This window comes from Aulonocara sp. 'chitande type north' Nkhata Bay, linkage group LG4 (genome assembly GCF_057382095.1).
Source record: "Aulonocara sp. 'chitande type north' Nkhata Bay isolate Kocher_YH1m ecotype deep benthic linkage group LG4, A_spYH_male_GT1.1, whole genome shotgun sequence".
Lineage (NCBI taxonomy): Eukaryota > Metazoa > Chordata > Actinopteri > Cichliformes > Cichlidae > Aulonocara > Aulonocara sp. 'chitande type north' Nkhata Bay.
This window is the reverse complement of record NC_141347.1, coordinates 11,344,058-11,591,896: the sequence shown is the minus strand read 5'-3', so window position 1 is coordinate 11,591,896 and position 247,839 is coordinate 11,344,058. Positions and strand designations below refer to the sequence as shown.

At 42.0% G+C, this 247,839-nt stretch overlaps 12 protein-coding genes, 1 long non-coding RNA gene, 1 other non-coding gene and 1 pseudogene across 19 annotated transcripts; 6 read left to right on the top strand and 9 right to left on the bottom strand.

Moving 5' to 3' along the window:
* The first annotated feature begins 14,742 nt into the window (after nucleotides 1-14,742).
* On the top strand, nucleotides 14,743-26,759 carry rtbdn (retbindin). The gene is made up of 6 exons (XM_086288403.1): nucleotides 14,743-14,997; nucleotides 15,897-16,058; nucleotides 16,178-16,277; nucleotides 17,076-17,204; nucleotides 18,042-18,138; nucleotides 25,356-26,759. Exons 2-6 carry the CDS (start codon nucleotides 15,899-15,901, stop codon nucleotides 25,701-25,703), a joined length of 834 nt encoding a protein of 277 aa, XP_086144529.1. The 5' UTR covers nucleotides 14,743-14,997; nucleotides 15,897-15,898; the 3' UTR covers nucleotides 25,704-26,759.
* Nucleotides 26,760-40,256: 13,497 nt separating this feature from the next.
* On the bottom strand, nucleotides 40,257-42,122 carry junbb (JunB proto-oncogene, AP-1 transcription factor subunit b). Its single transcript, XM_086288402.1, has one exon. It carries the CDS (start codon nucleotides 41,767-41,769, stop codon nucleotides 40,780-40,782), a length of 990 nt encoding a protein of 329 aa, XP_086144528.1. The 5' UTR covers nucleotides 41,770-42,122; the 3' UTR covers nucleotides 40,257-40,779.
* Nucleotides 42,123-89,184: 47,062 nt separating this feature from the next.
* Nucleotides 89,185-92,314, top strand: LOC147332016 (dynein axonemal heavy chain 6-like; annotated as a pseudogene).
* A 13,285-nt stretch (nucleotides 92,315-105,599) lies between these two features.
* On the top strand, nucleotides 105,600-122,851 carry hook2 (hook microtubule-tethering protein 2). Its single transcript, XM_086288400.1, has 22 exons — nucleotides 105,600-105,831; nucleotides 107,886-107,968; nucleotides 108,444-108,516; nucleotides 108,652-108,702; nucleotides 108,789-108,921; nucleotides 111,316-111,383; nucleotides 111,705-111,770; nucleotides 111,902-111,982; nucleotides 114,452-114,618; nucleotides 114,858-114,998; nucleotides 115,886-116,087; nucleotides 116,257-116,367; nucleotides 116,836-116,923; nucleotides 118,191-118,257; nucleotides 118,612-118,749; nucleotides 119,473-119,560; nucleotides 120,227-120,261; nucleotides 120,360-120,442; nucleotides 120,524-120,627; nucleotides 120,748-120,849; nucleotides 120,939-121,010; nucleotides 121,118-122,851. Exons 1-22 carry the CDS (start codon nucleotides 105,787-105,789, stop codon nucleotides 121,244-121,246), a joined length of 2,127 nt encoding a protein of 708 aa, XP_086144526.1. The 5' UTR covers nucleotides 105,600-105,786; the 3' UTR covers nucleotides 121,247-122,851.
* A 1,054-nt stretch (nucleotides 122,852-123,905) lies between these two features.
* Nucleotides 123,906-126,488, top strand: trir (telomerase RNA component interacting RNase). Its single transcript, XM_086288399.1, has 3 exons — nucleotides 123,906-124,890; nucleotides 125,260-125,331; nucleotides 125,406-126,488. The coding sequence occupies exons 1-3, from the start codon at nucleotides 124,591-124,593 to the stop codon at nucleotides 125,511-125,513; spliced, it is 480 nt and encodes a 159-aa protein (XP_086144525.1). The 5' UTR covers nucleotides 123,906-124,590; the 3' UTR covers nucleotides 125,514-126,488.
* Nucleotides 126,300-140,736, bottom strand: LOC147332013 (ubinuclein-2-like). 2 transcript variants are annotated; one of them, XM_086288396.1, is made up of 17 exons: nucleotides 140,065-140,736; nucleotides 139,388-139,516; nucleotides 137,391-137,492; nucleotides 136,805-136,936; nucleotides 136,581-136,687; nucleotides 135,583-136,072; nucleotides 135,382-135,452; nucleotides 135,162-135,291; nucleotides 134,056-134,162; nucleotides 133,864-133,974; nucleotides 133,000-133,143; nucleotides 132,783-132,833; nucleotides 132,659-132,701; nucleotides 129,979-131,262; nucleotides 128,473-128,680; nucleotides 127,906-127,974; nucleotides 126,300-127,651 (listed from the first exon to the last, which is right to left on the bottom strand). In XM_086288396.1, the coding sequence occupies exons 1-17, from the start codon at nucleotides 140,374-140,376 to the stop codon at nucleotides 127,605-127,607; spliced, it is 3,537 nt and encodes a 1,178-aa protein (XP_086144522.1). In that variant the 5' UTR covers nucleotides 140,377-140,736; the 3' UTR covers nucleotides 126,300-127,604. The 2 variants fall into 2 exon arrangements, with proteins under 2 accessions (XP_086144522.1, XP_086144523.1); XM_086288397.1 differs by lacking the exon at nucleotides 127,906-127,974.
* LOC147332012 (uncharacterized) lies at nucleotides 140,033-144,380 on the top strand. 2 transcript variants are annotated; one of them, XR_015128755.1, is made up of 3 exons: nucleotides 140,033-140,475; nucleotides 141,933-141,977; nucleotides 142,474-144,380. It is a non-coding gene; the product is annotated as an uncharacterized LOC147332012 (long non-coding RNA). The 2 variants fall into 2 exon arrangements; XR_015128754.1 differs by having other exon boundaries at nucleotides 140,033-140,837.
* A 1,212-nt stretch (nucleotides 144,381-145,592) lies between these two features.
* On the bottom strand, nucleotides 145,593-148,453 carry rpsa (ribosomal protein SA). The gene is made up of 8 exons (XM_086288398.1): nucleotides 148,288-148,453; nucleotides 147,352-147,522; nucleotides 147,123-147,241; nucleotides 146,634-146,879; nucleotides 146,239-146,367; nucleotides 145,967-146,129; nucleotides 145,826-145,861; nucleotides 145,593-145,733 (listed from the first exon to the last, which is right to left on the bottom strand). The coding sequence occupies exons 1-8, from the start codon at nucleotides 148,436-148,438 to the stop codon at nucleotides 145,636-145,638; spliced, it is 1,113 nt and encodes a 370-aa protein (XP_086144524.1). The 5' UTR covers nucleotides 148,439-148,453; the 3' UTR covers nucleotides 145,593-145,635.
* Nucleotides 146,950-147,088, bottom strand: LOC147332011 (small nucleolar RNA SNORA62/SNORA6 family). Its single transcript, XR_015128958.1, has one exon. It is a non-coding gene; the product is annotated as a small nucleolar RNA SNORA62/SNORA6 family (small nucleolar RNA).
* Nucleotides 148,454-151,046: 2,593 nt separating the features above from the next.
* Nucleotides 151,047-156,443, bottom strand: slc25a38a (solute carrier family 25 member 38a). Of its 2 annotated transcripts, none has more exons than XM_086288394.1 (8): nucleotides 156,186-156,443; nucleotides 154,684-154,878; nucleotides 154,088-154,212; nucleotides 153,805-153,889; nucleotides 153,514-153,693; nucleotides 152,525-152,693; nucleotides 152,253-152,413; nucleotides 151,047-152,134 (listed from the first exon to the last, which is right to left on the bottom strand). In XM_086288394.1, the coding sequence occupies exons 2-8, from the start codon at nucleotides 154,696-154,698 to the stop codon at nucleotides 152,012-152,014; spliced, it is 858 nt and encodes a 285-aa protein (XP_086144520.1). In that variant the 5' UTR covers nucleotides 154,699-154,878; nucleotides 156,186-156,443; the 3' UTR covers nucleotides 151,047-152,011. The 2 variants fall into 2 exon arrangements, with proteins under 2 accessions (XP_086144520.1, XP_086144521.1); XM_086288395.1 differs by having other exon boundaries at nucleotides 154,684-154,792.
* Nucleotides 156,444-157,169: 726 nt separating this feature from the next.
* On the bottom strand, nucleotides 157,170-189,752 carry LOC147332008 (myosin-9-like). Of its 2 annotated transcripts, XM_086288392.1 has the most exons (41): nucleotides 189,538-189,752; nucleotides 176,577-176,908; nucleotides 174,635-174,791; nucleotides 173,589-173,616; nucleotides 173,386-173,479; nucleotides 172,768-172,788; nucleotides 171,471-171,563; nucleotides 171,323-171,386; nucleotides 171,104-171,202; nucleotides 170,842-170,985; nucleotides 170,644-170,739; nucleotides 170,287-170,558; nucleotides 169,912-170,085; nucleotides 169,656-169,829; nucleotides 169,441-169,555; nucleotides 168,170-168,357; nucleotides 167,677-167,798; nucleotides 167,491-167,560; nucleotides 167,246-167,406; nucleotides 167,021-167,129; nucleotides 166,756-166,887; nucleotides 166,202-166,408; nucleotides 165,971-166,108; nucleotides 165,730-165,853; nucleotides 165,436-165,607; nucleotides 165,110-165,322; nucleotides 164,864-165,008; nucleotides 164,578-164,784; nucleotides 164,312-164,416; nucleotides 163,680-163,832; nucleotides 163,289-163,537; nucleotides 162,981-163,193; nucleotides 162,673-162,885; nucleotides 162,125-162,286; nucleotides 161,906-162,034; nucleotides 161,723-161,811; nucleotides 161,500-161,623; nucleotides 161,179-161,387; nucleotides 160,884-160,992; nucleotides 160,427-160,599; nucleotides 157,170-158,786 (listed from the first exon to the last, which is right to left on the bottom strand). In XM_086288392.1, the coding sequence occupies exons 2-41, from the start codon at nucleotides 176,901-176,903 to the stop codon at nucleotides 158,669-158,671; spliced, it is 5,892 nt and encodes a 1,963-aa protein (XP_086144518.1). In that variant the 5' UTR covers nucleotides 176,904-176,908; nucleotides 189,538-189,752; the 3' UTR covers nucleotides 157,170-158,668. The 2 variants fall into 2 exon arrangements, with proteins under 2 accessions (XP_086144518.1, XP_086144519.1); XM_086288393.1 differs by lacking the exon at nucleotides 172,768-172,788.
* An 8,139-nt stretch (nucleotides 189,753-197,891) lies between these two features.
* Nucleotides 197,892-204,159, bottom strand: txn2 (thioredoxin 2). Its single transcript, XM_086288391.1, has 4 exons — nucleotides 204,048-204,159; nucleotides 200,934-201,211; nucleotides 198,911-199,034; nucleotides 197,892-198,746 (listed from the first exon to the last, which is right to left on the bottom strand). The coding sequence occupies exons 2-4, from the start codon at nucleotides 201,209-201,211 to the stop codon at nucleotides 198,630-198,632; spliced, it is 519 nt and encodes a 172-aa protein (XP_086144517.1). The 5' UTR covers nucleotides 204,048-204,159; the 3' UTR covers nucleotides 197,892-198,629.
* An 8,526-nt stretch (nucleotides 204,160-212,685) lies between these two features.
* On the top strand, nucleotides 212,686-221,353 carry LOC147332006 (CCN family member 1). The gene is made up of 5 exons (XM_086288390.1): nucleotides 212,686-212,948; nucleotides 214,152-214,365; nucleotides 215,050-215,493; nucleotides 215,966-216,144; nucleotides 218,944-221,353. Exons 1-5 carry the CDS (start codon nucleotides 212,898-212,900, stop codon nucleotides 219,247-219,249), a joined length of 1,194 nt encoding a protein of 397 aa, XP_086144516.1. The 5' UTR covers nucleotides 212,686-212,897; the 3' UTR covers nucleotides 219,250-221,353.
* Nucleotides 221,354-221,805: 452 nt separating this feature from the next.
* Nucleotides 221,806-227,780, bottom strand: ddx39ab (DEAD (Asp-Glu-Ala-Asp) box polypeptide 39Ab). Its single transcript, XM_086288389.1, has 10 exons — nucleotides 227,626-227,780; nucleotides 226,550-226,766; nucleotides 226,083-226,210; nucleotides 224,139-224,415; nucleotides 223,901-224,019; nucleotides 223,635-223,766; nucleotides 223,386-223,495; nucleotides 223,069-223,213; nucleotides 222,778-222,925; nucleotides 221,806-222,440 (listed from the first exon to the last, which is right to left on the bottom strand). Exons 2-10 carry the CDS (start codon nucleotides 226,755-226,757, stop codon nucleotides 222,424-222,426), a joined length of 1,284 nt encoding a protein of 427 aa, XP_086144515.1. The 5' UTR covers nucleotides 226,758-226,766; nucleotides 227,626-227,780; the 3' UTR covers nucleotides 221,806-222,423.
* Nucleotides 227,781-228,316: 536 nt separating this feature from the next.
* LOC147332004 (volume-regulated anion channel subunit LRRC8D) lies at nucleotides 228,317-233,187 on the bottom strand. 2 transcript variants are annotated; one of them, XM_086290545.1, is made up of 6 exons: nucleotides 233,099-233,187; nucleotides 232,408-232,767; nucleotides 231,187-231,768; nucleotides 230,827-231,077; nucleotides 230,111-230,488; nucleotides 228,317-230,005 (listed from the first exon to the last, which is right to left on the bottom strand). In XM_086290545.1, exons 2-6 carry the CDS (start codon nucleotides 232,750-232,752, stop codon nucleotides 228,883-228,885), a joined length of 2,679 nt encoding a protein of 892 aa, XP_086146671.1. In that variant the 5' UTR covers nucleotides 232,753-232,767; nucleotides 233,099-233,187; the 3' UTR covers nucleotides 228,317-228,882. The 2 variants fall into 2 exon arrangements, with proteins under 2 accessions (XP_086146671.1, XP_086146670.1); XM_086290544.1 differs by having other exon boundaries at nucleotides 232,408-232,779; nucleotides 233,099-233,152.
* Nucleotides 233,188-247,839: the final 14,652 nt, after the last annotated feature.

Below are 247,839 nucleotides of genomic sequence, written 5' to 3'. Positions count from 1 at the left end.
GTTTCTATAAATGTGTTCTACAGTAGTAATAATAACACCTGTGGGCAGATTTCCCAACATGACACAATCAAAACAAGCCACGAACAACTCTACATGCATGTTGTTCGCAAAGACACACACAACCAATAATTTGCATACTCTTGGGCTTTTATTGAAATGTGCAAAAAACTATTTTAAAATACAAATGATGTCATCTGTCTTCTGATAGTTGATCTAAAGCAATGAATATAAACTCTTAGGCATTTCCGGTTGCACCACTCTGACCTTTCATCCACGCTGTGACGCAGAAAACAGGATTATTGTGCATGGAGAATAAATGTACCGGCATCAGATATCAATAACTGTCAGAATGTATATCAAAATCTGAAAAAGGCATCATTTCTGGTTAATGCTGGTGTTATGGGAAAAAAGATTTCCTTCCATTACCATCCTTCAGAGACAGACAGACTGGTGCCCCTTTTGGCAAAGTCATTGCGTAATGCTTTGCTGGAGATTAGGACTTTCACACAGTTTTTATGTAACATATGGTCCAAACTGCCCACACAAGCATGGTCTCATCCGTGCCAGACACAGCAGGATATCTGCTGCAAAGCATTGAAGCATCCAAACTCTGCCCACACTGGTCCATCCAAAAGGAAATGGCCAGGAAGGCTGCGGGGATGCTGTTGACAAGAACAGTCCATCTGCAGAGAATTCATATGCGAGATTCTCAGATAAACAAACAGGTCATCTGACTTCAATATTGGCTGATTTTTTTCTATTCTCAACAGGTAAACCAATATTTTACATTAAAAACAGCATACCTGTATTTATGGATATCCATCACTGTGGCCCAGCCCTGAATACTGTAAATGGATTCATGGTTTCCAGAAGAAGAGCCTTCTTGTAGCACCAACCCCCCCCCCCCCCCAAAAAAAACAAACAAACAAACAAACAAAACAGATTGCTGCAAATGCTTGAAATACATCCATGCCGCCCTCACTGGCAGAACTTTGGTGATCCCTTAGTTTTTCCTTTATAACCATAATCAGCTCAAATGCGTGTCCAAATCTAGAACACAGGGTACTAGCACTGTTGTACTGTCACATCTGTAGCTGTTACACACACACACACACACACACACACACACACACACACACACACACACACACACACACACACACATATATATATATGATAGCCAGCATGACCGAGCCACATGTAGCTGTTACTTGACCACATTAAGTCATCGTGAGTCTTAAAGTCCAGCATTTATGCGAAAGATAGGATGTAAATTGTGATATGGGCCAGCTAATGATTTCTGAGCCACGTCTGGCCTAAAGGACACTTGCCAGTGCTTGTAATTGAGCTAGAAGTGCAGAAAGTTGCCCAAATCAGGTCCAAATGTGTCTGCTATCAGTCACACATAAACAGGCATAATCATGCATTGCACATTTGTTTTAGTTAGTCCTATTGACTTTGTAAAAACAGTAAAATCTTTAGCTGTCTGAAGCATTTCTGATTATTCTCTGTGGTACAGAAGTAGCACAATGCACGCGAGCACTCTTAAATGTCCTTATGTGTGTAGATCTTAGTGTAGATGTCACAAATGTCTAAGCTGTAAAATCAAACAATACATCTCTCTGCAGTATCACAATGTTTGCGAAACCTTTTCAGAGAAAAAAAAGGCTCCTGTAAGCGGGCTGTTAGATTAAATGGAGCTGTCAGGGTCGTCTGGCTGGGAGTCACAGAGCCAGATCATCTCAGTGCTGATGGCAGTGGTTTGTTCTGTAGCCGATGTGCTGCCTGAACCCTGATAAACAGGCAAAACTGTCCCAGCACTGTCAACATCTCATGCACACAAAGCCTTATTGTCCTCCCACTCCCATTCAGCTCTGTTACAGCTTTGAATGTCCCTTATGCTGCAATAAAGCCAGAGGACACATAGCAGGTAACAGAGGCCATTAGCCTGTCCTGCCGCAAAGGCCGGATTGAGCCTACAGTTAAAAATCTTAAGAGTATGTGGAAGTCTGGCTGGAAGACATGCTTCTGTGAGTTTCATGATTCTGTCATTATGGTTGCTTTAGGACAAACTGCTGGTGCTTTGCATCCACTGAACGCAGAAAGGATGTGGCTCTCATAGCTTCTTACATAATGGTTTTATAATCCCTTTGAGCTCTGAGACAAACAGCTGCTCAGTTTTGTTTGGAACACGAGCTGATGTTGCTGTTTTGTTCATCTCCAAAGGACATCAAGACTCTACCACCAGCCTGTGTTGCACTCACACTTGCCTTTAAAGCAGGATTGCGTTAATGTGAAATTACAGATCGCAAACAATCTTCGTCTCCTGCTCATTACTGGCAAAAATTGTCTCTCCTAAATTTCCATCTTATGTGCGAATTCCTGTTTCTCCCCCGCTGTTGTAAAAAAACAAATATTTTTGAGCTGTTTGGGTAGAACATGGCCTTTAGACTGGTAAAGCATTTTTTAAGACACATTAAATTAGAAATAACAAACAAGAAAATAATTAATTCCATCCATCCAGGGAGCCCAGACCTCGCTCTCCCCAGCCATCTCCTCCAGCTTGTCCGGGGGAACACCGAGGCTTTCACAGGCCAGCTGAGACATAATCTCTCCAGTGTGTCCTGGGTTTGCCAACAGAACGACATCATCTGCGAAAAGCAGAGATGAGATTCTGAGATCCCCCAAATGGAAGCCATCCTCCATAAAAGTTATGAACAGAATCATGCAGGTAGAGCACCACTATGCCCTTCTGAGTCGCCTGACAGCTTGCCACACACCCGATATTATATTAAGCCACTACACGAGCCACCTTCCAGTTCTCTTCACCTCTGGTGTCCATCATCTGGTTCGGGGGTTACCACCATGACAGGCCGCAGCTCGGTGCAGCAGCTTCAGCAATGGAGATGCTGAACACAGTCCATTCAGACTCAGTGTCCCCATTTCCCTCAGAATGCTGTTGAAGCTCTGCCGGAGGTGAGAGCTAAGATTTCGCGTACAGGGGAATCTGCCAGGCGTTCCCAGCGCACCCTCATTCCACCCCAGGTATGTCCAGCATTATATTCATAAACATATTCACCCTTATGTTTGAACATGGTGTTTGTTATGGACAAACTGTGGTTTGCACAGAAGTCCAGTAACAGAATACCGATGGGGTTCAGATCTGGTAAACCGTTCCTCCCAGTCACGCCCCTCCAGGTCTCATATTCGTTACCCAATGAAGTCTCCCAGTAAGACAACAGACTCCCTAGTTGGAGCACCCTCAAGCACCGCACCCAGGGACTCCAAGAAGGCCGGGTACTCTAAACTGTCATTCGGCCCATAAGTGCAGATGACAGTCAGGACCCGTTCCCCGACCAGAAGGTGCAGGGAACAAACCCTCCAATCTACTGGGAAAAAAACATACCTCCATCTCCAACAGGCTGCAAAATGAAACTATATATATATAAAAATAAATAAATAATAAAAATAAATAAAAATACGGAGATAAAATAAATTAAAGTAAGATAAAATAAGACTCACGACATTTTTTAAAACCCTTCCCATCACAGACCAAACCAAATGCCCTCACTTTCCCTGAAGGTGACACCAACGGAGACGCACAGCTCAGAACTCAGAAAGCATCGCAGTGATTCAGTGATGTGACTTATGAGTGATGTTTCTTTCCCTGCCCCAAGGAAGTAAAAGCACACATGGTGACTGTATATCACACACACACACACACACACACACACACACACACACACACACACACACACACACACACACACGCACAAATAGACATTACAAAAACACAAAAAGGATGTGGACAGATGGGAACAGCGAGCCTTTCCATAACCTCCTCCCTCATCCAGCAGCAGCAGCGTTATTCAAAAAATGAAAAACATACAGCTGCAGTTTGTCACTGCACCAGGCTCATTTTTGTCACATATTTTAGATTTGATAGATGTTTTTGGTTTTTATGTTGTACTGCACTCGGTTACGCTTCAAGTAACCCATAGTGAGGTCTTTTATGACCCCAGTCATATTACTACATATTACACAACAATCTTTCATAATCTTAGACAGGAGTTGGCCCATTGCTGGGGCAAGGATAATGGAAAGTTGTTTGGAGATGTAAGCACTCCATTGCATTCCTCTCTCTCTCTCTCTCTTTTTTTAATGTAACAGTCTTAGAGTTGCAAGACTTACTGCTCCAGAAGCCTGAAGGCAGATACTTTATTTCCAGACTGACAATGAAAACAGCTCAACTGACAGAGATCAGTGTCAGCAATAATCCGCATAACAGTCAGCTTAATCCTTTATGGATAGAAAAAGATAGAAAACCACAATTAATTATATTATTTAAGATATAAATGTGCCAACATTTTAGAATATCTCCCATAGATAAATGGATCAGTTTAGGTATGAGAAATACAAACAGAAAAAGAAACATCAGCTACAGGATTGTTTAAAAAAATGTGTGTGGATGCTTAAGCAGCTATCAGCCTGACTGACTGTTGTTATTTGTTAACTGGCCCACCCCCAGCAATTCTACAACATTAGTACACAGCAGTAATGTGAAACTCCATTATTTCATTGAGGTAATGCCCCCCTCTCACTCCGCTGTAAATCACCATCATGACTCCTTGTGGTCAAACGAGGCAGTGCAGCCGAGCCATCTTCAACTCTGCTCAGTGTTTCATGGTGCTCTGTGTGCTTGCAAAGGTTCCCTTTGGTTTATTTCATGCCAAGACATTGCAAGTAATCGTACAACATGCCAAAGAAGAAAAAGAGCAAGGATTTCTACTGAATTACAAAAAAAAGTGGGGGAAGATTGGTCACACACTTATCTGTATGCTTTATTATAGGGTCTACCTTACAATATAAAGCGCCTTGAGGCGACTGTTGTTGTGATTTGGCACTGTATAAATAAAACTGAATGCACTGAATTGAATTGTTTAAAGCAATTTCCTGATTGCCTTTTTTAATCGATTATTTCACTTTTAGTTGTTTATTTATTTAGTCGACTTATCCTTTGGGGAAACAATTCTTATCTAGGTCAACAGGAAGTCAGAGCAAAGGTTTGGGTCTATTTTCACACTCATTGAAAAGAACACGTCACTCTGTGCATCAAATAAATTAGACTGAGCACCAGAGGCACAACTTAATCTGTAAGACGATCACAGGGTCACATTAAGGGCGCGCGCGCACACACACACACACACACACACACACACACACACACACACACACACACACACACACACACACACACACACACACACACACCTAAGATCAAATTAAAGCAAATTTGTCCATGTTGGTGTAGATAGTTTTAAGTCATTGATTGTCTCGTGTTCCTGTTTGGAAAAGTGGAAATTCTTTGTGCCATATGTGGAACAGCTGTCACGGAGGATAAAAGTATTTATCCCATTCTGTTTTCCTCTTTTTATCTTTCCATCTTTACTTCCTCTCTCTTTATGCTCCGTGCTTTAATTACACACCCACGGACAGACGTCACCAATTAGAGGCTAGACGGTGGCAGCAGGCATTGTGGGTAATCCTGATGGTCTCAGTGTCTTATTCTGAATCAGAAGGCGCTTCTCCAGCTGGCAGTCTAAAGGCTTTGCACAGCAGGACATCCCTAAACCCACATCAGTACCACATCACACGCTTGTGCTTTGGACAAACGCACTCAGTGAGAGGACAGGCCCATTCATAATCACAGCACGCAAAGAAGCAAGTTAACAAACACCTTTACTTAATTCCTAAGTAGTGCACAGACATAAATATAGGTATCCAGAAATGTAATACCTGGATGTGTACAATGTATTTATATAGATCAATTACACCAGTAGGCAGCTTTAAAAAACTTCATGACCTACCCAAACTCTTAATGATAAACTTCTATTATTAAGAGTATTCATATTTTACATATAAACATCTCCTTTAATGGCATCACTGATTTCAGTCAATCTGTTCAGTGCACTAAATGTTTATTCTTCTTTCTTTAATAGCAAAATTATATATAAAAGTCAATAATCCCTCCATAAGACAAAACTGATATTCAGAAATTACTAAATATTCTGGACTAGGAAGCATATACAAAATGAATGAAGGAGGACCCAGAATTGAACTATGGGGAACTCCATATCGAATTGTTATTGTTTGGTCTTGAACTTATTAAAAAACACTAGTTAGTGATTAAGATGCAAACTAGACCACTGTGTAGATGTTGTTTGATTTGAATAGACTGTGCAGGGTTCTGTTCCAGTTTAATTTGGATTATTAAAGTACTTCTTTGAAGGGCATTGCAACAGAATGATGCTGAGAAAGAGCTGGTTGTCTCTTTTGTACAGCATCAGTTGAGCAGGGAGATAAACCGAGAGGAGAAGAGAGGAGAAACTGGAGTATTTTTGTTGTGTTATCAGGTGTTATCATGAGGACTTAGCTGAAGCATCAAAAAGACAGAACTGTTAACAAAGTGACAGAGAACAGAAGAAAAGAAGATGTTATCAGAGTAATGTGGGGTTGTTTTGCGAGATGATGACTTGATCAAAGTTATGGCATTGTGTGTGTGAGTGCATGCGCGCATGCATGTGTTCATGCGTGCGTGTGTGTTTGATACAATATGAAGGGTAATTGGGCTTCAAAGCAGTACTGGCACAGATCCAGCTAGTGATTTTAGTCCCTCAGACAGTTGATGAACAGACCTACTTACACACGAAAACACACGCGCGCGCGCGCGCGCACGCGCACACACACACACACACACACACACACACACACACAGCTAAGCCTATTACAGTGACCAAAAGAGTCGTGCAAGAATATATAGTAACATCCAAAACACAGTGCACAGATGCGACTTTGTGCTTAGACTAACACCTGATGTTTGAACCTGGGACCTTTACATGTTCTCCACCTGTTTGCAGTTCATTTTTTAAGAAATCAGGGTTAATGACATACACTAAAATTCCCAGAAAGTTGAGATCTTTAAAAACAATCACATGAGCAGTGGATTGTATCACTCATGTAGAGGAGCGATTAGATGGTGCAAAGAGGCGTGAGGCCAGAACTGCGGCAAAAAAAAAAAAATTAAAGGGGAATGCTTTATCTTGTCTATTGATCTGCTTGCACTGAGGTGTCATTTCAGAAGTAGAATAATGGGATAAACAGTGCTGTTTGTCAGGAGATTCTATAGCCATCCATCTACAGCTGTAGAGCCTGCGCTTGTAATACAGACATGAATCTGACCTGATGTCTGTGATAGATTTTCCCAAAGCTGTGCACATGGAGGCATTCAAACCCTTTAGTTTGGGTCAAAAGTTTGACCCTTCAAATATGCTGCTTCATCAACATATCTGCTCATAACTCTAGATAGAGGAAGAATCTATGTCGGGGATGTCAAACATAAGGCATGGGGACCAGAATCGGTCCTGGAAAGACTGATTTGTCCACCTGGACGGCTTTGGAACACACGAAGGATGGAATTCATTTTTGTTTTACAACCTTTCCTATGGATGAAGACTTCCCTCACAGCCATTCATACTACATCAAAGTATTAACGTATCTACTATTGAACTTATTAAAGGATTAGATGTGTAAGTAATTAAATGTGTAAGTAAACTTCTTCACAGAAAGTGAAATTTCACTGATTCGGCCCTTTGAAGATCAAATTGATCCAGGATGTAAAAGGATGAGTTTAACACCCCTGCCCTCTATGTATGACCTCACTTTTCTGGTGATTTCATTATTAGGAGAGTGAATAGGATTAGATCAACAGCAGTGTCCCATCAGAAAGCAATAGGCTGGTTATGGTGAGGGTGATGATGAAGACAACAATGTGAAGAATCAGCTGGCATAAAGTTTGCATCAGTAAGTGAAAACGCTGTTAATATAGTGCAAGACTGTCTACAGCAAAGTGTTGTTTTCAAGCCTCGCTTTTAAAAAAATGTATATTATATCTGTGAAATATGACATTTTAATATTATAAAATAAATCCCAAGAGTGATTTTTTAAATATTTTCTAAAAGAGCCGTGTGAGTAAATTTAGCATGAGCTTCAGTCCCTCTAATAATATCTGATGTAGCGTTTATCCTCATAATCACTTATCAGTTATTACACTGTATTTACTGACTATTTAGTCTTTACCTATAAGTATCTCCAAGTAATGGACAGAGTTCATAACTGCTGTGCTTAGATGTGTGGTACTAGAATCACTATTACCATATTATCCTCATTAGTGATGACATTTACATACAAAAAATAGATTTTTGGATTATTCAAATTAAATGTTTTCTGAACCCTAACCCTAATAGAAAAGAAAAACAAGGAATGAAAAACACTGCCTCTTACTTTAACACATGAATGGGCTGGACAGAGAATTCAGTGACACCTACAAAACAAGAACCTCCATGTATTGAGCGATGAGCTTCAGAGTGTCAGAGGGGAGGTAAAAGTTCAAAGTCTTAACTGTAGTTCGGCACAGGAGTAATCAATCCAACCGAGCATGCAGAACAAACAAAGGAGCAGGCAGAGCAAAAACCAGGGGACTGAACTGGGTCAAAAACACGCACAGACTGTCACAAGAAGAATGCTGAGCCACTGTGAATGTGATAGATGTGGCGCAGAACCGAGGTAAAACGCAGTTTAAATACACAGGGGAGACAATTAGACACAGGTGAAACACATTAGGATGGGGAAGGTAATCACACAGGAGAGCAGCGAGGAGGTGGACCTGAGATAAAAGACAAGGGTAAGTGACAAAGTGAGACACATGAAAACTGATGAAAAATGTGCAACGAGAGGAAAAACAACAGAACATAACTTATAGAACCAGCTGGGATCTCACACTCAGCCATTTCAGTGTGTAACAAACTATTCATGTCATCTTGGTGACAGGTTCAGGTTTCAATGGGGAAAAAAGTTTATGCTGGATATTTTCACAGACTGGGTAAAGTGTTAGGAATGAAAGGATGCCATGCTGCTTGATGGAAATGAAAATGATTAACCTACAGAGGGCTGAATTCAAGATGCCCTCCATGGTGGGTCAGGCCATCACTGACCTACCGCCAAACCTGTCACGCTGAACGACGTCACAGGCAGTTCACAAACACAGGGTTGCAATGGTGGATCTGCCAATTTTGGTATTCTATGATGAACGCCAAATAGAGGATGTCGGGCCACCATTATTAAGCCTGTTTCTGATTATTTAGAGACATTTACACTAGTGTCCTGCTGGAGGTCGTTTTGTAGCTCCGGCAGTGCATCCGTTCGTCCCTACACAAACAGCAGAGTCTCATTATTGCCCCTCTAGTGCACCTGTTGTTTTTTCCACTAACACCAAATCTGCTAAACCTGATTAAGAAACTCCTCTGCTACTTAAACTGACCAGTTAATATCAACATCACAGACGTTTAACTGACTTGATGCTGTGCTCTGATTAAAAAGTGTCCCTTTCATTTTTTTTCAGTAGTGTTTTCCAGAATACATGAAACACTTAAAATTTGAATGCAATCAATACTTTCTGAGTGTGGATTATGGATTATGGAGACTATAATGTGTTTGATGGGCTGGAACTGATGGTACAGATTACACCATGTACAGTAGATGAGAGTTTAAATTTGTATTTAAAAAATGTTGCCATTATACTCGTGATGTATCAGCGTGGAGAAAATGTAACAACTTGTTACGTAATGTGCAAAAAAGAAGTCCTTTATACTGCATCATCACCAGCGTATTCCATTATCAGGTTTATGGGATTTATCATTATATTATGCAAAGTAATTAGATTACGATACTGAAAGAAGAAAACCACAAATCATTCAGGGTTCTGGGTGTAAGTGGAGTGCAAGAGAACAACAAATTATGACCATTAAAGTGTTAAAAGACCACAATTGACTTTTTGTGGATTAATTTGGTGCAGAGTAGATGGTTGTTTACTGATGGCTTCTTAATGAACACACCACATTTGGACAAATCTGGATCTTGCTCATAAAAGCTTGTATTCCCTGCTCTGTGTTGTCCTTGGTCCAGAAATACAGAGAAGGTCATACTGATTGACTTCAGTGTTCTGTTATTGAGCCCTGTCTGGACAGCTTGCTCTGCAGGCATCAGACCTTGTTAATTCTGTCTCAACAGGTGCTGTTGACGTACCCTGGCACCGAGCTCGCTCTGAGGATTTGACGTGTGCAAACAAGGTAGAGTACATAAAGAAGCATGTTCGAGAGAAGGTAAGCAGGTGTGCTGAGCTGCCGCAAGAAAGACAGTCCACCAATCCGAGAAACAGAAGCACCAAGATTTGAATTCTTCTGTTTCCCGGGAGTTAAAGGAGCTTTTCGTTGTGTCTGAACAGCAGCTGCAGTATGGAGCCCATCTCTCAGACCATGGAGGCAGCAGATGCTCATCTGCAGAGGCGTGGGTGGAGGTTTGTGACCAAACGGGGAGCCTCATCGCAGTTCGTGGGGAGCACCATGATGATCATGGCCACTTATGCCGTCACCACCCTGACTATGAACCTGGGGAAAAAAATACAGGAACGAAGATCGAGACCGAACGGCAACTAAAGATGGCCTCATCAGAGACCCGGACTCACTGCTTTCACCCTGTGATGATGTCGGCAGCAACGCCCGGAAGAGATCAGAAATGGTTGGGCTCAGCTTTGGTGCTTCATTCAACTCATCTCAACTTTCCTCTCTGAAGCTGGGAGGTGGCCTTTCACCTTAACCTGAGGTCATTATCATAAATGAGTGATGACAAATGGACGTGAATACATCACATGCACTGCTGCCATGTGACCACAGGGTGGAGAACTGGGACTACTTCATGACAACGAGCCACCAGCCCACTAGAGGCTGAATGTGTCTGACAGTTCAGACATTAAAAAACAAAGACAGTGGCATTTTCTCAACCCATTAAATGCATTTAAAGAACGATGATTAGAGCTATGTCGATGTTCTGTGACTAACAAGTAGAACTCTGATAATTTGTTCTTGTATTATGAGTTTCTTTCTTGTTTTTTTAAATCATCATAAAGTTGCCTTTTAAGTTTAAAACAAGCCTGTGTGACAGCAGACTGTAAAAACTGTAAAATGTCAGGTCGCTCGAGTGTTTCTTGTGAGACAGAAAATTATTGTAATGATGTGCTGAATCACTGACTTTAAATAAATGATCAAATATATTCCAGTTTTAAGATTTCTCTTTTGATTTCTGTTCAATCCAGCAAGCATTTCACGTATATAAATGAAAAAGATTTGGAGGACACAAGGTGACAGGTGCTTTGACTCCTGATGTAATGAACAAATGAATCATATTGTGATTCTGTCTTCATCCATCTGCCAAACACTGGACTCCTGGTGACATTTGAAATGTGTCCTGTTAGCAAAAAATGGCAACTTAATTTTTTTTTTCTAAAAAAAAAATCAACAAAAAACAAGAATTTGGTATTTGACCAGTGACATTTCTGTCAACTAAAAGGTCACTGAATTTGACCTTTTGTTAGAAAAAGCACCGAGCAGCAGTTCATTGTACCATTTAAACGGTTCAAATTATTATAAACGACGCCTCACTGAGAATATAACCCGAGATCATTTTTTCCTAAATAATGAAGGAGCTTTGAATGATTTCCCCATGTTTACAACATAATGATATCCTGATGTTGTCTTCATATAAACCACGGGGCTTCTATTTTTCCACATGGAGAGTAGGCTGAGGTTGGTTGTCACGTGGCTCGTTACCGCCACATTAGAGGACAGTGGTGAATTCTGTCGACATCACATTTTGACTGACACTTGTGAAAAATACAAAAAAACATGTTTAAACTCATGGGATAAATAGGCAGTGAAAATGTATTGATTAAAGTCTATTTACATTTATCAAATGCCATTTTTTTACTAAAACCCCACTGATAACTATAGGAAGAACCAACTCCACATCATGACAACCAAACCCTGCTATGGGGTAAGTAGTCACAAAGTGACAGATGGCTAACTACTGGCACACAAGTTGCACTTCCATTATATGAATACAACATCATTGTATACATAAGGTCCAGAAACCTCTTGATTCTCTGGGTCTGAGCTCATTTAAAGTTAGACTGAAGTCTAAGCACCCAAAAACCTGAAATTTGTTTTGAAAATCGTTTATTGCACAGTTCAAAAGCCAGCATCTGTGACAGTTATGGGAGCACATGGCACAGGTCGTTTGAGCATCTGTGAAGGCACCATTAATCCTACTCAGATGCTGTCCTCCAGATGACATCTTTTCTCTTGCCTGCTTCATAAGACGGTGCCAAATGACATTCCAACAGCGAAAAAAAGAGTCCAAATATGCCCAGACCTGCCACTCACTGAGCACATTTGGCACATTATGAAACGAAAAAAGCAACAAAGGAGGTGGGAAACTGTTGAGCTGCTGAAATTGTATATCAAGTAATAATGAGAAAAAAACTCTTCGAGTGTTGTTAAAAGAAGGGATGACGCAGCACAGTGGGAGGAAAAAGCCCTTATAGTAACATTTCATTTAAGTGACCGGGTTTAGATTGATTGAAATTAATTCTGTGGACACTGTGTTAACAGTTAGGACAATTAGATACTATTAAGCACAGAGGAGTGGATATCTGTATGGTATACCTCCCACACAGCCAGCATTTCAGTGCTTTGGTTTATTTGCCTTGGGTAAATTTGCACAAGTGCTACAGTGTTGTGCAAAAGCTTTATTGGTTCTGATGACACAGTATCACCTGGGATCAGTCTGATTATCAGGGAGAGCAATGATCAGTCTGCAGCAGCAGCACCATGGAGTCACACAAAGAGACAGCCCTAATCCACAGGTGTGTGCGAGTGTACTGAGGAGATCTGGTGATGTTGGTGGTCACAGCCAATATTAATTGCAATTATTGTTTGCTCTTTGCACATGCCATCAAGCTGCTAATAAAAACTGTTTGTGAGTGCATCCTCAATTATAGCTCAACTCTGCTCATTTGCTGACTGGCTTTCATGCACTCGGGCTGATGGGCAACACTGATTGTTGTCGATTTCTGCACTCACGTTTTCCTGTTTACTTCACGTCTTTGTCCAGTTATTTGGGTATGTTTTCATGAACTCACAAATGCAATTTTCAGTCCGGCTACTTGAGCTATTAGCGCAGCCTTTCTGGTGCCCCCTTGGCCACTGTAGCACCCTCTGTTAAAAACGGCTTTTGTGCACAACATAGACCAAGAGTTTTTAGAAAGCTTCTCAACCCCCTCACCCTTTCTCTTTCCAAAATTTCATGCAGCTGCAGGACTGCTTAGAGCGTCTGCCACCCCGGGAGTAATCGGTCAGTGTATCAAATCAAAGAAGCCCTAAATGGTGGAAATGAATGTTTGGCACTCAGTGAGTCAACAACGGTGGGTGATGCTGCTTTGCCAGCTGAGGGCCAGCCTAAAGGCTCAAGCGCAGGCAGAGACCCAACCCTGTTAAATGAGAACGACAACAAGGGTACACGGAGAGCAGCCTCTGTCCTCCCTCTCTCTCCCTTCCCTGAATAGCTCCTCACAAAGGATATTGTTATTCCCTCTCTAATTACCAGCTGAAGAGCTGTTTGTCCACGTCTCACTCACTGCGCTCTCACCCCCAGAAATAAAGTGTTCTGTGGTGATGACCCTCAGCAGTTATGAAACAGTCTGGTGGACAAAAGGGCCCCGGCTAACCCTCATTGCCTCCTTCAGCAATGAGGGTCCGGTACAGTTCGCATCTCAGCTGAGTCTCCACCGAGACCATTTCATCTGCGCTCAATCTGTATGATTATTTGGCAGCCAGTCTGTCTGGTCCCTTCCTGTCCCTGCACGGTTTTGTTGCCAAAACCAATCATGTCTAAGACATGTCACCGGTTTCACAGTCTTGGTTTTAGGCTGATGTATCTAGGCCACAAGACACTCTCCATCTGCTCTTATTTGGTGGAAAGCCTTGGGAGGGCACTCAGAGAGAGAGAGAGATGCATCCAGCCAGGGATTAGGTTGGTACAGCAGGTCCAAGGGGAGGTGAGATTAAAAGCCAGGAGCAATAAAACACACGGTGGAGAAATAAGTCATGTCTGTCTACCCAAACTACGAGGCAGTCCTTGAGCAAATCTAAAATTGATAACATGCTTTTGGAGAATTCAACCTCTGCTAGTACTTCCAGTAAGGTCACTGACTCCTATTTTTTTATTTTCTTTCACACAAATGACCCACATGCATCCTCTAAAACACAAGAGAAAAATAAGGTGCACTAAACTCTGCCTTTGAGTTTGCAGTGCGCAGCAGCTTCGCGGTGAGTTCACGGTGTTTTGTTCCCGCAGAGATTTGTGTTCACTGTCCTCAGCATATCATGCGGTATTAAATCTCAGCTGTACCCTCCTCTGACCCTGTTATCTGAAAAAAAAAAAGAAGTCCTGACCTCACTGTGTGTATGTGAATATGGAGGACAGGTGTGACTCAGCACCACCTGCGATTGAGCCTGTAAAAATGAAGGGCAGTTAAGTTGAACGCTCGCGTGTTTTCATGACATTTCATTTCTCCCGTTTTTCCAACCAAAGGCATTACTCGGAAGGGTAGAAGGAAAGCTGATAACAAGGAGGATTTGGTAAACATCCTATTGGGAGATTAACAAAGAGGGAGTCCGGTCTTTTCTGTGTGTGTGTGCGTGCGCGCATGCAACGGAGGGAGGGATGGAGAGAGAGAGAGAGAGAGAGAGAGAGAGAGAGAGAGAGAGAGAGAGAGGGCTTCCCAGAATGGGGCAGAGCAGGGAGGGGGTGAGTTGCCTGCTGGACGGGACTGAAACGTCCTTCATATAAACCGGTGACAAAGTGGCGAGCAGTGGGCCCCCGGGCGGCAGAGATCAGAGCCAGTACACAGACGCAGAGACCGAGAAGAGGAGACCGAAGCACCGAGCAGCGCGCACGGCGGTGACTGGAGCCACAGCAACACAACGAGGAGACCCGCGAACACAACCAAACTAATCCGGACGGAGCCGCATTTATTCCCGCCTACAGGTAAAACCCACATGGATGTGCGGAGAGACTAAGCTCCACCGGGTTTTTGTAATCTTGAGGTACAATTTAGAAGAAGAATATCCACACAGAGCACAGAGGGTCACACCTCTTAGCCTACCTGTTCGCGCGATGTTGGATGGATATTTTGTAGCAGATGGGGTTTGTCTTCTCCTGTCTATAAACTCACTAATGAGCCCGCGACCCCACCCCCCTTTCCCCATAACTGCGCTTTAAAATCTTTGACTCGCAGCTTTTTGGAGCATTAAAATGATCTGCGTAGACTTTTAGTTGTAGTTTTGAAGCCTTCACGTGTGCTTTGTTTCCTTCTTAATAACCGACAGAAAAAAAATTCTGAAAAGCTGTAAAGGAGAGAAAAAGGTTATTTCTACATTATATTTTCAGCGGCTCTCTCATGCGTAAAGTCGGGGCCACCTGCTCGGGGCCATGTCCCCGCGTTCAGCAGATTTGTTTGATCGCGTCATGTAGGCAACACATCGACCGCAAGCCTGTCAGATTAAACGACTACGCATGTCAGCCATGTCAGCACAGTGCCTTAGTTCCAACTAATTAGGCTCACCCTGTCTATACTAGGTCACCACACAGAGAGCTCAACATGGAGCTAAACAGCCGGCGCTGGTATCTCACTTATACTCTGTAACTCAGCGTATGCCATAAGACTGACTCTGTGGGTGGATGGAACAGATTTAATTGCAGCCTTTTGCATCCATTATGTTTGATTCCCACCCCTCTAGCAAACCTTTCAGTTATTATTGTTATTATTATTTGACGTAGTGCAAACCATTTAGTTCTGTTTTTGTAATGATTCGGGACTGTGTGTGTGTGTGTGTGTTGTTTTTTTTCTATGCTGAACACTCTTGTTCATGTGTTTGTATCTACAGAGATGGACCTCACCTCATCCTCTTCGCTATTAATTTGCGTGGTTTTGGCGGCCGCCCTGATTGGCGGGACCCGCTCGGAGGGGGTGTGTCTTCAAGATGGTAAACACAAGGCCACGCCCAGCCCGGAGCCACACCTGACGGAGTGCTCTCTGTATGCAGACAGTGAGTGATCTCATTTTCATAGTCTGTAAATCTTGGAGATGTTGGAGAACAAATTAAATCTCAAATTAAATCTAAGAACAGGCCCACGTTGATGTGTTTCTCTCTTGTTGCTGCTACAGATAGCTGCTGCACACAAGAACAAATCCAGGACATCTCTCATGTTCCTTCTGCCAATAATCAGAATGAACCCTGGGACAAGTGTGGGTCCCTCAGCCCTGAGTAAGCCTTAACCACCCTTCTAGTGTCCTCAATATTTTATGCATCTGCTGTTTTAGCCCGTTGTTGCCTCTTAATGGTGATATTTTACTGCTTCAGTTATCCATTTGTATTTTTATCAGTATTTTCAGTCTCATCAGACTGCTGTTGTCAGGAAAAAGCTAAAAACCACCAATTAATGACTGGTGGAGACCAAAAATTGACCTAAAAGAGAGTCACTACTGAATTTAAAGTCATCAGGTGTCCAGAAATACAACTAGAAATGACAAGTTTGAACATGAGCTGTTTAAGCCGAGAGATAATATGTAAAATAAGTCAATATTATAGTTGTTTTTATTGCTACATATTAGCTTAAAATCACTAGTGCTTGCTTTTATTAGCTTATTTCACATTTAATGGCTTTGTGTTTGATCTAGTTCTTCATTGGCTCTGTATAATCTATCGTTAACAGTAAGGGCCTGTGCATGTAGTCAGTACAGAATTTTAGTGTGTTAGTGGAGCCAATAAGGATGGATTTTCTGAAATAACAAACGGCACCTTAGACAAAGAGGCTGCCAGTTTACAGACAGCAACAGCAAACACATGATCAAGTAGGTCAAATTGAAAGAGGCATTTAAGTAGCATTAACCAAAGCTGGGCAAACATACTTAAGGGATCAACAGCAGCAATGATACTAATCAACTGCTCGTACTCCCCATCTTATTTAACGTTGTTTTCTTGACCTGTCTTGTGACCGGCTGTTCCAAGTTTAATACAGACTTCGCTGGTCAGTAACAAACATGACCTCTTGTGTCTTCCCAGGTGTGAAGGCTTCCTGAAGCGCGTGCTGTGTTTTTACCGCTGCTCCCCTGACGCTGCTCGCTGGCCTCATCCTCAGCGCAGCTCATACATCCAGGCTGTTCCTCTCTGCCATAGCTTCTGCCGTGATTGGTGAGGCTGCCAAGCACGTTACCAAACAAACTAAAGTCTAAATCCCCTGTCAGCGAAGGGATCCCTATCTTGGACAACAGCATACTGTGCTAAGATAGAGTGTCCAATAAAACTGTATGTTTTATTTTTTTTATTTTTTAAGAAGGTGGCAAACACACAAAGCCTAACACAAACAGCTTCATTTCATGGGTCCTATGTAAGAAAAAAAAAAAAAGAAAGAAAGAAAAAATGAGACAACACTGGAAAGATAAGTGTAAGAGTGTTGTAAAAAATTAAAGGGCTGCTCTCTGCAAAAATACTTAAAAATTACTTAACATTTTGGAAAATATTCTTTTTGCCTTTTCTGTTAAGAGTTGGCTTAGGATGAATGATGCTACTAGAAGCTTGTTAGCTTAGCACAGACACTAGAAAATGTGGCTTTATTCAAGTACATTTGAAAAATATATATAAGTTCAGAAAGATACTCCAGAAACTTATAGATCCTAGAGTCTAACAGCTCATTAAAACACCGCTTGTCGCTTTCACACTGGATTTTTGTGAACATTAGACAAACAACATAAGGATTAACAAGCTTACGATGCGCTATTTCCAGTCTTAATACTCAGCTTATGTAAGAAGCTGCTGGTAACTTTATATTTAGCATGAAAGTGAAATCTTTTCATTTTAAGCTCGGAAAGAAAGTCGCTAAGATGTTATTTTTTTTTTTATTGGTTTTTGTTAAATTTATCTAGCTCAGGTAAAAAATAAAAAATAAATCTCAAGAGAAATCATTTAAATAAAAGAGTAATTGTTTGTTTTGTCATTTACATTTTTCAACATTCACATTTGTTCTTTCAGGTTTGATGCCTGCAGGATGGATTTGACTTGTGCCCGTAACTGGGCCAGAGACCCCAGGGGACAGAACTGCACTGGAAACTGTGTTCAGTATCAGCAGGTAGGCTTTAAGCAAGATTAACAAGTTAACCGGATATATTGAACCTAAAGCTATTTTTGTGTTTAGACTGGGTTTTTTTGGTTACATGGCAACTAATAGAAAATGGATAATAAAACTGATTAGTCTACTAGATTTTCTTGCAGAGAATAATCAATAAATAAAATAAATTTCATTTTGGCTGAAGTGTGAAAAGGCTGGGCCCTGCTTCAGTGGGCAGAGGCCAGCTGGGTGATTGAAAAAGAGTGACAAACGGGTGCTGGTGTGCGCAGCTGAGACCAGCAGCAAAATGACTCACGCTTCACAGGCAATGACACTCTATCTATAGACCATGTCCAATGGTGCAGTGGTGCCTGAAGAAGTAAATATACACATAAAGGGACCTGTTTTTTTTTCTCTCACATTTTTATTTTTATTTTTGGACTCTCACCTATTTCATAATTCAGAAAAATATCTGTTCCATCTTCAACCTTGGTGCAATCTCTTAGTCCATCTACTGCAAGAAACAAGTCGTTTTAACTCCTCTCACATCTTTCAGGCAAGCTTTCTTCTGATTGGCTCCTCCTCATAATAAAAATGTTTAAATAGTAGGTGGGTGGATCTTATGGGCTCACATTCCCCTTCTCTACAATGTCAAACTTCTCCTCCTTTGATACACATGAAAATCAGACATCTGTTCTCTCACTTTGCACATCTATTCAATTTCAATGAAATTATACATATAACACCAAACACAATAATAGTCACATCAGTAATGCAGAGAAAACTCCAGGCGACCCCCTATGAGCAAGCACTTTGAGACAGTGGGAAGGAAAAACTCCCTTTTAACAGGAAGAAATCTCTGGCCGAACCAGGCTCGAGGAGGTGGGGTCATCTGCAGTGACTTGTTGAAGGTTGGGAGTATACAATAAAGTACTGTAGTTTTTAGCATAAGCCAGAGTTTGTCGCTGTTAGCTCATCTTGTTTTAAAGTGAAACTTGACTGTTCTCCATTGATTTTTTTTTTTTCTCTGACTATCTGAAGAGAAGCAAATACTTCCTGGGTCCTCTGATTGGCTTCCCAACATCAGACAGGGATATCATGCCTTTGCTATACTTAGAAGGGGAAAAAATAGCACTTCTACCTGTTTCTGCACTCTCCAATGTCAGGATGTCTGTTGTGCATCAGAGGGGATTTAGATGTGAATATATGCAAAGCCTGCTAGAAAATAAGTAGGTATACACCACACACCACTCATATATCTTAATATATCCGAGAGTGTGCTTTCTCTTGATTTCACTCGCATTTATCTCAAACAAGCACAGGGAGAGAGAGCGAGAGGACCACAGTGACAGATGAGCACACAGCCGCCAGGCCTATTAAGGCTGTCTGGGGGATATTAGATGATTATTGGAAATTACACATTTGTGAGAAGAGAGTAAAAGCAAAAAGAGACGTTTGGGGAGTGTTTGAGTGTGTCTCTGTCACGGTGTGTTTTCTGTGCTTTTATTGGCCCATTTTAATGTAGGGCAACACTAATGGTGCAAAAAATACTTCCAATAAATTTAAGCAGCTCTCAAAACAGAGTGTTTCAGACAGCTCGTCGGTACGCATTCAGTGCATTCAAGCAAACTAGCCCTCTTTACAGGGGCCACAAACAAGTGGCTGCCTCCCGTTTTTGGAGGTCAAAACGGTAACACTTTGTGTTTTCCTCCTCAGCCAGCAGAGATGGGAGATTTCACCTCAGACCTGCTGCACACAAGCAGCCGCTCAGACATCACACTAAAACACTCTCAGCTCCACTCCACCCAATGTTGGTGCACGTGGGTGTCTGCTGGATAAACACACACCCATACAGTTATTATTTGTAAAAGCTGAAAGCAGTAGATGTCGATTTGCATAGAGACAAGCGGATACTTTTAAAAGCATGCATAAGCACCCACAGACACATCCTTTGCATGCAAAAATCCCTCTGGCACGCTCACTGTCTCACTCTCTTTTTGTACTCATTGGTTACATTATTTGCCAGCCAAGGTCTGATTTATCTCAGCATTAGACACTTTTTTTTTCCCTGCTCCTGATGCAGTGGGAATGAGGTTATGTCTACAAAGAACAGCACAGAACGTCTGTGCTTGAACAACAACAACAGCATCTGTCGATAAGATATAGTGAACTAATGGTTTGTAGGGATTGGGGGGAAATGCTATAGATTTCAAAGATACCAGTAGAAGCTTAGCTTGGATAAAAGGGAAGAAATGGTAGCAAATTTAGCTGGACCTGTGTCCTATTAAATTACCTGTATAATTAAATAGTAGTAATACTTTATTTTGCAATATTCATACAAGGTTCTTATGTGAACATGGCCAAAAAAGCTGAATAATAGCCATTTAGTAATAGCAGAAATATTGCATCTTCCATTCACTGCATTGCTTTGTAAGTTTGTGGCCCTGAAAAATTGGAAAACGAGAAACCACAAACCTACACAGCAGTTAGGATTTTTTTTTTCTTCTGGTCTAGTGTTCTGTCATTGAAAAATAAGAATCAACCCTGGCTCAGATTTTTCATCTAAAAACAAAGGGAAAATGACGTGTTGTTTGAGGAATTTAGTTGTTGTTCATCATAGTTGCTTTTCTATAAAAGTGGTGGTGTTTCCATCATCATTTTATCTGCCTGTCTCATGGCTCCATCTAACCTGTGTTCCCATTCTTAAGTCTACCTAAAGTAATTAAGTACAATACAGTAATGCTAAGTCAGCCTTAAAAACAAATGTAATTCTTTGTCGCTTCTTCTTCCAATCATCCACATTTGTCATGATGTCATTAATTCAAATTATCGTATTGTCATTTAGCAGCTTAGATCTAAAGCAGGAGTGTCAAAAATAAGGCCCGAGAGCCAAAATCTGGTAAAGACACCAGTTTGCCCCACTGGACGGTTTTGGAAAATGTTTGGAAACAGTATTTTCATAGTTTTTCGAATGATGAAGACCTCATACTGCACCAAAGTATTAACCAATAGATAAACAGTTACTTGCAAGAAAAGGGGGCGGGTATTTTCTTAAATTACAGAAAATTCTGTCCAATGAGCTACAAGACCCTTTTGTGTAATTTTACCCCGTATTTCTTACAATTTCAGCCCAAAAAGTCATGCTAACAGATTTCTTAAATTGCTACAGCAGCATTTCTTTATGACACACAAAAACGTGAGATGTAGTGTTGAAACTGCTCTTCTTTGTGCACTTTTCTTCTCATGTTAGATATGTCCAGTGAAACTTATTTACACAGACAGAAAGGCGAGTTTCTCACTGGTCCGGCCCTCTTAAGATCAAAGTGGCTCACATTGTAAAATGAGTTTGACATCCCTGATTTAAAAGCACCATCCTTTCAAATAATGGACATTACAACTGTCATTGTACTATGTTATGAATAATTTGATCACAGATTCTAATAGTATTATTCCAAATTTCATTTCTTCAGTCATTCATATACTGAGATTAGTTTTTATTGGTTTAGTCAAAAAACTCATTCTGATCATGACTGAAAGCTAAAATAATTTCTTCTGTTGCTTTTTTTTTTTTTTTTTTCTTTTTTTGCACATCAGGTGTAATGTGTTCGGTTTCGGATGGTGAAGGGCAGAATTAAATAAGGGCGAAGAGGACAGCGCAGAGCCCCAGGAAATTTCTGTATCTCACTTATTTGATCACACCATGTCATCTAAAGCCACTCGTGCTCATACTGAATTAGCTTTGGCAGCAAACCACGTCCGCCTGAGGAATAGTGGAAGTGTGTGTGTGTGTGTGTGTGTGTGTGTGTGTGTGTGTATGTGTGTGTGTGTGTGTGTGTGTGTGTGTGTGTGTGTGTGTATACCTTTGTATGTGTTATAGGGTTGCTGCGATAAGACCTAAGTGTCAGACAGAGAGCTTGTAGTGGCGAGAAATAGCCATCATCCTGTTTGTCCTTCCAACACGGTAAACATATTACTTTTTTTTTTCTTCTTCTCTGAGCACTCTGCGTGACTCAGTCTTAATCCCCCAACAGACAGGAGGATGAAAGGAAGCAGACGTTTGGGTGGGGGTGTGCTACAGAGAAACAGGGGAGAGATGTACAAACAGTGAGTGCAGCAAAAAGCAAGGGGCGGTGGAGGTGGGAGGGGTACAAGAGTAGGTGATGGTTACTTGGCAGCACATCTTAATGACTGGTTATGAGGCTGTCACTGGGGAGAGAGATCGAGAGCTTAAACACAGAAAAGCGAGTGTGTGTGTGTGTGTGTGTGTGTGTGTGTGTGCGCGCAACTGAAACTTTGCTAATTTGCTTTCCTAACTATTTCTAAGCTTGTAGGCATAAACCATTTACAGCTAAACGGCTTAAATGTTGAATTGTGATTTGGTGTTACTTGTGCAGTATCCCCCCTTTAATCCGTATTTGTGTCTTATTAGAAGAGGAGCGCCTTTTTCCTTTTTTTCCCCCCCTCTTTTCACGCCCCAGAAACTCTGGTGCTAATGTCAGCAGTAACTAGACTTTCCCCTCAGAGTATAACTTTATAAAGACAGAGAGTGCTGTAATGAATTTTCTGTCAGACGGAGACACAAAAGGTGCTGCCAGCAAACTTTTCAGATTCTGCTCTGCGCGGCTTGTCGGGGACTGCAAAGGTGGCACCGAGATGAATTCTTTCAGATACAAGTGCGAGCTTTTCAAGGTCGTGTCTTTCAAGGCTGGTGTAGGTGAAGGGAGGCAGGAGAGGCAGACAAAAGCAGCCTGTGAGAGCAGCTGCCCGGCGCCTGCAGCTCCCCTCTTACACCTGGAACAGGTGCTTTGTTCAAGGCCAGTGCTGCTCTGAGATGGAAAAGTCAATAAATGCTAATGTTACACAGCAGCAGCGTGTAACAATAATGCTTCAGTTAATGGATTTTACACTTTCACATAAATAGTGTAACATATGCCCTTTATCATACATCTTTTGCAAGATTAAATCCCAGAATCTGAAATTTTGCTTGCTCGTTAATAATAATAATGGATTGCATTTATATAGCGCTTTTCGGGACCCTCAAAGCGCTTTACAATCCCATTATTCATTCACTCTCACATTCATACACTGGTGGAGGCAAGCTACAGTTGTAGCCACAGCTGCTCTGGGGCAGACTGACAGAAGCGAGGCTGCCATATCGCGCCATCGGCCCCTCTGGCCAACACCAGTAGGCGGTAGGTGAAGTGTCTTACCTAAGGACACAACGACCGAGACTGTCCAAGCCGGGGCTCGAACCGGCAACCTTCCAATTACATGACGAACACCCAACTATTGAGCCACGATCGCTGCTGTGCTGCTGGGCTACATATGAAATGCTGTGTTTGCAATATATTCTGTTTTATTTGAACAACAGTTAACCTTTGTTATTCTTTTCTGAACCGAGCATCTTTTATCACATTTCAGGCCTGCTTTCAGGAAAAAATGGGTGTGTATCAGACGTTAGCGATTTCTGCTTTTAAAGCTCACCTTTGGTCGTCAATTCATGTTTCTTGGCATATATTGAGGTGTCAAATGTCATCATTAAGGGCACATGGGGAGGTCGTTTTTTTTAGGGGGGAAAGAGTTAAGAGTAACATAATTCTGCAGGTCTGACATATAATTACAAAATTAGGAGGAAAAGCAAAAAGCTGTGTAAGAGAATACACAGCTTTCCTTTCCAAGCATACCTGGGCAAGATGAAGGATTCATAGCTTCACTTTTAAATACTGAGCATGACTGTAACAGTTACTATGGTAATACTTGTACACTACTGTTCAGTGGTAAGTTGTAGGTTTTACTTCGATACATGTATTTAATAGCAGCTGAAACTGTTAGTTGCATTAAGGCAAAAAACATTTTGCTTTTAAATGTGCTGGTGCATTTTTGTATACGAGACACGTGAGATTGTTTTTAAGAAAATGTGTCCAAAAATGCACATTTGGATGTTTGTTTAACCCTGTAAAGTCTGAACCCTGAAATAATTGCCAGAATCGTTTTTTTTTTTTTTTTTTAAAGTGGGAGTGTTTATTGAACCTTCTGACAAATTAAAAAAAGAACAACCAAAAAACATAAATTTGCATTATTTAATTTTAATTGTATCATGTTTGTTATACCTGGAATTTTGTGCAATTTAAAAGTCACACTGATGATGTAGAGGCTTCAAATATAATACATGTTAAAGAGTTAAATGTTACATTTTCCCCTAGGATTTTATTCAAGCTAGTCTTTAAATGCTTTAATCAAATTAAATAAAACATTACATATAATACAAGAAATACATAATTTAATTTATTCAAAAGGAGGTTGTCTGTCATTTCGTATTTTTGCCTTCTAATAATAGTTTCCTTTTTTTTTAAAAAAGTAAAATATATATTTTTGTAGATCTTTTTTTAAAGCACTGTTTGTATGCTGAAGGGTTTAATTTATTCTATAAATCAGACTCTTTTAATCTTAAAACCATGCAGAACAAATGATTTTTCGCCTTGTTCCTCTGATTTACATCAAAAAAAAATGTACAAAATCCCATCAGTGGGGAAAAAAAAGAAAAAGAAAAACTTTGTGTAATGTGCCAGCAAAATGAAGAACCGCTAACTCTGAAGCCAGCTCTACCCAGTGTTCAGATTTCTGTTATGGAAATTTATGCAAATCTGGGCATTAGTAGATTGTGCTGAATCTGAATATTTAAACATTACAGAAAACTGTGAATAGAAAAAAATAATCGCCTTATGCTTTGCGGTGGTATCTAGTTAACATTTTCCCCTTTTCATTATTTTATTTTATTTTTTTAATTAAAAGGTCTGCACGTCCACATGGGTGTTTTCAGTCTTGTAACTGTAAGGTACCGACTTTTTGTGCCTACCATTTATGTAGTGCTACATCACAGCAGTTGCCTCAAGGAGCTTTCTATTGTAAGGTAAAGAACCTACAGATGTAAAGGGAAAAACCCCAACAATCAAATGAGCAAACAATTAGCAAAAGTGGGAAGTAAAAACTCCCTTTTAACAGGATGAAACCTCAGTTCTGTTGGAGGTGAGTGCAGAGAGGCAGTATAAAGCTTCTCTGTGGTTTGTGTGAGGGTACCAGCAGAAATGATAAAGATGTAATAAAACACTTGCTTTTTGTTTTCTAATATTTGGTATTAAAGCTGAATTCTGAATGCTGGCACTAAAAGTCAAGGTTGTATCTCTGTGGATGGCAGAGAAAAATAATCTGCATAAATTTTGTGTTCTGCACACCTACAGATGTACCAGCACGGCAGAGATCTCTGCGAAAGCCTGTGGGGTGATGCCTTCATGACGGTCGAGGATGAGCCGGAGGAGGTTGGAGAGGCCGGAGAAATCGGAGTGGATGTCGAAGGCGTTCGTCCCTGCGGCTGCCTGACTCTCAGCCCCTCGGACAAGGACGTGATCGCCGCTCTCAGAGCCCAGCAAGACGACCCGGAGGAGCTGGATACCACCAAGACCGGCTTGCCTCAGTACCGGGCCCCTTGCCAGGCCAAGCTGCCCGTGCAGCCCAGAATGGGAAACTCCGTGCTGCGTAAGCGCTCGGTGGAAGTGGAAGACGTGGAGGGGAGTGGCAGCGGTTTGTAGATGGTGATACATGTATTCTTAGTGATAATCCTCTAGATCGTCATATACAAAAATCAATCCCTTGAAAGGGAGTTATATCCTTTCTCCTCTAACTAAACTAAACCATACAAATTTAAGCTCTCATTACTATCTTCAAATCGCAGGCATAACTTCTTTGATTTACAAAAATGATCTGATAATCTGATTTAAGTGACAAGCTTATGAACACCCGATCGATTCTTTGAACAGCCAGGATTAAACGAAACACCAAGAAAATTTTTTCAAATGAATTTAAGAAGACTACTCAAAGCTGAGTAGTCTCAATATTTTGAAAGGGCTCAATAACAAATACACTTAAGACATCCAATGATGGCTGCAAAATGTTTTTATTGCCAGCTATCAAGAGCATCTTTAGTGGGAATTTGCTTTTATGGCTCAGTGTAACATGTGGTCACATGGTAAAAGTCCTGCAGTATTAGCACTTCTGCATGAGTCAAACATGTCAAACCCAAAGTACTACATTTCATGACAATGTTGAAAACAATATATCACCATCCCGCTACTTACCGTATCTCAACTGTCTACTAGCTGGCTTTGATTTGTGCTTTAGTCACTTGTTAAATGCATTAATTAGTCCTGTGATTCCATAATGTGCAGTCTGCTTGTCATGGAGTTTATGATAGTGGAGAACGTCAAAAGTTTTAATCATAATTTTGAATGTATCTGAGATTTTTCCAACACAGTTAACTGACCTGAAAGCAAGTGTTCTGGTATGAGAACAACAGCGCCTAATACCTGAGGGGAAGGTTTAGTATTCAGAAACAACATCGGAGTAAATCAGCAGGGGCCGCATCCGTGCCAGATAAGGTTGCTCCGGTAGTTCGGTCATGTATCACTGATGTACTGTGGGTGTTTTATAAGTAGGCCATGTGTTTCTACAGTTGGGAACTGTTAGATGTAAATGTTTTATAAGAAAACAAAAAGGGAGAACTAATTTGTTTGATTTACCATAAGCTTGCTGAAATGGGTGTTTCTGTGCTTTTCTTTTCATTCTCAATAAAAACATTTCTAAACATTCCCGATGTTTCACGTGCCTTTTTTGTGGTTTCTCTCCCTTTTTTCTTTTAGTTTACTTTATATAGTAGGTGAGATTTCATACATGCTTTCTGGTAACAGCAGGTACAGTGGGGCAAAAAAAGTATTTAGTCAGCCACCGATTGTGCAAGTTCCCCCACTTAAAATGATGACAGAGGTCAGTAATTTTATCTTCTATTTTTATCATTGTGTATATTTCCAGTTTTTATCTGTTGTACAGTGTCCTTGGGTGCTTTGAAAGGCGCTATTTAAATAAAATGTATTATTATTATTATTATTATTATTAGTAATTTGCACCAGAGGTACACTTCAACTGTGAGAGACAGAATGTGAAAAAAAAAATGACAATGATCCAAAACACACCGCCCGGGCAACAAAGGAGTGGCTCCGTAAGAAGCATTTGAAAGTCCTGGAGTGGCCTAGCCAGTCTCCAGACCTCAACCCCATAGAAAATCTGTGGCGGGAGTTGAAAGTCCGTGTTGCTCGGCGACAGCCCCAAAGCATCACTGCTCTCGAGAAGATCTGCATGGAGGAATGGGCCAAAATACCAGCTACTGTGTGTGCAAACCTGGTAAAGACCTATAGTAAACGTTTGACCTCTGTTATTGCCAACAAAGGTTATGTTACAAAGTATTGAGTTGTATTTTTGTTATTGACCAAATACTTATTTTCCACCCTGATTTACGATTAAATTCTTTACAAATCCTACCATGTGGATTCATGGATTTTTTTTTTTTTTCACATTCTGTCTCTCACAGCTGAATTGTACCTCTGGTGTACATTACTGACCTCTGTCATCATTTTAAGTGGGGGAACTTGCACAATCGGTGGCTGACTAAATACTTTTTTGCCCCACTGTATCTGCATCCACAGCGCCTTTTAGAAAAGTGTTGGCTTTATTCATGCAAATGTGCAAACAATTCACAGGTCAGAATTAGATGAGCAGTTAAGAAAAGAGTTGGGGATTATTGGAGTGATATATCATCAACAATTTCGAGATTTCCAGGTTATTGAAAAGTCCTCCTTTAACAGTTTTTAGCTATAGTGACTCTTTTATATTTAACAGGGATCAAATAAATCCAATATACTCATTATCAACCGTCAGAGAAAGAGTCCCTAATGTGGAAAAACAGGGAACTGTATAAACTAACCATTAATATTTACGACTGTAGGCTTGTGTTAACCCTGTGATGGTCTGGGGTCCTGTCCAGGGCTGTCTCGCTCACTATGGGTGAAGGAGATTACCTTGGGACTTGGAAACAGGTCTTTTCATATCTTCATTTTTTTTAGTTTTAAGCTTTTAAGGTTTTGACTCTTTCAGGTCTCTCCATAAACTTTGCCGCTCCTTTCCCTATTTTGAAATCCTCCTTACCTGTTACTCCTATTACACCACCTGCTTGAGTGGTCACCGCGGGCTTCGAAACTTTAGGTCGAGTGGCCTCTCGTCTTTGGAATTCTCTCCTTGCACCACATTCACTTTCTGCTCGACCATATACCATTTCCCATTTTATGGTACTTGATGTATCAAATACTTTTCAAGATATTGTTTTTTTTTGTTTGTTTTTTTACAAAGTTCCAACCAGCTGTTTTCAGGCACCCCTTTTTCATGCTCATTAAAATCTGATGTAATGTTTGAACATAAATATCTTAAAAGCTATTTAAGTTTTTTTTTTAATTATTTTTTAATGACATTTCAACTGGTTTCTTCTACAACGCAAAAATTAAACTAAAGTATTGGCTAGTTAAGTTATGAAAACCATATTTTAGCTGTTCTATAAAGTCCCATCTTTGATCACGCACTACTAAATAAACTTCACATTGCAAAAGGCAGCTAGAGACAGGGTTCGAATGGCACAGAGCCCTGCAGAAGTCTGTGCAGCCCTACATCGATATGCTTTCCCAGACCATCACTGATCCACCACAAAATTGTTCATGCTGAATGGTGTTACAGGCAGCATGACTTCTCCAGACCCTTTCATGTCTATCACATGAGCTCAGGGTTAACCTGCTCTCATCGTTGAAAAGCACAGAGCACTCTAGAACTCCGCAAACACGCCCACTGAGGGTACAACCCTAACCCTAACACTAAACCTAGGCAATCGGGGTAATAAGAAAGTCAGTTAGTAAATGTTATTTCTTTAGCACATTTAAAATCAAACTGCTTTACACTAAAATAAAACATAATAAATAGATTTCTAGCAGCTGAGATAGACTCTTTCCAAAGGTTAGTCAGAAATAGTTTGTCTTCAGTTTTTATTTAAAAGCAGTCATAGCTGATGTCTGAGGTCACTCAGAGGTCATTCCAGAGTTTTGGTGCAACAACAGCAAAAGCATGAGCCCCTTTTAAACTAAGCTTCAGCCACGACATGATCAGGAGTGATGAAGAAGATACCCTTGATCATCTGGATGGAGCGTATGGGCACAGCCTGTGTACCACATACACAGGTACAGGACCATTAAAAGCTTTAAACACAAGCAATGCCACTTTATACAATTGTGTAATGAGCTGGTGCGAGGCTGCTAACACTGAAGTAACACGATCGCTCTTTTTATGTCCCAATCAGCAATCTCGCTGCACCGTTTTGGACTAATAATAAACAGACAAGAGATGATTGACTGACTCTGGTGAACAGCGTGTTACAGCGGTCCATTTTAAAGGCATGCATATCCCTTTATGTCATTATTAGATGATGTCTTTTTTGTTTTTGATTAAATTGTTCTTCTGAGTCATGGCAATCAGGGAACACACTTCAAAAACTTTTTTTTTTCCACAAAAGTCTTGCACACTTTTCTCCAATATAGAGATTTAGGGTAGGGTAGGGTGTGATGACTTAGCCCACAGAGGATTACTGGGCAGGGAAGGCTGAAGCTGAAAAGCAGGCGTCACTTGCTGGTAGCTTTACTCCCGTTCCTCCAGTCTTACTTCTTTCCTTAGTGGCTGTATATGCAATACTCTCTTCCACCTGACAGACTCACATCTCCCATCACCACACACATTAACGATGGTGTCACATGTGTGAAAACAATACAAAAAATGATAGAGAAATCACAGTTACTGAATTAGTTCAACTTGATCATAAATAAGCCCTTAAATTAACTCAAAAACAAAGAAATCATCAGAGAAATGAAAAAAAAAAGTTTTTAGTTTCAGGCATTTTAATGCTTTTTAATTACTTTGTGCTTAAGGGTTTGTAGTGTTATGCATTTTTACTATATTAAGTTTTGCATGCATATCAACACCATTGTCCTGGAGTCCTTTTCTAGATTATGCCCACTCGCTGGGTTTCTGATTAAAGGGTTAAAGGACTAAAATAACACAAAGATTTCTGGGGAAGTAGATTTTCCACAAGCTTTCAAAAAAATATCAATAGCTCAACATCAGTCTATGAAGGGAAAGTAAAGCTTTATTTACTTTAATTACAGCTTATTAACATTTTATAAAGGATGACTTGTGATAAAGTGATTGTGGTTTGATGGAGGAAAGTTTAAAAATGTGTCACAGAACATTTCTTGCCTTTATCAGAGGAGGTTAAATTTGCATCTAGTATCCCTGTGAATAAATACTGCAGTGCAATCCTTCCTTCAAATACCAGGACCCCCACTGAGCAGAGCTACGCACAGATCTCTGCGTCGTGTATCGGAAACCTCAAAGCTCTGGAAACAGACAGCCTGCGGCGGCTGACTTCCTCCTTCTGTGTTCTTGCTGCTCGCTGATGTTTGAGCTGAAGCGTTACCTTCTCGCGCATCACCAATTATATTCCCATGTGTTAATTTTTCATGAGTAAGGAAAAGTTGTTTTGGCTAAATAAAGATTCATTTTCACATCATTCTGTCCCTGAACTCATTAAGTCAACCCAGGAGAAGCATTCATCACCGCAGGCCTGGAGCATCAGCATCTCAAAGCGTGGCCTCCACCTCTTCCTCCACCGCTCTGTCTGTGAGATGTCTTCTCACCACTGTGAGCCGCTAATTTGCTGATGCTTCGTGTCAAGTGTGGTTACCCTCCCACCCAGACAGCTGTCACTCTCTCACCCGTCTCCAGCCCATCACTTTGAGGGAATCCAAATGTTCTTATAATGAATACATGTAGCAGAGTGCTTCTCAACAAACAAGTGGTATAATTATTTACTTAGTAAACAATTTTTAGTCATGTGCTTGATGTCAGTGTCCTTTATGTCCTTATTTCATGTGCAATTGTACTATCGTGTTTTAGAAGTGCGAGGACATCTTAACACTTGCCAGAGAGACAAGATATCTGGGGTTGCTGAAACTTAAGGGATAAACATCTAACGCATCTAAACGATATTCTCACCAGTGCTGATTCCAGGACATTTCCAAGAGTATCAGTATAATGAGATCTTGTTTCTTGGAGCAAGCTGTCCTGATCCTGCAGATCAGACAGTTTCTTTGAAGAAATATGAGCAGTCCATATACTGAAAACTTCTTTTCTACATTTTGCATCAATGTTTCTAGCACTAGAAACATTTAAATAGAAAACATTCAGGCCTGAACTGGTCATGGTCAAGGTACAGTCTGTCGATTCTAAGGTTTTACACATTAGGACAAAATAAAAACTGTGCAGTTCTTGACAGGTTTTAATATGACTAATTATACCATAGAATTATTTAATCAAAACTAAGCTAAAACCTATGAAAACCTAAGTACATAATTATTTGGACTGAACATGGACTGAACCACCACTCACAACCACTAGCACTTTATATAGCCTCTGTAGGAATTATATCTCACTCATCTTAACTGCACTACTGTATAGCTCTGTGTAAATAATCATTCTGTACATTCGATAATTTTTAACCCTACAACTGTTTACAACTTGCATAGTTCCCATTTCTGTATAGCTGTATATCTCAGATTTCTGTAAAGTTATTTATTTCATATTCTGTATAGTTTTTCATATTTATATCCTGTTCATATCCTGTACATACAGTGGGGCAAAAAAGTATTTAGTCAGCCACCGATTGTGCAAGTTCCCCCACTTAAAATGATGACAGAGGTCAGTAATTTGCACCAGAGGTACACTTCAACTGTGAGAGACAGAATGTGAAAGAAAAATCCATGAATCCACATGGTAGGATTTGTAAAGAATTTATTCGTAAATTAGGGTGGAAAATAAGTATTTGGTCACCTCAAACAAGGAAAATCTCTGGCTCTCACAGACCTGTAACGTCTTCTGTAAGAAGCTTTTCTGTCCCCCACTCGTTACCTATATGAATGGCACCTGTTTGAACTCATCATCTGTATAAAAGACACCTGTCCACAGCCTCAAACAGTCAGACTCCAAACGCCGCCATAGCCAAGACCAAAGAGCTTTCGAAGGACACCAGGAAAAGTATTGTAGACCTGCACCAGACTGGGAAGAGTGAATCTACAATAGGCAAGCAGCTTGGTGTGAAAAAATCAACTGTGGGAGCAATCATCAGAAAATGGAAGACATACAAGACCACTGATAATCTCCCTCAATCTGGGGCTCCACGCAAGATCTCATCCCGTGGGGTCAAAATGATCATGAGAACGGTGAGCAAAGATCCCAGAACCACACGGGGGGACCTGGTGAATGACCTGCAGAGAGCTGGGACCAAAGTAACAAAGGTCACCATCAGTAACACACTACAACGGCAGGGAATCAAATCCCGCAGTGCCAGACGTGTTCCGCTGCTGAAGCCAGTGCATGTCCAGGCCCGTCTGAAGTCTGCCAGAGAGCACATGGATGATACAGCAGAGGATTGGGAGAATGTCATGTGGTCAGATGAAACCAAAGTAGAACTTTTTGGTATAAACTCAACTCGTCGTGTTTGGAGGACGAAGAATACTGAGTTGCATCCCAAGAACACCATACCTACTGTGAAGCATGGGGGTGGAAACATCATGCTATGGGGCTGTTTTTCTGCCAAGGGGACAGGACGACTGATCCGTGTTAAGGACAGAATGAATGGGGCCATGTATCGTGAGATTTTGAGCCAAAACCTCCTTCCATCAGTGAGAACTTTGAAGATGAAACGAGGCTGGGTCTTCCAACATGACAATGATCCAAAACACACCACCCGGGCAACAAAGGAGTGGCTCCGTAAGAAGCATTTGAAAGTCCTGGAGTGGCCTAGCCAGTCTCCAGACCTCAACCCCATAGAAAATCTGTGGCGGGAGTTGAAAGTCCGTGTTGCTCGGCGACAGCCCCAAAACATCACTGCTCTCGAGAAGATCTGCATGGAGGAATGGGCCAAAATACCAGCTACTGTGTGTGCAAACCTGGTAAAGACCTATAGTAAACGTTTGACCTCTGTTATTGCCAACAAAGGTTATGTTACAAAGTATTGAGTTGTATTTTTGTTATTGACCAAATACTTATTTTCCACCCTAATTTACGAATAAATTCTTCACAAATCCTACCATGTGGATTCATGGATTTTTTTTTTTCACATTCTGTCTCTCACAGTTGAATTGTACCTCTGGTGCAAATTACTGACCTCTGTCATCATTTTAGGTGGGGGAACTTGCACAATCGGTAGCTGACTAAATACTTTTTTGCCCCACTGTAGCTTGTACTCACTACAGCCTGTACATACTTATAGTTATAGAATATTCACAACATACTTCATACCGTGTACATTATAACATGCCATAATAGACCCATTTCTGTAATATACTCACATATCTATATTATTGCTAATATATATTGTAATATATCTATATCACTAAAGCACTTCTGGATGGATGCAAACTGCATTTCGTTGCCCTGTACCTGTGCATGTGCAATGACAATAAAGTTGAATTCTATTCTATTCTTTTCTCTAGGAATTAGTGCAACAAATGAAATGCACTTGATTAACTGATGATCAGCATGTGTGAGCACCCATATAAGGCAGGAGTTCTGTCACTTTGCTGGTTTGCAGCCACAATTTTTACAGGAGTGGAGCAAATTCAGCCCAAGGTCACACCACGACCACGCAATCCTCAGAGAAACTGAAAAGAAACAAAAACATAGCCACATCTCAGACTCTTTTAAGGTTCATAACAGTCCAATTAGAAAAAGGCTGCATCAATACAGCATCTTTGTGTCTAGAAGGTACATGGCAGCACAGACTGGGTTTACAAAGTTGCATCTGAACAAATTAGACCACCAAAACAGATCAGACCAAATGAAAAGCACCACATTTGGCAAAAACCAAACCGCCTATCAGCACAAACACCTCCTACCAACCGTCAAACACAAAGGTGATGAGGGCTTGTTTTGTTGCTACAGAGCCCGGGCACATTGAGACAACCGTGGGGCGATTTGTCCAGCAGATAAAGTTTAGCTTAAAGTGGATCGTGCACCAAAACGATGATCCCCAGCACAACAGCACACTCACAACAGGACAACTGACAAGGGACAAAACCAAGGTGCTGCACTGGTCGAGTCAACGTGCACGCCTCAATCTGGCTGAAACTCACTGCTGTAGTGGGACCTTAACAGAGCTTTGCATGAATGAACCTGAAAAACTCTGAACTGAATGTTGTAAAGAAGACTGAGCCAAAGTTGCTCCACTGCAAAGTAAGAAACTAAAAAAGTCCAGCAGAAAACAAGAACTCCACATTGTTGCTACTAAAGGTGGTTCTACAAGTTTTTGACACACTGTTTCTCCAGTTTGGCTTTTTTCTAATGCATAAATAATGACACGGTGTAATATGTCATATTTTTTAGTTCATCTGAGCTTCTATTTACCTTATTTTGAGACCTGCTAAAGACAAAATCCTGATGTGTAAAACCTCACAACTGGAAGATGTTGTACTTTCTTTTTTACCATGACTATGCACATCAATCAGAACCAGGTGATTATGGTGACACTGTGGCGTATCTCTCTATAACACTGTCTAATTTAAAATGACTAATTTGTGGATTTCACACATAAATCATCTTTTGTCAAACAGTGGGTTCCCTCTGCAGGTGAAAATGGAGAGAACACAATCTGTGCGTCATGTCGATAATGCCACACAGCACTTGACATTTGTCTGTTGAAACTCCAGACAATGAGGCACAATGTGAGTGACTGTGTGTGTGGCTGTTCACTTCTTCACTGCAGCTATTTCTGCGGTGAACTGGTGCCTCTTGATGATGTTAGCTAATAACATGTCCTCTGTGAAAGTCATCATCATCACAGTAAATGACAGAGCAGAACAGAGAGGCTCACAAATGACTCCGCGTGGAATTGAGCTGATGACTGCAAGTGTGCCAGCACTTCAGTGATAAGATAAACTTTGACATAATTGCGGCGGTGTTTATCTTTTCAGCTCGGGTCATTACTGACTATTGACAAGGCTCGTGTCTGAAACAAACTGTAACATAAATGAGATTATCTTTTTTGTTTTGTTTCGCAAAATCAAAATCTGACCTTCAAAGGCCAGAACACAAGTTATCTGTTCCTCTGCCTATCACTTAAGTTCATCTTCTCTCAGAAATACATGCACGGTGCAGCTGAATGGCAGTTCTGTGCATCCCTGTTCCATTCACACCCTCTAACAGTGGATTACCTTGACATCAAAGGGAAACTTTCTGTGGTGAGCTGCGTTTGATATAACGCTGCATACAATACAAAATGGAAAACATGCTGAACAGTAAAAGCAAAGACTTTTCTTATTCGTGATTGTGAACAGTTTTTACATTGTTACATTGTTTCTGACTGAAAATAAATAGCTGCTGTAATCCTGACACTTTGCACACAGGCGGGTTTGCTGGTGTTATATTACAAGCAAGTGTCCCAGGTCTGGGAGGGTCAGTGAATAACTCTGTAATCAGAACTTAAAAGTTGCATGATGTCTACATTATAAATTGATATTCTGTATAAATATATATTTAATAGAAGAAGAGGCATTTTCAAATATATCATCTTTATAGGAAATAACACCATTTTGGACACATTAAGCAAAATGTGCTCATTCAAAAACCTGATTAGAATAAAATCAGGTGCTTAATAAATATCCTGACAGACCGGTGTTCAGACCTGAGATGGTAATGAACAGACATCCTTCTACAGAACCCAGTGGGTTGACCATATGAGCAAAAACACCTTCAGCAGCAGTCCATGAATTGGGTGGGACCTTTACTGCACATCCAGGGGTGTGTCAAGAAAGAAGGCATGGAGCACCAAAATATCTATTTAAATTTGTAATTATAGTAATCTACAGCTGCTTTGTGACTGCACCACCTGGTGGTGCAATGATTAGCGCTGTCGCCTCACAGCAAAATGCTCCTGGGTTCAAATTCCCCAACTGTGTGTGGAGTTTGCACGCTCTCTCCGTGCCTGTGTGGGTTCTCTCTGTGAACTCTTCAGCTATACTGGCAATACTAAATTGGCTGTAGCTGTGATTGTCTGTTTTTCTGCGGTAGCCCTCTTGCACACAATCAATTTTCACACTATTTGTGTAAGAGCACTGGCATGCACAAAGCTGTTTTATACACCAGTTTTCTAAACTGCATTCGTTCCTGATCAAACAGTCCGGCACCAGGTACAAACATGTGTTATTTGTAAAACATTCCACTTTGATTTCTGCAAAATGCACATACAAAAATTTTTTTCTATTTAGGAAATTTTCTTTGGCTAGCATAAATGAGAAGATGCTGAATTCTATACAGGGATGTTTTTTATTTGATAATCGAAATAAGGACGTGTTAGTGACAAAATACACATATATAGTCACAGACAAAACCACACTTTTTAAAAGGTTGGTGCAATGAAAATGGTTTGCTCCTTTTCTAATTTTTCTCAGTTTTTTGCACTTTTGTGAAACCTGAAGGTTTCAGATCATCAAACAAATTTCAGTATCAGTGTTAGACTATTCTGTACCTTGCTAAATCATAAATTACCCACTCTTTTGGAAAGGAAGGCATGCCTTCAGTTTTACTAGCCATAACCAGGCCTGATTACTACCAGATACAACCAGTCTGGGCTAAAAGATCTCCAAAAGCAATGCATCATGCCACGATCCAATGAAACTCAAGAACAGTCGAGAAACAAAGTCACTGACATCTTTCAGTCTGGAAAGCTTTACAAAGCCATTTTTAAGGCTTTGGGACTCCAGTGAACCACGGTGAGAACCGTTACCCACAAATAGAGAAAACTTTGAACAGTGGTGAACCAAAATTACTCCAACAAGCCACAAAAGAACCCAGAACAGCATTAAAAAACAAAACAAAAACAACAACAAAAAAAAACTGCAGGCCTCACTTTCCTCAGTTAAGGTCAAAGTTCATGATTCAACAATAAGAAAGACACTGGCATCCATGTGAGAGCTCAAGGAGAAAACCAATGGAGACCCAAAACAACACAAAGGCTCATCTCACAGTTGCTGGAAAACATCCTGAAGATCTCCATGACTTTTGGGAGAAAATATTCCGTGGACTGACGAGACAAAAGCTGACCATCATTTAAAAACAGCAATTTGCATTTACTCAGATTGTATTTGTAATATTAAAATTACTTTGATGATCTGACGTATGTAAATGTGACAAAAGTCAATTTTTAAATAAAAAAAAAGCTCGAGAACTCATTAACAAATGAGATGGATAATACTCTTTGCATTGATATAAAATGTGTAGATTACTGCATTGTGTACCTCAGATTGTGTGTTTTTCTTTTTGCTACATTGTGGGCACCTTGCTCTTTACACAGTTACATTTTAGGGAACCAGTATCATTTTTAATACAATAAACCTCTTTTCATTTGATTCTGAAACCATGCTTTATGCTTTATAAAGGTTTAAGGTAAGGGTAAAATAATGGCCACACCTCTGTTAAGTAAGAATTTCATTGGCCAGGGAAAGACACGAAGGACGGTGTTGCTTTCAAATGCTCTTCCGTTGTAATTCCAGTAGATGGAGATGTGCGTCTACAAACCCCTCAGAAGCGTCACGACAGTGACTCAGTGCATGTGTGAATCTCGAGCTGCTTTCCAGGCCACCTTTCTGCTGTAGCGTTAACGCGCCATCATACAGTATATCAGAACATGAGCACAATCCAGCCAAAGCTGTTTAAACGTTCCCCGTATATGTGTGCTACAACCTTCACAGCTCTGTCTTATGTAACACAGAGGGCCTCCTCTGTGAGGCCCTGTTACCGTCCTGTTAATGGCAGCACACATGACACAGATAATTAATTAATCACGGTTTTTCTTGTTGTTGTTATTTTAAGAGATGAATGTATAGACTATATCATAGACCATGCCAGTTCTGTGTCATTTCCAGGTGTACGCACACACGTTACAAAGCTAAAATAAACAAAAAAATAAACGCTATGTGGACAATCCGAGTGCTTTTTTATGACAGCCACAAACTTTTCCTAATTCTCATTACCCATCCAAAACAAGCCACGCAACTTCTGAGGGATCCTCAGATGGCCACCGAAAGGTGGGAGGAATATTCATGGTTCTCGAGAAGATAACAGAAGATCGGAGAGAGGGAGAGAATGAGTGAGAGCGAGAGAGAGAAAGCCAGGCCTGCGAGTGTCTGTGGGAGGGGAAGGGGGCTCGTGGAGAGGAAAATCAAACCCACCCAGGGCTCTTCATACGTCACCGTTCACATCACAGATGTTCCCACAGACACTCAGTGTGGGTTGTGGGCCGAGGCGTGTGGAGAGCCAGTATGGCTTGAAATTGGATTTTTTTTTTTTTGTCTTTCTTCTTTTTTTGGACTGTGTGTGCCTGCATTGTAATATGTAGGCCTGCCTACTGCGTAAATACAGACTTAAGCGCTGGAGTGATATTTAAAAGTACTCATTCTGAGAGTTGGAGCTGTATATAAGTCATGAAAATAGCGGTGTGATGTTACATGGTCTGTTTCACTGCTCACACTTTATATATAACTGTACATATGTAACTGTACACAAAACTGCTGAAATATAGGAAACATGTACTGATCTCAGTGTACATCCCCTTGAATATAGGTTTCTTGATAATAATAATTACAACAACAAAAAGTCACAGAAAAAGGAGAACTTGTGTGGGCGAGCCCGGTTCTGTTTCCACGTCCAAACGGCAAAAAACAAGTGGAGTTGTTATTGATGGAAATTAAGTATTCAAATACGTGTCAAGTTAAAAGAGAATACGGGCTACCTCTCCAAAACAGCTTGAGGTGAGAGTGCGCGCACAAAACCGCAACCTTACCTCCTAGACTCTTTTGAAGTGGCTTTCGTGAGTACTGAGAGAGAGAAATCGTGTATTTACGCCCAACTGTCTTGATTATTTGTACGTCACCGAGTGTGTTCACAGGACAGAAATCCCCCTTCGGTTTTCCTGAGACCACGTCGTACACAGCTGCTCTCTCGGCCAGTAGTCTCATGGTCAGGAAAGTTTTTCAAGACCTGGTTTCCGTGGAAGCTGAAGATATATATATATATATATATATATATATATATATATATATATATATATATATATATATATATATATATATATATATATATATATATATATATATATATATGTGCTGCCATTAACAGGATATATATATATATATGTGTGTGTGTGTGTGTGTGTGTGTGTGTGTGTGTGTGTTTAATGATTCATTCACATCCTCTTAACACGGGACTTTTCCCCCCTCTCGCTCTCTCTCCATCTTCTGAGATCCTGCTGCCGCGCATATTTGGCCGCTGATGCGTCCCACCAGAATGTTGTCCTTGGCAGCGCGCACAGCCCCATCCATCCACACAGATGCTCCTGCGCGCTCCGGACGCCCACTCTCGCCTACTGCTCTGCCAACCGGCGTGGCATCTTGAGACGCCCCCGGCATTCCTGAAGGTACTAAGTCACTGTCACTTTCCGTCGTGTGCGATCTTTCAATTACACTGACACCTAAAAGATGCTGCAACAACTTTGAGGCTCGAGCGCCGCCGATAGTTGGCTAGCGTATGAGTTTAAGAATCTTCATTTAATATATTAAAAAATAACAATATTAAAAAGCACCACGATCACAGCCGTTTTATTACTGCTTCCTGTTATCACGCCAAGCTCTTGTTTAGCTTGTCTAGCTGATAAGAGATAAGAGGATCGTACTTTGCTCTCTTCCCGTTTAAACACTTTATTTTACAATTGCACAATAACCAAAAGGAAATTCCGCCACCCTCATGAAGTTCGCAAATCTTATCGATACGGTATATAGAGGGAGTGAGAAGGAACCTGTTTGCGTTACCTGGGCGGGGGTTCCCAGAAATCCTCCCCTGTGACGAAGTAGTCACCAGTATGCCCATATATGGACAGCCCCTGCGTAATTAGGAAAGGCCTACATACGCAAGCTACGCTCTGTGCGTAAAAACACCGCAACCAGAATGTGCTTGTGTAAGAGTTCCTCACTGGGAGCTATAGTAACTGTTATGGTTACAGTATGGTAGGAAAGAAAACCTCGTTTGCTCTTCCCACTCTTTCCCGCTGCTGCTGTTGTTGTTATTCTAAATTGTGTGTAAATGTGTGAAAACAAAAACGCTCAACTCCACCATTTCATTTTTCATTTTTGAGACACTTTACTTAAATATACAACACAAATTATTTTTTTTTTAAAAAGAGACACTGTAAACATTGGACATCAGTTTGTCTGGATCAACCGGACACATGAAATAATTTACACAATGAATAAATGCAGCCAACAAACAAAAAACTAAACAAAATGAAAAAGGAAGATGGTACAAAGTAAAACAAATAATCATTCCCATTTTCTACCATTAGTAAACCCGACTTATGGGCATGTGTGCCCACTGTGTTGCTCAGTGTCTGCTCAGTTTGGATGCTGCCCTGGATTCTAGGGTTGAATGGTCCTGTGAGGAGTGTCCAGCATCCGGAAGTACCATTACAATCAGTCTTTTCACCCAAAAACAGCCTTTAGTATCGTCCACACCTGGCCCTTGGCCCTGTGATGCTGACTACACACGAGCCGGTAATTCCAGTGCTGCGCATGCAGAACATGACTCCAGTGTTATCACTTTTCAGTCATTTTTTCTTCTTCTTAGTAGTCTCTGGTGTGTTTAGAACGCCTCCAGCTTGCTCGTGAGCATCAGCTGGCAGCCGCTGCTCACGTGTGTCAGGACCTTCTGTTTGAGCTGAGCCACCTGATCCCGGAGCACCGACGCCGTGTTGGAGAGCCCCGCGTTGTCGTTCTTCAAAACTTTCACCTTCTCCTCCAGCCGCGCGATGCGCTCGAGCTTGCGCCTCCGGCATTTGGTAGCGGCTAGTCGGTTCCTCAGCCTCTTGCGCTCCGCCTTGATCCTCTCCTGGGTCTCCAGGTCAATCGGGGACATCGGAGGCGAGCCGTCGCTGCTGAGGAGGTCGGGCACGGTCTGAGGCTCCTCTTTCAGAGAGACCAGCCGCTGCGGATGGAGTCCGGAGACGGGGAGGGTATGCTGGAAAGCATGCGCGCCGTGCATCGAGCTCTGCTGGTGGTGGCTCTGCTGGTGCGGCGGCAGGTAGCTGATGGTGGCTGTGGGGTAGCTGGATGATGAAGATAAGTTTGTGTTCGGGCAGTAGGCGTTCAGTGTTGTGTAGATGGGGGGCTCGGGCTGCAAGGCGGAGCCGAAGACGCTAGAGGCCGCCGGCGAACACGTCGTAACTCCACCGGCTCCGATGGACACGTTAGGGGGGGGCATCTGGTTTATCTTGTGGAGCTCGTCCAATGCTTTCACAAAACCCTCAGCGAAGCCCTCCTGCTCATCGGTGATGCCCCGGTTGTAGAAGTACTGGCCCGGGGTGGGAGTGGTGATCACACCGTTACTGTTTTGGATGATGAGCTTCTCGAGCTCTGGGGATGCGAGCTTCAGGGACCCCACGTCTTGCTGGCCCCCGTGGTACAGGTCTGTCTCGGCTCTCAGCTGGGATTTCAGGTTGCGATAGGGCTCTGTCAAGTTCAAATTCATATTCTGCTTTATCAGTTTGCAGTCGTGCATTGGCGCGTCTGAGTGGCCGTAAGCCGACAGAAAAGAGTCGTCATGATAAAAAGGCTGTTCCATCTTTGTAGACATAAAGTCGTAGGAAAAAAGTGAGCTTACCGGCCGCTTACAGAAACACAGTCTCTGGGTAATCAACAAAAGTCAGTGTCAGCAGAGAGCATGCATCAAATCGGGCACTTGTAGTCTCTCTTAAACAGTGTTTCCAAATTAAAAAAAAAAAGGAAAATCACTCGAGGATGGAGAGCAAAGGAAACAAACTAGTGAAAGTCCAGCAAGAGTTCAGTATCAGCGGATTTCAAAAGTCTTTCCAGGAGCCTGTTTGCTGTGGTTTTTTCCTTCAAATCCTGTGAAACAAAACTTCTTTCTCGCAATTCCTATTTGCCGCTGTGTTTGTCTTGGTGCTTGTTGAGGTGTGTTCAGGCGGGTTCATGTGCGCCGTTTTATATACGGTGCTTCGTTGTCATTGGACAGAGTCTGTGTCTCCGCGCCCATCGAGTGCGTCGTCAAGTGACGCTAATGCCGGGAAGAGGCGACTGTAAACAAGCCTGTAGGCAAGAGAGCGCTCCGAGGAGGGCTCGCAGCGGAGACCGATGTCAGAAATAGAAAAGTCCGATGCATTTATGCACGACTTTGCGCGTTTATGGGCTGAATCAGTGGTTGTTGGGTAAGCGAGGAGGTGAGATTATTCCGTTAGAGCAAGTCGCTGCTTTTCTAATTCATTTGTAGGTTCTTTAATGTGTCTTAAAACTGCGTTAAATGCGCCAGTTTGGGTTCATTTTATGTCATTATAGCTTCATGGGATGCCCATTAGTTCACGCGCAATCTGTTGTTGGATCCATTGGGTATGAAATATACAACAAACATCAGCTGTTTACTGCAATCGGTCCCATGGAGGAAGTCGAGACTCCTTATATGGGCACACTGACGTATAAGTTCCTCTTCTGGACAACCGGGAAGCCAGGCCCACTCCAGGCCTCATTCCAGCAGCATTCCTGCTCCAGTCTAAATCCATGTGGCTAGGCAAGTTAGGGACTTTCTGCCTCAGACGATAAGTTCAGTTCTTCTAGAAAAATAACATTAATTATTTAATATGAACCATCTTTAAAAAATAAAAATAAACATCCTAACTTGTGTTAATATTCATATATTTTTGGGGGGTGCTCACAGGTATTGATATGATATATTCAAATGATTTGACTGCTCCACTTCTAAGTGACGCCTGAAAGCACACAGCAGTGACACACATCAGCAGAGCAGAAAACTGTGATCAGCCACAGAGCAAACACTTCCTCCTGTAGTAATCTGATAGGATGCTGATGTTGGCCATGTCGCCTGAAGTAAACAGCTTTGATCATGAAATAGAGGAAACTGAGGAAATTCTGTCCAACACAGCCAAAGAGGGGGGATTACACCGGGCAAGATTCACAAATAGTGTTTTACCCTTTTGATGTCAGAAGGCCATTAAAAAAACCACCTTTTTTTCTTTCTTTTTTTTGTTTAGATTTACAAGCAGAGTTGCTGTGATTTGCTCGGTAGGATCTGGCGTTGAGAGAAAAGAAATATGATTCCTCAATAGAGCACCTGTCTCAGTAGCAGAGAAGGAAACCTTTGTCTCCTGTTTGTACTTCTTCCAACGCCCACACAATCAAGCACCACTGCCTTCACTACTGTATCCCACATCCCTCTACACACAAATCAAGTCAGGTAGGATGCTTTGCAAAATCCTCTGGCTGCTCCTGAGGGATGAATCTCTGATCTTGTGTACTGAAGACAAGGCCGTGGCAGAATGTATATTACAATAACAGAAGCATATAACAAAAACTGGCTCTCGAATCTTCATCAACATGTGCAGATGATCAGTGTGACAAACCGCCTATAACCCTATCAAATATTCACACCACCCACCATGCTCCAGATGTGTTCCCATTAAAAGGATTATAAAATAGATATTACTTAACAATTAATAAAGGCAGGTATTGTCTGCTGAAGTGCTTCGAGGAAGTATTTTCAAACTTGGCACAAACATCCGTTTGGACTCAAGGTTCACCTGATTTGAATTTGGCGATCTCGCAAAAACACATTCTTGGCCAAAACTCAAGAATTCTAAGGTGAAATATTAAATGGCACACAAATGTCTGATGGGATGCTATTCTGACATTTAATTTCTAAAAGGTCAGAGGTCAGCCTCAGTGTGAGATCATAACCTCTAATCTTTCAGTTTCGTGATTCAGGAACAGAAAGGGAGACTGTAACTGCATTTCAGATTTGGTCAGATATTCAGACGTGGACGTGAAGTTTGGTGCCAAAAGTGTCAAATTCCTTTGAATATGTTACTATTTATATGTGCTTGGACAGACCTGAATTTAAACTGAAACTTGACTTGTTGAAAGAGACATACAACCACAACACACTTATGTATATATATAATTTTTTTTTTTTCCATTTTTACATCTACCAGGCAGCAACCTCCAGGGCTCAGAAAGAATGACAGTGCAGAAATGCAGTTCCTTTAATGGCCACTTGAGGCGCTTTCTAAAAGTGACCCAATCTCCATAAACCTCCATGTTAAAATACCCAGCTTACAACATTAAAAACCATCCTGGTATAACGAAGGGCACTGGTCTTTATGGAGACTTTCCACATAAATAACATCTGTACTGTTAAGTTTTTTCATAACGCATCCGTTTGCATTATGAAAGTTATGACAGCTCATATTAATGAGTGTACTAGCATTGGCAGCTTTAGCTAACAGCTTTCTTGTGTTCGCTGTTCATGTCATTTTAAAGAAGTTTTAATGGAACTGCCTGATAAATAATATTGCCTTCTGTAAGGTAAGGACCGTGCAAGTTTTTGGTAAGAAAAATAATAGCATTTTAATTGTTCATATCTGCAGTTTGGTAACCAAGTGAGCTAGCTTTAGCAGCTCATGTTGAATTTGAGAAATGTTTATCTTGGGACGCGCCCACTGTGCGTCACAAGGGTTTTTTTCAACCGTTTTTTTCACTTGAAGTGACCGAATGTCATTGACTTTCTGTGGTCTCAGGTTTCCAGTTAGCTGCTAGTCACTTCCTGTGTGGACACACTCAGCTTTAAGCTGAGACTTTAACAGGCGGTCTAAAATCAGTGATCTGTGACTACTTCTTAAATCTGGAAAAGGTGGATGTTTCACCCATTTATCCATCGTAGTAAGATAGCTGTTTCTATTTATTGTTATTTAATAAATGTATAGATTTGTTTCTATATAGAACAGTTTATGCGTCACATTAACACAAACCTTTATTATTGCAATTATCAACCATTTGCTTACTCTTACTCTTATCACTTTTCCCTCCATTCATTTGCTTCTGCTTATCCGCTTCAGTGTCACAGGGAGGCTGGAGCCTACTCCAGCTGTTAAAGGGAGAGAGGTAGGTCACACCTGGAGAGGTCGCAAATCTGTCACAGGGCCAAAACAAAGACATAGACAACCATTCGCACTCACTTTCACAGCTACGGCCTATTTTGAATCACCAGTTAACCTAACCCCATGCTCTTTTTTTTAGACTGTGAGTGGAAGTACCTGGAGACAACCCAGAACATCCAAACTCCCAGGGCCCGAGCCAGATGGTGGATTCAAACCCAGGACCTTAGCTTGCTGTGAGGGGACAGCAAGCTAACCCCTGCTCTCAGTTTTCCATCTGTTAGTTAAAACAGAGTTGATTAGCCGAACTTTCCCACGAGCATGCCTAGAAAAGTATAAGTTTACACCTTGGTGGTTTAGGCTGTGCTGTGTAACAAAAACAAAACCCAGCACAAGAATTACACAAGAGTACAGTCATATTTGTATATTTCAAAACAAGCACAGCCACACCTTTGATTATTTAATCTGTGACTTTCTCATCCACAGAATACCTCTCAGTGTATTTCCGACCTGTGCCAGAGCAGGGGGAAGGGGCTGGATCAAGCTTTCAACAGGTTTTCCCTTTGGGTATGAAAGTGACAGCCACCACCCTGTAATACTATGTACTTGCCTTTTAAAAACTCATCATCCGTGTTGTTTAGGCCTAAAGCGGAGAGAGTTTTTAAACCTGTCACAGAAAGGAGAATGTTTATCATTGACAGCCGTTTGCTATATTCTTGACATGACTGGGAAAGTTAACTGAAATCACTACTTTTAGGTTCTCCATGCCTGATTGTAATTACCTCATCTCAGGTAATTTGCTGGTATTCAGAACAACTATTTTAACTCTATGCCTTTTTGTGAGTATCCATGGGAATATGGCTAAACAGAGGAAAACAACAATTCCTGGCAGTGTCTTGCCTCCACTTTGCCACCTCCCTTATAAATTCTGTCCTCTGTGCAGCTGCCTGTTTCTGATGCTCTGCTGTTGCTTAGGTTTAGGTTTTATTCAGCACTGAGGTTTGAGGTTGACCACACTTCCAGTGACATTTTGGCACAGAACAACAGCACAGGGTCCAGAGCAGTGAGTGTTTACGGGAACACTCGTGAGGTGGCACCGTGCCATCCTGCCAAATGTTAGTCAAAAGCACTAATGTTTGCTAAGCAGTGGGAGAGACAAACGTGTGAACGTTGCGACAGATGTCTAATATGGGATTTTGTTTCTGCTCAGAACAATCTCTATTAATCACCGCCCTCAATTCTAAACAGAAGAGCTGTGAAATTTGGGTCGATTTAGCTCTAAGCGATGACGTGGTGATTAGTTGAAGGGATCAGGTTGCATCTTTTGCAAAAACAATAAAAATCTTTTTAAAAAAACGTGTCCGACATCTTAGTCACATCTTGATTAGTCACATCTCTGTTTAGTCTGTTTAGATTGTGAGTTCTTCTGTGTACTCTAGTATAGAAATTCCTTCAAGTTCTGCTTTTTTTTTTTGTACAGGAGTTCTACTAATACCCCCAAACCAGCTCTACGATTTAGTGTTCATATTTTTTTATGCATATTTTTGGGCAAACTTTCAAAGAGTTCCAGGGCAGGACGAGCTGCTTGGCAACAAACTCGGTTTAAACAGTCAGGATCACATGGATGACTGCCAAAACCAACTGAGTGTTACCTGCTCGGGCTCCTGGGTGAGTTTGGGAAAGGCAAAGCCTGAGGGTGGGAGGAAGCTGTTTACGGTAAGAATAAGAAAAGTGTATGTGTCTTAAGTATGTGTGTGTGTGTGTGTGTGTGTGTGTGTGTGTGTGTGTGTGTGTGTGTGTGTGTGTGTGTGTGAACAAGCACGTATATCACTCAGGGTGGAGTATGAGTGTGTGGTGTTTTTTTAACCACAATGTGAACATCTGCAAGAAGGGAGGCTATAACAAAGACTAAGGTGTTCACAGTGAAAATCTTCAGATTTGTGATTTTGACTGAAAGTCATTTTTGTGCATTTGAAATATTTGATTCAGTAGATGTGTATCTATGCAGATTTCTAGATATATTTTTGCATTATTAGTGCACAAATCTTACCTTGGATAATCCCCATAATTTCTTCACCCTATAAACTCTGTCCTTCAACAGAGCAGGCTTTCACAATAAGCCTACTTATTGTGAGGACTGAGCTCTCCTCACCTCCTCCTCTCAAACTGTCCCATTGTCCCTCGCCACCTCTGCACAACTCTTCTTTTGTCAGAGCCGGGCTGCCAGCCTACTTGTCGTCTGCTTCTCCGCAACGTGTCGTCCTTTTGGTTGGGCGAGATGGCTCCGTCTATGTGACTCACAGAAGACAGGGCAGCAGGGGAAGGGGGGGGGGGGGGGGGGGGTGGCAATCAGAGGTCAAAGCCCCAAGCTCGCTCCACGCTTTAGAGTCTTTCTCTGACCTTCAAAACTTCGCAAAAACACCCACTCAGCAGAAAAAGAGTCGGGGTTAGAGCTGAGAGAGCGGGAGGGTGAGGGGAAAGAGAAAGACGGGCTCAGTCAAATGAGGTTTGTTTGTGAGGTGCCCTCTTGACAAAGCAGCTGACTCCTTCCTCTGGACATAATGGGGCCTCTCATCCAAGGCGATGCTCTAATCTGTTGTGACTATGGTCACTTCACTGCCAGGTCTATTAATAGAGTGATCCATCATCATCATCATTTGCATCATCATCAGCATCACATGATGGTCTGATGATGTTTTCCTCCTCTTCACTCTGTCAAACCCAAATGGCCTGTTTTGATCTATTATTGGTTCATCTTCAACCTTTTCATGAGCCACTAATTTGAAGGCTAGAGTTCATGAACTTTTTATCGGAGGACGCATCACTGCGTCCAACGCTGCCTGGCAGCTTCAATAAAAGATCGAGGTTTTGCAACATCCCATTATTTTTAGAGAACTTACGTAAAATATACAGCATTTTTCTTTAGATTATTTAGTTTAATTTCACATAACAGACCAATATGAAGCCCCGTGATAGACAGACAACCCAGTGTACCTCCATGTTTCACCCTATGACAGCAGGAATAGGCTCCAGTCCAGATGGATGGATATTAAACCAACAGTGAGAAACTAAATACAAAGCTCGTTCAGTCGTTAAATAAATTACTGTAGTACTATTCCTGTACTATTCACCAAATATATTTCCAGCTTTGTTTGCACTTCAGAAACTCTGTGCCTATTTCACGGCACAATTTCACCACGTTTAAAATGCATTTCACAAAGACTAACTAAATTATTGATGGAATATTTTATTTCCCAGGGCCGAACTCTTTAGTATTTTATTTCTACTTTATAAATAGGATTTATAACTCGCTTCTAACACAAGTTGCTCTGGAATCATCAATTACACCAGGTTTAACACCAGATATATGTAAGACTTGGTGATAGACACATAAAAAACTTAAACTACTGCCAAAAGCAGAATTAAAAAAAAAAAAAAGAACTTGCTGATCTTACATGAGGAAATAGTTGGAGAGAAGAAGCCTCGCGCCTACACCCATGCCCGAGGCAGTGTACCAAGGGAGTGCATGACAAGTCCAAATGAGCCAGAGTGGAAAAATCTGTATATCTATCACTTGAAGACAAGTTGTACATTATATGTCACTAATATTAAAAGACTGTCCGTCTTTCCTCACAACGAATGTATGCCAGGAAATCCATGCTGGCACCGAACCACTGCACGTTTTACGGTTTCCCAGGAAAAGCTAGTTTTTCTTCTTTTCTTTTCTTTTTTACCCCAAATACAAGACTGCAAGACTTTTTAACATCAGTGTGGGTCATCCCAAACTGGGAACAGCCTCCTTGTTCTTATTTATGATAAAAGGAGGGAGGCAAAAAGCCTGTTGGCATACAGCCACACGGTCTTGTGCGCAGGGCCGTCCTTGGCCATGCAAATCGAAAGGACTCTGAGACCTCCTCGGCAAGGTCGCATGGCCGTCATGCTCAGTGAACCTGAAACCGCCTGTTGGAGCTGTGAGTCAGGTAGCCGACCGGAGCTACGGGGTGCAGAGTTGCTGGCAGGTAGTGGGCCACGTAATGCAGAGACAAGAAGTGATAGAAAAAGCTGTTGGTCAAAAGTGTGGGTCACCGATGTTAGCGCCTTTCTCCCCTGGCTCCACTCATCCCTCTTTTGCTCTGTTTACACTGCCCTGCCCTCCTTCTCTGTTGATTAGGCTACAGTGCAGGAACGCGCAACCCCGGTAATGAATGTTGAGTGCGCTCTTAATAATCTCTCCCTATTCAGAGTCATAAGTTAAAAGCCAGGACATTTAATGTAACACAGGGGAATGCGGGGGTGAATGTGTTGTGGCATGAGAGAACAATTGGCTCCAGATCTTTCCTCACTGCTTCTTGTGTGTGTGCGAGTGCATCTGTTCATCTTGTGTGTGTGTGTGTGTGTGTGTGTGTGTGTGTGTGTGTGTGTGTGTTGGGTGGGGAAGGGGGGGTAGCTGACATTTCATCCTCACAGTCTTGAAGTGGCAAATAAAATATACTGCATGAATTCCTCTTCTCTGCCGAAGTCTACACACATTTGATCTCAGTGTGTTTGCCGTCTGCCAAACAACTTTGAGATTTTCTCTGAGTGGGTCCTCTCAGTTATGGTTTGGCTCAGTAAGCCAGCCGCAGCGGCTCGGCTGAGTGTGTGTTTTCCTTTGGTTCTTTATCTGCCACATGGTCAAAACATGGCTTTGGCTTTTAATAAAACAAAACTCGTCTTGTGCGTTGCCATGTCGGCCTCCCTGGAGCTCATAATCATCATTTGGAATTGGAAAGCCGCTACTCCATCATTTTCCGCTCTCACTTTGATAACGAATAAATTCTCCTTCAGAAATCTTTGTGTGTGTGTGTGTGAATAATCACATATGCTTCCCAAAACTCCCCCTTTCCACTTTGCTGCCTGTCAGCAGTTGTTTCTTGTCTGTGCCGAGGCTCATCTTCACTGTCTGATCTACTTCCCGGTTTCCTTCCCAGTCCTAACAAAAACAACTCTGCAGTTCTAGACAGCGGGACGTCATAACGTGGCTAAAGCCAGACTGGGGAATCCCTCAGGGAAGGGTGGAGGGGTTATAAATGAAGGTCACAACCTTGATGGGAATGACATCACTGAGAACAGAGAGGTACAGCTTCCAGATATTGTGAGTAAGTTTGTAGTCACACAAACACTTTCATATGTCACACCTGAACAACAGCACAGCCACTCTTTAACATGCAACTATTAGTGCTGTTAGTTTGTGTGCAGGTGTTTGTTTGATAGAAATCCACCGAGATCTTCTCAGGATAGCAGCAGCTCAGAGAAAAGCTGCAGTGACAGCACTTTCTTGGGGCAAACACTCACACGCAGTTTTTACTGTCAACATAAAAGACCGCAGATTTTCTGACTTTGTCTGCGTCTGCAACTCCTGTTAAGCCTCAGGGAGCCTTTGCGTGATCCTGTAACTGAGCACCATTCCCGATGCCCAGGACCCAGCATGTCTTCAACAAGCCTGGACATGGATGCCCTGGAGTGAATCAGTGCCTGCAAAAATCATCCAACTCCCCCACAAACACCCACATATTTCATCCACTCATACGTGCACACACACACAAACACACGCGGCACACCGCTCTCACTCACAGTCACACTCTTACTCACATATGTAAATGCACTTTTGCTGGTGCACCACCTTGTACACAGCTTGAACTGAGCACACATGCTCACACAGCAACAATGTATTCATACGGCACATTTCAAAAACAACGTTACGAGGATCTGCTCAAAGCAGAAATTAAAATACACCTGGTTTTTTTCTTTTTAAAAAACAAGATATATAAAGCATATCTGGACCAATTGCAGCGCCCTGTGCCTCAGCTCAGCCTGCTATCAGGCATGTTTTTGTATCTCGCCCTCAGCTGACAATTATTGTTTGCCGCACTTGGACAAAGATCCCGTTGCTAAATAGAAGCGGAGGGTTGGTATTAAGAGCCGTCTGCAGGTTGTGATGAAGGCAGGCAGAGGCAGCCACAGGCAGCACAATTAGCACTTTGTGGTCTGTTAGTGGCACACTAATTTTCTCACATTTAATGTAGTTTACCTTAAGTAGTGCATTTAGGAGGCCCTGAACCAAATATAGACTCTCACTGGGTTATTTGGAAGTCTACTTCAGTCACAAATTACTGTCTAATTGTTTGCAAGGCACGCTTGTTTACTAGTTTTCAGACAGAGAGTGGTGTCTGGCTTCCTTTGACACTGAAAGATTTAAAGGATGCTCCAGTTGCACATTTTTTTGAAATGAACTGATTAACTTTTAGATTAGATCGATTAGATGAGAAGACTTGTAGATAGAGAAGATTGAGTCCTCAGCTATCATCAGCTAACATCACAGTGTGACATTTATCAAGCAAAGCATAAGTTCAGGTGAGCTGCAAAGTCAGTCTGGTTTCATAGCCAGCCCACACCCTCTGGTTGGCTCAGGTAAATACCATCATGCACATCCACTGGGCTAATCTCCTATATGGCTCTAGTTAAGCTGCTTTAGCCTGTGCATAGGTGTTGCTGCCCCTGCAAGCTGCTTTGCAACCCACCTCCAGCTCAGCTCCTTGCTTTGTCCTGTCTGACTTAATTGCAGTCATATCTGTTGTTACTGATGCCCGCTCTGGGGTCTTACTGCTGTTCTCCCTGCTGTATGCTTTCTACTTATGACTGCGCAGCAGTGGGAAGGTCCCAGAACAGAGGGATACCGCCCATTATATTTTACTACATATGGAAATAACAGTTTTATCTATACTTTATTCAGGTTTAACGAACAAGACTTGTTAATTACTGACATTTTCAGTTGTAGAGGTCTGGGTGTAATTTCTTTGCTTTGCACCACCACCACCACCACCACCACCAGCCCTCCAGTTCCAGTTAAACAAACCAGACCAGCTGTTAGCTGTGGTTTCATATTTAGAGTATACACAAGCAGGCTTGATCTTCTCGTCTGGCTTTTTAGCAAATGTGAAACTACTCCTTTAATGTGGGAGGTACATGTAATACATTTCTTTAACCTTTCAACTCGCATAGACCTTTCAAGTCATTTAAAAAAATGTCAGGGACTTTAAGAAAACCAGCTGCACACGACCACCAGAACAACAGACAGAAATCGAAGCCCTGAGATAGTTTTCCCTGAAGTCAAGAACAAACAACATCTTCCCCCTTCATATCTCACTCTGAAAGTTTGGACTTAGTCATCTTCACAGTGCCTGTCAAACAGTTTGCTGCTTTGTCATTCCTCATCGCCGTGTCAGCCTGGGCAAAGAGGTCTCCGTATTTCTAACCACATCTACCTCCGTGACTGAGAAATGTTTGTCGCTGTGAAATTTTGAAGAATTATCTTATTCAGATCGGTCTTGTGTTTTTCACGAGAAAAGAAAAAAGGGAGAGCTTCGTGTTCGGGGGCCACGATGCTTCCTGCACATGTTTTGAAGTGCAGGTTTTTTAATGGAGCTTTTGCTCGATGTTTGGCTGTAAAGCGCAAGGACAGAAATAGCTAAACAATGCCTGGCGGCTACAGGCTCGCATCTATAATGACCCCCGCCTTGTGATTGAAGAGGCCCCTCTAAAAGGCATAGCAGGTGGAAGTGTAGGTGGTCTCCCCCTAGCACTCTCCTCATACTGCATATGCACACACACACAGCTGCCCCGCAATCTGCACAACACACACACAAGCACGCTGGCGGTGTATGCGCTGCTACTGCTGCTGCTGTTTTCGCTTCACTTCTTGACACTCATAGTTAAACACACAACATGATCCTAAACATGTACTAAGCAGCTAAAATAACTGAGAAAGTCTGTTCTTACTTTATGATTATCTTTACTCTCTATGGCTTCTTGGGTTTTTCACAGTAATAGTAGTAGAGGAGACTGATTCTGATCATCAACTCACAAACTTACTACACTACAAGCCAAGCTGCTCTCTATTTATTCATCTTTTTACAAGCACGTAGGCTTGCATCTCACTCGGCGACAGATCCATGCATCTTGCAAGAATACGTGTAAGAATATATTATATTCTTGCATCTCGGCTCGTCACAGTAAAACAGAGCGTCTGCGAGGAGCCGTCAACTTTCTCTTCTGCGGTGAGTAATAACGAAAGTTCTCTCATCCCATTGACGTTCTGAGACGAGGATGCGGTGTAAAGTGACTGTTTGAGAGTATCTTCATTCATCTATTTGAAAAGCTGCAACACCCCATAACAGTAAAGAGGGAAACGAGTTTCCGTGGCACATATATACTGGAAGCTTTGAGCGCAAACGTGGCCGAGCATCTTCACAGTCAGTTAGATTTGTCTTCGTCCCACTTCAAGCGTGTGGCTAACTGACTCTGACTTTTTGCACTTAATCACCCAGGGCACTGCTCCAGCTGCATGTGTATACTGGATACTTTACTGCATGTATACTGTACACTTTCATCTGTTTTGTGCAGCTCTGACTTCTTGCCAAGATAACACGCGTTCATATTATGTAACTCAGAAATCTGATATCTGATCCTGACTATATGGGCACACGTTTGGTAAGGGATGAATTTGGGGGATTTAAATGTGGTGCTGTATAAGCAGATTGAGTTCTTTATGATGCTGACAAAAAATGGATGCTGTGCGTGAATTATTGTATGCAAGGGGATACAAACACAGATGTTTCTCTCTCTGTTGAGAGTGTTGAGCGCATGCGCGCACACACACATACGGCGGCTATCTTCCCCCATCCGCTTCTTTCACCCACACATTTGCATACCCTCACATTACTACATATAAAGATTCCCTTTGAAGAAGCAGTATCACAGTGCAGCACAGGCTGACAGATTAGTATTTGAATACTAAATCTGATGAGCTGGAAGATGACTATTAAAGAGTTAATGATACTGTAGGTCTGTGTGGTGTAAAGACGGTATTTTTGTCAAGGGGGAAAAATCCCTCAGTGCAGAGGAAGTGATGCTTGCTGATAAATTCATGCTACTGTCTCTAATATGAGCACGTAAAGAAAGTATATGAAGAAAGCTGGCAAGTCAATCCTCACAGACTCCCACATTAATACATCATGTGAAATTAACATTGTTTTTAACAATATCAAAATCATTTTAAGAGGTTGTTACTTGTAACATTACTGTCCCACTGGAAGGTGAAACGTAGCCTTTTAATGTTAGCTGAGACTTAAAGTTAGCTTTTCCAGTGGTCAGTAGATTCAGTGACTGTAGCCAGTAGCTGACTGCTCGTCCTCACCTTTCATTAGTCAAATCTCATCTGTGTTTGTGGTGCCAAAGACGTTTGGGCTGCACACTAGCATTAAATCTGACATGCACCATGCTAACTAAGTTAGCTAAGTTACTACCTTCATTCTGAATCCAAGAAATCATCATGGTAGCACCAAAATTGCTAACATTATTGCATCAAAACAAACCACTGACATTTCGGTGGATGTGTGCATCATTTATATACAGTCTATAGTGCTGTGCACAGATTTTTACAAAGGTCAGACGGGACTTTGCATAATGTGGAATGTGTCCCTCTCCACCCCTTTTCATCTTTAACTATCCTTGTTTACAACATGCACCTGCACTCCAACTCTCTCAGACCAAACAACCGGCTTACTATCTCTGCTCTGCCCCCTGGATAATACAAACCATCTTGCCAATAGCCTTGATCAGAGGAACCATGTGCTTGCAACCGCATTTGCTCGCAGCAGGGGCAGCACTTCAGACTGATGCGTGCGTGAGTGCAGCCACTTAAACTGGGTCATTCAAAGCCATGTGTACTCAGCAGGTGCTTCTTCACCCGTCTCCACCGCGTGTATCATTCCTCCTTTCTTTCCTCTCCTTCTTCTTCATCTTCCTCCTCCTTGCCTCGCTAACTAGCCAGAGCCACCCACATCTGTGCAACAATTATGAAGGATCAGAGAGTAAAACAATGTCCCGAGGCAAATCATCTGCAGCATCAAGCCTAATCACATTAGTAAAGACTCTTTCACGCAGGTTACTACACTCGGCTGGCTCAGTGTCTCATTCGGTAATGAATAGATGCTTTCTAGACAGACACTTTTCATCTCCGGGCCTGTTTTGTTGCGAGCAGGAAGTTGTATTGAACTTAAACTGTATTTATATTGATCAGAACGTATGCATCAGCTTTTTCATTCAGCTCAGCCCGCTAGTTTCTCTCATGTCCCGACTAACCCCAATGTCCTTTCTTCACAGACGTGACTTCCTGTGCTGCTGCGGTAGTAAGGTTTTCATACAGGATGTTGAGGGGGCAGAGAGGATGTGCGAACCCTCATCGCATCCTGTGGTTGAAAATGTTTGCGTGTATTTGTGGCTGTGTTGTTTTTCATTCAGTGGAAGACGCAAACGATAAATGGCAAACGTAAAGTCGAACGTGTGAAGTGATTGTGCCTGTGATAAGCTTCCAGCGTTTCGCTGCTGACTTCAAAGACAGATGTTTCACTTTATGAAGCCACTGAATTTCAGTTAAGACAGGTCAGTCTTTCCGACTCCTACTTGTTAATTACAACCAAGGATTTTGTACTTGTTAACGTCATCCGTCATCTTAACCAATTATACACTTCAGGGTCATGTCAGGGGCAGCTGGAGGCTATCTCAGCTGTCATGGGTCAAGAGGTGGAGCTCATGTTGGAGTGGTCAACTCAATTAAATCTTACTTATATAGCACCAACAACAGTTACTTCAAGGCATTTTATATTGTAAGGTAAAGTCCCTACAATAACAGATAAATAATCCCAACAATCAATCAACCACCTGTGAGCGAGCACTTGGCGACAGTGGAAAGGAAAAACTCATTTTAACAAGAAGAAACCTTCAACATAACCAGGCTAATGGAGGAGCATCCATCTGTCACATCCGGTTGGGGGTGATGAGTTACTATCTTTTCTTCAAAATAAGCACAGGAGCACCAGAAACAGCTTTGAAACTGTAGTCACGTGATCATCATGTTTGTCGGGGCTGGGAGACTGGGACAGAAATATTGATATTAACAATGTAATGGAGTTCATTTTCAGGTCAACTACTTCTTGGCCCATGATAGGCTGCAACCACTATCTGCAGAAGCTGTCAAAAAAATGATCATCTGCGATCAGATAACTGCAACTCAAAGACATTCTCATTAGTTAGAGCTGCATTTTGCTAACAAATTCAATTAGCACGATTACCCCAGTGAACATTTAAAATTTCATTGCCTAGTATGTGCATCGATGCCCACATGTATGTCAATGTGACTTACACATGCATCAGAACAAACTATCTTTACTCCTATCTAATGCAATTCTTGTGGCTTTAAAAAGATTTTTTGGCATGCCACAATTCAGATGCTGAAAAAAAGACCTTCATGGCTCACACCCGGTAATTTTTAAGAACTATTAAAAAGGGTTTGAAGTTGAATTTTGCACGAATAAATACCAGTGCAATAGTATCAGAAAAAGTCCTGTTGGTTCAGTTTCCTTAAAAACAAAAGAAAAAAAGAATAAGAATGAGATTGCTCAAGTCAGTTTCACTTCATATTTTTGCAAATCTTGTCCCGCCTTTACCAGTGAGGCCTACTCCACAGTTTGAGAACCACTGCCCAAACCTGTGACACACCAAGTCGAGGCAACAGCCAGATGGGTTGCATTCCAAAGCTCTCACACATAGACTCTTGGCCTCATATTTAAACACACTTGGTACCTGTGAACGGGGTCAGCAGCAGATCATATACACTTGAAGGGCAACCGCCTATGGCATGGGGGAATTTGGTTCAAGTTATTCTTCTCTTTGGTATATTTACAACCATAAAGACATACTCATAGAGAAATGTAAGCACAGTTATAAAAGTGTAAAAAAATATTTCTTAGATTACAGTGCAGCGACAATTTCTCCGATGCAGAAGTGGGTCAGTAAACTCACCACACACTAGGGCAGCTGATTGTGAGCACATGGTAACTTCAACACATTTCCATTTGTTTTGCAATTTTTGAGTAGGGTCACATTTTAAGACTAGCTTCACAAGCTACTGAATGAGTTGTTTTTTAGTCTTAAAGAGGCATGAGGGGTACTTCCCAAAGTCTGACGTGCACTGGCCCATCTGCTCAGTGTCCTCCTCGGCCATGCTGGTTACCATGACTGCTGCAGAAGCACGAAATTACTGTTGTTGAAAAATTATGGGTGTTCAGTTTTTTTCTTTAAGCAAACTATATGAATCAGTTTAACTTATAGTTCATGTGTATCACTAGACTTCAGCAGAGGGGGCACAGTGACTTGACTAGGCCCAACGCTGCTTGAATGACTCTGTTTTGTGTAGATCAGGGGTTTCAAACTCAAGGGCCGGTGTCCTGCAGGTTTTAGATCTCACCCTGGGCCAACACACCTGAATCAAATGATTAGTTCATTACCAGACCTCTGGAGAACTTCAAGACATGTTGTGGAGGTCATTTAGCCTTTTGAATCATCTGTGTTGGATCAAGGACACATCTAAAGCCTGCAGGACACCGGCACTCGAGGCCTGGAGTTGCCCACCCCTGGTTTAAGCTAGAGACGTTTATATTTTCAACGCTACATTTTTTATATTATCAAAGTGCTGAGTTCAGTAGTATTTAAAGGTGAGGCCTCAGAAACACTTTACATGTAATTATTCATACAAGCCCAAGAGTCAGTCAACTAACAACACATGGGGTTGTTCTTTTTGGGATAAACTGTGTGATTCTGTGTGATGTGGATCGCTAGTGAACTGTTAGGCCTTGTGCCAAGCAGTGATGGGAATAATGGCGTTACAAGTAACGGCGTTACTAACAGCGTTACTTTTTTCAGTAACGAGTAATCTAACTAATTACTATTCCTATCGTTACAGTTACTAACAAGGAAATGCGGTCCATTACTATTTTTCCACAAATAGACGGTTGAAGTTGTGTTCAGCTTACCGCATTTTATATCAGTTGCATGGAAGTAGCTGACTACGTAAATAATCTGGACGCTACAGCTTTAAGCAGCTGTGCGCGCTCCCGCGGACGGTAATCACGATCACTGTCTAGCACAGGGGTGGGTAACTCCAGGCCTCCAGACCTTGGGTCAACACACCTGAATCACATGATTAGTTTGTTACCAGGCCTCTGGAGAACTGCAGGACATGTTGAGGAGCTAATTTAGTCATTTAAATCAGGTCTGTTGGTTCAAGGACAAATCTAAAACCTGCAGGGACACCGGCCCTCGAGGCCTGGAGTTGCCCACCCCTGGTCTAGCACAACACCTGGAGCTAAGGGGGGGCAAAGCAATCGCATGAGCGCTGCTGTTTGACTGAGGAAGAATAAAGTAGTTGTGGTAAGCAAATCACATGACCACTTAAAGACAAAGCAACAAGGTGACATATACCAGTTTTTAAATTGTGTTGATAAGCCACGTAAAACCAGAGTCATGATAAACAATATATATGCGGCGTTTTTCCTCAATAGTTTTGTCACGTTTACTGTCTAAGGACAGCGCAGCGAGCACTCTCTGCTTATGAGCCAAAAAAAACCCCAAAAAACAGGGGAAGTTTTAGAGAGAGAGAGTGTTTTGAGATGTGAGAGATTTGTGACGTTTAGCGTGTTTGGAGTGTGTAGTTAATGTATTGTCTTGTGTAGTTAGTGTTTAGTGTTGTGGATAGTTTTGTGTTGTGTGTCAGAACAATGAGGCGACTGCTGTCTCCAGGTAGAAACAGGAGTGATACACCTGCTGCTGTCAGACCTGCAGGTATCAGGCTGTGATTTTCTCCTTTATAGTGGACAGAAATTATTGTTTTGGAGTGGCACAAATAATTTGTGTGGCATCTTATTGAATGCAGAACAGCTGATTGTTCTGTAAATAGTTTGAAATGGTTATTTAAAAAATCAAGGTAAAAGGTAAATGGATGCAAATAACTTTGTTGTTTGCAAAACTTGTGCATATGATTTTAAAATTGACAATTTATATTTGCATTTAAAGTTGTGAAATATGATTCATTAAACATGTTTGTGGTTGTTACAGTAAAAAATATAACGTTTTCTACTCTGATTTTATGTTTTTTGTCTGATTTTAGATCAATTGTGTCAAAAGTACGTCACAATGAAAACATAACTGTAAATTCAGACACTTGAGGTTGCAGAGGTGTGGACTCGAGTCACATGACTTGGACTCGAGTCAGACTCGAGTCATTAATTTTATGACTTTAGACTTGACTTGAAAAAATGTTCTAAGACTTGTGACTTGACTTGGACTTTTACACCAATGACTTGGGACTTGAATTGGACTTGAACCGGTTTACTTGAAAAGACTTGATATTTTACCCCAAATATAAAATTTAACATGCATATTATATAGAGATTGAAAATGTGACGTCATTCACGGGTAGAACCGCAAAGGATTCTGGGAACTCGTGGCAAGCGGTACTAGCGCACGCAGGCTTTCAATTAAAATCAGTTATACAGCGATAAAAAGAAACACAAAAATGTCAAGAAGCTGTTGTATTATTAACTGCAATAGCCGGTCGCATGACAGCCACGGGAAGCCGACGGGTAAAGAGATCGGTTGTTATCGGATTAGTCGTTGAAGAGAAATTGTTCGAGCCATGTTTCCGAAGTAACAAAGAGGCGACTGGATTGCAGCCATTCAAAGACCAAATATAACGTCCCAGAACACTCCAGCTCACAGGTTAGTCTGCTCCAAGCATTTACACAAAGGTCAGTCTGCTGTTGTAGTTAATGCGTCATTTTTCTTAACATAATTGGTGATATAGGTTACAAGCAAGTCTGGCGCTGAACAGAAATTGTCGCGCTATGCTCCTTTATTTATTGTGTTTATTGTGCATAAATAGTGCGTTTCGCTTCTGTTATTATGGTACATTGACAAAAACATATACTTTTATTCACAGGATAAAACAGTTGTTTTGTATCACTAATTGTCCAGTGCGATTACAGCATACAATATTGTTGTCACTGCTACATTTCTGTGATGCTACCAGAAATTATTTCCACTGCTAATTAATTACCGTTGAGCTCAAAGGTCCTATTAATAAACGGTTAACGAATGTGTATTTATGACGACGATTTGTGAGACTGGTAAACTTATGATACGTATGATGGTCTTTCGTTCTACACGGTGCATTTCAAGGTCCTGTACCCATCCGTCGGTAAACTGTACCTGGGCTTGTTGCAGTGACCAGAAGTTACTAAACTTCATGAGTGTATGCACTCACTCCAAGAACCGTATGATTATAAATATGCATATAAATATGCTACGATGAGATAGCTGACTTCATCTAACTAGCAAATGTTTTCCAGGCTACGTTGGTGATGCAGTTTTTTTTAAATGATATTTTAAAAAAAAAAATCATTTATTTATGTATGATATTTTTGTCATGCGATTTTTAAAGCTGGTCCTACAACCGCATCCAAGAATAACATGCAGCTTATCTCAGAACTGTCGGTGAAAATTATTCTTGGAGCTAGGTTTAATTGAGCTGCATTTTAAAGAGGTGCAATTTCACAATTTGTGTATATTTTCTAAGTTCACTATTTTGTCATGTGTTGAGAAAAACACAGATTTAAAAATTACATGGTCTAATATTTACATTTAGCATAACTGCAACATGCTTTTTTTCGGGGGTTTTTTAAAGACTCGAAAGGACTTGAAATTCAAAATTTCAGACTTGTGACTTTACTCGGACTTTTACACCAGTGACTTGAGACTCGACTCTGACTTGCCTGACATTACTTGAGACTTGACTTGAGACTTGAGGATAAAGACTTGAGACTTACTTGAGACTTGCAAAACAATGACTTGGTCCCACCTCTGTGAGGTTGTGCTGAAAAGAATGATACCAAACAAGGTAAAATGTGGAGGGAAAATCAAAAGTAGTTAAAAATGGCCCATTATACCCTGGACCCCAGAGGTTTTTTTTTTTAAAATAACGCAATAGTTACTTTTCAAGTAATTAATTACTTTAAGAATATTGTAACTCAGTTATTAACTCAGTTACTTTTTTGAAGAAGTAACTAGTAACTATAATTAATTACTTTTTCAAAGTAACTTGCCCAACACTGGTGCCATGTGCGATATAAATCAGGGAAACTTGTTGTTGAGCTGCTAGAATGGATGTAAACTAGAAGTCTTACAAAAAAAAAATCTAAATACATTTTTAAGCTTATCTAAAAACATCAGCTTGATCCCACAGCTGTGTAATCAGTTAGATGGGATAGGGGTGGGTGGAGATATCATTGCCAGATTAGAAGGAAACGAACACAAAAGCAAGACAGACAGACGGGCAGACATGGAGTCAGACGGACCGATGGGCAGAGACAGCACCAGGGAGGCAGAGCCTAGATGAGAACAAGGCAGACAGGAAGGAGGCAAGTCCACAATGAATTTTCTGCAAGAGTGCCAAAATAAGGAAGAAATAGGAAGAACACCATTAAAAGAAAGGAAAAGACAGGAGCCACCGGGTCAGACATTACACAAACACCAGACTGGAATATTTTACACTGTTTCCAATTAAAGCAGCTTGTCTTTTCCCACTACTGTAACTACTGGTTACAGAACTGCATGGCAGCTTTAGCTAAAACAGGAGAAAGGTCATGTTTTTCTCTGACAAAGGCTCATTGAGTCAGAGGTGATGGTGTGGTGTTGCCTGCAGATGATACCACAGGGTTTTCACAGGAATGTCAAGAATGCCTGTTTTAATGTGTCCCTATGTGTGTGCGTGTGTGTGTATGTGTGTGCATTTGTGCTAATGTTGCTTGTGGATGCACACCATCGGGGAAAACATGTGTGGGTGTGCTCGAAGCCCTAGGAATAGCATTTGCGTCGTAAACGCTCTGTTTAAAACAATCAATACCCACTCTGGTTTATACACAATAAAACAGCATGAATTGTGTGGCTTCATGTGTGTGTGCGACTCTGCGCTTACATGATGGGAGCCCTGATGCGGCAGGGTGAGTATGCGTGAGCGTGTGTGTGGGCTGAGGGGCCACCCTCTGATCATCTCCTTGGCAGCCGCTGTGCTGAAGTGCTCTCTGGGTGCTGAAGAGGCCTCCCAGAACGAGAAGAAACGCACACACACTCCAAACTCTTTATCAGAGCTGACAGCCTCTTTTTCTTCTCTACACTTGGGTTGGACCAGCATAGCCTCGATGCATCTCTGCAACTTTGTTGTGATGCATACACACACACGCACACACACATCTTCTTGCATGTGTACATGAACCCAACACAGCTCTCTCCCTCCCCCATTCGCCTCTCCCTGTGTTTGATGTGGTCTTCGGAGAACTACGTTTAAAGAAACTCTTCTCCAGCTTTGAAGTCGCTCTGTGTTTCAAACTCTCCTTCTGCTGTGTTTCCTCTTTTATCTTCTGACAGTGTGCGAGCTGGGAGGGAATCGGGCCAGTGTGGAACAAGATACTTGGCCCACATGCTCTATTTACCATGTGTTGTACCTGTGAACTTGAATTGTTTCTCAAATAGAAGCTATTGTTTCTTGTAAGATACGGGTATACCCCCAGCTCTTGCCAAACCAAAAAAAAATGGCAGTGGTTTTCAAGTACTTGAAACAAATGCCTCGGGAACAGAGTGTTGATATCGTTCTGGGCGAATTTCCGAACAACTTGTATAGATGAAGCAGCATTCAGTCATCTCTGGTATGCTTAGACAAGATGCCATCTTGGCTTTTTGCTGTACAAAGACACGCTCATTTCATCTGTCGGCAAGACTTTCAGCTCCGCTCACACACATAAAAGCGATTCACAAACAGGTTATGAGAAATGCTTTCATTTTTTTTCAAACATGCAAGAACAAACAATCCACTAATGCTGACGTATCCTTTTTCAGATATTAAAATTTCGACACAGGTCAGGTTGACGAGAAATCAAATGTGCTCTGTGACGTAGGTTTTGCAACATTACGATGACTGTTCCACTGAATTAGGTTGTTGTGCAAATTCCCAGCTGGCTACCGATAACAATGCAGCAGTAACTAAATAAACTCTGAGGCCAACATCGTGTTGGGAACTGCAAGGATTTAGGCATTGTCAACAGAGCATACAAATTTACATGGAAGTTATCCAAACTGTGACTGACAAATAATATACAGTGTTTGTACATGAGTCTTCATCAAGCAGGTCATCTACATCATTTGATCCTTTACTTTGGATAGATACTTTGCATGGTAAGCCAATAATAGCAGAAATGACCTGCTCTCTTAAAAGAACTGTGAGGTCTAATTTGGTCCAGCTGACTTTGCGCTGACCTTCCTCACTCCAATAAGCTACTTCATCTGGTTTGTCAGCAGTGTGCTGCATTTATGTATCCAGAGCACAGATGCTACTAATGATTATTTATGCTGATGATCTGTGTGGGCTATGTAGAAGAGGACAATATTTGTGCATCACTGGAGTATTACGCAGCTCATATCACAGGCTGGTTTATCTCAAATAAATTGCAAAGTTTTGTTGACAAATCACAAAACACATCCTGTAATTAGTCATCCATAACAGAATGGGGGTTTTAAACTTTGCGGTCATGTGGTGTTTTCTGATTTCTAATCTGATGGAAAAAAAAACCTCACAAACAAGGATACAAAATACTAAAAAGCATGAAGCATGTTGTCTTTTTCCTTCACTGGTTCTCTCTAAAAACATAAGCGCTAAAGAACAACCAGTGGGTTTGTTTGCTTTAACCCAAGCTGAAAATTTTAGCATGCTTGGCTAACTAGCTTCCAACTGACCATAAACGCAAATTGAGCGTTGTTAGTTGACACAAACGTGTTTAGGCATGGAACATCTACTGCACAAGAGCTTAGGCTTTGATCACAAGTAACCACATCTGGACAATGCCAAGTTATGAGCTAATGCTAATAACCTGCAGATAGCTCCTAAGTAATACCAACAAGCACCATTAAAATGCTTGAATTTCACTCACCAAAAGGTCATCGACTGGCTTTTGTTAAATTAACCGTGCACCAGGTTTCAATTAAAATGACCAACAGTATTGAGGTTTCTTATCTCGTGCTCACATTGCTCAAGATTTGTCTGCCGTAATGAAAGTAAATGGAAAATTTGTATTCCTTTACTGCTTAGCTGTGGTTCTTGGAGACAGACACCAATTGCTCAAAGCAACCTCTATCCTAATCAGTGTTGGTCAAGTTACTTGAAAAAAGTAATCAGTAACTAATTACTGATTACTTCCCCCAAAAAGTAATCCTGTTACATTACTGATTACTTATTTTCAAAAGTAATTAATTACTTAGTTACTTAGTTACTTTTTAAAAACACGATTTACAACCTGAATAGGTGATAAAGCGATAGATCTTTCAGCCCAATTCTACTTTTTCTGCATAATCCATCATACAAAATGTAATCAAATGGAAAAGTCTCCTTTTAAAACTTGTTTTATTAGTTTTAATCTTTTAACTTTATGCATCAAGCAAAACTTTAATTATATGCAACATTCTCTGACTGGAAGAAATTTGTTTAACATTTAAACCTATTTTCTGCACATTCCAGCACATAAAATAAAATATTTTTTTGTGTTTACACTCACTCTTTCAAATAGATGCAAGTAAAACACAGCGGAAAATAAATAAAATCACAGACTAGCGGTCCTGTTGTTCTATCTTCACCTGTAAAGCAGGAGTGTGGTAGGCGGATGTTTGCCCTGGTGCAGGTGTGCCGCAGCGGTCAGTGGAAGAATCCACGAGTTTCTCTGTGAATTTCCCATTTCCCATCGCTGTAAAAAGAAGTTTTCTTCCCACGCACAATGGACACCAATGTTTTTGTCACTTTTTATGGAATCAAACTCAAAGTAAGGTCAGTACTTCCACGCTTTAAACGCTGCACGCTCATACTCTCTCCCGCACTCGATATATTATCCATTGTTGATCTGCACACAGCTGTTGTCACGAACGTCACACTCGCTTACGTCATTGTCATGAGACATTCTTGCAAAAAAATCACGGTTTTAGTGACACAGTAACGCAGCGTGCTTACAGGAAAGTAACGGTAATCTAATTACCGTTTTTGCAATAGTAATCCCTTACTCCAAAGTAAGTAAGTAATCCCTTACTCCACAGAAAGTAAGTAATCCCTTCCTCCACAGTAACGCGGTACTGCCCATCTCTGATCCTAATACTAATTAATTAAAACAGTTGTTAAAAATGTTTCTAAATTAACTTAAAATTGAGCTATGTGTATTGTTTATTTTTCCTGTAAACATGGATGTTTTAACATTAGAGTTTATGGGAATTCAACTGCTTTTAGTGCCAGCCTTGAGTGGAGTTGGTGTTTCTTAATATTAGAGTTTTGTTGGTATGAGAAAAACAACACATCTGTTACTCCAAGAAATACACTGCTGCATTTGTAAAATACATAGTGTAGTCATGTACACATTTGCCCAGCATTTAAAGCTCGCTTTTGGAAGGAGATCCAAATTCCTTTAGGGTTGTGTCAGTAAGGGCATAAAAATGAAATATGTGGAGCTACCCACTCTGGTAATCTCTTCTGAATAAGAGAGCTGCTGAAAGTAGCTTTTATTAATTGATCCTCCTATTAAACAAGTTATACTTGTTTAATCCTGTTCCTTTATTTCCATTTTTTATTTCTACTACATGGATCTTTGTCTGGTAAAGATTCCTCAGTCTGTTGGCATTATTATTAACCTTTTTCGATATGAATTAGCTGAAAGCTGAAAGATTTTTTTCATATGTGGAGATTTATTGTTTAGTCAAGAATTGCGAGTGAATTATAAATGTGACACGTGTACTGTGCAAAATCAGAAAACTTTGACAGACATAGCAACAGTATCCAAGTGGGGAAGGGAGTACTGGGCAGTCATTTTGGGTCAGGAGAATTAATCGGCCCTGAGAAACCCTGATATAAACTGAAGGCAGAGCTGTAAAGCAGGGTGAATGGGATCTTCACAAACAAAGGGGGGAAGAAAATGAAGGTTAGTGTATTACTGCTCCCTCCTGAATGATTTAATTACTCCTTAGAATAGACGAACAAGGCCCTGGTGCCACTTCCGTGTGATGCAAGTATTCTAACAAATGTTTATCAAGTGAACCCTAAGTCCACTTCAGTGCCACTTTATTGTCATTACTGAGCCGCCTGCTGCCACCAACATCGCCCTACCCCTTCCTCCATGGCAACACAGACAGACAGACAAACAGGAAGCAGCTGTTGCCAGGGAAACAGCCAGAAGGTCTGCAGTGCTACAGTGTGGCAGAGAGTGTTAGTGAGGTAAGAAAAGAAGAAAAAACTGTGGAGAGAGGAAAAGCATTGCTGTGGTGGTGGAATCTAATTAGTCTATGACAGAGGACAAAAAACAGAATATTTCCCTCTTCCAGCTTGTGTTGATGGAGTGAGAAAGAGTGTTTTTTGTGTGCTTCTTGTGTGTGTGTAAATATACTCACATTTGCGCAAATACTGTGGGCTACCTGCGTCTGAGTCTGGGAATAGGCTGACTGACGCACGGAATGACAGACAAGCTTCAGAGTCCTGGCAACCCTGCTATTTCTCCCACACCTCCCCTCCACATCACCCCCCATCACCCACCCCCACACCTCCTTCTTCATCTCCCATCCCTCTGCCTCCTCTCCACCATCTCTCCTCCACGTCTGTCTTCTCCCTTGGCATAAAGTGATTGCATATGGATCGTCACATAATCCGATTCTGTCACTGAGAATAGCTTTGCCTCCGCAGCCCTCCCATTTCATCCACAACGGGAATTCAGAGCACTTATCCACAGAAGTTAATGTGGACGAACCTTAGCATTCACCGTGTTACTGCAAGGGCTTGCTGTGGTAATTAGTTTCGTGGAGGCTGACACGGCTTTCACCTGTGAAATGGTGCTACAGAGCGGAAAGGCTGGTTTTTGGATCGACATTAAAGGGCTCACTCTCCTCTCTCACCGGTGACATACAATACAAACCCCTCAGAGCTAATATTAAGGCTACCTGACCTTGATCTCGTGCCGAGAAAACAAACAGGAGTCTATCAAAAGCACTTTAAAGCTTTGGGTTTATACACACACACACACACACACGAACATAAGAACATGAGATGTGAGAATCAGGTAGCATGGAAAGGAATCTCAAACAACATCATTTCTCATGTGATCTCCGTATCACCATGTCATGTATTACTGTATATAGTATCACTGATTCACAAAGGACTTCAATCAAAAGCATTTTTTTCTTGCCCTTGGGAGCCGAGCGCTGCTTCAAACCACACAGGAACAGAGCTCAAGGATTTTTCCCCTTCTACTGGCAAATACCCTTTTTTTCCCTGTCTTTGTATTTTTCCGTCTTTCTCTCAAACAGCAGCCGAACCATACTTTCATTTTTCCTCGCCCGGTCAGACTCCCCAAAGCTTTCACAATGGATTTACGAGAAAGGCCCCGAAAGCAGCAGCTCCCGTGGCAGGATGCCGAGCTCAATTCACTCCCGCTGCCACTTCAGCAAAGGCGACTGCAGCATGCTCCAAGGCGAAAACATTTTGGTGTGAACAGAGTTAACAGAGTTGTGTAGATGGCAGGACAAAACAGAAATAATTCACCTGACAGTAACACAACCTAACGCACCATCGGCACAGACTCTGTCAGCGGTGTGGCTGATGGTCAAGCAGATTTTATCAGTGGGGTGTTGAAGGCTCTGTTTAAATATATGTTCATCTTTTATTTTGAAATTAAATTATGTCTATCTGGGATGGGGTTTCAAGCTTTTTAACAGTTTGCTGAAAATGATAGCATGTCGAAGAAAAGCCACAAGATTTAGCAGAGAGATATCAAATTTATTTCACATTGTGGTTCACATACTTTCACTTTGTCTTTAAAAGGGGCCTGATCAGTAAAACCCACGTTTCTGTCAGTGTAAATAAGCTTAACTACACATTTAAACCCTGCGATAGCTTCATATAAGAAAAGAGAGCTGCAGTTTCAGCACGACATCTTAGTTTTTCTACAAAATAGAGAAGTGCTGTTGTGATAAATTGAGGAAATCTTTTTTGAAATAGATGAATTAAAATCACAGAAAAAAATTCTGGCTGTCAGATTTTTGTCAAATCACAAAAAAATCTGCTTTTGTTTCATTTAATTATTTTTATTTATTCATTTATTTTATTGTTTTACTGTGGATATACTAGAATTTTCCATTGCAGACGGTGAAAAACAGGAACTACAGTTAAACGTTTCTCTGTTACTTAGCTACTGCAGCATAGTATGAATCACCATAATGGTCGTCTCAATCAGTAAGAAAAGCTGTACAACTCAAAAATATAGTTGGACGTCCAACATCTTTGCCCCTTTCAGTGGGCCAGATTGGAGTCTTTGGCGGGCCAAATCTGCCCCCTGAGCCTCATGTTTGTCACTTGTAATTTAACATGACAGCATGCTAACATCTCCTTATTAGTGATAAAACCATAGCATCAAATGATATGAAGCATATTTGTAAAGCATTCTTCAAATTCCAAAAGGAATTTCTGGGGAGGTGGAGCAAAAACATAGTTAGGGTGCACTGTAGAAAACGGGGATATCAGAAACAAAAACCAACCACCCACGTGGAAATTGGTTTAATATTCAGGAAGATGTAATGATTATGTTTTGACGTGACCTCAGAAAGTCCGTTCCGGCTCAATAACCCTCCAATGTGGCCGAATTAAAACATTTCTGCAGAGAAGAGTGAGCCAATTTCCTCCACAGCCATGTCAAAGACTCACTGCCAGTTCCTGCTGCCAAGGGTGGAACAACCAGTTATTAGCTTTAGGAAGCAATTACTTTTTCACATAGGGCCAGGTAGTTTAGATAGCTCCCCCCCCCCCGATAAATTAAATAGTCATTTAAAAACTGGATTTTGTATTTACTCTGTTTATCTTTGACTAATATTAGAATTTGCTTGGTGATCTGAAACATGTAAGTGTGACGAATACGGTACGGCAGCATTTTTCCCCAGAAGAACCATATCTAGACCATCTTTTCTAATGCTTGTCATTTCTACCCATAGTTGCACTGATGTGACAATGATGATGTCACTGCCACTGTTATGATCATAGTTAATGATTTTTTTAGCTTCTTTTCCTCCACTACCAAGAATTTCACTATCTCCTCCTGATTAAATCCTTTGTGATGCGCTGCTGGACTTGACACAGGCACACCAGAATTTTTCAGTAGTCGAGTCATCACAGTTAAAGATATCTGCGTCAATGAACATTGTTGCTCAATCATTGCAGAAACCACAACCGATGGAAGTCGTGACCTCACCCTCGTTCAGGTTCGGGCAAACTAGTAGAGGAAGAGAGCTTTAAGAGTCACGGTACAAAGTTAAGTGTAGCGTAAATGTTTCCGTTTAGAAAGGAGAGCAAGGTTTAGCCTCCCGTTATAATCATCAGGCTGCTGAGACGTATTTTTCCAAGAGAAAAGAGTGGCACTAGGCACGTAGTCATAGACTGCAAATGATGGGAACTTTCTTAATCACATATTTACAGTTTTGTATTTTGCCTAAAAATGTGTGCACACAGCCTGGCGTTGTGTAAATCATGCGGCCACTGTACTTCAGAAGAAAATGACTCCAGATTACTTAATTACTGATACAGTAGGTGTGGCATGATCTCTTGGGGGTTTTTTTGTTTGTTTTTTTGTTGTTGTTTCTTTTTGGGGGGGGGGGGGGGTGACAAAAATACAACACAGCAATGACTTAATAAAAAGATTATAAACCATTCGATCATCTTAGCGCACCAACCGCTATTCAGCACGCGAAGATCATGGGTGCATCTGACCATAACAAAGTTATTTTTGGTGTATTCCATGACCGAGTCTGCTAATAATAAACACAAAGGGAAGTGATATCTTTCCTATTCTCAGCACCAACGTCAATACAAAGAGAAGGTCACCCATGTCATATGTCTTCCACCCTTTCTTTAAAGAGTCAAATAGTAAATGAATTATGAGGAGCCACCTCTTAGTTTTAATCTGAATCTACAACTCTTCTAAAGAGTTATGGGGTGACCGTGGCTCAAGGGGGTTGGGAAGCGTATCTGTAACCGGAAGGTCGCCGGTTCGATCCCTGGGCTCTCTGTCCTGGTCGTTGTGTCCTTGGGCAAGACACTTTACCCTATCGCCTACTGGTGTTGGCCAGAGGGGCCAATAGCGCGATATGGCAGCCTCGCTTCTGTCAGTCTGCCCCAGGGCAGCTGTGGCTACAACTGTAGCTTGCCTCCACCAGTGTGTGAATGTGAGAGTGAATGAATAGTGGCATTGTAAAGCGCTTTGGGTGCCTTGAAAAGCGCTATATAAATCCAATCCATTATTATTATTAAAGTAAACCTGCTGACAAGTGTTAAAGGGGTCCTATTATTGCTGATTTCCAGCTGTGTATCTTTAATCTGAGAACCATACTAATACAGCTTGGCATGATTGACAATTCACAAAGATCCATACTTGGAAATTAACCGTAATCAAAGACTTACACCAAGTCAGAGACAATATTGCAGGTGAACTAGTTTGCTGTGTACTGTATGACTTGGGTTTATGGGGTAAATATTTGTTTATAAGGAAAATAATAATCATAATAAATATGGTAACATGGTCAAAAAGGAGTAGGAAGAAGGATTAGCTCATTTAATCCCACCCCTTTTTGATATTTGGTAACTAATAATCATCTTCCTGTTAATGCTTTATCCAATCATAAATCCTCCCTTATAATTCTTTACATATAGTTGGTTTTATAACCCCAGTAACACACCCAGAGACGCATATTTACAGATATATATATACATACACATACATACACTTGTATGCTTACATAGTGTTTACCTTGCAAAAAAAAAACAACATATCTTTGAACAACATTTTTAACTGAGTCATGCTGATGTCAGTCTGTTCCACAGCTTCACTTTACACATACAGAGATACTTAAAGTGCTTAAAGGGCCTCAGTCATTACAGAAATGCTAATGTTATGTATGCAAGTTATCTTGCAGCTGTAGATACAAGATAACTTGTGGACTCGTGTAGCTACTGTACCGCCATTACCACTGTGGCTTTTATTTTAGCTTTCGCTATGAGAGGCATAAATATTCATCTTCCTAGATAACAAACTTGGGCAACACAGGTGAAACCCCCTGTCTCTTTCTGTACGTGTGCTCTGTGAGCCAGTTAATGTCTGTCTTTTTCCTTCGCTGACCTGGAGGACCACCAGATGTCAGACCACCAGATGTTGACAGTATCTTGTTTTCTGAATAGCTGCCACTAGCAAACAGAAGGTTGGGGATGATGTGCTCACAGCCACACCTGTGTTCCTGAGATGACTCCTCATTGACATTACAGAAAGCCAACATTAGAAAAAGAAGAAAAGAGTAAATCCTGAAACGTAACCATTGTACCACTGGAAGGGTGTATGACAAAGGGAGAAACATATTAGAGGTGCTTCAATGACTCCTGCCTACTTTCTTAATCAATACAGCCTCTGAACAGATGGCAACACCTTCTAAATGTCAGCAGGTATGATTGCTTCTTTGCCTACTGACCCATCACCAATCAGACCGGCTGCTTTTCAGTTCAGCCCTCAGCGTTTTTTCTTCTTCTTTCTTTTCTTTAACGATACAAACATTAACAAGAAAAGAAAAACATATGAAAAATTAAGCAATGCATGGTTTCCAGTCGCTTTCAAAACACTCAACATTCAACAGCAGATGTGCTCCAAGTGTGTAAAGCAGTGAGAGCTGCAAAGTTAGTCTCCAGGTTATATTCTCAGTACACATCTTCTGAGTTATAAACCTTAATAAAAAAAAATGCTGTTTTTAAACTCCCATAAGCATTTGTTACCAGTTTCACACATATCACACAAATCTAGAAAGATTTGATATAACATACTAAGTGTACTTTCAAGACACTCCTTTTGTCAGTAGCTTTGTCATCTTATCGTAGTCGAAATCAGTAGCGGCTGAGTGTTTATATTTCTCAATAGTTTGCTCTTTTTCCCAATTTTCTCAAGAAATGCTGCAATGAGTGACTGATTAAAAAAAAAAAAAAGTCCTTAACATTATGACCGACATGTCTTGCTGCCTTGTGGTGCAGTTTGTGGTTATACACTTGTGTCTTATCTCGTTTTGCTGTCTTTTTCTTTGTAATCTTTCTATCTATGCAAGATCTTACCATGCTTTGGGTGTTGCACAAATAAAGTTATTGACTTACTGATTGATGCTTCATATTTGAATGTTCTTCCATGATCTGGATGGTTGCCTGCAAATGGTGTTTGCAGAAAGCTGCTGGTTTCAGTTCATGCCAGAACAGTATATGCAAATCTACTGGCATAGATTTGAAACTTGTAGCAACCAGTCTGTCACATCTATTCATGCACCTAAACCTATATATTCACTGTGAGGAAATAGAACTGGAAGCGCAGACATGGAGTTGAACCCGAGCAGCTTTGAATCTTCTTCTGCTGAATTCCTCAAGACTGATTAAAGCAAACAAGATGCAAATGACCACAATTAGGAGTGTGAAAGCAAAGGGGGCTTTGAACAAAAAAATGCCAGTTCTATTCATTTGAAAATAAGTTTACACATCTATGAGATGTGCGTGAAACCAAAGGAATCTGAATACTTTTTGAAGTGGCTGGTATTAAGTTTTACATATAACTAACATGTTTTGTTTTGGCATGTTTTGTTCCTAATGTCCTTTTAAAATGATTCAGACTAGCTTACATCATCCAAAGCATTCAAACACTGTAATAAAAGCATTTTTCAGGGTCATCATTGTGAAACTTTTCTTGCTTTCTTTTTAGAAAAAATTAGCAACATAAGGAAAAACCTGTCTTTTTCAGCGTCTGCGCTGTCTGTTCCCACGCCAGCTCGGCCTGTTGTTTTAGAAGGTTTTTCACCTGTTTCACTACCAGAGCTGGGAAAAATAGTTAGTGCAACAAAATTATCCTCTTGCTCTCTTGATTTTTTACCTGCATCATTATTTAAAAATGTCTTTTACTCTACTGGTCCCTGTATTCTTACTATAATTAATACCTCCTTGGCCTCGGGCATAGTCCCTGCCTATTTTAAAACTGCTGTTATACATCCCTTGTTAAAAAAGCCTATGCTGGACCCATCTCTCCCTAGCAATTATAGACCGATCTCAAAAATTCCGTTAATTGCTAAGATTCTAGAGAAGATCGTGGCTAAGCAGCTTACAGCAGTTTTAGATAAATATAGTATTTTCGACAAATTTCAATCTGGCTTTCGTAAAGTTCATTCCACTGAAACAGCCCTTCTTAGAGTTTCTAATGACATTTTGTTACAAAGCGATGCAGGTAAATGTTCTGTTCTCTTAATGTTGGATCTTACGTCGGCCTTTGATACTGTTGACCACTATATTTTACTTAACAGGCTGAAACACTGGGTTGGTGTCTCTGGGACTGCATTGAAATGGTTCTCCTCGTATCTCTCTGAACGATATTCTTCTGTGGCAGTTTCTAAGTATAGATCATCTTCTGCGTCCCTGTCTTTTGGTGTGCCACAAGGCTCTGTGCTAGGGCCATTACTGTTTTTAGTTTATTTACTCCCTCTCCAGCACATTCTGAGCCCTTTTGAGGATATTTGTTACCATTGTTATGCGGACGATATCCAACTCTATATATCTTTTAAACCGGAAGAGGCTTCTAAGCTGCGGCTTTTAAATGTGTGCTTGGAAACCATTAAAGGCTGGATGGCTGAAAACTTCCTCCAACTAAATGAAAGTAAAACCGAAGTCCTCTTATGTGCCCCAGATAGACATATACCCAGTATAATAAATGCTCTTGGTCCTCTTTCAACGTTTGTAAAACCATCTGTCAGGAACTTAGGGATTATCCTTGATCCTGCTCTTACGTTAGATAGTCATGTTAAATCTCTTGTTCGGTCTTGCTTTTATCATTTAAGAAATATTTCTAAATTGAGCTCTATTATATCCTATACCGAACTGGAGATTGTTATTCATGCTTTTATCTCTTCACGACTGGACTATTGCAATTCCCTGTTTACTTGTTTAAATAAAGGTTCTTTGGAGCGTCTGCAGATCGTTCAGAATGCTGCAGCAAGACTTTTGACGAAAGCTTCTAAATTTTCACATATAACACCGTTGCTCATGCAGTTACATTGGCTTCCTGTTGAATTTAGAGTCCAGTTTAAGATTTTGGTTTTAACTTTCAAGGCTCTTCAACAACAAGCACCACCATATATCATTGAACTTTTACAGCCCTATGCCCCTAGTAGGTCTCTGAGGTCGAGTAGTCAGGGCCTACTTGTCATTCAGTATACGAGACTGAAAACTAGGGGTGATAGAGCTTTTGCTACTGTGGCCGCCAGACTGTGGAATTCTCTTCCTCAGGACTTACGATCCGCTGATTCATTGATTACTTTTAAAAAACAGCTAAAAACACATCTTTTTAAAACTGCCTTTTGCTAACTTTGTTTGTATTTTGTCTTTTTAATCTGTTATATCTTGTAAAGCACTTTGTGATCTCTATCTAGAAATGTGCTATATATAAAATAAATTTACTTAAAAATCAGTGCACCTCTTGTCTGGGCGCACAAATATGCTGTTTATCTTCTTAGAACAGCACAGAGATATTCTAGGTCAAAAATAATGGGGATATTGTATATTTCAAGAGATTGTGTTTTGTTCTGTTTGTTGTTCATGGTCCTCTTTTTCCTCTTCTTTTGCCAACCGGCTGTCCCTCGCTGAGCCCAGTTCTGCCCAAGGTCTCTCACTGTTCAAGTGGAGTTCTTCCTTCCCACTGCTTAAAGGTGTTTGTTCATGGGGGATCATGTTATTTTATTGACGTAAACGGAACTGTACTGAAAATAAAAGGATGCAGTGATATAGCTGCAGTATTGGGGGATTCTGTTTTCCTTAAGCTCGAATGTGTCATTGTTGGGAAAAAAAAACTAAAATGCTCAGTAACACCTGCAAAACTCCAGGCTTAAAGCATTAAGGACGCTTGGAAGCGTTTATAATGCAGTTTATCATCGGTTATCGTGGCAATTTTCCTCTTGTAATCAAGAGAGTAAATACCAGCCATAAAAAGGTGAGTCAGCCATGTTGTTAAACCTGTTCTGAAAATCTGTGCAGCTCCACCAAATTTCATGCAACAGAAATGAATCACTGCAAGTCTTACATCCATCTTATAGTGGTAGCAGTGGTAGGTAGTCTCTTGAGTGAAAGTCCTATGCTTGACAACCTTCCAAAATTATCCCAAATGCCAAATCTTCTTGTTTACCAGATGCAGCTCCATGGATGAACTTGTTTGTGCAGCACATCCCACAGATGCTCGATTGGATTGCGATCTGGGGAATTTGGAGGTCAACTCAACACCTCAAACTTGTTGTTGTGCTCCTCAAACCATTCCTGAACTATCTTTGCTTTGTTGCAGGGTCCATTATCATGCTGAAAGAGGCCACAGCCATCAGGAAATACAGATTCCATGAAAGAGTGTACATGATCTGCAGCAGTGCTTAGCTAGGTGGTACGTGTTAAGGTACATGTCAAAGTAACATTCACATGGATGGCAGGACCGAAGGTTTCCCAGCAGAAGATTGTCAAACGCATCACAATTTCTCATAATGCATCCAGGTGTTCTCCAGGTAAATTATGCACACATAGCCCGTCATCCACATGATGTAAGAGAAAATGTGATTCATCAGACCAGGTCACCTTCTTCCATTGCTCCATGGTCCTTTTCTGATGATCACATACCCATCTTTGGTGCTTTTGATGGTGGATGGGGTCAGCATGAGCACACAGACTGGTCTGCGGCTATACAGCCGCATACACAACAAACTGTGATGTTCTGTCTATTTTGACACCTTTCTGTCAGAACCAGCATTAAATCTTTCAGCAGTTTAAGCTACATTAGCTCGTCTGTTGGATTGGACCTTCACTCGACCCATTACCCTGTCACTGGTTCATCACCGTTCCTTCCTTGACCACTTTGGATAAATACTGACCACTGGAGACCAGGAACACCCCACCACAAGAACAAAAATATATATATTTTTTTCTTATTGTGTTCAAATATGCCATTGACTTGACTGCAGGGCCCTCTGATACCCTACGATGTAATCTATGCCATACAAGGAAAAATGTCCCAACTTTTTTATTCGTTTCTATTGTGGCTGACATAGCATATACATCATCACAGCCACAAGGTAATCAGCACCACAAGCATTAATGCTGGCAACAATATCGGCCACAGCTCTTCAAGATTAAGTCTAAAGCAGCCATAAGGGCGAGCCCAGACACCCTTCAGAGGAAGCTCATTTGTGTTGCTTGTATATGCAGTCTCATTCTTCGGTCACTGTCCCAAAGTTCATCAAAATAGATGATGGTCAGAACTTGTTCCCAACCTGGAGTAAGCACTTCAGCCTCTTTCCACTCTGCCACTCATGTCCTCAGACTTGGAGGTGCTCATTTTTTCCTAACCTAAAACCACCCCAGTGCAAGCTGGAGGTCACTGTTGACAGAAGTGCATCATCTGCAAAAAGCAAAGATGAGATCTTGAGAGCTTGAAAAGAAGACAACTGGACTTCTTGAGATTATCGAGGATGCATCGCCTCTCATCCAACAGGCTTCTACAGTGCTAGAACAACTGGTGGAGAGTCCCGGGTAATAAATCACTAGTTGGGGCTGTCCCAGATGCTCCTGAGGGTCGTCAACCCACTATCGATAATATGAGACAAGGTGTGAAAAAGGATGCAGATCATTCCCGTCACCCGGACTAATAGGTGATACCTCTGTGACACATTGCCCCACCCACCCTTATGTGAGCAAATAAGAGATCCTGAACCCAACACCCTCCAGCTGTGGAGGAGTTAAACACTCGGTGAGGACAAGCCTGACCCAGCAACACGAACTAAGGCCTTGCTGTGATTATACAGGGCCCAGGTGACTTTTTATGATATAGGCCATGCACTTAATGCTGTTTAGTAGCCAGAGCTCAATACAAGCTCTTAATCAGGTCCATCTAGTTTCAAAATAAAAATCTGGATTTTCTCAAATTTCAAGTATCTGCAGTTTGAGTTGTATGACCTGAAGGCTCTGGACGTTGTAGGGCTGTCCTGGTTGACACGCCTCTGCAATGTTGCGTGGAGATCAGGGGCAGTACCTGTGGACTGGCAGACCGGGGTGGTGGTCCCCATCTTCAAGAAAGGGGACCGGAGGGTGTGTTCCAACTACAGGGGGATCACACTCCTCAGCCTCCCTGGGAAAGTCTATGCCAGGGTGCTGGAAAGGAGAGTTCGTCCGTTAGTCGAACCTCGGATACAGGAGGAACAATGCGGTTTTCGTCCTGGTCGCGAAACACTGGACCAGCTCTTTATCCTCTCCAGGATACTTGAGGGTGCATGGGAGTTTGCCCAACCAGTCTACATGTGTTTTGTGGACTTGGAGAAGGCATTCGACCGTGTCCCTCGGGGTGTCCTGTGGGAGGTGTTGCGGGAATATGGGGTGTCTGGCCCATTGCTACGGGCCATTCGATCCCTATACAACCGTTGCAAGAGCTTGGTTCGCATTGCCGGCAATAAGTCGGACTCGTTCCCGGTGGGTGATGGGCTCCGCCAGGGCTGCCCTTTGTCTCCGGTTCTGTTCATAATTTTTATGGACAGGATTTCTAGGCGCAGCCAAGTGGCAGAGGGCTTTCGCTTTGGTGGCCTCAGAATCTCATCTCTGATTTTTGCAGATGATGTGGTTCTGTTGGCTTCATCGGGTGAGGGCCTCCAGCTCGCACTGGAGCGGTTCGCAGCCGAGTGTGAAGCAGCGGGAATGAGGATCAGCACCTCCAAATCTGAGGCCATGGTTCTCAGCCGGAAAAGGGTGGAGTGCCCACTCCGGGTCGGGGATGAGTTCCTGCCCCAAGTGGAGGAGTTCAAGTATCTCGGGGTCTTGTTCGCGAGTGATGGGAGAAGGGAGCCGGAGATCGACAGACGGATTGGGGCTGCAGCTGCAGTAATGCGGACGCTGCACCGGTCCGTCGTGGTGAAGAGGGAGCTGAGTGTAAAAGCGAAGCTCTCAATTTACCGGTCGATCTACGTCCCTACCCTCACCTATGGCCACGAGCTGTGGGTAGTGACCGAAAGAACGAGATCGCGGATACAAGCGGCAGAAATGAGCTTCCTCCGAAGGGTGGCTGGCCTCTCCCTTAGCGATAGGGTGAGAAGTTCGGCCATCCGGGAGGGGCTCAGAGTAGAGCAGCTGCTGCTCCACATCGAAAGGAGCCAGCTGAGGTGGTTCGGGCATCTGACAAGGATGCCCCCTGGGCGCCTCCTGGGTGAGGTGTTCCAGGCATGTCCCACCGGGAGGAGGCCCCGGGGCAGACCCAGGACACGCTGGAGAGATTATATCTCTCGGCTGGCCTGGGAACGCCTTGGTATTCCCCCGGATAAGCTGGAGGAGGTGGCTGGGGAGAGGGAGGTCTGGGCCTCTTTGCTTAGGCTGCTGCCCCCGCGACCCGGCCCCGGACAAAGCGGATGAAAATGGATGGATGGATGGAGTTGTATGACATCAAAAGGTTAAAAAGCCTTAATCGTTACAGAATGTAAAGTAAGCATGTTATTCGTATCTACAGATCATACTTACTCTACCACAGCTACAACTGTGGCTTTTATTTTAGCTTTCACTCTGAGAGGCATAAATATTCTTCTTCCTAGATAACAGGTGAAAACCCCTCTCTCTTTCTCTTTCTGTATGTGTGCTCTGTGAGCCAGTCAGTGTCTGCCTTCTCCCTTTGCTGACCTGGTGGATCACATGGCTGTCTGACCACCGCAGTGTTAATGTCAGACCACCAGAGATGGTGAAGAGAAACAGGAAAAAAAAAACTTAATGGGAAAATAAAGAGGTGAAAAAAAAGTGCAGAGGGAGAGAAGTGCTTCATTCAGTTGATTTTTAACTGAAAATCGGCCATGTGGAGAGAAGCTGACTGTGCACATTTAAAAAGTAGATACTGTCCAATGAAATGGGACTGACCCAGCTTTTAATGTTGCACACCACCGAACAAAGTGGTTAACCAGGCTGAAAGCAGTGGCTTGAGTTGAGATAGTGATGAAGATAGCATGCCAAATAAAGGAATTGTTCTGTGTGCAGTTCTTTTAGTTTTGATGGCAGACCTGCAACAAACATTTACGATTTTCTCCATTAATCACTGACTGTCGCTGTGTTGGATCACAAAAACTGATATCACTATGAAGACTCACATCCATATTTTGTGTGTATTTATATAATTTTGTTTGCATATGTACATACATAACATGCAATATTAGCTTTACCCCTTATTTGAATATGCAAGATTATGTGTTTGAATCTGGGATGAGTCGAGCGATGTGGGTCCGTGTGAGTGAGTCGCAGTGAGTCATGGGTGAAAACCCAGAGTCCCCTATCATACGAGGTGGCTAACCCGCTGCTTTTTGAACAGGATATTGGAGAGTTGGAATTGTTCCTCTGGAATCTGTCTGCTCTCTATTTATGGCAACCCGCTGCACTTCCTCTCCTGGCACTAACCTGACTCACATGGATGCACCGGATTATGCTTACTGATCAGTCTCGGAGTTGAATGTACGTGATGATTGTTACAGGATGAGAGCCCTGCTTAGTTTAGTTACTGCTATGACACATGATAATGGTTTGGGGGGGAATTATTCCGCTCAGTTAACAAAGGCATGCTTTTCACTGTTAGCTGATGATTATTGAAGATGCTATCAGGGCAAGTGAGAAATGTTGCTAATAGATTTTATCAGCTCTGGCTAGGTACCATAAGCTAAGACCGACTTTCAGTTGCCTAAAATAGCACTTCACAGAACTGCTGTGCTAACCTAAGCCAACCAATATATTGACTGATCACAGCTCATCGCAAATAGTTTTCATGTATATCCCATATTAATAAAAACGTTTTTAAATTTAGAAATAGGGTCGTCACACAGTTTACCTTGAACTCCAATACCAACTATATTCTCAGCACAGTCTGCAGCACATGTAGAAGATTAACATCAAAACATGTTGTGGTGTCTGGACAAAGATGTTACCAACAGATTCTTCAAGTCCTGTAAGTTGTGAGATACTGAGCACTGCAGACTGGGAACTCCCCACAAGAGCTCCAGTTTTGGGGAAGCTCCCACTCAGATGTCTAGTCATCACAATTCACATTTTTCCTGCTTCTGACACATCAACTTTGAGGATTTTTTTTTCTTTGCTACATAATGTATCCCACCCTCTAACAGGTGCCATGATGAAGAGATAAGCAGTGTTATTCACATCACCTGTCAGTGGTCATAATGTTATGCCTGATCAGTATATATTGCTAGAAGTGACTTGTTGCGTCACAAAAATACTGTCATTTAAAAGGAATCTGTTACATACCTTTGCATTTAGCTGGTGCAGCCTGGTTATCTTGTGCAAAGGGTGTGTAGCCTACCTTTTCCCTGATAGCCCTGACTTTATGTTATTGCATAGCAAACTGATATTGGTTGCAAATTCCCAACAACAAAATGATTAATTTCTCTCAAAGTGACAGCTTTAACTAAAAACTAGCTCTTGCAGTTTTGAAAATTTTGCATCAGCATTATTCTTCTTTTCATCAAGCTTCTGGAATTATCAAAATATAAAATAGAGCTCCTTAACAGCTGACAGCATCACTCCAACACAAAATAATGTAAATACCACTGTCTGACCTTAACATGCTGACTGACACACCCACGGGATTGAATATATTTCACCACTGCAGCAACAGTTTAATAGAAACAGATGGTGTTTTGTATAAAGGCATTTGTTACACGATTACTAAAAATGAATTGTTACAAGTTAACAGGACTGGTTCTACTCTACCTGAGCACTCAAGCACCTTTTCTATGCTTTAGTGATTTCTATCTAACATTCACACTTTAATGCATCAGAGAGAAACTTGGGGTTAGCATCTTGCCTGAGGATATTTGGCAGACTCGAGCACCAACCTTCCAATTAGCAGAGATTAATAGTTGATCTGCTCTACCTCCTGAGCTACAGCCATCACTTCCTCCACAAGGAAAAAGTAATCTGATGGTACACTCTGCTTTGTAACAGATAACACTAAATACTGGAACTGACCCATTCCTTCTCTCTTTACTGTAAATCCAGACTACTCCCAGAGGACATGAAGGATATCGCTGTATATGATAATATCATGAATTTATACTTCATAAAAATAGTTTCAGCATCAGCCCAGAAAACACTCTATTAGTTGGTCCATTACTGTCGGTTCTATCACGACAAATATCATGTTATAAGCATAGGTATGTTACCATTTATCAGATGTCTTTTTGAATGGATGATTGAAATAAGACACAGTTGCTGAAATCTTTGAAAACCTAAAGCTTGACAGCTTTGCTGTGCCTGGTTACTGTTACTAGGATATAATCGGACAGCCCCTGTTTTGGGGAGAGGTTTAACAAATGATCCCATCTACATGGACAATTTACATTTCTCTTTTTCTCTCTCCTTTTTGTGTACAGTAAAGACACAGCGGTGGTTGCCAGAGAGAGAGAGATTGTGTGTGTGTGTGTGTGTGTGTGTGTGCGTGCGTGCGTGCGTGCGTGTGTGCGTGCGTGCGTGCTCATGTGGTAGCTGTGAACCTTTCGAGAGAGGAAGGAAGAGATTTTTTAAAAAAGACATCTGATTGGAGAGGATGGATAAACACAAACAGATAAGACTTTATAATTCCCTAGAGGAAATGCAGGCAGAGCCGTATGAGATTTAAAGAGTAAAGACTTCCTTTGGAAATGCCTTTTTACAGTCTTCATGTTCCCTACTGTTAAATCACAAGGCTCTACATTAATGACCTACACATGCACAGATATTACAATCATTATGGCAATCATGTGGCGTGCCCTCCTTCTCTCTTTCTTCCTCTCTCTCGTCCTCTGAATCAGCCACTCCAGGCCGCAGCTGCCAGCTTTTAATGGCTTCCAGATCTCCTTTTCTTCCTCCTTCCATTACTATTTGCTGTCTCTCTGCTTTTCTGCAGCGTCTCAGATGAACGGGCCAAAGTGGAAGTGGAAATCTGCTGTAGTTGAGCCAGTGAGTCAGCTTACAACGCACCCGTTTGAAGGGAAACCACAGAAAAGGTTGTTGTTGTTTTTTTACATATATATAAATGTATTGTATATATTTCAAACGGAAAGTCTTGATGAGTGTATTTGTTAAATATGTGTGTTTATGCATAAGAACACTCATTCAAAGAAATGCTGTTGAGGTTATTTACATTTACTGGAAACTGATGGAAGATCGTGAGTAACTGCTGTGGGACAGGATTTGTGCAGACTTACAAACTGTGACATAAAGAGAACCTTATCTAAATTATTTCTACTAAAATAAGTTTATTTTTCACAGGGTGAGTATGGTGTCTAGTTACAGAAACCCAGAAGCACCTCTCTGCTTTCTTTTGGAGATGACATGGGATTTTTTGGCTTCATCAGAACATGACCTCTGGCATGCACTGTGGCGGTTTCTAGCTGAGTGTGAAGAGGCCAGCATGAGCGTCAGCACCTCCAAGTTTGAGGTCATTGTTCGCTGCCAAAAAAACATTGGATTGCTCCTTTTCGGTTGTCAGAGAGTTGCTGTCTCCAGGCCTCTTGGGGTCTTGTTCTCTGGTGATGGTAAAAGAATTAATGGATGGTTGTGGTGAAGAGAGAGCTGGGCTGAAGCGAAAAGATTCCAATTTACCAGTCAGTCTATGTTCGAGGAGCTCTGGGTAAAATCCGTAAGGATGAGACGGCTAAGGCCTCACAGAGCAACCACTGGTCCCTTTGGTACTTTTACTCCCCAATCAGTTGGAGAGTGGTTGCTCACCTTCAAAGTAAAAGTTGTGGCTTACTGTACAGGGAGAATACATCTGATTGGATCCCTTCCAAACTCATCCCGCCTTTCTACACAAATGAATTAGTTCTGATTGGATATTATCTTTCCAGAACATTTTCATCTAGTTTTTATTCACTGAGATTCATTGGGTGAATACATTTCATCATAGTTTTTGTCCTCGCCCATTAGTTTTTACATAGTTATAACTTATCGTCTTGTTTTCATCAGGAAAAAAGGTTGTTCGCAAAAATGATTGATCAACAAAATAAACACTCCCTTCTAAAAACCAAAGAAATCGCATGGAGGTTTTTCAGTGCAACACCCTACCAGTTTCAACTGCCAGCAACCACTTACCAAACGGTCGAGATATTTTACTTAGCGACCTGATCAATAATAGTTTGAGGTGTTTCGATATCTGACTGGAGGTCAGAGTTAGTTTCAGGAGTTTCAGAAATCTGGGGTGCTTTCTCAGTGCCTTCTTTTTAAGGTTTTCCAGTGAGCATGGACATTCAATCACAGCCCCAGATCCTACTGGAAGGATCAAACTGCCAGCGTTTGGGGACTGCCCAGGGGGAACTGTTGCCAGGATGGAAGTCTTAGGCTGGTACCATGTGTGTGTAAAGGGTATTTTTTTATGTCTGTTTATTATAACTTCTCTGAAGTGGATACACTGGAGAGGGAGAGGGGATTTTGAAGCTGGGGCACCATATAAGCTGTTGTTATGAATACAGTGTGTTATTGGGACTGATGATGGACAAACTCCCCATGACAACAACTGGCATGTCTGCTAATGGAACCCGACAGGTGACACAAAGCCAATAAGACCAACATGTCACATCTAAACCGGCTAACATAGAGCACACACACACATGTTCAGATTTCAAGCCACATATTTTGCCTGTGCGCACGTAGTGCTTTTAACTAACTGCACAGACACAACACAAACAGCCTGGCAGCATACCACAACTGACAAAGGCGATAGACGCTTATCCGCAAGCACAAACACGGCCTTATATCAAGTGTTTGATGACATTTTGATGGTAACAACCATCTTTGTGAGGCAGGCCAGTTTCTACGACTGTTTTGATTACTCACTCTTAGTCATCGGCAGCAGCAGCAGCAGCACCGGCAGCGGCAGCAGCACCGGCAGCGGCAGCAGCAGCGCTGAGGCCCCATGTGCCACATACCATGACAACCACAGCAGCACAAAGAGCCCTAGTAAGTAGGACTGAGGCCTATCAATCACGTGAGGTCACTGCGGTCCAGCTGAGAGGAGAGTGGGGCAGTCACCCTTTTGTTGTACGTTGTTGTGTTGCGGCTGGTGACATCATCTTTTGTGAAGTCTGTCATTAAAGAGTGATAAATGTCCTTTTATGTGTGTGTGTGTGTGTGTGTGTGTGTGTGTGTGTGTGTGTGTGTGTGTGTGTGTGTGCATGTGTAACGAGTGGAGGGGAGAGAGGAGCTTGGTCCCTCGCGCTAAAGGGCCCCTAATAGAAGGTTTTGAGGGTGTTATTGTGCGGTGTGCAGGGGGCCAGCTGGGGAGAGTCCCCAACCACAAAATGATGTCGACGATCAGTTAGTGGGAAAGAGGGCTTTGATGATGACTGAGTGGTCACACAAAAGGGATAAATAAAAAAATAGGAGAAGAGAGTAGCGCAATAAAAGCTGTGGTTTTCTCCACAAGATTTTTTTCACTACTTTCCATTATGGTGCGCTCCTGAAACTGCTGCAAAAGCTCCTATTTTTAAGCACTGTCATCATTTTTACAAGCCTTCATCAGCATGTTATTGTCACACAAGATGAAGTTAAGCGAGTAATAAACTCTGTGCACGGTCAGACACATCCACTGACTCATCTCACCCACTGCATTTGACCCGATCGCTTAAAAACCTCCCGAACACACTCACACGCGCACGCCCACAAGAACAGGAACGCGCGTTAGAGCGAGCACAGGTTCAAGTTCTTGCTTGTATCATTTATTTTTTTTAACATTCTTTTTCCTAGCACTGTAAGCCTCGTTATCTCCTCGGGTTTCAAAGCGAGGCATCCGCCGGCGCCGACAAAGAGCTCTCGCGTTGGTTGACAGCCGTGCCGACAGCTGCAGCCCCCTACCAGAAGCGTACAATATGAGGCACTTGTCAAAACTTAAGAGGGGAGTCATTCAAAGCATGATGGGCCAATCTGCCATGGAGGTATTCAAACTCCGCGGTGCGATGCCAAATGGGGGAAGAGTCGGCAGAAAAGAAAAAGTGATGACTCACCAAACTTCCCAAAATCCCCCTCTCCCTCCCCCTTCCTGGTTTACTGGAAATGGAATGCTGCTTTTTTGTTTTTTTTTTCCCTCCAGTCTCAGACGTTCATCTTCTTGACAAGCTGCGGGGTCAGGGCCTGGGTTAATGTTTGTCTGTGGGACTGTTTCAGCCCTCTCGGTAGGGGCAAATCTGGCAAACGTGTTTAATTATGTGAGGCAGACGTGAAAGTTTGTTAGCGGTGCGGGGGAGGGCTTGAGTAGCTGGAGTGCTCATTTGTGAAACAGATAAGTCTTTGTGCCTCATCATAACCGGGCCTTTTATACCAGTGATTTATGCTGGTGAGGGTTTGGATTTACCAACTGCCGCATTAATTCACTGTTAATCTAAACCGGATAAGTGGGATCAGCTGAAACGAGCTGCTTAGTTTTATGTTTCCTAAAGAGATTTCAATAGACCTGACTGTTTTAAACCACTTTGGCAACTTTATAAGCCTTTTTGTTTGACCTCTATAGCATTTGCAGACATTTCTGATGCCTCAAGGCACAAACACACTGTTTACAAAGCACTTAAACGGTTATTTGAGATTCCAAATATAGAACAGCATACTTTCGAGGCGTACTTTCGAGCTTTTTAGAGCTTTCAACCACATCTCACTGCTATCATCAGCAAATAATGCAAGTGCAGGTGGCATTATTTTCCCCAAGTTCAATTTATTTTCATTTAAAAAGAAACATTAAACCTAACAGTTATCTCAGGGCACTGTGATATTAGGAAAAGAACGGTTGAAGATGCCTTGGGAGCAAGCATTTGGTGACATTAGGGATGAAGAACTCCATTTTCAAAGGAGAGCTCCTGCTGAAGCAGACTCGGGGACAGTTGGGGGAACGTGTAGATTTCCATCTACACGTTCCCCCAACTTGCCTATGACTCGATTGGTCAGTGGCGTGAAAACGTCCTTCCTGGTCTTCCTTCAGTAGTGACCTTTGACCTGAATTTCCTGGATGCTGCCAGCAGTGTTTTTTCCTGCTGTTTTTGCTAATGTTTTGTTTCCCACAGATGCTTCATGAAGTTATTGTGATCTCATCCACCACTCAGTCATCCTCTCTGTGGCAATTTTGTCTTCAGCGTGCATGGGGTTGTTCTTTCAGATGTGCAGTGGTTTCTTTGCTTCTTTTAATTTCATAATGGCATTTTTCCAGCAAGTTTAATTTCACATCACCTATTACACAGCAAAATCTCCAGTGTTAAATTAACACTAGAGAGTGTCTATATGGGTCCACACCTCTGAGTGTTAAATAAAACACTGTTGAGTGTTAAATTAACACTTTTGACAGTGTTATATGTTTAAAAGTAACCTAGTCAGTTTTGAAGATTAACAATGGCTAACACTGAGCAGTGCTGATTTTCTAACACTGGAAAATAACTCAAAATGTTAGAAATATTCCAGTGTTAGAAAATCAGCACTGCTCAGTGTTAGTCTTTGTTAATCTTAACTACATTTTTTGTACCTCGATTTAAACAGATGAATATTTGGACATTGCTTGAGCTCTACATCCATTCTGTTCCAAAGTTTCACTCCACACACAGACACACACAAACTTTTCCTGGTAGTTCTAACTATCTGCCTTTTAAAGTTATTACATCCCCTCAAATTGTAACCTCCTTCTTTATGTGTAAAGAGCTTTTGGATATTTTCTGGCAGTATACCCTTATTTGCCTTAAATAGGAGTTGAGCAGTCGAGAATTCAACTAAATCAATCAATTTTAATAGTTTTGACTGCAAAAACAAAATATTAGTGTGACTATAATATCCTACCTTATACATTATTCTTATAGCACATTTTTGTAGTATAGGCAGGTGATGCAGAGAACTTTTGTAATTATTGCCCCACACCTCTACACAATAAGTCAAGTATGGTAGGACTAGTACACAGTATAACTAAAACATTGCATGGCATTAAGAAGAACTTGGCTCTATTTATGATTGAGATACTTTTGGACACTTTATTTTGTATATGTCTGATGTGTGATTTCCAGCATAATTTGCTATCAATCATTACTCCCAAGAATTTTATTTCTGATACTACGTCTATGACTACACCATCTATTTTTATTACAGTATCTTCATTTACATTGTAATTCCCAAAGAACATTACCTTGGTTTTGCTCAAATTTATAGATAATTTGTTAACATCCATCCATATTTTTAATTTCCTTAACTCATTGTTAATGTTAAGTACTAGGTCACTATGGTCGTCGTTAGAATAAAAAATATTGGTGTCGTCAGCAAATATAACTAATTTTAATAACTTTGATACATTAAATATGTCGTTTATATAAAGGTTAAAGTTGGTCCCAGAACTGATTCTTGTGGCACTCCACAGCTAATGCCCAAATACCCCGATTCAAACTCGCCCATCTTCACATACTGCTGTCATAGTGGGTCCATTCTTCATCAATCGTAACCTCAAGGCCACTGGATATTTGAAATTGCTACATGATGATGTGTTTCCCTCTGTATGCACTGAAGCTGGCACGTTCCCTAAGTTTTTCCAGCAAGATGGTGTGCCAGGTCCGAGCATTCCTAGATGAACAGTTTCCTGGAAAGTGGATTGGTCGTCGTGGGCCAGTTGAATGGCCCCCAAGGTCTCCCGATCTGACCCCCTTAGACTTTTATCTTTGGCGTCATCTGAAGGCAATTGTCTATGGTGTGAAGATAAGAGATGTGCAGCACCTGAAACTACGGATACTGGATACCTGTGCTGGCATTTCTCCTGCGGTGTTGCTATCAGTGTGTGAAGAGTGGGAGAAGAGGGTTGCATTGACAACCCAAGACAATGGGCAGCACATTGAACACATTTTATAAGTGGTCAGAACCTTGTAAATAACTCATGAAAGAATAAAGTTACGTTGAAACCCTCTTCCTATTGGCCCACCATGTATGTATGTATGTATGTGTGTATATATATATATATATATATATATATATATATATATATATATATATATATATATATATATATATATATATATATATATAAAACGATACACAAAATTCACGGTTTGGTTCGATACTTTGGTGTCACGGTTTGATATTTTTTCGATACAAAAAAATGCTCATGCTTTTTTAATTTGTCATTTATTAAAATTACAAATAAATATTTTAACTCAAAAGTGCAGTTTTTAAATTTAAACAACAAATGCTGAAACAACAAAGTAATAAAAAAAATAAATCTATCTGATCCAGAAATCACTCATCTTTATTACAGAGAAATGGCTCTTTCCAAAATAAAAGCTATACGCTTCTTCTGGGCTATATTCTCAGCAGCATATTAAACATATCAGGTCCCCATAAGGAGAATCATGTGCTAACGGCTGTCTAAATGACTCAGGTAAAGTTTGTAGCATGCGTGCTTGTTGTTTTGTCTGCTTCCACTTGTCTTTGCACTAGGATGATGTCGGCGTAACTTCTGTCTTGCTAGCTTGTGCTGCACTCAGTGGATCTGCTCTCGACAGTGCAGCCTAGGCGGAGTAGTCGAACGCAGATCCACTGAGCTCTCAACACAGACAGCATCGTCAGAAGAAAAGTTGATAAAATAAATTAAATGTTTTGTAGTGTTCGATACATGTGCATACCGAACCAAAAGCACTGTATCGAACGGTTCAATATCAATACGTGTGTGTGTGTGTGTGTGTGTGTGTGTGTGTGTGTGTGTGTGTGTATATGAATTATGGAATGCCGTTTAAGAAAATATTATTTATATTACAAAATTTCATCACATGAACTATGTCAGTACTTTGTAGAGCTTTGTTTTTTGTGACAACTATTTTGCAATAGCTGTTAAAACTACAAATGGTACAAATAATTTGGATTCTGCATTGCGTCAATTTGAAGATCATATATTCATTCAGCAAAATTTCTATTGCTTATGAATAATGTTCAACAAAATGTTTCTGGGAGGAGATTATGCAAAATTCTTGAGGGAATTTATCAATCACTGATGGAGATGTCAACTGAGAGAACACTTCAAGCAGAAGCTGAAGCACATGGTATGGGTCATTATACCATTTTACATCTCAAAGAGGAAGGCCAAGATAAGAGATAAAAACACATTTCATTTTCACTAAGTATATTAAGAAGATATATGTGCAAGTTTCATTTTATATATGCAAGTTTCATTTTATATATTTAAGTTTCATGCTATATCTGCAAACATTGCCACTTTTTGTTTCCCGCCCACCACCGTGATGCCTTTAAAAGCTTCACACTGTCGTATTAATTGACCGAGAGGTTCAATATAGGGCAAAAAGGAAGGAAGGGAGAGATCGGGCAGCCCTGCCTTGTTCCCCTCTCCAGGATGAAAGAATCCGAAAGATCCCCATTTATCTTTATGCAGGCGCTTGTCTTGTTGTACAGAGTCTTTATTAAAATTATAAAATTGGGCTTGAAACCAAATTTTTCCAGTGCTTTGTAAAGAAATCACCATCTAACTGAGTCGAAAGCCTTCTCAGCATCTAAGCCCACAACCATAGCCTTGATTTTGTCCCTAGCTGTTTGTTCTAGTGCATGTAGTGATCTTCTTATATTCTCAAAAGTTTGTCTTTGCTGAATAAAACCAGTTTGGTCTTTGCTTACCTTTAATGTAGACAGTGCCAAAGAGACTTGTAAAACCAAAGAAACCAAGTCTCCAAAGCCTGAAAGCCTGTGAGCAGTCATTCAAACCAAAGGTCTGAAGCAACGGCACCATGATGCTATCCACCTACCTCCTCTGCCATCCACCAAAAATGTCGACCAACAAGCTTTTTTTGGCAAGCTTTTTTAGAAAAGCTTGCCATTACAAAATTGTGTTATTTAAAGTAACTAGTGTGTCATACTTTGAAAAAAAGAGGCTGCTAGAAAGAATTTGAGGAATTTGTAACCAGATCTTTGAAATTTTGTGATCATGGTAGCATATTTTACAATAAAAAACAATATAGTGCTGTAGTCAATCAGTAAACAATATATATAGTCTACAGTGATAAGGTAGTTCCAAGTATGTCTAAAGCAAATTTCTGTCATAATTGCCACTATAACAGGAACACGTACCTTCTCCCTTCCTTTCTCAGCCCTTAAAGGATGTGATGTCAACCCCTCCTCTCCCCAGATGGCTGTTTCCCATACAGCGGGACCCTACCTTCAAATGTCAACTTCACGAGTACATCAGTACTGACCTCGACAGTCAAGCTGTGATTTTGCAGTGTGATGATGATGATGATGCAGTATTTCTAACTGTGAAGCAGTGGGAAAATATCCAGTGCAAGCTGCTATGCATCCCCTTCTTTGCACGCTACAGACTATGGAAACCCTTCGATGTCTGGCACAAAAATGTTTGTGCCAAAAAGATAACTTTGGCCATGGAGTCACTATAAAAAAAATTGTGTTTTGTATTTCTATTTTCAGATGCATTGAAAAATTGTCAGATTTTTGGATATGATTGAACTATTCTGGTTATGTTGAATTTTAATTTGAAATTAACATGGGATTTTATTTGTATATTTGTATGTTTTTATATGTGTCTGGAAGGCATATATAAATAGGCAATAAATATGAAAACGCACCCTCTTTGAAAGTCAACCTAAAAAATGACGTCTACCTGCAAAGTATCAAGCAAAGCATCCGGGTGGTTTTACTGCATTGTTTTCCTTAGATGCCTGACAGCTTTGAATTGCCCTGATGTATTTTTCTCCTTCAAAAACCATTCCAGATTGTATTTGCTGCTGCGAACGTGTACTCACACATGTTTGAGCACTTTCTGAGAATCTATAAGGAGAATGAAAGTTTGGATTTGGATGCAGTGCTTATTAACTTATTACTTATTCCATTGAAATTTACATTTTTTGTCATTATTGTTTTGTTTTTTGTTGTTTTTTTCCTACATTTTACTGTGGATTGTTTTTGGAAATTTGGAAAGTTTTTGACCATAAAATGTGATTTAAGGTCATCAGTCACACGCTCACCCAACTCGCTAAGAGGAAAGCTGAGGCCATAATCACTGACGTTCGTGAGGCCAAAGTTGAAGGACAGATCAGTCCCTCTACTACAGCTCAGCTGGTTGACTTTCTCACATTTCTGGATGAGATTGAGGAGACGGTGAGATGTTCCTGTTTAACAATTAAATGTGATAAACCAACAAAACACAGCAGCTTGTTTTCTTTTTCCTCAGCTTTCTTTTTCTGATTTACTCAACTCCATATTTCCATTTCTCGTTTTGCTAACAAAGAGCTGAAATCAGTATGCAAAATGTACGATCTGATCAACGTGCACTCAGTCCCCACACCACCAGAAATTCTTGCCATGCTTAAACTCTGTGATGACTTGTTAGATGATATCATGTGAAAGGAAGCGGAAGAATGGGATGCTACTATGAAAAGGTTTTGCAGCTACCTGAAGAAGGATATAAAGGAACTCAAACAGGAGAACATGGAAATCCGGTTTAAATTGCAGGTATGAGAAGATGATTGTTTTATTTTTAATTTTGTTGTTCTATTTCTATTTAGTAATTTTAACTAAAGCATAATTAAACTATATTTGGTATAATTAAAAGCTCGTGCATTTTAATGTGCAGGATCCACAAATTTTAGACATCAGTGCTGATTCATCACAAGTGCATCTGCTGTTGGGGGAGATCCAGATTTCCATAGAAAAGCCACAGGCCAAAGCTTCCTCCTGCACATCCTACCAGAAGAAATTCAAAGTACTCTAATTCTTTCAATGTAAACATATTTCATAGAAACTAGATCAAGCCATAAAAGTTTCGATGTGTGCTAAAAAAGTGATACAAAAGAGAACTGCAATTCGATTTGCATGCCATTTGGTGAAATAAATATTTGATCTCCTACACTCAGCCAAACTACTGGTTTCTATTGATTGAATGTGTGCACTAAGATTGCAATCAATCACAGATACTCCTAATCTCAACTCGTAATGTGCATAAAGCCCACCTGTCCACAGAATCAATGTCTTCCATTCAAACCTCTCCACCACCACTGCAGCTATCAAGGGAGATCAGGGAAAAGACTGTAGACCTGCACAAGACTGGAAGAAGCTTGGTGAGAAGATGGAAGAAATATCAAATGACCATGTGTGGAGCTCCATGAGAGCTCTTGGAGTGATGATAATCATGAGAAAGCTATTATCCCAAAACTACATGGGAGGAGTTTACTAATGATCTGAAGGCAGATGGGACTACCGTCACCAAGAACAGCACTGGTAACACACTACACCATAACATATTGAAATCTTGCACGTCCCCCTGATCAAGAAGGTCTTAAGCATGTCTCTGAACATCTAAATAATTCAGATAAGACCTGGAAGAAATTGTTGTGGTCAGATAAAAGCAACATCAAGCACGGGCATTAACTCAACCTGCCATGTTTGGAGGAAGTGAAATTCTGAGTATGACGCAAAGAACACCAACCCCAGGTAGAAACATTAAGCTTTGGGCTGTTTTTCTGTAAAGACAGGATGACATCACCGCATTGAGATGCCAAGGACAGGGGCATTTACACAAAATCTCTGGAATCTCTTTCCCTCAGCCATAACACTGAACAACACTGTGGATGGATCATCCACCATGACAATGACCCAAAACATACCGCCAAGGCAACAATGGAGTGGCTAAATAGGAAGCACATTAAGGCTACTGAGTGGCCTATCCAGCCTCCAGACCTTAATCCCAATAGAAACTCTATGGAAGGACCTGAAACTTTTAGTTCTCATACAACAGTCAAGAAACCTCTAAATCTCTAGAGGATTAGAGAGTTTCTGTAAGGAGAAGTGAGCCAAAATCTCTCCTGTGTGCAAACCTGTTGACCAATTACAAGAAAAAAAATTTCATGGATATTTGGATGATATTCTGTCTCTCTCCATTAAAATGAAACTACCATGAAAACAAGAGACTGTTCATCTCTTTGTAAGTGAGCCAATTTACAAATTCAAAAGGGAATTAAATTATTATTTCCTCCACTGTATAGCAAGTATATCCATACTATAAACTAAATGAAAATGTACTTTTCATTTTACCCATCGCTAGAGCACACTTCAACAACTGGACATGGAGCAGTTTAGTGCACAAGTCAACAAATGCAGCAAGTATTTCAACCAGCTTGAGAAGGGCCTGCCACGTAACAATATAGTTCCCTGTCTGAAGAACAAGGTGAACGTGATGATGCACAGAGTGGGTAGAAAAAAGTGTTATGAAATATCTGATATTTTTTGTGGCATACAGTAGATAATGTTGTCAGCAGTCTCTTTTTAAAATGATACCATATTACAATATGGGCTGAAAGTAATTCATTATTTTTGTGACTGCTCAAGTGTTATTTATGTGTTCTTTCTTTAGCTGCCTGTGATCGCTGATCTTCATTACCCATGTCTGAAACCAAAACATTGGAAGACCTTGGAGTCTTTGGTGGGGACTTCCCTCAATGTGGATAAACTTACCATAGCTGGTTTAGAGGAACTCAGTTTTTCATACGGCAAAGAGGATAAGGGTACTACTGACTGAGCACACAACAGATCCTAACACCTAATAAAAGTTACAGATTGATTAGAGGTCCAAAATCATATTTATCGGCTCATCATTAAATTGCAACTAGAGTTATTAAAATGCAAACTCCTTAGGAAAAAAACAAAAACAAAAAAAAACATCTAACACAATAAATAACTTTTAGGTTTCAGGACAAGCTTCAGAAGAGGCTTCAGTGGAGACCACATCTCAAAGGTATGTGGATTACATATAAATATTTATACAGATATTATATCTCAGTAAAAGTACTACAATAAAAATGACACTTACATATCTCTCTATTTAATATTATATCCCTCATTTTATACCCAAATATGAGTCAAAGTCACTCCAATGTTACTTGATTTCAGAGAAATCAAAGATAATCTATTCGTGTAAAAGGAAAGACACAGTTAGCTACATGTGCTTAAGCATCAGTGTGACATCAGATCAGATTTGCTGGGTGTAGGTGTTGGGCGTGGATCGACACGCCAGGGTGCGAGGGCCCTCTCAACGCTGCTTGCAGCTTTAATTGTGTTTGTAACTCAGCTGTAATGCTGTAACTTCTAATATCTTGCCCATATGTTTCCAAACATATGGGCGAAGATCCAGCTGAATTTTCACCTCTTTAACACCTCTTACACCTTTGCACTTAAATCTTTGCAAAGACAGATTTTATGACCAACCACTGAGACTTCAGTACTAAACAAACAGGTAGTACATGACAGTGTTACCAAGAAAGCACTTTTTCCTTCGTCTGTAATCGAATATTGAATTTTAATTTGATTTGCTGTACATCAGGTGCCGGCACCAAGTGCTGAAAATTACGCTGTTTTCAATTTAACATTTTCATCTGGGTAATTTATGTGGATGCTTGTGGCGTGCATGTCTGTGCATGTGTGCAGCCTAATTTGTTGCCTTGCTTGTATGACTGAATCCGCTCTGATGTGGAGGAGGAAGGACAAAGCTTGGGGGATAAGCTTCCCTTCTTCTCTGCTCCCCCCTCCCCCAGTTCTCCGTTTCTCTCAGCAGTGATGAGGTTTACAGTGGAGTTACAGTCAGCCCGTACGCAGCAGTGTTGATTGTGGTGGACAGGTCCAGTAAACATTGCCTGCGTGATGCTGAGTCAAGTAAATTGTCACTGTGGGTGAGGAGCCAGGGCTTCACTCAAGCCGCACTTGTTGACAACCTCTATCTCTTTGCCCTCGAAGGCCGGCTGTGTAATTTAGGCTGGCAGGGCATCAATTAAGTTAGGCTGGCTGCAGAACACAGAGTGAGGGACAGAAGGGTGAGGATCGTTTGGGCGTGTTTGCTGGGAGTGTGTGCAGCAGAAGAATAGGGAAGTTGTGCAAGGTCGAAGGTGTGGTTGACATTTTTGGCGTGCATTCACAACCCATTAGGATCTGGTCTCACACCCAGCAAACGGTCAAGAATCGTGGTTTTTGAGATCAGTGCTAATAAAGTTGATAGGTTCTTATTTATTGTGGTCAATACTAAAACGGTGCTAACATGCAATTTAAAACATTTGTTGTTCCTGCTGTCTGTACTGCAAGTGGAGTGCACAACTTGATCTGCAACTAAGCAGTCTGCAAATTGAAGGATCACCACTTGATTTGAGCATTAAATTCAGTCAATTGTGCTGTCACTAAAATTGCATTCATTCTGTTTTATTTTTTTCAGGAAATGATGGAGAGGAGAAACAACTTTTGGTGCGTGTGAGGGTGTGTGAGCGTTTTTCTGTTTTCATTTTATTTAAGGAAATTTAAAAATGTAAGCCAGACCTTAAATCCTGATCTTGCAAAGCACTCGATCCAAACACAAATAAACCTTGGTAATAACTTCTCTAATTCTCTGGATTATTGACACTGATTGTCAGCTTTACTGGCATAACAGGACTTGCAGCAGGCGCAGTCTTGTTAACCACACACCCTTCCACTGTCAGTCCAGACAGCCTCCACCTGCATGACCGCTCCACCGAGTCCACACGCAGCATCCCTGTAGGACACACTATTTTGCTAAAGGGTGTGTGAAAAGGGTGTTTGTAAAAAGCAAACAGGGTGTAGGAAAGGCTTGGCTGGTGTCAAAGAGGTGAAGAGTACTGCACGTTCTGCTATTGTTACAGTTCATCGTGGGTACACGAGGTGTGTTGGCAGGTTTGTGATCATGTGATGGGAGGAGCAGGCTTAAGAAGTGTTCCTCTAACCTGTTATTAGTCCAGGACGGTTATTATTGCACTTACGACCGCAAAATAACACCGTATTCAAACTCCTTTTAGCCACACTCCAAGATGGAATAATAGCTGTTTTTATATAGAACACATCTGATGACAGCAATGTGATGTTGGTCCTTGTAAGCAGTGAAATAGACGTGCAAATTTGCTGGCCTAAAAATTTGTGTATAAGAACAGCTGATGTTTAAAAGTGAGCAAAGCAGCTGTCGTCTGTAATTGAAACAGTAACGCAACACGGACTTTGACAAATACAACAACAGGGACTCATCACAGCTACAAGTGTATATTTCCAACACAGCTCAAAACCAAACTCAGACTATACGGTCATTTATTTTTATTCATGCTAGTACTATGAATGAATGAAATTCCCAGGAAATGGTGTATTGCCATTTGTGTTCCCCAGAGGATGAACCCTAATGACTTTGGCACCATCCTAGCTTTAACACTTCTGCCTAGACAGATAGATTTTTTTTTTTTTTTTTTTTTTTATTGCCTTTCTAACCTTCCATTTTATACATTTTGGCTATTCTAAAGTATCAAAACACTTGCAGGACTTCTGACTGACAAGTCATAAGTTTTACAGTCAGATCCCGCTTTTATACTGTCTTAGGCTACGTTCACACTGCAGGTCTTAATGCTCAATTCCGATTTTTTGATCAAATCCGAATTTTTTGTCTGCTCGTTCACACTACAAATAAAATGCGACAGCAAACGAGCTCTAGTGTGAACGCTCAAAGCGGCCCGCATGTGCAAAAGAAGATGTCACACAACGCGCTCTGTTTAGACACAGAGCAAACAATATTGTTTGACTGATGGCCCTTAATATAAAGACTTCGGACTTCACGTTTCCCAATTTTTGCTTTAAGTTATTTTGTTATTTACATAATAATGTAGATAACCTAATAATTATCCTTATTGCTGTTTTAGAGAGGAGCGGTGCTTCAAAGGATAGTTGCAGATTTCTGTCAGAATCTGCAGATTATGCAGTACAAATAAAATGTTCACGTTTCTCCAACGTTGTCTTCCCAGCAGTTTCACCGGGTGGCCAGGAAGCGTTCGCGATGTCTTATCGGGCGCTTCTCCGGTGCTGATAATTGGCGTCTGTCTTGTGTCAGTGACGTAAAAGACGGATTTAATGCGACTTGACCGTTCACACAGCAGTCGCTTTCTGAAACATCGGATATGTATCGGATTCAGGACCACATACGAAAGTGACCCAGATCGGATTTGAAAATATCGGATTTGTGCCGTTCACACTGTCATACCATGATCGGATATGGGTCGCATAGGGTCAAAAAAATCGGATTTGATGCGCTTTTGCCTGCAGTGTGAACGTAGCCTAAGGTTCTAACCAGTGGCGGAGCGGGGGGGTGGCTTACTGGGCTTAAGCCCGGGTTGTTTTTCAGAAGCCCAGGGTCTTTTGGAGTGTAATTTTTTCATAGTTAGACGCCTGGCTGACAACTGTATAAAACAAAAACTACACACAATATTCGAAGCACATAGTGCACACTGTGGGAATTTACCACTGTGCGTAAATCCCCCCTTATATTGGTATGATCCGAGCTCAGGCACTAAGCGGGGCGGGGCAGCTGCTGCCTGCGAGTGCGCAGCCAGGCAGACAGAGGAGAACGGAAGTTCGACCAGGTACCAAAGCAAATCATTCGTACTGTACAAATAATGTAAATATGATGATGCATCGCGAAAGATTGATATCAAACTGATCACTTGACCCATATTACCTTACTTGCTCTTCCAGTGAATCAACAAATGGTGAAATGAAAAGCCGAACAACAACAATGCTGTTTCTTTGTTGTTAGGGCTAAGCCCCGGGTGTTTCAAATGTCTGGCTCCGCCTCTGGTTCTAACTAGCAAATATTAGCATGCTAATGCTACAATTTATAGATAGCAAACCCACTGCATGTTGATTCACAACAGTGTTAGCATTTTGGCCAATGCAATGTTGGTTTTCTGGTGCAAGAACAGATCATATGCAGAAGAGCTGAAGCCTTGGTTAGCGAGCTGTATTCATAAATATATTTATGTGTCTTCAGAGACTCAGACGACTGCAAATTAGTGCTATGTAAGCAAAAACTACATTTTCAAACCAAATCTAGACAACCACATCTTATTTACTATACACCAGCCCATATTATCTATTATTTATTAAATCATTTCATTAAAAAACACAAAATGCAACAAATAGTGTGATACAAATAATGTAGCAAGGTAAGGCTTAATAGACAGCAGCTAGCTACAGCTGCTGGTGTTTATCACTCAGGCTGTCATCCTTTAGTAAAAACCAAACAAGTGCTTAAAAAATCCCCTTATATTTTTATTGTAGGGGAAATTATCTACAGAGGCTAAATCAACTTTTGGTTTTTAAAACATACAAGTTACAAAGTTGAAGTTGGGTATTTTAATGTGGTGGTTTATGGGGACTTTAAAGGAGAAGGAGGAAGAGGAGGGAAAGCTATTTGGCACCTTTGCAATGGCTTCATTTTTCAGGTTGCCACTAGGGTAAAGATCACACCTGCTAAAGCCACAGAACATTTTCATCGTAATAGTGAGAATATCAACATCTGTCTATGTCTGCGAGCTCACAGAGCTGGAGGTCCACAACTGCACCCAGTATGTTTTAGTGTGTGCTAATACTAGTGCTAGACACAGATTTTAAGAACCCACTAACCCACTATCCGTTTCTGCTGGTTTCAATGGAGTGCAAGTTGCTGTCTCATCCTTCAAGTGCATTGTGAACTTGCAAACAATGGAACCAGGTCTCACGTTGCCCAGGAGGAGCTGCGCACCTGATCCCCTCCAGGGGATTGGCCCTAATCACAGGGACACATGGAGGGACTCTCCCTGTGAGGAGGCACTTGTTGCCAGTCCACTATGACTCACTCACGCTGGCCATGTGCTGCCTGTTCGTGTGTGCGTGTGTGTGTGAGGGAGAGGGTGAGGCTTGGAAACAGAAAGCGAGACTGAGAGAGGGACTTTTTAGAAACACAAGAAGGGAGCAAATCAAAAATTAATAGCACAGGCAGAGCAAAAGCAAGCAGAGCACACCTGTTTTACAGATACAGTGCAGGACTGTGAAGGGTCTCTGCTACCACACCACGGCTGATGCCTCCTCCTCGGAGCTTGACATTTACAGTGGGGCAAACTTGAAAAGAACAGAGTGGGGTTGCAGTCCCTGCAGTTGTAATGAGTCACGTTAACATTCAAGTGTGGAGGTCATTTTAGAGGCTGTTGCATAACATGAGTGAAAATTAGCTGCTTTTAAGCGGCACCAGCATAACAATCACTCAATCACCTGAGAGCTGAGCTGACAAGCTGTGTATTTTGGAGAAATGTGTTATTTCAAGAGTGGCTTATCAAAGCAGACACGTTTTAATGGTTCAACAGCCAGAGTTTATTCCCATGCAAGTGTTTTGAAATTTACACTCCCTACCGTGCTCCTGAGGCGAGTCTATTATTGAGTGGCTGCCTTTACCAAAGACATAAATCTGTGGTTAAAGACCGAGGGAGGAGACAGCTGATAAAGCAGGGAGGGATATAAATCTCTATTTTTTCCTTCTCTCTCTCTCTCCTCCAGTTTTACATGTCCTGGCAGCACGTACCTATATGGGTGACCTCATGTCTAGAGAGGGGCTTTTCTAATCAAACTCTGCACACCCTCTGTTATATCCGAGGCCTGTCCATCTGTGTTCCGCGGTTTTGTTGTTTTCCTCTCCATGTAGCACCTGGAAAAGCTGCAGGGGAAATCAAGTGCTGCCAACACATTCCAACACATTCCTGCTCTAAATGCCTGGGCACAGCCGCAAATTGCTGGCATTCTCCGATTTAAAGGTGCAGCAGTTTTCTTTGTCTCGCCACACAACATACAACGTGTTCTCATGTAGGCATGGGTGTTCACAATTTATCAGTAACTTAATGGCTAATGTATGACATGGAAGTGTATCCCAAATGTTAGGCCCTTATAATCGCCTTCACTTTATGATTTACAACACACGTGACACTTCCAGTTGTAATTTTACATTTTTTTCCTTATGTACAAGGTCTTGAATAATCAGACCCTATATTATCTTAGATGCGGCATATCACATCAATAAAGAGGAAAACTAGAATGGGAGATAAAGCCTTCTGCTTTCAGGCCACAATTCTGTACAACCAGCTTCCAGTTTGAATTTGGGAGACAGACATCCTCTCTGCTTTTAAGTTTAGGCTTAAAACTTATCTTTTGGATAAAGCTTGTAGTTGGGGCGTGACCATGAACCCTCACTTGGTTGCAATGCAATAGACCGAGGCTGCTGGGGGGTTTCCCATGTTGCACAGAGTTTTTCTTCTTCACTCACCTTTTTCACTCTCTGTGTTTATACACCACTCTGCAATTAATCATTAGTTATCAATACTCTCTGGCTTTCTTCAACAGTGTGTCTTTTGTCCTGCCTCCCTTCAGTTACCCCAGACTAGTCACAGCAGATGGCTGACCCCTTCCTGAGCCTGGTTCTGTCGGAGGTTTCTTCCTGTTAAAAGGGAGTTTTTCCTTCCCATTGTTGCCAAGCGCTTATTCATCTGATTTTGGGGGTTTTCTCCCTAATGTTTTCTCCTAATATATAAGGATTTCTCCTTACATTTTAAGCACCTTGACACAAGTAAAATTGAATGTAAGTGAATTAAATGAAATGCAGCTTTTCCACAAATATTTGAATTACAATCTCAGTATAGTACACCCTTTTGTTTATTTTACATGATGAGTTTTTCAATCTCAGCTGTCAAAAAACTGTCAAAAATTGTTTCCTTAGCATTTCTGAACATAACAAAACCATCAGAAAGATGTCCATTATTTCAGCTGGACATGGGGTTTACCGTCAATGAGTCATCGGCACTAAGCCTGTAAGGACTACTCTGGGGGATTAATTAAAGAACTGTTGCTGGGGTTGTTGTTGTTGTTGTTGTTGTTTTTTTTTTGGGGGGGGGGGGGTACAGAAGGTTGATAGAAAGGTATTTGTACTCCTTATGGATGTGCATATACGCTGAGGGGCCACTTTGTTCAACTATTCATTAGCATAAATGTGTAATCATCCAATCACTTTCCAGCAACGCAACGTGGCATCCTCTAAACAATCTGCTGAAGTTCAAAGTCAGCATCTGAATGGGAAAGAAATGTCATTTAAGTGACTTTGAATATGGCGCGGCTGTTGTTCTCTAGGTGGTTTGATCTGAGTATTTCAAAATAACTGCTGATCTGCTGGGATTTTCCCACACAACCATCTCCAGGGTTTATAGAGAATGGTCTGAAAAAGAGAAAATATCCTCTGAGCAACTGGTCTCTGGGTGAAAATGCGTTATTGGTGCCAGAGATCAGAGGAGAGTGGCCAGATAGGAAGGCAACAGTAACTTAAACAACCCTCATTAAAACCAGTCCATGCAGAAGCATCTCTAAAACCACAATACATCAAGCCTTGAAACACATGGGCTACAGCAGCAGAAGACCACATCTGATGCCACTCTTGTCAGCTAAGAAAAAGGAAACTGAGACTATGATTTGCACAGTTGCAGTAAAATTGAACAATGGAAGGTTGCAAAAATGTTGTCTGGTCTGATGAATCTCAATTATCTCAAACTGGTTTGAGATAATTGATAATTAAACTCGATCCAGTAGAGCGACTTTGAGATTTGATGAAACAGGAGATTCACATCATGGATATGCAGCCAAAACTCAGCACCGGCTATGTTATGCCACGTGTTAATATGGACCAAAATCTCTGAGGAATAGTTGTATTATGAGACAAAACAGTATTTCTTCACATGACAAAAATATATTTTTACTACTATAGCGATTTCTGTTCTAAGACTTAACTGTAACAACTTATTATTTGCAGGTGATAAACTATTTGACCATATTTTTTGTTATGACAGAGATGTGCCATATATTTCATTATGATGTATATTTTTGTTCCTGTTTTTTTAATTGTTGATTGTCGATTGGCTGATTAGACTCCTCAGCGGGTTGTTTACTACTAGCAGGGTCCTGGTGTTGATTTGTTGGGGGTCACACCCACAAATGTCTCAGACATGCATCTGTTTCTGCTGCTATGCAACAATAAATTTCCTATACACAATGTAATTATGTTCTGCTGCTGATTTGGTGATAAATGTGCTATTGTAAAGAACTGCTGTACAGAGTAGGTTTAGGGGCTCTAGAAATGCGTATTTTGTTAACCTGAATATTAATATATTTTTTTCTCACATTTGCATTTTAACGATTTAATATCAAGATAAACTTTTCCACACACATTGTCCACTCTGTGTTTTGAGCACTGGCACTTGATTTGCAGTGCTAAATTAAGTTGGACATGTTGTCAGTTGAATTTGGAAAATAACCTTCTCGTGCAAACTCTCCCCACACACACACACACACACACACGTATACATCATTCTGAACGAAACAGGCAAAAGATCAAACCATCAAACAATAAGCAATAACTGACAGCGGAAATATGAAACAACTGTTGTTTCGATCTGCAATTCATAAGAAATTGAGATAACTGTCTTAGCAACGTCGTAAATTGTTTAATCATTGCACTTTAAGACTTTTTTTCTTTTTCTTTTTTTTAAAAGAGGAACTATCCTCATTTTTTTTTCCAAACAACAAAACCACAAACTTCAAAAAAAGAAATAATTACTCAATCTTAGCTGCTGGTCCTCCCACCTCCACCCTCCCAGTTCCCCCCAGAGGGAAGCAAGTGCGTCAATGGAGGGTTGGAAAAGAAGAGAAGTAAAGCCTTTTGACTTTCAGGAAGGAAACACATCTGGGGAATAAGGAAAGAGAGAACGGGTGAAAAGAGGAATTAGCATGGAGGAAGAGCAGCTGGCCAAAAATAGTCAGCCTCTGTTTGAGCCTTGCTTTGCCAGAGCCCCTACCACACCTCCTGCCACTTAAGCATTAGTCAGCCCTGAACGAGCCTTCGGTGGGTGACTAACTTCTCCACTGAACCCCCCTCAAGTCATGGACTGCACTTCCTCCCAGGTGTCTTAATCCAGCCCAGGGTTGCTCAACTTGAGACCCCCGGTCCTGTCTTTTTTGTCCTATCTTCATCTTCCTTTGAAGTAAAAACACAAGTGCTCTTATAGGACTCAACTGAAGGGTGTGTGGGACTGGAGATACAGATCACTGTGGGCGGCCGGGGAATAAGGTAAACAGTGATGTAAACCAGTGACATGATGCTTTACAAAATACATAAACAAAACAAAACCATGAAAAACTGAGATAACAGGAGTTAATATGATTGAGATTTAAGTTATTTTAAGAGAAGCCAGGGGAAGGGAATGAGTAAACATGTGCATTCCTATGGGCAGAAACCCATCTTTAAAAACAGGAACTCTGGTCAAGCAAATATGGTAAAGCCAGATGTAAGGCGGTGTTGTGACCAGACTGGTTTTGGATGGGAAGGACCGGATGTTTGACAGACATTTCATCTCGTCGCAGGTGTTCAAGTAGCACGGTGGACTTATTACACAGTAACTCACTAGGTTTGCCAAAGCAAACAGGAAGCAGTGGCAGAGTTTCACTGTGATTGGTCACTTAAGTTTGATTTGTGACGATGACTAAGAATGCAGGAAGGAGACGGAAAGGGACTGGGTGAATTTCAGAGTACCAAGGAGAGGGTGTACGTGAGTGACAGCATGGTAATGATACCAGAAGGAGACTTCACCTGCTTATGAACGACTAGAAACAACCATGACATTCCCACTCTTTAGCAAAACAAAAACAGAGGAATACCTGTACACGCTCCCAAAGGCTGGATCAAAAGTCAACAGGCTATATATAAAGAATTGAGCTACCATTATCCTGCTATTTTAAAATATGTGTGTTCATTACTTAGAAAGCATGTCTTATTGGATACATTTTGTATTAGAGCAGTCATGCAGCATGGATTGTAGGCTGTGGCGTTGCCAGTTGGGCAACAAGCTGTTCTCTATGGCTATTTGTCAACTAGAGCCATCCAGTGGTGCTTTGAGGTAATCTGAATAGTACAAAAAAAAAAAATCAGCGGGGCTTTCAGCAGAGACGCTGGACAGCCACTGCTGGAATTTTTTTAATGAAATGCAGCAGCTAACAATGAATAAATAAGCTGTTGCTAGTAAAATATGCCAACATATTGCTAATTAGTGCACCAGATAACTTCCCATTACAGGTAAACTTGTTTACAAGTGGATACAAGTACTACAGTTTCAGCATTACATCCTAAGACAAAGTCAACAACACTTGGCCTTGTCTGACCCTGTAAAAGTTGACTTTAGACATCTGAAATTAACCAGGAGCTTCTTTGTACAATAATAGTAGTAGTACATTTATGTGGTTGCCAATATGGATGGACCCACATGTTTGATTTGGCACATAGGATGCCCCCTCCCCCTCCCGTTTATCTGGGCTCAGGCCCAGCACTAGGAGTATATTAGCTTTTCTTGAATTGGGATCTTTCATATGTAAGACCAATGTGTTAACAACAATAGAAGTAGTAGGAGATGTAGTGCTTTTGCATCAGTCTCAGTCCTTGGATGGAGTCCTGCCACCCATCCTCACTTCTCAACAAACTCTTTGCCTTGGCTTTTAGAAGCTCCTTGCCAACAGCAGTAGCCATAACTGGGATGCACTGGTTGGATCACAAGTTAAACTAGTTGAGAGTAAAGCACTGAGACTCTGGGGTTTATGTATTAGACAAAAGAACATGGTTATGTTGATTATATGGGACAACTAATTTATTTATATAGTTAAATAGTGGTGCCTGAAATTACAGTCGTGCTAGCATGTGAGTGCCAAGCAAAGGATAAAGAGCCGTCATGGAAAGGCTCTGAAGACATTGTGGCCATCTATGGCCCTAAATTTGCAAATTTGAGATCCCTTCTATAGCAGTTTGATAGGATCCAACACAGTTTTCCATGTGCAAGCAATTGAAAACAATTGGTTGATGGAATTTCTTAAATTAAAAGCTCCAGAAGGACAAACACATTTTGGTGCTTGTAAATGAAATAATACAAATAATATGCATAAATCTCAAAATGCAAAATGCATTCTTGCCTTTAAATGCTTGTGAATCTCAGTCCAAGTAGTAAAGGGGTGATCTCTTTCTATTTTTAAAATGTTAAGATACACACTAATATCAGAAAGAAGGGGGAAAGCGCTCATTTAGAAAAATAGGAGTGTGGTTATATAGAAAACAGAAAACAGTGTAAAAAATCAATGAAGTAAAATTTAAATGGAGAGCATAATAAGTATATTCTTGCAAATTAAGTAAGTTTGAGGGTACTGAAATATTTTTTGACACAGTTGGAAATTATGAGTCTTAACATCACTAGTACACTAGTTACTTAAAAAAAATTCTAATATATTTTCTGTATCATGTCTATCTAGCTACCTTGACCTGAACCCTACTTTAAAAGCTAATTCGTCAGCTCACTAGCATCCCCCGGCTGAATAAAGGGTAAATAAATTACACTCGGAGATGGTCAGCATTTAAGCAACATCATTATAGCAGATTAAAAGAAAAACAGCGTATTATCGCGATAATTACTATTTTTGACTGCGACTAGACAAGCTGACCCAAAATATAATCCATCGTCTTGGAAACGCTCTAATACGGAAGCTCGCGAGGCCCACAGGAGCCGAAACGCGAAGGTTGTCAGGAGCAGCAGGAGGAGGCCACGGCTGGACAGTGTCTGACGTGGAAAGTGTCAGCACTGAGTAAGAAACTTCGGGCCAAAACAAGCCTCGAGAACAAAATCCCCCCAGTTCTCTGTAAGCTCCTGCGGGTTTCACAGAGGACAGCACAATGAGTCTGGATAAGGCGAAGCTGTGTGATTCACTGTTAACCTGGGTAAGTTTGACAGTAGCAACATTTCGAGCAAGGCTAACCGCCGGCTAAGAGGTGTCAGCAGGTGTTAGCAAATGTGGAGAATTACGGCTTTACTTTTGGAAGTTGTGGGCTCACGTAATCGATAAGGGGCATCTTTACTGACTTGGTCAATTAAACGCTTGGTGTTTTAAGTTGTAAGCTAACTGTCACTAGCCAGCCGAGCTAATTGGCTTTGTGAACACATTGGAGGTTTGCTCCTGGTGGTCTGCTTTATCTCTTATCCATGTTAGCAAACTGACTGCATTGTCAGCAAATTAACTGCCAGAAAAACAAACCCAAATAGCTTAGTGTAAGCTGAGAGGCCTAAGGAGTAATGTTAGGCTATCCAACACAGCCACGTTATTTTCAAAGCTCAGAGCAAATCCACCTGTTTGGCTCCTTTCTACAAAGAGGTGTGAAGACTTGGACTGAACTAAGACACCAACTAATAATAGCATACTAAGCAGGGCTGTAATCCCCCATTGCTGCTTAGTATTTTTTTTTTTTTAATTTAAGTTATGTTTAGAAAGCTTGAGCAGCTTTACACAAAATCCCCAAATACATAAATCCCCCTTCTTTCTTTAAATTGGAAAGTTTTTAAAAATGATCTTGAGCAATTGTTCTTTAGACTTTCTGAAGGTCTTTCAAAGTTTCTTTTAACATCGGCTACTTTTTTACTCATTGTCCAGTCCAGTCCTCGTATCTGACCATTCTCAAAGAAATGTTTTTGTGTTTTTAAGCCACTCAACACTGACCTATGAATTATTCAAGCATAAAAAGACACCCAACTCAACGGATGAGCTAGTGTTGTCTACACAGACAAAATAGAGAACCAGTTTTAAATTGTATCTTTAGGCTTTACTAGCAGCAATATAACTTGTTCCTATTCCCAGTGATAACACAGGTTGACAGGCATAAAATGGTATTTATATAAAGAAGGTGATTCACTAAGAGCTGTTGGCTGAAAACTTCACATCTCAGCATGGTGTGCAGTGTGTCCTTAAAAATGTAAGGAAACTGAACAGGTCGCGGACAAAAGATGTATCAAGGATCAAAGAAGACTATATACAGCAGAGGAGCAGAATATAAAATCGTGGCCTTAAACAATAGAAAAAATTAGATGCATCAAGTTGACCCATCTACTGATTACTGATCAGAAATAGTCTCAGTGGAAATGTGGAGGTCAAGAAGCCATTCTTAAGGGAAGAAGGCAAGGACAGAAGGCTGAGCTATGCCAAAGTGGAACTGAACTTAAAATGGGTGGTAACAGATCTGGTGGAGTGAGTTAGAAAGCAGTAAAAATTCATTCTTTTTACTGCTTTTTTTTTTTTTTTTTTTTTTTAAATACTGTAAAAATTCAGCCTAAATCTGAACAAAATTTTGTTCAGATTTAGGCTGCTCTACAGAGGAGATCAGGAGAGAGTACAACAGTGAGACTCTACAGCCATCTGTAAAACACAAGGAAGGCTCTGTATGGTATGGTGTTGGCTTTCAGTCAATATTTTTGGGATCTTTTCAAAATTGATGGAACTATGAATGCAGAAAAGTGTAATACCATCTGGGAACCATCTAATTGGTAATCATTCTATTTATCAGTATGACAGTGATCTCAAACACCCTGGCAATGCAATGAAAGCATACCCAAATAGAAAAACACACAAGACAACACCATCAGTCATGGATTGGCTTCCCTAGAGTCCAGTCACCAAACATTAAAGCATTGTTCTGTTCAAGATGATTCCACAAATGGCAAATACCAAATATGTATTTTCAAGTTTGTTAGAATTGTATAAATCACGTTTTCCCCAATTTACATTTATGTTTGTCGACGTTTCAATAAATCACTGCACCCATTTTCCTAATGATTCAAGATTTTTGCACAGTGCTGTTTAGAATGGGGATATTAGATTCATTTATTTAATATAGTAATGTTTTCACCCTGGTTTAGTTTAATGTAATGTTGCTGTACATTAAATGTCAAAACATTGAAAGGTTTCTTTCTTTAATGACCAGCTCTTTAATGTCTTCACTCTCAGTTACAGACATTTCAGGTGCCATCGTGCAACAGCAAGCACGACCTGACAAGCGGAGTGGCCATTGCACATGTACTGCACAGAATGTAAGCACAAGCAGTATGTCACCAGTGTTGTTTCCACTAACTGCACGATTGTCTTCTGGAGATTCATTCAGAACTTACTCACTGAAATTTGCTTATCTGTATAATTTTGGATTGCCATTAAGTCCATTATCTATGCAAAATGTAGCCAGTTAAACAGTAAATGTTACCCAGACATGGCTCTGAATACCTCAGGCATCGGTGTGATTTTGTTTGTTTTTTAAATAAATAAAGTGATGTGTGCAGGCTTAATCACATCAACCAATTATTGGAAAATACACATTTGGAAAACAGATTTTTAATCAACCTATTTTAGCTGTAGCTGCTTCCCATGCTGTGTAGCTTTTAATGAATAGTTTTACTCTGTCATTGTGCCTGAAGGGACAGAAACACAGGGTCTCACTGCCCTGTGGTCTTGTTATCAATCTCAGTATCCAGAGATGTCGTCGTTACAATTCTCTTGTGCTCTCATTAACAGAGACCCTTCTTGGTTTAATGAGACATGGCTAGGCAGGATCAAGGAGGAGAGCGGGGCCAACTGGCGCCTCAAGGTAATTTGTGAAACAGCATGATATGACAGAACACCCTGTAGTTATCTAGAATGACTAAAATCAAAGATCTTTTTTTAAATTCTTCTGCTTGATTAATGAAAGTGTTACGATTGTAACCCCGTTTCATTCTTTCAGGTCAGCAATTTGAAAAAGATTCTGAAAAGCATGATGGAATATTATCACGATGTAAGAAACTTTTGCTGATTTGGCCTTCATTTTTCATGTGCTGCTTGACTCGAGCCTACCAGCTCACTTTTCTGTTTCGTGAACAGGTGCTCGGTCACCAGGTGTCTGATGAGCATATGCCAGACGTGAACCTGATAGGAGAGATGGGAGATGTCACAGAACTGGGAAAGCTGGTACAGCTCGTGTTGGGTTGTGCAGTCAGCTGCGAGAAGAAACAAGGTAGGCCTGTACACAAGTACATTTCTTCTGCTTTCATTTAGGAATAAATGCCTCATAATCACTGCTGAGAAGATATTTGTCAGCATGAAAACACAAAAACGCAATTCAGTGATCTCAAGTCATTTAGAAATGCTCACACGGACGGCAACTTTATTTAGACAACAGCTGTATTTAGCAGCTGGCCACTCACTTTATACCCAACTGCTTGCAAAGCATAATATGACATGACATACTATCATGGTGGCCAGATGGCCTTGTTTTCCTCCTCCATCCTTGAATAGACACTTTCTGGATTTTTTTTTTCATAAATTTTTGCAAATGTTTAAAAAAAAAAAAAATGGACTGACCTCTTGCCAACATAAACATTCATTAGGGGATTAGGAGCAACATTAGGAGACGTGGCTGCTGGTTAACTGCTATATATGGCAACTGTGTTGAAGCACAAGATTAAAAGGTGCTAGAATCAGCATTCTTGTTATTATAGTAAATACATTTTATTCTGCTGAGTTGTAGAAGTAAAGAAGATGTCTCACACTTGTGGGTTTGCTTTTCAATAGCTGGGAAAGGCAGTGACTAAACTGCTATGAGATCTAGAAGAAGGGAGGGGGAAACAAATTTTTCAAATGTGGAAATTAATTGCTGCACAACTATGCCAGTAATTGGCACAGAGTGTGCAAGTGTGAGCACCTCCTGAAAGTTTTCTGGTCTGCAGCATTTGGATGTGTGTTAACACAATACCACAGTCTTTCCAGTGTGAACATCCTATCAAATTCACCCCAAGGACAGACCGTTCAGCACTCAGAGAAACGGCAAATAACCGAAGATCTACATCTCAGACACTACAGAACTCAGTCAACATGTTAAATGTTGATGTTCAAGACAGCGCAATTAGAAAAAGACTAAAGGAGTATGGCTTGTTTGCAAGGGTTGCAGCAGAGAGCCTCCTTCATCTAAAAGGAACATGGCAACACAGCTCAGGTTTCCAAAGCTGCATCTGAAAAAGCCTTAACGATGTCCTTTGGACAGATGAGACCAAAGTGGAAATGTTTGGCTATAATGCACAACACCACATGTGGCGAATAGCAACAACCGCCTCACACCAGCTGATAGCACGGTGGTGGAGGGGTAAATGTTTGGACGTGTTTTACAGCCACAAGACGTGGTTAACTCAGTCATTGAGCTGACCATGAACTCCTCTGTATACCAAAATATTCTAGAGTCAAATGTGAAGCTTTTGACAGCTAAAGCTTAGCTGAAATTAGGTCATGCAACAGGACTCTGGTCCCAGACAATCTACAACAGAATGACTGAAAAGGCAACAACAACAAAAAAAATCAAGGTGCTGCAATGATCCAAAGTCCAGAGTTCAACCTGATTGAAATTCTGTGGCAGGACCTTAAGAGCTGTGCATAAATGAAATGCTCAATGAAATGAAATGAAGCAACACTGTAAAGAAGAGTAGGACAAAATTCATCCACAGTGATGAGAGAGTGATAAAGTCATACCAGAACTGATTGCTTCAAATTATTGATGTTAAAGGCTATTCAAGCTACTGCAGGATGGAGTGTATTAAGTGTTTGGCATAGACTGCTGCATAGAGTACTAACATAAGAAGACTCATTTAATCATACATGCATATACTGCAGGGGTGGGGGAACTCCAGGCCTCAAGGGCAAATTCTAGATCTGTCCTTGATCCAAAACAGCTTGTTTAAATGGCTAAATAACCTCCTCATCGTGTCTTAAAGTTCTCCAGAGGCCTGGTAATGAACTACTCATTTGACTCAGGGTGAGATCTAAAACCTGCTAGACCCTCGAGGCCTGGAGTTCCCAACCCCTGGTATACTAGATTGTTGGCTTAAGGTGGTTCATTAGTTATAAAGCTTTCCTTTGAAAATGAATATTTTTTTGTTCCTCATTTCACAAATGGCAGAAAGATCGACCCATCCAGATGTGCACTCTTTTTACTTCCTTCCTGTGAAATAAGCAGTGTTGGACATTTTGCATCTTGCGTACAGAAATACACATTTATTAAATTGGTGATAATGATGGAGACATGTTGGCATTCTCAAAAAAAAATAAGGTGTATGCGGTGCTCTTTCTTCTTTGGAGAGGTAAATGTTGGTGGCTTGAAACAGAAAAAGTTGGAACAGTTGTTTTTCTCTCAGTTATGGTCTGATCAATTTGTTGACAAGCTGTTTTCCCGTTACTGATAACAGCTCATGAGACAAAAAATGGTCAGGTCAGTTTCACAGAAAATTGACTGTAAAGCTGAGTCGATTTTTACAGCAGTGGTTTGACTTTCATGGGAGCGTGTGTGTGTGTGTGTGTGTGTGTGTGTGTTAATCTGTATTTGGCTGAGACTTCACTGGCCTTTGTTGTCTTCTAAACGCAGAGCAAATCCAGCAGATAATGACACTCGAGGAATCTGTCCAGCATGTTGTGATGACTGCCATTCAGGAAGTGAGTGAGCCTCTTTTTCTTTCCTCTTGGTTTACCCTGATTTGCATTAATCCAATTCTTAGTCACGGTTAATTCAAAATCAAAGAAGTCTGGATAAACATAAGACTAAAGAGCATCCCACAGACCCCTACTCTATGCTATTTACAAAGATGCGTTTACTGTTATCACCACCAAAGGGACTGTAAAAACCTGGATCATCTTCCAAGGTTTTTACCAAACAAGGTTATTCAGAGAACCAGATAAATCTGCCTTTGGCAAAAGACTGTTATTTTATTTTCCCTGTGGTTGCATTCATTGACTCACGTTCCTGTTTTGTTTTAGCTCTTATCGAAGGAGCCGTCATCTGAACCGGGAAGCCCAGAGACCTACGGGGATTTTGACTATCAGGTAAAAACCCACAACATATTCATTCCCCTACTTGTTTTTTACTTAGATTTGCTACATCCTGTGTTTGTGTTTACTCCCCACTGCTTTGATCAGTGTCAAATATCCTCTGTCTGCACGTCTTTTATTCGCAGTCCAGAAAGTATTATTTTCTGAGTGAGGAGGCAGACGAGAAGGAGGACCTGAGCCAGCGCTGTCGACACCTTGAACATCAGGTTGGTTTACTAAACACGGTTTTGATCATACTTGGCAAACATTTGCTGAGACTTTAAAGATATAATCCTAAGATTTCACTTCAGGTCAATTTGGCAATCAAGTCGGTGGAAACTGAAGAGACACTCTTTGAGCACACATTGGTTCAACAAATGGTTTTGTTGCACAAGCATCATCTGATTAAGGCCAGTGCTTTTCACACAAGACACAGTAGAGTTACAGCAGTATGTCAGCAGTGCTGGCAAGTTTCTGTGCAACCCTGCTAAAAGTGCTTTAAATCTATCATTTTGGTCCTTCACGTCTTTTTCCTGTGAGTACTTGAGTATAAATTCCACTTTTGTTTAGTTTGAACTCGTTTAACAGGAGATGGAGCAATAAGCATGATTGAGTACAGAAGTACGCTATAAAAACACTGAGACAAAAACCATACAACACTAATGTTGCAGTCCACCTATACATGGCCTACATTTATTGGTTAAATTTGATGGGTGTACCAAGTTTGGATGGTTCCCACCTTGGCCGGAGGGGTGTACTATAAAGCAAGATTATTGGATTATTCAGGTTAAAATCAGCGTTTTCAATGTCTGGAAAGTGGCTCCCTTTTCCCTGGCTACAATACTCTGGTAACTTATGTTAAACATACAACCTGGTCCAGAGCACATTATGTTCCTAGTTGAAAGCGCCACATTTTTACTTATTCCAGCATGCTTTAAGTGGGATAGAAAATGGTATGTTACAGGTTGACAAATTGCATCTATAAACCCTAACACAGTGGTGTCCAAACCTTTACTGTTTAAATGTATAAGGTTTACAGTTTCAGAGTTGTGTGCAGCTCTCACGTTAGAAATAAACAGCGGAACGCAGCTATAGAATGAATTCAGTAAATATGAATTTACTTCAAGATGATATATTTACTACGTTGCATGCTTGTGATGATATCGAGTTTGTAATATTAACATTAATGTGTTTAATTGTAGTAGTAGAAGTAGTATAACATTTCATGTCAGACAAGAGAAATTCTGACTTAACAAAGAAAGTTGATCGTCGCTTTCTGGGGTTTTAGGTTTAGGCTTTAACAGAAAGCCGGGCTTTTTTGACTTGCCTCATAGGACACCCCTCAGTTCTCACTTGTAAAGAAGATTTTGAGCTCAGTGTGTAAGAATATAAAGAGTGGATAGCAGAATAGCTGTTGCTGGGGAGAAATGGTTTGATTGCATGGAAATCTTGAGGATTATAACTTTAAGATGAGTCTCGGGTTTGTTTTATCAATCTTTGAGCTGTTGACTTGAAATTTGAAAAAATAATGCCATTTCATCTCTGCCTACCAGATTTACAGACTCTCAGAGGTTTAGTTTTGCTGTATTTTTTTATTTATTTATTTTTTTAGAGAAGCATGTTGCGTGTGTCTGTGCCTGCAATTTATTTGTGCTCTGGCCTTTTATTGATTAGCCAGCCAAAGGCTTTGTTTGTGTTCCCTTGACTTGTTTTTGCACCACTGAATGTGAGCGGACTAATTCAGACTTTTTTCTTTTTTTTGAAAAAGAGGATCCCAGTCGATAGTTGCATAACATCAAGATAAAACTGACACATTGCCTTGGGATGGAGCAGTAGCCAACTATAATTTGTACTGCTCCCAGCCCACCTGTTTGTTTACTTACTCGGCCCACGCATTAGGGATTAGTCATTTGTGTTGTTTTGAAAGCTATTTACTGTTACTGGTTTGGTGCTAAAGCATGCAATCTGTCCTTAAAGTTCAGTGTAGGGTTTTGCTGTATTCAGACTGGAAAGATATCCTGCAGGTAAGTATGCGCTCCCCTCTCTTAATATTGGAATGCAAGCTTGTTTAACTATGAGCGCCGTTCAGTCTGACACAAACATTTAAAAGTAATGCAGCTCTAAACCACAGCCGGCCCTTTCCTCAAACCAACCACCGTCATCGATGTAGATCTGTTCTCCTGCCGACTATTAATGTTACACATGTATTACTTACGGTCCTCAATGAGCTCTGCATACTCGTCTGCTCATATCATGAGGATCTGCTTTGAACCCTGGGGGTAAAGCTAACAACTGCACTACTGAGAATGTTCCATCTGCTTGAGATCATTGCACACCAGCTGACTAACACACATTTTACAAAAGAGCTTGTGATATTACAGCAAAGCATGTGTTTAAGGTCCTCTTTGCACTGAAAGTGGTGAGTTATCGCTGTTTATCTTGTTTTCCTTCATGAATCTGTTGTGTCCTTGCACTGTGGCTTTTTTGTATATAGGCTGGTTTTTTTTGCTGCTTTTTGTTATGCTTCAATCTCGACCTTTCCTCTATTGTGTCTCCTTGTCCTGTTTTTCACCCCTTTTTAAAGCTGTAGCTCACCTTCCGTCTCTTCTCTCTCAGCAGTCCACTGCACACTCAATCTTTACACCTCTTTTTGCAATGTTTGTGCTCCGTTTCTCTCTCCCACCCCCCTCCGACAGCTGTCAGTGGCTCTGGAGGAGAAGATGTCCCTGCAGGCAGAGACGCGCTCCCTGAAAGAGAAGCTCAGCCTATGCGAATCTCTGGACGCCTCCACCACTGCCATCACTGGCAAGAAGCTGCTGCTGCTGCAGAGTCAGATGGAGCAGCTTCAGGAGGAAAACTACAGGTACAAGTGGTACTTAAGTACTTAGGAAAACAACCCGGGGTTTATAATGAGTGTCTCAGTCATTAACTCTTTAAAAAGATGTAGTAGTAGTAGTAGTAGTAGTATAAAATTTCAGCCCTCGTTCATAACATATGAGTCAACTTTATAAAGACATGCAAATCAGATGCCGTTGAGTCAGCTGTTCCTTTGAGTGTCTTTCAAAGTGCATATCCAGTCATATTAACCACTGTATATCTCAGACTGGAGAACGGCAGAGACGACATGCGTGTGCGGGCAGAGATACTGGAGCGCGAGGTGGCTGAGCTGCAGCTACGGAACGAAGACCTGACCAGCCTGGCGCAGGAGGCCCAGGCCCTCAAAGACGAGATGGACATCCTCAGGTGAGAGCAGCTCGAACAGATCGAGTTCAGTTGATCATGAAAATGTAAACAAGCCAGTTAAACAGTGGTTATTATGTAAGGAGTGGTGTAGGCCTTTTTGCAAGCTCACAAGTTTGTAGTGAAAGAAACTGCAGAAAGTTGCGCTTTGTGGGCGTTTGGTCACATGGACACTAAGTGTTTGTGTTCATGCTTTGCAGGCTTTTTTGAATGCATTACATTCACAGTTTACACGTGTTTTACATATAAAGGTTTTCCTTGTGTCAAAACGGGTAATTGTAAACATTTGCTAACAACTTCTGCTGAGCTACTACTTCAGGAACTGTGAATAAAACAACTGCCAACAATCAGAAGGTCCTGCTAGTAAATATTGTATGTGAATTACAGGGTGCAATGCTTCTTTTATTATACAAAGATTGTTTTAAATATATTTGCTTCTGTCCAACAAATTCAGTGTTTCCTTCTGTTTGAGTAGTAGTTGCAAAAAACAGTGGATGAGTTGAAGTTTCTTGGCATATTTGAAGATTGATCTCTGTAGAAGAGGCAAAAACTTTAAACAGTTTTGATCCTGAGTCCAAAAGTATCAATACACATACTAATACAGTGTTGGTAAATTCTTAATATCAAGAATGTTGATAATGACGAGCCTTTTCCTTTAAGTAGTAGTTCAAACTGATAATAGATGAACTCACAGAAGCAACCCCCATGCTGCCCACACACAGATGTCCATTCTGCTCTCTCTGACATCTGTGTTGATAATACAAATTTTCATGCATTGACACCGGCTTGCGTCAGAGTACACATCTACATGGACGCATTGTGTTAAGTATAACTCATATTCCTCTGCTGTTGCTCGATGCCTCCCACGCTATGCTTTCCTTCCCCCTCAGGCACTCGTCTGACCGGGTGAACCAGCTCGAGGCGATGGTGGAGACGTACAAGAGGAAGCTGGAGGACCTGGGAGACCTGCGCAGACAAGTGCGCCTCCTGGAAGAGCACAACACTGTGTACATGCAGCGCACGTGCGAGCTGGAGGAGGAGCTTCGCAGGGCCAACGCTGTCCGCAGTCAGCTGGACACCTACAAGAGACAGGCAAGCTGTGCTTTTGCCTGTTCCTGTGCTGGGACATCCAAGAGATGCGAAACACATTCTGGCTCGTACACGTGTTTGGAAACCCTTTTCATTTATTTATTTATTTATTTATTTATTTATTTATTTAAAATAGAGCACTCTGGCTGACTGTATGCTCTCTGACTTGTAGGCTCATGAGCTTCACACCAAGCACTCAGCAGAGGCCATGAAAGCTGAGAAGTGGCAGTTTGAGTACAAGAACCTTCACGACAAGTACGACGCACTGCTGAAGGAGAAGGAAGTGAGTCGGAGAGTATTTTTGAGAAATTAAAAATAAACAGTTTTTATATGGGGGGAAATGTGCACATGGTCTACAGAGTGTTTTTGTACACTGAGGCCCTCTCATTTCCCTCTCGGTCTAGTAATAGTTTTGATTTCAGTGATGACAAATGATGTTTAGATTGGCGTTTGTTGTGATCATTACAGAAAGCACTTCCCTACATGGAGAATTGTGTCCTGGTAGATACTGTACTATTCTTCAGCGGACTCCCACATCCTGTGTCAATTCTAGTAGCTTCTGCAGTCAAGGAGTGATTAATTTTCTCGCTTACTTGTGGGTGTAATTAGGAAATGTGCTAATATGACGTGGATACTTGTATTTGCTCTGTCTCTGTCTGGACTGCATCGCATCCAAGTCCAGATATAGAAAACCTGACGCTACATGGATCTTAAGGCCACTTAAGGTGTTTTGGTGTCCTTTGTTTTCCAGCGTCTGATCGCAGAAAGAGACACACTGCGGGAGACAAACGATGAGCTCAGGTGTGCACAAGTCCAGCAGAGGTATCTCAGTGGAGCAGGTGAGTTGAAAGCATAGGTATGGCTAGAAAACACCTAAAACAATGGGCTTTACTGAGAAATATGTCACGCACTGTTGGAGGAAAAAAATAAATAAAACATAAGGAAACTTGGAAGTTGGACCCTCTTCTTCCTTTAGAACAGCCTTAAATCTCTGTGGCACAGATTCAGGAAAGTGTTGGAAACATTTCTCAGAGATTTGACATGATAGCATCACACAGCTACTGCAGATTTGTCAGCTGCACATCCATGATAATCTCCCGTTCCACCAAATCCTAAAGGTGCTCTAGATCTGGTGACTGGACACTACTTGAGTACAGTAAACTCTGTGTTTAACTCATTCACTGCCAGCCATTGGCAGTGAATGAGTTAAACCCATTGACTCATTCACTGCCATTGACGGCTATAGACGTCAATGGCAGTGAATGAGTTAAGAATGGTGTGTCATCCTGCTGTAAGCAACCATCAGAAGATGGTCACACTGTGGTCATAAAGGGGTGGACATGGTCAGTGAGACACATGAAGAGACTACACAGATCACTCCTAATTAAACTAAAATCACTTTTCTTTCCCATTCAGATGTTCAGTCCACATCTACATACATAGATGCTTTTTGTTGCTGTCATGTGATTGGCTGATTAGATATTTTTGTAACTGAGCAATTAAACTGGTGTACCTAATAAAGTGGCCAGTGAGTGTAATGGTAATACTAAAGAGTGTAACTTTTTTTGGGGGGGGGGATTGTAAACATTTACAGTGAAAAAATTTCTCAGGCTGAAATTGGCCTTTTTAGTAAACGTGGTCAAGTGTCCAGCTGACAGTGTGTGCGAGTCCTCCATCCAAATGCAGTCAGATAACAGTGGTTCTGGTTCAGAGGTCGTCATCCTCTGCACCGCTTACTAGAAAGGAAGCAAAGAACCTTCTAAAGACTGATTCAGCTCCACAGCCATAATTCAGTTTAATTTCTCTATCACAACAGTCGCCTCAAAGTGCCTCGTATCATATTTTTCATTATTGAGCTCCTTATTTTATTCTGTTAATCGTTTTAAATGTAGTTCAGTTCTATTGAATTTGGGATCTTCAGTGTGATTTCTGTGCAACTATTTTGTTTTAAGGGGGGGTTTGTTTGTGCTGTTTCACTTCATCAAACTGATTTGGGGTTGGGGTATTTTGTTTGGTTGTTTGTTGTTGTTGTTTTTGGGGGGGGAGACACAGGAATTACTCGACTTTTGCGATGATTTGTTTGTCTGACTGTCTTTCTCTCTGCAGGAGGCTTGTGTGACAGCGGTGACACGGTTGAAAACCTGGCTGCAGAGATCATGCCAACTGAGATCAAGTATGTCTGTTTGCACATTTCAATGTTTTCTTTTGTTTGGTGTTTTTTAACCATAATAAGAAGGCCGTTTTATTTTAAGTCTACACAAACATGCCTCGGTGTAACTTTCACTCACGCACTCACTCGTGCCATGTGTACATTCTTGCTAACACAACCACAAAAGTTTATTTTTAGAAAGTGGACGTTGCGTGCCAAATGGCGACACATGGCGCGTTTGGCCTGGGCGTTGGTGGATAGAAGTTTCGTTCATGCTTCCATTTGCAGCCGCCATTCTCTAACCCGTTTATTTTATCCCCGCCTCTCTTTTTCCCTTCACCTCCTGTCGCCCCGCTCTTATCATTGCTGCTTTGACAGGGAGACAGTTGTTCGTCTCCAAAGTGAAAACAAGATGCTGTGCGTCCAAGAGGAGACCTACCGACAGAAACTTGTGGAAGTTCAGGCTGAGCTGGAGGAGGCTCAACGCAGCAAGAATGGGCTAGAAACTCAGAACAGGTAGGGGTGTGTGTGTGTCCGCACACTCTTCTTTCAGCAGTGTTAAATAACCAGTCTGCTTCTAGGCCACCATACTGTGCGTTCCTGGACATTAAGCTGGTTGTTTGGCTGATAGGAGGAGTGATATCTGCCTAAATGTCAACTCACCCTCTGGACTGTGTGTTCAACTGAACTGTGTGGGCTGGACTGGAGGACAGACAAGCAAAAAGCCAGATTGTCCCTCGACTCAGAGTGTGTGTGTGTGTGTGTGTGTGTGTTTACATGCCTGTGGGCATGTGGACATGTGGGTGGACTGTGTGTGTGTACGTTTGTGTGTGTGTGTGTGTGTGTGTGTGTGTGTGTGTGTGTCCATTGCAACACCAGGCCCAGGATGTGGGAAGCATCCTCAGCAACAGTACCAGGAGGAGAGGAGTGGAGTGAGCATGCTCAGTAGAGCAGAGCAGTGAATGGCCAGGCGGCACAGTCAGTGCCTGCAGCAGATGTACAAGGACCCACTTGATACTTTGCAAACATCTTCCACCCACAGTAGCAGCAGCTTAATAAGTTTGTGTTGCATCTTTCACGTCTTTTACCATCTGCCTCTCTATAAACCCTTTTCCTTCTCTAGTCATGCCCCCTCCCCCACACACCTCCCTCCTTTTGTTTTTTGTTTTTTTCCTCCTTCTCTTCCCAACCTTTCCTCTCATTCTTACCCCATGTTTCCTTTATTTTCCTCTTTCCAAGGCTGAACCAGCAGCAGATCTCAGAGCTGCGTTCTCAGGTCGAGGAGCTCCAGAAAGCACTCCAGGAGCAGGACAGCAAGAACGAGGACGTGAGTAGAAAGACCGGTTTGCTTCTCATCTGCCCACTTCTGCTATTACATAACTCAACACAATCAAGCTGACAGAATATTGGCAGCATATACACAGTGTGCAACTGACTTTTTTTTTTCTCATCAGTTTTCCCTTGAAGAAGTGAAATATAAGATGCGAGATTAAATTCTAACCAACAAAGTCATTTATTATGTATATGCTCAAGTCATTGAAGGGTTTTAGCTGGCATGGTATTTATATGGCACACTGAGTATATTGAAACGATTAGTTCTGAAATCACTCTGCCTTTGAGGACCGCATTGTTTGTTCTCCTACTTTGATACATGTTGTGTGGGAATTTAACCCGTGTTTGCTGTGGTGATTCACCGGTAACGCCTGCCCCTCTGTGTCTGTCTCTCTCCGCCTGCCCCCACCGATCAACTCTGCCAAAATCAGGCCATCGTAAGTACGGCCCGCCCTCTCTCCAACTGGCCTATGATTTGACTTTGACACCTTGACTTTCACAGTTTAGTGTGTGTGTGTGTGTGTGTGTGTGTGTGTGTGTGTGTGTGTGTGTGTGTGTGTGTGTGTGTGTGTGTGTGTGTGTGTGTGTGTTTGTTTTTAAATGTGCCGTTTTAAGTACAATGGATTTTAAGTTTCTTTCTTTCTTTTCTTCTTCTTTGAAGTCGTCCTTATTGAAGAAAAAGCTTGAGGAGCACCTGTGAGTATTATTTTTCTGCTGCTTACTGATGCCTGTCTGCCTTCTGTGCTGCAAACAAAAGTGAACTCACACAAGTGTCGATGTGTGTACTGTTCCAGGGAGAAGCTCCAGGAGGCCCAGTCAGACCTGCAAAAGAAAAAAGAGGTCATTGATGACCTGGAGCCCAAAGTAGACAGCAACAGTAAGGAATGTCATGTAGATGGTATTCAGAAGAAGTTCAGCTTTGTTCCTTTCCTAAACACAAATTTGTTTTTCCTTCTAGTGGCTAAGAAGATTGATGAACTCCAGGAGATCCTGCGGAAGAAGGACGAGGACATGAAGCAGATGGAGCAGCGATACAAACGCTACGTGGAGAAGGCGAGAACGGTCAGTGGTTATAGGAGTACTGCACTTTTTATTTCACACATTTTTAAAGACTTCGACCTTTTTAAATATCAGAAAAAATGATGTTCTAAGCTCTTTAAATTAATATCCTTTTGTGTGCAGGTGATCAAAACCCTGGATCCTAAGCAGCAGCCAGTGGCTCCTGATAGTCAGGCCATGAAAAACCAGCTGATGGAGAAGGAGAGAAGAATCCAGCATCTGGAGGTATGAACCTCTGACTCTGAGAGACAAGTGTGCTTCCATCAGCACTGTAAATCCCACTAATGCATGATGATGGTGTTCCTTTTATACAGCATGATTATGAGAAGAGCAGGGCCAGGCATGACCAGGAGGTGAAACTCATCATCAGTGCCTGGTACAACATGGTGAGCGAGCGTGTAAATACACAAAAGCTCAAACAGGAACTACATCCACACCACCCAATCCCTCACTCCTTCATCTTTCTCTTTCCTCCGCCCTCTTTACCTGTCAGGGAATGGGGCTGCATCAGAAAGTGTCTGGTGAGCGGTTGGGCTCCTCCAACCAGGCCATGTCCTTCCTCGCCCAGCAGAGACAACTCACCAACGCAAGGAGAGGCCTGACACGACACCACCCGAGATGAGACACGGAGGCGTGACAGTTACCCTCAAATGAAAAGCAAAGTGCACACAAGGTGATCCATGTGATCTCTGAGTGTCTTTTGCCTTTTTTATGCCTTCACTGGGATCACTGTGCCTCAGTTTTGTCACGCTGCTGCTGCCCCCTGCTGGCTCTTACTGATATGAGAAGATTTCTTTTCTCCGTTGGGCTCCAGAGCAGAAGCTCTCTGCTCTGATTAAAAAGTAGGAGTTATAGGCCTTAAGAAGAGGCGACCTCACCTTTTAAGGTGACTTTTATTTCCCCTGTAGCTTCTTGGACTTTTTTTTTTTCCTTGAACATCTATTTAAAATCCTTTTTTATTTATTTTTTTATGTTAAACAGTGAAACAGAACTGGAACAAGTTTTGTCAGGTGCCAGTTTAAATGTGATAGATGACAGAGAAGTTTGACTACTCCAAGTGCTACAGAACAAAAGCTGCACAAGCTGTCCTCATACCTCCACTACAGCAGATCGTCACGTTCACTACATTTTGGGTTTTATGTGTTTGCTGAGGTTGTTTTTTGTTTTTTTTTTTGTTTTTTTTTCTTGTAGCGTTTTTATTTTTAGTCTAAGTTTGAAGTACCTTTGGGAAAAAATGTAAAAATCAAGCGGGTGTGTAACAGCTTTAGTCTTGATTTCTTCTGTATTCTCTTTAAATGCTTTTTTTTTTTTTTCCCCTTCTCAGCCTTAAATCTGAAACATGTCTTTTGTAAATATTTTCACAGTGTACACCAAAGCACTTTCTCTCTAGAAGGGTGGGTTTGTTCAGTGCCTCGCAAAAGTCTCCCATGCTAGCCCTTTATAGATGAGACTGAACACTGACATGTTTGCAGCGCCAACACTGTTTCTGTCACACTGCAGGTACGTGCTCAAGTCTGGTGATATGACTTTTGTGTATTTTTCTTTTCGCTGTTGCCTCTAAATATTATTTTTTTATTTTTTTTATTCCTATCCATAAGACCTCCCCCATCAGGGGGTCTGATTGTGGGTCAGACCCAACTGCACTCTCCACTTTAAACACAAAAACTGGATAACACTATGCGAGAGTCTCTAATCATAAAAACACTAAAAAATATATAAAACTGAGTCAGCTGATGTGCTGTTTGCCGCTGCTAGGTGTTGTTCACGGCTGAGCTGAGCTGGAAGGAAACGTGTTCTTCAATGCGCTGGAATTTTTCCTGTGACAGGAAATCGACAGCAGATTAAAAAGCCTGAGGCACATTTATCAGACTCTACGTCTGCCTTTCTTTACAACCGTTGATCAAGTTGTTTTTGTGCGTCCCATGTCAGAGCTGCTGTCCTGTGACTTGTACTTGCCTCTAACAGTTTGTGCTATGATCTACAAAGACCAGAGTCCTGCTGTTGTGTAAACACTTTTTACTTTTTTGTTCTACTGATTTTTTTTTTTTTTTTTTTAAGTTGGTTTTTATGGCGTAAAATTATTGGTCCACATATGCATGGTGTGAAAGGTTGCATCATGAAATGGTCTACTAGATTATAGCATAATGTACTTGGCACAGGGTTAAATTATTTGTAGTCCTCTCTGTTCTACTTTTTGCACTACAAATAAATGGGATCTTAAGTTAAAGATGGCATTTTGTGTTCTTCTTTTCAGTGCATTCAAAGACTCACTTTCAGTCCCTTCCGATTTAGACTCACCCAGAGAGGTCTGAGAAAGCACGCCAACCCAGGTTTTATCAAAGTGGGCCCTTGTTGTGGGTAGACTTTCATTCCGTCACAGTCCTAAAGGCCAAACCGATTAGTCAAACTTCTCACATCCTTTGTGCAACTGTCAAAACGGTGAAGGCATTGTTTATCCGTCGCACCACTTTTCCACAAGCACATCTCAACGGATTAAAGAGAGGTGGCACATTCAAACATGATGAACAACAGCACAATGTAATAGAATGGCATGTTTGGGGGGGGCTGTAAGATTCACCTAAGATTTGTTAAGTCTGTACTATGTAACAACCATGAACCACTCCTGATTTCTTTATATTTTTCTGGGAAAATGGGAGATGCAGCAGATTAAACATTAAGGATTAAAAACAGTTTCTACAATTCAAACAAACTTGAAGTCAGTTTGTATGACCACCTTTATTCTTTAACACACCCTCAACTCTAAGGTAAGATGGCCACCCACTGAGACAATTTTTCATGAGGCTTCAGTGAACTCAGATCCTGTGTTGGGTTTCCACTATTTTATGGTTATTTATTTATTGGTTAAAGCCTGCCACGTTGTCTTTTGTCCACCACATGTCCAGCTTCCACCCTCCATCCATTTTCTTCCACTTATCCTTATCAGGGTTGCGGCAGGGGAGTGCTGGAGCCTATCCCAGCTACCATAGGAAGAGTTCACCCTGCGCAGGCCCCCGTTTCCTTCTTGGAATCAACACAAAAACAAATAAGGTGTGGCTCAAGACTTGCACAGGACTGAAGTATGAAATAAGCTTGCATAATGTGAACTGATCAGCTTGACCTTTTAATACAAGTGTAAATTGAATGGATTAATGACAGTGCTCCTGACAATCCTAATCAATATCTAAAAACAATGAATACAGTGAGGTTTTATTTTAAGCGATATAGCACAGAGTATAGTTTACGTCACTGTCAGAGTGAAGGACAGAGTTCATGTTCGGCTGTGTAAACTGGGTGTATTAAATTGTACCGTGTCAACAGAAGCAGACCTGAGAGCCAGCAGTTTCCAGCCAACAACCGTCTGTTATGTAATTTTTAGTATCAATTTCACTTCCGGCACAGCAGGAGGCGCTACACAGCTGCCACGTGATGTCACCAGAGAAAATGAAACATGGCGGAGCAAAGGTGACGGTTTGTGAAAGTTGGCGATAACTGCGAGAACAAATTTTGACCCTTCTTGTCTTTGTCGCAGGTGTTTGAACCTTTAGGTGAGCCGCAGCGGTATGCTTATACCTTAATAGGTTCCGCACATGAACTGGGAGGCTGTAGTTGAGTTTGTTCGTCTACAGTGGTCTTACCGAACCGGGCATTAGCTGTTAGCCGCGTTAGCAGCTAAACCAGCGCCTGCTTTTGTTTTTGTCGGGGCCCGGGGATTGTGTGCTAGAGGGAGGGCTGACATTTTTAAAGCCTTTTGGCTTTTTTTTTTTTTACACTTCGCCTTATTTTTCAAAGACCATATCCCCACACTGGACTGTGCAGCTGATCTATTTTTAAATAGACTTTAGGTTTTCGTATTGCACTGCGGTTGAGGCGTGCTGGCAGTGCTCTCCGCTAAGGCCAACCACACAACAAAGCCATACGTGTTACACAGCTAACACACAACAGACTGTGTCTGCTTGCCCAGGAACTATGGATCCAAAACGCGCACACGACAAACCTCAAACGAGCGGCGGCGGTGGCGGCAGCAGCGAGGACTCCAGCTGCGGGAGCCCCGCGTCCCCCTCGAGCAGCCCCGCACAGCCATCGAGCAAACCCCTGATGCCTGGGGGCAACGTGTTCGCTAACGACGGCAGCTTCATGGAGCTGTTCAAGAAGAAGATGGAAGATGAGAGGAGGAAAAAGGAGATGCAGCAAACAGGTGGAGATGCCAGAGCCACCGAGCAAGGACAGACACCAGTGGAAAAGAAGGCCCCACCCGTGACGAGCTTTGTAAGGGGTTTAGCAGTTGTAAGATGAGAGAGCAGTAGTTCCACTCACAGCCAAAGTGAAGCACTATGCACTGATACAGCAGGCTTACTGGCACCATAGTTAGTACTCTGATGGCTGACATGTCATTTTTATGAGTGTTTCATACATATGCCGGTGATTGTATTATCCCTGAGATATTTCAGTAAAATCACCCACAGTGATGGTGTAAAACAAACAATAGCTTAGTAAAGTGTAGGGATGATCCTCACTGATGGTTTCGCTGGTGGCGCGAGACAAGTGTAGACCTTCTGCTCTGGTGTAGTCTCCTTCATTGGCAGTCCACGTGCAAGAGCTCGTATAACGGTTTCAGTCTTCTATCCCCTAACCCAGGTGGGGAAGCGCCGAGGCGGTGTGTTCCTAAAGACCGGCATTGTTGCGAAGAAGCAGAAACAAGACACAGAAGTAAGTGGGATGGAAGGTGGCAATATTGATTGTGTTGTTCCCACAGGTGATAACCTCTGCCTCCTCCCCTGCAGGCTGAGCCAGGCAAGAGCGATGCTTGGTCTAAGTACATGGCTGAGGTGAAAAAGTACAAAGCCCACCAGTGTGGCGACGACGACAAAACCAGGCCTCTGGTCAAGTAGGCTCCAGGAGGTGGAAATGAAGTGCTTTGCTGGTGGGGGGCAACTACCTGGGACAACCTCAACGAGGGCCTGCCAATCCTCGCCTCCTGTACTATCAGTTCGAGTTGCCCTTCATTTTTACATCATTCACAAACTGCTTAGATTTACCCACCCCCTTTTTTTGTTGTTTTTTTTTAATTGTTTTTGTCTTGCTTGTTACTTGTTGGACTCTGTTCATTTGAGTTGATGTCAAAAAATATTTCAGACACTTGAACATTTATTATTGAGGACCTTTTACATTTTTCATGTCTGGTTTATTTGGGGTTTCATTAAGGACTAAGTTGATTTAATAGCTAAATCAAGGGTTCAATTAAATCTACACTGCCTATAATTGTGTCATGTTGTGTTTCGACATTCTCATAAATACCACTGTAAAGGCATCTGAGGAGCAGAGACTGTATGTAAAAGATGGCTGTTGTTTGCAGGTCTGAAAAGAGAAGGCAATGTTGAAATGTTTTAAGCCTGCATTCTTTCTTGACTCTGCTTACAAAATCAGGTCTGATTGTATTTGCTTGTTAAGGATCCAGGGACACAGTTTCTGGGCTCTTGCCTTTTTACCATGTTGTAGTATTTTGCCATATTATTAGCCATAATCATGTAGCAAGTGTTTAAACAGAGTTTGATAAAAGTCCTGTGTTCCAGACACTCCTGTGCTGAGTAAGACTGCAGAACACAAGGCTTAAGATCAGGCCTTTTTTTTTAAATTCTATTCTTTTATTAGATAATCCAAATTGTGTAGCAATATACGAATGGCTAGCCTTGTAATTTCAATTGGGTGGGGTTATCTCAGGCATTGTTTTGACTGAAGTTTGTTTTTGGTATCATCTTTTTGCTAAATGACCTTTGTCTTTGCCACAATATGTACTTTCATCCAACATGTTCTCTCTACTAATTGTATCTCAATTGGACCAATTTCCCTAACCCTTCCAGACATCACTATTTACTTTTTTCTTTATGCCCAAAATTACAGATGTGTTTTATTTTATTTTTAAGATAACTCCAGTCACTGCACAGTATATAATTTGTTTCCTAGCCATCTCACATTCAAACCTAATCTGTGGATGTCTGGACATTAAACCTGGGAGAGACGCCACATTAATCATTCTATTGGAGGCAATAAAAATAGCTAATGATGCTAACAGAGAGTTAGATCTGGGAAAACGAAATCAATTCTAATGATGTCTGCAAACACTTCGAATAGTGTATGGGCTCACTCTCTACTTCAGTCATACAGGATAAAACATGTTTATTTCACAAAGGATGGTCCCCATTAAAGCCAGAGCAGTGGATAAAGTAGGTACGCTGACTCTGCACAAGTCTGCATTGTCTTCAGCTTCCAGTCAGATCCACCTCTCATTTGTCACAGCTGAACACCAAGATAGTAATGGCCAAAAATGCTGTTTTATGTCCAGCTTTTATATACAGTCTATGGTCCAGGGGTCAACATGATATAGAAGCTTCAGCTTCATTTGACTTTCATAATGCAGCTTGAATGATTCATTTGAAGAGAAAGATTTTAATTAAAAGTCAGTTTGAGTTCTATACAGGAACAAATTTATCCAGGAATTCAAGTACAATTAAAACATGTACAGCTCTCTCTTTTAAAAAAAAAAAAAAAAGCTCAAATTCAACAATTTGTTTACATTTCTTACAGGTATCAGTGATAATTACATTATGATAAAAACAGCACCAAGTAGACACACTGACCATGCATCAGAAAGGGAGCCATACAAAAGGCACACAGTCCCAGCAAGCACACACACACACCTCAATCAACTATAAATCCCATTCATTCATTCCTCCCTGTCCACAGTGATATAGGTCTATTGTGTAAACATTGGCAAACTGCATTTGCCATTTTATTTAACAGCTCAAAGATTTAAAAGTTGTCATTGTTTTAAAAAGGTTATTTTTAACTGGTAGTTGTGGATAGTTGAGCTGATCTTAAAAGCAAAAGTCTGTAATTCAGACCCCTGTTATGTGCGGTCTGTGCGTCCCGGCTGTCCCAACGTTTCCTCGTTTAATTGGACTGCATCAGCTGGGTCCGCTGGATCATAGAGTCTTCCTCTTAGCATCACCTCCCTGGCTTTGACTGACATCTAGACGGGAACAGCACAGTGTTTGAAATCTCAACAAAAACATTACAAAGAGGGAAGGGGGAAAAAAATTGTTTTTTTTAAAGTAAGGCATGCTGCCACCAACAGATGAGAACAGGACCGGACAGAAAATAAATAAATAAAAAGAGGAGGAGGGGGGGACAACCTGAGACAGAGAACATCAGACACTTGAAAGGAAAAGCAGAAGAGCAAAGGAGCAGGCTTTTGAGGTGGAGGGAGCGAGGGTCAGATTTTACCTGAGAAAGCGAGCTGCAAGTGAGGAGGCAGAGCAACCTGAGACCCTGACTGGAGGCTCTTATACAGATCTGAGGAGACAGGACAGGGCGACAAGAAACAAAGAGGGAGAAGATGGGAGGAACAAGTACCAACGGAACGGGGAGGTCAGAGGAGAGACGTGTGAGAGGAAGGAGCAGGAGGAGAAAGGAGGGGATAAAGGCAGAAGTGTGAGGCCAAATGTGAGATAGGAGAGGAAGCATGATGTAATACAGAATTGATGGGGGAGCAAACAAAAATGCAATGTCTTACATTAATTACAAAGCTTACATTTAGACACAAAACATGGTGATAAATGAGAACGCACTACAACACAAAAAAAGCCCTACACAGGAAACACCCACACAAAAGCAGACACACACCCCAACAGCCTCACACATACACAGTGCTTTCATGATGTCATATTGTAAAGAAAGCAATGCTCTTAGTTAAATCTGCAGCTGCCATCAATGTCAGAGTTGCACCTGGTGCATAATCTAAGCCCCCCCCCCCAGTACAATGAGCGCTTGTGACCTGTGTGCATCACTCACTCTGGGTCAGGGTGGAGAACGGTGGGTTGCTACTGGCTGCAGAGCTGCTGGGTGCCGTGTTGGAGCCTGCTGCACCCAGCGAAGGCAGGTTTAACAGTGAAGGGAACTGGAAGGGCAGGGACACAGGCACCAGCCCCCCCAGCATCCCAAAACCGAGCGGAAGAGACGAGGCTGAGCTGAGCAGATTGCTGCTTCCTGCCGCGGAGACCTGAGCAAAAAAACAGGTTAGGAGTGTTTAACAACAGGAAGAAAGTGGTTTCATTCAACAGATTCAGGGTTGAAAAATCCACCTGTGTACATGTGCTGCAGACAGTGTATCCGCACAGTATTCACAGAGCTTCACTTGGTCCACATTGTCTCATGTTACAGCCTTATTCCAAAATGATTAAATCATTTTTTCACCTTAAAATTCTTCACATAATGACAAGTGAAAAAATGCTGGTAGTAGCCAGTGGTACCCCTCAGCCTGCTGGTAGATACATATGGTATCAATTTCAAAATCCTACCTCGCCTTGTTCTCAAGTTATTGCGTTCACAAGCTTGTCAGGAAAACTTGACCTCTGACCTTTAGGTCGAGGTCACTGAGACTTTAGTAGAAACATCTGTCGTATCCATTTGAAAATCCTAAGTGACATTCACAAGATTTTCAGAAAACTTGACCTTTAGGTCGAAGCCACTTAAGATTCTTTTAGCAGATACACCTATGGTATCGATTTGAAATTCCTGCATCGCTTCGTTCTCATGAATTCCTCTGAGACAGGATTACATCGAGGCACAGATCTGGGGAAGGGTACAGATAAAATGTCTACAGCATTGAAGGTCTCAATGAGCACAGTGGCCTACATCATCTGTAAATGGAATCTGAGGAATCGGGGTAGAAGGACCTTAGTCAGTAATGCGACCAAGAACCCAATGGTGACTGAGCTCTAGCATTGCTCTGTGGCAGAAGAAGAAACTTCCAGAAGGACAACCATTTCTGCATCATTACAACAATCAACTGAATCAGTTAAAGGCACATGATGTTTGCCAAAAGCCAGTTAAAGAGTCTCAGACCACGAGGAACAAAATTCTCTGGTCTCATGAAACAAAGATTTAACACTTTGGTCTGAAGCATCATGTCTGGAGGAAACCACGCACTCAGCCAAAATAACAAAGAGGGGTTTCAAGATCACTCTGTGTGTTCTTGAGTGGCCCAAACTTGAACATGACTGAACATCTCTGGATCTGAAGATGAGCGTCGCTGCACAGCTATTTAATCTGAAGACACTTGAGAGGTTCTGCAAAGAAGGATAATAAGAAACTGCCCCACAATAGGTGTGCCAAGCTTGCAGCGTCATTCTCAAAAAGACTTGAGGCTATAATTGCTGCTTGTCATTATGCTGTACTGTATGCAGAGGTAAAATATGAAACTAATCCATTTTCGAATAAGGCATGTGAAGCACTGTGAACACTTTCCAGATGTACATCCTACATGTTTCCTTATCTAGCCATACTGGCACTACAAACCTGTGGCAGCTGAGAAGAGACGGATGACATTGGGACAGATGTGACTGGCTTGGCGCCCTGAGGTGTCCCGCCCCCAGACCTCTGGCGCTGACCTTGATTGGCAGAGGCTGTCGTGGGGGAGGCACTGGATCCTGAATGCTTGCTTATGGATGAGGTGTTAATAAGGCTGGTGTTGGTGCTGCTGTTGCTGTTGGGGGTCTTCTGGCTGCCTGGAGGAGTGTAACTGCCTTGCCCCGGCTTGTTCACTCCTCCTTGGGCACCTGAGAACGGCGGGCGGAAACCTGCTGGGCTTTTGTTAGGGTACTGGTGTAGGGACGGGGTTGCCTGAGACCTGGGACTTTGAGAAATGGAAGCTGAGGATGAGGTGGCAACGGTGACGATGGGGTTGGGTGTGCGGGGAGTGAGTTTGACGATGGGTGGGATGCTGCTGTGGGTGGACTTGGTGAGAGTGGCGTGCATAGGGGTGATGAAGTTAGACTGTGGTTGTGGCTGTGCTTGTACGCTGGGGAGTGTTTGCGAGAGGGAGGAGGAGGATTTACTCTGGGGAGTCTGGGGCAGGTGAGGTGTCTGAAATGTTTTCTGGACCGTGACTGAGGGCGATGAGAGGGTGTGTAGCCGAGGTGATGTGATGATCAGAGTGTCAACACTGTTGACTTTGTTATTATTGCTGCCTTTGAGGAGCCCAGAAGGGGCAGTGGAGACCCCGGTCTTTGATCCTGGTGCCACTAGTGGAGACGCAGTGGGCGGTGGACGTGGTTTAGGTGGAGACACTGAGGCAGGCATGTTGGCTTTAGTCACACCCACACTCAAAGGTCTCTGCGTGTTTAAAAGTAAATGTCTGTGCGCCTGCGCAGTGCCCTTAACAACCCCCATGCCATCCACCCTGACCAAGGGCAGAGGAGAGGACGTGACGGAGGGAGACCGAGACAAAGAGGTGGAGGATGACGAAGAGGTAGAGATGTAGTGAGGTGCTTTGGAGCTATTGGGAGTGCTGACAGAGTTCTTTTTCTGCTGCAGGATGACCGGTGAGGTGTGGAGGCCGGAGGGGGTGGTGACAGTCTTGGGTTTATCTGGGGACGGGGGGCTGTCCCCCTGGGCCAGGCCCTTAGCTGCATTGCCAAGGATGGCCAAGGCCTGAGAGATGGAGTCCAGAGAGGGAGCCTCATCGAGGGAATCGAGACATATGGGCTCAGACGGTGACTGAGTCGGACGCGTGGCGACCTGGGCAGCAGGGGAGGGAGTGGCACCTGCTGAGGGTGTGGTGTGACGAACCCACACAGCCTCCTGGAAAATACAGAGGACACAAATATACTTTTAGCGACATTTAAGAGCACCGCCATGTTTCTTCAAGTTAATCTGAAATCATCATTCATATACTAGGAGTAGCAGGTGAAACACAACAACAGTATCACAATATTCTGCATGGCGATACTGTATCAATACACAAACCCAAATATTGATATTTTATCAAACACATTAAAATACAAGAGGGCTCATTTCACGCATCATGAGATAACGTTAGCCGAGCACCGTGAGAGAACTTTAACCTTATTGACAAAGTTTCACTTTGAAGAGATCATTTGCATAACTTGTGTTTTTCACAATTTACTGTCCAGAGTTTCTGCTCCAACTTCCAGCTGCTGTACAGTTTCTAATGAGAACACATTTAGAATCTAAACCTTTAAAAAAAAAGAAAAGAAGAAGAGGTGTCAAACATAATGGCCAGAGCTGACCCAGCAAAGATTCAAATCTGGTGCACTTGACACAGCAGGGCATGCCGACATTTAACTATATTTGAATAAGTTTTACAGTTTTTCCTGTTGATAAAAACCTCCCCCATGGCTATTCATGCTACACCAAAGTAATTAGGAACACTGCAAAAACTCAAAATCTTACCAAGTATATTTGTCTTATTTCTAGTCAAAATTATCTCATTACACTTAAAATAAGACACAATCAGCTACAGGGCAACATTTCAGTAAGCTAAAGGAACTTGTTTCAAGACAGTGAATCTTGAAACTAGAGAAAAACTAGAGATTTTTCACTTGTTCCACTGGCAGATTTTTTCACTTAATACAAGATATTTTAGCTTAAAATAAGTGAAAAAATCTGCCAGTGGAACAAGTGAAAAATCTCTAGTTTTTCTCTAGTTTCAAGATTCACTGTCTTGAAACAAGTTCCTTTAGCTTACTGAAATGTTGCCCTGTAGCTGATTGTGTCTTATTTTAAGTGTAATGAGATAATTTTGACTAGAAATAAGACAAATATACTTGGTAAGATTTTGAGTTTTTGCAGTGAATAGCAGGACAGTCTGGGTAGTGCACTACCAGAACCCTTTTTGTAATTTTACATTTATTTCATACAAATTAGGTCCAAAGAGTCGTGCCGACAGATTTCTTTGGTTTCCCATAGCTGCATTTCTTTATGATGTAGAAAAACTAAGAAGTATGGTTGAAACTATGCTTCTTTTTCTCATTTTAAGTTATCTCAGAGAGTTATATTAGTCACTAAAGTTCTTTACACTGACAAAAACGAGTGTTTCACTGGTCCAGCCCACTTTAGATCAAAGTGGGCAAGTGTAAAATGTGTAGCAGTCATCCCTTCTATATCAAGAGCCCTTCCATTACAAAGTCACTCTGCTGACAGATGGATTGCAGATTAACTTGAAAGTTCAACTAACCTTTGGCTTGGCTTTGGGAACAGGGAGCATCTTCTTCTTTGCTCTGGAACAAAATAAAATTGAATGAGCTATTAGAACAAATCAGTGATGAGAAAATAGGTTAATAGTAAGGTGAAAAACGTACGTGTAGCCAGTGAGATGACCGTGAGCCATGATGCTTTCTTTGAACAGCATCCTGCAGATGGGGAAATACAGAAATATGAACACAACAAGCACTAATATTAGGGAATTACTTCTTCATTACCATTCTATTTAAGCCATGATTGAAAACATACGAGAAAGATAGCCGCTATTATAATCACTGGACAACCACAGAAATCGCATTAGCTGCTGTCACACACCTGGCCTGCATCCACCCCTTAGGCCAGAGGGGTTTGACTTCAGTCTCCATGAAGGCTTTGAGGTAGTCTTCCAGAGACAGCGTGTTCTTGCCTTCACGCTCGTAGCAGGTTAGCTTCACCCGCACCAAGTTACACAGCAGTGACCTGGAAGGCAAACAGCATTAAGTTGACCTCTGATCTTGAGGTTGAGGTCGCTGAGATTCTAACTCGTCTGAGATTATTAGTAAATACACCTATACTATGAATTTGAAATTCCTACGTTGCTTAGTTCTCAAGTTAACATATTCACAAACCTTGAAGTCCACATCACCCACCCACCTGGCAAGGTGACGACATTACAATATACCATAAAAGGCTGATGGGTAAAAACTGGGGAGGATCTTTTAAAATGAAAAGCCACATCATGTTCATTTTACAGCAATTTTTGTTAAAATTAAATAAAAGATTTTTTGCATGTACTGCAATGTATTCACACACCCAGCACTGAGTGTGTGATGTTCGAAGCACTACAAAGTGTCACACTTGATGACTGCCTGCAGCTTTCCCTCTCCAGTAGCTTCCAGAAACACTGGGCTGGACCTGGCTGAACAAACACCTCGCATGATCGACAAACATGGCTTCTCATATGCAAACTGTGCAGATCCAACTACCAGATGTGTCTTGATATATGATCAATGATGGCTGTTTTTTGTGTCCTAGAGTTTCCAGAGGCGTGGGATCACAGCAGATGCTCTCGATATGGATAAAGCGCCCTAGATCTCAGCTTTATGCCACTCAGAGCTACCAGAATGCACTGAACTGCTGAATAAAGAAAACAAGTAGAGTGGAAAGGATGGATCCTGTGAGCACAGAGAGGAAACTGACCTGAGTCTGTCATCCCACACAAACTTCTTCCGAGGCCCTATCACCCTCTTCCCCGGCTTCTCCTCATCGTCATCCTCCGAGCCATTTTTCTCTCCCTCCTCAGACTGCTGCCTGCGAGCAAAGAAACAAACATTTTAGATTAAGGAAAAAAGGTATGTGAGCTCAGAGTAAGAGCCCAGAGCGAGTCCTTACTTTGCAACTTTGGCAATGCAGTCCATGTTGTATCGAGCGATCTGCTCTGGCATCACACTGCACACCGCCAACTTCAGCTTCAGCAGGGGCGTTCGTAGTCGGTCATCCTGGACAACGAGAGAAATCAACACTCATAAGGACAATACAGAAATGAATAATGGACACACAGACACAAAAACAACAGCTTTTGCACAAATGCAGCAGTTGCCTCATAACAGGTTTAGCCCATTTTTTGCGACTGTTGTCAGTCCTGCGTGAACACCCAAGCGGGGGATAAGTGTGGGTTTGCACTGCCTACACAGACCCGCAGTTCACCCACAGCTATCCATTGTGGGTGCATATGGGCATGTTTGCTGAGTGTGCTGAGGAGAGCATCATAGCAACACAGATGCTAAATGTACTGCTGTGGAGATCAACAGCAAAACATATTCTGGCCAACAAAAAACAAGTCAGGGCCTTAAGCTGCTGTCGGTCTGCTCTTTGTGAATGAACTGAAGCGGCTCTCTTATAAAAAGTTTTAGATGGGACCACCGTGTTAGCATCTAGCAGGGTTAATGTCACTAACGTAAGGTAAGGTAATGTAATGCTTTAATCGCATGCACACAGGTCAGAGCTCTGGGCAGAATGTTATTCTGAGGGACATCCATGAACTGAGGAAAACCTAAGAGCTGATTTAGAACAAAATGAGTAGTACTGGGTGTGTTACTCTGCGTTTGGGCTTCAGTAGAGTTAAACTCACTTAGCTTTTTGCTCCATTTGCTGCTGTTGCATTTTGATACAGCCAAATTCACACTAAATCTGTCTTTGTGAATGAATGATTAAGCAGTTGTCAACACTGGGGAGGAAAAACTCCCTTTTAACAGGAAGACACCTTAGGCAGAACCAGTCACTCATAGAAGTGTTTTCCTGAAAGAAGAACGTGCAGCAGCTGTTCCAGTCTGACTTAAAGCCACAGACACTGAGACTGGTAGAAATGGTGCTCATAGCATCTTCACTAAGTGGAAGGACATGGGACCTTTAAGTGATGTCAAATGCAAATCGTAGACCTCTTGGGATCCGTGTTACCAAAACTCATTCTAACAGTAAGAACACTTGCTGCCACACACCTGTATGTTGAGGCTGAGCTTCTTCAGTCGTTTGAGCAGAGCATCTTTATTGCAGGGCACAAAGGCCTCCAGGTGAGAGTAGACAGCTGAACGCACCTCTGTGGGCTGCTCCTGAACCTGCAGCTCGATGCTGACACACACAGAAACAAACACAAATTTACATTTAATTGATTTTATACAAATTAATCCGCACTAATTCAAAATGAAGGAATGTACTCACTCCAGTAGGATGTTATTCATGTCCAGTGTGAAGAATTTCTTTCTGCCCTCTTCATCAAACAGACGGGACGCCTGTGACAAACAGACATCGCAGCAGTGAATAGGACTGGTTATGTAGGCAGTCTACTTCACATTTAATTTACACTCTTACTAACAATTATTTAATAAAAAAAATAAATATGAGCTGGTAGAAGGCTCATACCGCCCTCAGGTCTTCAATGCGTTTCGCGAGTGGGTCTGGAAGTCCGCAGGGCAGAGGAGGAGGGGTAATCACACTGCTCTGCACCGCCCGGCTACCTCCCATTTTGTGTCCCATCCCAAAGGAGCCGTTCTCCCCCTGAGCCGGGCTGGAAGGCTGAGGCGAGTCCAGCATCCCAAAGTCCAGGTCACCCATCATGTCCTGCAGTAAGTCGTTGTTGGCCGAGCCGAGCAGCGACATCACAGCAGGGTCTGCGGAAAGGTCGGCCATGTTGCACTCGTTGCTGCCAGCGGCCTTGGGATGGGTGTTCAGGAGCGCACTGTTGGTGTTCGGCACTTTGGGGCTAGGTCGCGGCAGACCGGCGGCGGCCATGTTCTTCTTGCGCATCTCCTCCTTTTCCCTGGTGAAGCGTCGCAGCATGTTGGCCAGGTGCAGGGAATCCTTCATCAGCTTCTTCCTCTTCTTCTTTTCTGGCCGGTTTAAAGCTAAAACGCTGCCGAGACCAAAGAAGCACAGAGAATAAAGACGTTTAAGGCACAGCGTTGGGGTAAGGTCTGTGGTTACAGCAGTGTTTCACTGACATCACTGGACAACAAATTCTTACTAACCGTTTAGTATATTGTAATTAAAGTGGCATAAAACGGAACTAGCCTCCTACCCTCCTTTCAGCCAATAACAGACCAGAACACACAAGTACTACAAAGAAGTTTAGGCCAAGTACTGCTTATGCCTTCTGGGGAAAAACTAGTGGTAAAATAAATTATATAGAGGACTTTCACCTCAGAAATTAAAGTTCAAGTCCCATGTAAAAGCCAAAAAGTAGTGTTGAACTATTTTTAAATAAATGAATAATGTAGATATTCCTTTATTTGTCTGATGGGACGGGCACAACGAGGAGCAATGCTTATTCTTAAACGAACACCTCATGTTAATTTATCTAAGGAACGAATTAGCTACTTACTGAAATAACTATAATACAGGATTACAGGTCAAAACCTCACCCAGACTTTGGTACTTTGTTTTTTCGGGGTTTCTTTTCCTCCAAAATTCCACCATCTTGCTTTTTCCGTCGCTTTTTAATCACTCGCTCTTCACCGTCTTTCATCTTCTGCAGATAAGACACAAAAGGTGAAAAAAGGCACAGAATAATACAAGGAGCAAAGCAACAGCTTTTCTTTTTAACTATTTGTTCATATACAGAGTGCACAGAGAACCAAGCACCTACCTTGAAATGATTATCGTTTCCAGCCGCGTTTTCTCCCTCAGAGTCAGACGCAGCTCTGAACTGCAGAGTGCCCGTGTTGATGTAAAAGCCTCCATGTTTAGTGGTGAGAGAGGCCGGTACCAGCTCATCATACTGAGGACGGGGTAGAATTACAATTAACTGCTTGTTTTCTTATGATGCAACAGTCTTCTTCCCACGGTCAGTCTTCCAAACGACTACACATAATAATACTAAACTTTACTAATATTATTCTCAGTATTAAAGCTTATATATTTATTTGTTTAATGTTTTCCCTCTTATCCAGTTTCTTTTATTCTTCTGTTTCTACTGCAGATCAAAAGCATCCACTGACAAAAGGAAATGAAGCAAAGCAAAGAACCATGACTTTATATTAAAGTTACTGTAATTTCTCATTATTATTTTAATACAACATGAATGTTTATCATCTTTTTACTACACTTATTTTTTACTTTCATTACAAATAAGGTCGTTACTTATTTTAATCTTTGGCAAAGAGACCTGAAACGTAACCTATTCTGATGAACGCCAATAAAGAAGATTAATTTTTTTAAAAGAATAAACTCACAGCTTCTGAATTGTCAATGAAGGGATCGGTTTCATCGTAGCCGTAGCCGATGTCAATGAGATCCTGCATTCTGTCCTTTTTCTTCTTCTTCGAGCTGCCGCCCTGCAAATGGACAGTAAACACAAAGATCACAAAATATTTAAAAATACAACAGAAACACGCAACAATAATCACCCACACAGATTCAGCTGTAACCACAATATGGACAGCAGAACCAGCGCTTCAGTACAGGGAGGCAGGGGCGCTGCTTGTCCCGCTGTGGTACTGGGGGTACAGGAAGCACCAAACATGGATCACAATAAACATGAGACTTTTACTTTTGAAAAGGACACTTCATCATCCAGAGGACCCTGTGGGGGCCTTTATGGCTGAAAGAAAAGTCATGCTCAATCATCCAGGTAAGTAAATCTCCAAAAGTTGATTCTGTCTCAGACTGAAGAAGTCACTTGGATGAGTGACGAAACGTTTCTCCCACTGAAAACGCTGCGTCCAGACGAACAGAATCAACTTTTAGAGGTTGAAAGAAAAGGTCTGCAGCTCTTAACCAGTTCGAATCATGTAAGCTAAAAGAGTTGTCATGCCAAGCAAAACTAGGAATACATTAACTGGGAAAAAAATATTTACTTAATTTAAAAATGATATGCATGCTCAAACACAAAAACCAACACGTGTGTGTAAGTAAAAGCCTGTTTAACCTCGTCTTAACTGCAGAAGTCACCTGGAGCAAGAAATTAAATTAATAATGTTTTTTTTAACTCAAGATTATTTATTAGATTTCTAAATTGTCTGTTAGTTTTAAAAGAAAACTGTATACAGAACAAAATCCTACCAGTCACAAAATTTAGAAATTATTTTTAAATTAATTTAACAGAAAAGATACAATCAAACACAACAGCACACATATCAGTGACTCTTCAACAACAAGACATCAGAATGTTTCTATTCTACATTGTTACCATTTTGTAGAACTGCCACTGAACCATCGACCTGTGTGAGTTTTAGTCACCTTTTGATTGGCCGGTCAGTCAGTGGAAGAAAAACGGCGCCACTGTAACTAACTAAAACTGATCTAAAACTAGGTATGGTAAAATAATAATAACAACAATAATGATGATAATAATAGATTACTAAAATAAAAACAAAAATTAGACTAATCAAAAACAATATTGTGCAATTGAAATCGTTTCTACGTTTAGAAAGTTCAGTCTGATTATTTATTGAAACTTAGGATTTCTATGACAGTAAATCAACCGCTGACATAAAGCAGTCTCACTGTGCCCTCTATTAAATAATGATGTGAAGGAGAAAAAAAAAAAACATCTCTCATGCAAATAAAAACTAAAACTGAAAGTAAACTTTTCAAACAATAAAAACTAAAAGTAAACGAGCAAATTCTCTCTCTCTTAGAACCAATTCAGAAATGCTAAATTATGATAACTCAAACTCCAGAGAAGGTCTCTCAGTCACATTATCATTCAACTCCACTGACCCCTGCGGTTATTAGATAGCAGGCAGCCAAACAGAAGGAAGGGAAATCCAGGACAAACATTTTGCTACCATTCAACAACTTCAACTTGAAACCTAGCATTCAAATAGCTAGAATTTCCCTAACATGACTCTGACGTTAGTCTCGTTTCTGGCTGTTGTGAAATATTCAGAATCGCCACTAATTTGCATGTTGTTATGGAGCCTGCTTCATTCCCGTGCTTGTAAAAGCCAATATTAGAAAAGACTTGTTATCAAGTGATAACATAGCTTTAACACTGTTTCTCAACCCTGGAACTAAGCCTACATTTTTGAAGCTTCCAAAAATTAGATTTTTAAACCATGAAGGGTTGAATAATTCCTCAAACGCCTGACTAGCAGTCAGGCAGGAAACGCTAACATTCTTCACGTTTTACTCTAGGGTCTTTACCTTACAACATAAAGCGACTTTGGACGACTGTTGTCCTCAACTGGTGTTATGCAAACAGGCCCGAGTTTACTTTGCTACTTACATATTTGCTTTCAAATTTTCTGGCAAGCTCTTCTACCTCCCGCCTCTCCTTCTCATCATCTGCAAAAGGGTCACTGGGGTCCAGCGGAGGAGTGAGTCCTTTGGGTACAGCAGAACCCACGGGCTTTACCTGAGGAACACCAGGATAGCAACTTGAATCGTAAATACGTAAGGCTGACAACAACATCAACGTCATAATCGCACCTGGCAATACATGCAACCTGCATAAAAAATAAAAATAAATGAAAAAGTAGGGAGGTTCTCACTACAGCAACTCTTTGTCTTGTGTGGATTAAGTAGGACACCTCTATATCGGTCATAACATAAGATGTAGACATAGGAGTAACAAGATAGGATGGTAATAATAAGAGGGTCCAGTGTCCCTGACACTTAAAATACTTCAGCCTGCATTCAGACTGCGTTTTTAAACTGCACTGCTTCAAACTCTCCAAAATCTATCTAAAGGTCATAATAAATAAATACATAAGGAGCATGAACATCACGTATTTATGGGCTCAGTGTGATCTACTTTATTTGCAAATCCTGTCAGACAAAAGTTCAGCAGCCACAACAACAACAAAACAACAAGTGCAACATGCACGCGGGTTCACCACCACCGGAGTTGTGCCCGGTTAGCCCCCCCGCTAACACCACCGTGTCTGCCTCTGCTCTCCTAACCTGAGAAAGAGATGAGTGGACCAGCTCGCCGTAGTTGAACTCGGAGGACCCTCGCTCATTCGGCTCGCTCAGCGTGAGGCTGAGGCGGACGGTGGGCTTCTTCTCCTCCCTCTGCGCGTCGCTACCTTTCTCGTTGCCGAACAGACCTCCGCCACCCCCTGACCCGACCGCACTCCCACCTCCATCTTTCCCAAAAGTGATGTCGACGGCCTCATCTTCGCGGCGGCGTTTCTTGCTGGTCTCCGGGGTCGGCGGCGGGGTGGTGTTGAGGGTGGAAATGGTGACGAACGGCACTTTCCTCGGCTCTGCCATTTGACGCTCTCCTTCCGACGTCCGGGCACACAAAACCTGGAGCGCCACGCTCCTCTCAGCCGCCAGTGGCAGGGGAGCTAAACTGGAGATGGTCGACAAGTAAGAGCTAGCTAGTTGCTCAGCTAGTTAGCTTCCTCGGAATGAGTGCTGCGGGCAACACAATGACTTTTATCGCTCCTCGGCCCGTTTTAATCCATACAGTATTATCCCTGGAACAGCCCCCGTCGCCTACGAGTGACTTAAACTGCAGGAAATCGCAGTTTTGACAGCTTCCATGAAATTGGTGGTTAGCTACCGCAAGGAGGATTCTGAAGTAGCCATCTTGATCATTATTATCATTATTCAGAGGCTGGGCGTGCATATGAAAAGAAAGCGGAAGGCAGAGAGGAAGGGGAACCGCGTTTGTCCAATGGCAGCGCAGAAACACGCCCACCTGACAGACTAGCGCGAACGTGGAGGAGGTGATTGTTCTGAACAGCCAGGATATCTCAGCTGTTTACTACAAAGAGAAAATATAATAATACATTTAAGTTATATCTTTAGGCACTTTGTTGTTTTTCATCTTAATGACTCTTTCTAGGTGCTGCACACTAGACAGCTTCTTCCTTTGTCCGACTTTATGTGTCCAGGGTTTTTAATCTTAATCTTTCCATAACGCTTTATTATCCAAGTCCCTTTCAAAACTACGTGTTTATCTCTCTGCTCCCGTGTTTTTCTCTCAATCGCATTTATCTTCAAAATCTTTGCATTTCTTCTCCATGGACAGATTTATTTCCTCATATTTGTTGGTCTCAAACGTCTTCTCCGATTTCCGGAGGAAAAGAATTTGTAGTTTTTCCGCTTTTGACTGTTGGATCTCTTTCATTTTTAAACTTGGCAGCCTCGTCCTGCTCTTTTTTTCAACGATTTCTCCACCAGGGTTAAAATCTTAGTTTTAAGCCGTTTAACTTCATCCGTGAGACGCCTTTAATTTTTCTTTCGTTTTTTCAGGCTCATTTTGGAGTTGCAAGAAATCAGGTTTAATGATATGAGACATTTTTTAATTGATGCATGTCGTTTGTATGAATTTTTAAGTATTAATTTACTAATATTGTGCTTCACATATTATCTGCGGTGTCACTTTATAGAATGGAATGTCACAGTGTGATGAGCACAGAGCATGCATGTGTTTGACTAAAAGACATCATGTTCTAGTTGTTGTGAGGCCGTGTTGTGTTTTAGATGCAATTGTGCCTTTTTTATTTTTTTATTTTATCCTTTTGATTGTTTGTCGTTATCTTTCTCAGTAAAACTGTGGCAGTTTTCACTGATGGTACTTTAATTTGTGTACTTTTTCACAAGTAAATCTGGAGTTACTACTGATTTACTCCAATATTAAATAATCTGTATTCAGATTTAAGAGTACAGGAAAATTTATTTGTCACTGAGTGGTTCTGCCTCAGCACTGGACAACATATATTAATGCTTTATAATATTTCTCTCAAATCAAGTAAGATGTACAGAGGACTGTGTCAACACGCTAGGATTAATTATGCCATTTCTTTACACTTTTGCAGGATTCTCTAATATGGACTGTACATCATTAAAATACTGCAATTTCAGTAAGTATACACATTTCATATAATCATAGTCTGTAACTTTATTATTGGCATTAGCCCAAGTAATTAAACATTTTAGTTAGTAAAGAAAAGAATGGGCATTTTGATTGTATGTGCACCATAGTCTATGTAACAAATAACCATATAGCCCAATAACTATATAATAAGGTGGATCCAACTTCAGTTTCACACTCTTCGTTTATCAGAAATACACTGCTCAAAAAAATAAAGGGAATACAAAAATAAGACATCCCAGATCTGAATGAATGAAATATTCTTATTAAATACTTTGTTCTTTGCATAGTTGAATGTGCTGACAACAAAATCACATCAAAATCATCAATGGAAATCAAATTTAACAACCCATGGATTTGGAGCCCCACTCAAAATTAAAGTGGAAAAACACATTACAGGCTGATCCAACTTTCATGTAATGTCTTTTTTTTTTTAAAGTCAAATAAAGCTCAGTAGTGTGTGTGGCTCTATGATCTCCCTGCAGCGCCTGGGCATGCTCCTGATGAGGTGGCGGATGGTGTCCTGAGGGATCTCTTCCCAGACATGGACTAAAGCATCCGCCAGCTCCTGGACAGTATGTGGTGCACCGTGGCTTCGGTGGATAGAGCGAGACGTGATGTCCCAGATGTGCTCGACTGGATATAGGTCTGGGGAACGGGTAGGCCAGTCCATAGCATTAATGCCTTTGTCTTGCAGGAACTGCTGACACACTCCAGCCACATGAAGTCTAGCATTGTCTTGCATTAGGAGGAACCCAGGCCCAACAACACCAGCATATGGACTCACAAGGGGTCTGAGGATCTCATCTCGGTACCTAATGGCAGTCAGGCTACCTCTGGCGAGCACATGGAGGGCTGTTCAGCCCCACAAAGAAATGCCACCCCAAACCGTTACTGACCCACTGCCAAATCGGTCATGCTGGAGGATGTTGCAGGCAGCAGAATGTTCTCCATCATGTCTCCAGACTCTGTCACGTCTGTCATAATGTGCTCAATGTGAACCTGCATTCATCTGTGAAGAGCACAGGGCACCAGTGGCAAAGTTCCCAATCTTGGTGTTCTCTGGCAAATGCCAAACGTCCTGCACGGTGTTGGGCTGTAAGTACAATCCCCACCTGTGGACATCAGGCCTTCATCCCACCCTCATGGAGTCTGTTTCTGACCGTTTGAGCAGACACATGCACATTTGTGGCCGGCTGGAGGTCATTTTGCAGAGCTCTGGCAGTGCTCCTCCTGTTCTTCCTTGCAGCAGGAGGTATCAGTCCTGCTGCTGGGTTGTTGCTCTCCTATGGCCTCCTGTAGCTTGATTTCACAGAAGTGTGATTGACTTGGAGTTACATTGTGTCTTTAAGTTTTCCAGTTTTCTGTTTTTTTTAGCAGTGGATAATCAAAAATGTGTTACATGCTTAAATTTACACAGAAAAGTCAGAAATCTGCTCTTGTTCCATCTCTGTTCTGTCCTCATTCTCCATCTCCCTCTCTGTTCCTCTCTCCCCCTCTCTGTTCCCCTCTCTCTCTCTCTGTTCCTCTCTCTCCCTCTCTGTTCCTCTCTCTCCCTCTTTGTGCTGACAATCAAGCCAAACACCAACATCATCAAATATACAGTTGAAACCAGATATTTACATACTCTCCAGATAAAAACAGATACTTTTTAATTGTAACATCAAATCAGACTAAATGTTTATTTTTTTAGGTTGATAAATATAAAGAGTAAAGAGAGAAACTATCTGTATTTCTTAATTGTAAATGGCACCAAATTGTATTCAAAATTGAGCCACACTTATGGAGCTCCACAATTCTTTTTCTGGTGTTTTGGTTGACATCTCCTGAGTTTCCCATGTCAAAGAAACAGGCTCTGTGTTTTGCCTTATATGCATCTGCAGGTGTGCCACAAATTTACTCACATGGACTCTACTAACCTATCAGAAGCTTCTTCAGCTCAGAATGGAATCATCTGGAGTTTTCTTATTAATTAACAACTTAGTGTACATGTACTCCTAAATTTGATGAAAGTGATAAAAATAGACAGATCTGTCTCTCTTTATTCTGACATTTAACTAATTCAAAAGATATTTCAATATTTATTTATCCAAAACAAAACAAGTTTACTCTAAATTGATGTTGTACAGTAAAAAATGTTCTTGTGTTTTCCATAAAGTGTCTGTAAATATCTGGTTTCAACTGTGAATATCCTGCTGTGTATTGAAGTTCCTCTTGTTTTGCATAGAAATATACTGAACAACATACAAAGCATAATATATAAAATAACATCTAACAGTTTTTTCTTTGAAAGAAGCTCCTTATGTCCATTCTTGTATATCAGTGCATTACTGAAACTGATTTATTTAGCCGTGGAGGGTAACAACTGAAAATATGAAATAAACACATGTAAGCTAAGACTCTCTAAAGAAACAGCATTCGGCTTTTGATTTCACCATTTGTTGATTTACTTGAAGAACAAGTAAGGTAATATGAGTCAAGTGATCAGTTTGATATCAATCTTTCGTGATACACAGTCATATTTACATTATTTGTACAATACGAATGATTTGCTTTGGTACCTGGTCGAACTTCAGTTCTCCTCCGTCTGCCTGGCTGCGTTTCTCTAGCAGCGCACTCGCAGGCAGCAGCTCCCCCCGCCCCCTCGTGTGATTCGAATATTGTGTGTAGTTTTTGTTTTATACAGTTGTCAGCCAGGCATCTAACTATGAAAAAATTACACTCCAAAAGACCCCGTGCTTCTGAAAAAACAACCTGGGCTTAAGCCCAGTAAGCCGCCACCCCCCCGCCACTGGCCTGAACTATAGAACACGTAACATAATACCCACTGAACAGTATCAAGTTCTTTTTAATCAAAATTAAACTTATGAGAAAGTAGACCCCTTAAACACAAATCAGTGTGATAATAACTGAAAGCATCTTTGGGAAAACTAACATTTCCACGTATGGTTGGACACGTCAGCAAACTGCCGTTCCCATTTCCCCAGCCAAATATAAAGAAATAAGTGGTGCAACTTTTAATGATGCCACAGATTCCCCTTATTATTTTTCTGGGTATATAATCCAATGCATTTCATCCTACTCCAACCTAGTCAGGGAAAAATAACTGCAGGGGCCCTTTTACTTAAGGTTAGGTTAGGTTCCAACTGGCTAGTGAAGGAATATGACCCACTGCAGGTGGAGCTGCAGAAAACTAGGGTGTAGTCTCAAACAGGAAATGTTTACTTCACACATGAAGGTGCTACAATTGGTACAACCCATTCCACATTCGCAAACCACTAAGTTTTTAACATGCAATAGATTTGGTATGATTAATGCCAATGCATAATCTGATTAGCCATTTTTTTAATTAAGCCTAGTCCACTGGATCTTTAAATCACAGCCAATATAAAAAGCAGTGAGGTGCAGTTAGACAAAGAAGCCAAATAATTTCCAGTCTACCTGTATTGCGATGTTATGATTCAATGAAGTCTTATTTCCCACAGCTGTATTCATTTTGTGGAAAACCCATCAAAACACTGACATTACAGTCTTCTTAATTGGTTATTTAGTGCATTTTTCGTTACTTTTAATTGTAAATATCAGATGAAACAGCAAATGAAAGTCAAAGTGTAAAAAACACTTTATTGTTGACATGAGCATCAATTTTAAGACCAGTCAGAAGCAGCGCCACCCCAGTCAGAAGCCTGAGCAGTGGGTGCTGTGGACCAATCCTCTGTGGCAGGCTGAGTACTCCAGTCTTCACCTAGAATGGAACAGGAAAAAAGGTGTTAAGTTCAGAGACTATAACAGCACACATGATACACAAAGGTAATGAAGATCCATATAAAAACTCACCAGTATAGACCTCACCAGGCTTGACAGGGGCAGGTGCTGTAATAAAATCCCAATCAAGTTTAAACCATTAAGTGTGAAAAAGTGAATGAAAAATCTTACACTGCATTTACAAGTTAAACACAAAGCAGCAAATCATCTGACCTGCAGGGAACTGCTGAATGGGCACAGATGGCACTGCAACGCCCTCAGACCAGTCAGCCACCTCAGGCTGGGCAAACTCGGGTGCAGGGGTGGTCCATTCGCCCTGGAACTCCTCCTTTCCAACACCAGCCTTCTCAGCAGCAGCCTGCTCCTCCTTCTCAATCTACAAGCACATAATAAGCATTAGTGAGTGTATCAGCAGGATGTATGCCTCATGCACTTGGTTCTAGCCACTTCAGTACTTTTAGATAAGTTGAGTGTGCCAGTCATACCTCTTCAGGGTCCCTGTAGAAGTACAAATCTGGCATGACCTCCCATGGGTGCTCCCTGGAGATGGTTCCCCTCATCCTGAGGACCTCCCGGGCCAACATCCACCACATCAGACCCACAGAGTGGTGACCCTGAAACAGACAAATAGGGTCAAATCCAAACCTGTCGGGGCTGCACTGCGATTCATTACATTCAAAAAGGCATAAAGCTGTAGAAAAGAGTTTGTGGCAAGACCTCAACTCCAATTCCCTGGTGTGGTTCAGAGAAAAGAAGTTGGCGATCAGGCACTTTTATTTAGCACACATTCTACACCACACACTGCACAGACAAAACAGCAGGGCTCTAGCTGTGTGTGCAAAGACTCATTCGTCATTGTTTTAAACTAACTGAATTTTACCTTGTTGTTACAGGGGATGGCAATGTCCACATATCTCAGCGGGGAGTCAGTGTTGCACAGGGCAATGGTGGGGATGTTTACGTATGAAGCCTCAGTCAGTGGCTGATGGTCAGCACGAGGATCTGTCACAATCAGGAGGCGGGGCTCCCTGAAAGCAGCCTGGATCTGATTGGTGAATGTACCAGGGGTGAAACGACCATGGAAGGTAGTGGCACCAGTGGCAGAGGCGAACTTCAGCACTGCTCTCTGAAACAGACAGTACAGGTTTTACTTGAGATCGCAACAGAAATAATAACTTAGATTTTTTTTTAAAAAGAACTGTGGCTCAGGTTACTATCAAACCCCATTCATGGGACAGTTGTCCTTATGGTGTTAGCGAATCCCGGCCTGATTACTCTTGCACACTTCCGACACCTGAACACCAACGCAAGTGCCAGGTTTTAACAGTGTGCACATAACAACAATGAGTCAGTTTTACCAGAACTTTACCTGGCCAGTGTTTCTGGAAGAGATGACACACACATCAGCTGGGTTCTCAATGGCAACAATGGCCCTGGCTGCCAGCAGCAGCTTCTCCCAGGTCTTCTTCAGGTTAATGATGTACACACCTAGTGAGCAAAACACGACAAGTTTTGTCATTTGCATGTAAAGCCGCAGCAGGGACAAAGTAATCAAAAAGCTCCATCGTCATAGCACAGATGACTGCTACACCACTCACCGTCGCTTTTTCTCTTGTAAACGTACTGCTCCATCTGGAAGTCCAAGTTGGTACCTCCCAGATGGGTTCCCGCTGCTAGGAACTTCAGCACATCCTCCTCCTTCATTTGAAGGACATCCAGACCTCCGGACATCGTGACCGCTTTCCCTGCGTTACGAGTTAGTGGGAGAGCTGTGGGGAAAAAAGTAGACTTAGAAAAACTACAAGCTGCAAAAGAGACAAAATAGTACACCCACGACCAGACAAGAAGCATCCAAAAAATTAGATTTACATCAGTGCATTTCTAATCAGACACAAAACAGCAAAAACCCATTGCTGAGCACAAGAACAGTAGCTCTTAGCAAAGTGAAGATGCTCCCTTAGTGTGTGCTCTTGCAGCAGGCCACAACGGAGACATGTTCACCCCACAAACGCGCATGTGTCAAGTCAATTTAGCCTCCGGATTAAATCATCAGCCATTTAGGGAGCGCAAACGATATGCAGATCTCGTTAGGAAGGTCGGGAAAAACATAACTACGAGGGGTGAAGGCGCAGAAGCTCGTATCTTACTTAAAGGAAGCTAAGCAGCAACGCGGGGATTAAGTTGAGGTATCTTGGATGCGAAAGGCCACTTGGAGCGTAAAAAGTCATGATAACTCATGTGTATGGTTGCCATCGTCTTCAGATATCAATTACAATCATATGAAATCTCGTCACTGCCGCTGTTCATTGGATGGAGGCGAGGCGCACGAGAAACAGAGGAAGAGCGCGTGTCAGCAGCTAGCATGTTAGCTACAAATGTTAGCATCATGAATGCGTTGAAAATTAAGAAAATTAGGGCACGGTAGTCTGCGCCTGTCTACCCACGGTATATGTTCTTTGTCCTCGGTCATAACTTTACGAATTTTGACTATTTCTTTCGATTTAAAATGACTAAATAGGCCGGTTTAAACTCACCACGAAACAACGCCGTATGGAAATCTGACCACACGGTGAAAAAGAGGGCGCTTGAAGGAAATGACGTTATTTTTATACCAAATTTCCAAGCGTGTGATTGGCTGGTTAAACCGAAGGCGGGGAGGAGGTAAAAAATGAGAAACATCCGCATTTTCGCCACTAGGTGGAGTTTTAATTCCACGTGCTTCAATGGTAGGAGCAGAGGTAACCAGAGGTGGGCTCACGGGTCGGATGGGTATCCCATATTAAGACAATGGAGATGGAAAGACCATATTAAGACAATGCTGAGACGCTGACTTCTCGGTGAAAGACTGACCTGTGTTCCTAACATATTTGCCAGAGATAAAGTGTTCCAGGCAAAGGGATCATAATATGTACACGATTGTGAAATTGTTTTAGTGAAACGTATCTTGTGTGTAGAGAGCTCTGCTGTTGTTCCCTCTTTGAAATGGTCCTATATTTGAAATTAAATTACAATAGATTACCGAGGCAATACACAGACAGAACAGACAGCTGATTAGTTTTCTGTGGGACTAATGGGCTCACCGAAAAATGGGGTTTGGGTACATTTCAAGGGCATTAGAGGTGATGGACATGGGCCAGATGCCTGAGATGTTTTGGAGCTGTTTTCTGGGAATGTGACCTAAATGACTGGGTAAAAAAGGTGGGATGTCAACACCCCTCACAATCATTGGATTTCCTTTTTTAAATAACTTCATAACCAAAGCAGTCCAACACACATGCAATAAAATATTTTCACAACCCCCTACCAAAACAAAAGCCAATTCTCATGGCTGTAGAAAAAAGGCACAAAACAAAAACAGACTCTGAAAACAGTGCTGTGTAACTTGAGAGAACCAAATAATACATAACTTTAACAAACAGCATAATTGGACATAATTCTGACATAAAGTCAAACACTATAAGTCGCTGACTCTCAGCTTGTACATGACTGAAGTATGCAACTTGTTAAAATGATTTTTAATATGATGAAGTATTTCAAACATGATCGATCACCCCTAAATATGAGTGGAAAAGTCATAAATCAGGTCTGTTAAGTGTGTTCTGTATATCATTTATAGATGCTGATCTACAAAGCCAACAGTTTTCTAAATTCATTAATTCAGTTGTTTATTTCAGCCTAAATAGCCTTCTTACTTTAGACTGACAGTGCTACACTCTTTGTACCGTCCTATTTCATGTCGTGCCACCCCTCCCTGTGCACTGGTACAGCGCTTATCTCTAACAGCCCTCATGTTCTTGCAGTGCGTGACAATATTCTGAGCAACAGCTTTGTAATCATTTAAAAACACTCCTATTTTTTTTTTATAGTTTTACACCTGAACTCTCACAGCTGATTATTCTTTTATACACCTCAGTTAATGAAAGGAAAGAGTACACAGTCATGCATGTCAGGGGCGTGTTCTTGTGTTAATAGTACTCTTATTTTTGTCAAGCTGATCTGAGCACTAAATTAAGAAAAATATGTACACTCACCAGTCCTTTTATCAGACACTGCTTGTTAACACAAAAATATCTAATCAGCCAATCAAATGGCAGCAACAGGGTACAATTTGTCTGGGCTCACCAAAATGAGCAATAAAAGAGTCTGATTTGTCTGTTTCTTCTGCGCAGTCTGATGGTAGGGTCAGAATTTGGTATGAAAAGCATGAAAGCATGGATCCATTCTGTCTTGTGATATGAAGGCTATTTTCATGGCCCCTTAGTACCAACTGTGCATCATTTTAATGCCACAGCCTGTTGTTACTAACCATGTCTATCCCTTTATAACCACAGTGTACCAGTCTTCTGATAGCTGCTTCCCAAAGGGATAACACACACCATGCCACACATTTCAACTTTTCATGAACATGACAGCAAGTTCACTGCACTCAAATGGCTTCCAGTCACCTCATTATGGAGCAACATCTCTGAGGGAGGTTTTCTGCAACCTGTTGCAGAATTAATGCCGTTATGAAGGCAAAAGGGTCCAGCCTGGTACTAGCTTAGGTGCACATAACAGAGTAATCAGTACTGAACTCGAGCTTAAAATTCAGACATGACCTTTGGTCCATCCATCCATTCGCTTGTCCTTTTCAGGGTCGCGGGGGGCGCTGGAGCCTATCCCAGCTGTCATTGGGCGAGAGGCAGGGTACACCCTGGACAGGTCGCCAGTCTGTCGCAGGGCTAACACATAGGGACAGACAACCATTCACACTCACATTCACTCGCACATTCACACCTAGTGGCAATTTGGATTATCCAATTAACCTATCCCCACAAGCTGCATGTCTTTGGACGGTGGGAGGAAGCCGGAGTACCCAGAGAGAACCCAGGCAAACACGGGGAGAACATGCAAACTCCACACAGAAAGACCCCGGCCTGATGGTGGAATTGAACTCAGGACCTTCTTGCTGTGCGGCAACAGTGCTAACCACCGTGCCACCCCTTCACCCATTCACACACACATTCACACACTGGTGATGGCAAGCTACATTGTAGCCACAGCCACCCTGGGGCGCACTGACAGAGGCGAGGCTGCCGGACACTGGCGCCACCGGGCCCTCTGACCACCACCAGTAGGCAACGGGTGAAGTGTCTTGCCCAAGGACACAACGACCGAGACTATCCAAGCCGGGGCTCGAACCGGCAACCTTCCGATTACAAGGCGAACTCCTAACTCTTGAGCCACGATCGCCCCTGAAAATGACCAAAATGACTTTTGGTCATTTTCTCCTAATAAAATTAACACAGAGATGAAATTTTCCAATAACTTTATTTTGTTTGACATGTTTAAAAAGTGAAAACGTCTGCATGAAAAACCACTTTTAACAAATATCAAAAAACTCCAAAGACATTTTAAGGCAGATGAATTTTTGGCAAATGCACGTGTCAAGTGAGCACACACTTAAATAAAGTATCAGAATATAAATAACACTGTTACACATGGAGACTCACAATCTTGTCTTTAAGAAGCTCTCTAGATTTTGAACATATGCTGAGGTTAAAGTGCATAAGTCTGGGCTTAATCTGGCTCACTGCCTGTAGTAGTCATGGGCTGAGTCATTGCACACAGCATGCAAACATCTGAGGCTTTGGAAATCCCACTCAGACCAGGGTTTCCCTGCCATTCAAAGAGTTTTAGAACACTGTGGAGAGACACAGACATTGTTTCTGCATACAGTCCAAATCTTATTTGTAGCCCTACAACAGCCAGGCTAGTGTGTAGTGAACATTTCCCAGTTAATCTGCACTCAAAAGCATTTGATCTGCCAAGTTTAACCTGCAGATTGCGAAGACTCCTAAATATGTGGAAGTGAATTTACAACAAGAAGGAAGAAACCATTTGTCACAAAAAGCCCCCCAGGAGCACACGCAAAACTCTGAAGGGATTTCTCAAACATGGTCCAAATAGTTGGAGCAAAATCACCAAAGTTTGTGTAATTAGTAGTGCAGTAGAAAAATATCAGAGCATTTTTGTATCATATTGAAAGTCTTTTTAAAGTTATATTGCACATTCTGACCTTCAGACACACCCAGTAAGACACTAAATGTACAGGAGACCTCCCACATGTCTCTTAGACTCTGAGTGAAATCGGTCACTGAAAGCTTCTGACACGCTAACGAGCACTGCAGTAGTTCCAGTTCCTTCCTGTGCGCTCATTCACTGCAACTCCATCTATATCTCTTCTTCCTTTTACAACATTTTCAACATTGATCACTTTCAGGACTTCAGCCCAATGTGCGCCATCATTTGTTCATAAATGGTCCACGCCATGGCCGCCATCATGGTCCTCCTCAGAGACCGAGGAACGGCCCCTCTGAAGAAGCCCTGGAGTCCATATTCCTTAGAGAGTGAGAGCAAAGTGAGGCATGCAGCTGATTAAAACCAGCTTATTCAACACGATACATGGAACGCAATTTTAAAACCACAGCAGAGCAAGAAGGAAGATTGAGACAGCTACCATATAGATGTATCTGATGGCCTCTGCTGTCTTGAGTTGCGGATTCACTTGGACATGTGTTTTGACCACATCAGCAGGCTGAGTGATGAGGGAGGCCAACACGCCAGCCAGAACCCCGCAGCTGAAGTTAGCCACAGGAGCCGCAGGAGACGTGCTGATCTCTAAAAGGAAGATAGGCCAGCATGTGTATTTAAATGAACACCAAGAAGAACTCCAAATGCGAATATTTCTCGTTCTTAAGCTACTAAATGTCTCTCTGAGTCCATACTTACCTTTGGGGAGTGAGGCTTTGGTCTGGCTGTAGAACATGACGTAGATGCCGGAGAAAGGAACGTCTCTGAGGAGAGTGGCCATGAGGCCGGAGAACAGAGCCGCGGGACCTTCAGTTTGGCACACGCTGCGCAGAGCCCCTATCACACTCCCGTAACTGTACCTGCCACACTGAAACACAAAGACGTCTGGTTCAGTTCATGCATAAAACAGCACAATATGAACGCAACGCTAAAGTGAAAGCACGCTGCACAGGTCAAACAATAATATCAATGAAGTAAACATTTGTCTACATATATGTTTTCTTCACATACAAGCTGCACAGATGCATTTTCGTTTTAAAGAATTTCTTTCACTTCAGAAGAATAATCAATTGAAATTATACCAAATTCTATCTATTTTTTTTAACACAGTATTATAGAAACATATTCTATTTATTTTAGGCTTTTCAAAAAATCTTATATTCATGAATTACTTCATGTAAGTACACGCAGAAGCTCTGGGGTTTAGCTCATGTGAAGAGAGGGTATCTGACACACCTTTTTCACCCTTCTTCCACATACAATGAAACAACTGAGCACCGCCTACTTCAGTCAGAGTCATTATCAGAGTTACACGTGACTGAGGTCTATAAAGAACAGGCTATAAAACACATACACCAAAAAGGCAACACTGGTGCTATGAATAAAGCAACTGAGAAATATGCAGCAGAAAATCTACACTGCTGTATCTATAGTTAGTACGCGCTGACTCAGCAGGAAATCCATAAATCACTTATCAGCACTAATCAGCGAATACACAGAGCCACGAGACAATTTTAAACCTAAACTGAATATAACCTGCTCCAGACAGATTATGTGTTCAGCACCAGGTTTCCATGGCAACCTAGAGAGCCACCAGGTGACATTGAAATCTCCGACTTGAAGTTCGACATACCTCACTAACCAATTAACCTCGCTTCGTAGTACACCCCTCTCTGGACACTGCTTACTTCAAAACGTGTCTTGACGACAGTAACCGGCAGCATCACTACCCCCGCCACCGTCCGGGCTCCGCCCCCCAGCAGCACAGCCTCCGCGGCCCCTGGGCATCTGTCCTGTAAGAAGTGCTGCTTCAGAGAGTAGTAGGTGCTGAAGTAGATCCCAACTCCTGGGATGGTCCGGACGAAGGACTAAAGGAGCAGATGGAGGAGAGAGACTGTCAGATGCATGGTGGCTCACACAGCAGGAATTTGTGACTAAATCTGTACACGAGGTAGACTCGAGTATACAGAAGCTCTAACCGGTGAAACTCCTTTCCAGAGTCCCAGCAGCCTCTCTGTCCGCACCACACTGAGGAGCACCGACACCATCCCTACTCTGCCCGAACTGAAGAAACAATACAGGCATCAGATAAGATGACCGAAAGCCAAAAACAGTCAACGCTGCTGCTATGTGTGCGGCCTATAAAGGTCAATCAATGTCATGCTTTTTGAGTTCACCCAGTCAATAAATAAATAAAATCAGCTTTTGGATCTTATGAGACAGGAAAGCATGCGACACTGACAACTGTGCATGCACACTCACCCAGGCTGCACGCCGGTCTGCAGAGTCTGCAGACGGGTCTTGACCAGGTCGAGAGGCTGGAACAGCAGCGTGGAGCAGGTTCCACTGAGGGAGCCACACATGAAGGCTTTGATGGCCGGGTGCACCTGAGGGTTGTGGGGGAGGGGGGTAAATTTCATTTGCATTTCTAGTTAAAATCCTGACTGTCATGACTATGCCTACAGAGCATATTTCTGTCTCTTTAATGCACACTTACAACAACAAACTACTTAGATGTAATCGCCACGGACAGTGACTCTATTAAACCATGTTTATATTTTGTAAATAAATAATTTAATACCACTTCAATATTCCAACCGTCTTTTCCCCTATAACGCCCAGCCTCACAGTACCATTCACATGTGATGTAACAACAGAGTTTGCTCCCTCACCTTAATGACTCAGCAGCTCTTCTTCACCTTAACCGCCGTCAGACTCTTAGACCGTGGATTAGTTAATCAGTATTTCCAAAAGTTATCAGTCAGACAGGACGCCCTGATCTCAAGTTACCTAATAAGGATGTACGCACTGATAAGGATGGAGCTTCTGATGTAACAAAACGGAGATCTAATACTCACCACTAAAAGTTCCATGTTTCTTCTCGAGGGTCACTTCTCAAGACGTTTTTGCAATACACTAAACCTTCTGGCTTCCTCCCCTCGTTGCCGTCCACTGAAATGTCTCCCTCTGATTAGAGGGAGAAAGAGGAGTTAGTCACACTGGCCTTCCAGGAGCAGGGATGGAGAGATGGTGAGGGAGCGCAGCTCTGCTGTCTGAATGAGGGGACAGTGCGCACACAGAATAGATAAAGCTTGCCTGACCAACACCGTGTGTCCTATTTGCCCCCACCCGATACACAAGGCCACTCATTAACTGACCAAAGATCAGCATGCTACAAATTAGGATAGACCCGGTGCATGAGACACTGCTGCGTGTCCTTCACGAGACTGTGAAGAGCGTGAGCGAGTACGTCAAAAGTAAAGACTGTTCGCACTTGTTTTGAGCACAGTGTCCAAAAACAGTTCCACAGTGTACATAAGAGACACAGCTAGCGCTGGAAAGCCCTGTGAGCTGGCATTCTGCACTTAAGTGTAAGCAAAGAAAACACTGGCTGTCCTTAGAAATAAAACCCTTACATCACTGTTTGCATTTTTTTCAACATAAGATGTTGAGATGATGAAATACAGCACAGGGTGATAAAGAGAATGAAGCACCATCAGGTAGGAGGGAGAAGCATGCATAAAATTAATAGGAAACAAACAACTGTAGACTGTGCGGTGATCTCATTCTCAGGAATATTTCAGCACACACAATTACTTTAAATCTCCAATTTCTATGTGTTCCACATGTGTGTTAAGATTCATTTACTGTCTATCCAGGGCTTCCAAGCAGGCTGCTTTGATGAGCAGAAAATAATAAACACTTATTTAAGATGAAAGAAAATTAAAATACATCGAAAGCAGGCTCCAAATGTGCAATGTCCAAATTAAGTCAAGAGCCAGAGACATATAAAACAAGTTATAAAGACAGAGATATAACACTGTTTGATATGCTAAATAACATTAAAAATAAAAAATAAAAGAAGTAAAGAAGACCGAGGAGGGATCCTTGTGGAACATCTGTACTACTGGGCTTTCAGACTAAAATCTAAGGTCTGAAGATAATAATGTAATTTCATCTACATGGAGCTAGCACACATCCTTTCCAGTCGAATTTACTGATTTTACTTGAATCACTTAAGTCATGCAAATCATGCAAAGTTGTGGATTTTATGCATAATAAAAACACCAAAAACAAGATACTGTAACCCAACAATCTAATTACACCAACAGTTTTTATAATCGTGCCAAAGACCAGATGTGCTGATTTTTGTGTTTAAAATACATTTCGTCTTCCCACTATGGCGTTTATATTGAAAAGGGGGCCTACTTCAGTTGTCTCCTTCGACTTTCCGCAGGACTTCTGACAGATTAGCTGACAACACGTTTTCAAAAACATTTTTTTAAAAAGAGCGCGTTGATGAAAATCGTGTGTGTAATGTTGTGTATTGAGGCTCTGCTGAGCTCTCCCTCTAACGCACCTTTAACTATAGTCCACCAATTGTTTTTCTCTCCCCGCCGAAGTCCAAATAAATAACATCAACGAAGTTACGCTTGAGCGCAAATTCTTCTAATTGACTACTCTAAGCAGGGCGAAGACAAACCTCACCACCACTCCCCACTAAAGAGCTGCAATGTACCACCAAACCTGACAGCCGCCTCTCTATCTCTCTGCGATAAGCCCAAACCGGCCGGTTCCTGTTCTCAGACGCAGCGTGTCGAAACTACGCGGAAGCACCGCCCATCTGCGATACAGCCTTCTGATTGGTTAAACAGCTTCTGGCTGTGACGTGCGCAAGATAAGGGCGCCTCTCCGGGAAGCCAGGGTGAGTAAAAAGAAAAAAAGACTATTTTTTAAGTTAATTAGTAATTTAATTTAAATTTAACTTAAAAAAATTACAATGTATTTATTTGAACGGAACGAAACATGTTTTGAGTTTTTATTGAAATGAAACTATACCAAATAAATTTAAAACAAAAATGAGTGAGGTAATTTCCCCCCTAAATTAGAACCAAGTCAATTGTAGGATAGATAGTATAATAAAAAACTGAAATACACAAAAGTACAACTAGCAGTCATTTAGCCAACAGCAGTACTTGTAGCATTTTCACAGTCAACTGTTTAGGACTCTAATTTACACATAACCTTTCTCTCCTTTTAAGTTACCGTCTATTAGTGTCTAAACTAGAAATAAAATATCTTTCATCCACGTTTACTCTTACTCAGTTAAACCGGTTCTGACCTGCTTTTGCTCCTCCTCACGAGCATGATGGAAAACCCTGGCTGCCGTCTGCTGGTGGGGATGCAACACTTTATAAATAACAAATGTGATCCACCACTGAGCTGTCTGGTTCTGACCTTCAAACTTAACCCTTGTTCTTTCAGTGTGAACTCTGATGTAAACAAAAGAGTAAGCATTAGGGGGAAAAAAAGAAAAAAAAGAAAAACGCAGACAGACAACACGTGGCAGTTTAGAAAGCATCTTTAATCGTAATAATTCCAACATTTCACAACATGATTTCCATTCCAGAGGTGCAGACAGAAAAACATTACAATAATCGAGATGCAGTTTATTTTTTCTCCCCCCCCCCTTTTGGATTTCCTTTAAGTGCGAAAGATGTGATTGTTTAAACTGTGAGCCGTAAGTCTTAAGTTACGACACATTCCTCTCACTTTCCAGCAGTGTGAGCCAAAAGCTACCTCGGGCACAGCTTGTTGGGGTTTCTCCATCATTTAGACACAGACTGCTCGTTTATCTGATACATCTACTCAGAACCTGGCGTATATGACATCTTAAAGGCCAGTCAGACTTTAGCATACAAGTGATAAATTACAATCCGTATCACATGAATGTGCCTTTGGTTTGTGATAAAAATCAGCAACTTCTGTCAACAAGCTGTACCCTGAGAATACAGTGTGTGCTGTGAGTAAAGAGACTACCCCACCACCCCATTTAAACTTTACCCTGAACATTAGCAAATAAACAAAACACTGATGGGGATAAACAGAAAAATAAATGACCCTGCCCAGGAGATTTCTGCTGCATTTAAGGCCTTTAGTGTGTGTTGGCTGTGTGCGCACACATACTAAATTGGGATGTGCACCGTGTATTCAAAACTTTCAAGCTTTGTGTCAATGAAACACTCAAATGCAGTGGTTTATGATAATATCTAGGCTAAAATGCCCCCCCTCCCCAACACAACCCAAATGCAGTGCTAAAAATCAGGAAATTTCAGCACAGTCGCAATCAAATACCTTCAATAGATTCACAAGTTGCCAATTTGTTGCTTGAAAGCCTTCAAATTTAATGTTTCCACATGAAATGTGTGTAACAAAATGATCAAGCCCAAAAAGCATAGTCACGAGTGCTAACTGCAGCTAAATTGCTAGAATACATTTCAGCATATAAACCACCTTTATAGACCAAGGCAAGAGCATAACAAACACGAAGCACTTCCTTTCTTAACCGTTATAAAAATGTCTGCATACAAAAAAGAAAAAAGAAAACCCAAACTATTCTATAGATTGAGATATTACTTTGGTCCCCTTCCAGTAATCTGTCTTCATTTATCTATACTTCTTTTTCTTCAGTTAGAAAAATAGATCCTAAAGGGACTATTACACGTGGAATGTTTCCTTATAAAAATATTTTCATTTTTCCAAGAGAATGAAAAATTAAGCAACAGAGAAATTTGCCCCCCCCAAAAAACAAAAGTGTGTGTTTGTCAGTATGGTGATTGTCCCAGTTTAATGGCATCTGGTGTGTGTGTCTGCATTGAGAATGCATAGATCGTCACTGCGAGAGAGAAAGAGCGAGATCAGATGTTAATCTGCATCCCTGTGGCTAATCTGGACAACATTTGTATGTTTGCGTCTCCGTTTTGGGAGTTACAGTAATGTGTGCTCATGTGTGTTTTTGGGTCTATTTATGGTGTAATTTTTAAACGAGTCGAGAGGCGCAGTTCATTCAGGCTTGGGCTCGGGGGTTTCACTCTTCACCTCGCTCTCCTCCTCACTATCACCGCCGCCACCACTGCTGCGAGGAATGGTGCGGCGTGTGGTGAAGGGGAGGTCACCACGCCTGAAAGAGAGAGAAAGGAATTTATAAATGAGAAAAAAAAACAAAAAAAAAAACAAAACAAAGAAGACATAAGTAATGTGTTTTTCGAACTAAAGTGCAATGTCTACAAAGAAGTGTAAGAAAAAAAAAATATTAACAAATATATTAAGGCTTATTTTGCAAATGGTCCCTAATTGACCATTTGCAAAAAGACATGATTTACCCTAATGTGTGAGGGTAAATCATGTCTTTTCTGATGTGCTCTCCTCCTCTACTGGATCACCCCAGGGTTGTTGCCTCTCTCCCCTTCTGTTCATTCTGTACACAAATGAGTGTCGCAGCAATTTCACAAACAGACACATCCTGAAGTTTGCTGATGACACAGTGATCGTGTGGGGGACGAGTCAGGCCATGGATAGGTTGTAGATGATTTTGTGAATTGGTGTGATGAGTCCTTCCTCTCACTTAACGTGTCAAAAACTAAAGACATGATTATTGATTTTAGGAAGTCCTCTTATAGCTCATCACCCACTATCATTAAAACTGCCGATATTGGGATCGTTGAGAGTTATAAATATCTAGGTGTGGTACTTGACCATAAACTGTGTTTTGAATCTCATGCTGATGCCACTACTAAAAAGTTCAACAAAGACTGTTCTTTTTAAGGAAAATGAGATCTTTTAACATCTCATCTGAGATGTTGTCCTTGTTTTATAGAAGTTTTATCGAATCTGTGATGTCTTTTTGTATCGCTGCCTGGTTTGGTAACCTGACGGTGAAGAATAAGAATCTGTTGGGACTTCTGGTAAAAACTGCTAGCAAAATTTCAGGGCGCTGGCAAGATGGACTTTTGGCCATTTACAATAGAAATGTGCTTAGAAAGGCTCATTCTATTATTAATTGTGTGAACCATCCACTTCACAGTGAGTTTGAGTTGTTGCCTTCCGGCCGCCGTTTTAGAGTACCTCCGAGGAGGACTAAAAGACTCCAGGTCTCTTTTATCCCTACTGCATCTTGTCTCCTTAATGGCAAATAATTGTCCTTGAATTTTCTATCATTATTATTGTTATTATTGTTTTATAGTATTGTTCTGTTTGTTCTTATCCTCCTGCTGCTAAACTAATTTCCCCTTGTGGGACAATAAAGAAATTGAATTGAATTGAATAATTGAGGTTCAAGTCAAAACACTATCATGCAAAGTAAAGCGAAATGTGGAGATTATAGTCGTTTCAAGACAAACTGCCACAACTGCTAAATGGCCCTGTGTAGAGTTAGCAGATATCTCATCGTGTCTTGTGATATATCCTCATGTTTATTGCATGAGCGTGTAACCGTCAATATCCTGTCTACTATGTCAAATCCAAATGGCTGGCACAAGCAGAAGAGGGCAGCTGGGGGGAGGGCAGGTAGGCAGTTTGCCTGCTTCCTGCACTTTCAGCTGATCTGTGCAGGACTGCTACAGCAAGCTCAAGATGAGTATATATATCTATCTTCTTAGTTAGCGTATTATCTGTCTTGTTAAGGTTGGTTTATAATGGAGCACTGTTAAAAAAAAAAAAAAAAAAAAAAAAAAAAAAAAAAAAAAAAAATTTCCCCCAGGGATCAATAAAGTATTCTGATAATAATGAAAGCCTCTGCTGTGTTACAGGTGCTTTACTCACCTGAGCTTGCTCTTGAGGCTGTTGACTTCACGGTTCATGGCATCAGCAGACTCTGTGGCGTCCTCCAGCTCCCTTTGAAGTTTTCTTCGGCTGGCGTTGGCTCTCTGAGCCTCCTCCTCAGCCTCCTCCAGCTGACGCTTGAGCTGCTTCATGCGAGAGTTCAACTTGTCGACCTGAAGGAGAAGAGAAAATATAAATAAATAAATAAATAAATAAAAACAATTAAAAACTTTTGCTTGAGCCCAGATAAAGTTAGAAGCACAAAAACGTCTCCCTTTGATGAAGGCTACAAAGCTAATGTCAAAATAGATCTGATTTCGATTTGGAGCATTACATTATTTTCAATTCATTTAAATATTTGACTTGTTGCATAATGCACAGATATTCATAGTCATCATTGTAAATACTCAGAAAAGCCACAACAGGGAGACAGAGTTTACTGTAAAGAAACTCTCACCTGGTCCTTGTACTGCTCGGTGTTGCGCCTCTCGTCGTCCACCTGCAGGATGACTTCTTTTAGTTTCTTCTCGCTGCGTCTCACAAGTTTGGTGGCAGTCTGCCTCTCCCTGAGCCACAAACATAACAGTCAGACAAAAGACACTTTTTTTTTCTAATATGGTCATCTCAGGCCCCACTAATCTGTGGATCTAACCTATTTACAAGAGATAGCCAATCAGAAGAAAGCTGGCTTAGCTGGAAGCAAGTCTGAAATAACAATTGTGTCCGTATGGTTCCGCTTCAGTGGCTTTTACCTGGTTTCTATATCCAGCTGTTCCTCCAGCTGAGCAATTTTAGCCTCCAGGGCGGCCATGTTGGCCTTGTACTTTGACTTGACCGTTCCCTCGAGCTCCTGCAGCTTCAGTTTCAGCTCCTTGTTCTGACGGTCGAGCTGGGAACGAGCCCCTTCGACACGCTGAGAGGTGCTGCGCTCTGCAGTCAGCTCCACGTTCATCTGGTCAGTCTGAATGTAAAAATTAATCAGTTATTTCCATTCTACATATTAAATGTTTAAGCATCTTTAGTCATCTGAACTTCAAATCAGAGTCTAAAAATGTTTGCATGTGTATACAAACCTGAAGCATTGCCTTCTTCAGCCTGTCGTTGACCAGCTCAGTGTTGCACTGCTCCTCCTCCAGCTCTTCCTCCAGCTGAGCAATACGAGCCTCCAGTCGCCTCCTCTCCTCTGCAACCTGAGCGCTAAAAAGAGGAAGGAGGGAGAGCAGAGATTAAATATGGCACAAGTAGAGATACTGAACACTTCTGGTCTGCTCATTTTACTGATGACTGAAGTCTTACTTCTTGGCGGCTTGGTTATTGATCTCATCCTGCAGCTCGTCTCTCTCCTGCTGGGCCTGCCTCTTTACTCGCTCTGCAGCCGCCAGCTCCTGCATAGCAATAAACAAGAAAATGCAGTGAGTTAAAGTAGATCACAGAGCAGGGGCACAGAACACAGAGGTGAATGAGTGAGTGTATGCCAACCTCCTGCATCTGGAGCATGTCAGCCTCCATGCCCTTTAGCTTCTTCTCAGTCTCCTTGCTCTGGGTGAGAATCTCATCTCTGGACAAGCGAGTGTCGTCCAGCTCCCGGATGAGATCTTTCATCTGGGCCTGAAGACAAAAACACGAGAAGAGTCAAAAAGCTGAGACCAAACCCCATGTTTCCTATTCAAAGATCAGATATAAAAAGGCAACACTCACCTGAAGTTTCTTCAACTGTTTCAGGGCCTCGTCACGGTTCTTGTTCGCCATGTCGATGGCTGCCTCAAGCTCCTTCAGGTCCAGCTCCAGCTTCTTGCGTCCAGCCACGGCAGCAGAACGCTGCTTCCTTTCATCCTCCAGCTCCATCTCCATCTCTCTCACCTGAAAGGCACGTCGATTTGATCAAAGCCAAGAAAAACTACACGTTCCTCTCCACTGATAACTTTTAAGCCCAACTTCAACTCATTTCTGACTTTATGCTACCGGGTGCTCATTCTGGTTCTTCCTGAAGTTCAACCAGCTAGCATTGAGACCTAATCAGAACGTTTTTAAGGTTGTAAGTACTTTTTCCTCCCGGAACAACTAAAAAATGCATTTTGTTATGAATTAGCAACAGCCGCCTCCTATTTACCCCCTCCTATTCCCAAACTGCCAGATTGTTGGTCTAAAACGCACTCGCTTTAGTCATGAGAATCAGAACACGCCTGCTTTCAACAATGCTGTACCTATATGTAGCAGCTAAATGTTGGATGGATGAATATTTGTACCTGTTTAACCAGTGCCCTCTTCTTCTCCTCTCCCATCTCATCGCGTCCTGCCAGGTCTCTCTCATACTGGGCTTTCATGGCCTGCATGTTGACCTCCAGGCGCAGCTTGGCGTCCTCTGTGGCCTGCAGCTCATCCTCCAGTTCCTCCAGCTGAGTCTTCATCTCCTCCAGCTGCTGCTCCATTGCACGTTTGGCCTTCTCCAACTCGTGGACCTGCATATAAGAACATTTATGATGAAAACCGAAGGATAGACAGCACTGGAGCAGAACATACCTCTACAGAGAAAAAGAAATGTTTCTTGACTTACGTTCTTGCCAACATCATCCTTGGAGGATACGAGGTCCTCCATTTCGGCCCGCAGCAGCTTGTTGTTGCGGTCCAGCTCTTCTTTCACCTCTCTCAGGGCTTCCAGCTCCCGGGTTAAAGCCAGTGTCCGGGTCTCCTTTTCTCTGGCTTCAGCTTCAGCTCTGTCACGCTCCTCTGCATAGCGACCAGAGATATTCTTCTCCTCTGCCAGCATCTACAGAAAAATCAACATGCAGCAGTGTTTTTATTTTGCTTTTCCTTCCACAAGACATTTTAATGGCTCTCTTATCTTGTGTATACTTGGCCTACCTGGTCAAACTTCTTCTGCTTCTTCTCGAGGTTGGACACGATCTGTCGGAGGTGGTCCTGGTCAACCTGCAGGTCATCCAACTCTTGCTGGAGACGCGTCTTTGTTTTATCCAACTTCTCGTAAGCGGCACATTTCTCCTCCAGGCGCTGGTTCACTCCCTCCAGGTCCCGCTGAAACTTCTTCTTTCCCTCCTCAGCACTTTCCAGAGAGCCAGCATCCTGCTCCGCCTTCTTCTTCAATTCAGCAAGCTGAGGGGGGGTAGGGATAAAGTCATGTCAGCTGTGTGATGGATTTGCGATTCAAACGACTGTGAGCTCCCACAGAAAACTAAATGCAGGTATTCTTTGCAGCAGGTTTGCGTCCTGCAATGTGAAGAAGTCGATGTTTTACCTGAGCCTGCACTGTTTGGAGCTGCCTCTCTACGTTCCTCTTGGCTTCTTCCTCCTCCTCCAGCTGTTCTTTCAGGTTGTTCTGTTCATCCTCGAGCTGGCGCAGCCGTGTGTTGACTGATAATTTCTGGCGCGTCTCTTCCTGCAGTAATTCCTGTTGAAATGACGGACAAGCAGAGTTACAGCAATGTTGTCACAGAGTCAGATGTTTATAACAGCCAATACTTTCATTTTTAAATATTTCTGCTAAAGGTTGCACTAAAAAGCTCTTCATACACTCTTCTTTTGTTAAGACTTTTAAACAACATGATTTAATGTGAAGCCAGTGTCTTCACAGTCAAGTCCGTCTGCTACAGTTCAACTTAAAAACTTCAAAGAAGACAAATACTTCATTGTTATAGTCTGGGGCTTTTTATCCCTTTAAAATAAAGACTTGTATTCATTGTACTTTCCCTACATGTCTTAAGACTGTACATATTAAGTAGAAACTAACAAACTTTAACTTTGCAGAAGATGTCTTCAGGTTTAGTCTATGCCAGTTTGCTCAAGAGTGATTATTATAAAAGAAACTAACAACAAAAGTATTAAACACTGTATTTGTTATGCATGCTTAACATCTGTGTGGCAGTGTACCTGAACGTCCTGCAGCTGGGATTCTACAGTAGAGCAGTCTTTGGCTGCCTTAATGGACTTGCCCTCCACCTCACTCAGCACGCTGTTAACATTCTCCAGTTCAGCCTGTGGACAAAAGAAAAAACAAAAACATGAACCACTGACACTCAATCACTCAACACTGAATTGTTAATCCCTGGCCTTCTATAAAAATGCAACTGCGATCATTCTGACAGCTCTCAGAAGGAATCACTATATCTGTTCTTAGCGCCTTCTAAGATTTGTACCTGCACTTTTGAGAGTTTCTCAGCCTGCTCCAGCCTCTGGCGCTCGCTCTCTGAGTGTTTGAGCTGCAGCTCCTGGACCTGGGCTTCGGCCTTCTTCCTGCGATGTTCTGACTCTCCTTTACCCTGCATCAGAGTCTGCAGCTCGATGGACAGCTCATTCCTCTCAGACTCCAGGGCCTGTTTGTTCTTCTCCACAGATGCTTTGTTCTGTAGACGGACAGTCAAACTGTAAAGGAAACTGACAAATGAGAAAAACTGAATCTGAATACCAGCTCTGAAAAATTACCCTCTTAGCCTGCTCCAGCTGCTCATTGAGCTCGTCAAAGGCCTGACTGTGTTTCTGTCTCAGGTCAGCAAGCTGCTGTTCGTGAAGTTTGCTTTCGTCATCAAGAGTCTTTTTAAGCTGGGCCACCTCGGTCTCACGTTTGCTCCTATGGAGGAAGAGGAGAGATTAGTCGACTTGTCTAAACACCACCCAACCAGATGTGTTGAGGTTTAGCTGTTATACTTGCTCCTATACTAATGTCTGTACCTGAGCTCTTGCTGAGCGGCAGTGGAGTCCAGAGTGTCCTCTAGCTCAGTCTTGAGGGCCTCCAGCTCTTCTCCCAGATCCCTGCGGTGTTTTTCTGCCTTGGCGCGGGCCTGCTTCTCCAGCTCCAAGTCCTCTTGGAGCTCGGAGAGCTGAGCTTCCAACTCACGGATCTTTTTCTGGGCCAGGTTCTTCTGTGCAGCCTCTTCCTCAATCCTTAAAGGGAAGAAGAAGTCAGGAAAAAATAATTAGTGAAGAATTCCTAAATACACTGTTCAAATTAATATTTTTTAATCTGCAGGGCAAACATCTTAAGTGTTTACACAGACCTGGCCAGAGCTGCCTGGAGCTCTTCTTCCTTCTTAGCCAGCTGGGCACGGAGCTCAGCAATCTGGGCCTGCAGCTCAGAAATCTGATCGCTTGTCTCAGTAAAGTCACTCTCCATCTTGCGTCGGTTCTTCTCCAGCTCCTGACGCTGCTTCTCCTCCCTGCGCAGACGGTCTGGCAAAAAAAAGAAAGAAAAAAGAAAAAAAATTTTAATTACAGGGATGGAGGGAAAAAAAGATGCTGTATTACACACAAGTTGCATGATGCTCTCTGCTACTTTTGGGTTTTCTTCTCACCCTCCAAGTCTGTGATCATAGCCTCATGTTTGGTCTTGAGTTTCTGCAAGCTCTTGGATTTCTCCTCCTCCTCTGCCAGGTTGGTGGTGGCCTCAGAGATCCTCTCCTCCAGCAGCTTCTTCTCCTGTGCTCACAACAATGGTGAACAATATGAAACTATTAGTTTAGTATATTATCTTCAGAACAAATTCCTACTGTGCTTGATTTACACAGCTATCGTTTCCAATTCATCCATCCTGACCTTCATTAGTTTGTTGTTGTGGTCATCTAACACCATAACATCCTCTTCTATCTTCTTCATCTTTGCTTCCATGGTGACCTTCTCTAGCTGGAGCTTCTGTCTGGCTGCTTCCTCCTCATCCAGCTGCTGCTCCAAGTCCTGTGTGCAGATAAATGACGAGTTGGAGATTTAACATGGCAATACGCCCTCCATATTAAGATTTAAATTACCATGTTTTGTTTTCCTGCTTACAGAAATATTTTGCTGCATCTTTTTCTTCTCCGTTGCCAGGTGAGAGGCACGCTCCTCCTCCTCCTCCACTCGGGCCTCCAGGTCGTGGAGGATCTCTTCCAGCTCCTGCTTCTTGGCAGCAAGACGGGCTCTCATTTCCTCAGCTTCGGCACAGAGTTCTGTTTCTGCCTGAAGCTGCTCCTGCAGGGCCATCTTCTCAGCATTCAGCTACAAGCAACGGGAAATAGGTGTTTAAGAGACAAGTTCAGAAAAAAAATGTCACCTAAAAAATTCAGAGCGATGTTATCCCTCATCACTGAATTCACCGCCTATATTTAAATCCTCTAATAGACCAAAACTGTCTCTTTCTGTGAGTTTATCTGATCCAGTTTATTGCTGTCCACCTGAATAAGTTCAGTTTCAAGTCGACTAGCTGAGCAGTTATTTTCTGGCATGACTTTCCCCACATGAGATGCTTTGACAACATGTGTAAATTATAGCTAAAGAAATAAACCAGGGTCACTGATAGAAGCCCTGCAACAGTGCCAGAAAGTGGACGAATGTTCCAAGTTTACCTGCTGGTGTTTGTCCACCATTTCCCGGATCTGCTGCTCAGCATGAAAATGCTTCTCTTTCACCTTATTCAGCTCTTCATCCTTGGCCTGCATCTCCTCCTCCTGCCTGCTGACTTGGAGCAGAGGCTTCACCTGAGGACAAACAAATGGGAGATGTGAAGAGTAAGAAAAGCCAAAACAAGGAGGAAAATTAAAGAGAAAAAAAAACAAAAAAAAAAAAACAGAACAAGTGCTATGAAGTTGCAGAGAGGACGCCGAGGCTCACCTTGGTGAAGAGCCTCCACCACTGCCAGTTCCTGAGTTTAAGATAAGCAGCGCAGTTCCTCTGGATCACCCTCATTGCAGTCAGCTGCTGCTGCCTCTTAGCAAAAGCCCTACAAGCAAACAGCAGAGTCACAACTCATATTCTCTAGAAGTGTAAAGTAACACACTTAAAGACAAGAATTACACTTTATATGTGTAATCTATATAATGACAAAAATGTTCTTACTTGCGGGCCACATAGCCTCTGCACCAGGCCTGGAAGCTGATTATGATGTCCGTGATCTTCATGTCCCTTTCCTCCTCCAGGTGAGCCAGGACTCCTGCTCGGAAGAAAACTTTGCTCTGGCCAATGCGGTAGAGGTTGGGATCCAGCTCCAGGCTTTTGATCTGTGAAGAAAGGGAATGATCAGTCACTCCGGCAGAGGAAGCAGGCATTATAAGGGTGTGATTAGAAGTTTAAAGCCTACTTACCATGAGCACACAGGCCTGCTTTCCATCCATGAAGCCCTTGGGAATAGCATTGGGGGTAAGGATTTCATACCTGAGGGAAACGCAGGTGAAGAGCATATTGGGTTGTTTTTAAATAAATTAAAATGTGAAAAAAACAAACAAAAAAAAACAAAAAAAACAACCCAGTGGGAACATTTATAGTCTTACCTCTGTCTGAACTCCTGGAAGACGATGCGGTTGGGGAAGCCCTGTCTGCAGATACGGATCCCCTCAAGCACACCATTACACCTCAGCTGATCCAGAACCAGGTGGGGGTCCAGTTTACCAGCCTGAGAAGAGGAAGATTTGCTGATTAAGAGTATGCTCTATTCTGCATATTAACATCTCTTCCTTTTCCAAGAGGAAAGACATTTGAGCCCCTGTTGGTGTTTCAGCTGCAAATGAAAATATGAGAATTGGGCCGAGTCGATCTGTGACAGCTTTAACAAAAACAAAACAAAACAAAAAACCATGACAGGTAAACCTGGTCAGAGTGCAACAACTCCTGGGTTCCTGACTCAAAATAAAATGTGCTCAGTGGTGTATTCTAGTGCAGACGTAACTGACAAACTTTACAATTGAACAACCCCATCTGCTAAGCATTTTCAGAGTTTCAGTTGCAGTGGCAACATCCAGTCAGATGCCCACGTTTCTGTAGTACCTTCTTCTCGTGGTTAGGGATGATGCAGCGAACAAAGTTGGGGTTTGTGTTCCTCAGTGTGGCCATCAGTTTGGACAGCTGCTCCTTGTACAGCTGGCCCACCGTGCGGAACATCCCTTTACGAGTCTTGAAAGCGCCATGCATCTCAGACATGCCAGTCACCTTATCTAGACCCACTATGCTGTCCACTGAACGAGGGGGGAAAACAGAAAGGAGAAGACATTATGTACAAAGTCAGCATGATTTGAATATTTCACCAGGCAAACTCAAATCAAATGCACATCAAAAAGGAGAATGAATATGAGCATTGTCTCTCCACCTCCTCTTGGTAAACACAACAGGAGAGAGAAGAGGTAGTTCACAAAACCAGCACCAGTGAAACGCCACACAATCACACACAAAAGTGCATGTGGAGAGGGGAACAAATCAGGAAGGAGGCTGACAGAGGGAGTCGCACAAGGCCAGTGAAGTGTGGAAAGAACACACCCAAAATTTAAAGAACAAAACATGTATAAAGTGCAGTGAGTGGAGAGAGTTCATTACTGAAACTGACAGCTTGTTGCTTTTGAAAATGTGTGCGATGACTGATTTAAATATGTATGTGCCTGAGAAGGTGACAAACATTGGCGGTTGCAGTGGGCATGTACTTTTGTGGTGACATTAAAAAACACCAAACCCATGCAGGATATACCCATTGCTGCAGTACCCATGACCAACACCAGGAGTCCCCAAACAACACTATCACACAGAGGGAGAAAAGGAGAGTTCAATGACAGAGCAACAAGTGGCAAGACCACCAGAAGATTTTGCTACTGCACACACAGCTGATTTTAGAGCAACACAAAATACACTTTTGGTTGATAAAGCTGGGAGAACGAGGGGATGAAAACATTTTTGAGAAAGAACAGGACCAAAAGGAGGAAGAAATACTAAAGAAATGAAAGAAACCTTTTTTCACCTGGATCTGAGTGCAGAATAGGAAAACGCTGATAAAAATAGGCTCTCTGACAATTATGTACCTCTGAGATGCAGTAAAAGACAAAAATGAGAAAAAGTGGGGCCACACAGGGGAAGGAATGGAAGGAAAACCACCAACAGGATTTGAGGAAAAAAAATAATTTAAAAAAGGTAAAAAACAAAGGTCCACACACCAGACAGTAAGAGAGAAAAAAAAAAAAAGCACTATGAAGCAACATGATTATATTCCCATATCTTAGAGGGGCAGCGATTCCTGGGTTAAAGGCAAAAACAAGGCATCTGCCTCGACTCACCATCCTTCCAGAGCTCAGACACAAACTTGTCTGTGGACTGGTTGAGCAGTGAAGCCACATTGTCATTCAAGGGATCCATGTTCTTCAGCAGCCATTCGCCTGCCTTGTAGTCTACCTGTAGAGTGACACCAGACAGGAAGTGTCAAGTTTTTGGGTTTTTTTTAATGATAGAAATATGTTGATGTAAACAGCATAATGAACTAAGCGATGTTTACCTTGCCAGCATAATGGATAATGCAGAAATCTGCTTCATCCTTCAGTTTCTTGGGCTTGAAGAATTTGGGATGTGTTCCCTGCTCCTGGAGCACCTTCTCCACAAAGCTCTTGTCTGTGGCCTTAGGGAACCAGCACTCCTCATCCAGCAAAGCCAGGATACCCGGGGGGCTGGCCTGGGACAGACGAGAGCACATGAGTCAAACCAACAAAGACGCTCAGAGGACCAACATAGTTACAGCAGATCAGAAAACTCACTGGCTTCTCAATGAGTTCGATACAGGGCTGCAGGTCGAGGCCAAAGTCAATGAAACTCCACTCGATGCCCTCCCTCTGGTACTCCTCTTGCTCAAGGATGAACATGGTGTGGTTGAAGAGCTGCTGCAGCTTCTCGTTGGTGTAGTTGATGCACAGCTGCTCAAATGAGTTCAGCTGGAGACATGGAGGGAAAGAAAATGCTTAAGAAATCTCGTGGGGCTGCATGCTGTTACAACAGACGGCCATGAACATGAGTGCTCAGCTATCACATAGCTGATATACAATTAATATACGTTAATTATACAATTATCTGCAGCGAGTGTGGTGCTTGATGGAGAGGTAATTATATTTTTAAAAACTGCCTTGTGTGTTTACCTCGAAGATCTCAAAGCCAGCAATATCCAAGATGCCAATGAAAGAGGCTCCCTGTCTCTTGGTCTTGTCGAGTGCTTTGTTGATCCTCATGACGAGCCAGCGGAACATCCTCTCATATGTGGCCTTAGCGAGGGCTTCCACGGCAAACTCTGCTTGCTCCTGAGTCTGAGCCTTCTGGACATAGTCTCGACCCACCTTGATTCTGGGTGACAGGATGGCCCTGGTGAAGTCTGTGACATTCATGCCCATGAGGTGGCATACCTTCTGGGCAGCTATTGAGAAAACGAGGGAAAGAGAATGAGTAGTGCAGGATGGAAGAGTGACATTTTAAAATTAATGTGCAGAGTGCTCGCTTACCTGTGTTATCAGGCATGGAGGCTTGGTCTGTATGACGCTCCTTCTTAAAGCTCATGTTTCCAAGCTGCAGAACAGATGCCACCACCTTCAACAGACCTGCACACGGAAAACAGCAAAATTAATTAACATGGCAAGAGTTACATTAAGCTGGTAATACATAGAGACACACATGCACAGAAACAAAAGCTGTCGTCTTACCAATTTGCTCATCCTCTGGAATACCCATGATCCTGAAGGCGTCCATGGTCTCTGTGAACAGATCCTTGTCCTGCTGGCCCGGAATTGTGACGTTCCCATTGGAAAGAAAACGGTAGTTGTTGTAATTTTCCAGGAGGAGATCACCTGAAATCAAACAGCAAAGGAAAAGTTAAAAAAAAAAACAAAAAAACATCAAGTCACCAAATGCTTGAGGAAACTGCACCATCTTTAAACAGAGATTTTTGTTTAATGTGCTGCTTACTGCGCAATTTGTCTCCAGCCCCTGTGAGCAAGTAGTAGAAGATGTGAAAGGTCCTCTCTTCTTTGGCCTGGCGAATGGCACGAGATTTCTCCAACAAGTCTAGAGGTCGGTGTGTCAAGGACAACTTCTGATACTACCACAGAAAAGCTCTTGAACTGGTTTAAGACTTCTTTAGTAATAATAACATAAAAGGCAACAACCTGACAGCATTAAGGATACAAGTTTCAATATTGGCACCAACGATGTAACCATTGACATCAAAATTGATTCTGATGAATTTTCCCTGGTGGTGTGGAAGAAAAAATGTTTAAGTGAAAGTGGTATTTAGAAGAAATCATAAACAAAGGCTGTAGCAGTTAATTCTTACGAATCTGGAGGAATTGTCATTTTTGACAGTCTTGGCATTTCCAAAGGCTTCTAGAATGGGGTTAGCCTGCAGCAGCTGCTTCTCCAGCTCCCCCTAGTGGAAAGGAACAGAATTGCAATGCAAAACATAAGACGCAGGTACATCCATACAGGTAATTTCTCAGCCATGGATTCATATCCAACAAGACCATAAATCATTAAAATTAACCTCTTAAGCCCCAACGCCTAATCAATCTCCTGCCTTTTGCCCCCGTATCTGGGGTCGTTGGGGCTTAAGAGGTTAATCTGTGTATTGTGAGGGCTTCACATGCTAATCTGACATTTACTATAAAGTTACTTATGATTACAAAAAAGCAGAGGCGGGCGTTTTGCATATACCCATAATATACTTACATCTGAGACGGCAACATAAAGAACAAGACATTTAAACAAAAAGCGATAAGATTGATACCACATACACACATATACATACACCAGCAGCACACATCACACCCAAGCATTTTATCCCAACACGCAACGACATGTTAGCGTTTAAACTGACAAAGACCCCAAAACCCTGAGACTGTCAATAACCCGTCACCTGTTATTCAAAGCAGAGGAGTCCAGTGAACCGCAAGCACAAAACAAGTTGTCGTTTCTATTTCAGTACTTTAATAACTCTTTCCTTCAAAAAAAAACCCACATATACACCATGCTTAATGCAGAATTTAACCTTTGAATTTTAAGTCAATCTTAACCAGTTCTCATATTATATCACTGTCAGTTAGCTTTTTATGAAAGCAAATGGTGTCCCCCAGCCAAATGAGTACAACTTCCTCAAGTGCATGTTAGGTCATTACACAACATGTATGCAGCTTAGGATATCTGTCCAAGCAAAAAAAAAAAAAAAAAAAAAAGAAAAAAGAAAAAGAAAAATCAAAAAAAAAAAAGCGACTTTGGAATCATCGGCACATACAAAGTAGCAACAAAACCTGTGAAAAGTTCAACCAGACAAATGTAAATACATCCATCATAGCAAAAGTAGCTCAAGCAAAGACCCCACCCTCTTTATCCTGCCATTGTCTGGCTGAATTTTTCACAGGAACACATACGGCTGCCGCTGAGCTGCAAACAAACTTCCTCCATACTTCCTATTGGCTGGCAAGACACGTAACCCCTGCCCTTGATACAAAGTGACTCCCATAATAGTGCGGTCCAGCGAGGGGGGAGAGAGAAGAGGATGGGCGTGGTAGAAGGAGGACTGTGATGACAGAAGCAGGTGGGGAGGAAGAGTGAATGAAGGGGGAGGGTTAACTCACATGTGACAGGACCAAGTTGTTCTGTTGATGGGAGAGAGAAATACAACAACCTCAAAAAGGGACGATAGATGTGGTTTTCAGTAAACCCCTGTGGGTGGGTTTTAGCAGCATCTATCGCAGCGCTGACAGGCCAGATAACAGTAGTGTGACGTAATGCTTGACTGCTTGGCAGAGTTTTATTTCTACTGACAAGTTGCAGTAAAAAGTGAAGTAAACCCAAACACATAGTAGATTAAGTTAGGTCTCTGGTCTATATGAAGTGTGACAGGAGGGCCTGAATGTACACTACTGTTTTCTGTGCCTGCAGGGTCGTTATTTTCATTGCCACACATTTTCCTTGATGGTCTTTCTGTGCAGCTTTACCAACAGCAATTTTGCTCTGTTTCCTGTAGAAAATGAGCGGCTTGAAGGCAACAATGTAATGATTGATTCACAATCAGATAGTGTGCATACTAATTACAGTTAAAATGAAAATAAGTAGATCCAGGGTGCACGGAGGAAAAGGATGATTACTTGAATTTACAGGAGTAAAACAGCTGGGAGTGAAGTGAGATGAATGAATGTGATAAACAATGGAGGTCTGAAGGTTCGAATGCAAGTATCAGCTGCAAGACTGACCTGATCTTTTTTGGTCTTGTGAGAGGAGGCGATGTGAGCGAGATACTGGATGACCTTCTTCGTGTTCTCTGTCTTACCAGCACCAGACTCGCCTCTACAGACACAAACAGGAGAAAATAAAATAGTCAGTGGACTGATTCAACACTGAGAGGACATCTTCTGTAATGTGACCACTGTTGATGTGTTCATCATCTATAACTTACGTGCACAGGATGGACTGGTCTTCACGATCTGCACAAAAAAAAAAAAAAAAAAAAAAAAAAAAATGAATTGAATATGTACCCACTGAACAACAATTCTGCATATACAAAATGAACATAAGTTATCGTTACAGTGCAAGACGTTTTTTTGTCTATACGACAGGAAGTTCATTGACCACAGAGAGGAAATGAATATCCGGCTTCCTGCGACAGTGAAGACGTGCTTGGGTCTAAGTAACCTTTTTTAATTACTGCAGCGCCTCCTCAAATGAAGAGCATTGAAGGGACAGAGTGTAGCTTGGGTGGACTGAACAACAATATGCACAACAGTGGCCTTAACGTCCAGCTGCTGTGGTGCATGCAGGAGTAATTAAAACATACAATACAATTGCTATGCAGGAAACACCGAGAACTGTCTCGATGGTAATTCACAGAGTCGCAAAGAAACACTGCATAATTATGTGACACGGCAGTAGTAAGAGGGGGGGGCGGCACAGGAAATCTGCACTAGCAGAGTTTTGTCAGGAAATTTGCTCAACATAATGGCTGTAAGCTACTGTACAGGCTCAAACATGGTGTAAATTCATAAATGTTGAAAATTTATTTTATATCCCATGTGTATATTTCCAATGAGTGAGCAACAAATTTTATTAGCTTGAGCTGAGAGATTCTGATGGCACAAGCTGGAAAAGTGCAATTCTCAGAGGGTCTCAAACAACATTCTGCAACCAGTGGTCCCCTGGGTCTTCCATGCAGAGCCAAACTACAGAGTACTCTTATACCCTGCATTCATTGTTTAAAAGAAGTAATGACACAAACAATCAGCCAGTGTTGATCAAAGCTGTGCCACTCAGAACACCAGTTTCACAATGTTATGTCTGGGAATGTTAGACAGGAACTGTATTTTTTGGTGTGGAAATGTTCGAGAATTTCAAACATTTAACAGCAAACGAAATATATTTTCATGATAGCACGTCGCCACCACTTCCTTTTCTTTAAATGCCGTCATACAATTCTCATCTCGACAGGCAGCTGGGACCGTGTCTTACCCTGCATCATGCTTCTGTAAGCCGTGTCAGTGATGGCGTAGATGTGGGGAGGCATTTCATGCCTCTTTTTGCCCTTGTACATGTCAACGATCTCCTCCGAGTAGATGGGCAGGTTCTTGTAGGGGTTTATGACGACACAGAAGAGGCCAGAGTATGTCTGCAAAGTGGATGAGAATTAAACAATTAAAGAAGCGCTCTTCGCCTGAACTGGAGAAAGAAACCTGTGAAACAGACTGGATGTGTTTATGTGATCAGAGATTTGCATCCCTCCGCATTACTGAATTAATATAAATGGCCAGTTCGCATTAAAGGAAAGGGCTTCCGCAGCTTCTCGATAACAAGGACTTCCCATCTTCAGTTTAAAATTCTCATGAACTCTTATTTGTAATCCTCCTGTGTTATGGAATATTAACCCCACCCTGCTGCAAGTTTAAACTGATGACTGATCTTGGCATTATAAAAAGTACAGCTATTTGACAAGCCAGCCAAGTCATATACACAAAAAAAACAATGTTTTCTCAGAGTCAGACATTAAAATTCCCTGTTTATTCATTTCTATAAAACTAATAAGTCATGTATCTTGTATATCTGGACTCATCTCTCCTCATAGCATAACAAATAAAGTTGTTTTTTTTTGTTTGTTTGTTTTTTTAAATATTTCGCATTCCTGAGCTGCCCTCCCAATTTCTTTGTACCAGGCATCTCTCCCTCTGTTGTACACCCGCGTTCCCCTGGGAGATGGTCAATTTCAGAGCCTGGAGCCACTCAAACCGACCGTAGCCTGGGTCTCTGGAGGGAGGGGTACAACGGGCTGTGTTGATATGACCGGGTCACACATCACAGAGTCAAAGAGGCCAAAAATCACTCCCAGCCCAGATGGAGTAAATAACATTCATTATGGGGGCAGCAAGAGCAGTTACAACATAATTTACATTCCATGTTCATCTCTGCCAAAACTGTTTTTCATATCTCTCACACTCCCAACTGTATTGTTCCCTACAGCTTCCTGTTTACAAGACTCCGAAACACACACACACGGATCAAACAAGAGAGACAAAGTGGGACAACATTGAGGGAGAAGACTGCTGAAGTACCACTAGTATGTTAAAAGACTGTTCACATTCTTTATAAGAAGAGCCGGTGTGTATGATTTGTCATTGCACTGGAGCTTAACAAGATAATTAGGAGGTTAGACAGGGTTCAAGAGTAGATTGTTTTCTATAAGCCAGTGGGGAACAGCTATGCTCTTCCTTTTTCCTGTCATTTGTTTTCTATAACAATAGCAACCTGGTTAACGTTTGACATGATGAGGCAAGTCTATGAGGAAGTAATCCCCACGAGCTAAAAGCAAAGTTTTCAGAGGGTTTCTTTTTGTGGTTTTTCTCCTGCTCTTGGGTCTGTATGATGTCAGTGACAGCAGCCATCCCTAATATGGTCATCTCATGCACACAGCTCTGGCTGTGGGCGCAAAAGCCACACCCAACTGCTGATCAGACCTTTTGTTTATGAGGGTAAGCCAATCAAAACAAAGCTTGTTTTTTTCTTCAAAGGAAGAAGAGCTGAAACAGCTCGCTTCAGGCAGGATGAGGTCAGGCGCTGCACCAAAGCCCAGTGTAATAAACTATTCTGAACTGTGAGTCATAAGTCCGAGAATTAAAACAGTTTGATGTGAGCATAATGGGTCCACAGTCAAATAGTGAACATAATGATTGCAAAATGTATTTTCTTTATTAGAAAATAAGCACATTAGTGCATCATTTAATTGAATGTCATTTTCAATTGCAGCTTAAGCCTTGAATCTTGCAAAGCTACTATAATAGGATCCAAGATTAATGATATGTGGGTGAATATAAATAGAAATCACATCTAGTATATTATTGTGATGTTAGATTTCAGCAGACAGAATGAACAGAGCAACAGAAGGTCAGTGCTCCATACTTACATATATAAGACCAGAGTAATATCTCTCTTTCAGGTTATGCAGCACGGATGCCTCATTCAGACACGTGAGCTCGGCCATGTCCTCGACCTTGCTGAACTTCGGGGGGTTCATCTTCTGGATGTCATCCTTGTTCACTCGGATCTTCTTTCCAGAGTCTGCCAGCTCCACAACGCACTCGTCGCCGTGCTCCTCCTTGATGGAGCCGGCCTCGAACCCCAGGCGCTCCGAGGGCACCCATACCAGCTTCTTGGAAGCCCAGTCAGCTTGTGCCAGTGGGTTGTTGACCACATTACGGTCCACGTACAGAAACTTGTCTGCATCCGACATGGTTGCTGTTTTACAGAGAGAAAAAGAAACATTGCTTGTTGTTAGCGGTGCAGGGAGATTAGTGTCACACTAAAATCTAATGAGCAGTTTCACATCTTCAAAGAAAACTATTACATGCAATTTCCTGTTTAACTCCTTCTCTATTTGGTATCCATCTGTCTACACGTGTAATCTCCGAGGAATGCACAGGTCACCACTAATATACAAGAGCAATACGGCTCTGCGTTGACATAAAGGAAACAGTTCAAACAAGGCTCTGTTACTCCGAGGCTAAACGCTGTGAACACCTAATCAAATTTCGAGTGGCAGGGAAGAAACATGTGTCTGGATCACAGAGACAGCAGTACCAACAGGGGGGGCCTGCAGTTTGGCTAACTGCTCCAGTACAGTCTTTTACTGGCTGGTCATGGTGCTCGTTTGATTTTAGAGATAAACTGGTTGATGAATTATAGCGCTTATCAAGAGGTTTCAGGAACTAAAGGAAAAGTCCCTTTTCACATTTCTGCTTGATTGTTTTGGTTTATTATTTAGAGTAAGTTGAAATGTTTGTGTGGTGCCACCCACATACATGTCATTCGTACTTTCCCCTTTCCAATAGACACCGAGTAGTCACCTTGAGGCCCATCCAAAAACGCCTCCTCTCTCACTAATGCGTTGCAAAACTATCAAGTAGGAGGAGAGCTACCAAGTTTGATAAAACTCATGAATTATAAATGAATACAAAACAAATGAGATTCACACTGAATGTTGCAGTTCACACTACACACAAGTGCATACAGATAAACATCAGATCTAATCATATAGATTGAAATCACTGCTCAGCCTAGTCTATACACGCTTATAAATAACAGCTTGCTGACAGGGAGTGCTGTGGTTTAACCCATATGGAAAGTGACTAGACTAGTACAACCAGTAAGGCAAGCAAAAAAAAAAAAAAAAAAAAAAAAAGCACGAGCAGGCTACAGCCAAACCGCCCAAACAGTCAGTGCAGAGACGCTGTGAGCAATTAACCGAACGTAGTTTTCTTTCACAGACACCAGTACCCCCAGCCTTTACTATCTAAATGATCATTCCAGCACAGCGGGAGACCCACACCAATTTTCCCAGCATCACCAGGGTTCTTGGTCTTTTCTAGTGTTCCCTCACCTCTAAGGGTAACCAAGCACACAGACAGTTTGCATTTGCTTGGTCACTCATATGCAAACGTCAAGAAAAACACAGCGGAGGTCGGGCTTAGGTAGTCATGACTGTATCTAAATGAATATATAGAGGTAGTCAAGTGTTTGATGAGAGCAATTTCACACTGCAGGTCCAGTGGGACAAGGTTCAAATTACTCATGCTCAGCATAGTAAAATGCTGCTTGTACACACCACTGATTTACAAGTCTTACATTTCCAGAGCCGTTCAACAGCAGTGTAACTTCACAGCTCACACATTTCCCCCTAAAGCCCCAAATTTAGAGATGTAGTGAATTTGTGTATAGTTGCTCTTGCATTACAACAGCGGAGACTCTCAGCCAGAGGGACACAACTTTTAAACTCTGAAGCATTCATAAATTGTTCTCAATGTGACAGACTCTGGAGGACCTAAACCAAAAAACTACTAAGATACTAAAGTGCTGCTTGTTCCAGCACATTAACCCTGAGCTCTGAGAAAGAAAGCAGAGGCATTCTTCTCATGACCCCTGCGGCTTCATGTCCTCCATCAACACTCTGCCAGACTAAGCCACAGCTGACGTCCATCACTGTGCACCACGCCCACTAGCTCATCCGTGGTCTACAGACCCCATCCTCTAATAGAACGTGGGGCAAATTTGTCCTGCTTTCTCTCTCAGTTGGCCACAAGCTTCCTCCTCTGCCTTCAGACTCCCTGTGCACAATCCTAACACCAGCACCCACCCTTCCCCTTTTGTTTTCCAGTCTTTTCAGGGTCACATTCCTCCCATACTCACTCTTTATCAGGGAGAGACAGCATCTAAAAGCATTCCACAAATTTCTGTCCTATATACCTCTCCCCTTACATCTTCCTCAAACCCATTTTCTATGGCTTCTTCCTGTCACATTAGCATGTCAAGTGTGCCTTTAGGGGTTTCACAAACATTGCTCCATACTTTTGAGAGCTCTTCATTCCTTGTAGTGCATCTCTGACAGTGCTCCCATACTCCTTTAAAATTCTTTTGGCCATTACTTGCCCCTCTACATTCAGATCACTTGGCCCCGTGCAGAGTTTGTATACGAGCCATAACTGATTATAATCCCTGCAGCTTTGTTGTCTGGCAAAAACAAGAAGTGAAACAGAACACACCCAGCACTCTGGTTTGTTTTAGCTTGCTATGATTCAAAGGTACAGGGAGACATGTTTGCCAGGCCACTATAAAAAGTATCAAATAATCTTAACAAATACACACACCATCTGTTGCTGCAGTCACATTGCTTAAGGATCAAATACTTGCTAGTAGAGCAGGGCGATATGGCCAAAAATATTTATCACGATATATATTTGAAAATTTGCGATAACGATATAACCGACGATATAATTGATGCAAGACAAAATACAACTCCACAACATTACTAGCGCAAAAAGACAACCTTCCATTTATTTTCACTTAAACAAGAAGCTGGTTTTTATGTACATTAAAGCTTTATAAAAATGTAACAGTGCAAATGCAAATTCCTTGCTGAAAGTTTAACCAAAAGGCATTTCCAGTAGAAATGGGCTGACATATCCTGAGCATAACCATGTATAATATCCACTGAAGTTAAAAAGAGGTGCTTTGCAACATTAAACTGCAGTGTGCAGTACGCATTTTTCGGACCATAAGGTGCACGGGATTATAAGGCACATTAAGCGAAACAAAGCAGTCAGATAAATCAAACTTTATTAAACTCATTCTTCTTGCTTCCTCCACTTCTGTACCATTGATTCATTAATGTTGAATTCTCTGGCAGCTGCTCTATTCCCATGTTGTTGCAGTATATTAATGACTAACCTCGTATTGTGGATGGATTATCTCAGTTGTTCTCCTGACTGAAGTTTAGTCCGTTTACAGCATCCTGCCATGCGATTGCATTTGTCTCTAACCATGAAGAACCTTCACATTAACTTTTATAAGTGGAAAAGTGTTAGTGTTCGTCCTCCAGCTTCACTGTTTATGTTAGCGATCACGTCGCACATCATTATATACCAGCTAGCCAAACTTCAGTAACCCTACAAACGTCACTGCTGTTTAGTTTCCTGTCTTCATTTATGGTGGAAGTGATAGCAGAGCTGTACGTTTGAATTTTTTCAGAAATCTCTCAGTCAGAACATGCAATATCATGCTTAGGTAACTAGCGAAACTAGCGAGCTAACTTCCGCTAGCTTCCTGCTAACTTCTAACTCCGTTAAATGTAATAACTTTTGTTTTCATGGATGCCTGGAAGTTAAACTTTATAGTTACACCTGGTAAAGCAGCAATGCTGATCGTTTTATTAAAGATGAAAGAATTTAGACAGTTTTTAACTCTAAGTGATGCTGCAGTGTTGTTTGACCTGAAGTGTACTGAGTTTAGGACCCAGATTACTCCCAGATTTAAGAGCATCTTAGTCCGACAAATACAACAATAACGACGGCCGCTTGCATTTTCTGCAAAAAAATGTGCTTTGTTGTGTATCTGACGGACAAACACCAAACCAGTTCCACATCACTGAAGTTGCACCATTTTTACAAACCAATTCTGGTTCATCTGTTTCACTCAACAATCGGCCATGTGCGTATGAAAACAAAGGCACTGCGCATGCGCGTTTTACTCATATTCTATCGCGATATTTCATTTTCCTATCGTTGCCTAACATTATACCGGTATTACCGTGAACGGTATAATATGGCCCAGCCCTAGTAACAAGAACATTTTATGGGAGGAAAGAATTTTATTGAACAGTTAGTTAACATAACTTGTCCATGAGCATAGACACAGACACACAAAAACACACAGTTATTGGTACTTTGTTACTCTGGGGTGGTTTTGGCTCACATCCTAGGCCACGACCACCCCCGAGTAATCCATCAAATTCGTATGAATTAATTAAAGATTGAAAGGTTGGTGGTTTGATCCCTGGCTGCTGTGTATGTGTGAATGTCAGATAGAAATGTATAAAGAGCTCTGAGCGCTCAAGTAGAGTAGAAAAGCACTATATAAATGGCAGCCCATTCGCCATTTATTTATCTGTTGCATTAAACACTTACATGAAAATGTAATGCCTTGATGTTTGTTAAATAAAAAATTTGAAGCAATTAGTTGTTTTCTCATAAATTTGCAAAATGAGTATATACAAAAATACTGACATTTTGGCACCGTTATTGCACATTGTTGGCCTGAGGCAATGAACGAAAAAAAATCCTGCTTAAATAAATACGTTAAATTAGAATCTGTCTATAAACAAATACAAATACTTCTTTAGATGTTCTTGAACTTACACATATTTTTTCAAATATGCATATTTAAATTTAAACATGCTCCCAGATTTAAGAGCATCTTAGAACGGCCGCTTGCATGTTCTGCAAAAAAAAAAAAGTGCTTTGTCGTGTATCTGACGGACAAACACCAAGCCAGTTCCACATCACGGAAGTTGCACCATTTTTACAAACCAATTCTGGTTCATCTGTTTCACTCAACAATCGGCCATGTGCGTATGAAAACAAAGGCACTGCGCATGCGCGTTTTACTCCCATTCTATCGCGATATTTCATTTTCCTATCGTTGCCTAACATTATACCGGTATTACCGTGAACGGTATAATATGGCCCAGCCCTACTTGCTAGTTTATTCATTTTAAATTAATGTTAACCAGAAGTCTTTCATACGAAACTGCAGTTTAGACATTTAATGTGTGGAAACTGCTGCAAGCAGTTGTTTTTCTTACCAATTAATCCACAGAGTCTTTTTCTATTTGTTCATTCCCACTTACATTATGTCTGACTTACTCAAAATGTTTTTGTCCTAACCACATAAAGTCAGTTTACCGTCACCTATAAAAGAAAGAATCAGCCAAGCAGTAAAAGAGGACTAAAGTCCAATCTAACAATGACGTCTGCCATAGTCCGACTCACATGCCTGACACAGATAACTGTGACATACTTCAAACTAGCTCTCCAGAGAGCAATGAGGTCTAAAATTACTCCCAGTAGCTATTCTAGCTTGGCAAGGCCTGTTCTATATAGAAGGTAGAAGACGAGGGATAAAGAACAGCCAATTTTAGACCTTGGCTTTTCCCCGTAGAGCTTAACAGTTACAGTAAGTCTTGGATGTTGATTTGACATTGAGATAAAACACTGTGCATTAAAGCTCATGAAACCCACCCCCTGCTTGAGGATCACAATTCCTCGTTCTTGAAGCCCTGCTGCCAATGCATCCATAATCCTGTAAGAATCAAGCGTTCTCTGAATCCCTGTCTGTGGAGTGACACTTGGCTGCAAAAACACCATCTATTCTGCTTAGCCTGACTTCAACTCATCTAGATTTTCATAACACAGATTACTTATTAAGTGATTACATGGTGGCAGACACTTGGACAGTCATCCTGAAACCAGCACGGCACAGTTTTATGGGCAATGACTGAAAACCCATTCAAAAAATATATTTAAATAAAAAAAAATAATCAGAGTTAGTTAGCTCTACCCCATTAGACAATCTGATTGAAAGAGGAAGAGGAACCAAAAGACAACATGAGGATGAGAACAAAGGCCGGTGTGCAAACCTACATCACAGAGCAGTGTGGTTCCAAACAGAGGAAGCAATGCAGGAGCCAGGACATTTAGAAAGAAGTGCAGGAGGAACGAGGAAAGGAAAAGGGAAACATAACGTTTAGAAAGAAGGTGAACTCAAGACCTTTAAAGCTGAGACCCTCGATTCATCAGTTTTAAAAAAACAAAAACAAACAACACCCGTCTTTCTTTTCCACCTCACCAAGTTACAGTTTAAAAAAACAGTTTAAAAAAAAACAAACAAAAAAAAAAAAAAACTGGAGTCGTGACAACCTCCGCCACAGCTTGACCATGTAAAGTCAAACCCTCCTGTTCCAGCTGAAAGGAACCCATAAAACCAGCTGTGCTGAGCTGACATTGCTGCCTTTCTATTAATAATCCTGCCAAAGTCAATAACACTGTACTCCCACCAACAGCATCTCATCACAGCATCCCACTAACATAAGCTGAGCCAAGCCTGCTCGTCCTCAGTTGCCTTTCTCATGCTGTGGACATTGTTTTAACCCGTTGACACCCTTCATCCGTTTATGTTCCTCATTCCAACAAATACTACTTTGTCTATTTTTACTGCATCAATGCCTCCTCTGTCATAGCTTTACTGCATTCGACCCCCTCACAGTTTGAGCTGATCACTGCGAGTCTGCCCTCTCATGACATGAGTGTGTGCCAGACAGTAGCCGCTAAGGTACTGAGCCAGTCAGTCAAAATTCATTATGGGCTTACACGTCAACTCTCTCTACTTCCTTCACCCTCCTCCTCTGAAAGTGGCACAAGGGTGGGGCAAGGAGAAGGGAGGGGAGGAGGAAAGAGGAAATGACAAGCTGAGAAAACTATTTTGCCATTTGAGGAACTTGTTGTGTGCGAGTCTTTCGAGGAGAAGAAAGGTGGCGCTTTTCTTGAGCCCATGCTGAGCAGATCTGAGGACTGAGGAGTAAATTAAGCCCTGGCTGGAAAAATAACCACACTGCATGACAGACCTACATCACTTTCCACATTCCTGCCCCAACCAGGATCAAATTTCACTGCACTGTAAGCTAGCCACTGCCATCTACCACTTGCAGCTAGGGGCCCCTACAACATCATATGAACTCAGACTTTAGTCTGACCCCCCACAACCTTTTCAGATGAGCTAGTGAACTTCTTCACCAACACCACAGTCATGTTTAAGTGTGTTCATCTGAATTAGATTTGACTGATAGCAAAATAGTGGATGTAACAATTGAACTATGAGTGTTTGGGTATACCTGCCTTCATAAATTTAGTGCCAAGCAGGCCCTTTTAAACCATACACTATATGCAGAGGCACACGCAGCCACCATTATGTCACCTACTGGTTATGAGGTTCTGTTGTGAAGATCTTGCTTGTGCATTTTGGCCATCAATTTTTTAATATCATTATTTTTAAACTAGAAATGAAGAACGAGAGGTGATTTTTTGTGGAATCCCCATGCAATAGCTTTCTCAGACTTCTAAAGTAATGCATTTGTTTTCACAGACAGAAGTCAGGCCCTTTTGAGCATTAGCACAAGAGTACAGATTTAATGCACTTGCACAGTGACTTCACTTTTCAGCAGATGGACTGTATACCGAAGATGGACATACTTTTCTACTGGTCAGCAAAGAGGCAACTCCTTTGGTTAAAGTAGAAAGTAGTATAAGTTTTCTTTTTAGTTTCTGAATGGACGACACCAACAGAGCATAAAAATATAAAGAAGTGTATGCTTGACATGGCTTACATGTGTAGGTAGACAGATAAGCTACTATTGTCTCTCAGTTTCTTAGTCAGATCCACTCAATCGTGCACATTTTAAAACACCAAGACGGTAAAGTCGCAACACTACAAGGCTTACTAACCAAAAGGTGCGATCACACTGCAAAGTTCATCGTTAATATTACAGTCTGAGCTCAACAACTACAAATCATTCTAGCTGACCTTTTCAAGCACTTCTTTTACTTTAAGTTAACTCTCTTGCACTTGATCACAACACAAGTTTTTACCGTGGAGACAGTGCATAAAAAAAATAAAAAATAAAAAGAATTGGAGAGGGAACATGATCTTTCCACATACTGCCTCAAGTCAAGCATTTCAATGTTACTTTTAAGTCATCAGTTTCCAATACATCAATTTCACCTCCACCCAATCCAAGCAATAGTTAAGATTAAATGTTGATTTAAAATGACAGACCATTTGAAATAGGTCATCCGCCTGACAACTGCAACAGTTTCAGGGTCACAGAACAAATTTCACAGTTATCTTTGAAACAACCACCCTGTTACACCACAGCCCAAACGACTGGTTACTTCGCCTGCCCTTTTAGAAAAACACTCCAACCGTATTGACTATGTGATAGCTCACAGATCGTTACGTAAGCCTTTTAATAGACAGTGAAAGAATGCAGAAGGGAGTTAAGATACACATTTCTGTTTGTCAGCAGCAATCTTTCTTAGGAGGAAAGCTGCACTGGAACAGCTACGCATTAGATTTCTGACAGACACAGTGAAGGAAATCTGCTACTTTTATAGTTTCACTTTTCGTATGTTCTTATACATTTAATTCTACCAGCAGAAAGCCTCCATCTGCTGCTTCTACTTTGTGGATTGCCATGCGGTTTGTCTCAGCCTTATCACTTGTTATCGCTACTTAGGTCACTCCCTTTGAGAGATTCAGACAATACAAAGCTGTCTTCTTTTTAAAAGAAAAAAAAATCATCTCATAAAAAGACACATTAACAGTCTTTGGAGAACCACATGACAGTCTGACAACCTGGACAGCTGGCATGTAGTCAAATTTTGGATTAACATGTGAATAAACTGTCCAACGGAAGTCAAATATTAGGCATATTACTCAGCACATTTCAAAGTTCATAGTGCAAAACTGTCTCTCACTTCGTCCCGAGTATCAATTGCCTTTCCGCACAGTTAAAACAGGTGTGTAGGTCACACACGCCCACCCAACCACGGACAAAGTACATTTAGGTCATATGCAGAAATGCAACTGAGCTTTACTACAGTCACGGCAGATTAGAAACCTTCCCTGTTTCAGGCCTTTTAACCTCAACCCAGCTTTTGTCTTGGTTCACACTGAAAAACGTACGTTTACATGAATAAGTAAAGCCTGCTAACTAGAACTTTGAAAATGTTTTTTTACAAGACAAGATTTTGGACAGCCACTTCAATAATCCCAGAAAAAAGAAAAAAAAACAAAACAAAACTGTATGATCATTAACTGGCACTCTGAGAAGGCTCAACTGTATGACTGTAATCTCTAATCAAACAATACCTCATAATTAGCGTTACTGAACACAAAGAAGCACCATCTGCTGAGCCATTGCCACAAGGAGGCATAAGTCAAGGTCTGTCCTTCAAGACCTGAAATCTCAACAAGTCTTTTGTTTATGTAGACTAAGTCAGAGCACAGTCATTTCCTGCCATTGTTGGGCTCTATTGAAACCTCACAGGTGTGTGTGTGTGTGTGTGGGGGGGGGGGGGGGGGGGGGGGGATAATAAGAATAGGAAAAGAGACAGGGGAGGTAAAACGAAGAACATGCACTGTGAACAGAGGTCACAGAGAAAGGTCTGATAAGAAGACTGACACAACAAGGAAATACAAAGCTGTTTAAAGAAAGAAAGGAAAGAAAAAACCCACGGTCTGCATATCCTTGAGAGTAGTCGGGTCAACCACTAACTGAGGCAGAGCTAAATTAGAAGAGACATTCAGGAGAAAGCAGCAGTTTGAATGACTTGAATTAAAGGCCAGCATTAATGACATACTGCATTCAGACTCCACAGGCTAAAATCTGTTAATGTTTGATACTGCCTTTAATACATAAAAATGAATTTAAGCCAGTGTCGCTCGCAGCTGACACTGCTACATACTGAGAGAGGATACGATTGGCTCTGCTATGCTTAATGAAAAAAAACAAAAACAAACAAACTTGGCAATCTCCTCTGACAGGAATGTTTTGTTTATATTTGTGAATCTTGTGTCAAAGACACACACGATTTTAAGCATTACCATTTTACTGAGCATTAAAACTATTTCAAGAAAAGTTAAAAGCTTAAACCAAAGTAAAGTCACATTTTAGAAAGCCAGAACTTTTTTTTCATCATTTTCAACAGACAGGTTTCATAATTAATTCAAGTATGCCCCATTACTCTCAGCCCTAAAAAAAGCCCAGCACATATTCCAATCTGGTTTTCTTGGCGATCTAAACTGCAGGAATTACTGCACATGCGAATGTAGTTCAAAAAGGCAGAATAGGAATACCTGACATTTCTTCAAATAACACTGAGACAGGGTAAACGATCGCAATGTGCCAAATAATGTCACACTGCCCTCTCCACAGAGCAACAAAAGCAGGGGGCCTGCAAATAATCTTCCCCAGCTGGGACATCCACCCTTCAATGAAATCTAAACATCCACAGGCAAGTTCCCTCAGACCGTAACACTCTGAAAAGACTGAACAGCCTCACACACCAGCACCCTGTTCACATTTTAAAAGAGGCCTGCATTCAATTTTGTCAGGACTACGGTACATAACTGCCGCCCCCCCCCCCGCCGCCCCCCCAGGAGGGCCTCGAGTATGGACATTGCTGACACATGAATGATGGAATGTAACGATCTCTGCAGGGGGGCTCCATAACAGCACCGAAACTGGCAATGGGAGAGGAGAACTGGCCTCCAGAGAAGATGTTGCACAATGTATTAATTTGCCAAAATGACTCTTGCGAATAACAGGATATGACATACAACATGTCACCCCATGTGACCCTTCAAGCATCAGACTTTAAGCACATGACTGCTGCTCTCAGGGAGACTCATCCGGAGAAAGGTCACCCTGAGATGCCATTTATAGAAGAATTCTGCACAAGCTGTGGCTATTCTTCTGCTACTACAATGACTAATACTGATCACTGCTCAGCCTGCAAGCATTGTTACTGTAGTAACCTTGCACTGTGGTTTAAGACTTTCTTGGCAGAAACCAACTGATATGAAATAAGCGTTTGTGTTTAAAAGCAAAAGGGTGCCACGCTGCCTCCCTCTGAGACCACTAACACCTTCTACAATGAGAAGCAGGTTTGGGTGGAGGAGTGCCAGAGCTGCTGGGATGCCCAAGTCTGATTTGATGCAGACTTTGTGCATTTCTTCCCCCAAAATGCTGAACTTTGGTGCTTGTCATAGCCTAAATGACTATCCACAGTCCCTGAGTGCAAACAACTATGCGTCATCTAACAGATGCAAACAAATGATACTGACAAAGCACATCACTCAGGAGGATGCACACTGGTATGACATGATTGGTCCTGATTTGAATGGAACACTGAAAATCTGTGATTGGCCCAAATGTTGCCGTAACATGCATGTTCTCTTTGAGCCTGAACTAACTAGAGATGCTTTTTTGTAATCTGTGCTTGCAGATCAACATTTCCACTGCAGACGCATGCACGCTTTGCCTGAGCTTGAACTCAAAGTTTCCCGTGATGACTTTCGAGGCTCTAAAATTACATGGCGTCTCATGTTTTACAGTTCGTAAAGCCTTTAGAGGTAAATTTGGGTCACTGGGTTGCACAAATAAAAATGCACTCAGACTGAGCCGATACCGAGCCCTTCCAGCTCTTATGTAAAATGGAAAAAGTCACGCTGCCCAGCTAATGTTCATCAGAGTGGACCGCACTGTAATTACAAGACAAGCCTGGTCATTTTAAGCTGGCACTGCAGGAACCACTCTGACTTAACATCTGGCTCATCTACATAACAACCACATCTTTTATCATCATGCCCATCTCACGCTGCGAAATACTTCCTTCTGCTTCACCCCTTAATGACTTTAGATCCTCTATGTGGATAACATTCACTGCATTTTTTACATGCATCTCTATTTTCGTTCTTCACTATCTTGGCCTGGAATAATGCTGACTGGAAAAACTGCTTTCATATCAGGCAATCAATGAGTGTATGAAGAATGAAACCTTAGCCTTACTGGAAACCCATTGGACTTTTATCTAATGAGATAATAAACGTTAAGTGCCTCCCAGGTGAACTAGAATATTTTAATAATAAATCTATCTAGAAATATGTACTTCACATAGTACAGACAATCACATAATACAAGTTAAGCTTCTGAAACATCCATATTAGCCCACCTATGAGTTTGTCCGACTTCTCTATGCCTCTCCCAAAAATCACAGTAAAATGTGTTCCTCATGCCACCATGTTGGCAGTAGCAGTGCACAGACATGCAGGTGACATGGTTTAGTATGGGTAAAGCTGGTCAGTGGCGGAAACGCTCAGCTCGGCGATCCACTGACGTCACCCTGCCAGCCAGACATATCACCGGCTCAGTGTCTGTCTCCCACCGCTACACACCGATAAGTTCAACCACCACAAACTAAGCATTCATATCTTACACCGAGCCGGTGTTCGGATAGCCTGAACTTCCACCTCTTCTCTTCAGCTCAAACTCTCGCCCGGCTTTTTTTTTCTCTCTTTTTTTCCTCCCACGGTGCCATTCATTCAAGCGAATCACTTCCTGCCTCTACCGTTAAGACTTTTAGCTTCTCGCGAGCTGCCACAACGCTGAAGCTGTACTCTGAGACCTACGCTTCACATACTGCACACTCACTCGTGTATTAAAAGTTTATGGACAGTATATTATTTGAATATTAAAGTGCTGTGAAGTTAAATAAAGCTCGGGTTAAAACTCCGACGGAGGTCCCACTCCACCCAGAGCAGCTTGCTCTATTTGCAGCCCTGAACTAGCCAAAAAAGAAAAAAAAAAGGCCCTGCTTCCTGGTTCACTGCACTTGCTGCGGCTACAAGCGAATTGCACGAGTTAGAAACGAGTACATGGAGAAAGCATGGCAGACAAAAGTGTTCAAGAAAGAAATTACCTGCTTTTGGGGTGCAGGCTGCCTTTTTTAAGAGGGTGGCTAACAACAACCGTGTGGCTCAGTCAGCGTCGCAGTGAGACAAACTTATCTTCCTGTCGGCAGCAGCTTCGAAGAGTTCAGGCTAAACTACAGAGCTCGCTTCCTCCACTTCAGTCAGTCGCTCTTTCTATCTTTTTTTTCTCTCTCTCTCTCCCCCTCTTCCTTTTTCCCTCCCTCTTCCACTGGCTGGTCTCTGGTTTGCGTAATTTTAGTCAGCGAACGGCCCGCCGGAGCCTGGGGTGGGGTTCAGGATGAGGCGGGACCCAGCTGTCACATATCCGCCCCCTGGCCAATGGCCGCCGTCCTTTGTTAATCCTCGACACTTTTGTCCAATCGGCTTCTTCTAAAGGCAGCACAGGGCGGAGGGGTGACAGCGAATAGGCGGGACAAAGAACAAAAAACTGAACTTGAAAGCGTTGAGAGGAGGGAGGAGAGACTAGAGAGGTTACCGATAAAGCTGTGTTTAATGAGAGAGGTATGTGCATGCTAAGGATTTTTATGACCATATAAGTACCAGTCACTCTCAGGATGAACTGCATCACTCAGGATCTCCCCTCGTGTGTCAGCGAGGTCTAGTCTGCCCTGAGCGCCGTGCTAAACAACTAGTACGGATGGCTCCAGATGTTTGATTTCGTTTCTGCTGTCAGATAGCAGACAAATCATGCACATGCAGGCTTGCGTGCTACTCATATTACTAATCTGTCTGTCTCTTTCTTTTTTAAGGTGTAACAAAAACTCAGGCAGTGGTTTCTTGAAACTCTACACCCACCTCTGTCTGCTTAAACACATAAGATGTATTAATATTGTGAAGCACTCCTCTCTGTAAACAGGCTGTCTCCACTCTAAAAGGAGGTCAGGAAGACCAGTGTGCAGCTGACCCCGACTTTGGCAGCATGGTTGCAGAGGGCCTTGAATTTTTCACTGTTAACCAATTTTTAAAAACTCAGTCATCCTGTCACCATTACATACAAGCAATTTCAGCCTATTGGCTCCTGCTTCCACCAGAGGGATTTTTTAAATATAAAAACTTTATCCACACTTTCCCAAGCTCTTAGATGCGAGAAACCAGGTGTTGTGGATTTATTTTTGTGATGCATTTAACTAAATTGCGTAATTTAAAATGCAATTACTCTTTTAAAACTTCCTCCTGCACCTGGCACCATGGCCAGTCCCAACAGATCTCCAGTTTTTTTTCTCCAGTGAGTTTATTGAAATGCATCCATCCACCTGTCAGATATGAGATTAGATCTGAAGAACAAACACGGTGTAAGATAAAATTCAAAACAGTTATGTGACTTTTCACTCGCCCAACAAGTGAGCCGAGCTTCATGATCAGACGTGTTAACACTGCATGGGAACCGCCGCAGGTGATGATCTAATTAGTGTGAAAGGAGAGAAATACATGTTGACATTAGTTTTCACTTGGCTGTTAAAACTAACGTCAACGTTGCCTTGTGGAAAGAAATGAAGGATAAAGAGAGAATGAGGGAATGGAGAACAGGAAAGCAGGAATGTGGTAGGAAAGGGTGAATGATGTCGAGATGAAAGTCCTGTGTTACTGATGCCAAAGTCTACGCCGGAGAATGGAAAGTACAATATGAACCTGTTTACTTCAAGCAGCCCTCTGGGTTTCAAATCGGGTGATTTGGGTCCGGTTTGCTGAACGGGCCCTGAAGGCACAGGGCCAACGCACATGCCACAACCAGCAGGGAGACGTTAGCAGTGGAAAATAAATGTTTTTTCACTTTCTCTGTGTCCCCATAAAAATGCCATTGGATGTCTTCACTGTCTGCTTTAAGGGTTTGTGTTTTCACTTGAATTTATCACCCATCGTTTGTGGACCCTGACTATTATGCTTTGGCTGTCAGTATATGCTGCTGCATTGGTGGATGCTCAAAATGACCAAAGCTTCCAGTAATGCAGGTTTCAGGCTCTTTTTTATTGACTCTGTATGATGTCAGTGAGAGCCAGAGTTATTATAGTTTCCCGTTTTCAAAAGACTTTTATTTAATTTAGTTTAGTTTCAGTTTAGTTTCTTCTTTCAGTTTAGTTTTTATTGTTTGAAAATGTTCCATAGGATTGGATTAGGATAGATAGATAGATAGATAGATAGATAGATAGATAGATAGATAGATAGATAGATAGATTTATTTTCCAAAATTTCATAAAATTATTTAATTTAGGTTTAATGAGCAACACAGTGGTGCAGTGGTTAGCACTGTTGCCTCACAGGCCGAGGACTTTCTGTATGCCATATTCTTCCCACCTCTGCGTCGGTACTCTGGCTTCCTCCCACAGTCCAAAGACATGCAGTTGGTGAGGTTAGGTTAATTAGTGTGAATGGTTACCCGTGTCTCTGTGTTAATCTTGCAACAGACTGGCGATCTGCCCAGGATGGACCCTGCCTCTCACTCTAATTACAGCTGGGATAGGCTCCAGCTCCTCGTGACCCTGAATAAGTAGAATATAGATGCATGGATAGTTTTAATATTTTTCAGAAGATTATTTTTTTAAGTTTAGTTTCACTTAATTATAATAAGCTTGATAAGAGCGGATAACTCTGATATGGTCATTTCAGCGGTAGTGACCGGGCACTGCCCGTCTGCCTGCAGCGAGCTCCGTTGTCATGGAGGCAGTGTACAAAGTATGTGGTACAACCGGTCTGTGGGCCACTCTATGTGCTGTTGTTGCTCTGTCAACTAACCGCGGAGAAGAGCGAAGTTATTACATACAAATAGCTGAAGTGAAACCAAGTTTCAAAAACACTGAAAAGTGTCACTGCAGCCACCGTCTGTCTTTTCAAGCTTTACTTTTGATCCTTGAAGAGTTTTTAGTTTTTTCCATGGTTCTCCCTTGCCCAGTATAAAGTAGATAAGGATTATTTTGAACCGTGATTCATCCAAAGCCACTAAATCAGCACAACAGATCCTTATTTATGACGAAGTGCTTGAGGTTAAAGTGTCAGAGCTGTGGATTATAACCCGAACTGCACACTTTTGATTTAAAGCAAGTTTTTCTACTAAGACAAGTCTTTCTGTTTTTCCTGTTTGGAAGTAATCCCTGATAAGAGATGGCAACACAAAACAGATGATGGCATTCTGAAGAGAAATAACACATATCTATATATATATTTCAGCACAGGTATACTTGAACTACACATTCGCTGCACAAGGCAAACTATTATGCTCATTTATCCCTAGAAGTTGCCTTATATTGCAGCAGGGCCTAAGGCATGACAGGAATCTGCTGACAAACACAGGAAAATGGCATTTTCAGTACAATGTGTGATTTATGTTCGCTGCGTGTCACTATGAGTGGAATGTGTCTGTTTGTTTTCCTATATGTTTTAGCAGCTGGGTATCGCATGTATGGAGAGCAAAATGCTGACGATTCAGCGTGTCTGCATGGAAAAATCAATAAGCCCCCACATCCCTACTTTACTAGGATGGACGGGAAATATCTGAATTTTCAGCTAAGAGGTCAAAGGTCACGTGTTACTTGAGAGGGACCAGATGCCAAAAGAGGAGAGGGGCAGAGGCGAAGACAACAGGGGAATAAGCAAGAGAATCAGGCTTCTGACATACAAACAGATCTGAGCTCAAAGCACATTTTGTAATATGACAACAGCTTCTCATATGATAAGAATCTTGGATCTAAAGGGGAAAAAGAGAAGCAAACAGAAGTGGGAAGCAAAATAAATGTGGGATTAAAACATAGCAGAATTACCAAATATGGACAACTCTGACCTCACCATCTCCCTCCCTCCCTCTTCCCTTTCTCTCGCTCATTCTCTCTTTCTCCCCCCCCTTCAGTTGGTTGTAATAGCAGCAGCAGGGTGTGTCTGTAATTCAGGGTGTGTAAGGCCATTATATCATCCAGTCAGAAAGAAAGGAACTCATTCAGTGACGGCACGTTAAAAAGGGTGCTATGTTAACTCACTGACCACTCTTGGAGTGTAACCGCTTGCGTGAATTTGTGTGTGTGTCTGTGCCCTCAAGCAACACACGGGCCTACATGTCTGTACATGCAAAAGCTCAGATGTAGGTCAAATAATAGAGCAAACAAATTTACCTCTTGTACTCATTTCCTACTCCACTCTTTCACTCCTGAAGTGTACTAGAATCACAGTTCGAAATAATCCTTATCAACTTATCCTGGCTGTTGACACAGGCCCTCAGTTTTATTTATATAGCACCAAATCACAATAACTCCCGCTTCTGTATTATTGTAATGTAAAGACCCTAAAATAAAACAGAGAAAACCCCAACAATCAGCGAGCAAGTATTTGGTGACAAAACTCCCTTTTAGCAGGAAGAAGCCTCCGGCAACAGCCAGGCTCAGGGAATGGCAGCCATCTGCGGCAACTGGTTGGGGGTGCGGCGAGGTAAAGGATGTCTTTTTTCGTATGTCTTGAAACAAGCTGTTTGCGTCTCCTTCACCCTCCCTTTAAGGCCGACTTTCTCCCTATTTGCTGCAGCTTGCAAACAAAAGGTCTGAACAACAGGTGGGAGGGGCTTCAGTGCTCATGCAATCACTGGGATTACTTGCACGTACATTGAACTCATTGGCTATTTTTATGAGGAGCTTCTGCCATTTTAACAGCACATATATGACAGAAAATCGGGAAACCTCTAATAGGGCCACTTTATTGCTACTGTCTGAGCCACATCCTCTAGCTCTAACCGGTCAACAACACTTATTACAGCGCATGCGGTTTGTTCATCACCATCTCCCTGTCTGCCGAGACTATGTACCCAGCATGCTTCAGTTAACACAACCTCTTGACATAGTTAAACAAAGTGTTTGTTTGTGTGTATTTGAATAGCACGAACCGCAAAGAATAATTAAGAGCTTCCTCAGCTTTTATGATAATGCAATAATAAGCACCGGTGTGTCCAGTGGCTATTTATTCTGTCTTTAGTCTCACCCTGGGTTCCAGCTCCGCCATCCTCCTTTTTCTTTAGCAATCAGTACACAGGAAGGAGTGATAAGACACATGTTGACTCACAAAACTAGGGAATGTGGAGTAAAAGGGAAAACAGGCACAGCTCGTCTTCCTTTGTCCGTCTCTCTCCCCCTTTGTTGCGTTGCTGATAAGACAGCATCCCTAATACATGCTAAGTCCATAAGGTATTGCACTGATGGGAGTGAGAGAAACAGCAACAGTGGCTGCTTTGTCTGGAACAGAGCGCAGCTCTAACAAGGTGGAGAGGGTGTGTGTTTAAAATATAAATACAGATATGTATTTACTATAAACACAGAATTCTCAGGCCTGTGCCAGATCGGCTCTTTCTCCCATAAGCACCTCACCCAAATGCACACACAGGGCAAAAGCGTTTGGCTCAGAGACAAGCGATGCCATTTCGAACAAACAGAGAGCGAACATTAGCAGTTTGGGGCTCTAAAGTGGGACAGACTCACTGCAAGAATTCTGGCAACTCTGCCTCTTGCCGTTTACTCTGACTTTTTTTGCCTTATATGGTCACAAGAGGTGGTTGAGTGAGTGTGAGAGAGAGTGGGAGAGAGAGCGAAAGAGAGAGAGGGTGGAGGTGTGGTCTATTGTTTTTCGCGGAAGACGTGTAGGGTTACATGTTGGTCTTTAACCTCTGGTGGCTGTCGTCATCTCTTCAGTCACCTCTTTTCCTCAGTCTGAAAGTATAGGAACTGCATAGGAAGTCATGTGGCGCGGTTGCTGATTATCTGAGGCAGAAGGGGACAAAAGCGGCTGAAATGGTAGAACATTCACAGACATCTCAAAAACTATGCAGGAATGTCTTTCATCCAGCTTACAACAATTGTGTTTGTACATCTGGGCCTTTAGCTTTACGCACACCTGCTTACATAATGCCAGTGGAATTCCTCCCCCTCCTCCTCCCCCTCCTTCTTTTTAAATAATACAAAAAAAAAAAATCACTTGATCTCTGATCTGGCTGCTACTGAGTAACTATCAGTGAGCACATCCTTGGGCTTCATTTGCAATGACCTAATCCAAACCAGGACCCGCTGAAAGTGCAGATGACAAATGATGTGACTTTAATGAGCAGTTCTGAAGGCCGTCACTATGATTCTGTCAGCTGTGGGCTCTCTGTAATGACACGCCAGGATGGGAAAGCAAGCGGCCAGGGCTGGGCATGTTTTCTGCTGAGAAAATTACGAGAGATAGAGACGATGATGAGAGAAGGGTCTTTCTAGGCAGGGCAGGTCATCTCCTGTCTGCTTTACCACGAAGCACTCGATTCTTTGAATGGTTCATTAGTGATACAGACTTGCCTCACTCTTGCACTCCAGTCTTTATTGGGCAGGCCCCTCACATTAAAAGTGTTTATATGAGTACAGAAAGTAACATTTTACTTTCTATCCCTCGTCACTGTGAGGTGCAGTGCTACGTAAATAAATAAATAAATAAAAGCAAGCCCAATCTTACTACTCTGCTGTTAATCATTAACCACATCCAGTGATAAAACAGCTATTTATTACTTTCTTTGCTGTCACCATAGCAACTTACAAGCAAGCAAAGGCTGAACTCACACTCATTCGGACTGGAGAGAGGTAGATAGTTTATGAACAGCACGAATGTGACAGGCTCGAGGGTCAGAGTCCATCTGCCAGGTCGCAGCACATGTCGAGAACATCTCAACCGCGACAGAGGAGGGAAAGGTGGCTGGGCACGGTACGGTACTCTGGCCCAGGTGCAAGAATGAAAACATGCAAAGGTGAAAATTAGAGACACAGACGAGGAGGCAGACACTGTTGATTTGAGGGGGTGACAGAAGGGGGGTAATTTAAGTAGAGGGTGGTGTGTAGGTAGGCATTTCGGTAAAGACTGGATTGTAACAACATGAGTAACACCTGCATGTTCAGACAGAAGGCACAGGGAGATTTGGGGGGATGACGCTGGCATAATACAACTGAAAATCCTCCAGTTCACAACAACAGTCCTTTATATAGTAATTTAAGACCCTGTAACATTAGAGAATTCCCAACAATCCAACATCCTCCTAACTTCCTGAGGGCACAGGTTAGTGGGATCCGTATCCACAGATCAGGAACATGGATGTCTGGGGATACAGAAAGGAAGGGAGAGAAAGAGAGGACAGAAAATAAAAGAATAATGGCTTTTAATGATGTCATATAAATGCAAAGGGAATGAAAGCGAGGAGAGGTGCTCAGTACGTGATACCAGGTCCCCCAGCAGAATCTCCTGATCCAGCCCAAAACATGTGTTTATCCAAAAAAAAACAACAACTAACTTTTAAGACTAATCCTGAAATCAGAGAGGGGGTCCATCTCTTGATCCCAACCTTTAAGCTAAGCCATCCCTCCCATTCTATTCTAGAACTATGGCACTAACAAAGCTACATCCTATAGGTACATGATGAAGTGTAAAGACTGCGAGTCGAGTATAGATATGTGGTCTCTCGTGTTAATACTCATTAGCACCTCTTGCTGCGTTGTTTTGGATCAACTGTAGGTTTTTTGGGAAGCCTTTGGAGCAACCTGGCAATGAGGAAATATAATGTTCCAGTTGGGAATATATTCCAGCACCGTGTAATTATTTTAAAACAAGAAACATAAATTGAAAACAGGCACTGGGTCAAAAACAACACAAATGTTAAAAATCAGCTCCCACACAGCGAGGCTCCACTTCTGTCTACAACATGGAAACTGATGGCCCTTCGTCACTTTAGCATCACCATCTTTAGAGAAGAAGGTACATTTGACTGGTTCCTTATTTCCACAGCAGACGGACATGTCCACGTTTCTGATTTGGCACAGATTTTTATAGCGATACCCCTCCTGAAGAAACCTTCCTATTTATCTGGGGTTGAGAGTGTTGCTAGGTTAACAGTAGCCTGCGACTCCCCGTGGCTCAGGTTGTGTCACCTCCTGGAGATGAAACCCGGATGTTTCATGTTTTTGATTCATGTCATAATTATTAATTTCTGGTCCCTTAAGTGCCAAGTCTTTGGAGACTTGTGGGGGAGAAGATTCTGACACAGACACTGATGATGACTCGGACTTCAGAGTTTAAAGGATGTGTCTTTTTGAAAACTGACCCCAAGGTTCCCAGATAGGCGAAGTAAGGAGATCCAGAGCTACTTTAACTTCATCCATTAGGTAAGGAAAGCTTAATCCCCTTTAAGTAAAAACAACACAAATATCCATCTGGAGCTTATAACTGCATCCCCCGGGTGCTGTAAAACCAGCTGAGGGAGGGAAACTATGGTATTGCATCAGTGTCATTAGGGACAGCACAGCTCCAAGCCTTTGTCTCCATCTCAACCCCACACACAACCACAAACAATCCGTATACACATCTTTTTACTCCTTTATTACTTCACTTGGTCATGTTTCTGGTACACAGAGTTCATTTTAGTAATAAACTAAAAATCTTCATCGCAATTCCCGCTCGACTTCAGTTTTACAGTCAGGAACAGGAGAGAAACACGTGCGCCTTCCTTTCTCACAGTATTAGGCATAACGGTGTAAAATGACTGTGTGCGACTCTGTGATGTTAGAGAAACGTTGCCCTCGTGTGGACACGAGCAGGATCTACATGTAACACTGTCACCAACCTCATTCAGTATTGTCAGGTTGCAAGTTAAATTCCCTGCACCGCAAAAACTATAAATGTTCATCCAACATTGTACACAATGAGTGCAGTAGAGCACATTTATTTTCCATCCAAACTTAAGAGTTTTTACAGAAAACTGTTACACACCAGCTTAGCGAGAGTAGTCACATTATGAAAGAACGTGGAACTGCTGCAAAATGGAGCACACACCCATCGCTTGACTAGTAACAAAAAACACAAGAGGGAGACAGAGAAAGAGCCCGAAGAGACAATGCACAGCTAAAGCAACATGTCAAGGGATAGGTGTGAGCATTTGAGAGTCTGCCAGCTGTAATTGTGGTTAGGTTTTGTTTACTTAATAGTGATTGCTAAACAGGCTCAAAATGGCAGCCCAGGGCTCGCCGGCCGTGCCAGAATCAGAGAGAACAGCATGAGAATGACGATGGTGGGGGTATGGCTGGGTGAGGACAGGTGGATTTCATTGTCCAATGACTTTGCTGACAAATGAGTCCAGCTCATCATCATCTTTGATCCCCACAAATTGATCGACGACGTCACCTCCCCGCATGGCGATGACTGTGGGAACAGCAGAGACCTGAGGGCAGACAAGGCGGCGCATTGTAAGACAGAACTAGTGACACTTTGACTTAATAAAACATCATATAAATATGATGATAGAATTCTACATCCAAGCACAGCAGAAATTAACCAAACAGGAGGACAGGAGTGCCATAAAGATATACTTAAAATAGGTCTCACCCCATATTCAATGGCCAAATCTGTGTGGTCATCTATGTCAACTTTTGCCATGGCAACGCGACCTTTCTGTTTTGCAACAGCTTTCTCCAACCTTGGTCCGAGGATCTTACAGGGACCACACCACCTAAAAAACACAAAACAAAAGGAGACAAACAGTATTAACTTATTTTAAACAAAACAATAGAGCTCTCTCCCACAGCACACATTAAACTAGTCAGAGAATTAAAAGCACAGATGTCGTTAACACCAATTAACATCTTTCAGTGCAAGGGCGTAGTTAGACTTTGAATACTAGGAGAAGCACAGGGCAAGAAATGCACATAAAAGCTTGTAAAAGGAGCCGGTTTAAGGACTTGGTATATTGCATGCTGGCTCACTGTAATGGCATGCTGGGAAACCTGATGAAAATGGGCCAATGCTTACACACAGTTACACTTTCCCAGCATTAATAAATAAAAACTCTGAAATTCTGAGGTAGAAAACAAAACTGTGCCATCCTCACATCTACCATCTGATGACCTAGAAACTAAATGAGGTCTGCAGTTTGTTTTAACAGACCTTTCTACTGAAGGATTGTTGATTTGATAGACAGCACTAGACTGTATTAATCCTTCTTGTTACAGCAGCACAAGGGTCAGAAAGGAAAAAGTGAATCAGACATATATTAGAAAGTAATAAAAATAAAACAGAAATCAATAAAGTATAAGATTAATTTATACCATGTAGAAGTTCTATGTACTACATAAACCAAAAAACATGTCACAGACATTTTTCTGATTGGCAGGTATTTCTCCTGTGTGGGTACGGTACAGTGTGACTGCAGCCAGGATGAAGGATCTGTCATTTCAGTGACTTTAACAGAAATCTGATGCTATACGATGCATCCTTACTGCAGCAATTTCTGTAACTCTGTTGTTCTAGTTCTGGCTGCAGACTTCACTGTTTGTGCACTTCTAAGTGTTTTGTTCCATTTTAAGGCTAAAGATCAGAGTTCACGTACATACACTTACATCTGGACCAGTCACCGCACATTTACGTCGAGGTCCTCTTATGTTCACAACTACTAACTGCACAGTAGTTGGAGCCAATAAACAAAAACAAAGGACCGACGATACTACTTCCAAGAGTTATTAGGACCATGAAAACCCTGATGCAATCAAAAAGTACCAATAACACAGCAGAGCCCGAGCTAACAGCCTTTTAAAGATTATAAAATATGAGTAATAATGCATCGTGTACTTCCCTGACATCATTATAACTGGACAAGCCCCCCCCCCCCAAAGAAAAGCTTTGAGATGACTGTGTTGAAGAATAAAAAGGTGGCTATACCAAATACTGACTCCATTTTTGTTTCACATAGTGTATTTTCATATATATTTGCATGTTTCAATAAAGCACTGCATCCATTTTGCACTTTCCTAACAACATGCAAAGAAATGAAGGGAGACTCAAAACCTTTGCACAGCATCGTATTACAAGGGAAAGGAAAAGTAGGGCAGAAAAAAAGTCCCCAGTGTTATTTCAGTAACCGCTGTGAAAGAGAGCTAGTATTTAGTAAAAATGTCTTGTGTGAACAAGGCCTGTGGGCTGTATTAATGACAAACAACCTAACAGCTGTGAAGATGCACTCCTATCTGTGAGACATGCTCTGTCTACTGTGGACTTTTGAGCAGCTGTCGTGTAAGCTTACAGGACTTGAGAGTTTAAGTCACCACTGTACATGTATATATTTTTAACAGCACATGCTGTATGTAACACTTGCAGTGTTTTAAAGAGGCGGGGCAGCTGTGGAACAAGGTCTTTTCCAAGGAACGCGTGTACAAACGCAGCCAAGCGTCAGCAGATATTTTGACTGAACTGAATATTATCTACATTTGCAAAGCAAATCTGTATCTGCATAACTGCAAAGAGCTTTAGCACCAAGGTGACCAGGGTGGGACTGTTTTTCATCCATTTATATTATCCCTAGTTTTATTTAATACGTCCATACAGTCACTCTCCTTGGGCTCCCTGAGGTACTCACTGTGCATGAAAGTCCACTAGCACGGGCAGTTCGCTGTTGATGACCCTCTCTGTAAAGTCCTCGCTGTCCTGCACATTGAAGGAGACTTCTCGGCGGGAGGTGTGAGGCAGGGCGCGAGGCAGACTTCGTGACGGGGAGAGGAAGGAGACCCGGGTTGTACTGGACTGAAGGGATGTGGAATAACAAGAGGAAGCAACGGAGGCAGTGGATGTGGGGAGGCAGCGGATATCGTTCACAGACAGTGTCCAGAGTCTTCGTAGCACGAGCCTGTGAGCCATCTTTGCACAACAGGCAAAGATACAGAAGATAAGTGTTACTTATTCTAATATTAATATTGCATTTCAGATACTTCTGATTATAAGATTAAAAAATAATAAGAAGAAATGTATCCAAAACCGCTATAGGTCCCATATGTTTAAAAGTAAACATAATGAATCCACTCTTAAACCCTGCCTGAGCTTTACAAACTGGCACCAGTTACTTGTCAGGACTAAAGTTAGAGATATATGAGTTACATGGTGACACCCACAATGTTTATTTCCAGCTCCATAATTTCATTCTTGACTTGTACAAAAGTAGTTTTGCATAATTTACTATTCTAAATAACATTTTTTTTTTTTTTAAATAGGCTTAAGATCCTTTTTTCCCCCCTTATGCTGCACTTGGTATAAACTGTCAAAATAGTGATACTCCCAGTTTATCCAGTACCTGAAACAAGGTATTTAAGCTCCTCTTCCTTTAAGCCAGTGGTTCTCATACTATGCTGTGGTGTTCCTGCTGGGGCACCTAATCAGTGCACATGGTGCAGGTGGGGCATGGATAAAGTGTAATAAAAAACAAATAAATCATATTTATGTGTGAATGTGAATGGTTGTGTCTATTTGTTAGGCCTGCGACAGACTGGCGACATGTCCAGGGTGTACCCTGCTAGCTGACAAAGACTCATTCACACTGATTGCAACATGTTGGCAGTCTGTCTGTATTTATATGTTAGACAACAGTTATCCCCTAAACTTCAACAATCTCTCTCAAAGTGACTGCACTCAGTCCAAATCAGACTGCAACTGTTTGCAGAAAGGTTACGTCCCATCAGGTGACCTGCGCAATCAACTTCTGATCAAAAGTGGTTGTGTGGTAACCATTTAATCACCACCAAGTTGTAGTACATGAAAAAATTCAATACAATCACCAGAAAGTCACCCGTGTAGATGTAAGGAGGTTGCTGTCCTATTTTTGTTCGTGTGACTGAGCCATTAGCTTGCTCTGCATTAGGAGGCATCTTTGTAAAGCTAAGTGCAACCAGCGTTTGATGGTTTATCAGTTGGGCTGATTTAATGCAAGTTTGCTCGGCTCATCTCATGACGTGAGCCTTCTTGTTCATAGTATTTTAATTTTTTAATTCATTTATCAATACTTGCTGTTCCTGTATCAGTGCAATAATGCAACACAAAATATCACAATACAATGTTGTATTAACCCCCCCACCACACACACACACACACCTCTACATGAGAATGGTGATATGACCTGCTTTCTTTGACATCATATTGTCATCAATGCTGTTTGAACTGAGGTTTTGGCTCCCAGGGGGATTACCTGTATATGCACAGACCTTTTTATTTGTAACTTTGGCCATGTTAAATATAAGCATTCGCCAACAAATTCAGAAAAAGCACAATAGGTTTGCTTTTAACACATAAGTAAAAAAAATAAATTAGCTAAACCAGGTAATGGATATTTTCTTATGTCAGCAAATTGCTCATTTCAAAAACTGGAACTACTGGAAATGGTCCGTGTGGTTTAAGCAAAGGAGCTGTCTGGATAGATGGGATAGGAGGCAACAAATACTGGACTGATTTGTATTCGTACACACCTGACACATCTGTCAGGCAAGTTGGAGAAAAAAGTTCAAGGAATAAGATAAGATAAGATAACCTTTATTAGTCCCACACGTGGGAAATTTGTTTTGTCACAGCAGGAAGTGGACAGTGCAAAAGTTATGACGCAAAAATTAGAATACAATAAGAATAAATACAGTACACAGCTGTACAGAATAGAATAAAATAATATACTATATACAGTAGAATAAAATAGAATAATCATTTGGACTGCTTTTAAGGAAAATTATATTTTTTTTAAAAAATCAGTAGTTAGAACTTCTGTAATGCTACTTTCTGGAGGATTTTAGATTCAGTATTATTTAATTAAATATCAGGATCTCAGCTGCTGGCCCAAGAACAAGCGCTGAGGTCCACTTGGGTTTAGATCAGGGGTAGGGAACTCCAGGCCTCGAGAGCAGATGTCCTGTAGGTTTTAGATCTCACCTTGGGTCAACACAAATTAATCAAATGATTAGTTCATTACCAGGCCTCTGGAGAACTTCAAGACATGTTGAGGAGGTAATTTAGCCATTTAAATCAGCTGTGATGGATCAAGGACACATCTAAAACCTGCAGGACACCGGCCCTTGAAGCATGGGGGTTCCCTACCCCTGGTTTAGATGATTATGACATCTTTTCTCCTTTTTTGCAGAAAAAACCTGCAACGTGCTGTGTGCGGGAGAAATAATCACTTCGAGTATCCTCTATAATACACTCACAGCTGACATTGTTTTGAATCACTTAGTGAAAAACTTCTAGTCTCACACGGTTTAAGCTCTCGAGCACGAGCTGTTTAATGAAGAATCAGCGCTAATTAACGTGATTAGGGCTCGTGAGCGTCATATAACGAGTGACGTGAACAAACGAGTTTATTGGCAGAACACACTCAGCCACGTTGCCTTGTTGAGAAACACTTTCTTAATCCCACGATGGCTAAAGAGCTTTAAGTATTCAGCATTTCCCCACTGAGAACGGCTCACTCCCCTCCAGCTCTCTGAGGGGTTTTCTCGGCCTGACATCTTGTGTTTGACGCTTTTCTACCGGCAGCTCGCGTGCTCCATTAATCTACGTTACGCATGAGTTTGCCCTCTTCGTCCTCCTCCTCCTAAACCTTCCCCCGCCGCTGCCTCCTCGCGTAAAGCAGCACGCGAACACCGAAACCGGACACTTTGAGAATAACACGTTCTCAAATGTCACACACATTAAAACACGCGCCCGCATTTTCACAGCTTACCTCGCTTCTTCTGTCGGCGCTATTCTTGATCTTGGCCTCGCGGACCAATGAAGTACTTCCGTTTTGGTGCCGCAGAAAAAAAGGGAACGTGCGGCTTTTCAGACGACACAGATCAGTGAGTGGCGCCACCGGCTGGCCAGGTTGGGAAGCACAGGGTCGGATTATCAGCGTAGCATACTTTTATCTACTATATATTAACCTGACAGCTAGTTTTAGTTGTAGTTTGTAGTAGGTCTATGTTAAAATATAATTAGAAGCATCATTAATATTAATATTCATATTAATATGAATAATAATATGAAGAAAATTCATTAGTAAAGATTAGCAAGTGTAACTTGTAATTTCCAGTAACAAAGTTTGTATGATGTTTGTGTAAGATGTTTAATTAACCATCCATTTACTAAACAGAGAAACAGCCTGTCTATGAAAAAATAAAATACACTAAAAATAAAATAAATTTGCTATTTATTTTTTATGTATTGTATGTATTTACGTAAAGGTACAATGAAAATAAAATGCTATTCTATTACTGAGCTTAAAAATAAATGCTGCTGCTGGAACTCAAAGACAGACATGACTACTTTAAAAACACCTTACCTTAAACTTTATGTACTTGTCAGTAAGAATGCTGTAAGAAGCACAGATTGATTCATATTTCTGGCGGAGCTCAAATTGAGCAGTCCATTTCTAATGACTTGCAGCACAATGGATTTTGCATATTGTGCAAGATTTGACTCTACACTGGTCTGACACCGCAGGTAGAGTGCATTGTCCAGCCATCTTCTTTCACTATTGCACTATTGCAGAGCTAACACAGAGAGGCAGATAACCATTCACCCCCTACCAACATTCAAGAGTTGCCAACCAACCTCATCCATGCATGTCTTTGGACTGTGGGAAGAAGCTAGAGTACCCAGTGAGAACCCATGCAAGCCGGGGGCGAATATGCAGACTCCATATAAAAAAAGACCACCTTGCTGTGAGACATCAGTACAAACCATTGCACCACGGTGGTGTTGTTGGATGAAGTCTGTCAGACATGGGCAAATGGTTTCCCTTGTTTCTAATCACTCTCCTAAGCTAAGTACACAGTCAGCTTCCAGTGGCTTATTTACACAGACCTGACTCTAAGTCTCTCCAAGGCTTCCCAAAATGTCCACACAATGAGACAATGAGCAGAAAAATATAGTTTTAGATTAAAACCTCTGTGGAGAAGCTTTGCTCCTGTGAGCCATGTCTGCTAAGAAGCATCATCATTCCTGTAGTTTTATATAGCAGACACGTCCATGCTTCACCTTCCTTTATTTTTCACATTTTATCACATCAAAAGCCACACTTCCTCCAGGTGGACACCTTTTTTTCTTTCAGTGGAGGGTTTTCCTGATCTGATCAAGGATGTAGACAGATCAAGGATGTAGACAGATCTGTCTACGGGCCTGTTTGAACAAAAGCACTGACAGGAAAGCAGGACTGTCTTCAGCTCTCGGATCTCCAGCGCTGTTTTGCAACATCAACCGCCTGGGCTCTTAGCCAGCCTAGCCCTGCACAAACTGCTCCACTCTTTATTCTGCAGCTCTGGAGCCGTGTTGCCTGCAAACACACACACCCCTGAAGCTTCAGGTAGCCAGTTGCAGGTGTCAAACATAGGGCCAGGAAACCATGTGCAAACAGCGATGTGCTCAGAGGTTCAGTCCAGCACCACACAACTGGATGCCATTGAGCCTGAAGTGCACTCAGATCTCCACAGATCAGGGGTTTAAACATAAATGTTTTCTCTAGTTTTAGAATGCCCTGAAAGACAAACTGCACATCAGGACAGTCCATCTCCAACAACAACAACCAGTGGGAGAACCAGAGGTTGGCGGGCCAGACTGGTGACCCCACTTCAGACATCAGAGGAGCCTGCGGTTAAAGGAAAGACGCAGCAAAAGAGGAGAAAGAGGAGAAGAGAGAAGCAGAAATATATCATGCCATGTCAGATGTTTCTGACACGATGTCTCAGTGAGTCAACAGAACATCTGGAACAGGACAGATGTGATGAAAGGGAGGAAGTTTCTACAAACCACTGCACCCAGGAATCTATACCCATCTTGGCCCTGATGGTCTCCCACACACATTTTTCCCCAGGATGAATGTATCTGTTGATAATAAAATGTTCCTGTTACCAGCCTGCAGAGCTTTCTGAGTGTATAACCGAATGTAAATGTGTATAAATTTTCAATTTGTTGAGATCATCCTCAGTCTTATGTTAAAACCTCAAAGGATCAAATTTAATATACGTATAGTAGCTGTAGGCCTCTGTGGAGTGTGTATGGATGACGTCATCACTGCGTAGCACTCCCCAACAAGAAGCCACTTTGATCTTAAGTGGGCCGAACATGTGAAACTGCCCTTTCTGTCACTGTAAAGATGTTGAAGTACACATTTAGAAAAACATAAAGTGCAGTTTCAAAAGTACTGTCTCAGTTTTTCTATATGATAACGAAATAGTGCTGTAGTAAACAAAAGAAATCTATCATCATAGATAAATAAATGTATAAAACTGCAGAGGAAGTTACGGTGTGTTTTTTATTTCCTCTGTGGACTTATTGTAAAAAGTAGACATTTATAGTACGCAATGGAAAAAACAGGAACTTTTCTGTGATTTAACTCTTTATCATTTACTTCATTACTTTGGTTTCTAATAAATGGGCATGGGGGAGTACAGTAAAAAAGTCCAAAATTGATGCCTTCCTATTCATTTCTCAAAGCTGTCAACTGGAATCTTTGCTGGGCCGATTCTGGCCCCAGGGCCTTATGTTTGACACCCCTGGGCTAGCGCCTCTGCTCATATATGGATCTGGATTTTTTCCCCCTATATATCTTATTCAGAAAAAGACATTTTAGGTTCTTAGTTTGTTTGATCTCAAGTTTTCTTTTAACATCATGTATCCATTTCTCCAGCAGAGGGTGCTGTTCATAGTAGCCGGGGTGGGATGTTGATCAGGCTGAGGCGGTTGGGGCCTGAAACAGAGCGTTGCTCTGTGTGTCAGGACCAGAACACATGAGCCTCAGTCCCGCTTACCGCTCGTTTCACACACACCCCGCCTGCACATGTTTACTCTCAACCAACCCAGACTGTTTGTGAGTGAGGCCCTTTTTTCACCCCCCTCCCCACAAGCCCTCTCTTCCTGCCAAATAAACATTGCACCGGAAATTGCAGGGATTGCTGGGATTTTTCAGGGGGTCCTGGCAGAAAGGAGGAGACGACCAGAACAAGGCTCCTCTCTGTGACACCTTGGAGGTGAGTGGTAGGATGCACGTGTGAGGATGGGGGATCCAGAGTGGAGGGCGTGACCCCTGCTTTAGGTGGTTGATGGGTGTTATCATTACGATACAAACAGGTAAAAGTGACCCAGTTTCCTGTGACACCCTCCTCGACTTCAGGAAGACCAGGAGGGTGTGCTAAGTTAGACCTCAGTGAGTTAAAGGTCAGGAGGGAAGTGATATTCTTGTGACCTTCAGTGGACTCTGCCGTGGATCCAGTGACGGTGCACCTGACCATTCTCCTCTTCTCGTGGCTGTTTATTCCCTCTCCTATCTGCACAAGCCAGCAGTCGAGGGAACACAACAGCCGCCGATGGAGCCGGGCTTTCATAACAGCCCCCTGACAAAGCACACATGAATGGCAGGGTGTGTGCCCTTTGCGTACACAGAACGCTCCCCTCCCGCCTTTGTGTGTGAGTTTTGTCCCAGCTCGCTTCCCATAAATCCCAATGTCTTTACTTGATAATAACAGCCTGGAAAAGCACACAGTATAAAGCCTGTTATTGAGCAGATTGCACCACAAAGATTATTCCACTTGATGACCTTCTGTTTATCTCAGTTAGTGTGAGAGAGTATCCTCTGTGGACAGTCACATATTCTACAGCTGGTGAGCCATCACATTTTAAACACTCTCGCCGCCAGCCTGTAATTAGGATTCTCTGCCTATCCACCACTTCTTAATTATGGTCAGTTAGATCAGATGCATGGTACATGTGCTGTATACACATATGCAGCAATGATATAGCACCAAAGGAAGTTCAAACGAACGCTTTCTCATTTTTCACCGAAGGTTTGAGCGCGCGAGTATCTTTAAACTGAGCAGTGCGCCGTGTTTACAGGACGACGCGTACACATCCTGGTGTGAGTGTGGCTGTGAGACCATAAAGCATGCCAAACGGTGGCAGGCGTGTGCTTAGAGGATGCATGTGCCTGGATGTACACGCACATACGGGATGACGCACTTGACAGATGCATGAAGCGTGTGTATATGTGTGTGTGTGTGTGTCTATGTGTTTGTGTATATAAGCTCCCTGTCTTCTTTTCTCAGCTCTGCTCCTATACCGATCTATGATTCTGTGTTTGGGGAGTCAACAGTAGAGTTCCTGTCCTTAGTTTAAAAATAACTTTGGGACTTAAATTCCTTGCCCCCTTCTCATCCTTGCTAACTGGTACTCTCCTAACCTCGCTCTATGCTTGTTTTTCTTTCCCTTTTCTCCTGTTTTGGAACAGTCTGTACCCTTGGTCTCTTTTTTTTCTTTTCTTTTTTTTGTCAGTTATCCTAAATCCGTCTGTGGCAACAGAGAAATGCCTCAAATTACCAAGGGACCGCTAATAAAAAATTCTTTGACTTTTCCCAAAGACAGCCCTATTTCTGTTACAGTTTTTAAAAAAGAAACAGGGTTCTCAAGATTAATAAAGTTAATATACATTATATAAGCAAGATCTAGAAACACTGCTGCCTACTCTGGACCCAGTTCAGCCAAATGGACTGGCTTAATTCTGAGAGCGGTCCATCAGCCACAGGCTAAAGAGGAGAGGGAGCGTTCGGTTGGCAAGGGTAACTTGCTGTTCTGTGAAGACAACGTGAACACTGAAGAGTATATAGAAGGTTTTGGAGCTGCTATCCAGCCTCAGGAGGTAGGTCGTCTGCTAGCTGATTGGTAGTTTGATCCCCTGGCAGTATGTCCTCACAAGTGTGTGCAAGTGTTTTGAGTGCACCTTATACATCACTCATGCTCAATAAAGTTTTTGATACTTTGCTAAAAAAAAATCACAACTTTATTGCGTTATGCTGAAAAATAAACCGATTGCCCCCATATGATAAGAAGCCATGGTGACACAGGTGTCATCGCCCCTTTACACATTGAGGAAAGTTTCTGTTAAAGTTTCAAAATTGACTTTCCCATAGTTTTCCTGGCAGTAAAAATGGGTCTGGGCTCTTATGAGTTAAACTTATCAGCTCCAAGTGATCCCAAATAAGTAGGAAAGCTCTACTCAAACTTCTAAAAGGGTACCTGATGTTAAAATATGCCAAATAAAATATGTGGAGCTGTGCGCTGTGGCGACTCCTTGTGGATAAGGTGAAAAAATCAGTCCATTTGCCATTCAGCGGGTCTCTTTTCAGAGAAGGCCTTGCTTATTTCAGCAAGACTATGCCAAATCCATATTCTGCATGTTTAATAATAACATAGTTCTGCAGTAAAAGAGTCGGGGTATCAAATTAGCATGCCTGCAAGGAGCCCCACCTGCCTGCGGTTTAAACCTTCTGTTTGAAACAGACAGGCAATCAGAAGGAAGCTGGCAAAGGGAGAGTAGCCTAAAAGGTAAAGGAATTTTAAAAAGGCTTGTTACAGACTGAGGATAAAAAGACGGCATCAAGGCCCAGTTTGAGATATATATGAAAATTAAAAAAAACCCATTCTGCTGGAAAAGAGCATAAAGGAGTCCCTGTAATACTCAGTTTACCGTGTTATTGAGATCAGACACCTTTGGCTACACCCTGAGCACCAGCTGTATCTCGAATTTCTTGGAGTGTGTATGTCCACAATTCTGTGAGTTGGCCGCGCCACTGAAAGAGTAAGAGGAGTGTCGTGGCAGGTGTGGCAGGAGCTCTCCTAAACAAACACTCCACACCTGTCTTCCTCCCTCCTCGTCCTCCTCCTCCACTTCCATTCCCCTCTGTGTATAAACACACGCTTTCTCACAGACACAGAAAGGCGTTTCGTGGCGTTTCGTTCTCTGCAGCAAAGAATCACGTGTGAAAAGTGAGCTGCTTTTGTTCCACTGACCTCACACTATTATCCTGTTCTATCTTTTATTTCTCACTATTTAATATTTCCTTGGCCCTTTCCATGTGCCTTACACCTCTCTCTCTGTCTCGCACACACACCCTGTCTGTCATTTATTTCCACTGAGTTGTTTTTGAAGGTTTGATGTGTTTCTCACCTGCCATGGCTTGCCTTTTTTTTTCTCTTTTCCTTATTACCCTCCTGTCCTTTTGCACCTTCCCGTTTTTTAATAGCAGCGACAGGGAGCTTTTCCAGCCAACTCTTGTAGCAGTTTGGGTGGGTTTATGGGCTGACGTTCACCGTTGAGCTCAGAATACAAAGGTCACCACTTGCTTTGATGACTATGCCTTCCATCTCCAAGAGACCCAACAAGTTTGTTTATTACATCTGCTGCAGATGAGACTGAGACCAAAGTGGAAAGTACAGATTCTCTGATGAGTCAATGGAACCTAAAAATTCAGAACAACAACTGTATTTCTCAGACTGCAGCGCATATGTGTGTGTGCCTTTTTGTGAGGGTCGGTGCACACACAGAAGCTTCAGCAAAATCCCGTGTTTTTTTTCCCTCTCTTCATTTTCTCTCACCACGCTGGGCTTGTTTACACGGGCCTGTTACATCACCTCCGTGCCCTGACAGAGAGAGATGGATTGTGTGGGAAGAGGATGGAGGTTTGGTGAATACATAATTTTAGTTTTCTGTGTAGGCCTTTGTGCGAGTGAGGACACACTGTGCATATGTATAATGTATGACAGTGCATGCTCCTGCTTTGTGGAACGAGCTGCTGACATACAAATGTAAGCACACTTGCACAAGGGGGTGCATGCAATATGTATAATCTACCTTAATTGATGCTTGAAGACTGAAATTGTGTTTTTTAGATGAGAGTTTTCTGTGTTTATAATCATATAGAGTGTGTAAAACAGTGTCTAAAAGGATAAGCTAAGAGCAAGCAGGTGCTTTGAAGCTGCATTATTTCTACTGGCCAGCAGGGGGCAACCCCTCTGGCTGCAAAAAAAGTCCAAAATTGTGGGAGTCTATAGAAAACATGACCTTACTTCTCACTTGATCTAAAAGTGCAGTAAACACTTTCCTGAGGAGTAAGTGTTCTAACTCAGTACTTTCAAATATTTTTGAATACATCATGATGTTAACTTTTTGAATTACGGTCCTATTTACACTAAAATAGACAATAAAGTACGGTATACTTTACGGCGAGCCTAGTTTCTGCAGTATAAGTAAATGGGCTGGTACTTAAACAGTACGTTTCTACTCAACCTGAGGACTCAGAGTGATTTTTACTACAAGCCTCATTCATCTGACCACACACAAGCATCTCCAGAGGAAAGGCATGCAGTGGTTCTACTATTGCTCCACCTATTGCTTGTGATGTTTCAAAACAGGAAAATGGCAACATGATAACCACGGTGATGTCGTCCATCGTTTATTTACAGTTCATAATGATAACGTTTGGCTTTCATCTATTTGGCTTTGACTCCTTGGAAAGGTGTTTCACATATCAATCGATAATTGATTATCATATTTATACTATTAGCACAAAGAGGTAACGGGACAATTTCTTCTCCCGCTGGCACAAATGACCACAGGTTTGCTTAACAATCATTGTAGAGAACAACAAACCCTTCTCACACCTTTCAACTAGCAACCTACTCCATGCATTTGTGTCTCCAGTGAACAGTTTCATGTCTGAGAATGTACTAATGTGGAAAATGTCTACAGTGCTTCTAAAGAGAACAGCAATGTGAGTCCCTAAAAGGGACTTGTTACCTACAAGTTCAGGTACTGAGAATGGCTGGTTTTCCTGTGTCAAAATGACACAGAGACTGTCCAGGCACACATCCCTGGCCTCTCTAACACTCTTACAGTGTACAGATACAGAACTGTTTTTTATGGGTACTTGCTGGTGCAAGTACCCATGAAAACAGGTTGTGTGTGGGAGACATGAGGTCTAAATAGGAACTGATGAATTACACTGATTATTTCAATGATTTTCAGACATCCCTCTCACTCTGTTATGCAGTTAAACCCAGCTCCTAGGAACACTCTGTTCTCCATGTGTTTGCATTTGATCTGCCCAACTCTTGTCTAATAGTATTTTTATAAAGTGGCAGAAGGAAATTCCTAGCTGTTTTCCATGGCTGCTCCCAGTATTAATGTAGCGCAGACGAGCAGCTGCGTATATTTATTTTACTCCTCACAAAGCGGCAGCCGGACAGAGGCTTGCGTGTGAAAAGGACTTTAAAGCATCGAAAATATTATTTTCGCTCGAACATAAATAAATAAACATCCCAGAGCCAGCTCCTCTTTGGAATGTAGTAATTCTGATTTTTTATGAATGAGTGCATTCATGGCTGGCCACGCCCCCTCCCGCAACCAAACCTGTGTTGGAGGTCCAAGCCCCGCCTCCTTCCAATGCCCTCCCGCCCTGTTTTTCTTTTTTTTCCAACTTTGGCCGCGCGCCTGTGTCCTAATTGGTTAAAGGAGGGCTGGGGTGGGCGTGGTTGCCATAAAAAGAAAGGGAACGATATAAAAACAAGGCTCAAACTTTTGGTCTGTGAGAACTTGAGAGATTGGTGGAAGACGTGTGAGGATACATAAATATATATATATTTTTTGCGAGTCGGATTTTACTGTTGTGGACCAACGCTATTGCTCACTTGAAGGATTTGGGCTTTTCCTGTCACAGAGCGCTGTTTTTAAACGCTCTCCCGTCTTCCATGTGAGCACGCTGACAGCATGGGGACGCTGCTATTATTTGCTGCCTTACAAGTGGTTACAGTCGCTTCGGTGAGTACGTGAAGTGTTCTCCCTTCATGCAAACGCACGAGCTCTAAGGTCTCACGCGCCCGTGCTGCTCTCCATGCTGGTGTTAGCGCTGCGTGCCAAAATAATAATGGCCCAGTGGCTCCCAGCACTGTTAAGATTGTCATCGCTTATTAATACGGCGGCTACTGTGCTTTCTGGTTGGCTGGTTTCCAAATTGAGGCTTGAGGAGCAATAAGAGGTCTTGAGCGGTGTTTCAAGAGGTCCCATGTAAAGTCAGTTGAGTCATTTTACGATTTGTTTGGCGGTTTATTTCCATTACATTTTGTAATGTTACACTACAAATGTGATCACTAGTGTCCGAAGCATATTCAAGTAAAGGGGAAATGTATGCAAACTATATAAATGTAATTGGTTACACTCTCTTCGCAGTCTAATTAAATTATCTGACAAGTAAAAGTAATAAACCCTACTATGTGTACACCGGCTTCCATCCAACTGTAGGTCTAAAATTATACCACAGTAATTTTATCCAATGGGTATAAAAATACACTTCGATATGAAGTCGTTCCGCTCCATAAATATCTCAAGGAATATTATGTGACTTTTGGCTGGGAGATGCTTTAACTTACCATGTTATGCACGGTGATTCACGAGTTATTGTTCAGTCTTTGTGTAATGTAATTTTAAACCCTCCCAGGAACCTCAGCAGTGAGTGAAAGCAGTGCCAGTGCTGGTTCTGGCACACCAGAACTTGGCCCGGGTTAAGAGAGTGGCGGCGGAGTCAGGAAGGGATCACTGTAGGTGATCTGACTGCGGACAGTCAGACTGACAGCTCCCTGTGATCCACAGGCTGTGTGATCCCAATAAATGCTGGGAGTGGTGAGAGTGGCTTGTGTGTGTGTCGACACAGAAGGGGGTCAGAAACAAAAGATTTAGAAGCCGGGAGGTGGGGGTCAGTGAACGTACCTTTCATCCCCTCTTGCCAGGCGAATGCCAAGCGGAAGGCGACAGAGGGCTACAGATACCCCTGTGGGGTTCAGGACAGTGCCGAGTATTCAGGCAATATTTTAAGCCACACACACACACGCATTCATACATACACGTTGAGGACTTTCTGTGATCTGGGTAACTTGAGTCAATCTGTTGTCCTGCCTGGTTCCAGTGTGATTTTTCTCTTTATTCCTTTTGGTGCAGAAGGTTAAATTACTCTGTCCCTTCCTGCAGGTGACTGCTGAGTGTCCAGTAGTGTGCGAGTGCCCAGCAGTGCCCCCATCTTGCCCCCCAGGGGTAAGTTCAGTCCCAGACGGATGCGGCTGCTGCAAGGTGTGCGCTGCCCAGCTAAACCAAGACTGCCATGAGGGGCGCCCTTGTGACCACCATAAAGGACTGGAGTGCAATTATGGCAATGATGTGGGCCGAACCCATGGCATCTGCAGGGGTATGTACCACAGAGGTGCCAGAGCAGGGATGGTGGGGGTGGGAAGGGTTGAGAAGTGGTGAATTTTTTTTTTTTTTTTTTTTTTTTTTTTTTTTTTACCCCTGCTTTAGATCAGGCACAGCTTTGGGGGTTGAAGTAAGGCAATGTGTAACTTCAGGGTGGGGAATCTGGCTTCTGAGCCAGGGCGGCTGGGGTTTCTCTTTGATAGGGGCTTGAGGTTTGAAGCCTGTGCCACGTTTCAAAAAACAGAGCACCTTCATGAGCCTGTGACTGAAACCCGGCCAGCCCCGGTATTTATATAAGTGCTGCAGTGTGTACACAAACAGGCCCGTGAAACACACAAACACACATGCACAGACAGTGGTATTTTTATATGTGTGTTTATTTGGGGGTGTTGCTATATAAAGGGGGGTGGGGGTATCCGGGGTGTTGTGTGGGGAGTCCCACTCAGGGTGTTAAGGGAAAGGACGTTGTAAACAAGTCAACGTTCCCTTTCTGGTCTAAGAATAGTGTTTGCTTCTTAAATGTGGAGATGTTGCGACTGTTCTCTCTCTCCTTTCATCTGTCCACCACACACATTAAATACACAGTCACATAAAAGTCTTGCTATTTGATGTCTAAAGACTAAGTGTGTGCTATTAAAAGCGTTCTGACCAGCTCGCCTGTCTTCTCTCTTCCTCCCAGCGAAGGCCGAGGGCCGCTCCTGCGAATACAGCGGTCGGATTTATCAAAACGGCGAGAACTTCAGAGCTGGTTGCAAACACCAATGCACTTGCATCGATGGAGCAGTAGGGTGCGTGCCTCTTTGCCCCAGCCACGTGCCCTTGGCATCGCCTTCCTGCCCTGCCCCGCAGCTGGTCAAGGTGCCCGGGCAGTGCTGCCTCAGCATCGACTGCCACAAGGGAACCACGGTCGTGCCCCCGGTGTATCGCCGACCCCAGCCTCCCGCTTTCCCTCCGTACCCTCCATTCATTCCCTACTCAGTGTATCCCTACCCAAAGCCTTTCCCGAAGCCTTACCGGAAGTTTTACACTTACAAACACAAAAAGGAGAAGGATACCCTTGGCAACGAACTGGTGGAAGCGGTACGCAAGTGGGGCAAGCCACGTGGAAACAAGCACCTGGCAGGTGAGGAGTTGGTGACCTGCTGTGGAGTGCGCCTGTTTCCACTACACAGTAAAGTGTCCTGTTTACGCTTTATTCACTTCAGCCCGCTGATGCACAAACGGCCTCGCTGTGAGCCGTCTCCCCGGCGTCCATGCATGTGTTTTGGCATTTATGTGAAGCTTGTTTTCCACTGGCTCCTTGCACACCAGAGGTGCTCTTGGTCGCACTCACACACACTGCTCTTTCACAGCACATGCCTCCGTCACCCAGCTTTCCCTGCTCTGTAATCATCCTCTCTGTGCGTCAGTGTTGCCTGTTCAGTGAATAAGGCCAGTGTGCTGTGCATCTGTGTACCTCTGCTTTTCCCTCAAACTTCCCAGTAGCCACTTCACTCCCCCTGCTTAACTCCTGCTGACCTGGCTTCTCTCTGGCTCTCTCTCAATATTTCCCATCATCGCTCTCCCTCACGTGTCCTTTCTTTCATCTCTCGTAGCCTGGAAGCAAACAAGTGATGAGTGCGTGGTTCAGACCACTTCCTGGTCCGAGTGTTCCCGGAGCTGTGGGATGGGCGTTTCTTCTCGTGTTACAAATGACAATGCTCAGTGTAAAATGATCAAGGAGACGCGCCTGTGCAACATTCGGCCCTGCAGCTCCATGTCCATCCCAGTCAAGGTGAGGAATGCATGAGTGTGTTTGGATGCTTTAAAGATCCTTATAAAGGCAGACCTTCTTCTCATGACCCCAGCCACGGAGTTCCAGCAACCAGACTAAATAAGATTCAGGAAAGAAGCGTCTCTCGAGGGGCAGTTTGTATTAATATCATGGCATGTATAAAGCCCCCTCCCCTCGAATCCCTCTGTTGCTGGACCCCTTTTTGATCCATTCTGTCTATTCAAAGTCCTGTTGCTGTGTGAGATGAAAACAGAGGGGAACGAGACCTGTGGCTTCAGCTCGTTGTAGATCAGAGTATATCAAAGTGTAGCTAATTAGTTTGAAAGTTTTGAAAATACCATTTCACATTTCCTGCCAGAGGGTTGGTTGTGATGATTGACAACACTCTCAATACAGTAAATGTCTTCATACAGTAAATATGAAAACTAGAATGAAACTAGAGAGAACAGCCTGGCTCAGTTCAAAGATCATAAAACGCTCTAATGAAATCCTGCTTTACTGGAACTGAATTATAAAAGTAAAATTTCAACAGGGCTAAGATCAGAAAGCCTTGCCTGGTTAAACGGCAAGTGCTCAACGCCAAGAAGTAGGCCACAACACATCCTGTAGCTTCGTCACAACCTCTGAAGATGCAGAGCGTCAACAGACATACTTAATTACCTACACTTTGGAGTCATTAGAAGACATTAGGAACGTGTAACTTGTAATAAAAAAGTAACTGGCAACGGCCCTATCCTGTACATGGTACAGCTCATGTCATCATCACTTTGATCTACCCAAATATAATAAACCTAATTGGCTTAATTACTACTAAATATGATGACTACTAAAAAAGTTAAAAGCGCAACTTTAAACATTTTGCTACAGGTCAGACACTTTAACTTTTGCATTAATATGAATAACAGGGGCTTTTAATTTTAAACACAGAATTTAAGATGGAAATAACTGCAAAGGCAAACTGTGTAAAACAAACAAACAAAAAACCCCCACCATAGATCATGCAGTTTGTTCGTACAAATACACAGTAAAAGAAACCAAAAAAACATCATGGTGGTGACCAAAATGCTAATACAGAGGCTTCAAAATGCATCTTACTGTGTCTGTGTTTTTTTTTTATTTATATACAGTCTATAATTAATAGATTGATACCTGCTAATGCGACTTTCAGTTGCTCCTTTATTCACGAAGCTGCACTTTTTTTACTGGCTTCATGTTCACGTTTGAACTTTGACTACATAAGTGTGAATCGGAGAACTTTTTGCTGCTGCGACAGAGGAATAACTCTGTCTCCTTCACTGACGTGACACCGCGGCCGACAGCTGCACTCGGTGGCACTATGCTGTGTGATTTAAAGAGCACTTCGCCCACTCTGTTGCTCTCTCACATTTCAAACAAAACACTCTCAGAAACATTTTGCCCCCTGCCTCGAGCCACTCATGAAGCTGATTGGCTTGTTGTGCACCTGTTTCTCTGAGCTCTCCCAGTGTTTGCAGAGCTGCTGTGGGTGTTAATGGAAACAAGTGTCAATCCTTAACTATCGCTGGCACGCTATTCTCTCCGGCGCTCATCTGCTGTTCTGACCTTTTATTTCTTTCAGCCCATTAACTTTGTTTTTCACGTCATGAGCGATGAATAACAAGTTGCTTGATGCTGCTCTATGGTACGGTGGCAGCTCTAATTTCAAGCAAACGTGAAGCCATAAAGCTTTCACTGGAGCACAGTTTTAAACCGGCTACACACCACACCCATGCCTCCTGTGCCAAAGAAAGACTTTGTTAGCAGATTTTATGGATCACCCAGAGAGTCAAATTCTCTAAATATCTCGACAACCTTTAGACCTGGTAGAGTTAAGTATGTAAGGTGAATTTATGCGGTTATTCATGTTCCCCTGACTATTCCTGACATCACTGGATGTCAGGATCACTGGATCACTGTAAGGTTTGGTCCACATTCAGGGTAAACTGGAATCATAGAGTGTATATAAAAGATGAATTTAGCTCTATTAGCCATTAGTTAGTGATTGGAGGGTCTGACCAAAAACTCTGCATGCTCACACAATAGCCACTTGATAATCACAAGGTAAGCCCACAATTAAGCATACTATGTTTTATTAGCTATTTTGATCATAATTTATAAAACGATAAGACCTCAAATCGCTAAATAAAGACTAAAAATTCTGCAAGAAAGTGTTTAAAGAGCTCAGAGATCAAGTGTACAGTTGCCCTGAGAGGTCAAATGCAGTGCAACTTAAGAAAACACCAAGAAAATAGAAAAATGCTGCAAAAGTACACAAAACAAAGGAAGTGTTTTTGGGGGAGATGTGATGGAACAACTGTGGTAGATGTTAGGATTGCACTGGGACGTGCTTTAAAAAAAAAAAAAAAAAAAGCTTATGTTCTATCTACTTTGTCTTCCTCATACTTGTGGCCAATTTTGAAACAATTGCACCTGGATGGTTAAGATGCACAGAGACAGACTGGGGTTTGAACCAGGAACCCTCTTGCTCTGTTTGCTAACTGATATTGTTTATATACATGTCCACCTTTTATATACAGTCTGTGATTTTTGGTGACATTATAGAAGGATCAACATCAAGTTTTAAATTTGGGCACTACTTTATGTCAGTGCCATCAACATCAGTTCATTTACTTTTCACTGGAAAACATTCCCCTTGTGACAGGCTAAACCAGGATGGTGAACAGTACAGCCTCACAGCCCTGCGTGCATGGCTGTAGACACCTGGTGAAGCCTTTTCACTGGAAAAACTGAATTGCTTCTTTCTTCTTTCTCCGTCCACAGAAAGGAAGGAAGTGCTCTCGCACCCATAAGGCCCCAGAGCCACATCGTCTGTCATATGCTGGCTGTAGGAGCACTCGCCTCTATCGGCCCAACTACTGTGGAGTATGCCGGGACGGCCGCTGCTGCTCGCCACGTCGCACCCGCACAGCTAACGTGACCTTTGCCTGCCCTGACGGCGAACGCTTCAGCAGGTCCGTGATGTTCATCCAGTCGTGCAAGTGCAGCGACGAGTGCAACCATCTCAACGAGGCCGTAATGCCCCCACAGCTGTGGCTCTATGGGGACACGCACAAATTCAATGACTAGCGGCGTTACCCTGCCAAACCTACATTCCTTCATAAAAACAGACATTAACTCCCCCATCTCACCCCCGCCCCAGCAGTACCCATTATAGAGTAGTTGTCCTTAGTGGATCCATGAGCGGAACACACACCGAAACATTTGAGGATGAATGCGGAAAAGAGGAATGTGTCTCGGACTGGGCGTACCTCACAATGTGGAAACCGCAAAAGTGACCAGGCCCTGCTTTAGTGTAGATAAAAAGCTGTTTCTGGCCTTGCCAGACTTTAAACTGTGAATAAATCTTTGGGTGTAAGCAGACCCCATGTTAGTGCCCAGCTTCAAAAGTTCCCTAGAACTGTTTTTGGGAACAGCTGAGAAACACAGACATGCATAAGTCTTTCGTGTGCTGAAGGATTCACGGTGTGGATTTGACAAACCTGCTGGAATCACGTCTGCGCACTCCAGTATATGACAACTGATAAACTAAGTGACAAAGAAGAATAGGATGGCGTTGGTAGAAGATGGAAGTTTGTCTCAGATGTTTTGACGGGAATGTGGTTTGGGTCATTTTATGGTATTTATTCTCTGGTATTTATTGTCGAGACAGACATGATGACACAGCAGCCTGCCACTGGGGAAGGTGGCGCTGCTATTCTCGGAGAATCGATGTGGCAGAACAACAATATCAGGCGGACAATACTGCTGAGCCCAGAGAGAGGGTGAGGAACTGCCATCAAACCAGGACTTGACCCCGGGCTCAGATTTGGTCAGAAAGCCATATCTAATGATGAACAACAAATGATAAAGGAGGAGATGAGGTATATACAATGGATAAAGTTGGAGTTGAACTTGGTGGTTGGAGGCATAAGTGGGAAAAAATGTCAAAGGTTGTTTACGCAGCTGGACTCATCCCCTCGCCTTGCCTTCACAAGAAACTGAGACATTTCGCGAGCATCCGAAGAACACGCTCAGGATTCTGTCGCCAACAAGTCGACCACCTAATTTGGCCAGGTACAATCCTGACTCGTGATGGCAGAAGGAGACAATCGTCCACTCTGGTTTGTTTTATAAATGAATTTTGGAAAGCTGCGTGTGCCACGGTAAATGTGTTATTTGTGATTTGAAGGTGGAACTGCTCTGTCGTCTAATCTGGCTCGTAACTGAGCAGCCTCTTCGTGTTAAAGTGCATCCTGTTTCTGAGAAATGCTGTTGAAAGGCTGTTCAGTCGTTTCACACGGCTGTGAGAAGAGCTTTATGTAATTTTGTTTTCAGGGGGTTGAGGTCTACAGCTGCCAAATGTCAGCAGGAGCCTACCTCTAAGGACACTAACACTGTCAAGTCTATCTTCAGGTTGTACGTTACGGATGGCTTAGCCCTTTATTATGATTATCCACCCGACTTGGTGTTTGGGTTGACGTTTGAGCACCTTACAGCAACCTTGATTCACAGCCTAATCTGGTATCCACATACAGATGAGTTGAAATCACGAACTGCCTTTTTTAAAATTACTGTATACAGTGGTAACTTCGTCTCAGTGGAAGCACCAATGTACTTTATCCGTTTGTGCCATAAATTACACATTTTTGCCCTGAGGTGAATGTTTTTCCCCCCCTACCATCTCAACTACAAAACATCTGCTGCCCCAAATCCTTATCAGGGGTTCTTTTTAAACTTTAATTTGCTAAGAAATGTCTTGTGTTTTCCATTGCTATTTTGCCCATGAAGATGCTGTGGTTTTGATATTGTATCTTTAGTTTTATTGAGGGAAACTATAGTGCAGCTATGTACAGACACATTGTTACCTTTGTAGTTCTATCTGCTGTATAAGGGCCAATCATTATACTGAAGTAGTCCATGTATAGTTTAGCACTGGACGAGGCAGGGTTCAGATCGTTTATGAGCATTAAGTGCCAATTTTGAAAGCTTGATGACTGTAGAACTAGTAGTGTACATTAATAAGTCTGTAATTTTCTGTAATGAGTCATGCTTAAGATCTTATGCTTAAAAAAAAAGAAGTGTTCCTTGTGATTAACTCTTCTTGGAATCTGGTTAGTTTACAGTTGACTTTAAGAGCTGGAATGAGTTCATCGTTTCGCTTTTAAAAAAATAAAATTCTCTCTGACAATCACTGTTGAACATTTATCAAAAGAGGATTTTTGTCACGTAGGTTAAATTATACAGCAACTCTATGGTGTAGCGCTTAACACATCCCCCTAACATGCAGATAAATGCATCTGGTTTAAATTGAGTCAGATCAAACATGCAGATCCAGCTGCTGTGGCGGAGCAGCCAAAGATCTGCAATTTCACAGCTATGCTAGCAGCCCTGCAACGAGCCATACTATGTTAACATTTAGCAGGCATTTCATGTATTTACACATGTACACTACAGTCACTATTTGGTACTAAAGAAAAGTTACCTTAGTGGCAAGATAAATTTGTGTCTGCCGAACTGCACTTAAGATATCAACATCCAATATCGAGTTACTGTGCAGCAATAAAAATTGCAGAGAACCATCACTATGACTCTGCACAGTGATGTTTATCCAGTATTGAATTGTTGCTAAATCATCTAAGCAGATTTCCACTTGTTTAACACTTTGAATTTTTAATACTTAAAACAAAATACCAAGAAAAAAAAAAATACAGTTAAACAGTGACATGTTTTGCCCCGTCAAAATCTGCAAATTCATCACTACCAGTTCATGTGGTGACTTCATTTATTGGAGGATATTCAGTTAAAAATCCATAGAAAGAGCTGCCATATGAGCCAAATTTGTGTCTTTACAACTTTTTGATTACCAGCCAAACAGCCACTTTTTTTGTACTGGGAAGGAAAACAAAACATCTCCTATACAAATCTTGCTTGGACATAAAGAAAAAGCACAGACTCCTATCACATGTTCCTCTGAAAGTTTCCCTGAAGCTCTGTCGCTGCTGAGACTGAAACCAATGAAAACTGAGCAGAGACAGCATCCTCATAAGTGACCACAACAGTAAAATGACATTTTATAAAAAGTTTTAATTCCATTAAGCAAAACAAAGACAAATTAAAACCAAACCCCCCTAAAAACTGACAATAAAAATAAACGTTTGGTGAACATAGGAAAGGCAGAGCTTTCAAATCAATGGTGAAGTACGTCTACTTCCAAATACAAGACGAGATCCACGAAGAGCAGACTGCCGTTTGGCCGGGGACTCATCTGGACTGCTCGACTACAGAGGGGGAGAGAAGGAGAGACTAGTTGAGCACGCAAAACATCAGAACGATGAGCAACAGCTGAGCATACCGACGTTTCAGCAACAGGTTAAATATGTGAAGGATTTGAGGAGCGCTTCAGTTAACGTGACAGCACCAACTGTTGCGTCTTGTTGCCGAGTAAAGGTTTACTGCAATTTTCTGTGGGGAACGCTTCAGCATTAACGCAATGATTTAATAATAAAGTGCTGCAAAACTCTTTAATCCACAGATCACAGTGGTTCTAATGTTATTAAAGACATCAGTATGCTTTTAAGGAGGCATTCAGAAATAAGAAAAACCAAAAACACTTACTGTAAGATGAGATGTCAATCTCATCTGGCAGCTCGGCCACATTGACTTCAAAGCGGTCCTGCACATCGTTTAGAGTCTTGGCATCAGTCTCGTCTGACACAAAGGTTATAGCCAGGCCTTTGGTCCCAAACCTACCAGCACGGGCAACCTGAGGGGCGCAGAGAAGGTAAGAGTAAGTCCAAACTGCAACATGGACTACCACTAGCATTCACACGGTGCTTGATGAGCAAATAAGACAGCCAACTTTCCTGCATATGAAAAAGGAGAGGGGCTAAGAAATTCATTTCTCACCCTGTGCAAATAGGTGTCAGAATCTTCTGGCATGTCGTAGTTGAAGACGATATTCACTCGCTCAATGTCCATCCCTCGGCCAAACAGGTTTGTGGCCACCAGGATCCGCCGCTGGAAGTCTTTGAATTGCTGATAGCGAGACAGCCTGAGAGAGGGTAAGAAGGGGAAGGAGGACAGAACCATCAGGAGGATTATCAACAAGCACTCTCTGAAGACTAATGCGTTGAGTTGAAGGATGAGGCCTCCTGCTCTCAAAAATACACAACACATTTGAAGCTCAGCAGAGCATGTTTACGAGTTGAGAGTTTATAAGTCACCTTTCCTCCTGAACCATTCCCCTGTGGATGGCAATGGCAGGGAAATTTTGCTCCACCAGTAGCTGGGACAGAGCGACGCAGCGCTGAACTGACTTGACGAAGATCACCACCTAGAGGCAACGCACGGGCATTAAGGAAGCACCGAGTTAGACCTCTGATGCAATTTTTATTACAGCTTTCAATGAGTATTTGGGACCTTTTGAATACAAACATTAGCTTGCAACAATATAAAGATGTATGTTCCCTCACCTGATTGAACTCCAACACATCAAGCAGGTCAAATAGCTTGCGGTTTTTCTCGCTGTCCTTCAGCTTGCAGTAGTACTGTTGCAGGCCGTGGAGTGTAAGTTTGGTCTCGTCATCCACAAACACCTCCATGGGCTGTACATGAGATAGCAGGTAAGTAAAACTTCAGTGCAGCAGTTTTCAGTACAGACCGAAAGTGGTGGAGATGAGTTGTCTCACAAAAAACAACAGACATTCAGAGGTGAAGCAGCCCTCCGCTGCTTACTTACATCTTGCATGAACTTGCGGCACACTGGACGGATTTCCTTACTCAGTGTTGCACTGAACATCATGACCTGCTTCTCATGCGGTGTGATCCGGAAGATGTCCTGAACATCACGCCTCATGTCTGCCATGTGAAGAAAGAAAAAGAGTGAAAAAAATGACTAAGGTAAGATTCTGACTGACTACTGCAGTTTTGCTGCCGACTTGGTGAAAACTGGGAAGACAAAAGCAAAGAAAAGTCACCTAGCTGCTCCAGCATTTTGTCACACTCGTCCAGGACAAAATGCTTGACGTTCTTCAGACTGAGAGTCTTGTTCCGGATCAGGGCGAGGATACGGCCGGGAGTTCCGACAACGATGTGAGGGCAGTTCTTCTTCAGGACGTCCTCGTCTTTCTTGATAGGCAGGCCACCAAAGAATACGGCTGCTTTTATGGTGGGCATGTACTTGGAGAAACGCTCGTACTCTTTGCTGATCTGGAAGGCCAGCTCTCGTGTGTGACACATGACTAATACAGACACCTGGAGACAAGGAAACAGATTAAATCCAAAAATCTATCAAAAAGTCAAAGGTAGGCAGAATAATTTGTTTAAAATGAACAGTTTTACATTACAAACGACAAGATGCATTTAATGTTAATGTTACATTTTTAGTGTTTTATGATCATCTAAGCATCTGTCCTTGAAAGAAAATTACATCCCACTGTAGCTATAACACCTTAGACTTGAAGGTCTGCAACTCTACAAGCCAGAACTGAGCCATATATCAACTCTTTGGTGTATAATTTCCACATAACAAGCACAACATGAAAATGCCACTTACAATCAAATAGACTGATGCTATAATACACAACGAATGTCATCCATCCTCTCAAATCCCCAAATTCCACCAGGATCGGCTGCGCTGCATTTCAGCACTGACACGAACACTTAAGCCAATCGACCCTTATGCCTGATTTATGCTTTAGCAGGAAATCTACATATTAAACGGAAACCCCTCTTAACCGCAAGCGTAACATAGAAAACCCAACATGTAGTAACATTTCTCTTGTCAAGTTATGTGGAAGGTTTTGGTGCAGCGTTAAGACGGGTTTCTGATTACGTCGTAGATTTCCCGCTAAAACATATTTTATTGTTGTCCTCAAAACTGCATATCCCAACAAAGAAACCTGCTGGTTATAAGTCACCTATGAAATCTGTTATTTGTATATTAATAAGAAATGTCATGATCCCAGAAATTCATCAGTTGGTACCAATACCAGTAGAATCACACAGCTGGATAGTGAAACAAAATGACTGGCTGGTGCCAGGTACTTAAACTGTTACTAAAACGTTTTAGAATTCTGATCATTTATTTAAATGTTGACATCATTTTACTGACAAGACCCAGACTGAGATGTTAGGATGGCTGCCGAGTAGCCCATTAGTGTTACTAGCAAGTGACTGTAACTCGTGTTAGTTACATTAAGTGAGCACAAACATTTCAAGGTTATTTTACAATGGGGAGTCTCAAACAAAATAAGCAGTAATCTGTGATTCTGGATAAGATTTGTAGGACAAAACTTTGGATGTCACTCTTAACTTATTCGTCCTCAACGTGAACTACATAAATAGCTCTGGATACCAGTCTTTCATGTGCTTTGCTAAATTGGAAGTCCAATTATTGTTTGCATATCGCCTCTTGCTAATCAATTATCTCAGATTTTGCAGCCACCTGAATGCAAAGTAGCTGCACAGCCGACTGCCTTCCTTAAAAAAAGAGACAGAGCAGAAGTTTGTTGCAGTTGCACGACTTTCCATCTTCCACCTGTTCTTTGACAATAGAATACTTTAAACCACATCCTGCCTCCTTTAGTTTTGGAAGGATTTCTGCCTCCCTGCATAAGCTGATGACGAGCACTGCTGCATCTCATAAATCTTGGTATCAAAATGGTACCATGGGTATTGATTCTGTTGGCATTCCCTAGCTCTGACTAAGACTGATTTTGATCAGTCTTGTTTGTGCTCTCTCACAGGTGGCTCTGACTTCAGCTAAGTTAAAAACAAAAACAGGACAACAAAAACATTTGGACCTCTATCAGCTTTTATTGGCTTGTTCATTAATTACCAGACTAATAACATTCATTGCCGATAAATGAAAAGCTCAACATTGAAGGCACAGTCAAAGCATGTTAAACACACATACTAACCTGTCCGTCAACGGGTTCGATCTGTTGCAGGGTGGCCAACACAAACACAGCCGTCTTGCCCATACCAGATTTGGCTTGGCACAGGATGTCCATGCCCAGGATAGCTTGTGGGATGCATTCATGCTGCACTGTGTTTTTAAACAACACAACACAAATATTAATGTTAAGTGCAGTCTTATTATTACCTGCAAATCAATTTCTTTGAACTGCTATAAAGAGCACAAGAGGAGTGGCAGTCCTGCTGGGAGTGGTGCATTTTTTTAGACGCACAAAGCAAGTCAAGCTATTCAAAAATTCTTAATGTATGCAAGCAAGATAAGGTAAGCGCTGTTGAAGAACATGCAGACTTACAGCTTTTGACTGGTTCTACCAGTGTAGTGCAAGGGTATGCCATAAACAAACTCAATTGCCAGTTCCCCACTAGTCCCATTTAACAAAAGGTACCAGAACAGTTGAATGCGTCTCACCTTCAGATGGATGCTCAAAACCACAGTCAATGATGGCGCGGAGAAGCTCCGGCTTCAGAAGAAAATCCCTGAAACCAGAGCTGTGGATGGAAACATAGGAACCTTTCACCTCCTTCTTGCCTGCTGGGGTTGCACTCTCGGGGGCTCCTTGAGGCTCCTCATCCTCTTCATAATCAAGGAGCTCGTTGTCAACGTCATTCTCAGCCATTGTATTTGTCTGGAACAAAGAAAATACAGCTGAGTATTAATGATCACTGTCCTTCATCTGTGTCTGTAAGAGAGGGCTCCCTTTACTTAGATTATATGAAGCGAGGTTCTTATTCGAGCCCACTTGTTGCACATATTTTAATACATTTAAAAAGTCTTATTTTATTCTACCATTACAAGGCGGGTTTGACTTTGTGCAACTATGAAAATCGTGGTTGGTTATAAACGTGACTCCAAACATTAGCTCTATTGTGTATAACTCGAACTGAATTTTAAAGAGTAAGCCTGTGGTTAAGAAATGCTAAGCAAGAAAACACGCAACAGAGCAGGCCTAAATATGAATACTCTAGTGTTTTGTAGGCAGAAAATATTCTGTACGACCACGTACACTCAATATAACAAACAAGGTCAAAACCGTAACCGACGATGTCAAATTGACCAAACCGGTTAGCTTCTAAGCGCATACAACACTAGAAAGCCATTGTGTTGCATAACCATTGCTAACGTGGCAAGCTACTCTTCTACACGACAACAACTAATCCGCTACGACCAACTAAATATTCCCAACGGCATAAGAAGGCGATCTTTTCGTAATTGTAACGGGAGTGTTATATGGATAACAAAAAGGCGGCATATTTCGTGTAAATAAGGAAATCTAAGTGGCGATTGCTTTGCTAGGCTATCAAATGCTAGGCTACAAAACGCTAAGTAACACCGCCCCCTGAAACAAACAACGAAAGGTTATTTTTAGCGATAGCAAACACTACTGCAGCCCAAATTAAACAAATATAATTCACAAGCTTCTTTAGGTGAAACGAGACGCGGAAAGCCGCCCAAGCGGGACAATGAAGTAGTTCAAGGATTCCTACCGTTTCGGTGTTAGCTTCGACTGCCCCGATAGATCACAACCGCATGGAGAGGCCTCAGTTAGTTTATACCACCAACCGGAAGTTCCGCCTCGACTAAAGCGGGTCGATATCATTCGCCCGTTTATGCGACCGCTGTGAAAAGCAGCCTGTGATTGGACAAAAAGTGTGCCGCAGTCCGTCGCAGTTGAAAAAAGCGGGACACAGTTGTAGCTGCTCTCCGTAGGGGAGCTCGGGAGGGACACTCGAAATAAATTAATACAGTCACGTTTTGCTGCAATATAAGTATAAAATTAACCGGGATGTGTTTGCGTATGATAATGCAGGCCTGTGACCTTAAATATAAAACAGCTTCCTGGAATTGATTCAGGTTGGATCAATTTTGTTAGTTTGTTTTTGTTTCACAGAAATCGTTAAAATTGTATGAAATCTAGACGTTCAAGTCGCGCGAGGCAAAACTCCTCTCCAGGATGTGATGTTAACAGTGTGAAGAAATTCGGACTCCATCAATAAAAGTATATGTAACTGTAATTTCTATGTTTCCTTGCACAAGTCTAAATCAAGCTTTAATTCTGGAAACATTAAGCACTGAGAATTAAAAGTCTTTAGTGCCTTCTAGTGGTCAATGAACGCATTAGTGTTGTACAGCATAAATGTCGTTGAAGCATTACTAACGTTTACAACCTTTTATTAAAATCAGAATTACGAATAACAAACGGGGCGCCAAAGGCCGATAATACGGTAACTGTATTAATAACGAGAAGTATCAGTATTTCCAACTATCCAACATGGATACACTGGCATCAGGTCTCAGCTTTCATAATACTTTGAAGAATACTTTTATACAGGAAGCAATCAGGAAGTATCTGCAGATCTGCAGAAATCTTTACAAAAGAATAAATTTTATTGCTCTGTCATCTATAAAATCTCACATTCTTTAACAGGAAAACTACAAATACAGAATGACAAGTAGTGTTATTTAAATATATTAATGGAGATGTCCACACTCATTTGATTTTAACTCACAATTTATGCGTTCATCACAGATGTTCTTATTCAAAAATATTCCAGAAATATTTTTCAATGCAATACAAAGCAGTCCATCTGTTAGTTCTGCATTTTCTAAAAACAAAATGGACAATAAGGGCAGATTGGTGAAGAATTTGCCTGATGCAGTAGTTGAAGAAAAACCTTCTAAATTGTAAGAAACTCCATCAGTGCTTTTATTTTATTATGTCACCAGTCTGATAGCTGTTGTCCTTATATCTGTGATTCCAGAGCAGAAGAGAAGCTCCACTGTGTAGGAGAGAAGTAGGGAAAACTGTCAGACTCGGGCCTGGAATGCTCCTCTGTGTGCGCACCACCTGGGGTGTAAGAGCGGCTCAGGAAGTCTCTGACATGCGGTGGCAAAGAAAGAAAGAGCCAGTTTTCCACCAGGAGACCACCTCCATGCAGCCCTGAGCAGCAGCCCAGTTCAGCAGGCAGTTCTTCCAGATTGTTGCTGCGCAAGTCCAGCCTGCACAGTTGACTTAGAGCTGCAATCTCTCTGGGTAAGAAGCTAAGAGAGTTGTGAGACATATTCAGGGTGCGCAACTCCAAACAGCAATTGAAAAGCTCAGTGGGTAGCCTCTCCAACCTGTTCCCACTGAGGTCCAACTCTGTGAGCAGCTGCAGTGCCTTCACCTCAGCAGGCAGCTCCTCCAGCAGGTTACCGGCAAGCAGGAGCCTCCGAAGGCGTCGAAGAGTGAAGAGCGCTGGAGGAATGCTCTGGAGCTGGTTGTTTGACAGATCCAAGAGCTCGAGGCCTCTAAGCACACCCACGCTGGCCGGCAGTACCAAAACACGGTTGTAAGCAAGTCTAAGACAAGAGAGACGACGAAGGTGAGCCAGACTAAGCAGCTCCTCCAGAGTCCTCAGGTTATTGTGCTGCAGGTCAAGCACCCGGAGGTTGGTCAGTGCTAACAGAGCAGAGGGTAAACGCTCCAGCTGGCAATCCTGCAGATGCAGCTCTGTCAGGTAAACCATCCGCTTCAGGCCCATCAGCACAAGCAGCCTCGTGCCCTCATTCTGGATCTCCAGTCTCACCAAGCTGCTTGCCACCTCGCAGAGCTCACCGGGGATCCGCTGCAACATGCCTCGAATCACCAGCACACGTAGGTGTCGCAACTGGCGTAGGCTCCCCAGTGCCCAGCTACGGCCCACCCCACTGTCACTGCCTAAGCGACCAGAGAGGTGAAGCTCATGAAGGCCTCGCAAGGAGAGGACCCAGCTGGGGATCTCTGATGCCTGAGTGAAGGTAAGCTGAAGGACTTCTAGACGTTCCTGGAGAAAGGCAAGCGCGCTGGGATCCACAGTTGCTGTGCAGTGGTAGAGGTGCAGCTCCCTGTAGTTGGAATGCCACATAAAAGTCCAAGTTAGAGTCTAAAAAGAAGTGAATACTTTAAAAGAAATACTTTCAAAGACTACGCCCCTGCACTGTACAACTCACCTGAGTGAGGTCATGCTGGTCATGTGTGCAGTAAACCTGGTGTCTGCGATGAGCTCCAGTTTGAGGACCTGAAGCTGGCTGAGAGTGAAGAGGGCTGGAGGAAGGCGAGGCAGGGCCACCAGCTGCAGCCTGGAGCGGCCGTCTGCATCCACGCTGATCATGGCGTGCAGCTTCTCCTCCCCCCAGCGCCTCTCTAAGCTTTCCTCCAGCAGCCTGCTCTCACTGACAGGCGACAAAAACACAAAGAGACGCTGGACCAGCAGAGGGTCGTACTGGTCTAACATGTGTATAAGAAAGGCCAGGTCGTTCTTCAGGTCAGGAAAATCTCTCAGGGAGCTCAGCTCCTTCAGTGAATGGAAGGAATATTGCTGCAGAGAGCTGAATTGAATCAAACACACCAAGGCAGAAGAAGAAGAAGAAAGAAAAAACAAAGAGAAACATCAAACAGGATATTTTGTAGCCAAAAACACAGCACTACATTTTTTACCCCTGTAACTAGTTTTCTGATATGCTCATCATCAGGAGCATCATTTATTTATTTATGCTTTTTACATTTAGACTAGTTTCTCTCCTCAAAGCCTGTTAAAGCCTGAAGTAGCACTCATACATACTCTAACTTTCTTTGGGCAAAACTATCCACTTTAAAAATATATATTCCTACCTTTTCTGCGATAAAAACACTGAAAAGTGCACCTTTAACATTTTTTTATTCTAACCTGCTTAAAATCCAGGTGAGAGTGTAAAAATTAAGCAGACCATACAGGCCCAGTAAGGTCAGGTAGGCCGCCAGCAGTTTGCGGAGAAGTGAGGAGAGCACGTGGATACACTCGAAGGTGGCGTAGCCCACCAGGGCCCGCTCCTCAGGGTGACAGGTGTGGTTGAAGGACAGGGAGCCGAGAAGAGGGACTGTGTAACTCATAATCAGTGTTACAATCAGGAGTTTGAAAACTGTCTGAGCCAAGTAGACCTGAAGAGGGAAAAATGGGCATCAAGACTAAACGATTCATGGAATTAAAAAAAAATTAAGGTAGCAAAGAAGTTGATCTGTAAATCTAGCAGACTAGAGGATCTCTTACCTTACAAATGACAGCTGAGCTTTCACAGTGGGACCTAAACTTCCTGACCCTTTCAAACAGCGCCCTCGCCTGTTCCCCATCACTTTTATCCAGACTGATTACCTGGCTGTGGCTGTCAGCCATTACTGATGGGCTGGAAGAAGGAAGTTGCTCCCGGGAGTCAAGAGATACACAAGACACAGTGGAGTTACAGGACAGTGTGGAGGGACAAGGGGATGGAGGGGTGGCAAATGCGCTGTCTATCCTCTTTAAAAGTGGGCTGTCTGTGCCCGAGTCTATGCTCGAGTGTCTTGTGTGGGTCACTGTCGGGGAAGTGGAAGTTCGGTGGTGTGGTTGTTGTGCTCGTCTTCCCTCCTCCACCATCTCCTGGATGCTCTCTTGGCGGGCGGCATGAGACAGGGCCTGAGATGTCCAGGGTGACTCACAGCACTTTGCCAAGATGGATAGGAACTGCTCTATGCGGGATGAGGTGTGGGGAAAGTGGAGCCAGAAGGAGCCACTGGCTACCAGGACGAGGGACTGAAGCAAGGCCATGTAAGGGAAGAAGCGGGAGGACAAAGGCAAAGCTTCATGGTAGCACACCTATAGAAACAGGCAAACAGCAATTGATTGTTTGACCACATGGGGGCAGCAGACATACACTGTGAAACATTAATAACAAAGGGTTACCTGTTAACAAAGGAAGAGGATTAGTATAAAAACTGAAATGGGTGCTAAAGTTATTCTTTTTAATTGAATTGATTTGAATGGGTAAAAGCTTAAAATACAGGATACACTGTAAGCCCAGTTCTGTGAGTATGTCTACTCACAGAACTAGACATACTGGTTCTGTGAGTAGACAGAACTAGTATATACTAGTTCTGTCTACTAGACATACTAGTAGACAGAACTACTAGTATGTCTAGTAGACATACTAGATATACTGTTTGCTGGTTTACTTCTATAGGTTGGCTATAGGGGTAAACCATGGTTCTATCTCCGAGGGTTAGTAAGGCTTAAATAAGCAACACCATGAGAGCTGTGAGTGAGCACTGAAACAGTCAAAGTGTGAATCAGAAGAAACTGGGAGATTAAAGTTCCACTGTAGAGCTGAGATAAGCGGTTTAATAACCTGTGGGTATGAGCAGGTCCTTTTACATAAAGGTTCAGAATGTTAAATATAGCTCACTCTATGCTTTCACAGAGTGAATAACAAAAACAACAAAGCCAGCACTACTTTACCTGGCTAATATAAATGTACTGCTGGTACACCAAGTGCGTGCGCCGACCCCGAGGTGCAGAGTGAAGATTTGGGCCGATTTTGTGTGCGTGGTGTATTTGAGGCTGTGACGATGGAGACAGTCCCACATTGGCACTTTTTGAGTGACTGTGATCACTAGTGTTTGTAGTTGAATCCAAAGGAATGCACACTACTCGGTCCCTGGACAGCTGCTCCGTACAAGCCAGGACAGATGTCATCAACATCAGGACCACCAGGTAGTCCATAAAGACCTCCCACCAGGGCTTCAGCAGTTTAGACCTGTTCTGATGCTGATTCAGAGGCGCTAGCTCTGACAGGGAAAACATGGCGTCCTCTGGGTCCTGCAAGATTTGCTTTAAAAATGAGAAAACTAAGAGAGAACTACAGCACTGACCAAATGTGGAAAGTTGTATTATAGGATCACATCATGAGCTAAACTGCAGAACTGAACTACAGTGAATTTTGTGAATATTTAACAGTCAATTTGATATAATACATAGAAAATCTTTTGAAATTTCAAATAGATGTATTCCAGAAAACTTTGAAATGCTGTTGCTAACTAAGAGTAAACGAATTATATATATATAAAAAAGTTCACTTAAGTTCTACTTGGCAACAATGCAAATTGGATCATAACAGTCCTTGTTGTTTTATCCACAGCTCTTCACCTACCTGTGCAAATAACTTCTTCTCTTGCTGTTCTCTCTCTACTTGTGATCAACCCACAGCCGCATTACAGAAACTCCAAGCCGGCGCTGTCTGGTTTAGCAGTGAAAAACTTCTGAAACTTACAAAACAAACTCCTCCTGAGCTGACTGGCACAAGGCTATTCAAAAGTTGCCATGGCAGCAGAGGATGTGTGGCTGAGAAATTTAATTCAATGCTAGAAGCCTGCTCAAGACCCACAGGGGGTTTGCTTGCTCCCTTTAACTCCTTCAGAACTGAAGTAGACAAAAATGTGACACACACAAAAAAACAGTGGAAAAATGTTTCCACTGGACAAAGTGAAAATACTTCATATGCATAATGACGGGAACACTTTACCAGCTTTATACACTGTTGGAAAGTTCAATTGACAACACTTCACAATACAGCCTGGTGAAATCTGCCTCCATAAGTCACCAACAGTAGTTCCCAGTAGGCTCAGTAGAACAAGGTGATAACCAAGAAAAGCGGACAGAGTACTTATAGCTCCACTTTCTTCATTCTAATTTTGCAGTACTAGTAGGTATGCGGGCTGTATTATAAACTACCCTAAGCCTTACTTTTTACATTGTAACTACACATTATTTTAGGTGTCAGCTGTAATATATGTCAGTTATTGTGTTTGCAGCTTCATACTTAAAATCCTTATATGGATTAAAGCAAATAATGTCTAGTGCGTCAGATAAAAGAGGTATAAGGTTGCATAACAACATAAACTACAGTAAAACAGTTAACTGAGAGCATTGTCCAGCAGAGGTCGCTGAAGTTACGGTACCGCTCTGACTGCACTCAACTGTAGTCGCACACATTATCTGTGAATGCTCCTCTTGTGCCGCTCTCACCACTTAATTACAAAACCCGAGCTTCTGTAGTGAGACCTTAAAGGTCAAAGAACTTTGATGACCAAAGTTTTGAAACTGACTTGTGAGTATTTTTGTGTGTGTGTGTGCAAGAGAGGGTCATAATGTAAATTTCTGGTGTCATTTCCTTGATATTTAGGCCACTAAACAATCTGGAGCAAACACTCAAACTGAAAATGAACCACAAGATGAGCTACTCCACACAGCTGGTGTATGTGTGTAAGTGTGAAAACTGTGTGTGTGCGCGCGCGCGTGTGTCTGCATATGTGCATGCTTTTGAGAGTGGGGCCTGGTTTTACAGAGCAGAAACGAAAAGTGGTGTGGAAGATGCAGCAGTGGTGGCAAACATTATGTGTGAGCGAGAAATGCATTCACTCATGCCACAGAGAAAAATCTCAAGATAAATTCTGCAACTGTGACTGACGAGGACAGTTCTTCAGATAACATGCTCAGCTTCTCTACGTAAACATTCAAACCCACAATACCGCCCCAGATTGCTGAGCGTTTATTAAATCTAAAAGCTTTACATAGCTGAGAATTGCAGTGCAGTTTTACACCGACTGCATTAGATTTTCTTCTAAAGCTCTCTTTCTCTCTTTGCTTGTATGCATATGTGGGTGTGGGTGTTTGTGTACGCTTATGCTGACAATGGTTACATGAAGTGCTGTATTAGTACCCCTACTGTTTACTCATAACAATCAAAAAAGCTGAATTTGGAAGTCTGTACACTTCTCGCCTTCAACCGTTGCCATCTTGGTTACATAGATGAATGGCAAAGACCGCTAATCGAAGAAACTTCTGGGATGAAGCAGAGTTAAAACATCTTCAAGAAACTTAAAGAAGTCCAGTCGCTTTTCTTTCTAAGCTCCTTAGACCTCTAATCTTTCCTCTTTCTACAAGTTTTAGACCAGTAGAAGAATAAATTATCATTGGTGTTATAACTATGGTCTCCACTAGTTAACAGTGCTAGATTGTTCTACCTTTTAGCTTTGCTCTTTTTGCCTTCATAGTTTGCAAATGAATATATGGAATCCTATGAAAAATTAAGTACTGCTGTACTCCCCACCATTCAATAGGTTGTAGAACCACATTTAGCAAGTTTAACTTAAAATAATTAATCTCGCTGAGATTTGGGCTGTCTCTAACATTGTACTCTTCTTTACTGTGTTATGCACAGCTCTCTTGCGCAGCATTTCAGTTAGGCTGAAGTCCACAAACCGAGCTCAAATCATCAAGACTCTACCACTGTGCTTTAAGAGTTGGTAGGAGGTGTTTGTGCTGGTATGCTGTTTGCTTGTGGTGGTGTGTATCACGGCCAAACATCTCTACTCTGGTCTGGTTTGTCCAAATCCAAGAAATGCAAGAATTCTTATGGTTTGTTCAAATGTAACTGCCAACCTAAGCCGTGCTGCCATGTTCTTTTAGATAGAAGATGCTTTCTCCTGGCAGTTGTTTCAACTCAAGCCTTACTTATTCAGTCTTTTCTAATTGTGCTGTCATGGACTTTAACATTTAGCATGCTAATTGAGGCCTGTAGAGGCCAAGATGTAGTTTTGATTTATTTCAGTTTTTCTGAGCATTGGCACCATCTGACCTTAGGTTGAGTTTGCTGGGAAGATTGTTTGACATAGACGTGAATGTTTAAAACCAGCAAAGTCCACAAACATCTGCTGCTACTTTCGGCTGATTTAGACTTCTGCTATGAATCTTTGTATAGCCTACAATGTAATCTACGCAAGTAGTTGATGTCTCTGGTATTTAAGCTTTATGTGCTAATTACTATGTGATTGTTTTATATGCCGTGCCAACAGAAAGAAATGCTGTGACTTCTTCCTTCCTGGCCAATCACAGCAGTTGTGGGCAGCTTTGCAGTTTGGTTGGCATACGTCAGATTACGCTGTAGTGTTTCAGAGGGGTTTCGCTTTTCATCATACACACAGTTGTGTGAAAATGTTTCCATGTAACTGTATGTATGACAGATGCAACACATCAAATTATGGCGTTGCAATGGAACTTGTGATTTAGCGAACAACAAAGCTCATTATTTTCTCCAAAAGCTCCTTTGCTTGCTAACATGTTAAAGCTGAAATATCTGATTTCCTGGCTATTTAGAGTCAGCTCACTAAGCATTAAATGTACTATTGACCTTACATTTCTGCAGCATGTAAAGCTGTATATTAAGGGGTATATGCTAAAAGTATTTGACAGATGAAAGCTACACTTTAGCTTTAGCTGAGGTACCCACCCCCAAGAGTCTGTCCATACTTATTTAAATGGGAGGGCTATCAGTATGTGCTAACTCACAGGAAGAAATTAATGCACTTCCATAAACGTCAGTCTACACATTTAGGGTAAATGCTTGTGTATGTGTAGTGGCCAGCCTCAGCACAGCTAAATGTGATAAACAAAATAATATTTGAACAAAAGTCATTACACAGAGAGCTAATCAACTCAAGTCTTTGTATTTTTCTCTTGTTTTCAAAAGAGAGCACATTATGGTTTCCATGATCTCACTGCAAAATAAACTGAGGTTTTTCTATCTCTTTCGGGGAACGTGGCTACAAAATTAGAAAGCAGGGCTGTGATGCGATGAACATTACAAGGGGCTGCTATCCTATAAACACCCTCGGTTTCAAAGTTGTGCTCTAAACCCTGCGGCTTCACACCTTTTCAACTGCAATATACACACACACTGTGACGCACTCACACACCCTTGCCCATAGGCAGGGATGTTTTGGGTGGGGTTGAGTTAGGTGACAGGATTCACACGACCATGTCATGAAAAAACATCACAAGTTTGCAACAAACCTCACACATCAAATGGCTAACATCTTTAATCACAAGCAAACAGCTCAGACACCCTTCACAATGATGGCGAGTTTATGGTAAATATTCTGTAACTCCGATGGAATTATTAGAATTAGTAGCTGACTTATGATCAGAAGCAAGGCCCTTTCTGTAAATGTTCAAGACTTTTTAAATAGACACAAAGAAAGTACACCCGCTGTTCAATCTGAACTTTATGTATCAGGATGTAATAAAAATAATTTAGCTCTTTAGCAAGTCTTAAAATCACATAAATACAACTTTTGATGAACCACAAAGCATGACATATTATACCGTGTCTTTGTTTATTTATCTAACAAACACTAAGAAAAAATGTAGGCGCACGTGTGAATAAATAAGCACACCCTTAATTCTTTAATAGGAATTAGGAGGGCAAGAAACAGGCAGGTGCTACAAATCACTTGATTAACTGATCATCGCCAAGTGTGAGCACCTCTATAAAAGCTGACGCTTTGGTTGTTTGCTGGTCTGGAGCTTTCAGGTGTTTGTTAACACAAAAGCGAGGAGGAAAGACATCAGCAGTAACCCTAAATAAGCAACTGTTGCTGTCCATCAATCTAGGAAAGGTGGTATATGAGGTGTAAACAATTTGAAGTCCGTCATTCTACGTTCAGGACAGATGCCAGATCCCAGCAAAATCACCCCAACCCTGGCGTTTTGAGCCAGGCTGCCCACCATGATCGGTCAAAACAGCAATGCTAATGATGTATATGCAAAAAAAGAGAGAAATACAGTATTTAATCACATTATTTTCTCTTTAAAAATGCATTGCAAAGAATAATTGAACTCATTTTACTACTTTTTGTTCGTGGTACCACTGATGGTGTAGCTGAAGGGGAATTCTAGTTTCTTTTTCTCGCAGAAGGAAGGTAGGAGAGAGTTCATTGGGCAATCCAGTGTCAGTAATGAAAACAATGCTAGTTCCTGTATACTGTACTAGCAACTTGGTTTTGGCGTTCGGTGTATGCTCTGCCTGCTAGCATCTTGCACCCTGGTGTTATGTGCTGGACTGTCTCTGGAGCATCTTTGCACAGGGTGTGGCTGAGGTCTTGTCTTGTCTGGTGTGGTAGACCCCAACCTTGCTGGAGCTTCTGCTTTAAACTTGTTACTGTGCTGCCAGGATTAGTGCCTCTGTTCAGTCCAGGATTTCTCAGTATCAGCCACTTCCTCTATCTGCCGATGCATGTCGTGCAGGGGCCTGTCATTTCATGACAATTCCTCCTCTAGCTCCTCTTCTTTCTCAAATTTCTGCTGCCTGAGGTATTCACTAAGGGCATGATCAGTTTTGGCCATTTTCCTGATGTACTCATGGATGTTTGCCGTTTCGTCCTGGAAAGTGGTTCTGACACTCACTAGCCCTTCCTTCCACTCAGCAGTGGCTTCTGTCTCCTCCTTTGGTCAGCGTATTATCCCAGTGGGCTATCTGATGACTGGCAGGGTGTAGGTGGTGATTGCCCAGGTCTTGTTCTTCCCATTCAGCTGACTCCTCAGGACTTGCTTATGTGGTGTTGCAGCTTTCCTAGGTACGTGTTGTTGTCCTCAGTGTTTGCAGTGCTGCCTTCTGTTAGTACAATCTCCTCAGTTCTGACTACCTTCCCTCTCTTTGTTGCCATCCGACTACACTTTCCCACCTTGAATGACATTCCAATGTTATTGCTATAGAGCCTAGTGGTATGGATCAGGGAATCGATGTCTCATTCACTCCTGGCATACGGCTTGTTGTCATCCATGTAGAGGAGGTGACTGATGTTTGCTCCATTCTGTAGCAGGTATCCATTGGTGGGGTCCAGGCCTGTGCAGAACATCAGCAGGGACAGCATCTCCTTGGTAATCCAGCACTCGATGGTCACTTGTGCTTTTGGCTTGAAGTTGGCCTCTAGTGTTGTCCGCCACATCCCCATCAAATTCCTGATGAAGGCTTTTAGGGTACTGTGGACAGTTCCAGGCATTCCAGGATCCATGGATCAATCCAGTTTAATGGACCATGAGGAGTGGCCATTAAAGCTGCCCCATAACCTGTATGATTATATCGACAAAGAAAAAAAGTTAGTTTGAACTACGTCTAAGCCAGATTACCAGTATGTCATTTTACCAATCCAGCCTGCATGTAAGGCTCAAAAAAAAGAAAAGAAAAAAAGAGCTACATCTCAGAGTCTACAGGCCTCAGTCAGCATTTTAAATGTTAAAGTTCATGACACCACGATTAGAAAAAGACTGAGCAAGTATGAGAGAAAGCCTCTTCTCTCTAAAAAGAACACAGCAGTACAGCTTAGCTTTGCAAAGCTGCATCTGAACAAACCACAAGACTTCTTTGGACAGATGAAACCAAAGTGGAGAAGGTGCCCACATGAACCTGGGCACATTGCTGTAAGTGAGAAAACCATGAACTCCTCTGTGTACCAACGTATTCTCGAGTCAAATGCTTGGCTCGGTAAAGCTTGGCTAAAACTGGGTCATGTAACAAGAATAAGCAGAGGAGCAAATTTACCACAGAATGGCTGAAAAAGAAAAGCATCAGTGTGTTGCAACAGCCAATTCAAAGTCAGGGACATTAAGATAGCTGTGCATAAACAAATACCCGCAAACCTGTAAAGAACAGCAGGCCAAAACTCCTCCACAATGATTCATGGGACTCATAAAGATACACAGAAAATGTATTACTGCTAAAGATGGTTCTATAAGCTGCTGAATCATGGTTTGCAGTGCTTTTGCATTTGGTTTTTTGTTAAAGAAATAGAGACGGTGTAATATACTCTAAGATTGTACATAGATAGCTTTAAGACTTGGAAAAACCCAGATAATAAATTTTTTGGTATGCCTGTAATCACAGGTCTATTTCCTTTTAGAGCTTGTGGTTATATATTTAGAGTCTCTCTGGGGATGTAGGCAGCAGCTGTCTTGGGTACCTTGTCATTGATGAGTTCTCACACCCCCTTACCTTTCTGTAACCCTGCTCTGTCATAGTCACGCAAATCTCAGTTGGATGAATGTGTAGGAGTGGGGATGCCCATTTGCTTGCTAAATTTGAGAAAATTTCTGTCTCCAATATTGTCATAGTTACCATAATTTGTTTGTCCTCCTTACACAGAGTAGTGGCAGCTATAGTTAGTTTAGTGGCGCTGCGTTGGGTGGTAAGACTACAAACTCTTCTGGTTCAGTAATTTGTTAAATGAAAAAATGTGAAAATTTGGTTTTAAATTGAATCTGTGGCATTTTCAATCTGACAGCAATTGATTGAAAAGAGTAGGAGGATGTGATAAGCGGTAACACAGAAAGAAAATACCTCAGCAAAATACCTCCTTCCTGTTCAGTGGGTGGCACAGGCCTGGTTGGAAGTATTGTGGCTTTGCTTTTGTACATGGCCCTGTAATATAGTATAATATTGAGAGCTACAGCAACCAGTTCCCATGGCTATAGATACAGTGTTACACAACATAAGTGCATCATATCGTAAAGCACATCTGGTGTTTTTCCTGCCACTGCTGCCGCCCTTTTATGTTACTGTATATAGCGCTTTGTACTTTGACGAAGCGCTTACTTGACACACACTCAGGACATTACCAACATCGGCATCAAATTCTCACAAAGCTGTTAAACTTTTACGATTTCCTTCCCTCAGCTAAAAAAGAAACTCCTGAACTGTCCATAACCTTTGCTTTTTTGCCAACCAGAGTGAGAGAAAGTTGAAAAAGTTGCGAGGAAATGAGTGTAAAACGGGTGGGTGGGGGTAAACTGTAGACACAAGAGAAGCTGTTGGCCGTGAGAAAGTGGCATAGCGCTTCATTCGTCAAGTCCCCTGACTGAAACCACTGCAAGCCACCAGCCACAGCAGCTACACAGATAAACAGCAGCAAGACTGTAGGCTGACCTCGAGGCTGCCTGATAACGTGAACCTTCTCTTCCTTTGATCGTCGATAACGATTCATTTGAAGTAATGATGTCATTAAATGTGCTAGATACACCCACTCTGTTCTTGCCAGTTATAAAAAAGTACAAAGACTTTTTTCGTAATTAAGTTGCTGCATATGCAGAATATCCAGAAACATCGCTGAGATGTGCTGTCTGGCTCAGTGGCTCTGAACATCACATATTATGGAAAGTGATCCATCTTAAGCTGTAGTTTTTAAGCTCGACTAACCTGATGTAGGTGTGTTTGCTCACACAGCTGACTTTTCTCACATGGTCTGGTGCAACTTTGAAGGATATAATGGATTTACTATTGGTGCACTGTCAACCTGATGTATAATAATTAAAGATGGAGCTCAACTGCATGCTAGATTAAGCTGAAGAATAATCTGTCACTTGTTGTTCTTGCATTTTATCTCACTGCTAAGTGTTTACTTAAATCATCACTATCAGAGACTTTGCAACCACCATGTGATAAAACCAAATGGATGACATCAGCGCCCAAAACGCAACTTTCTGTTCAGCGTTCTCCCTTTTGTGGTACTGTTTTTACCCATGTGACCAATTAATTACAATATTTATTCCCCTATGTAGCAGAAATACAAATCTTAGAAAAATATCGCTTAAATGGCTTTTAAGGTCACAAAGGACACTATCCAAGTGTTTTCAGTGGTGTCTAATTATACAAAACTGACCCATAAAATAAATAGCTGGTGTAAAACATTTCATAAAGTAGTATCTGTTTTGAAAGAGTTCTGAGAACTATGCTGCTAAATATCTATCCATTCATTCTCTTCTACTTATCCAATCCAAGTTCATGGTTCTGGCTAACATACACACACACACACACACACACACACACACACACACACACACACACACACACACATGCATACATACTGTATGTGCGTGTGTAATGACCTCTTTCCCTTGTTTTAGTAGCTGCTGGGGTGTGGAGGAGGGTAGTTGGACTAAGACTGAGAGAGTGACAGTCGGAGTGTGACAGAACGGAGCAAACACCTCCAATGTGTGTGTATGGAAATATAAATAAGCACAGAATCCAAATGTGTGTGTGTGTGTGTGTGTGTGTTTGGGGTCTGTGTGGGGTCTGTTTTCCTTGTGTGTTTTGTTGAGTTTAGCTTCCCTCGTCTCATTATTCCAGATTTGCTCTCGCTGTGTTTCCCACCTGTTTCCTCTCTGCCCCGCTCTCCCCTGTGTATCGTCTTTGCCAGAGCGTACTGTTCAGTTCACCAGCATCATTTTGTCCCATGGTCTTTGTACCGATGTGTCTCTTTGCCCTGTGTCAGTTTATTGGTTCAAACTTGGGTTCTGTTTTGATTTCTGTTTTGTCTCATGTTGGTTTTCAATCAGTTCAATAACGGGCTCGCCTTTTGTTAGCCTCCATCTGCCTCTGCGTCTGTACCTTGCATCCTCCAGCAACACATACTGACATTTGGCCCACTCTTCTTTGCACAAGTGCTTTAATTCAGGCACAATAGAGAGTTTTTGAGCATGAATGTGTGATGGTCCTGGGTTTTTGACCCTGTCTTTATCTTTTTCGACTTTCAGATTCTGTTCATTATTAAATATCTTCCGTAATTAATTAAATCCCTTGAGTTTCAGTTTTCCTGCCATCATTTCTTCCCCTGTCTAATGTTTCCAGCTAACCACCCACCAGCTGCAGTGATAGCTAGCCACCTTTCTGAGCCTGCTTTATCTGTTTTGCCATCCTCAAAGAGCAAATGTGGTCGCTGGTAACGCCTCGGTAAGCCTGAACACTGCAGCAGAAGTCAAGCACCGAAGGTCTTCCCACCTGGGTCAGTCAACCAGGCTGTGGCTAGCTCTGAGTGCAATCAATGCTAGGTCCACTCTGAGGTTCCGTCCTGGATTGATTAACACAAAGACTGAAGACACTAAAGACAAGAGCTGCTAGGTGCACATTGTTTTTGTAGCTGTGTCAGTCAGCACTGGGCCCACAGAGTGTTTCGCTGCTAGGTCCCAGTGAGAGACTGAATGTGGGCTGGCAAACCCAGAGACTGAGCACACTACACCTGTCCCAGCTGCGAGGGTGAGGGCAACCAGGCCACAGCCTCAACCCCAGCCTCCAGAGCTGCCTGTTGCCCTCTGCAGCCCCAGCCTCTGCAACCAAAGCATCCTGGACCAGCCTTTCTGCTTGCATCTACTGACACCAGGCTTTTCGCCATTGTTGACAACAATGAACCTCCTGAGGTATCCTGTCAAAACGTGAAAGTTGGTATCCCGACTTGTGCCATACAGATGATAGAGGGGAGAGTATGATAGTGCAAGGATAGAAACTGGAGCAAGGAAATGTAAGTAAGAGTTAATTTGAAGTTTCTCACAAGGGAAGTATAAAATGGACACACCGCTGAATAGATTAACTAAAAGACAAACACGGGAAAATAAAAAAAAATCACATAGAAATATAAATTCTGGGTAAAGAACAGAATTCATGGTACCATCAATACAGAAAGTCATCTAGATACTGAAACCCCAGTCTGCCATCACACTACCAGCACCAGGCGTGACTGTTGGTATAATGTTCTTTGTGTGAAATGCTATAATGCTAGTTTTATACCACATGTAATGAGACTATATATCGTTAGCTTCATAGCATAATTGCCTAAGTCATTTGACTAAGTCAATGACTTAGGCACTTATGCTATGAAGCTAACGATATGTATGTGTGTGTGTGTAGTCACTTGAGGTACTGTAGTACTTATGTCATGTTTACCTTATAATAAAGGACAAGTAAAATATAAAGTACTATACTCCAGACTATCACAGCGAGTAAACATCTGGATCAAAACAAAAGGAAAATGAACTTTTGCCTACAATTGTTTTTTCTTGCCTCGCTCTGCTTCAGGTTTCAGGTTCCTAGAAAGGCAGTTTTCTGCCACCATCGGGGGAACGAGCAGCCCCTGAACCCCCCAAAACAAATGAAGTTGAAAACCCACCGAACCCACCAGCCCGTCTCGGCTCCCTGCACTCCTCTCGTCTGCTCTCCCTGAAAGCCCCTGGGAAAAGGTTGCCAGCCCCCCACCACATCAACCACAGTGCTCTGACATGCCTGTCTTTGTGCACATCAAGGGGAACTCAGCTTCAGTTTGTGTTGCTCACACCAGGAGTCAGATGAGTTGCTTGCAAAAAATACAGCCACACGGAGAAAAGCGTTGGTTTCAGTTCATGTGCCTTTGATTTGATTTCAGTCTGAGGTCAGATTCAGGCTCCAGAAGATATCTGTTCAGAAATGCCATTTTTTCCAGTTGTGTCAGTGAGAACTTGCATTGGGGAATTCTGACAATTTTGCTGACAATTTGGCAAAAAAGTCAAAGAAATTTCAAAGTCTTCTTTGTTGTTAATGACAGTCGAACTCTTAAGCAGTGACTAACATACCTTAGATACAAAGGTAGATAGGATAGATGATAGAAGATGTTTTCATCTTGTACATTTAATTACTCTTTGTGGCTGACATTTCCAGACAAACAAGGGTATTCATCTTGTAAAATGATAAGCAATAGTGTAAAATTGAGAGGTCGTGTGGAGTTTATGAGATATGAAAAGCGTGGTACTTTTCCCAAGTAAGTTTCAGAGAAACAGCCGAGAGTTCGTCATGCCCACAGGGGGCACGCTGTTAAAAGCTGTACAAACAGGGCAAGCTAACATCTGGGCTAATTATAATCTGCATTTGATCAAGTGCTGTGGCTTCTACTAAACTTACATGCCATCTGCACATATGCTGATTGTAAGTGTTTTTTATGAATAGTAACATCTTGAAGCCTGTAAGTAGTACAATTTAAGAATTTTTCTGCTGTCAGTCAAGGGGTTTGAACATTTTTGGGGCTAAAATTTGGGCAAAGATTCAAGAGATTCCGCTTTTGCTTAGCATTCGCACATGCAAGCTGTAGAATGAGCTGTGAAATTCTGATCTATTTCTGTCTGTGCCTTCAGTTTGATTGGTTAATGTTTTTCTCTCTTCTGTCACTCGAAATAAGCCCGATCTTCCCTGGGAGGGTGTTTTTATCAGACGTGGTATTTTTATTATGATCAAGATAAATGAAGAACTGATTAGTTTATGATACTGATTTCTGTGATATCAGTACAGATAAAGTAGATTATTTTTTTTCCAGTCTTCTTTAAGCGTTTTAGAGAATAGCAGACATAGATTATGCTGTGCTGGGTACATAAAGGGTAAAGTACTTCCCCTTCAGTTCAAGGAAGGTAGGCTGTGTTTGATGTACAGTGAAAAGCACTAGTTTTTGCCTTTGCCATATATATGCATATTTATTTATTACTTTTCTTGTAGATTGTAGATTTGGTTCTGGGAACCATAATTAATATAATTTGGGATCATTTTTACACCGAAAATGTCACATGTTTGTAAAGTGTGTTCAAATGTTGGGGTATTTGTAAACTATAAGAACTTGTACATTTCCATGCTGGAGTTTAGTTTGGCCTGTTCAGGCGTTTGGCAAACTGAGACAAGTAACAAAGAAAAACACAAAAAACAGGGGCAGCAGATGCAATTTATATGATAAAAACAAGTCATTTTAGCCAGTTGCTAGGTGAATGCTAGGCAACGAGATGGTGTCATAATATATCCTGCATAATTCAGCTTTTGTGGATATGAAACTAAAACAGTAGGAGTGTCTAAATGGTAAAAAAAAATGGATCAGATGATTGCCAAGCAACATGATGACATAGCTGATGTAGATGAGAACCCTCAGGAGTCTAAAGACGTACAAGGAGGAATCGTCTCATGAAGCACCGAAACACATACAGTGGGGCAAAAAAGTATTTAGTCAGCCACCGATTGTGCAAGTTCCCCCACCTAAAATGATGACAGAGGTCAGTAATTTGCACCAGAGGTACACTTCAACTGTGAGAGACAGAATGTGAAAAAAAAAAATCCATGAATCCACATGGTAGGATTTGTAAAGAATTTATTCGTAAATCAGGGTGGAAAATAAGTATTTGGTCAATAACAAAAATACAACTCAATACTTTGTAACATAACCTTTGTTGGCAATAACAGAGGTCAAACGTTTACTATAGGTCTTTACCAGGTTTGCACACGCAGTAGCTGGTATTTTGGCCCATTCCTCCATGCAGATCTTCTCCAGAGCAGTGATGTTTTGGGGCTGTCGCCGAGCAACACGGACTTTCAACTCCCGCCACAGATTTTCTATGGGGTTGAGGTCTGGAGACTGGCTAGGCCACTCCAGGACTTTCAAATGCTTCTTACGGAGCCACTCCTTTGTTGCCCGGGCGGTGTGTTTTGGATCATTGTCATGTTGGAAGACCCAGCCTCGTTTCATCTTCAAAGTTCTCACTGATGGAAGGAGGTTTTGGCTCAAAATCTCACGATACATGGCCCCATTCATTCTGTCCTTAACACGGATCAGTCGTCCTGTCCCCTTGGCAGAAAAACAGCCCCATAGCATGATGTTTCCACCCCCATGCTTCACAGTAGGTATGGTGTTCTTGGGATGCAACTCAGTATTCTTCTTCCTCCAAACACGACGAGTTGAGTTTATACCAAAAAGTTCTACTTTGGTTTCATCTGACCACATGACATTCTCCCAATCCTTTGCTGTATCATCCATGTGCTCTCTGGCAAACTTCAGACGGGCCTGGACATGCACTGGCTTCAGCAGCGGAACACGTCTGGCACTGCGGGATTTGATTCCCTGCCGTTGTAGTGTTACTGATGGTGACCTTTGTTACTTTGGTCCCAGCTCTCTGCAGGTCATTCACCAGGTCCCCCCGTGTGGTTCTGGGATCTTTGCTCACCGTTCTCATGATCATTTTGACCCCACGGGATGAGATCTTGCGTGGAGCCCCAGATCGAGGGAGATTATCAGTGGTCTTGTATGTCTTCCATTTTCTGATGATTGCTCCCACAGTTGATTTTTTCACACCAAGCTGCTTGCCTATTGTAGATTCACTCTTCCCAGTCTGGTGCAGGTCTACAATACTTTTCCTGGTGTCCTTCGAAAGCTCTTTGGTCTTGGCCATGGCGGAGTTTGGAGTCTGACTGTTTGAGGCTGTGGACAGGTGTCTTTTATACAGATGATGAGTTCAAACAGGTGCCATTCATACAGGTAACGAGTGGGGGACAGAAAAGCTTCTTACAGAAGACGTTACAGGTCTGTGAGAGCCAGAGATTTTCCTTGTTTGAGGTGACCAAATACTTATTTTCCACCCTGATTTACGAATAAATTCTTTACAAATCCTACCATGTGAATTCATGGATTTTTTTTTTCACATTCTGTCTCTCACAGTTGAAGTGTACCTCTGGTGCAAATTACTGACCTCTGTCATCATTTTAGGTGGGGGAACTTTCACAATCGGTGGCTGACTAAATACTTTTTTGCCCCACTGTAGATAGAGATTTGGTGCATGATAACAATGTGAAAACCCTTTTTTCACTTGTACTTCAACTAACCTTTGCAATGCTTTAAAAATAAACTGCCTCTAGTACCTTTTTCAAACTTGTTACTTTGGTTATTTTAGTTAATTCTGGTAACTGTATAGATGGGCGGGGGTGCGTCTTGTCTTTGGAAGAAGAAGAAGGAAGTTGAATAAGCGACACAGTGACTCAGCTATTTTGCCTTTATTTTATTTACAACATAATTTATTAATTATTTACATGATTAATTCCTTCTAAACATTTACAAAGTGTAGCTTACTTAAAAAAAATATGATTACACATAAAGTGTACGATTATACCATGTAATGGAAGGTTTTTTAAGGCTGAAAATGTTAGCTGTATGGGTTCAGGTATAATTTAGGGAAGAATAAAAAATAAAAATATAAACTAAAACTGTGTGGGATAGGGGGACACCACATAAAACACTCCCACACGCTCATACACACGACAGGTAGGTCTACTGTGTAACTGCTACCTCAGTGTCTCAGAAGTAAAGGTTCAGATGTTCACATGAGAACAATGAGATATTCAAACTTTCCAGAGAATGCTTGGTGTATTTACAAGTACGCCCACATATATAGTCATTAAATCCAGCAGTGACACAAGCAAATTTCTCCCACATTAAATAAGGTTTCATCGTGACT

Excerpts from the sequence above, each read along its gene's own strand:
- rtbdn (XM_086288403.1), top strand. The coding sequence starts at position 15,899 with ATGGACCTCACCTCATCCTCTTCGCTATTAATTTGCGTGGTTTTGGCG. Across the intron at positions 16,278-17,075 it reads TGTGGGTCCCTCAGCCCTGA|GTGTGAAGGCTTCCTGAAGC; the intron begins GTAAGCCTTAAC and ends GTGTCTTCCCAG. Across the intron at positions 17,205-18,041 it reads CATAGCTTCTGCCGTGATTG|GTTTGATGCCTGCAGGATGG; the intron begins GTGAGGCTGCCA and ends TTGTTCTTTCAG.
- junbb (XM_086288402.1), bottom strand. The coding sequence starts at position 41,769 with ATGTCTACAAAGATGGAACAGCCTTTTTATCATGACGACTCTTTTCTG.
- hook2 (XM_086288400.1), top strand. The coding sequence starts at position 105,787 with ATGAGTCTGGATAAGGCGAAGCTGTGTGATTCACTGTTAACCTGG. Across the intron at positions 118,750-119,472 it reads GGGCTAGAAACTCAGAACAG|GCTGAACCAGCAGCAGATCT; the intron begins GTAGGGGTGTGT and ends CCTCTTTCCAAG. Across the intron at positions 120,850-120,938 it reads GAAGAATCCAGCATCTGGAG|CATGATTATGAGAAGAGCAG; the intron begins GTATGAACCTCT and ends CCTTTTATACAG.
- trir (XM_086288399.1), top strand. The coding sequence starts at position 124,591 with ATGGATCCAAAACGCGCACACGACAAACCTCAAACGAGCGGCGGCGGT. Across the intron at positions 124,891-125,259 it reads CCCCACCCGTGACGAGCTTT|GTGGGGAAGCGCCGAGGCGG; the intron begins GTAAGGGGTTTA and ends CCCCTAACCCAG. Across the intron at positions 125,332-125,405 it reads AGCAGAAACAAGACACAGAA|GCTGAGCCAGGCAAGAGCGA; the intron begins GTAAGTGGGATG and ends CCTCCCCTGCAG.
- LOC147332013 (XM_086288396.1), bottom strand. The coding sequence starts at position 140,376 with ATGGCAGAGCCGAGGAAAGTGCCGTTCGTCACCATTTCCACCCTCAAC. Across the intron at positions 137,493-139,387 it reads GAAAATTTGAAAGCAAATAT|GGCGGCAGCTCGAAGAAGAA; the intron begins GTAAGTAGCAAA and ends GTCCATTTGCAG. Across the intron at positions 127,652-127,905 it reads CTTGCAGCTCGCTTTCTCAG|ATGTCAGTCAAAGCCAGGGA; the intron begins GTAAAATCTGAC and ends GTTCCCGTCTAG.
- rpsa (XM_086288398.1), bottom strand. The coding sequence starts at position 148,438 with ATGCGGATGTTTCTCATTTTTTACCTCCTCCCCGCCTTCGGTTTAACC. Across the intron at positions 146,880-147,122 it reads CTTCCAGAAACACTGGCCAG|AGAGCAGTGCTGAAGTTCGC; the intron begins GTAAAGTTCTGG and ends TGTCTGTTTCAG. Across the intron at positions 146,130-146,238 it reads TCTACAGGGACCCTGAAGAG|ATTGAGAAGGAGGAGCAGGC; the intron begins GTATGACTGGCA and ends ATGTGCTTGTAG.
- slc25a38a (XM_086288394.1), bottom strand. Across the intron at positions 153,890-154,087 it reads CAGACCGGCGTGCAGCCTGG|TTCGGGCAGAGTAGGGATGG; the intron begins GTGAGTGTGCAT and ends TTGTTTCTTCAG. Across the intron at positions 153,694-153,804 it reads TCTGGAAAGGAGTTTCACCG|TCCTTCGTCCGGACCATCCC; the intron begins GTTAGAGCTTCT and ends CTGCTCCTTTAG.
- LOC147332008 (XM_086288392.1), bottom strand. The coding sequence starts at position 176,903 with ATGTCGGATGCAGACAAGTTTCTGTACGTGGACCGTAATGTGGTCAAC. Across the intron at positions 171,564-172,767 it reads ACAACTTGGTCCTGTCACAT|GGGGAGCTGGAGAAGCAGCT; the intron begins GTGAGTTAACCC and ends CCTTTCCACTAG. Across the intron at positions 160,993-161,178 it reads CAGCTGGATATAGAAACCAG|GGAGAGGCAGACTGCCACCA; the intron begins GTAAAAGCCACT and ends TTTGTGGCTCAG.
- txn2 (XM_086288391.1), bottom strand. The coding sequence starts at position 201,211 with ATGGCTCACAGGCTCGTGCTACGAAGACTCTGGACACTGTCTGTGAAC. Across the intron at positions 199,035-200,933 it reads CTAGTGGACTTTCATGCACA|GTGGTGTGGTCCCTGTAAGA; the intron begins GTGAGTACCTCA and ends TGTGTTTTTTAG. Across the intron at positions 198,747-198,910 it reads ATTTGGCCATTGAATATGGG|GTCTCTGCTGTTCCCACAGT; the intron begins GTGAGACCTATT and ends GTCTGCCCTCAG.
- LOC147332006 (XM_086288390.1), top strand. The coding sequence starts at position 212,898 with ATGGGGACGCTGCTATTATTTGCTGCCTTACAAGTGGTTACAGTCGCT. Across the intron at positions 212,949-214,151 it reads AAGTGGTTACAGTCGCTTCG|GTGACTGCTGAGTGTCCAGT; the intron begins GTGAGTACGTGA and ends CCCTTCCTGCAG. Across the intron at positions 215,494-215,965 it reads TGGAAACAAGCACCTGGCAG|CCTGGAAGCAAACAAGTGAT; the intron begins GTGAGGAGTTGG and ends CATCTCTCGTAG.
- ddx39ab (XM_086288389.1), bottom strand. The coding sequence starts at position 226,757 with ATGGCTGAGAATGACGTTGACAACGAGCTCCTTGATTATGAAGAGGAT. Across the intron at positions 223,496-223,634 it reads ATGTGTTGGAGTTCAATCAG|GTGGTGATCTTCGTCAAGTC; the intron begins GTGAGGGAACAT and ends CGTTGCCTCTAG. Across the intron at positions 222,926-223,068 it reads CTGACACCTATTTGCACAGG|GTTGCCCGTGCTGGTAGGTT; the intron begins GTGAGAAATGAA and ends TGCGCCCCTCAG.
- LOC147332004 (XM_086290545.1), bottom strand. The coding sequence starts at position 232,752 with ATGTTTTCCCTGTCAGAGCTAGCGCCTCTGAATCAGCATCAGAACAGG. Across the intron at positions 231,078-231,186 it reads GCTCAGCTGTCATTTGTAAG|GTCTACTTGGCTCAGACAGT; the intron begins GTAAGAGATCCT and ends TTCCCTCTTCAG. Across the intron at positions 230,489-230,826 it reads CTCACCTGGATTTTAAGCAG|CTCTCTGCAGCAATATTCCT; the intron begins GTTAGAATAAAA and ends GATTCAATTCAG.